At 44.4% G+C, this 255,430-nt stretch overlaps 3 protein-coding genes and 1 non-coding gene across 5 annotated transcripts; 2 read left to right on the top strand and 2 right to left on the bottom strand.

Annotated features, from left to right (window-relative positions):
- Window positions 1-1,217: 1,217 nt before the first annotated feature.
- On the bottom strand, window positions 1,218-26,141 carry LOC149306189 (E3 ubiquitin-protein ligase TRAF7). 2 transcript variants are annotated; one of them, XM_089539932.1, is made up of 21 exons: window positions 25,997-26,141; window positions 21,677-21,794; window positions 21,164-21,221; window positions 20,580-20,671; window positions 17,018-17,134; window positions 16,151-16,243; window positions 14,223-14,256; window positions 13,647-13,830; window positions 12,884-13,018; window positions 11,891-12,108; window positions 10,982-11,055; window positions 10,307-10,355; window positions 9,505-9,632; window positions 8,358-8,440; window positions 7,469-7,508; window positions 7,240-7,356; window positions 6,363-6,485; window positions 6,092-6,211; window positions 5,100-5,231; window positions 4,499-4,618; window positions 1,218-2,004 (listed from the first exon to the last, which is right to left on the bottom strand). In XM_089539932.1, exons 2-21 carry the CDS (start codon window positions 21,755-21,757, stop codon window positions 1,990-1,992), a joined length of 2,013 nt encoding a protein of 670 aa, XP_089396058.1. In that variant the 5' UTR covers window positions 21,758-21,794; window positions 25,997-26,141; the 3' UTR covers window positions 1,218-1,989. The 2 variants fall into 2 exon arrangements, with proteins under 2 accessions (XP_089396058.1, XP_089396059.1); XM_089539933.1 differs by lacking the exons at window positions 20,580-20,671; window positions 21,164-21,221; window positions 21,677-21,794; window positions 25,997-26,141 and adding an exon at window positions 18,317-18,385.
- An 848-nt stretch (window positions 26,142-26,989) lies between these two features.
- On the top strand, window positions 26,990-27,075 carry LOC149306190 (small nucleolar RNA SNORD60). Its single transcript, XR_016271739.1, has one exon. It is a non-coding gene; the product is annotated as a small nucleolar RNA SNORD60 (small nucleolar RNA).
- Window positions 27,076-29,190: 2,115 nt separating this feature from the next.
- LOC149306191 (ras-related protein Rab-26-like) lies at window positions 29,191-140,434 on the bottom strand. The gene is made up of 9 exons (XM_089539870.1): window positions 140,105-140,434; window positions 136,285-136,395; window positions 51,806-51,847; window positions 49,697-49,763; window positions 47,869-47,921; window positions 35,281-35,346; window positions 34,488-34,544; window positions 32,664-32,740; window positions 29,191-31,770 (listed from the first exon to the last, which is right to left on the bottom strand). Exons 1-9 carry the CDS (start codon window positions 140,378-140,380, stop codon window positions 31,668-31,670), a joined length of 852 nt encoding a protein of 283 aa, XP_089395996.1. The 5' UTR covers window positions 140,381-140,434; the 3' UTR covers window positions 29,191-31,667.
- A 10,648-nt stretch (window positions 140,435-151,082) lies between these two features.
- On the top strand, window positions 151,083-253,677 carry PKD1 (polycystin 1, transient receptor potential channel interacting). The gene is made up of 46 exons (XM_089540766.1): window positions 151,083-151,216; window positions 181,289-181,360; window positions 183,064-183,135; window positions 184,600-184,769; window positions 187,662-188,330; window positions 188,982-189,165; window positions 194,688-194,905; window positions 196,535-196,650; window positions 196,744-196,870; window positions 197,445-197,722; window positions 198,475-199,227; window positions 199,982-200,113; window positions 203,421-203,596; window positions 206,654-206,787; window positions 208,924-212,549; window positions 213,501-213,647; window positions 216,104-216,247; window positions 217,057-217,336; window positions 218,490-218,706; window positions 220,855-221,014; window positions 221,470-221,622; window positions 222,156-222,300; window positions 223,939-224,538; window positions 224,708-224,876; window positions 225,567-225,819; window positions 226,136-226,331; window positions 230,109-230,279; window positions 231,204-231,347; window positions 231,999-232,209; window positions 232,380-232,506; window positions 232,733-232,849; window positions 233,007-233,056; window positions 233,872-234,074; window positions 234,265-234,370; window positions 234,735-234,847; window positions 235,284-235,486; window positions 236,714-236,908; window positions 237,671-237,810; window positions 245,091-245,218; window positions 245,529-245,697; window positions 246,989-247,114; window positions 247,518-247,692; window positions 248,694-248,981; window positions 249,064-249,198; window positions 249,932-250,246; window positions 251,013-253,677. The coding sequence occupies exons 1-46, from the start codon at window positions 151,089-151,091 to the stop codon at window positions 251,607-251,609; spliced, it is 13,032 nt and encodes a 4,343-aa protein (XP_089396892.1). The 5' UTR covers window positions 151,083-151,088; the 3' UTR covers window positions 251,610-253,677.
- Window positions 253,678-255,430: the final 1,753 nt, after the last annotated feature.

Here is a 255,430-nt window from a genome sequence, read left to right on the forward strand (position 1 = left end):
ATCCTTGCTACAAGTTGCTAAAGTGGGCAAAAGGAACAGGATTGCACCTTTCCAAACAACCAAGCCTGATTTTCCTACTGTTTCTTTGCAACAACAACAACAACAAGGTATGTGTGTCCCCCCAATTCCCTTAACTACTGTGTATACTCATGTATAAGTCTAGAAATTTTAGTTAAAAAAAATGATCTCCAAAAACCTAGATTGACTGATCCAAGAGTCAATGTAAAAAAATATACTTGAAGTCTTATTAAAAAGGGAAGCATCCCCTAGCGAAAGGCAAGAGTGCCATCTGTCCTGGAAGCACCGGTCTCCCTTTACTCTCTCTTCCATCCAGCCTTTAGTGTGAGCCATAAGTTATACCTGCCGGAATTTTGTAGGGTTTTTTGCCATTATTTTCCTTTACTTCATCATTTAGATCCTTTGTTACATGTCCCTAAGTTTTACCCTCGACTTATCCAAGAGTCATATCAAAATCTTTAATTTTGCCCCCCAAACTTGCCCTCGACTTATACATGAGGTCGACTTACAGTCGAGTATATATAGTAGTCATTTAGGCAGCTTATACATAAGGTTGACCTTACAGCAGCTTGTAAAGTCCACCATGGGCAACAGTGGGCGGGCTAGAGGCCCACATTAGACTCCTCTCCTCCAGAGATCTGAGAGGGCTACACCCCACTGCCACAAAATGGTCACCAAATGTACCCCGACACCTTCTAGCAGGGGGCATTTTCACATCTTTTTAGCCCTCTTGGGTCATTTTAGGTCTAAGAAAGGCCTTTGTAAACAGGAGTTTATTTCTGGTTTATTTCCAGTTCTACAAAATGCCTCTCTGGTCCTAAAATGGCCCACCCACCCAAAGTAGGAAGAATGCCCCTCAACCCCTTAGAAAGCAAATTTTGGGCAAACTGACCCTGGAAACTGTAAGTGGGCTGTACTTTGGCCACCCATGGTCTAGTGTCGTGGTCCCCAAACTCTGCACTTTATAGGATTTTGGACTTCAGCTCTCAGAAGCCTCAGCCATGTTGGCCAATAGTCTGGGATTCTGGGAGCTGAAGTCCAAAATCCCTTAAAGTGCACAGTTTGGGGGCCGCTGGTCTAGTGTATAAGTTTAATGGGTGTCTCCACAAATTTAAGGTGGGAAGGGATGTAAGGCAGGCCAATTAATGAGGGGCATTCCTCCTTTGGTGCAACTCTGCAGGTCTATCAATAAGTCATGCTTGCCTAAAACAATGGTCCATTTTTATTGTCAAGGAAGAAATAATCCAAATCTATATCACAATCTTAAAAACAGTAGAAAATGTCAGTAAAAACACAACGGTGGGCTGTCCCTGTCTTTACCATGGAGGCTGTCATGACATGACATGATGGCTGTGTTTTGGGTGGATGGCCTTGTGGTACCTGAAGTGAAAAGGGAAAGGGCGTTCGTGACGTAAAAATCGTACCTGGTTACACGGGAAGAAAAACCATTCTTTTCTTTTTATCGTTGGTGGTGGGCACAAACAAAAAAAAGCTTAGCAGATAAATTAAACACCAGGATCAAGAATGGGTCCCCTCTGGCATACTTGGCGCTGGCATTGCTATTTCCGAGGTGCGCAGTGGGAGTGTGTGCTGACCAGCTCGGTCCCATCTTATGCCAAAGCTGCTGCCTGAGACCCATGCGCTTCATCAGCCGATGCAGAGCAAAAGCGTTCAGCGTCCTACGCTGCGGCAATGAAGGCGTCCAGACGGAACTCCCCTCACAGTGTTCTGGGAAAGAAACCACATCAATCAACTTTCTCGCCAGTCCAAACTGTCCTGCGGGGTGCGGGGTGTGCACTTGGTCTGCTGCAGGAACTGGTGGCATTGCTGAGGTATGTGGGCCGTGAAGCTCCATCTCACAGCTGGCGGGTTGTGGCAGCGCTTCGGGGAGAAGGGAAGTGGTACAAGGAGTGTGTGGCGCTGGAGTGGTATTTGGTAGTCCGGCATTCCCAGAGTGAGTGGCGGCACCCACTAACACGTCCAAACCTGCAATAGGAAGAAGAGTTGGTAGAGGCCAAAGAGAAGCATCACCTGCCACAGGCTCATGCCTCCTTCTCAGGCAGCTTTGCTTTAGTAAACAGAGAGAGCCAGAGATCGGATTACAAGGGTAAGTGGGAAGGAATATGGGCAATGCTTTGCCAACATGTCTACCAGGGCCTGTTATGGGCTCATTCCCACTGGCAGAATAATACGGGTTGCGATTCGGATCCGCTCCGTGACTGTAACTGATTTCAAAAGATCCCTCATTCTCACTAAAATAGGGGATCTCTTTTTATGCCACTTGAATTGGTTTTCTTTTTTGGTCCCCATTTGTGCTTCTTCAAGCCGGGCATGGGGGAAGCTGGCGAGAAAGCAGAAGTTGGCGCAGGGAGAGAGCCAAGGCCAGGGACAGCGATTGGGCACCGGGGAAGCCAAGTGGGGAAGGAAGACACAGAACTGTTGATGGATTGATTCGACTACACATTCTTTCAGTTCACCTGTTCTATCAACTGTATATCAATCACATATTCTATCAATCAAATATTCACATATTCTATCAACTGCGTATTCTACCAACCCCATATTCACATATTTAATCAATCACATATTCTGTCAATCACATATTCACATAATCTATCAATCACATATTCACATATACAGTGGACCGTTGTTATACGCTGGAGTTTGATTCCAAGATCCCCCTGGATAACAAAATCTATGGCTGCTCAAGTCCCATTAAATATAATGACATAGCAAAATGGTGTGCCTTATAAAAATGGAAAATCAAGCTTTGATATTTGAAATTTATACTTTTTTTGATCATTTTCAAACCGTGGATGCTTGAATCTGTATAAAAAATCCATGTATAAGAAGGGCCAACTGTACTATCAACCACATATTCACGTATTCTTTCAATTGCATATTCTATCAATTACATATTCACATATTTAATCAACCCCATATTCACATATTCCATCAATCACATATTCCATCAATTTAATAAAAAAAAACCACACAAGTACAGAGGCAGTGCTGCAAGGGGGGGAAATGACAGCTCTGTCAAAACATTGTCCCCCTGCCATTTGTCCCTCCTTGCCTTGCAAGTACAGTCAGCCCTTCTTATAAATGGATTTTTTATACACAGATTCAAGCATCCACAGTTTGAAAACGTTCAAAAAAAGTATAAATTTCAAATATCAAATGTTGATTTTCCATTTTTTGTAAGGCACACCATGTTGCTATGTCATTATATTTAATGGGACTTGAGCATCCATGGATTTTGTTATCCACGGGGGATCTTGGAACCAAAGCTCAGCATATAACAAGGGTCCACTGTAATTACAAAATCAAGCAATCACATAGTCTATCAATTTAATTTTTAAAAAAATCAGAAGTAGACAGGCAGCGTTGCAAGGGGGGAAATGGTGGATCTGTCAAAACGTCACCCCTCTGCCATTTGTCCCTCCCCTCAGAAAGAATCGATTCTGATCTGGCGTTCCCACTGTTAGGAATCGCTGATTCTTCTCAAAAGAACCTCAAAATAACTGCTACCAAAAAAACCCCAGGCTTTTTGCGTTTGCTCCGTTTTATTTCCCTTAGAAAGATCCAATGAAGATCAGAATGTATTTCCAGTGGGAATTAGGAGCATATATCCTGAATCAGGATTCGGAGCGTATCGTAGTGGGAACAACCCCTACGAAAGCCCCCTAATCAGAGCTACATTATTTGTGACCTGCTGAGCTGAGTGCAACATCCCCAACCCCACAGTGCTATTAAAATGCCCAGTCTTCAAGCACTCCACATCATTAATTCTTCCTCTCCCTGTCTGCCAAGTGACACAGCACCATTAAGCAAAACATTAACAACCTATGCAAAAAGACAGCAGAAAATAGTATTTCCTATGCTGGAAAAATCTGTACTTGGGCACTTAATGTCTGCAAAATTCTTACATGTGTATAGAAAACAGCATTTTCTGTGCATGAAGCAATTTTTTCTGCACAGAAATTAATAGGTCTGTGTAGAAATATCATTTTCTGTGCACAAAAGACTGTTTCCTCCATGGTAAATGCCATTTTCTGTGCCAAACAACTACATGAGAATTTTGCACAGAAGAAAAGCCACAAATTGCAAATAGCCTTTGTAAACTGCAGTTTTCAAAGATGTTCTCACAGCAGGAAGAAAATTGCTAAAATTGTGCATTACTTCTTTTGTGAAGGCACTTAGGCTGCATTCGCACTGCAGAGCTGGTGCAAGTTGATACCACTTTAAGTGCCGTGGCTCAATGCGATGAAATTCTGGGAACTGTAATTTTGTGAGACATTAAGCCTTCTCTATCAGAAAGTTCTGGTGCCACAACTAACTACAGCTTCCAGAATTCCATAGCACTGAGCCAAGGCAGTTAAAATGGTGTCGACCTGTATTATTTCTGCTGTGCAATGTGGCCTTAGTGAACAAGCACATCCCTCTTTCCCTTCCATGATCCAAACACCCCATGGTTTACCTTAACAGTGCTGTCGACGGCACCGGAGAACAAGCGACCTCTGGAGACGGCCAATGCAGTGACGCTGCCCTGGTGGCGCAACAGAGTCTGTGTGCAGATCATGTTATCCATGCTCCATACCTAGAGGTGGGATACAAGCCAGGATGAAAGAGGAGAGATTAGACAGGACCCAGGGCCAGTGGGAACAGACTATGCACCTCCCAGATGCCAAATTTAATAAGTTCAAGCAGTCTTGGGGAGCAAACCAATTTTTGCTCAAAGAACAAGTCCTGCTGCCATTCAAATATACTGCACACGGAGACACAGGCAGACAAGGTTGCTTGTGAAAGCATCTTTGGCTAGCTAAGGTAGGCAATTTAACAGATATCTGAGCTTAGCTGAAAGGTTAAGGGGCTCCAAACTTAGCCATACAGCTGAGGAAAAGAGCAGCTGTTCAGCCACTGAAATCTATGCTGCCCAGCTTGAGACACTGTTTTGACCCATACCAATATTACCCGATCCCAAAACAGGAATTAAAATATTCATCAAAATGCCACCTCCCTTCCTTTTCCAAGGCCACCCTTATAATAGCCAACCTAGTAGCCAGTGCCACCACGCATACCCGCAAGGACCGGTCATATGAAGCACTGAAGACTTTGGTTTGGTCAGGTGTGGAGATGACGGCCAGGGCATATACGGTGCCCACATGTCCTGTCAGTGTGCGCACCTGCTCTTTTGACTCGATGTCCCATACCTGTGGACAGAAAGATGCAAAGAGCAAGAAGGAGGAGGTAGAACTGCAAATCACTCACATTTTATGGAGCTGGCTCCTTGGCAACTTCCCTTCTATATCTTTTCAGAGCTTAACTGCAGTCTTTGTTCACCCATTCATCTCTAAACCTTTCCTCTTGTTTTTGAGGTATTACTTTAAAGTGAAAATTAAATAGTTAAGATTAGAGAGAAATATAGATTGCATCATCATCATCATCATCATCATCATCATCATCATCTCCGTTGTTGTGTCATCATCTTTATTTATATCCTGCTCTTTGGACCAACTGATGTTTTTGAACACTCTTCAAAAGCAGCCCCACACAGAGTGCTTTTGTAATCCAAACAGGATGTAACTAGGACATATATTACCATATCTTTCTTGCAGAGAAATAAAGGGAACAAAATGGAAATGCTTCTGAGTGGCAAAGCAGGATGAAACGAACTTGTGGGAGAGAGGACAAATGGAAAAGAACTTTAAAATCCTCTCAACAATGCTGACATAGAGAATAACCCACTAGCTAGTGAACAGCTGAGAATTTTCTTCCAAGCCCTCAAGAACACAGCAAGCTTACAATCATACGATCCTAGATTTGGAAGAGTCTCCAAGGACTAGTCCAACCCCATTCTGCCTTGCAGGAATACACAATGCAAGACTGCACAACAGATGGCCATCAAGCTTCTTAAAGAAAGAGACTCCATCACACTCTAAGGCAGCAGCACATTCAATTTCTTGACTTTTATCCACTGGATTGTGTTACTAACAATCGCCTCTGCCCTTCCACTGTTCTAATGGGAAAAGCAGAACCCACAGCAACCTTCACATCTGTGACCCATCCTTACGTGAATGAGATTCTCGTAGGTGCCACAGACAATGTGGTGGTTGGTGACCGCAATGGAGTAGACACTACCGCCTGACGTCTGGAGGACATGCACACACTCCAGGTTTCGGATGTCCCAGATCTAGAGGGATTTATTTTGGGGGGGAAAGGGAGGCAAGAGGAAAGATGGTCATTCCTAGACTCAAAACAAATATTCACAAGTTATTGAGTTATTCATCATCTATTGGATGCATGGCATGGAGCAGTCATTAACTGCTGGGAAGTGCACCTACCTTGATTGTTTGGTAGGAGCCGCTGTACAGGTGATTCTGGGAAGCCACAAGGGCGCGGACCCAGTGATTAAGGCCTGTCAGCTCCTTTTTCAGCTTCAACTCAGTGCTCACAATGTCCCAGACCTGAGGGCCAGAAGAATAAACATTTTAGTAAAGTTAAGTACACCACCAAGGACAATCTTCTCTTTAGAGACAAGAGCCACTCTTCTGCTTCACCATTCCTCCCCCTATCAAATGGTGGGACAGCCTCTCACAAGCACACAGGAATTGGTTCCAGTCATCTCAAGGGCGCAAGCCAAACTACACAGAAAGGAAAGCCAATCCTGCATGTTGGGCTGGGAAAGGTCAGATTGAGAGACTCACTTGGTCTGGAAACTCACTGGGTGACTCTGCGCCAGTTGTCACCACTCAGTGTAATCTACCACACAGGGTTGTGCAAGGATTAAATTAAAAGAGCCATATATTTTGCCCCAAAGGTACTGAAGAAGAAGAGCAGTAGATAAATGTAGTAAATAATAAAACGGAGAATGAGTATTAATTGCTATGAACTGGCACAAATCTCACCATGCGATTCCAATAAGAGACTCATCCACGGGTCATGGCAGAAATCCATAATTTTTGTCCCAAAACCTGCCCTCAACCTATACATGAGGATAACTTAGAATCGAGTATATACAGTAATCTATTGGCTCTTTAACGTAAACTAATGTGTGTTAGCAAGATCTTTCAAGGATTTTAATCCATGTCTTCAGATGCACAGATGGGAGTGCAGAATACAAATCATAGGTTGTCTGTATTAATTTACACAATCCCTTTAATGTTTATTATGGCAACCTCAGGGATGCAAGGGCTCAGTCCTCCCCTCCTCAACTCTTACCTTGATGGCTTTTAAGGAGCCACTGAACAGCATGTTGTGCGAGGAGACCAGCGTGCACACAGGGTTGTCGTGTGCCCGGATGGTGTTCACCTTCTGCAAGGTTTGAATATCCCAGACCTGCAAAGAGGAAATGATAAAATGTAAAGGGAGGAGAGCATGTAAAATGGTTGTTAATTGTGAGACTTTCCACAGACTCCCACTGCCCCACTCTGGACTAATGACTACTTACAATGATGGTGCAGTCAGCAGAGCCACTGTACAACTTGTTCCTGGGTAAAGAGAAAGGGAAGACGACCTTCAGTTGGGGACAGGGGTAGAGGTTTTAAGACACCAATTCAGGAAAAAGGAAGCACATGCTGGTGGTATGTAAGGGTCACCTCAAGGCAGGGAACTTTGTTGTAACTTGAAAGCCAAGTCACAGCAATGCTCTGAGATGGTGCCTGGCACAGGCATGTGTGCATAGGGTTTTGCCACAAGAAAGAAAAAAACAAAACAAAACACTGTAATATTGGGAGTAGAATTTAGCTTTTAGGGCAGCTTTCTTTTTTTAAAAAAACAATTAGCCCTCTCCCCTATTAAAAAAATATGCAAAACAAAATACAGTGGGCTCTTGGTATCCGCTGGGGTTTGGTTCCAGAACCACCACCCCTCCATGGATACCAAAATCCATGGATGCTCAAGTCCCATTAAATATAATGGCATAGTAAAATGGTGTCCCTTTCATAAAAGGGCAAAATCAAGGTTTACCTATGGGAATTCGTATATTTTTTTAAAGTATTTTCAAACCCTGGATGCTTGAATCCATGGATAAAAAAATCCATGGATAAGGAGGGCTGACTTGTATAACAGGCAAATTTGTTCTCTCTGTTTGCCACCTGTATAATCCAGGTTTTCCCAGCACATCGTTTTAGCCCCTGATTTAAAAGGATACGAATTTATTTGAAAGCGACATCATGGATGCTATCCAAAAAGGAGATTAACAACTCATGCTACGAAAAGAAGCCCCATGAAAAGCTGTGCCACTCTTTGTGAGCAGTAACTGCCTGGCCCTCTTTCAATTCTACTAAGAGGTGAAGTGGGAAATGGGGGGTGAGGGGGGACTGAATGTTCTGACTCACCCTTGGATGCAGAGGGCCAGGACAATGCCATCGTGGCCATCCAAGGTCTTTTGGCACTTGTACGTGGTGCAGGTATCCCACACCTAACAGGAAACAGAAGTGCTATGTGAGGGCCCTGAAGAGCTTCTGGGAAGCCAGGCAGGAAGTAGGGTGACAGGCCAGAGCTGGGAATGCAGGAAGCAGCTTGCCTGTCATCTGTGCACCTGCTTTCCCATCTTTCAGGCCGAGACAAACTCATCCAGGAAAGGAAATGAATGGGCAGATTTTCCCAGGCAGGAACAAAGAAATGCAACCACAGGCAGTTCTCACCAAGGCAGATGGCAGGGAACTAGCTTTCAGGGGGGAAAGCAGCACCCATTTAAGTGGCAGAGGAGACAACTACACCGCCTTTCTTATTATTGCCTTTTCCCCCAGTCTGGCACTCAAGGCAGCTGACAAGAGTTGAAAGAAACTTTGCTGGAAAATATACCAAATGCAAAGATCTAAAATATAATCAAACTATCTAGAAAATTCATACCAGCTGTTATAAACAAGTAAATAAAACCAGACAGGGCAGCACAAGTTTTGCGATGCCTAGTCCCCATAAGCAGTCAGTCTTAAAAGACCATCTTAACCTGTTTTCAGAAAGATGGCAAGGGGGATAATAGTCTAGTATCTATGAGAAGGAAGTTCCAGAGCCTGGAAAAAACCATCCAAGAGGCCTTCTTCCATGTTTCCACTAGAGGTAATTGTGGGGGTGGTGGGAGAGAAGGAAGGCTCTCAGGCTGATAAGTGAGAACTTCTTTCAGCTATCCTGGACCTGGGCTGCATAGGATCTTTAAAGGTCATAACCAGCATTTGGAATTGTGCTCAGAAATAAACCAGCAGCCAGTTGAGCTGTTGCAACAAAGGAGCTGTGCGCTCCCTGCAGCCAGCCCTGGTTAATAGGGCTCTTTGAACGAAGAATGATCCATCCTGCTCACCCACACCCAGACCCTGTCCTCAGAAAGTGTCTTCCTGCCCAACAACTTCTTTACCTTCCACTGAATCCTCCTCCCATTTGGGCCAAAGTATCCTCTGATGGCTAAAGGGGGGCACTGGGAGTCAAATGAGACTCAGTTTTAAGCTTTCAGGCTAGAGCTCAGAATGGTTCGAGGGAGGCCCTTACCTTAATAGTTTTGTCCGAAGAGCCACTGAAGAGCAAGTCCCCAATGGAGTAAACACAGAGACACCAGACTGGGCCCTGGTGCCCCACAAAGGTGCCTTTGCACTTGAAGATTTGCTGGGGATCATACGCTGCCAAGGAGAAGAAGAGAAGGTGTGCCAGTGTGAGAGCAGCACCATGCCAAGGAGCTGGGTCAGTGCTCTTCTAGGAAACAGTGAATTACAGATCCCCAAAGCAGCGTGAAGCTAGCTTCATCAATATTACTTCCTCTGAACAAACAAGATACATATCCCCTCCAAAACTGCAGATTGGTTTGAGGATGCTGTTCAGTTATTCATTAACCTGAGGATGGTATTGCTGGATTGGATCAAGGATTAATCCAGTCCACTTCCCTTTTCTGGCTGTGACTGGCTATATCTTAGTGGGAGACCTACAAGCACGGTGTGAAGGCAACCGTCCTGCCCCACTGTCTGTTCCACAGCAACATGCCGTCACTGAACAAGGACGCTCCATTTAGTGCCAGGAATTGGTCAAATTCCATACCCATCTCACTTGGGGCAATGAATTCCTCTGGGAAATGCTTATGGTTCAGCAGCAGACCTGCAAAAGGTTCCCAATTCAACCTCTGCCATCTTCAAGTAGGACCTGGAGGATCTTTCTCTGAAAGCTCAGGGAGTGGCTCTCTGTGACAGTAGACCAGAGACAGGTCCCAGCACTGTGGGACTCTAACTCTCCATTAGCCTCAACCAGCATCCTTTGATGCTCTACATTATCAATCTATAGAAAGAAACACCCGGATACTCACAGCCCAAGATCCCCATGTTAAGCCGAGCGTTGATATGGGACAACTCATCCTAAAGAGACAAATTAAAGCATGTTAGAGGCAGAGCAGCCACCTTCTTGGCTATGAGGTAGACACAATGTGGGAGGTGGGAAAGACAGCTTAATGTTGCAGATTTCCAATATTAATTCTCTAAGGCAGTGCTTAAGCTAGTTGATGTGGGGGACAAGCATTAAGTGCCCACAACATGCCAGGGACTGGTACCATATATGTACTACAAGTGTCCCTTTCTTTCTTGGAAGTTGTTCAGGGACTGGTAGAAGCTGGTCTACAGACGACAAGTTTTAGGAGCATTGCTCTCCAGTTGCTATGAGTTTTGTGCATCAAAAAGTGCTTAAATTGCCATTTTGAGTCTGCAGCCTTCTCACACTGGTTACTCTTTTCCCACTGGAGTATTAATCTCAACCCAGATTAACATCACCCCAGGCAGCAGGCAAGAGTCTCCATCACTCTATGCCAGGGGTGGGCAACTGTGGCATTTCAGTTCCTTGTGGAGTAGGCCACCCCAAGGGGCACAAGAAACTGAGCCAAGATCCTGGCATGTATGGGGCTGGGAGGAATTCCTTCCCTACTGCAACATGGGCCTACCACACAGATGGGGTTTGCGGAGGAAATGACTCCAAAAGTGGCACCACTCACGTTGAGCATGGAGGCATCTCTCCGGAACTCCATCAGGTCTTCACTCAGTTTGCTCTGGTTTTCATCCAGTACATCTGAACAGAGACAATTGGGAGAAGAGGGTTCTTAGTTTCTGAATGCAAAATTCAAGCAGGTCAAGTTCCTCCTGGTGCAAGCAACAGTCTCAACCCGTTTCAAGTCTCCAGCATCTTAAATACCATACAGAGCTGCAAGGTGGTGTAATGGTTCACTGGCTGCATCTGCACTGCAGAACTAATGCAATTTGACAGTGTTTTAACTGGCATGGCTCCATGCTACTGAATCCTGGGGTTTGTAGTTTGCTCTCTGACAGAGAAGGCTAAATTTCTCAGAAAACTACACACCGCAGAATCCCATAGTATTGGTGCCAAACTGCATTATTTCCCCAGCCCATCAGCCATTACACCACTTTGCAGCTCGGTATAGTATTTAAGATGCTGCAGACTTAAATACTCTCTTTGGCCCGTTACAGACGGGCTCTTGAGGCGCCTCCATCACGTGCTAGGGGTTGGCCTGGGACCTAAGCGTCCACACCGGCCTCACCCCTAGCACGTGACGGGGGCGTAATAATGGCGGCGCCCTATACACACAGGCACTGCCGTTATTACGTGCCGGACACATAGCGTCCGAATGTCGCATGGCGCTTATGATGTTGCGAGTGCACCACTGGCGCCTCATGGCGTCATAACCGCGCCGCGGGAAGAAGCACCATTTTGGGGCTTCTTTTTTGCTCCACACGGGAGCCGCACGGTTTGGCTGCTGCGGCTCCCTCACAGAGCAACCAGCAGCGCTGGCAGACCGCCGCTTTTAGGCGGTCTGTAACACGCCTTTCTCTCCTTCTTCCTGCTGTTACATGGAAAAGATAGCTAGCTTACTCCTCTGGAGACTCACCAAACTTCAACTCTAGATTCTTCTCCAGCTGGTCAATCTTTTCCGAAAGTTTGCCTAGCATCGACCGCAGGAAGGCAATTTCCTGGTCCTTCTGGGCCATGGCCACTTGCATCTCATGGAAGCGGTCATCTGTTTGCTGGAGGAACTCTTTGAGGCCCTCAAATTTGCACATTTCCAGGTGAGTCTCATAAGTGTCCTGGTTTCCTATGAATGTACACCTGAAGAATGGGAAAGTAGTCATCAGATGGAGGACTGCTTCAGGAATTCACATTTTGGGCTGGGCTGAGAGACAAGTGTGAAAGGAAAGCTTCAGGAATGTTTTGTTTGATGGAGTGAAAGAGGTAAAGCAATGTTTCGCCTTCTCTCTGGATTGACTTACCCTCCTCTGTCTCTCAGTAGTGGGTGCAATACATTGTGGGGGAATACACAAATGGGGCCTTCTCTTCTATTTTTGTTTTCTTTGATTGCTTTGTTACATTTTACAAAGATGAAGGAAACATGTCTCAGGATGTAAAAGAAGCATGTTTTGCCCCAAACCCTATTAACAGGCCTAAGAACATCTTTGTAGAATCTTGAGCTATGTCTCCTTTTTCCTTCAGGAATTCCACTGAATGTTTTCCAGTTTTTGCTTTCTTTGTTACGTTAGCAACTCAAAATTACAAAAGCTGTCATTTGGGGGGGACTTGGCTCCTTTAGGGGAGGGTGGAATCTGTAAACTAGATGCAAGGGGTCTGCAGCCCTCCAGATGTTGGGAAACCAACTCCTAACAGCTCAGCCACCGTGGCCAATGGTCAAGGATACTGAGAGCTGTAGTCCCAACTGGAGGTCCACAAATATCAATTTGTCTTTAAAATCAGTGGGAGGAGGAAACAGTTGGGCAGAAGCTCAGTGATATGTGATAGGGAAAGGCTGGGGAACTAATCTTCAGTGTAAGAATAGGGATGTTCTGAGTCAAGTTGCAGATTTTATCTGGAAGGGGCGGATTGTGCTCACCCGTATTTGGAATGGGGGCACTTGATGTGTTCGCACTCCTTCAAGTGGGCTTCCAGGTTCATCTTGAGAAGCGGTGGGCAGCTGGGATTGTTGGGGCAACGCACCGGCCTGTAGTCGCAGCTGCCCTCATGGTCCCTGGACAAGGAGGATGGAGAACCGTCGGAGAAGTCAAAGAAATGTCATTTCCCCCATCCCAGACTAATCTGAATTTACTGTTTATTTAATTCATAATTCAGCATTCTCTCAATATGGGATCCACAATGTAAGTCAAAAGCAAAATGCAACTATAACAAAGCATAATACACTTTTTAAAATAAAAAAGTGGTGACCCTGTAATGGGGTTTTCTTGGCCAGATTCATTCTAAGGAGATTTGTTGTGACCCTTAGGTTTTAAAAAGAAATACGTTTTTGACCACTGTGGATATGTGGCTTTTTTGTTCTGAAGTTGCAAAGAACAGTAGTAGTAGTAATTATTACTGGATCGAGGTGGCTTGCAACATTAAAACAGCATCAAAATACAAAATAATAATAATTAATATCATCAAGCTCTATAATCCAAAGACCCACCCACCCTCAAATTTAAAATGATAATTCAAGACAAATACTAATAAACAAAATCAAGCAGATGGGCAGTTGATGGAACAGTTAAGTAAGAAGCGGTTGCCTACATCCCATGGAAGGCACACACATCAGCCACAAAGATGAGGGAATAAAGAAGCAAGCACAGGCTCCTTCTCTTGGGAAAACGTTTAACCCTACTTACTTCCTGGCACTCAGTTTAATGGTGAAGGGGCACCCGTGGGGGTCCACCTCGAAGGTCGAAGGCTTGCCGCTAGCAGTGGGCCGGCAGCCGTACTTGCAGTGGATGAAGAGCTCCCCAATTTGCTCTGCCACGGCGATGTTGTTGACCACCACGGTCAGTTTGGCATTGTCCACTGGGCACTTGTCTGCAAGAAGAAACACACTGGTCTTCATCATGTTGCTTACAGCAGAAGGCAAAGCAACATAAGAGGAAATTTAAAACTATATCATGGAGCATGGGTGCATGTGACTGATGGCTGCTCATTCCGTATAGTGCAATGCTGTAATAGGGAGCTTTTGGGTCAGCAGGGGAAAACCCCTGCCCATCAACTTAACCCTGCAGGGTACCACCCACCCACCCACACACCCACCATTTAAGAAAGGGCATTTTTACCAAAACAGCAGCTGAATTAATTCTGTTTCCAAATTTTGTATTAGATTTTTTAAAAAGAAAACAGGAAAATGGCAGAAAAAAAGAAATAGCTGTACATATTAAAGCCAGATGAAAATGATACTGAAAAGGTTCTCAAGTACCTACCAGAGGTTAAGGCACATCTCCTGCAAAATGTGTGCTGTGAAGAAAACAGAGTTTTCTATTTAATTGTTTGTTAACTTCCAAAATATAGATTTTTATTGGACTATGTTTTAAATTTTTTCTAAGACAGTTTGAGTCCCTCGCTGGGAGAGAGCAGGTTATATTCTCAACCAACCAACCTCTATGTTTTCACCTTTCAAAATGAAATAGGTAACATCTTCTGAACAATATTGGCTTTTTAGGCTCATAGTGTCCTCCGTTTGGGATTTTATTTTCATCATAACAAACGGGAAGTTTGAGGCTTCCGTTAAAGCAGAAAGGAGTTGATGATTGGCCCCATGGAAAGACAACAGGAACTACACATCACAACATTGCCATGCTTGTGCAGAGTCAGGCCAGATGGCCCCCCAGACCCTTTCAGAAAGTAGTAGTTGACTTCTATTTATTTCTGTTCCAATGCTCTTAGTAGATCTGCCAGTGTGCAATTAATAATGGCACAGACTCAACATGATAAGCTCAGTCATCTCCTCTGCTTGGCACATTCACCAGTTATTTTGGCTGCTGCCTGAACTTATTATTTATTTATTTATGAATTTATTCAGAATGCATTTGAAAGTGGAGGAGGCTGGGCTGAGGCGTAACAAAATGGGCCCACATTTAAGGCACTTTTGAGCGCCTGACACCCACACCAAAGAAAACACAAGTAACAATTTCAGGATACGGCAAAACAGTGAGGTGGGAGGAGGAGGTCACCCACTGGGTTTTTAGTCAGCATTCAGTCTGTTTGCTTTGCTTTGCAAGGCATGAATGCAGGCTGAGATTATCAGCTCTCACTTCCCTTTCCTGATCTGTTCAGCTGTAAAATGCTCTCTGGAAATCCAGCCAGCCTGCTTCCTACAGCAATTCCCACTTCCCTTGCAGGATGACTAAACGGCAAGGGATGGCTGAAATAGCCCTGCCAAGACAGGGATACCGAAAGGGTCTTTTTCCCTGCTGTTGGAGAAAGGACCCACCTCCTCGTTTTCCAACAGCTCTTTGCAACGACTTATTCCTTTCTCAGGAGCCAGTGCTCTGTAGTGGCTTGAGTGTTGACCTAGTACTCTGGGAGACCAGGGTTCAAATCCCCACTTGTCCATAGAAACGCACTGGGTGACTTTGGGTAACTCACACTCCCCAACCTCCCCTGAACAAATCTTGCCAGAAAAATCCCACAACAGGGCCATCTTTGGGTTACTGTGAGTCAGAAATGATTCCAAGACACAATAACAACAACAAATCCTTCCCCACTAAACATAATGAAGTCTCCATCAGCTAAATCAGGATGATGGTTCACCTAACCCAAGACACTCTCCTGCAGCTGGCACTGGCCTTCTAGGATCTGAGGCAGAGAAAGGCCTTTTCCAGTGCTGGGACCAGAAGATCCTTCTTAAATGGAGACGGCACTTAAATTTTGCTAATGAATATCTCCTGGGCCAATGGAAGAGAGCAGGGAGGGGGCTAGGTGAGACTGTTATTAACCCCCTTGCAAAACTCCTGTGGATTCTGCACAGGACAGGCTGCTGGGGGATTTCTCACTCTTTCACAACAAAGATGTATTGTAGCTGAACTTGATCAACCCTCAGAGAAGACAATTCAACACCAGGCAGTAACTGGGCAATCTCAAAGTAAAGAGCTTCTTCTCCCTCTCCCAAGAATGGTTAAAAATTCCCCCTAAATATTAGGAGAAACTTCTGGTCTGCAAGGGCTACTCAACAATAGAACAAACTGCCTTGGTGAGTGGTAGGCTTTCCCTCTTTAGAGGTCTTGAAACAGAGGATGGATAACCATCTCTCAAGTGTGCTTTAGTTGTGTATTTCTGTATGGCAGAATGGGGGAGGAGTAGGTGACCCCTGAGGTGCCTTCCAAGTCTATGATTCTATGGCATTCCTTACCCCACAGGTTGTGATCACTGGATCTTTAAACACACTGCAACACAACTGGCAGCAGAGTTTCACCGACGTCTGCTCAGCAAACACCAACGGCTCCTGCGGATTGGGAGAGGGGAAAGTAACAAACCAGAAAGTCAAGGCAAAATAGAAATCTGAAGGATGCTCACATGTAAAATGCCACAAGGCAGATGGTGAGGTCTGGGATCACAAGAGCCAAGGCAGCAAGTAATAAGCAAAAAACAGAGTCCAACATGAGGCAAGGCTTCACAATCCATCTGCAAACAGTAGAAAGGCTTATATTTGCTGATCTAAATGAGCCTTTTGCTGCCTGCAACTGAAGCCAACAAGAGGCTGACTTCCAAGAATATGAGACAAGAGATTACAAAGGCTTGTGTACCAGTATTCTTACTAATTAGCAGTTTTACATCCCTGACTTGTTGCAAGCTATCTGTATCTCCTCAGAGAGAAGGCAGCAAACAAACATGACACAGACAAACAAGTAAATAAACAGGTAAATTCATAAACGTCATATCCTGGATTTGACTGGCATGAGCAGGCTCCCACAAAAGGATGTGCGAGGGGAAGTCATTCTGACAAGATGACTTCCTTTCTGAGCACTATACTGGCACAAACTAGATTTTGTGGGAACCCCCTCTTACAAGAAGGTGATGGCAAACAAAGTCTGTTTCATTTTTGTTGCTGGTTTGGTTAATGCCTGCAAGCTGCAGTAGTTTCTTCATGGAGGGCAGGTTGTAAAATAGTTTAAATGACAGAGTCCCCCTTTTACTTTCTGGCCATTCATAAAGACCCCGACACCTTTTTGATCTCTCTCATAGAAGATTCCCCACCCCATACCCCCCAAATACCTACTGGCTCCTCCTCTTCCTCATGGAGAGAGAAAGTTGAACGCAGGGACATATTGGACTCTGAATGCAATGAGCGGACGGAGATGGCCGAGTCGGAAAGACGTGGAGTGTTGATTGGGGGCTGCAGAGAGAAAGAGAAACGGGGGGCATTTTCATCTGTATATTGCAAAACATAATGCAGGGTTCTCCTTATATCTGTGATGTTCACCAGCTGGTCCTGGGCCCAAATCCTGCTTCTAAAATTGCATAAAAGTTCTCCCAGCTACCTAGGATGCTTCTGCTCAGTGTTAGGACTGCAGCAGGGATAAAGAGCTTTTCCCTCGCCCCAATAGTAGGCTTTCTTCACAAAACACAAGACATATGCAAGGGCTATATAACCTTGACACCAATCCCATATGAACTTGACTGTGCCAATAAAAGCTGAACATTGTAATTTGATTTAAATTATAGAAACTAGTCTAGGTGATGTTTGGCTAATTCATTCTGCAATTTTAAATACATTCTAAGAATATTTTGATTCTGTAAGTCACAGGCAAGTGAGACCCAGCACTCCCAAACACTTACTTTTCTGTATGCTGCAAATCTGTAGATCCCCCTCCCCATAACTATTTTGCATTCTAATTTTTCACCAGGAATCCCTGCACATTTTCAAGAAACAAAGAAGACCTCGCTTCCCCCCATCTCTTTCCTCCTCCCACACCAAACTGGAACCCCAAAAAGATTGAGTTCAGTAGTTTTTCTGCACTCCCACCGAATCCTGCACAGAGTTCTTATTCCTTGCACTGAACGGAAACTGAGCTCCCTCTTCAGTTGGCGGCTCTTTAATTGCGGAGGGAGAAGGCAAGTCAGCAGAACTCCACACAGTACTCCAAAAGTCTCTGCACAACAATTTTCACAGCAGCAGCTTCTTCAAAGCAAGGGAAAAAATGCAACTATGCAAAATTCAGAGACGTCTATGACCTGAGTGAATGGGGTGGGCTGAGGAAGAGACACAGCCATTGTATCTGTTCGTCAAAGTTGCTACAGCTGTTTTTAAGGGCAGTGGTGGTCCTGAAAATGCCCTCCATTTTTATTTTATGCAATTTAAGCCCTTGCACTATTCCTGCACTTTACAAGACTGTTAAAACTACAGGCTAAAGCTAGAAAAACTGAAGACCAAGTGAGACTATTGCAACACACTTCCTAACATATAATCACCTCCATTTCGACAAGCCTAACTTTTCTACATTTAAGCTCACCTTCCCAACATGGAACCTTTGGCTACTCTGTCCAGAAGTGCCACTTCCCTGCTATGATCCCTTACCGAAAGCTTAGCATGCTTCTCTCACCGACTCTACTGTTTCTGAGAGGACTTGCTGTACGGCTGCCTTCCTCGCCTCTGCCAAATCTCTTTGCGTAGATGGATGGTGACTTCCTCCTATTCAATTCACTCTCAGTTCTGCTTTGTGGCTTCCTGTTTGGGGCTGGGGGGGAGAACCAGCTGGGCCTTGTGCCCACCAATCACCACACCAGCCCAGCCGTCATGCTTTCTGAGACTGGCTGAAAAAGGGATGCTGCCCAGGGAATCACACACACACACACTCACAGCCCCCAGTGTTTAATGCAACACAACTCAAGAAACGATGGAGACAATATTTTGAGGGAAGGGTTGAGAGGATGTTGCTTTGGGGTGTAAAAATATTGCACTGTTGAGATTAATCTGGACTCTATAGAGAATAAATGGAGCAAAATAACCCTAATGAAATAGCCAAAGAGAAAAATCCTCACGAAATAAAGGATGAATAACACTTCTCTGGCCCTTTCAATAACAGAGGATCAAGCTGAGGGCCAACAGTAGCCTACTTTGAAACACTACCAAAGTTTGTTACCCTTAGCCAAGCTTCATTCCCAAGGAGGATTGCAAAAAGAATCAACTAAAACCTAACAATAAAATTTTAAACACAGAAGCATTACAGAAGAATAGTATAAAATCATTCAAAAGCATAAAAAGTTAAAATATAATATCCTCCCATAATAAGCCTCTCAGCGATTAATTATATATTAAAAGTCTGTTTGAAAAGAAAAGCCTTTGCCTGGTGGTGAAAAGAAAGCTGGGAGGAGACCAGCCTAGTCTCCTGTGGAAGGGAGTTCCATAGGTGAGAGCAGCCAGAGAAGGCTTTCTTTCATGTCCTCACCAGGACAGAGAGAAACAGAGACAGGACAGAGAGAAAGCCCTTGCCCACAGATCCTAAGACTCAAGCACTGTGCTTCCCTAACGTGGTCATCCAGGTACTTTGGACTTCCAACTCCCAGAAGCTCCAGCTAGCTTGGTCAGTCTGGAATTCTGGAAGCTGAAGACCAAAGTTTGGAAACCACTGCTCTAGCAGGTTCATACAGGGAAATAGGGTCTTTCAGATAATCTAGACCAGTGGTCTCCAAACTGTGCTCTTTTAAGGGATTCTGGACTTCAGCTCCCAGAATCCCAGGCTATTAGCCAACATGGCTGAGGTTTCTGGGAGCTGAAGTCCAAAATCTCTTAAAGGGCACAGTTTGGGGAACACTGGTCTAGACCTAAGCCATATTATTATTATTATTAACATTTATTTATATAGCACTGTAAATTTACACAGCGCTGTACATACAATCTTTTAGTTAGACGGTTCCCTGCCCTCAGGCTTACAATCTAAGAAGACACAACACAAAAGGAGAAGGGAGTGGTGGTGAGGAATGGGATCAGGTCCAGCAGTTCTTCTCCACCTCCGAGGCCTGGACCAAGGCAGATGGACTGGAGGAAGGGGTTGGCTTCTTAATGGATGCTTAAAAGGAGGCTTCCTGGGTCAGAGAGGGGCTCACCTCTGGGAATGCTTCTCTAAACAATATAGTCTTTAACCCAGTTTTGAAACTGGGTAGAGAAGTGATGAGGGGTGCATGTGGGGGAAGAAGGTTCCAGGAGTAAGGGGCAGCAAGCGAGAAGCGACGAATTCGGGAGGGGGCAGTGGTAGTCCTGCACTGTGACAGGAGACCTTGACTACCAGAGCGGAGGGTGCGAGTAGGAATGTAAGGAGAAAGAAGGTCAGATAAGTAAGGAGGGGCCAATCCATGGAGGGCTTTGAAAGTCAATAACAAAAGCTTGTACCGGATGCGGAAGGGGAGCCAATGAAGGGAGGATAAAAGAGGAGAAACATGGTCAAAGCGGCGAGCAGATGTGACAATACGGGCAGCTGAATACTGGACAGAGATTAAAGGATGGAGGTGTGAAAAAGGAAGCCCTTTCTCTTTTATATAGGGCTTTATAGGTCATGACCAGCACTTTGATTTGTGCCTAGAAACAAACCAGTACCTGCTGAAACTTTTTAAATAAGGGGTTATATGTTCCCTGTGACTGGTCCCCATCAGCATTCTGTCCACTTCATTTTAGACCTGCTGAAGTTTCCAAACAGTTTCCAAAAGCATCAGCCCCATGTAGAGTTCGCCACAGTAGTCCAAACAGGACGTACTCAAGGCATGTGTCACCACAGCCCAATCTGGCTTCTCGCAGAACTGGCACATTTTCTGCAACTGTGAGCTCCTCCCTTCAAGGCACATACCATGCTATCATCTTCATCGCGTGGGGAATAGGTGAGGGTGCTGGAGGAAGAAGGCGTCCGGCGATGCTTTTGGTACGTACTGCTCCCATCCGCTAGAATGAGGAGAAGGACAAAACCTTCAGATATTCTGCAACCAATTAGGCTCCCCTCCCTATAACCTAGAATCTTAGAAACTTCCCCTTTCCCAGTTGAGGAGCTGTGAAACACATCCAACCAGCCACAAAAAAGGCGGGGGCGGGAAATAGATACTATTTCCTAATCCCTTCCACAGCCTTTTAATTAAATAACATTTTAACTAAACAAACAAACAAAATGCCAGGGATGTTGTTATATGATCACCATTATACAAGTCTTGTTCTTTATCCCTAAACTAGTTCTCTTTGGCTGCATCTACATAGAAGCATTAATGCAGTTTCAACACTGCTTTTAACTGCCATGGCTCAATGCTATAGGATCCTGGGATTTGTAGTTTTGGGATATTTAGCCTTCTCTGTCAGAGAGCTCTGGTGCCACAGCAAAGTACAAATCCCAGGATCCCTTCCAGACTATGTGATGATAGGAGCTAGAGGTTGATCAGCACTAACCTTTGGTGATGGTGGTCACGGCAGCATAAGTTGGCCCAAAGGTTGTCTCCATTCTTGTCTGAAACAAAGAGCAAACATTACATTATACAGTGGAGCCTCAATATCCACAGGCTTGCCATCCGCTGATTTAAGCATCCGTGGATGGCAAACCCTGTTGTCCCCAATGTGAAAATCTATACAGTTCGAGACTTCTTCTGCACAAAATCTGCATGGGATTGCTTTGTGCAGAAAATAGCATATTATTTTAATAAATTTAATAAATTTATTATTATTAAATATATATTATTTCCTGTGCAGAAAATGCTGCAAGTGGGGATTTATTCTGTGCAAAATGGGGACATAGTTGGTTTGTATGGAAAACAGGGTTTTCTGTGCAGGAAACAACATTTTCTGCACAAGAAGTGCTGCACAGGACATGCATTTTCTACATATACAAAATGCTGTCCTGGGCAAAAAAATGTCCACTGCCAGTCTAAGGAGGCAAGGGCTCCCATCTCCATCCCCATCTCTTACCCCGTTATTGTTTTCTGAGGAAGGGCTGGTCGTCGTACCGCTGGGGAAACGATTGTAGCGGGTGTTCTTGTTGGCGCTCATAATCTAGTCCTGCACTTGAAGGTCACAAAAGCCACCTCTGTAACAGCCAGAAAGGTTTTTGTCACACAAAATTTATGTCCATCAAAAACAGGTCTTAACAGGGCAGGGCTGGTTTGTGTAGCTGCTCAGAGGCAGTCTATTCTGCTGTCCAACCGTTCTTACAATAAAGAAGCTCTTCCTAATGTTTATGTGGAATCTCTTTTCTTCTTGAGGACTTTCCATATCCCAGGATATAATTTAGACTAGAAACTAGAGAACAAAGGGATAAGGGCTGCTGGACTGGTCTAGCGAGAGCCCACACAGACCAACAGACTATCCTTGAGAGCGGTCAGGCAGATGAGCAAAACCTGCCTCGGTAATCCACACTTGCCAAGTGGGTGGTAGCTCATACTCCCAAGTTACTCAATGGTCAAAAAGCCTGTCCTCCATCCTAAGCACGTATAGTTGAAGATCTCCACTCTGAATTAGCAAACAGAAACAGTCAACCCCATTACTTGAAACTTCACTGACCACATGCTGCAAACTCCATCCGAAGCCACTCATCACAGAACCACAACATGTGCGATGTGGGAAGACATCATACTAAATGCTACATTTATCTGTGGCCCACAGAAATGACAACAACAAAACCATGAAAGGAATGCACCTGTCCAACAGCGAGAAGTTGTCTCAGACGTGTGCAATGATGTATGTTTTTGGCATGTGTACTCCTTCACCCCATCTGCATGAAAGGTATACCCCAAATGTGATTTAACATTGTGAAGTCAAAGGCTTTCATGGCCGGCATCCATAGTTTTTTGTAGGTTTTTTGGGCTATTTGGCCATGTTCTAGAAGAGTTTCTTCTAGAATATGGCCACATAACCCGAAAAACCCACAAACAACAACAACAACAACAATGTGATTTAACATTTCATGTCAAAAATCATCTGCATGTTCTAGTGAACAATGATTTATACTCCAGATGTACTATCTAGTCACTAGGGACAAACAAAAATGCCTCCTCATAATCATAATATTGTCACTTGCTATTTGATGTTCTTTTGTTGCCTGTTTTATTGAATCATTTCCTGTATCGCTATGTATTTTATATGTATTATCCTATTATTTCTTAGATTGTATGCCATAGGCAGGTTTATTCTTTTATATTTATTGTATATATAGCGCTATATAAATAAATAAATAAATAAATAATCATAATAATAATAATAGGAAGATTTTTTTTTTTTGTCAAATGGAACTGATTTGGGGCTTCCTTGTTTTCTGTTTGGGCCACTTGTGTCCCATGAGTGGCTATCAGAGCTACATGTGCAGATGTGAATGGAAAGAAGGTGGTGTTTTTTCCCCTGTGGATTTATAGTTGCTCAGTCCTTTCCCTCCTTTATAAAAATCTGCTCTCCCTTAAGTACATTAGTCTCCTCTCATTTCCTTTCCTGAAAGTCTGCTTACTCAGAAAAAAAAAACACAATTGCAACACTCTGACATAAAGCAGAGTAATGGGGAAAACACACACGCAAAGGTTCTCCGCTTCCTGTTGTGTGCTTAGCTAGAGCCAGGAGGCTTGGACCCTGTTATGGAAGGTAGCCTGTGAAGTCTGCATAAAGGCATGGTGCAAAAAGTGAACGGCAGCCGTGACGCACGGGGACTCACTACGTAATGGCAGAGACTAAGAGCTAATGAAGCATCACTCCTTCTTAATACTGGCTTGTAAATAGACACACACCTGGTTACCTGTTGAGCTGAGAGTCACTTCTGGATGATCTGGCAGGAAAACTTTTGACAGAAGCTACCTTTCTTTCTTTTTTAGGAGTGAAACACAGAGGAAACTCCAGTGGACGTATCCGCAAGGCTGCTCTACACTAGATTAACATCCCTTGGAGGTTAATAAGGACGTGAAAGACTTGTACAGAACTCTATAGGAAGCAACAGAAGGGATTAGGAAGGAAGGAAGGAAGGTCACTCTCCTGTGTTTATGGTGGGGTTATGCTATGCTGAGGGAAATAACAGATGGGTATGATATACAGTGAGCAGTCCTGGAAAAATCCCAATACCTAGCCAATTAGGTTTTACTTTTGAGGAAGCGCTTAGGAAGCCAACGTGGTCATAAAAATGGAAATGGATCCCCAGCATTGTGCTTTTTGACCTCTGCTTGTGGACTTTTTAGGTTCAGCCACCGTTGGAAACACGATACCAGATTACATGAGCCCTTGGCCTGATCCTGCAGGGCTTTTCTTGGGTTCTTATGGATGCAGCCACCTAAGTATCTTCTGCCCTGTGCAGCCGAAGCAGCTCCACATATCTGGCAGGAATTTAACACGTGCATTTCGTACTAACACATGGACCCTGTGAACATGCCGTGCAAGACCTCAAAGACACATACTGGGTGGCTGTGGATCTACTAGGTGCTTAAGGACATGGATCTGTTTCCCACACTTTACATGTCACAGCAGACAATCTATGAAACTGCTAAGCATGTCCACACTGGATGAACCTGGGCTGACCATCAGTTGAGCCCTGGCTGTCGCTTGGCAAATGGTGCCACACTGCACCCCATCATTAAGGGCCTGCAATCAACCCCTTTTGTCTTCTCCCAGAATCCTTACCACTCAAAGGAAGCAAAAGTAGAGGAGGAAGAGATTGCTAGGCCTTTCACAACTTTGGAGTTTATTACACGGGGGACGATTGGAAGTATAAATGGTGATTAGCCTGTGATAATCCCACAACTGCACTAATAGTTTTCACATGTGATTAAAGTGCCATTATCCCATGTATAACCAGGCAAGAAACAGCAGCAAATCACTCACGGGATTTTCCAGTGACTGAATTTTTGCTGTTTATTCCCTGGTTATTCCGGGGATAATGGCTCTTCTGTTGACCTCATTTTAATCGCATTTTAATATCAATTGTGCAATTTTCATGGATTAATCACTGTTTAAACACCACATCTCCCCCCCGTGTGATAACCCTCTATGCCTATTTGAGCTTTGTGCTTTAGCAAGATTAAGTGCAATGCAGGTTCCCTAACCTTTGTTTGCTCTAGCTGATGTGAGAATGAGGAAAAAAGTCTTGGTACTTTGGGCAGGAAGAAGTGACTGGCTTCAAAGTCCTCAGGAAGAAAAGCTCCCAGAACCTACCCAACTTTCTAGCCTCCCATATGCAACTCTGGAATAAGACATTAGCCTAGATGTCAGAAACCAGATAGCCAACATTCACCAAGCAAATCTCTTTTAACATCCACACAAAATCCACTAAGTGGGACATCAAAACACAGCAACTCTACATAATGATTCCCACCGTTTGTTACTCCTGTGTACCTTCAAGTCGACTGAGTGATGCCGGCCTTACTGGGCTAGCTTACAGTTGTAAACCGCTTAGACACTGCTTAGGCAGCATGAAGCGGTATGTAAATGAAGCTTGTTTGTTTGTTTGTTCTTAGGAGATTTCAGAGGCTGAAAGTGTGACCTGTCAGAGTCTAGGGTCCAAAACCTCTGGAACCAAGGACCCATTCCCTTGGCTTAAATCAACAGCCGACAGGTGCTTGGGCAACAACTCCCAGCAGCCCCTTCCATGGTGAGGAATTCTGGGAGCTAGAGTCCCGCAAGATCTGGAAGTGGAGCAGCCTGGCTCCAAAGTGGCATGGCCTGCAACTCCCATCCTAGCATGGCCCAACAGGGAAGGATGCTGGGAGCTGCAGTCCCACAGCTTCTCTATACAGGGAGGGTCTTGCCCACATACCCTTGGCAATGGCAGCCTACAACTCCCAGCAGCCCCTTGCCAGCATATTCAATGGCCAAGGATGCTGGGAACAGCAGTAGGGAAGCAGAAATGGCTGGGAATTGCAGTCTGCCCATCCCATCTCCCTATCTCAAAACACCGGGAGCCTACAACTCCCAGCAGCCTCTTGTCAGCATATTCAATGGCCAAGGATGCTGGGAGTTGCAGTCCAACACCATCTGGAAGCAGGGACAGCTGGGCTCACCCCCTTCTGAGTGAAATAGGAGCCTACAACTCCCATCATCCCCTTGCAAGCACGCCTAGTGGCCATGGATGCTGGGAGTTGCATTCCAACAACGTCTGCAATCAGGGGAAAAGCCACAATGGGAGCCTTGAACTCCCAGTGGCAAAGGATGCTGGGAGTTGGAGTCCAAGAGCACCCAAAAGGGCTGCTTTAAATGAGGGCGACGCCCCGCCCCTCTCCCTCTGGCCCCGCCCCTCTCCCTCTGGCCCCGCCCCTCGCTCACCTGTGTGCCGCTGAGGGGGAAACGGAGGAGCGGCGCGCCGAGGAAGAAGCGGCGGAGGCCCTGCTGGCCCGCGCGCAGCTCTCCGGCGCATGGCGGCGACTCGTCCCCGCCCGCCGCTTTCTCTGTCCGAAAAGCCCTCGACGCCGCCGCCTCCCTCAGTCCGCAGCCGCCCAGCTGCCGCAGCTGGAAGCGACTCTACGTCATTTCCCCCTCACGCTCACAAATAATTCCCTCCGCTTTGGTCGCTGGGACTCGTAGTTCTTTTCTGTTCACGGGCCAAGGTGTTGTTATGAGGCAGCCGCCACTCAAGCCTACAACTCCCATGAGGCCTCGCTCTGAGGGTGGAAGCGCATCGAGCAGGCTTCTTCACAAGGCCTCTTTTGATTGGTCGTTGCAGTCCGAAACCTTCTAGCCCCCGCCTCTCTATGATGCCCCGTTTTCTCACTCACTCCTCCCACCCCCGCCTGCTAGGAATGGCGCTGGCAGCTCAACCAATCGGAGGCGACGGAGGAGTGTGGAGCGGCAATCACGCCGCCCAATAGAAAGAGAAGCTTTCAAAGGTTCTGGGAGATCATTGGTTGAAAGTAAGAGGCGGGGCGTCGGCGGATATTGAGCGCCGTGATTGGCCACTGCGTCTGACCAATAGCAGTCAACCCGTGTTTATAAAAGAGCATGAAGAGGGCTGTTCCTTCCTTTCGTCCTCGAGGAGCCGCGGAGGTAAGAGATCTCCGGTTCTGGATAAGACCATTAGGATCGCTAATGAGGCTCCTAATTCCTGGGCCCGCTTTCTCCTCATACAAGAAGCGGTGCTCCATTCCTCTGGCTCTCTTTCGTCATCCATTGTTGCCAGAGCTGGTTTTTAAACTAAAATGAATATCGTTGTCGTGTTTCTATCGGTCGCTTTATGTATGTATTTTGGGGGGTGACCCGCCTCGATCCGACTGGGAGAGGAGGGCATATCAGTCAACTCTTTGTTGTTCACTCCTGACATCCAGCCAGTGATGAGCTCTTTAACCTTCTGACACCTCTTCTGAAAGCTGCGCTTGCGGTTAACTGAGGACTGACATGAGCTGAGGCTTCGATGCTGACCTACGGAAATATTAATTGCAATCAATCAATCAGGAGAATCACCAAACGGACTGTTACTGTTTGTGTTCGTTTCAAAACAGAAAAGGTTTAAATTGGCACAACGTTCTTCTCCCCCCCTTCCTTTCTTTCCAGGGACACAAGGGACAGGCTTCGTTGGAATCCAACCGTCTTCAAAGGCTTTAGGAAGGATGGAGTGGAACTGTTGGCCAGCTGGACCCAAAGGATGGTCAGCCATGGCTCCTTTTCATCCTGGAGAGAAGTGACCAGAGGGGTGTCCAGTGGGGCTCTGTCCTGGGCCCAGGGCTATTCAACATCTTTATCAATGACCTGGATGACAGAATTGGGGGAATACTTATCGAATTTGCAGATGACACCTAATTAGGAGGAATAGCTAATACTCCAGAGGACAGGATCAAGATTCAAAATAATAATAATAATAATAATAATGTTTATTTATATACCGCTTTTCCAAATTAGATCAAAGCGGTGTACAACAGGAAGTACAATACAAAGTCAAAATAAAACATAACAGGCCTCTCTCCCCCTCAAGATGGTGGTCGGAAGGAGGGCTTTTTCTTCATTCAGGCAGGCAGTTGGAGCTAGCCTGCCTCTCTCTCCCCAAGATGGTGGCTGAAGGGAGGGCTTTTCTTCTTACAGGCAGACAGTTGATGACCTGAATAGACTAGAAAGCTGGACCAAAGCTAACAAAATGAAATTCAACACAGAGAAATGTAAGGTACTGCACTTAGGGAGGAAAAATGAAATGCACAGATATAGGATGGGGGACACGTTGCTGAATGAAAGTACATGTGAAAGGGATCTAGGAGTCCAAGTAGACGATAAGTTGAACATGAGTCAACAGTGTGATGCGGCAGCTAAAAAGGCCAATGCAATTTTAGGCTGCATCAATAGAAGTATAGTGTCTAGATCAAGGGAAGTAATAGTGCCACTCTATTCTGCTTTGGTCAGGCCCCACCTGGAATATTGTGTCCAGTTCTGGTCAAAACAATTCAAAAAGGGATGTGGAGAAACTGGAGCCATGTGTCCAAAGGAGGGAGACTAAAATGGTGAAGGGTCTGGAAACCATGAAGGCCTATGAGGAAGGATTTAGGGAGCTGGGGATGTTTAGCCTGGAGGAGAGAAGGTTAAGATGTGATATGATAGCCCTGTTTAAATATTTGAAGGGATGTCATATTGAGGAGGGAACAAGCTTGTTTTCTGCTGCTCCAGAGACTACGATACGGAGCAATGGAAGCAAACATAGGAAAAGAGATTCCAGTTCAACATTAGGAAGAACAATCTGATGCCAAGAGATGTTTGATAGTGGAACACACTCCTTCCTCGGAGATTATGGTGGAGTCTTTTCCTTGGAGGTATTTAAACAGAGGCTGGATGGCCATCTGTCAATGGGGGTGCTTTGATTGGGATTTCCTGCATGGCAGAATGAGGTTGGACTGGATCAGGGCCCTTGTGGTCTCCTCCAGCTCTATGATTCTTTGATTCACATGAGGAAGTGCTCACTTTATGATACTTTGGTTATACAGGGATTGGCCACTGGACCCCCACTGGGCATTGTGAGCTGAGATTTAGTCTCTCGTAGTAATGGAGATAATAGTTGTAAAGTCTTCATCTGAGACTACTGTTAACCAAGAGCCAAGTCCTTTTGGGCCACGTAAAAGTCAGCTCTTGATTTGGCACTTAAAGTCTAACATGTTACAACCTTTCAGATTTCCAAGTGCAGTGTGTGGGCGCCACTTCTGAAAGAAGCACTAGTGCGCGAAAGTGCTGGATGTGTTAAGTGTTTCCCTACAAACCCCTGTGCCACTTGAAATTTTCGTGCTTTTTGGCGTGTAAGTGAATTTCTACCTCTGTCCTCCTGGCCAAAGGAATTTAACTTGCCTTCAGGTGGCAGAGAACTTGTCATTTCCAGTCATGTTGCCCCAAAAGTGGATCTCTGGCCATGAAGGGTGCAGCTCCTGGAGGTTTCAGTGGGTCTCATTTCTCATTTAGAGGGTCCTCAGCAGCTGTAAACTGCAAGCTGGATCTGACCAAGAAGCTGCATTGTGAAATAGCAGCAAATCTTGGTTTGTTTCAGAAGCAGGAAAAAATAAAGGTTAACTTGTTTCCAGTTTGCCTGCATCATTATCTCTATATGTGTTTAAAAGAAATAAGTGTAATCCCACATTAAATATGGCAATGCTAAGAGCCATGGGTTTGAATCCCAGCTCAGCCATGGAAACAAGCCATGCTCTGAGCCTCAGACGAATGGAGAAGCAAACTGCTACATGAATCAATCTTGTAGAACCGATATAGTGTAGTGGTTTGAATGCTGAATGGGAACCAGGAAGACCAGGGTTCAAGTCCTTACTCGGCTGTGGAAACGCACCGGGTGACCTAGGTCCAAAACACACCAGAAATAATCCAGTTTAACTGCCCTGGCTGAATGCTGGGGGATTCTGGGAACTGTAGTTCTGTGAGACATTTAGGCGTCTCTGTCGAAGACCTTTGGTGCTACAGTTCCCAGGATTTCTTGGCACCGAGTTAAAGCAGTCTCAAACTCTGCTTTCTAATGAATCTTAGCGCTTGAGAAATGAGAAAGCATAGTTTTTAAAAAAATCTTTTTATTAAGAGGAACCAAAAAAAGCTATAAACAGAGCCAGCAGTTTTGTAGAACATAAATTACACTGAAGGTGCTTAGGAGTTGTTTAGGCCTCTATTGCAAGGTGGCAGTAAAAGTCCAAGTAGAAAAACCAGGTTCTTCCTGGCAGAGAAAGGCTATAGACAGACAGTCCCTGCTCTCCCCATCCATGCCTTCTTACCGTAAAATTGCAGAAGCGAAGCCGGAGACGGTGGGGGTTTGGGAGCCCAGCAGACAGAGCTTGCCCCCCTGGGATACAAAACCTGACCCTCGGTTTCCCATAGGAGATGCAGCACATTAACTGGTTCCCCCCCGGCAGGTTGGGCGTCCGGGCGATTTTAAGAAAGCTATGAACACGCGACATGCAAACCTGGCTCCGAAACATGTTCTTCCTTAGAAAACAATTGAATTGTCAGGTAGCTATAAGAAAACCCAGCCTGAGGCCGCAGTGAGGAAAGGTATACCCTTTTTAAATTAAAATGTTCAGCTGTACACACACAAGAGAGGAAACCTACACATTGGGAAGGAAGCCTATCATAACTTAAGCATTTGCTGAAATATACATTGAGCACTTCTGAGTGTGCAAAGCACTTGGAATACATTCTCAGTTGCTCCTTACAACGGCGCTGTGAGGGATTCTTGTATTCTCCCCTTTGTTGGAGGGCTGGAGAGGCCAAGATAGCTTAATGCAGGTAACCATTTTAGGTTTACTCGGCAGCAATTGAACTGGAAGCCTCCAGCTACACCTTGCATTCAGTCCCCAAAAGGAATTGGTGCACAAGCCTAACAAAGTTCTGCTTTTGAGAATTCCCCTTCTTGCTTCTCTAGTCTACTCATTGCAGTCTGTACTAATGCCCACTTTGCCTTATGCTGCTTCCAGCACCATTTTCAAACATGCTACCTGGATTTCCCCCCCCATAAGACATTGAAATGTTAAAAACAGAGACGCGCTTGCTGTATCCGAGAACAACCACAGGAGATGCACCAAGAGAATGATTAGAGAACTGAGTGGTGAAAGATGTATTAACTTTAAAAATACAATTATTTCAAATATACAAATAAAAATGAGCTTTCTTTCTTTGTATTGCACATCTCTACAAAAAGAGGAGGAGGGGGCAAAGAACATACCCAAAGCGCTTGGGTTCAAGGACGAACCCTCTCAAAACTCCCACCACCCAGAAAAGCCAAGCCTTAAAATGGCTTGGGATATTTGCTTCTGTCCCAGCCAGCCAAAATGCGGCAAAAGAACCAGCGGCTTTTCCCTCTTCCTCGCCTGGATAGTGGGGAAAGCTGTTTGGCACATACACACATCACAGCGTCAAGCCCTGGCTTCTTTAAAAAGTTAAAGGGCAGCAAGTGCCGTCTTTGGGGATTTCTCATGATGGGTGACAACATGGAGTCAAATCCCAAAACGTTTGCTGGCCAATAGACCAACGCAAAAGATTACAAAAGGGACGCGGTGCCTGATCCACCAAAGAGCTGCCTGGCTTGGTTGCAGCTCAAACACATGGAAAGTGTGCCGTTGCACACTTGCTTGTGTAAAAACCCCATTTATTTTAGTACCACACACATGGGGCCTTTCGCAAATTGCCTAAGATGGTTCATACCCAGCCCTCAAGCACCAGGGTTGGCCCAATTTAATCTTATTTCATTCATTCATCTCTTTATCTCCTCCGTCCTTAAAAGATACTCATTCTTTAAAGCATCTTAGCCGATACCTGGCTGCTCAGGATGAGGTCAGCAAGCCTCTACCTGCTTCCCCACATCCCATTTTTCACCTGGACGAAACGGACAAGACACAAAGAAGAGACACGTAGTTTCCGCAGGGAAGAGGAGGAAGAGGAAGGGGAACGAGTGGCACAGACATCGACGCAGCTGGGACGCTGGTTGTGAGTCTCTGTACATGGTGCGCAGCCCAAAGAGAGGGGCAGGATCCACTTGGTTTTACCCTCGGCAGCAGCCTGTGCCTTTCACCTCCTTCTTGACATAGTCGTGGAGCTTGAAGCGGGGCTCGTGAGGCAGCTTCATGGACCTGTGCTTCAGCTCCCTGCAAATACAAGCGCAGGCTGTTCAGTCTCTTGCAAAGCCATCAATTCAAAAGCCTGGCCCTGTTCTTCTGGAAAATCAGTCCGCAAAGGAATCTTGCAGCACCTTTGAGATCAACTGAAAAGGGGAAGTCGGCAGCATGGAGCTTTCGTAGGCTAGACTCTAGGAAAGCTCATGCCACCAAACCTCTCTCTTTCAGCCTCAAAGGAGATACCTTTGCCAGGGTCTGAATCCTTATTCATCCATGGAAACTCATTGGGTCGCTTTGGGCAAGTCACACTTTCTCAGCCTCAAAGGCAAGGCGAATAAACCTCAGAGGAAATCTTGGAAAGAAAAGCCTAAATTTTAGGTGCGCCATAAGCTGGAAATGTCTTGATGGCACACAACAACAAAGACCAGTGCCGGCCCAAAATGCTAGCTAACATGGGTGGATTTTGTTAAATTTATGTCTTGATATTCTGTGCACACATAAGGATTAAAACTAGATTAAAAAAACGCATTAATAAAAGAATAATGGCCTCTAATCCATTAAGGTGAACATCCAAAATCCTCTTTGTGGGCTCTTCAGATGGGAGTCCATGTGTAGGTGATGCATTAGACCTACATGTAATACTGGGGAAAGCTGATAACCATAAAGCATATAAACAAACACATAATGGATTTTGCATCAAAATATATTCCATATTCCCATTTGCATCAAAGAGAAGAGTCCTTAAAATATATTTAAAGCTTTCATGAAAGCGATGCATGGAAACGCCAGGTTCAGTTGCAACTTAGTGCAGGAAAGAATTCAATAGCTAGGCTTACAAACCATAGGAAAAGCATGACAGTCACGTGCCTGGCTTGGAAAAACAAATGGTGGCAAACCATTTTTAAAAGAACGCAAGCTCTTACTTGGCGATGGCTGTGAAGGCTAAGTCAACATTCAAGCCGCTCTTGGCGCTGGTCTCCATGAAGGGCACTCCGTATTCCTTTAACAGACACACACAGAAAGGGTATTTAATGTCCATGGATTTCCCAACGTTGTCACTTTTCAGGGCAGGGAAGGCAAAGGGTGGCCCATTGGTAGCTTTTGGAGTCCCTCAAAACTCCCCAAACCTTAACCTTTTTTGCATAGATTTTCAGGCAAATCCTGGCTGCAGTCTATTTTTCCATCTACCCAAATCTCCTCCAAAATCCAAAAGGTCAGCTGAAATTAAGCCAGAATGGCAGCTGGGAAAGAGTCTTGAAATGCAATGGTGATGCCCCTGGGGTGGGCATGGGGAGACCACTTATTCCTATTGATTGGGCACCACCGCTTATTCCTATTGTTAGTTCCCATTGTTCCTATTGTTAGTTGCCCACCAAGGATTTAGGCCATCTAAAGGCGGGCATTAAGGCTATGAAGTGATGCTGAGAGAGCCAAATACATTCAGGAGTTCTGTATGAAAATTCTCTATGGTTGAATGCAGAATCCTCGCTGGCCATTTTTCCAATTGGAGCCACAGAATCCATGACTCAATGATAAGCCAACACTTGTGTATCTTGTATTGACTCAGTGGGTCTGACTTGGTTGGAACTAACCATAGGAATAAGTCACAGTGTTTAGAACATGGTGCTATGTGATTCCAACTCTCCAACATTTTGTACATTTTCTTTGGGAATTTTGCAACAAGGACGAGCTACATCTCCAAGATTATTCATCAGCGAGTATTACTATACGTCTTACGTCTACCAGAAGTTGCACTGTAGGACCTACAAATGCTTACAGAAGTGTTCTCTCTAGGAATTTCTTGGTCCTCCAGTGCAACTTTTGGCAGGCATTGACTACAGAGTTGTGCTGGAAGGCCTAGAGAGAACAATAATCAAATCCATGAATAATCTCAAGTCCGCAAATGTCAAAGCTGCAAACATAGAGGGCTGACTGTATTTCCTATGGCTTGCCAAGTAAAAAACCATTACAAACAGAAAGAGAGAAGCAGTGTGGTGTAGTGGTTTGAGTGTTGGACTATGACTCCTGGAGACCATGGAATCTCACTGGGTTACCTTGGACAAGTCCTATTTTCTAAGACTCAGCAGATGGCAATGAGAAACCTCTTCTGAATCAATCTTGCCAAGACAATCCCATGGATTGCCATAACTTGGACTCATCTTACACTACACATAACAACATGCAATGACAACAACCTGCAGAAATACAATACTGCAAGAAAGAAAGGAGATGAACCAATCTAGGCAGGTTTAGCCCTGTGACTTCAGCAGCAATACAATGCTCTGCAGGCATGTGTCCTGCAAATACATCAAAATGCAAAGAGGGAGAGCAAGCGAGCCGACAGAGCGATGTAGGGAACGGAGAGTAACAGATGTAGATTACGTTTTATGAAAAAGTAAATCGATTGGCCTGTATCCAGTTATGTCTTTGCGGAGGCGTGAGCAGCACATAGCCTGTGCAGCTTGCATGCATTAGTGTCCCTTGCAGCAAAATCTCCATTCACTTGCTTTTTTAAAGTCCACACAGCTGTTCCTTTTCAGAGGCAGCGCAAGGGTGAGCTACCTCATCTAACGCAACCATTTTTATTTCCACCAAGTTGGTTGTACAACTCTCCTGTACATCTGGACGTGCAACACTATATATAGCCCAATGCAATGCCACTAGTGAGCATTTGACTCTCTGAGCACTGCATTACACCACACAAACACTTTACACTTAGTGCCAGAAGAGTGCAGAAGAACGCCTACCTTGGCTAACTTCTCCCCGTCTTCCCGTTTTACCACTCGTTCCTGGGTTGAGTCCACCTAGAAGAAGGAACAAGATGGCAACCGCAGTTCAGAACCCAAAAACATTTTTGGGATTTTGTGGTTTGTTCTACTCAGTGGCATCTTCTCGGTTTTAAATGTTTTATTATTATTTTCACAATAAAATCCCAACAAATATCAGATGTACCACCATCATATTATAGCATCTCTACTATTGAGTGTAGTGCAGCTATTAATTCATCTATATTATATCTATTATAATATCTATCACACTCATTGTTGACCTTACATTCCCCTTATGTTCAATCGATTCCCGAAACTTTCCTTTACCTAACACCTTACTTCTTAATCTCTCCTTAATCCCTCCATCTCTGTCCTATCTTCCCTTATTTTCTTCTACTCCTCCTTCACTCCCTTCCTATTCCTCACTTCACTCCTCTCTTCCTTTCATTCATCCTTCTCTCCTTCCCTTTCCTTCCCATCTTCCTACGTCTTCTTCCACTTGCACTTCCCTCTTCTACATACCTTACTCTCTTCATCTTCACATCTTTCTTGGTGTCTTCCATCTCTCTATCAATTCATTCTTTCCTTTCCCATATAAAAAATTCCAATTCATACATTCAATATCTTCAAGGCAAGGCAGGCAGGACATTGAAATTAGGGAGACTCTGGACCCCTCCATTCCCTTCTATCCCTCACAAAATGGCTCCCATTTGTGCCAAGCAAAGTCCGGCAGATTCTCTCCCGCTGTCGGACCCAAAACTACCCAACTCGCCTTGTTCCCCAGCAACATAAGGACCACATCTTGCTTTGCGTATTCGTGGATCTCTGTCAGCCAAGCCTAGGAAAGAAAAGGGGAGAAGAGAAAGAATAAGTAGATGAGCAAAAAAATGACAAAGCAGGAGGAAAGCCTGTTCCAGAAGGTGCTTCAAGAGCCTTCCCAGAAATACACCAGCGGCCATGGAAGCATATGCAGGATTTTGGGAGTTGCAATTCTTTTAAAAAGGGAAATTATGTCCAGCTCTCATTCTGTAAGGATGTGTTGCAAATATATCTTTTTCTACCACAGTTCAATGAATACGCTGCACACCCAAGCAGACATACCTTCTGTTTTCTTTACCATCTTTATACAGTGTCCTTTCACCCTATTAAAATTCTCATATCACAAGTTTGAGGCACCCTCTTCCATGTGCAAAGCCTTCTGTTTTGTTGTGTATGATTAAAATACTATTTTCTAAAGATGTTTGTTTATTGCATCTCGTCCTGCCATGGGCTCCAAGGCAATGTGCAACGGATAAAAACATTGACTTCATTAAATACGTTTCTAAAAACCACCCAAAACCTGTCTTTAAAGAGTTTTAAAACTATGAATGGTACAATATTCCTCAAAGATGGCATCTATTCATCACAGAGTCATTGAACTCTCTCCTTTTTTTCTCCTTTCTTATCCCTTTCCATGCTTTTTTCTTTCTGTTGTGTTACTAGAAAGTGGCTTGCTGGTGCACCATCGTTTCCGTTGAAGGCAACATTGATTGTAAACTAGGCACAAGATGGTGCCAAAGAGACATTGCTAAGACTGGGGAAAAGGTGTCTCTGTTTGCAAAATGCCAGAAAACAGCCAGTCCTAAGTGCTGCAGTTCAGAACGACTCGACTTCAGATATCGCCATTTCCCCTTTATGTTTTCAAAAGCCTGAAAGCATCCTCCTTTGGACAGATGCAAACGCACAAAAACCTAGGAGGATAATTACTTCCGTAACCTTCAGAGGAACATAAAGTTCACTCTGCACAGCCATTTCAACTGCTTAATTCCTCTCTTTAAGATGCAAAAAGCACTCGCTGCTCTGTCTCTCACAGATTCATAAACTCAAAGGTCATCCAGTCCAGACCCCTTACAATGCCAGACCCCCACGGATGCAGCGTTTCGGACAAGTGGACCTCAAACCACCACTTAGAAAAGGCCTAAGAAGGCCACAGTTCCCAAAGTGAGGCAACGTTACTCTTAAGGTTTAGTCTAAATCCTTTTCTTGCAATTTAAGGTTCAGAAGAAAAGCTATTTGCTCCTTCTGACACACAGGTGAGCCCTTCAAATATTTGCACATAAGTGTATCACCCCTCAATCAAGTCCTTTCTTTCCTGAATATATTCCTCCATCTTTACAGTACTGAGCAGAAAACCCACAATGGGGTTGGATCCCATAGATGTCCACATGCAAGTTATGCGCTGACTGTGCCGTGTCCCCTTTCTGCTAAAAGGTAATACTGTCTGTCTGTCTGTCTCCCTATCTATCTCTCTATCTCTAACTCTCTTTCCTCTATCTATCTATCTATCTATCTATCTATCTATCTATCTATCTATCTATCTATATCTATCTCCATCTCTCTCTATCCCTGTCTCTCCTCTATGTACCTCTCTCTCCCCCTCCCTCCATCTCTTCTCTATGTACCTACATCTATCTATCTATCTATCTATCTATCTATCTATCTATCTATCTATCATCTATCTATCTCTACATCTGTATGTTATCGAGTTTGGATTTAAATAAATTTTGGGTGCCAAGCGATCAAAAATCATGACTCCTGACTGACCCCATTGCAGCCGCCATTATCCCAAAGGCGAGCTGACCAAGTAGCCAAGCAGCCTTGCTGGACCTGGTCATAGAAAAAGGTAGATTTAAACCTTAAAGAAACCAGTTCTGGGAGTTGCCCTACCAGTTTTTGCAGGCAGCCTAAAAGAATGAGGACAAAAGAAGTTTGCCTCACCTATTGATGGCATTAAGTACTCAGCCATCTAGATAGTGGTCCTCTCCCAAAGAAGTGGCAGACCCTTTTTGTGTATCTATTGTTTAGCTTTAGTCTTAGACAAAGATAAGCCATCAAGACCTTTGTTCTGCAGATAGCTACAGCCTGCAGACATGTTTCGCAGTATAAATAAGACCCAGATTCCAGCCCTTCCTTGGGCTTGTGAGCTGAAGTTCCAAACCTCCAACTCTGTTGAGCAACTGCTCCGGAGCTCTCTTGGGCACTGCGCCCTGCTGAAATCACTTGGGCAAGCCAAAGCCCGCTGTCTCTTTCGGGCCTCTTGTTAGCTTTGCCCGCTGGAAATTAGCTCCTAGCCACCACGGTCGCTGCTTGCTTTCCCTGTTCCCCACGGCCGTGTCGACCTTCCAACATCCTTCACATCCGTCGCTTGGAGAAGACTCCTAAGGTAATTATTTCAACGGTGCCTCTATCCTTTCTCCTTTACCCCCAAACTCTTCTCCTCCCTGCTTTAGCATTGAATGAGTGTGTGCGTGTGTGATCCATCTTGTTGTGTGGCTTTAATAAATGTTTATATTTTAATTGCACCTCCTTTGGCATTGGAGTCTCTGTTTCTTGGGGTTGGACTAGATGACCTCTGGTATACACATAGGGACACAATCCGCTGCATGCGTTGTTAGGACACACCTCTTGTAAATTTGAGCTAATTAAATTCATCTGATTTGATCCTTCCTAACATGTATATCTACCTCCATCTCTCTCTCTATCCCTCTCTCCTCTATGTACCTTTATCTATCTAATCTAATCTAATCTATCTATCTCTAATTACCTATCCCTCTCTCTCTACTACTACTCTCAATGTCTCTCTACCTCTGTCTCTCTTCTATTGATCTATCAATCTATCCCTCTCACCTCTGTTCTCTATCATCTATCTATCTATCTATCTATCTATCTATCTATCTATCTATCTATCTATCATCATCTATCTATCTATCTATCTATCTATCTATCTATCTATTTCTAGTTACCTACCCCCCTCTGCCTCTCTGAATGTTGCTCTATCTCTCTCTTCTATTGATCTATCAACCTATCCCTTTCCCCACTTCTCTTTCTCATCTATCTGTCTATCTCCTTATCTATCTATTATATCTAGTTACCTATCCCCCCCTTTTCTAAAGTTACATCTGGGATCCCTCAGCACTTTACAACCCATTAAGACAGAATACAGACCCTCCCCAGGAGCTGCATATGAAGCCCCCGAAAAGCACCAAGGTGCCTCTATGTACCCCATAATGGCTCTGGGTGATGACTGGTGAGATGCGGGAGACGGGGCCTTCTTAGTGGCTGCTCCCAGGCCCCCCTTTTCTCAATGTTAAGAACTCCTTAGGTGTTTTGTTTCATGGGAATGGGACAAACCAGCATTCCTGTTGAAATGCAAACCCCTCTGAAAAGGCAATGCAAAAGGAACTTTGGAAAGTATCCAGATAACATTAAATTGTCCCAGTGGCTACATGTTTAATCCACACTCATTACACTATTTTTGTAAATGTGCCCTACTTCTCACCAAAACAGATAAGGCATTATAGGTAACTGCAATATTTTGTCATGGCTTACTCCAAATTTCTGCCCAAAGCTAACCTAGGCCACCTTCTAAATTCAGTTAGAAAGCCTTGTTGATTTAACCTCTTGGATTGCTTTTTCCCTTTTTGCATGGGCATCTTTGTACATAACTGCCGCTGTTCCTCTTTGTAATTGTTTCTTAATGTGTGCTGAGGCTGTTCCTGGGTTGCGTTGTGATTTGCTGTGGTATTCTATTGTGTTGCTCTTCTGCATTCTCTTGTTTTCTTAGCTGCGATTTGTATTGTGCATGATCTGGGATGGAAATCCAAACAAGCAAATGCAAACACGTTCCCTTCCCCTTGTCAAGGAGAGACCCCCAAAGCACACCTTGCACACCCTCCATGTCGCACACACCTATGCTTTTGCCACGGATCCCATGTATGCTGAGCAAGGACCCACCCTTAGAGCCCAGCAATTAGGAACTTTATTAAATCCCATTTTCCGCCACACAAAACCAGCAGGCAAAGCAGAAGGGCTTAATAGAGCCAAGGTGGATTGACAGGCAAGGCCCTCTTCTCCTTTCCTTGGCGTGACAATGACTTTTAATGCGGGGTCCCTTCCTCACCTTTGCCATTTCATGCCTGCTTTCCTACTGCAAAAGGGTTGGGAACACTTATTGCTTCCGCAGGGTGCCTTCTAAGAGGAAAGAGAAGGAGCAAACAAGGGAGGAATGCATCTCTTGTGAAAGAAGCTGAAGTGTGCCATTGTGAGAACACTCTCAGCCCTAGAAAAAACCCTGATAAATTCACCTTTGGGTTGCCAAAAGCCAGGGATGAGTTGAAGCCACACAACAACAATCTCTGTCGTTATGCTGTGCTTTATGCAGCTTTGCAGGTTTCTGATCTTTGATGCTTCTGATTGTCTATTGTTCAGACAACCCTCTGTCTGTCTGTCTGTTTGTCTCTTTTTCTCTCTCCATGGATTCAGTCCTCTGTAGTTCTTTATACGTGGATTCAATCATCCACAGCTTGAAAATATATAAATCCTCGAATGCAAACCTTGATTTTGCCATTTTATATAAGGGACACCATTTTACTATGTTATTATATTTAATGGGACTTGAGGTTCCATGGTTTTTGGTATCCACAGGAAGTCCTGAAACCAAACCCCAGCAGATACCAAGCGCCCACTGTGATGATAATAACGATAATGATAGTACACCATTGTATATAATGGGACTTGAACATCCGTGGATTTTGGTATCCATGGAGGGGTCTGGAACCAAACTTCAGTGGATACAAGGACCCACTGTAATAGTAGTAGTAGCAATAATCATACCCCATTGTATAGAGTGGGACTTTAGCATCCATGGATTCTGAAAACCACAGAGGGTCCTGGATCCAAATTCCAGTGAATAACAAGGGTCCACTGTAATAGTAGTACGTAGTAGTAATAATAATAATAATACCTCATTGTATATAGTGGGACTCAAGCATCCATGGATTTTGATATCCACAGAAGGTCCTGGTGCCAAACCCCAGCAGATACTGAGGGCCAACTACACTGTTTTGGGTTATTTTTCAAACAAACATGGATTTTGAGTTTTGTTTTCCTTGCATGTTGTCCTCTGCCCTTCGAAGGGTGCTTAATACATTTGAGAGAGAAGTCAGATAAACAGACCAAAGCCCTTAAGCAGCGTATTTCATTTTGTCCGCCTTGGACCAAATGTTCATTACCGGCCTCTTTCCTTTGCATTCCATCCAGTTTAGCCGCTCTCCTGCCTGAGTTTTGCAAGACCTTTTTTTCCTGCCATTTCAAAGATGGGATCGATCTCTTTAGGACTCCCTGGCAATTGGACTCATTAGGCGGCTCTGCGTTCTTGGAGCCTTAATGAGAGAGAAGGAAGAAACCTTTCAAGAGGGAAAATGCTTTGAGTCTGAGCATTTCCAGCCAAAGAGAGGCAGAGAGACTGCTAGGAATTATGGAAAGAGCAAGGAGCTCCAACTTTTTTCTCCCAAAGAGATTTTCCATGGTAAGCAATGAAGGAGGGAAAAATAGCAACAAGGGGCAAGTAGGGCTCAACCTCCTGCAATGCCCCATAAAAATGGTCTGCTTTATATTCTGCCTTTCCCCCAAAATAGGACCCAGAGTGGCTTACTATACAACTTAAAGCAAAATAGTTAAAGCAATATACATCCAAGAAAAACCCATGATGGGTTCGCCTTCAAATTGCCATAAGTCGGAGACAACTTGAAGGCACACAATGACAACAACAAAGTTGGAAATGGCTTGCAGGCACACAATGACAACAACAACACCAAGCCCATTTCATCCAGTATAACCATTGAACACTGCAATCTGCAAATACTGGTGCCAAATCAAACATCTTTAAGGCTCTGTAAGATTCTTTATTTTTAAAAAATACAGTTTACCAGAATGTAATTCCACTAAATTATGCCTGCCTTTGTTTTCTCTGTTGCATTGACAATGTGTAGAAGAAGCAGCAACACAAAGTAAGCCTGGAGAACATGTTTATCAGAAATACTTTGGCAGAAAGACCCAAAGTCTCTCAACACTTGTCTTGAGCGGAATAAAAGTGTCAGAAACAGTTCCAAAGGTGCGAGATAACATGGCATCATCACGCTTCTCAAAGAGGCTAAAGGGGTTCCATTTGCTTTCAAAAAGATGCAAAGCTGTTGCGTCTGGGCATTTAGTCCTCATGATAACGGATGCATCGGAGGCTTCTGCACACCGGATTAAGAAGAGGCGGCTGATTGTGTCACATCCAAAAATCCCCCTTGGCTACTCACTGTAATGGGAAAGGTGCAGCCAAAACATAAAATACACTCATCCCTCCATATTTGTGGATTTGATTATTCATGGGTTTGATTAATATGTTCTCTCTAGGAATACCCAGGTCCTCCTCCAGTGCAACTCTATGGTCAACTTAAACTAAAAGTTGCCCTGGAGGACTTAGAGATTCCTAGAGAGAATACTCTGCTGGGCCTTTGTAGCTCCTCCAGCGCAACTCTATGGTCAGTGTCTGTCGGATGTTGATCACAGAGTTGCCCTGGAGGATGTAGAGATTCCTAGAGAGGACACTCTACTAGGCCTTTGTAGCTCCTCCAACACAGGTCTATGGCCAGTGTCTGTCGGATGTTGATCACAGAGTTGCCCTGGAGGACCTAGAGATTCCTAGAGAGGTGTCCTTTTGTTGTTTGTGGTTTTTCCATATTCACAGGGGTCTTGTGCACCTGGCCCTAGCGAATATGGAGGGACAAGTGTAATTTCAATTCTGACCATTTCAGCTCTTCCACATCCTTCTTGAATTGTGTTGCCCAGAACTGGACACGATATTCAAGGTGAGTTCAGGCCAAGGCTGAATAATGTGGAACTATTTCTTCACTCGATCTAGACACTAGACTCCTACTGATGCAGCCTAGGATCACATTGGCCTTTTTAGCTCCAGCATCGCACTATTGTTCAGCTTGTAGTTGACTCCCAGATCCCTTCTGCATGGACTGTTGGCAAGCCAGCTGTCCCCCATACTCCATCTGTGCATTTCTGTTACAGACCTGCTTGCTTAGAAAGTGACATATTCCTCTATCTTGGACCGTCACCCATTCTCGTTCCCAAAACAATTCGAAGGGCAAATTCTGCCTTGTTTACCCAAAAGCCTTGGATTGGTCATGAAATGGACGCATACTGGCATGAAATGCAACACAGACACACTCTGCTGCCAAAATGAACCAGACTTGTCTAATCCAACCTGTTGCATTTTGGCTTAAGAAACGTCTCTTATTTTTCATGCATTTAATCTCTCAAGTACCAGCTGAATCTGGCTCAAGGGGGGAAAAGAAATAAAAGGTGCCAAGGGACCTAAAAATAGTTGCAGGAGGAACATCAGAAAGGAGCAGAGCTGGTAGACTTCATTAGCATCCAAATCTGCCAGCAGCTGATCATTTCTCCCCTCTTTCCCTCCAATTTAGAGGCAGGAGAGAAATAAATTTAGAGATGGTTAAAGCGGCTTCACAAGTTCATCTTTCTCCAAGCGGTTGCACCAGTTTACCAGGTATTTATGCTTGGCAATTGCACCCAGTGCGGTTTATATTAGTTTTTTCTCCATCTTTTTTGCACAATGAAGGGCAAAGTACAGGATTCCTAGGATTGCATACTGCTCTGTTTTAAAGGATGAGCTTTTGGGGAGATGAGGATGGGAGAGAGGTCCTAATAAAGTAACTTTGGATGGAGGACACTGTATCAAAAATATTATTTGCAAGGTGCATTTTGAGGCCCAACTAGTAACAGCATTAAATGCAATTGCTCTATTCAATGTACTGGTATGTCTCAGTTAATAATATATTCTGAGACGTTCCTTCTTTAACAGAAAATTTGGCAGCACAAACTCGGAAGCAGCACGGAGAGAAGAAGGATAGGTTCCCACAAAAAAGGAACAGCAGACCGCCATGTTGCAATACGGTTTTGATCCAACACTAACAATATGCACATTTGAAATGAAACAAGGTCTTATAAGCTTTGCATAAAAGTAAAGGGAAACGTTTTGAACCTTCGATCCACTGCTCAAAGGCTTCTTCCAAAAGGCACCCAGCAAACCAGCCCAGCTCGAGGGTCCATCTACACTGTAGAAATAATGCAGTTTGAAGCCACTTTAAGTGCTGTAGTTCCATCTTATGGAACCCTGGGATTTGCAGTTTTGCAAGGTCAATTGCCTTCTCTGCCAAAGAGTTCAGGTTCCCCACAAAGCTACAAATCTGCAGGATACTGTAGGATGGATCCAGGGCAAGCAAAGTGGTGTCAAACTGCATTTTTTCTCCAGTGTGGATGCACCCTGAGTGAGTTTAGAGTAGAGTAGTCATGGGTTACAGTCCATATCCACAGACCTTTTTTATCCACAGACTCAACCATCCAAGGCTTGAAAATATTTTTAAAATATATACATTTCAAAAAGCAAACCTTGATTTTGCCATTTTATATAAGGGATGCCATTTTACTATGTCACTGGGACTTGAGCATCCATGGATTTTGGTATCTACAGGATTAATCCTGGAACCAAATTCCAGTGGATACTAAGGGCTCAGTGTAGTAATAGTAGTAGTAGTGATGATGATGATGATACCCTATTGGATATAATGGAACTTACACATGCATGGATTTTGGTATCCACAAAGGTCCTGGAGCCAAACTTCAGAGTGTACCAAACTGCAGCAGATACCAAGGACCCCTGTGTTTTCTTATCAGTTGGGCAGCGCATCTGTTCCTGGTTTTAGTCCAAACCTTAACAGAACTACCAAAAGTGTTAGACCCTTATTTCTTCCTCCAAAAACTAGGCACCATGGGCAACTCCCTTAAAGTCTGGAATAAAACCCAGAGCAGATTCCCTCGGATGGATGTTCAGAGTATGCTTCCAAATCCCAGATCCAGAGGGAGGCAAGTCGTGGGGGAAAGTTCTTGCAAACTTTCCAGATGTACTGGATTATTCTCTTTTGGAAGCAGGATCTCGGAGCACAGAAAGTCTTTGTACAAATTTTGTAAAGCAATGCTCCTTGTTGACAGGGCCCTGACAGCCACACACACGCTTCCATTATCGTTGTTGTTGTTGTTGTTGTTGTTTACTTTTGGTCGAGAAATTCTGCTCGAAGCTGATACGTGAAGCAAATTTAGACCACCACTTTATCAATCTGTCACTGCTTGCTCCAGAGAGCGCAGACAGGCCTCTCGTAAAAGTACAGTTTATTACAGATTAAGTTCTGCACATAAAACACCTCCTTGCTGGGCTTCAGAGGACTCCCTGCCTGAATGTAAAAGTGGGACTCTGGATCCTTTCCTCGCCTTTAATGCAAAATGTAAGCAGTAAAAAATGTTCAACTGCAAGAAAAAACGAACACGGGAACAGAGGTGAGTGCAAAACACGGGAAACTTAAGAAGAAACAGCTGGGTATGGCTGCTTCCATATATATCTGTCTCTGTGTGTGTGTATGGACCTGTTTTGGGTTCTAGTCAAAACTTTGCAAGAGCTTCCAAACTGCAGGACTCCATCCCCCAAAATGAGCAAAGCCCTGTTAAATGTTTGGATTAAAACCTGAAGCGGATTCACTGCCCCAGCGACATGGAAGCCGCCCCTGCCAACACTCCTGTTTTTTAAATAATCTTACTTTACTTCTTCCAAATGTGACTATTGCTCCAAAACAGCTACTGAGAACCAAATCTACTCTGTCAAACAAATGGAACCACTATAACTTGGGATGCATCTGCACTGCAGAAACGATGCAGTTTGAGACCGCTTTCTCAGCCCTGGCCCAATGGTATGGGATCCTGGGATTTGTTGTTTGTTGTGGTACCCAAGTTCTCTGACAGAGAAGGATAAATGTCTCACAAAAGTACAAATCCCATAATTAAATAGCATGGTGTCAAACTGGACTATTTCTGCAGTGCAGATGCTATCAAAGAAATATGAAAATGAGGTTAGGGAGTGATAGATGGAAAAGAGAGAAGAAGGAAGGGAGAAGAGTAAACTTAAATTCCAAAACAAGGTGAGGAGGGGGAAAACCTTCAGATGAGCATATGTCTAATTCTTTATTTGTATTTGAACAGAGAGTTAAAATCTGTAATTATTAGTCCCTCTGAAAAATACTGAACGTTATAGTAACAAACAGAGACGCATGGCGCATGGGCACTCTGCCACCACAGAAAAGGGGCAAGAATGAGGATGGTGGCAGATGGCCAAATGAGCAAGAGATTTAAGATAATACAAAGCATGATAAAAATGAAACAGGACATTAAATACATTGAGTCCTTGTTATCCACTGGAGTTTGGTTCCAGGACCCTATGGATACCAAAATCTGTGGATTCTCAAGTCCCATTATATCCAATGGGGTATCATCGTCATCATCATCATCATCGCTACTATTACTACACTGAGCTCTTGGTATCCACTGGAGTTTGGTTCCAGGACCCCTGTGGATGCTCATGTCCCATTATATCCAATGGGGTATCATCATCATCACCATTATCACTACTACTACTACTGCACTGAGTCCTTGCTATCCACTGGAGTTTGATTCCAGGACCTTATGGATACAAATAATAAATAAAATAAATTATTATTATTATTATTATTATTATTATTATTATTTTATTATTATTATGGATACAAAATCTGTGGATTCTCAAGTCCCATTGTATCCCATCATCACCATCACCATCACCATCACCACTCCAATTACACTGAGCCCTGGGTATCCACTGGAGTTTGCTTCCAGGACCCTCCATGGATACCAGAATCCATCATGGATGCTCAAGTCCCATTAAATACAATGACATAGTGAAATAGTGTCCTTTATATAAAATGGTAACATTAAGGTTTACTTTTGGGAATTTATTTATATTTTTGAATATTTTCTAGCCACAGGTGGCCGATCCTGTGGATAAAGAATCTGTGGATATGGAAGGCTGACTGTAGAGGACCGTTTAAAGCAATGCAATTTCTTCGAAGCCTGTCAAGAGCCTTCCTAAAAGTAGAAAGGATGCAGGGAGGTGAGGTCTCCAGAGAAGCTCTTCTTTTCTCAGGAAATCCTGAGCAAGTCCCAATGCTCAGAGATGCTCAAAGAAGAGACACAAGAGCCAAGACAATAATGGGAAGAACTACTGTGCAAATTTAAACTGCTCCAGCGTGCAAAGCTACCAATTACGGCTTTAGTCGAGAGTGGAAAGGGCAGGAGATTGGATTTGGAAGGGGAACCGTCGGCTCCGGAGAGAGAGCTATTCCCAAAGGGATTTCCGAAGCAGCCGCCTTTTGTCTCCTGCAGACGATCAGGGCACAGTGCAAGCTTCTGTGTGATAATAATGTCAGTTCTTTAGTCGGCGATGAAATACGTGGCTGGTGACATTTCACGCTGCCTCCTCTTTCCGGTCTGCCCTGTAATGTTTTGGAAGCTAAGCCAAGCTAGAATCAAGGGAAACAAAGCCACTGGCGTTGCAAACTGTAGCTTTGACTGATTTGCAAACGGAGATTTGGTTGCAATACAGCAGCCAAAATAAAATGCAAAGCAAGTGTCCCCACATCCCTTCAGCCGAATGGAGACACAACTTAATCCATGGTTGATCTTTAGACATAACACAGGATACTTTGTACAGGTTGAGTCTCCTTTATCTGAAAAGCTTAAGGCCAGGTGAGCTTTGGATTTTGGAATACCTCTGTTTGTGAACACATACATAATGAGACTATCTTGGAGATGGGACTCAAGTCTAAACACAAAACTCATTTATGTTTCATACACACCTGATACACATAACCTGAAGGTAATTTTACACAATGTTTGTGTGCATGCAACAAAGTTTGTCTACACCAAACCATCAGAAAACAAAGGGGTCACTTTCTTAGCCATCCATGTAGACAATTTTGGAATATTTTGGATTTTGGAATATTTGCATATTCATAATGAGATATCATTCATTTATATACACCTGATATACACATAGCCCGAAGGTAATTTTACACAACATTTTTGTGCATGCAGCCAACTTTGTGAACACTGAACCATCAGAAAGCAAAGGTGATGCTCTCTCAGCCACCTTTGAACATAAGAGTCATGTAGGCTGCTTTGGACTAAATGAGGAAAGGCAGAGTATAAACATAATTAAACCATCCTCATCATTCTCAACACCTCCAAAAGCTCAGGCCAAAGAAAGCTCCAACGCCCCAAAACTGGCTTCTATGAGCACATAGACACACAAGCTGGCTTCAGGAAATGGTAGGCAGTCATGATGGCTTGTTCCTTTCCCTTAGAAGGTTGCATTTAGCAGTGAGGACCGTGCGGCTATGGCTTGCCAAAGTGCTATCATGGGGAAAAGTGTGATAAGAAATGATGCCAAACTGCTATGCATCCAGTCTTAAACTCACACAATTGTGGCTGGACATCAGGCCGATGTGATCAAGGCCCTAATGTCAAAGTGCAATAAATCCAAAGCACTGGTTCTGCTTGCTCACACATTTCAGCCACCCAAAAGTGAGCAGACTAGACTTACCTGGATGTTGTCAAATGATGCTCTGTTTGTGACGTCGTAGAGCAAGAGCAAAGCTGGAGAGAAAGGGGTGAAGAGAAGAAGATGAATTAGTTGATGCTATAAAGCATCCACTCATGCAAGATGGCCAATTAGAGCCCAAATCCAGCTCTTAGTCACCACTGGAGTAGAGCCACTGAATCAAGGGCTTTGCTGAGGCTGTGGATACCTGTTCCCTTTTGATCCACAATCTACATACATCTCTCAGAGCGTATCCTGAAGTGCACCATTATAGCAGTTGGATGCCACTTCGCCCATCATGCCAGCGGAGGTCTGTCCCATTGAAATGTCAGTGTAGGGTACTAGAGTTTTTGGATTAGTGCTTTGCATCTTTAGTACATTTGATTATCAGTACTGACTATTCTGTAATATTCTGCATTGTGTAATATTGGAGGTGGGTTGCACTGCATTTTAGTATTTTATATTATTGGAATAGTTATAAATGTTTCACGTACATGGATGGCACTATATAAATAAATGATGATGATGATGATGATGATGATGATGATGATGATGATGATTAAAGTGTCAGACAGGCACTTGGGAGGACCAAATTCTAGTCCTGCACCGAGCCATGAAACCCACATTGAGATGAAGCCAAAATCTTGCCATACATCATAGAATTATACAATCACTGAGTTTGAAGGGACCCCCAAGGGCCATGAAGTCCAACCCTGCAATGCAGGAAGAAGCAATTAAATCACTCCTAAGAAATGGCCAACAACGATTTCTTAACAATTAAGTTCTTCCATGCTCAGGATTTAGTGCATGGCAAACAAAACAAAACCCTGACACCAGATTTTCCTCTCCATCGGAAGGAATTCTTGTAATGTGAGTCTGCTTCTTTCCATTCATATTCCTGACCCCTTGCAGCCATCCCTGAAGGAATTGGTGAACTAGGCCTGAGAAGGGCACTTACTCCTTGCAATAAGCTCAGCCTTACAAGGCGGAAGGAGCACCCAGTCGGCAAAGGTTAATTTTTATGTTGTGGGTAAATATTAGCAGGCTGAAAAAGAAGCAGTTGGGTTTGCTCTGGAGGGATAATCCCTAAGCAAACACAAAGCAAGCTGTGAAGGGCTGATTAAATGGACTCATATTTCTACAGACCTAGAGCCTTATCGCATTAAAAAATAAATCCGGTGGACAAATGGAGAGCAGCACGACTATTGTTCTGTCTTCAGATGATGAGCGAAGCGCTTTCGTCCTCTTCCAGTTGTAAAAGCATGGGAGAGAGTGGCAAAAGCATCTCTTTTGCCAAAAGGGTTTTTTTCAGTTTGGCAAAAGAGACACTTTTACAACCCCAATGGTGGAAGGTCTGGAAACCATCAAGCCCAATGAGGAGCAACTTAAGGAGTTGAGGATGTTTAGCCTGGAGAACAGAAGGTTAAGAGGTGATATGATAGCCCTGTTTAAATATTGGAAGGGATGTCATGTTGAGGCTGGAGAAAGCCAGAGAATAGGACCTGGACCAATGAGTTCAAACTACAGGAAAAGATATACTGATAGTAAGAGCTGTTCAATAGTGGAAGACACTGCATCGAAATGCATCGGAGTGTGGTGCAGTCTCCCCCTTTGGAGGTTTGTTTTGTTTTGTGTATTCCTGCATGGCAGGATGGCCATCTGAGCTTCAATGGTGCATTCCTACATGGCAGAATGGGGTTGCCCTTGTGGTCCCTTACAATGCTAGGATTCTATGATGCTATAAAAAGGGATGGAGCCCCAGATTGGAGCTGGATGCTTTCTTTCATTGTGTCCCATTCAACGTAGGAAAGAAAAGCGTGCCAGGGCTTACCGTGGGCATCCCGGTAGTAAGCGTGGGTGACACTACGAAATCTCTCCTGACCGGCAGTGTCCCAGATCTGAAAAGATCAATAAGTAGGGGAGAAAATGTATTAAAAATTATCAACAGTTCCCCATTCTCCCAGATGTTGCTGTCGTTGCTGTTGCTGGGTGCCTTGAAGTTGCTTCCAACTTATGGCAACTCTAAGGCAAAGCTATCATAGGGTTTTCTGGAAGAGATTCTAATGGTGTGCCATGCTAGTCAATATATATATATATGTTATATATGTATGTGTGTGTGTGTATACACACACACACACAAATTTCATAAATTGTTTGTCTTTTAAATAACTTTTATATAGTAGGCCCTTGGTCTCTGCTGGGGTTTGTTTCCACAAACCCATGGATACAAAAATTGTGGATGCTGCAGTTCCATTAAATACAGTGACATAATAAAATGTTGTCTCTGATATAAAACACAAAATTAAAGTTTGCTTTTTGGAATTTATAATTTTAAGTAACACCTTCAAGCCGTGAATGGTTGAATCTGTGGATAACGAATCCGTGGATACAGAGAGCCGACTGCACTTTTAGGTTTATTGATGTTTTTGTATAGTTTCTATTGCATAAAAATATTTTGCATGCAGCTTTGAATCCCACAACTGGCAGAAAGGTGGGGTATACACAACAACAACAACGACACTTAATATGCATTAGGCAGTAGATTAATTCTTCAGTGTTTTGCAGTTTAAATGGCTTTTATTGCATGCTGGTCTAAGAACCCTGGGTGCAAGGTAGCATAGAAACATTGTAATAAATAAGTCAAGTGTGATAATTTTGAGAAAGGAAGGGGAAAGCATTGTTTTTTTGTGCCCATGAATGGGAACGCCAGCCATCTCCTCCATCGTCAGTGTCCTTTGCAATGGGGAGGCAAAGGGTCGGATCAATTTGAAAGATGACTAATTCTTGCAGCCTGCCGAGGGAGGCTGATAGAGATAATAACAGAGAGAACATGGCATGACAAATGCATCTCTCAAGGCGGTCTGTGCCGTTCTTCACCCTGACAAAAACCAAAGTCGATCCCCATTTGACTTGGCAAAAGGCTGGCAGAATGCAGTCTTCACAAAAGAAAATCCATCTGACAAGTTGCAAGAGCTGCCTTATAATTAGATTTATCTGCCTTTAAATGGATAGAGACAGAGGGTGACCAGAGGTCCTTCTTTCCAAGACCTGTCCTCCTTTTCTACCTTCTGTTCAGGTGGGATTCCAGAATGTCCTCCATTTTGAGCATGGCCAAGAAGCAAGAATTTATTTTTATATGAGTGTGTTTAGCTTTTATTGTTAATGTCCTCCATCCTTCTTGGATGTTCTACATTTTGCAGTGCCTTGTCCACCTTTATGGTTATGACATCTGGTCACCTCGCACCTACCTTTCCGCACTGCAGAATTGTAGCACACTTTGGTTCCACTTTAACTGCCATTGCTCCATCCTGTGGAATCCTGGGATTTGTAGTTTGGGGAAGGGAGTTAGGACTCTCCACTAGAGAGCCCAAGGGCTATTCCCTGGAAATGCAGTTCCCAAGGTACCTTAAGAGGTGCTGGGATTTCTAAACTCAACCAAAAAGCTCTCTTGTGTCCCCAAACTACAAGTCCCAAGGTTCTGCAAAGGGGAATTAAAGTGGGATTATATCACTATAATTCTGTGGTGTGGAAGGAACTCAAGTCCCTGGTTTGGTTCCAAAAGCAGTGAGCAAAAGGCTAGGAATGCAATGTTGGCCATGTTCCACCAACGTCTGCTTGATGTACTAAAACATCACAGCTGGAATGAGGTTGTGGTTGAAGAATCTGCGAGCTCTGCATGTTGTGGAACTGAAAGTCCCATCCATTTTAAGACTGCTCAGCCAATAGTGAGGAATGCTGGGAGCTGCAGACCACCATGATTCCCAACCCCTTGCTAGGATTTCTAAACTCATCTTCAGTGATAGAGCTTTATTCTATATTTTGAAAGCCACTCTTGCAACAACTTAATAATTACTTAGCGCCAGTATGCTACTGAAAGCAACCTGCCCAAGCTGGAGTGCAACACAACAGACAAAAATCACAACAGGGTGTCTTTCCTTACCTGCAGCTTGACTTTCACACCATCCACATTCAACACTTTATTCTGGAAGAGAAAGAAAGGGAGGAGATGAATCAGGGTAGGCTCCAGAAACCATCACCAAGACACCAATGGTTTACTTGTTGTGTCAAGTAGTTTCTGACTTATGGCAACCCTATGGCAGAGCTTTCTTGCCAGGTTTCTTCAGAGGGTATTTGCCATGGCCAACCTTTGACGCTGAGAGCGTGGGATGAGTCCGACAGAGAGGGACTTCAAAGCCGCCAGTGAGTTTGGTTTGCCTTCGGGTCATCACAAGACAGAAACAACTTGGAGGCACACAACAACAACAACAACAACAACAACAGGATTTAAAGTTTATGGATTCTCTAATTCAGAGTGGAAACCTTCCAGATGGACTGCAACCCAGCAGCCCTACAGGCAGCAAGAGAAATGATGATGAGCGCTGGGAGTTGTAGTCCATGCTGGAGAGCAGCATGATTTCCACTTCAAGTGAAGAAGGATAACAACTTGCAAATGGGGAGAGTTTGGGGTGCTGTGGTCCCCCAAAGTAACTTCCCCAAATTCTGTAGGATAGAGAGCCCAGTTGGTCCCCATCCCAGCCCTTCATTGCCAGCAACTGAGCTGCAAGAGAGGCTTCATCCTACAAATGGAGAAGATGACACACATCTCTCTAAATGATCCCACTTGCTGAGAAATCCCTTTTCGGCTCTCAATCGAGAGACATCAAAGTCTCCCCTTTGGGAGGAGAGGCCAAGCCTTAGAAGTTAATTCAAAGCGGTGTCAAAAAGCTCAGGCTAATGAGGGCTGGCATTAAAGGGGGGCTTAAGTCTCAGATGGCACCCTCCGTAAACATGTGCAAAGCATGTGCAAAAGGGGGCGATGCATTCGGAGGGCGATAGGAAAGGGACCTTTTGGGGGGTGAGTGGGTTGCAAATCCCAGAATCCTGTGGGCCAGAGGCAACAGGCAAGGGGATTCTGGGACCTGGGCCTTTTCCAAGGTCTGCTCTTTATTTTAGAGAGAAAGGTAGAAGAGGAGAGGGCAAATCCAGCTCACTGACTGCAGTCCCTCTGGACCAGTGATGCCCAAACTCTGGCCCTCCAGGTGTTTTGGACTTCAGCTCCCAGCATACCAGACCATTGGCCAAAGTGGCTGAGGCTTCTGGGAGCTGAAGTCCAAAACACCTGGAGGACCATAGACTAAGGCGGCATCTGCACTGCAGAATTAATTCAGTTTGGCACCACTTTAATGGCCATGGCTAAGGAACCCTGGAATCTGTAGCTTGCTGTGGCCCCAGAGATCTCTCTGACGTTGAAAGCTAAAGATCTCACCAAACCACAGATCCCATAATTCCATACCATGGAGCCATGGTGGTTAAAGTAATGCAGTTTGACACCACTTTAACTGCTATGGCTCATTGCTAGGGAACCCTGTAGTTTGTTGTAGCCCCAGAGCTCTCCGACACGGAAAGCTAAGAATCTCACCAAAACAACAAATCCCAGAATTCCACAGCATGGAACCATGGACTGATGCAGTTTGACCCAGTTTTAAATGCCATGGTTCCATGTTATAGAATCCTGGGATTTGTAGTTTGTGGTGGAAGCACAGCTTTCTGGCAGAGAAGGCTAAATATCTCCCACGACTACAAATCCCAGAATTCCATAGCCCTGAGCCATGATAGTTAAAGCTGCGTTCATTCTGCAGTGCGGACGGACGCAGCCCATGACTGGCAAAAGAGGAAAAAAGGTCTGATTGACAGGCTTGACGAGGCGATTAATTCCGAGAAGATTCCCATTCTTGCCTCCGGCACCATCTTTCATTAAAACTTTTTTTCCAGATTTTATAGCAGCCAGACTCTACCCAAAAATAGTGCCATTCAGTGGCATTATTCAACCAAGGCGTGTGTGTGTTTGAGCACATAGCTTTTTCATATGAATGAAATGCCAATCCAACCCCAAAGCATGGACTCTGGGCACATTTCCCACCAAATGTACTTTTCCAAGCCCCCTTCCTTTCCTTTTTCCAGGGAAATGGTGCAGCCATGGAGCAATGAAGAGAATCATATTTATTTAGGAATGCAGTCTGGTTCCTTCACCCCACTAACAGTTTACATTTTGCATTACATTTATCATAGAATCATAGAATCATAAAATAACAGAGTTGGGAGAGAGCACAAGGGCCATCCAGTCCGACCCCATTCTGCCATGCAGGAACTCTCACTCAAAGCATCCCCGACAGATGGCCATCCAGCCTCTGCTTAAAGACCTCCAAGGAAGGAGACTCCACCAAAATCTCCGAGGAAGGAGTGTGTTCCACTGTCAAACAGCCCTCACTGTCAGGAAGTTCTTCCTAATGTTGAGCTGGAATCTCTTTTCCTGGAGCTTGCATCCATTGCTCCATTGGGTCCTAGTCTCTGGAGCAGCAGAAAACAAGCTTGCTCCCTCCTCAATATGACATCCCTTCAAGTATTTAAACATTTATTTTTGCAAATAAACAGCCTAACGCCACTAATAGTATGGGATCAAAAAGAGAAGCCCAAAGTAGGAAAACCTCCAGTTTACACAGGCAAATTCCAAAACTGAAAAGGCAAAGTGAGGCATATTGTAACTATAATCTCTGAAGCTGTTTCCAAAACAATCCGCCCAAACATCAATAATAAACAGGAGAAACTAAGCAGAGCAGAGACAGCGCCATATTCTTATCTTGCGTTGGGCACAGATTTGCAGAAAATGAGGCTGTACATCAGCCCTCCGTATCCACAGATTAAAGCGTCCACGAATTTAAAATATTTTAAATATATATACATTCCAAAAAAAACAAACCTTGATTTAGCCATTTTTATAAGGGACCCCATTTTACAATCCCACTGTATTTAATGGGACCCGAGAATCCATAGATTTTGGTATCCATAGGGGATCCTAGAACCAAACCCCAGCAGATACCAAGGACCCACTTTATTGGGTTTGGGGAGGTTGCTAAAATTGCCAAAGGAAAACTAGGACTACAGTTAAATATTATGAAGAGAAAAACCATGAGCACAGATAATACAGTACCTAACTTTAGCATAAGTAATAAAGACATTGGAGTATGTAAAGATATAGTCATGTAGAGTCAGTAGTCAAGAAATCAGAAGACGATAAGGATTTGGATGGATGGCCATGAAGGAACTAGATAAAATCTTCAAATCAAAGACAAATAATTCAATACCAAAGTCAGAAGCGTCATTTATCTGCTATAAATGACGCTTCTGACTTTGGTATTGAATTATTCGTCTTTGCCTTTGAAGATTTTGGAAAGGTTTTGGAAAGGTTACTTAGCAACAGCATCATTAAACTCAAAAGTCAGGATCCTCCACACTATTTCCATTTTCTATGTACGGTTGTCAAAGCTGGACAGTGAAGAAAGAGGATAGGAAGAAAACCAACTCATCTGAAATGTGCTGCTGAAGGAAAGCTCTGCAAACACCATGAACTGCCAAAAGGACAAATAAATGGGTCCAAGAGCAAGTCAAATCCAAACTCTCTCTACAAGCCATCATGATTAAACTAATCATTCGTATTATCCAAGGCTATTGTATTTTGAATCTAGTATGAGATGGCATGAAAAAGATGATAATGCTTGGTAAAGTGGGAATCAATAGTAAAAGAAGAAAGCAGAATTACAGGTGGATAGACTCAATCCAGGAAGCCACAACTTCTGCTCTGTTTTTGCAAGACCTGAGAAGGACAATAGATGACCGAGTCTCATGCAAGCCTCCCATTCATAAGTCAAAGTCAACATGACAGCAAATAACAACAACAACTAAGAATGCTGGTTTTAGACTCCCATTACTGAGTTTTGAGGTTGTTGTCAAATGTGGTATTTTTCATTGCAAAACAATGACAAAACTTTGGCACAGGTAATGCTGGGTTTTGGGGTTTACACTAGGAACCCTAAATTGAGGTATCTGTCGGTCAGTTTGCGGAGATTGCAAAATATGCATGGGGGATTTTTGTTGTAAAACTGCAAATCAACTGCAAGACTTTGGTACAGGCTTGGAGTAAATCGGGTAATGCTGGAATTTGGAGTGTCTACTAGGAACCTCAAGTTTAAGTATCCGTTGCTCAGTTGGATTGCAAAATGCGTGTGGGATTGTTACAAAATGCTGCAAAACAATGGCAAAACTGTGGCACAAGTTTGGAGGGGATTCCAAATTTCAGGGTTTGTAGTTAAGCAGAAGGTCTTTAGGTCTGGCTAGTTGCAGCATGTGGCAATGGAAGAGCCACGGTTTTGACAGTCTGGTCTATTCCTCTTTAATGCATACTGGGAAACTTGGACTGCACCAGTATGTAGAGTGATCATATAGCCCCTTTGAGACTAAGTGAAGGAAAGAAGTTGGCAGCATGAGCTTTCATAGGCTTCACTCTACTTCCTCGGATGCTTTCTTGGACTGCACCAGTTTGGGGAGACTTGCTTCAAGCCTTGTGGCTTTCCATGGACCAGCTGCAAAATCCATCCTTTGCCATTCATGCAAACCCAGGCATGAGATTCTGGATCTGTGGGCCTCCGGCAAGGAATTAATGAGCCCTAGTTGCCAATGGATGCAGCAGAAGGACTGGGGATGGGATCTGGCTCAAGCCAGCCCTAAATTGCAGAGTCCAAGTAGAGCTGGGTTTGGGGGGGAACAATGGCACATTTTTATCAGGCATTAAGGCAAATCCAACTGCTGATCCTCAGACGGCATAATCCCAAACTCCCTCTGGATCACCATTTGCTACTCAAAATATTCAAAGGGAAGAAGGATTAGAAACCCAGAACAACAGGCATTATCCGTCCTGAGAGGTTGCTCTTATCCTTTGCAGATTAACAGGCCATTATGGAAAGGCATGCGAAGCCTGGCAGGGAATCAGACCTAAGTTTGAGAAAGACTCAGGAAGATTCCTGAATGTCTGCAAAGCAGCCGAGTGGCTTTGGATGAAGGATGCTAAACTCAACTCTGACCTAAGAGCTGAGTTATACTATGGCTGCATCCACACTGGAGAAATAACCTGGTTTGGCACCGCTTTCAGTGTCTTGGCTCAAGGCTGGGAGTTGGAGTTTGTTGTGGGCCCAGAGCGGAGCAAAACTCCAGCTCCCAGAATTCCATAGCCTTGAGCCAAATAGACTTAAAAGTGGTGCCAAAGCAGGTTATTTCTGCAGTGTGGATGCACCCCTCATCTTACAATGCCAAACTAAACTCTGCTCTTAAGCCTTAGCCTTGGTGCTGAAAGGTCAGGACTTGGCAAGTTGTTTGTTGAGCGGAATTAATTCCCATGAGTCCATCACATTTCTTGGGGAAATAACCCATGTTCATACTCATGGCAAGACGGGTCACTTTGCATTACTTGTTGGGAAAAGTTAGGACTGATAAATGAGTGGCTTAAAATGTAAGAAATTCTGATGAAAATGCTTGTAAGAAATCAGGGTAGAAGTAACTTTAACTAGAGGACAGGACTCATTACACCAACGTAACTTCTTTCCCACCCATTACAGTTGGCACTCCGTATCCATGGATTCTATATATATTCAAAAAGCAAACCTTGATTTTTCCATTGAATATAAGGGACACCAGTTCAGTGTGCCATTGTGTTTAATGGGACTTGAGCATCCATAGATTTTTGTATCTGGTGTCTGTCCTGGAACCAAATCCCATCAGATACCAATGAACCACTGTATATTATTTTTGAAATGCAAAGTGATGTTGTAGCAGCTAAGTTTAGCATAAGCATTCATAGATTTGATCCACTTCTTCAGGTGCATGAACTGTTGCCCAGGAATGACTTTTATAATAAGACTGTAGGAGTAGCCATGGAAATGCAAAACTTGTGAGTATGGTTCCACTTTAACTATGGTCATTGTGGGAGAAAGGCAGAAGAAAAAATGTTTCCTAAGGCCAGGGTGGTTGGCTATATGAATGTTGGTGGAAGTTGTGGAAAGGGGTGTGTGCAGGCTGGGAACCAGAAAGGAGATGTCATAAATTCACAAAGAGCATCTTCATGAGGGTGGGGTGTAGCCGGTGTTATAATTTCCTTTCCTCCACCATTCGTATGGTCACCCATCCACCCTGGCCTTAGGCAACATCTTCCCCCCTTGCCTTTGTCCCTCAATGACCATTGTTAAAACTGAATTTGTCACCTCATCTTCATACCCACAAATTTTACATTTCCATGGGTACCAGTTCACTCCATGCACCAGAGGAAGAAGACCAAGCCTACAAAAGCTCATGCTACAAGTTCTTTTGCAAAAGTCTGCAAAAGCTCATACTACAATCACCATGAACGGATTACAACAACTAGGATCAAGGCTCCCTCACTCAGTCAGTATCTTCTAATACTGTCTATTTTTGAGTCTAGCCATGGCCTGCCGATCCTTGGCTCCTGCCTCACACATGGACCATTATTTTGCAGGATGAAATCTTTCCCTCTGACGCTTTGAGGCTTTGGAAAGGAGGAGAGAGCTATTGCAAAGGAGACTACAAAGGGATCTCTTGACTCAAAGGCCATCATCAGACAGAGAGAGAGTGGGAACGCTGAACCAAGAGGCAGACAGCTTCAAAAACAACCAAGCGCCAACCTTGCAAATGAAGGAGGGAGGCAGACCGAGGAGATCAAACAGAAACAGGGAAGCAATGAAGCAAAGATGCCGTCCCTTGGTACCAAGCATGTCAAGGGCTGATGAACTGGAAAGCTGCTGTATCCAAAGCATGCGCACCACTGGGCACATACTCTCCGGAGCTCAGGAAAGCTCAGAAAAATCATAGAAGACCTCAGCATAGTATCCATAGTATGGATCCAAAATCCATAGTAGTAGTAGTGATGATGTTGACATGGATTTGTAATTGGTTGACTGGCCAAACCCAAAGAGTGCTCAACAATGGCTCCTTTTCATCCTGGAGAGAAGTGACCAGTGAGGCTCTGTCCTGGGCCCAGGGCTATTCAACATTGATATTCAATATCAATGACTTCGATGACAGAATTGGGGGCATACTTATCAAATTTGCAGATGACACCAAATTAGGAGGAATAGCTAATACCCCAGAGGACAGGATCAAAATTCAAAATGACCTCAATAGATTAGAAAGCTGGGCCAAAGCTAACAAAATGAACTTCAACAGGGAGAAATGTAAGGTACTGCACTTAGGGAGGAAAAAAGAAATGCACAGATATAGGATTATGGGGGACACCTGGCTGAATGAAACTACATGTGAAAGGGATCTAGGAGTCCAAGTAGACCACAAGCTGAACATGAGTCAACAGTGCGATGCGGCAGCTAACACAGCCAATGCGATTTAAGGCTGCATCAATAAAAGTAAAGTGTCTAAATCAAGGGAAGTAATAGTGCCACTCTATTCTGCTTTAGTCAGGCTCCATCTGGAATATTGTGTCCAGTTCTGGGCTCCACAATTCAAAAAGGACATTGAGAAACTGGAGCCATGTGTCCAAAGAAGGGCGACTAAAATGGTGAAGGGTCTGGAAACCATGAAGCCCTATGAGGAACGACTTAGGGAGCTGGGGGTGTTTAGCCTGGGGAAAATAAGATTAAGAGGTGATATAATAGCCCTGTTTAAATATTTGAAGGGTTGTCACACTGAGGAGGGAACGAGCTTGTTTTCTGCTGCTCCAGAGAACAGGACCAGGAACAATGGATCCAAGCTGCAGGAAAAGAGATTCCACCTCAACATTAGGAGGAACTTCCTGACAGTAAGGGCTGTTTGACAGTGGAACAAACTCCCTCGGAGTGTAGTGGAGTCTCCTTCCTTGGAGGTCTTTAAACAAAGGCTGGATGGCCATCTGTCGGGAATGCTTTGATTTGGATTTCCTGCATGGCAGAATGGGGTTGGACTGGATGGCCCTTGTGGTCTCTTTCAACTCTACGATTCTATGATTTATACAGTAGATCCTTCATATCTGCTGGGATTTGGTTTCAGGATACCAAAAGCCATGGATGCTCAAATCCCATTAAATGCAATCACAGAGTAAAATGGTCTCCCTGATATCAAAGAGCAAAATCAAGCTTTGCTTTCTGGAATTTATACATACTTTTGAATATTTTCAAGCCATGGATGGGTGAATCCGTGGATATGGAAGTTCAACTGTAATGCCCTTTCAACCAAAGGGCAGAACATCAGGCATATATGATAAAAGATCAATGATAAAACACAACACTATAAAATGTTAAAGTACTCCATCACCGTCCAAGGTATCACTTCCACTATCACACAGCTCTTACTGCCAGGAGGTTCTTCCTAATATTTAGGTGGAATCTCTTTAAGTTTGCATCCATTGTTCCAGGTCCTAGTCTCTGGAGCAGCAGAAAACAAGCTTCCTCCATCCTCAATATGACATCCCTTCAAATACTTAAACAGGGCTATCATCATATCACCTCTTAACGTTCTTTTCTCCAGGCTAAACATCCCCAGTTCCCTAAGTCTTTCCTCATAGGGCTTCATGGTTTCCAGACCCTTCACCATTTTGGTCACCCTCCTCTGGACATTGCTCCAACTTCTCAACATCCTTCTTGAATTGTTTTGCCCAGAACTGGACATAGGATTATTCCAGGTGAGGCCTGACCAGAGCAGAATAGAGAGGCACTATTACTTCCCTTGATCTAGACACTAGACTTCTATTGATGCAGCCTAGAATCTCATTGGCTTTGTTAGCTGCAGCTTCACACTGTTGGCTTGTGTTCAATTTGCTGGTACGGAATCCATGCTTGCCTTGAACAATCCTGGCATCTGCGCTAACAATGAACCAGGGGTCCTCTTCCAAAACATCCATCAATTATGGCCTGCCATCCAGGCAATGGTCCAGCTTCTCGTTCGATACGGCGAACAAATGCAATCTGCTCCAAGGAGAACAGCACGGGCTCAGATTCATTATCTGTGTCAGCGGCAAAGCGCATTTCCCCAGACACATGCGCTTTCATCGGAGATCAAATGAGATTCCCGTCCGAACAATGCCAAGACAAGGAGAAAAAGCTTTTCCTCCTGGGCTAATCCAGAGACAAACTGTGATGTGGTTAGAAACAGAAATGGTGCAAGAGATCCAGGGTGTGTCTGCACTACACACTTATATCAGTTCGATACCACTTTAGCTGCCATGGCTCCATCCTGCAAAATCTTAGGATCTGTAGTTTCTGTGGAAATCTTTGCTGAGAATCTCTTGTGCAACAATTCTCAATCTTTGGCCAATTTGAACCCTGGTCTCCAACACTCCTGGGAGAAGAATTGGAAAATAAGGAAAGAAATAAAAATTCAGAGAGGAGTAAATTGCAACCCCAAGAAACTGCTAGAAATAGACCAAAAAAGGAGCCGGTGAACACAACCTGCAAAAAGATGCAAAAAGATGGCAAAACCCTGAGTTATAACGTGAAAATTCATTCTTCCTCCAACCAATATGGGACAGAGATGATTTTTATTTAAAATCAATGCATATTAAACCTTTGAGCTGTGATTTAGCTCCCTTTTCCTGCATAGAGTCTTCTACAAAGGCCTAACTCCAAAAGGAGACGTAACTATGAATCTTCTTTTTAAAAGCCTTTTTAAGCCAACCTCTATTTAATTCAATATTTGGCCGGCAGTTCATTTGAGCAAGTCATAATCTCCCAGTCTCAAAGGAAGACAAATATTATATATCGGTATATGGTAGTATATAATGGCATACGGTGGTATATAATGATAACAATACAAATGATGTGATAAAATAATGATATAGTATAAATGAATTGGTACAAATCAACTAAAGAAAAAGTCTCACCTTGAAGATTTCTCTCATCTATTATATAGTCTCCCAGTCTCAGAGGAAGATAAACATTATATATTGGTATATAGTGGTATATGTACAATGGTAGTGGTACATAATGATAATAATACAAATGTTTTGATAAAATAATGATACAATATAAATGAATTGGTGCAAAACAACTAAAGAAAAAAATGTCTCGCCCTGCATACTTCTCTCATCTGTAGTATAGAACCCTGTTTTATAATCATTTTCTACTGAAGCCATTATTTCACCTTTATGGATGTTTGATGCAAAATAAAAATAATGGTTGGAAGGCAATGGCAAACCTCCTCGGAAAATATCTTGCCAAGAAAACCCAAGGAGAGGACTGCCATAAGTCCTTATATTGGGAGAAAGGCAAGATATAAGTAAATAAGTAAATAATAATAATAATAATAATAATAATAATAATAGATTTTTGTGGGGTTTTGGGAGAGTCCCATGTTCTAGAAGAGTTTATTCCCGACGTTTCGTCAGCATCTGTGGCTGGCTTCTTCAGAGAATAATAACCATAATAATAATAATAATAATAATAATAGTTCAATAAGAACTAGCAACCTAACCAAGATTATTCATCACTGGGTATTTATGCATGGATCAATGTTATTTGTCTTTGGGCTTGCAATTTAAAAAGCATTCCCTGCAGAAAGAAGGAAACATTATAGGTGACCCTGGGCAAGTCACACTCTCTCAGCCTCAAAGGATATCAATGCCAGACCTCCTCTGAAGGAATCTTGCCAAGAAAACCCTATAAAAGGATTGCCATAATTCAGAGTCAACATGAAAGCACATAACAACAGCAGCAGCGACAACAACTTAATCTATATGCTGGATATCCTTTCTCTCGGCCGAATGAAATCCCGAATCCAATTGTCAATGCCTTAATACCTGGGGAAATCTTGTCGCCTTCCGCACACTTCGCAACTATCTCCCTCTCTGTGGAAATAGATAGCAAAGTGCATTTTGCAAGAAAAGAAAGCACAAGATTGCTTTGCGCGGGTGTCGTGCGCATGCAGCGGGAGGGCCAGGCCGCTAATAAATTGATTTTTCGGAATTGATAGCCGTCCTTGAAATTTCGCTGCTCCTTCCCATCCAATCTAACAGGCAGCAGTTGTCTCTTCCCATCTTTTTCTTTTCTTTTTAAACAAAACAATCCTTCTCAAAAACAGGGAAGGGAAAAAAGAAAAGAGATGAGGAAGCAAGAGGCTAAATTTACACTGTCTGCCGGAGGGGGAAAACGGTGATTTGAAAGGTTTAAAAATACCTTTTAAAAACCAAGTGCTTGAAATAGGAGAATTGAATGAATCACAGTATTGGGAAATGGATTGTAAAAGATAGGAATTATTTAGGGTGTGCTTGTCCCAAGTGAGAACGAAGGAAGGAGGGAGGAATACAGTCAGCCCTTCTTATACACGGATTTTTTATACACGGATTCAAGCATACATGGTTTGAAAATGTCCCAAAAAAGTATAAATTTACCTTGATTTTTCATTTCTTATAAGGGACACCATTTTGCTATGTCATTATATTTAATGGGACTTGAGCATACACGGATTTTGTTATACACGGGGGATCTTGGAACCAAACCCCAGCGTATAACAAGGGTCCACTGTACTTTACAAAAGATCCATCCAACCATCCATCCATTGATCCCTTTATTTATAAATGCTTTCACCCACTTGAAATAAATTCCGTTTTATATTTGGAACTGTGGCTGGGAACTTCTTCTCTGAAGGACCACACGGCCGCAAAACCAAGACCTGGATTTTTAGGACTTTCTGAGGTTCTCATTAAATTCCACGTTTCTGACTTTTAGGGCAAGGAAATCCAAAGTGTTTTTGTTTTTCCCAGTCTAAAGGGAGGTTTGGAAATTCAACTAGACAGACTGGGGACCACAAAGGTTCATTTAGAGGGAAAAGCAATTGAAGGCTTTGGGCAGGTCAAATCCAAGAAGAGCAGGCAAAAAGATGGAGGATGGGACTGGTGGAGGATGGAAGATAAAATCTATGGAAGATGGAAGAAGAAACTGCTGGAAGATGGAACTGATGGAAAATGGAACGGTTGGAAGATGGAATTGATAAGGAGATATAACTGATGGACTACAAAACTGATGGAAGATGGAACTGATGGAAGGCAGAGGATGGAAGATGGAACTGACGGAAGATGGAACTGACAAAAGGTGGAACTGACGGAAGACGGAGGAAGGAAGATGGAATTGATGGAAGATGGAACTGATGGAAGGCAGAGAATGGAAGATGGAACTGAATGCAATCTGACTCCATCCTACAGAATCCAGGGATTTGTTGTTTTGTGAAGTACCAGCACTCTTTGGCAGGAAAGGTACAAGACCCCGCAAAACTACAAATCCCAGTATTGCATAGGATGGAACTACAGACCTCAGAGTGGTGTGAAACTGCATCATTCCTACAATGTAGATGCACTCTCAGATGGTGATGGACTCTCATTCACTGGAGGCTTTTCAGCAGAGAGGTTGGATGGCCACCATTCAAGGATGCATTTGCAGGGAACTGGATCCTTGAGTTGCCTCCCAACCTGATGAGTTTACCCACAAGTCTTTTAGGGGGTGAACTGACACCTTGCAAAGACAGCATCTGCTGGTACAGAAACTCAGTATCTTCTCCAGACCAAGAAAGCAACAACCCTTCCTCTCCAGTGTTCAGAGACCAATGAAACCCTTGCTTTGTTTGCCATTCACCGACTTACAACTCTCTCGCCTTCCTTCTCACATGCTGAGCAGAAAATAAGTGCTACCTTGATAAGTGAGGAAAGATGGCCAGGCTCCGCATTGCCAGCCAGAGCTGGTTATTAGCCAGCAGTTCCCTTCTGCAGAAGTTATCTTGGCTTTCTTTCCCTTTGCTTCTCTTGGGGACCCAGCCTTGCTCCTACCAACCCTTCCTCCCCTGCTATGGCATCTGCCTCCATTAAGGCCTACCTGGGCAGGTGCTCTTCAATGCTGAAAAAGCTTCTCGGATGAGCTATCCTGGGCTGAAATAGCCTGGTTTGGCACCGCTTTAACTCTATCTGGCTCAAGGCTATGGAATTCCGGGAGTTGGAGTATGTTGTGGGGTCCAGAGCAGAGCTCTGCTCCACTGTGGGCCCACAACAAACTCCAACTCCTAGAATTCCATAGCCATGAGCCAAGGCAATTAAAGAGGTTAAAATTAAAGCCATTTTCTCCAAAATGGGTTCACCTGGCAATTTCTTAATTCTGCAAAAGCCACCTTGGAGTGGAAGAAGAGGTGCATGCCTCTCTGTCCTCAGCGTGATGCCAGAATGGTTAAGGTTGGACTGAAGGCCATTACCATTAACTCCCCAGGGGGTGGGGGACCTATTAGAATGGCCTGCCCTCGAAGGTTAATGGAACCCAAAAGGTTCCAGGAAGCCCTGGAGAGTGCAATGGCTGGTAACATCGGCGACTCTGTCGAAGCTTTGGTAACCACCTGGAACAACGATCTATCGACACAATCGCTCTCAAGCATCCTTTTCAGCCCCCTCCTAATAGGAATCCATGGTATACTGAAGATCTTAGGAAAATGAAGCGGGCTATACAACGACTAGAGCGCTGCTGGCAAAAGGCTCGTCACTTATCCAACAAGACACGTCATAGGACATCTCTTAAAGCCTATCGAGTGGCAATAAATGTAGCAAAGAAATCTTACTTTTCTGCATCTATTGCGTCTGCGAAGTCTCGTCCGGCAGAACTTTTCAAGGTGGTTAAGAAGTTAACTCAGACTCCTTCCACCTTGAACCCGTTACTACAACCTATGGAGGCCTGCTGTGACACTTTCAATGACTACTTTGCAGATAAAACCTCTCGGATAAGGGCAAACTGAATTTCAGTCAGCCTTAATACGGAAATGACAAGAGAGGTATCCAGTAACTCCGCTAATGAGATTCTTTTGGATCAATTTCAGTCTCTGAGTACTGATGATGTAGACAAGCTGCTTGGAAAGGTCAAAAAGACCACTTGCCCTCTCAAACCCTGCCCTTCATGGCTAGCCATCCAGGGAGGGGAGGCTACTAGGAATCTCTTAAGATCCATAATTAATGCCTCCCTCAGAGAAGGCTGTATTCCAGCCAGTCTAAAACTGGCTGTGGTCAAACCAATTCTTAAAAAGCCTTCCCTTGACCCCCTTGAAAGATCCAATTATCGGCCAGTATAGCTTTTACCGTTTTTGGGTAAGGTGATTGAGAGGGCCTTTGCCAACCAACTCCAGGCAGTCTTGGATGACACTGATTATCTCAATCCATTTCAAACCAGTTTCAGATCAGGATACGGAGTGGAGACTGCCCTGGTCGCCTTGGTCGATGATCTCCGTCTATGCATTGACAGGGAAGTGTGGACCTCTTGGACCTCTCAGCGGCCTTCAATACCATAGACCATGGTATCCTTCTGGAACGCCTGAGGGAATTGGGAATCAGGGGCATTGCTCTGCAGTGGTTCCGGTCCTACCTCTTGGGCAGGTTCCAGATGGTGTCGCTTGGGGACAGTTGTTCGGCCAAGAGGGAGCTCACATCGGGCGTCGCTCAGGGCGCAATACTGTCACCAATGCTTTTCAACAGCTACATGAAGCCGCTGGGTGAGATCATCTGGAAGCATGGGGCGCAGTGTTATCAGTACGCTGATGACACCCAAATCTGCTTCTCTATGTCTTGGACTGCTTCAGTGACCAAGGATGGCATCTCCTCTCTGAATGACTGTCTGTGGTCGGTAATGGATTGGATGAGGGAAAATAGACTTAAATTGAATCCAAATAAAACGGAGGTACTTGCTATAGGCAATCCCAATCTGGGAATCGTGATCTGTTCTCCAGTTCTGGACGGGGTCACACTTCCCCTAAAGGACTGTGTTCGTAGCTTGGGGGTACTCCTGGATTTGTCGCTTCAGCTGTCATCTCAGGTGGATGCAACGGCCAGGAGTGCCTATTATCAGCTTTGGCTGATTCGCCAGCTGCGACCCTTCCTGGAACGGGAAAACCTAGAAACGGTTGTACACTCACTGGTAACCTCTCGTCTCAATTTCTGCAATGCGCTTTACTTGGGGCAACCCTCATGCCAGGCTCAGAAGCTGCAGTTGGAACAAAATATGGCAGCCAGACTGGTAACAGGGAGTTCAAAATTTGAATCCATTATACCTATTTGAAAATCCCTACACTGGCTCCCCATTTGCATCCAGCACAGTATAAGGTGTTGGTCATTACCTATAAAGCCCTAAATGGCTTGGGTCCAACATACCTGAGGGAACGCCTCCTCCCATACAATCCTTCCCCTTGCACTCTCAGGTCCTCTGGGAAGGCTCTCTTGCAGTCAGAGAGAACTAGACTAGTAACCACTTCCCAGAGGACATTTTCCCTTGCTGCTCCAAAAATCTGGAACGATTTACCGGACGAGATCTGCCAAATAACATCTTTAGGTGCCTTCAAGAAGGCAATAAAAACGGATCTTTTCCGGCGAGCCTTCCCAAACTGACTTCCAATTTTTCCACTTACCTAATTGTTCCCATTGGATTGAATGATCTTGATTCATTTTATTGGCCATCTGTTCGGAATTGTTTTATTGTTTTATAGGGTGGGAGGGAGTTTGGGAACTTGAAATGTAATATGTCTTTTAACTATTGTTTCCATGTTGTTGTTGTTTTGACTTGATTTTATTGTCTTTGATATCTTGTTACCCGCCTCGATCCAATACAGGGAGAGGCGGGATATAAATAAATTATTATTATTATTATTATTATTATTATCGTGAAAATGGCAGTCATCTGCCTTGTTTCCTACCTGGCTTTCTAAATATTAAAGGTACTACTGGAACAGAAGAGATATATACAGAGCAGATGACTGCCATTTTCATGCCACCTCATCACTTCTCTACCCAGTTTCAAAACTGAGTTAAAGACTATATTGTTTAGAGAAGCGTTCCCAGGGGCAAGCCCCTCTCTGACCCAGGATGCCTCCTTTTAACCATCCACTAAGAAGCCAAGCCCTCCCTCCAGTCCATCTCCCCTGATCCAGGCCTCGGAGGTAGAGAAGAACTGCTGGCCCTCATCCCCTTCCCCACCACCTTTCCCTTCTCCTTTTGTGTCGTGTCTTTTTAGATTGTAAGCCTGAGTGCAGGGAACCACCTAATTAAAAAGATTGTATGTACAGCGCTGTGTAAATTTACAGCGCTTTAGAAATAAAGGTTAATAATAATAATTATGATGATGGTGATGATGGATCCTTTCTGGAATCACAGAGTCACAGAGTTCGAAGAGACTCCCAATGGGTCATCTAGTCCAGTCCACTTCTGCCATGCAGGAATACCCCATCCAAGTCCTCCTTGTGAGAGATGGCCATCCAGCCTCTGTTTAAAAACCTCCAAGGAAGGAGACTTTACCACCCTCCGTGGCCATAAAGCGTCTTGTTTCCATGCCTTGGCCATTTTATTGCTTCTTTTTCTTTAAAAAAGAAAAACCATTGCTGGAGAATAAGCAGAAAACAGTGTTAATTAACCCACCGAAACGTCTCTCTCCATTGCCCTTTCATGTCAGTTTGTGTTCCCATAAGCGGGAAGAGGTCAGCTACTTACTAACCTTTGCCTCTCTGGCAGCATTGATTTTTCAGATGCAATGGCACTCGAAAGTGCTATTTTACAATAAAAATGTAAAGGGGGAAACCTAATGAGAGATGAGGTTTAAAAAAAAAAAAGGTGATCGAAGCACCTCTGTCTGCTCTCCAGGAAGAGAAACTCAATTTGGGACAATTCATAAACGCATTTCTCCAGCAACCCTGACGTCCATTTCCATCCAAATCCATCAGACAGTTGTAAATACTCTGACCTTACAAGGAGGAAACATCCAACTTCTAGACAGCAGAGCTTTGCAAATTCCCAAAAGGGAGGACGGGGCCAAAGTTGCATTTCATTCAAGAGCTTGGAAGGCACAAATTAGCTGGAGAAGACACAGAGATGACAAGACCCCCAAAATAATAATAGTATTGGACCAGCATTGCGTTACCGTCTGGGGACTATAACAACCAGAATCCTGCAGCTGCCAGGGAGGAATCCTAGCCACCCCAAATGAACTTGTATGCAAAGGGATCTTGTAGCACCTTTGAGACAGATCTCAGATGCATTTGGAAGTAGGCTCAAGTCTTCGAAAGCTCATGCCGCTAGCTTCTTTATTTCAGTTAGTCTCAAAGGTGCTACAAAATCCCTCTGCAGACTGATTTTCTGCAGACTGATTTTCTGACTGATTAATAAATGATTGGACTGAACTGATTTTCCAGACTAACACGGCTGTCTCTTTGGATTCTGCCATTCCTGAATGCTGTTAACCCTCTGCTGTCACAGGAGCATCAACCCAGAAAGCAGAATTTGCAAGCTGGAGACTCTGCCAAGACATCCATCTGATGGACAAGGCAAGTGGACAGATGGACACAGGAACAGAGAGAGGAAAAAGAGGTGAAAAAAGCAAGGCCAGAGTCTGTTCCCCATCTTTGCAAAGAACAAAACTTGTAAACAAGGCCAGAGAAGGTCAGAAATGACCCAGGGTCTGCGGAAAGAACATCTGGATGCGTATAGCTTAAGAACAAATGTCTCCAAGAAACAAAAATAAAAGATAAAGCATATTTGATATGTAACAAATTAGGTCAATTGTATTCCGCAAACTCAAAATATAAAAAGAAGGGTGTAGCAATATATGTAAACCCAAAATATGAGGCAAGAGAAAGAGAAAGTGACAATGAAGGGAACTATGAATTGATTGAACTAATAAATGGAAAACAAAGAATTCTAGGAGTGGGAGTATCTGGCTCCCTGGAGAAAAGACATAATATATAGGCCTGTTACAGACAGCCAAAATAAAGCTGCTTCGAGTCACAGTGGAGGTATGGTGTTTCAATGATGCATGCATCCTAAGAGTCCAGAAGCCACACCAAAGCCACGCTCCAGTCCTTAGGGCTGGAGCATGGCTTTGGTGCGACCTCTGGACTCTTAGGACGCATGCACCATTGAAACACCATACCTCCACTGTGACTCGAAGCAGCTTTATTTGGGCTGTCTGTAACAGGCCATAGAAAATTAAAATCCAAATTAACCCAAACGGTACGGAAAGTGACTCAGTAATTATGCTTAGGGACTGGAATGGGGTTATAAACCCAATATTGGATAGATTCTCTGGGGAAAAAATTCTTAAAAAACCAAGGGAAATTACCGCAACCATTTTTTGACCGATTGGATTTATTAGTAATGGGTGACACACGGAGAATGAAATACGGCTCAAGTAAGGATGATGCTTTTTTCTCAAATCCCCGCAAGACCTGGTCGAGAATGGATATGATTTTTGCTTCATTACATCTGAAACCCAATATCCATGATGTTAAAATATTGCTGAGAGTTTGGTCCGACCACAGTCCAGTCCAACTAAATTTGAAATAGGAAGGATAAAAGAATATAACTGGAAATTAAATTCAAATTTGTTAAAAGACAGAAATTTGGTCAATGAATTGAAAACATTAATAAGTAACTATTTTGAGGAAAACTTAAATAAAGAAACGTCGCCACAAATGGTTTGGGAGCCACATAAAGCAGCAGCGAGAGGATGGTTAATAAAAAAGATGGCAGAGAGAAAAAGAAGGAAAGAAGAAAAACTGCAGAAGCTGCATGAAGAATTAGAAAAGAAAGAAGGACTATTGAAAAAAGAGCCAAGAAATTCCAAGATCTTACAAGAAATAAAGTATGAACAAAAGCAGATGTCCGTAGTTTTAGTGGAGGACGTGGAGGAAAAATTAAAACTTTTGAGGCAGCGCTGTTTTGAATCAGCAAATAAAACGGGGGAGCTATTGGCCTTTCAAGTCAGAAAGGAAAAATCAAAACGAGTAATTTCAGTAATTAAGGAAGGGGAAGCAGTAATTACAAATCAAAATCAAATTAAAAAAACTGTTCTGGAATATTATAGGGACCCAAAAATCCAAAAATCCAGGGACCCAAAAATCCAAAATTCAAAAATATTGGGATTCACAAAAATTAATTAAATTTACAGATGAGCAAATTGATTGAACTAATAAATGGAAAACAAAGAATTCTAGGAGAAATCCTTAATAAACCGATCTCTCCACAAGAATTACAGGATGCGATAGAGAGAAGTAAAACTGGGAAACCCCGCAACCGGACGGTTTCCCCAATGAATATTACGAAATTGGCCAGGAAGATTTACGCATGGCTCTATTACAAATAATGAACGAAACTGGTAATGGGAAAATACCTCAGACATGGACGCAATCAGATATAACATTAATACCAAAGGAAGGGAAAGACTCAAACTTAACTAAAAATTACAGACCATTCTCTTTACTGAATACTGATTACAAATTGTTTGTATCTATATTGGCAGAAAGACTAAAAAAGATTTTATGTTTTAATTCGGATTAATTCGGACCAGAACGGCTTTCTCCCTAAAAGAATGATAAAAAATAATATTAGGACTGTAATAAATTTGATTGAAATCCATGAACGTAATTTACACAAAAAAATTGGCAATGATATTTATAAGATACAGAGAAAGCCTTTGACAACATTTATTGGCAATTCATATTTGAGGGTTTCAAAAGACTAGGAGTTGGCAATACTTTTCAAAACTGGACCGAAACAATATACAAGCGTCAATATACAAGCAGATCTGGATTAATGGGGAGAGAACAGATATCTCCCCAATCTACAAAGGGGTGAGGCAACGTTGCCCACTGGCTCCTCTATTATTGATTTTAGTAATGGAAATACTGTTAAATGATATTCGATACAATCAATCGATAGAAGGATTCAAACTGAAAAAAGAGGAGCATAAACTTAAAGCTTATGCTGATGACCTAATTTTAATAATATTGAACCCAACTGAATGTAAGGAAATTATTTTGAATGTATTACAGAAGTTTGGGAAAGTAGCCGGGTATAAAATTAACAAGGAAAAATCCATGTTCCTAACTATGAATATGTCCAAGGAATATGTTTATGTTTTTATGTTTTTTCTTTTGTATATAATATTTTAACAATAACATTTAATAATAATAATAATAATAATAATAATAATAATAATAATAGAACAAATGTGTAGGAGAAGAGACAGAGAGGCTATAAAGTTACACTTGGTACAGAGAATACAGATAGGTCAATACTTTATTCCTTTGCTTATAATTATGGTTGTGTGCCTTGAAGCTGTTTCTGACTTAGGGCAACCTGAAGGCAAACCCTATCATGGGTTTTCTTGGCCAGATTTGCTCAGAGGGGCTTTGCTTGCCTTTGCATTCCACTGAGGCTGAATACTTACTCGCCCAAGGTCTTCTTGTTGCTGTTAACTGCTTTTGCGTCAAGCCGGACCCATGGCAACCCTATGGATAAGACATCTCCAGGCCCTCCTGTCCTCTATTGCCCAGCTCCTGCAAACTCATATTCATACTCTCTTTCATAAAGTCCATCCATCTAGCATATGGCCTTCCTCTCTTTCTACTTCCCTCCACCTTTCCTAACATTATTGTCTTTTCCAGCGATTCATGCCTTCTCATGCTGTGTCTAAAGTATGACAGTCTAAGTCTTGTCATCTCGGCTTCTTGGGATATTTCTAGTTCGATCTGCTCCAGGACCCATTTGTTTGTCCTTTTGGCTGTCCATGGGATCCTCAGCACTCTTTTCCAGCAGCACCCAGTGGGTTTCCACAGCCAAGTGTGAATTTGAACACTGGTCTCCGAAAGCCATAGAATCCCAGAGCTGAAAGAGACACCAAGGGGTCATCCAGTCCAAACCTCTTCTGCCATGCAGGAACAGACCATCCAAGCTTTCCCTGTGATAGACGACTATCCAGCCTCTGTTTAAAAAGCTCCAAAGAAGAAGACTCCACTACACTCCAATGCAGCACCTTCTACTGTCCAACAGCTCTTACCATCCAAAAGCTCTTCCTAATGTTTAGGAGGAATCTCTTTTCATGTAGTTTGCATCCATTGCTCTAGGTCCTAGTGTCTGGAGCAGCAGAAAACAAGCTTGCTCCATTCCCAACATGACATCCATTCAAATATTTAAACATGGCAATCATGTTAAAGCTGCCTCTTCCCCAAGCTAAATATTTCCAGCTCCTCAGAAGGTTTTATGGTTTCCAGACCCGTCACCATTTTGGTCACCCAACTCTGGACACACTCCAGTTTCTCAATTTTAAATTGTGGTGCCCAGAACTGGACACAGGATTGCAGGCGAAGACTGACCGAAGCAGAAGAGAGTAGCACGATGACCTCCCTTGATCTAGTAGTCCAACACTCAGACCCTTCACCACATTGGCAATTTGCCTGTAATACTAGAACCCAATGGGAGAAATCACCCATTGAAGCTGAATGGGCAGACATTCAGGGCAGACCGAAGGAAAGATTTCTTCACATAGACAAGTCATGTATTTAAAGTGTGGAACTCACTGCCAAATTGGATGGTTGCAAAAAGGAGTTTAGTGAAATTAAAGATATCAGTGGCTACTAGTAAAGATGAATATATATATATATATATGGTATAATGCATCCAATACTGGAGGTATCAAATGGACTTATAGTCATCTGATACCTCCAGTATTGGATGCATTATACCTCTCATTGGCAGGGCAAGAATAATGACCGCTCAAGACTTACCTAATTTTAGAATAGATTATGAAGACACTGGCATTTTTAAAGTTCATTCCCCGGGGGCAATCCCAACAGGCTGCCATTTTGAGTACCGACAGCACGGCTGACTGTATCACATCCCCTGGGTTTTAACTGAATTACAGCTCCAGGATTTGTTCGGTAACAAGCCTTCCCTGTAAACCTCAGCACTTTCCCATTCCTTGCAAGCAAAATCTCATCTCCTTAGCCACGAAAACCAAGGACGCCGGAGCAATTAAAAAGCCTGCCAGATTGCATTTGCTCTGAAACCTCTTTAGCGAAACACAAACGCCCTTTGCATTTGGCCACCAAGGACGCACCACAACCAGACAAAGAAATGCTAATATCTGAGAAGCGGTTCGAGGAAGGATGGGTTTACTAAGGAGAGGATGCTAAGTGAGGGTCAGTTTAATACTAAGGTTAATTCCAAATGGCCAGCAGTGTGGCAACAATACCCTCTACAATGCCAGGAGCAAGAATCATATAGAATCCTATAAGAGAGTTGAAAGAGACCCCAATGGGTCCCAGTCCAACCCTTTTCTGCCATGCAGGAAGACACCATCCAAGCCTTCTCTGTGACTGATAACCCTCCAGCTTCTGCTTAAAAATCTCCAAAGAAGGAGGCTCAACCACCATCCTCCAAGGCAGTGTCTTCCCCTGTCAAACAACTCTTCCCATCAGAAAGTTCTTCCTAAGGTTTTACATGGAATCTCTTTTCCTGGAGCTTGCATCCATTCTTCTGGGTCCTATTCTCTAGAGCGGCAGAAAACAAGCTTGCTCCCTTCTCAGTATGGCATCCCTTCAGATATTTAAACAGGGCTCTCATATCACCTCTTAACCTTCTCTTCTCCAGGCTAAACATTCCTGACTCTCTCAGTCGTTCCTCATAGGGCTTCATGGTTTCCAGACCCTTCACCATTTTAGTTGCCCTCTTTTGGACACATGGCTCCAGTTTCTCAACATCCTTTTTGAATTGTGGTTTCCAGAACTGGACACAATATTCCAGGTCTCAGGGGCCTGAGTCTGACCAAAGCAGAATACTTCCCTTGATCTAGATTCTATACTTCTATTGATGCAGCCTAGAATCACATTGCCCTTTTTAGCTGCCGCATCAGAGTGCTGATGCAAAAAAGCGGTGATTGGGGAAGGAAGGATGCCAACCAGGATCCATACAGCAGTATCAAACAATTGTAGATGGGAGGTGATGAAATGCCTGGCAGGAATGTCTATTCCAAAGCTGATTGCCTATAATCATTATCATTATCATTGCTGGCCTTTTCTCTCTCTCATCTTCTTTCCCTCTCTTAAGTTCTGGCAGCTTCTGCAACAGACAGGGCTTGAAATTTGAAACTGTTTGCTTGGAGTCAAGGCTGCCTTTGCTTTAATGTAACATAACAATATATATAGGTTTATGGTCCCATAAGGCACATGTTTTCCAAGAGCATATTATGATGTCTCCTGTGGCTGAGCTGGGAATTGAACCCTGGTTTCCAGAGTCGTAGTCCTATACTCAAACCACTATGCCATGCTGGCACTACCAGCAACATTATTAATAGCATTATTAGGAATGCATTTTAACTTAGGTGGAAGGATGCTCTTTGCTATTTTGCCTCAGTCAGCTAAATATCTTGGGCTGCCCTTGGAGAGGAGAGCCAGGAGGGTGTCAGGAAGGAAGGAGCCTTGCAAGAGGTCTAACGAAAAGGCAGGGCAACCTTTGCAGAATCGGGAGGCCACCGAGCGAGAGACTCCAATGCTTTAGATTCCAGTCCTGCTCTTTCCTCGAAACGGCCTCCTGGCCTCTGCAAAATATCTGCCCACTTAATAACTGCACATGCCACAGTCCTCCGGAGAGAATGAGTGGGCACAGGCAGGGAGAACCAATTGGGCACCGCCGAGGGAAAGGACTTCCAATGCTATGAGAGAGAGAGAACTGACAAGTCGGTAGAGAGAAAGAGATAGGAGGAAAATGCTATACAAATACACATACACACACCTGCATGCTCCTTAAGTGCTCACAAAGACGCAGGCTTCATCTGGATGGCAAAAGCACCCCAAAAGCATCCATTTTGTCCTTGTCATCGTTGTGGGCCTTCGAGTCGTTTCCAACTTGTGGCGACCCTATCCTGGGGTTTTCTCGGCAAGATTTGGTCAGAGGTGGTTTGCCACCGCCTTCCCCTGAGGCTGAGAGAGTGTGACTTGCCCAAAATGATCAATACTCTTCTCCAATCAAGCAGATCTCCAAGGAGCAAACTAGTTTGCAGCAGGTGCCAAGCCAAGCTGCCTGTCGTTTCCCCAGCATTTTTCTTTTGCTTAAATTAAGGTGGTTAGAAGCCATTGTGATGCACTTTAAAAGCCATCTACTCCTTTTTCATGTTGTTGTTTTTAAAGCCAGTGTGATGTGGTGGTTTATGTGTTGGGCTAGCTGGGTTCGAATCCCTGCTCAGCCATGAAAACCCACTGGGTGACCTTAAGCAAGTCACACTCTCTCAGCCTCAGGGGAAGGCAATGGTAAACCTCCTCCGAACAAACCTTGCCAAGAAACCCCCATGATAACGTTTGCCATAGGATTGCTGTAAGTCAGAAACAACATGAAGACACACAACAACAAGGACTGTCATTTGTGTTTTTTAAGATGCTCAACTGGAGCAACTTGTGAGCTTCCATTTATTTTATTTTTTTGGTTTTGTTGCTGGTTAGATTTGCAGTTTCTCTAAATCAACTGCAGAACTGATTTTTGTCCCTGCATCCCACTGGCCTTTGAGTAACCAACACACACACACACACACACCATATATATATATATATATATATAGAGAGAGAGAGAGAGAGAGAGAGAGAGATTCAAAATCTGCCTGCATCCTTTGCTGTTTGCAAATGCAAGACACTGGGAGGAACAACAAGACTTTTTAGCGAGAATGCAGAATTTATGAAGGAGAGGCACGCTTAATACAAACTGAAGAGAAGCTAATGGTTTTGCAAAGAGGTGAAGGCAGGTTAAGAGAGAAATTGCTATGCATGGTAGATAAACATCCCAGGTCCAATTTTGCCTCTCCTAAAAAGCTCCTGCAGCCCAAACCATCACTTCTGTGTCCACCTTTTGTACAGAGATGGACATCTTTGTCCGGCCTGGAATGCGAAACAACAACAACCCAACATTGCTGGCAGGTGAGAGCGGATATCTGCCACGCTGGCAAAGGAGCAGACGAATGATGGCATTATTAAGCCATGCTTATTAAATTTCCCGGCAGAGCTGGGAAACGGTTTGTTAAAAATTCATTTGTTGCCCTACTTCGTTGCATATTTCAGCTGCAATTTAAAAATCCGTTATTTTGATCACTAAAAGGCCCCTGGGATGCAGGGACAGAAATTGGCTCCTGCGCCGTCTGCGGTTGGTTTAGAGATGCACCAAAGATCTCTGCACAAATCTTGCCAAGAAACACCAACATTAGATTTGCTTTAGAAATGACTTGAAAGTGCACAACAACAATGGCAGGGAAGATGTACCTGAAAGTCTGTGTGCTGAGCCTAGCCAAAAGTTAGAAAGCAGAACAAAATTATGTCTGCGTTGACCATGCTTTGAAGTTCCTCCTGCAGCGAAAGAATGTAAGCAATAAATACACGGAAGGAACGACGTTAATGGAGATTGCCTTAATTTGTAGAGACATATTGCAGATTCAGGCTGTTCTTGGCATCTGGTTGGGAATCCCTCCTTCCCAACTGCATGATAATGCTGCACTTAAATAATGCTTACTCCTAGTGAAGGTTGGAAAACTTTCAGCATTCTCTCTTCTCTCCTTCTTTGCTATTTAAAGTAGGGTTTTAGATAGTTTAGACCAATGTTTCTCAAACTTTGGTCCTCCAGGTGCTTTGGACTTTACCTCCCAGAAGCCCCAGCTAGCTTGGCCAATGGTCAGGAATTCTGGGAGCTGGAGTCCAAAACATCTGGAGGAGCAAAGTTTGGGAACCACTGGCCTAGATCTTCCTGCATGCCAAACCCTAAATATCTTCCCTTATTTAAAACCTCCCATTTGCTGAATACTAGTATCAAATTAGTTGCTGTGGGCCTTCAAGTTGTTTCCGACTTATTATGGCGACCCTAATAGGAACCTATCCTGGGGTTTTCTTGACCAGAGGAGATTTGTTCAGAGGAGGTTTACTATTGCCATCCTCCGAGGCTGAGAGAGTGTGCCTTGCCCAAAGTCACCCAATGGGTTTCCATGGCCAAGCCAGGAATCGAACACTCATCTCCAGAGCCACAATCCAACACTCAAACCAGTAGTCCTAACTAAAGGAGACCCATAGCATCAGTTGTATTTTCCCACCTTGGCTCTCCGCATTGAATTAAATGGCAATAAATACCTTTTGCAGCCTAGTAAACAAACCGTGATGTGATTCAGGTCGCTTCCGTTTTGGAAGTTACTTTCGCACAAAGAGATTCATCTCTCCCTATTTGAATTGCCATCTCCTTCTTCTCAGAAGGGAACGATGGCGAGACCTAAAGCTTTCTTCTTTTCCTATTAGCTAGTCAGGATGTAGGCTCCCCATGCATAGGTCGATGCAAACCATTAGAAAACATTTAACGAATTGCAAGCGACCTCTCTGTCTTGGTAGGCTGGGACACCTTTTTCCACTGCTCTCAAATTAGGGTTGCCATATGTCAGGCCCACCAAAACGGGACAAATGTAGGACAACATTTTCAAATGTAGGAGACCGAGGTGCAGCGGCGGTGGCGCTGCTGCCACCAAGGAACAGGAAGGCAGAGCCGGAGGAGGAGGTGGGTTGGTGCTGCCCACCTCTCCAGAAGAGGAGGAGGAGGTGGGTTGGCGCCGTGGCCAGCCGCATTAGCGGCAGCGGCAATGGCCGCAGGAGCGGGCCCTGAACCGGGACCAATGCATGGCTGGGGGCCAAACCGGACCGTGACAGGGAGGGGCCTCCAAAAGCGTGATTTTCCCGGCGGCCACCGGGATATGGCATCCCTATCTCAAATGGAAGCTAATCCCTAGCAAGCTTAGCTTTGATTCTTTACATATACTGTATATACTCATGTATAAGTCTAGGAAGTTAGGTTAAAAAACTGACCCAAAAACCTAAGTTGACTTATCCACAGGTCAATGTAACTACTGCATTTTAATGCACATATATATTTATATATGGTGAAAGGCAAGAGCTTAATCTGCCTTGGAAGCCCTGACCCCCTTCTACTCCCTCATCCACCCAGCCTTTAATATGAGCACAAATAGTTACGCAAAGAATTTTGTAATTCCTTTGGCATTGTTTTCCTTTACTTCGTCCCTTACATCTTCATTATATGTGCTTCAGTTTTACCCTCGACTTATCTGTGGGTCATATCAAAATCCATAATTTTGGCCCCAAAACCTGCCCTCGACTTATACACGAGGTCGACTTACAGTTGAGTATATATGGTATATGTGTCAATATTTTGTTTCTTGTGTGTTAAACAAAGGCTGAAGCCTTAGGAAACCTGAAATCACCCAACAGTAAGAGGAGAATCTCCCATTCCCATCCAGCCTTGGCAGTCTTTGCTTACTTTGCCATCTTCCATGGCAAATATGAATGAGTTCTGCAAATATTAGCAACCCAGAACATTCCCTCCTGTTCATGTCAGGGTCCAGCGGTGTTTCGCTCCCAGGTTGCTTGCTGTTCTTTGAGGTTCTAATTGGCTTTAAAGATATTTATTTTTATTTTATTTTTAGCTTTTAAAATTTATTTTGGGTTTGTTTGCTAACCAAATGTAGGGCAGCTAACATTAGGCTCAATCCCAGTGCTCCCAGATCGGCTGTTAATTGAACGCTTCTGGGCACACAGCATTATATAATCGCTTCTTTCCATAGTCCTTGTTGCTTAGGTTGCTTCTTTTCGGACTACAGATCCCTATGCTGGGTGGGGGATTCTGGGAACTGTAGTCCAAAGGCTCTGATGGAAAGATAATGACTGTTTTTATTGCTTTTTGCACAGTGTTCTGCTCAGGTTTAGATACTGATATGATGGGATAAAGGAACATAACGCAACCACCACAGGATATTAGAGCTGGAAGGGACCCCAAGGGCCATCTGGGGTACAGAAATAATGTGGTTTGACCCCACTTTAAATACTGTAGCTCCATCCTATGGAATCCTGGGATAGGCAGTTTTGCAAGGTCTTTAGAATTCTTTGCCAAAGAATGCAGGCTTCTCACTAAACTAAAAATCCCATTATTTTGATATGACCCATGGATAAGTTGAGGGTAAAATCTAAGGGCATGTAATAAAGGATCTAAAGGATGATGCAAACAAAAACAATGCCAAAGAACTTACAAAATTCTACATATACACAATACCTATATTGACCCATGGATAAGTCGACTCAGGTTTTTTGGGTTGATTTTTTGACTAAAATTTCTAGACTTATACATGAGTACATACAGTACATAAAGATAATGTAAGTAAATAAGGTAGGGCACAATTTGACAATCTTGTAAAGGGAAAACCTTTACCTTTTACCTTTAAGTAAGTCTATATTGGATGGGTGTCTGTTTTTCTCAAGGCTTTGCAGCATTTATACCAAGAGAAACCCTCTCGATGGTTTGGAGGAGATGGGAGAACTGCTTTGAGACTCTCCACTGATGGAAAACTGGATTGAAATCTCAGACCATGAAATGGCTTTTGGATGGTGTGACAAGCAAAGTTCCCAGGGAAAAAGGAGAAGAAGAAGGATGTAGAGAATGCAACAAACACAAAAGCAATGGCCAGAGGATGCGACACTGTGACGAAAGTCCTGAGCTATCACTTCTGACTTTTTAAAGAGAGAAATTGTCTGCTTGAACTCCATACTGAGAAATGTTGTACAAAGAGTTGCAGAGAAGTTCTCGGCTGGACCAAGAAAGGAATGACCTAGAGCCACGAAACTTAAATGCTGTTCCACATATTCATGCCGAAGTTCCATGCAACTGACACATCATTTCTCAAGTTTCTTTAACCTTTGCCCTCAAATGGAGATGTCTGGTTACTAAAGTACTGCTCTGTTCTTTCTATTGCCTCTGAATTGTGTAAAAATTGCCTTATTTTTAAGGTCTGGGAACACGAAATAGTCAGGCGGAGCAAGATTTGGTGAGTAGGGTGGATGGTCTATGGCTGCACTCAAACCCCAAATTCTTCCAAACACTCATCGACTCGCCAGCCCTGTGAGCAGGTGCTTTGTCCTGCAAAAAGAGATCATCTAGTTGTATATTGTAGATATTGTATACCTACAACTTCTGTCCAACCTGAGTCCTCCCCATCTCCCTCAACTGCTCACTAAAATACCTGCATTGCGGTTCAGGTAATTGCATTTATTTAAGCCTTAACAGACTGCATAAATATTTGAATGCAGACGGTCACAGAAAGAGTGACCAGCTCTGCAATCGAGCAGATGTTCGGTCAACGGAAAATGGCTTAGGAACAGGACTTTGGCTTGACCATCACACCGTGAGAGATGCCAAGGTCAAAGAAGCTCCCGCTTTTGCAAGCAAACACTGGACCGCACAAGGCTTCAGCCCTATCGTTTTGGGATAATGGGTGTTGTAGTGCAGGATCTGCAGAAGGCACTGAGTTACAGAGGGGAAGGTGGCTGTTCCCTTCCTCCTTCTGCACTATTTTGAGCCATTTCTAGCTCTGGGGCATTTTGTTCTAAGAAGGATGTTTCCGCACAGCAGCTTGGTTGCTTGACAGGTATCTCTGCAAATTCCTTTAAATTCAGATTTGTATCCTCCTTCTTTTCAAGGCTCTGGGGGGCAGGCAGCTCCCTTTGAATTATATATGGCTCCATCTCTCTTGAAGCATTCACCGGAAAAACAAACTGCAGAAACACATTCAGGACGAGGAGGAAAAGGGGAAGAGGCAAATGCAAGGTCGAAAAAAGACAGTCCTCCACAAAAGGCAGGGATGGAAATTGAGAGTGTGTCTACATCACACTCTTATTCCAGTTTGATCCTGCTTTAACCACCCATCTGGTGGAATCCTGGGATTTGTAGTTTGGAGAGGTGCTGAGAGGTCTAACAGAGAGTTCTCCTCTATTGTCCCAAACTACGGTTTCCAAAATACAGTGAGCCTTTGGTATCCATTGGGGTTTTGTTCCAGGACCCCCTCTTGATACCATAATCTCTGGATCCTCAAGCCCCATTATATGCAATGGGGTAACAAAATAGTGTCCCTTATACAAACTGGCAAAATTAAAGCTTGCTTTTGGAATTTATACATATTTGGAAGCCATGGATAGCTGAATCCATGGATATGGATGGCCAATTGTATCTTGATTTAACCCGTAGACTCACTTTTCTCAGAGTACCTTGTAAATTGTAGTTCAAAGGAATAGCATTAGACCTCTCCATCAGAGAGTTCTGAGTTCCCAAAACTACAAATCCCAGGATGCCATACAACAGAACAATAAGTCAGAGGATGCACCTACCCTGTAGAAATAATGCAAGGCTGAAATCTTGGTGTTTTCTAGTTTTGCAGTCTTTGACCTTTCTTGCCAAAATGTGCTGGTGCCTCACCAAACTACAAATCCCAGGATCCTGTAGGATGGAGCCACGACAGTTAAAGTGACATCAAAATGTGTTATTTCTCCAGTGTCAATGCACCCCTAGTCGCACATCAAAGGCGAAAAGAGGCTTTAGTTTGCCAAAATGGGACGTGTTTCAATGCCGGAGCAGAGTGTGCAAACCTACAAGAAACGACATTTCACTTTGGTTGGCTTTGCCTACTTAACTCAAGGCAAACACTTGATTTAAGCACAAAAGCACTCTCTCATTTTAGCAGCCTTTTAACTCAAGGTTTATTGAGGAGAGGGAGAGTAAAGTGGAGATTACTCCTTCCCAGCCGTACAACAAGGCGCAGTGCTGTTCATCCTCACTTCAGTTCCTTAGCAATTTCCTCCACCAAAGAGACTGCTGTGACCCACAGGCTTCTGCAGCGGAGGGATTTAATCCCCTTCTTTTTTGGAGCTGTCAGTTGATGTACAAAGTGGAGCAAACTGATGCACAAGGACTTCCGAGGGGCGATGGGGCATCCCTTTATCCCAAAACGCCTGGCAGGGGCATCACAAACATTTGCAAGAGGGAGGAATGGTAAAGTACTGCACTGGACCAAGGAAACTGCAGTAAAGGCAGTAAGGTTTGAGAAGACATTGGGATCTTAGCACTCACTTGGAGGAGGAGAATTGCTCATTTACTAAAGCTTATTTACATTCCTGCTCTGCCACCTCACCGCAGCAGAGTGGCAATGCTGGGTTTTAGCGGCAATGCTCCCAAACCTCTGGCAAATTCAACAGGAGACTCATCAGTAAGACTACCGCAATGCTTTTTTGTGGGTTTTTTCGGACTATGTGGCCACGTTCTAGCAGAGTTTATTCCTGACGTTTCGCCAGCATCAGTGGCTGAGAAAGAAGATGCCAAAGCCACAGATGCTGGCAAAACAACAGGAATAAACTCTTCTAGAACATAGCCACAAAGCCCAAAACACCCACAAAAAACTATTAATTGGGATTGTCCCTGTCGAACTTAGACAGTTGGAGGGTACTGTATTGTTTTGATATGAAGCTTCTGGACTGGTGGCCAGTGATGTTTTCTACAACTCTAGAACCTCCACAACTTTCTACAACTCCAGGATCTGGAAAGCTGGGCTGGAAAGTAAAACTTCTAGGAACTGGATTCCTCTTTGGCTGTTATTTTGGGGCCTCATTAAAAGGCAATGGGGAGAAATGCAGCAGTAATTTAAGAGGAAAAATAATAACATGCATTCTGGGTCCCAAGGAGGAAAGCTGAAGCCACCGCACAGTCAATTACTGGCAATTATTTGACTCTGACTTCCCAAAGTACTGTCAAGAGGCCAATATGTCCCCGTTATGCAAACCTCATTAGCATTACAGGATCAACAAAATTAGGCTGCAGAGGATGAAGTTTTGGGGATGTTGTTTTTCTAGAAACACACAAACAAATACAAACAAATACAGGATACCCAAAGCCAAACATATGAACGGGAAGTACAGAAGTTCCAAAGTGGAGATTATTTTTTAAACTGAGTAGAGGCTCAAAGGTTGGATATGTTATTAGGGGAAATGGTTTGCATGTGAGTATCGGTTGCCCCTTTTAACACTGTATGGAAAGAGAAACAGCTGAACCCACAAACTCCAATCAATCAACACTGGGTTCAGCAGAGGCAATGGCTTCCTGGCACATTTGTTGTTGCCGGTGTTGCGTGCCTCCAAGTCCTTTTTGACTTATGGCAACCCCAAGGAGACCATATTCCAGGGTTTTCTTGGCAAGATTTTGTTCAGGTTTGCCATGGCCTTCCCTTGAGACTGAGAGAGTGTGACTTGTCCAAATTTACCCAGTGGGTTTCATGGCCAAGCTGGGAACTGAACCCTGGTCTCTGGAGTCATAGTCCAATGCTCAAACCACTATGCCACACTTGCTATCCTGGCACAATAGACATATTATAACCCTGGTTAACACCCCCAACCTCATGAGGACACTCTTGGCCAGTCTAGGACATTTCCATTCTGGTTCCCATTCTGCACATACCACACGCCAAAGCTCCCGCAGCCATTCCTATGACATCTACCTACCCTGGCTTCAGGCAACATCTTTCCTCCGGCCTTTGTCCCTCAATGACCACAGTTAAAACTCAACTTGTCACCCCATACCCACAAGTTTTGCATTTCTATGATAAAGGTCCTGCTACAACTTCTTTTGCTTAACTCTCAACTGTTTGCTTAACAGTTAACTCTCAAAGGTGCTGCAAGATCCCTTTGCACACTACATGCTGCGTTAACGTTACTCTATTAAGAAACCTGCCCCCTCCCCTAACAAGAACAAATGCTATGTTAACACTACTCACAATTAGAGGTACGGTATTATATGTTCCTAATATGTAACACATTCCCTTCAATGTTTGGGTTACTCTTTTCTGGGCACCAGTTCATGCATCTGAAGACATAGACCAAGTCTATGATAACTGATTTCACTCAGTTAATGTCAAAGGTGCAACAAGATCCCCTTGCTATGTCAACATTAATGACAATTAGAGGTACTATGTGAACAATATGTTACTAATATCTAACACATTCCCTCCAATGTTTGGGTTACTCTTTCTTGGGCACCAGTTCACTCCATGCATCTGAAGATGTAGAGTAGACTAAGTCTATGAAAGCTTATGCCACAACATCTTTTGCAACACTGCTACAAAACCCCTTTGCACACTGATATTCCAGGCCAATATGGCCATATCTCTGAAGGTTACTAATGAAGGTTTATTAAAAAAAACCCAATTAAAATCCTTTATGAAATAAAAATGGCCAGCCTCCATGACCCTGCCATTGCATTTTTGAAATAATGAGTAAACACTGCTCATTATATGTGCAGAAAAACGCATAACACTAAACTGACTGCTGGATTGTGAAAGTTGTAGCCCAACACACTAACATCCCCAAGGGCTGCTTGCAACGCATTCCCTCCAATGTTTGGGTCCTCCAAGGAATATTGCCTGCCTTCAAAGGAGGCTGAAGAAGCTTCTTGGTTGGATGGTGTCAAACTTCATTAAAATTTGCACAGAGACAAATTGTTTCGCCTGAAATTAATTACAGCTGCCAGACGCCCATCCCTCCAAAATGGCAGCCAGGGAGCCATCATCCATCACCCCTTTTAAAAAATGAGGTTGGTGGAAGTTTTAAGTGAAAGGACGGTGTGTTGGAGGTGGGGGAGAGATATTACACCCCGGGGAAATCTATATTCTTTTTCAATTACACATGTTGTAACCCAACAACTTGTGTACGTTGTTTGAAATGTTAACACAAGATGGCTAAAGGGATGGAAAGAAATCCGAAGCAGAAAGCAAGGAGAAGGTGGAGAGAATGGAGGAGAAAGGATGTAAATGGGGGGATTGGGAAAAAACAAAGCAAAACATAATAATTTCTGCATAGGTTGGAAATCCCATCTCTTCCAAACATTGTTGGACTACAGATCCCATCATGTCTTGCTAACATAGCCAACACTGAGGAATGCTGGGACCTGTCATCCAGTAACATTTGGAGGGCTGGCTACTGTAAATTTGTTTTTGTTGTTGTGTGCCTTCAATCACATCCAACTTATGGCAACCACCATTATGATGTTATATTAAAGTACCTTTGAGTGCATTTTGATGGCGTTTGCAGTGCAGAAGATTTGGGTTTCACTGGACCAAATACAGAGTTCCTAAGGCTGGATATCGGTAATGCCACGCTTCTCAGAAGGGAAATTCAGTAGCCACTTGATAGTTTGTGGATTATAATAGAGAAGGATTATACGAACAGAGTTCAAGGGGACATTTCCACGGCTCTAGAAAGTTTGCATTGAATAATCCCAGGGCTTTGAGCAAAGTGATTAAAAAGGCAGGCTTATCTGCACCTCACCTCCATAAACCAGCTGTCTTCCCACTAATCATTCCACTTACTTACTTTTGGAAAGGTCACCTGATTAATAATTGTCTGTCCTTTGGACTGGAGCCATGCCGCGGTTTCTATCAAATGCAGCTGTTGGCTGTCTACCCAGGAATGGAAATTGAACTTTCTTGATCATCCACGGAGAAATTTATTGGGATAGCTAAGGCTGGGCAATGGGGAAAAGGGGCCTTCTGATGCTTCAATGCAAAGAAATGCTGCACAAAATTATTTTAAAAAAGTACTGTGTATCATACTGCCTTCTGACAATATGTGTAAGGTGTATACAAAACATCAGCGAATGTTGTGTTGAGACTTGGGTCCCATTGCTAAGGTATCTCATTGGGCATGTATATGCAAATACAGGTATTCCAAAATCTGTCTGTCTGTCTGACTGACTGTCTGTCTGTCTGTCTGTCTGTCTATCTCTCTCTATCTATCTATCTATCTATCAATCTATCTATCTATCTATCTATCTATCTATCTATCTATCTATAAAATTAAAAATGCTTCTGGTCTCGAGCATTTCAGATACGGGAAACTCAACTTGTAATTCATAAATCATAGAATCATAGAATAATAGAGTTGGAAGAGACCACAAGGGCCCTGATCCAGTCCAAACCCCCTCTGCCATGCAGGAACTCTCTCTCAAAGCATCCCTGACAGATGGCCATCCAGCCTCTGTTTAAAGACCTCCAAGGAAGGAGACTCCACTACACTCCAAGGAAGGAGTGTGTTCCACTGTCGAACAGCCCTTACTGTCAGGAAGTTCCTCCTAATGTTGAGCTGGAATCTCTTTTCCTGCAGCTTGCATCCATTGCTCCAGGTCCTAGTCTCTGGAGCATCAGAAAACAAGCTTGCTCTCTCCTCAACATGACATCCCTTCAAATATTTAAACAGGGCTATTATATCACCTCTTAATCTTCTCTTCTCCAGGCTAAACATCCCCAGCTCCCTAAGTCCTTCCTCATAGAGCTTCATGGTTTCCAGACCCTTCACCATTTTTGTTGCCTGCCTTTGGACACATGGCTCCAGTTTCTCAATGACCTTTTTGAATTGTGGTGCCCAGAACTGGACACAGTATTCCAGGTGGGGCCTGACCAGAGCAGAATAGTGTGTAACTAGTACTTCTCTTGATCTAGACACTTTACTTTTATTGATGCAGCCTAAAATTGCATTGGCCTTTTTAGCTGCCACATCGCACTGTTGACTCATGTTCAACTTGTGGTCTACTTGGACTCCCAGATCCCTTTCACACGTATTTTCATTCAGCCAGGTGTCCCCCATAATCCTATATCTGTGCATTTTATTTTTCCTCCCTAAGTACAGTACCTTACATTTCTCTGTGTTGAAATTCATTTTGTTAACTTTGGCCCAGCGTTCTAGTCTATTCAGGTCATTTTGAATTTTGATCCTGTCCTCAGAGATATTAGCTACTCCCCCTAATTTGGTATCATCTGCAAATTTGATAAGTATGCCCCCAATTCTGTCCTCCAAGTCATTGATAAAGATGTTGAATAGCCTGGGCCCAGGACAGAGCCCCACTGGACACCCCACTGGTCACTTCTATCCAGGATGAAAAGGAGCCATTGCTGACCATCCTTTGGGTTCAGCCGGTCAACCAATTACAAATCCATGTAACAGTTGCCTTGTCTAGTCCATATTCTACAAGCTTGTTTGCAAGAATATCATGGGGAACTTTGTCGAAATTTGGGAATCCCTGCTAGAGGTTGTTGGGCATAAAAACTCCAAAAAGACCCAGCTTCCATAGCCAAAGTTCAGCGACACTGAGAGATGAAGTCAAAAACATCAAGACGGCCAAAGCTTGAGCACCATGGTTATTTTTAAAAGCAACAGACGGACAGATGGCACATCCAAAACATGGCCCTGATCAGAAGACGTTATCCGCACCATGATAAAAACAGCACCTGATGTAGCGATGTGGATGCGATGCTGGTGTCAGTGGAGGGATTTTATTTTATTTTTTTCTTTTAGTGCTGCATTATTTATAGAGTCTGTGCAGAAACCTGGCATCTTGGCACCGCAGAGACAGTGTGACAACAGCTCCTCGCAAACATATGGTCTCCTCCGAGGGCTCTTTTTCTTCTTCTTTTTGCCTCTCTTGCCGATCAGAGCAAGGCTTCCCTGTCATAACAAGAGGCATCTGGAGGCTCCAAAGGAGAAGACGGAGCAACTTAGCCGGAGACGCATGGCAGGGGAGTCTGGAGGGTGGAAATGACAGCAAGCAGAAGGCCAGAAAAGGATTTCTGAGGGAGAAACAGAGGGAATATGAGTTGTTGCTGTTGCGCGGATGCCACTGACATCTTTCTCCTGACCAGCAAAAGGAACCAGAGAATCTGAGTGGCAGGAGGGAAATCCATCTCAACATTTATAGTTCTTGTGGTGGTGTGCCTTCAAGTCACTTCTGACTTTTGGTGACCCTAAGGCGAGCCTATCAATTTGCCATTGACTTCCCCTGAGGCTGAGAGAGTGTGACTTTTCTAAGGTCACCAAGTGGGTTTCATGGCCGAGGTTGGAATCGGCCACCTTTAAATGTTGTCAGGTGGGTGCACCAAAAGTAATAAAATTAAATACAGTGGGTCCTTGGTATCCACTGGAGTTTGGTTCTAGGACCCCCTGTGAGTACCAAAATCCATGGATGCACAAGTCCCATTTACTAAAGTGGACAGTAAAATGGTATTCCTTATTTAAAATGGCAGAATCAAGGTCTGCTTTGGGGAATTTATTTGAATATTTTCAAGTTGTGGATTCTTGAATACATGGATAAAGAATGCATGGATACAGACGGAGTGATGACTGTAGCATTAAAATCCATTGTTGTTGTTATGTAGAATCACAGAATCATAGGGCCTGAACAGACAGGCCAAAATAAAGCTGCTCGGGTCACTTTGGAGGTATGCTGTTTAAATGACACCTTCACTTTAAGAGGCCAGAAGTTGCACCAAACTGTGCTCCAGTCCTTAGTCCATCATTTAAACAGCATACCTTCAAAGTGACCTGAAGCAGCTTTATTTTGGCCTGTCTGTCCGGGCCCATAGTTGGAAAAGTCCCCAAGGGTTATCCAATGCCTTTCTGCTATACTGGAAGACACTATCCAATTCCTCCTTGTGACAGATGGCCATCCAGCTTTTGCTTAAAAATCTCCGAAGAAGGAGACTCCACCATCCTCCAAGGCAGCATCTTCCAATGTCAAAAAGCTTTTACCATCAGGAGCTTCCTCCCAATGTTTAGGTGGAATCTCTCTTCCTGCAGCTTGAACCCATTGCTCCATGTCCTACTTTCTGGCGCAGCAAAAAACAAGTTTGCTCCATCCTCAACATGACATCCCTTCTAAACAGGGCTCTCATATCACCTCTGAACCATCTCTTCTCCAGGCTAAACATCCCCAGCTTCCTATGTCTTTTCTCATAAGGCATTATGGTTTCCAGCCCCTTCTCCATTTTAGTCACCTTCCTCTGGACATGCTCCAGCTTGTCCACATCCTTTTTGAATTGTTTTGCCCAGAACTAGACACAGGATTATTATTCCAGCTGATGCCTGACCAAAGTAGAATAGAGTGGCACTGTTACTTCCCTGGATCTAGACACTATACTTCTATCGATGCAGATCACTTTGGCTTTTTTAGCTGCTGCTAAACAAAAAACCCAGAAGACTCTGACACAACTCTGCAGTTAACAGTCTAACTAGGCATCAGCCCCAGAGAAGAAAGGAACCCACTTCCACTAGCTCCTGCCTCTCCCAGAAACTCATTTGCTGCCGCAAGTGGCTCAGAAGGGGAGAAACATCTATCATCCCGCAAGTCCTGATTTATGTATTCCCCGGGCGAATTCTACATTTGCACCCAGCAGCTATAAATACATACACAGAATACTTATTACCAAAAGAAAAATGTAAGAAAACTCCTAGCTCTGTCAAGCAGTGGGTAAAAAATTGGGAAGGAAGGGGGAGCAGATCCTCTCCCTTGAGACTTTTAACTCTTTCCGGAAGGAGACAAAGAAAGTCTTCGCCATTTCCCATGTCCCAAATTGAACAGCAAAAGGACCCACAAACTATTGAAGGCACAGACACACTCACACAATGTCCAATGCAAGTTACATTTTTCAGCAAGACTTTGAGGATGAACACTGTTCTTCAAGCCACACATTAATTTTATGGATTACGCAGACATTGGTCAGCATGGCAGTTTAAAAGGGTGGTTAGACAAACTCACAGACACCACATCTATCATGACAATTAGCTAAATGAAACCCAAAGCTGTTTACCCTTGAATCGCATCTAATTTTAATTCATTGATTTATTTCATTTGCTTTTGCAAACTAAGCCAGGTCAAGCCTGACTAGACTTTGGAGGGGAGATCATTAGGGATCTCCATCCTGCGCCAGGAAAGCATCCTGCCTTGAATCCTGGAAGAGAACCAGGTCAGATAGGACAACGCTGCTCTTTCTGGATCCCAAAGAGGCAGCTTCCAAGAAGCAACCTGAACCCAGGTTTTCTACATCCAAACACAATTCCTTGCCCTCTAGGCAAGACCAAACACCCTTTGTGACAACACTGGCACAGGGGCTGCATACACATTGCAGAATTAATGCAGTTTGACACCGCTTTAAATGCCACGGCTCAATGCGATGGAATCCTGGGAATTGCAGTTTTGCAATACATTTAGCCCTCTCTGCCAGAAAGCTCCAGGACAGCAACAAACTACAAATCCCAGCATTCCATAGCATGGAGCCATGGCAGTTAAAGCAATGTTAAGCTGCAATTTTTCTGAAGTGCAGAGGTGCAGCTTGGGTTTCAATGGCTATATGTTTTTAATTGTAATCATTTTAATGCATAAACTGGCTTGAGACCCAGTCTTGGGGAAAAGGCAGAATATAAACAAAGAAGACAGGAGGAGAAGAAGGAGAAAATTGTCTACTCCTGGTCTCACTCACGAAGAAACTCTCCAAAGTGTTGAGTGATATCCCTAAATAGGTCTTAGCACCTTGGATAGCAAACCTTTAAAGCAAGGCATAGATGCACTGACCCACTGACATGGGAGACCCCAACCACCACAGAGCATGCCCTCTTGCAAGAGAGAGTAGCAACCAGCACTGGTGCTCCCCTTGCAACCCAGATCTGCGCATCGCTCACTCACCACATTTCCCAGCTTTGTAAACAGCTCATTATCAGGATGCAAATTACCTGCACATGCCACCCAGCCATCTGTGTATGCACCTGAGATTTTATTCCTTGTTTGTTCTCCCATATGAAACCCCTTCTTGTCAGGAAAAGACAACCCAAACAGCCTGTGCCCTAAATGTGGCCCCTTTGGAAACAGATTCAAGGAGGAGCAAAGAGAGAAATGCATGCGGGGAAAGTAGAGTAATCCATAATTCACAAGGCCATGTGGCTCCTTCTGGAGCAAGGCAGAGGACAAGGAAAGGCAGACTCATTTATTTCCAACTTGTTTCCCTCAAAGGGGCAAACGCAGAGTCTGACAAAGAAAAAGAGGCCAGGAGTGGATTTTCATTTTCATTTTTTTTCCTTTGCAATTTTAATCCTTAGTGCAAAACCTTCCTTGCCAGAGCAACCGGCCCAATCTTCCAACACCTTGAAAGGAACCAAATGCAAGCATGCACATAATGATAGGAACTGGGGTTTTTGACCCACTCACTCAGTGCAGAGGTAACAACAGCAAGTGACAACAATGGAGTGCCACAGGATTAAATAAAAACCCTCAACATGACTCTTCCCTTCCATTGGTGCCTCTTTCAAGTCCAGCAGCAGGAGCCAGGTTGAGAAACTCAGGCTAAATTAGTTAAAACTCAGCAAACCTTTCTTCAGTAACTAGAGATCCAATCCAGAGACATTCAGAACTAAACAGTGAGCGTTAACACTGCCCAGTTCAATTGTGCACATTATTTCTCATTTGCTACAATTAATAAACCCTTTGCTCGTCTTGTTCCCATATCACCTCTTCTTTATTGTTCCAGCCACATCCTTTTCACAGAAACAACCATGAACAGCTTTAAATCATGCCTGCCTCTCCTTCAGCATTACGCAGATGAAATCACCATGTCTCTGCAATAGCTGTTTCTACTCTATCACATAACCCTTCACATATTTTATGGTGCATTTGCAACTCCTGAGAGCTGCTAGACCTGGACTCGCCAGGGGTCAGCATCCAATCCAGCCAAGACCCAAAGTGTGCATTATGGTAAAACACGTGCCACATATTTCTGGACCCTTTATGTCTCTCCCTGGGAACAACAACAACAACAACAACAACAACTGGGGTTCAATTCCCACTGGTTGATCTTTGGCAAGTCCCACTCTCTTCGCCTCAGGGAAAGATCATGGCAAACCTCCTCTGAACAAATCTTGCCAAGAAAAGACCATGATAGGGACACCATAAGTTGGAAACAACTTGAAGGCACACAACAACAAGTAGTAGTTATTATTATTACTATTATCATCATCATCTACATCAGTCTCATGCATCCACCATGCTTTGCAAAGCAAAATGTCTCCTTTTAGATCCCCCTCCAATAAACCCAAACATCCCATTTGTGTGTTTATCTCTTAGGCATGCATGAACTGTCACAACATAAGACAGAGTTGGTTGAATCAGTCCCTCTCCAGAGGAAGACAAAATTAAGAACTTTGCATCCTCTTAATGAGGGACCAAATCCTCCGATGAGCAGGAGGCAAGCAAGCAAGCGCTCTGCGTCTCCCAAGCGGCAAGTGGGACGCCAAGAGATGGCAGCGCCAGCCTCTCCGCCTCACTCTCAATCGCAAGGAACCGGATGGCGGGCGTCTGTTCCCCACTTGCATGATTTCGCCGTGCTGCGAAGAACAGGCACCAGGAAGCACCGATCAAAACTGTTGGACTCGGATGGAACACCGCCACCCACTTCAGCGGCAGGAATCTCATTAGGAAGGCGCCTGTGCCCAATGCACCAGGCAACCAAAGCATATTTCCAAGAGAAATCTCACACGTTCCTCCCGTCGTGTTAGAGCACATTGCGTGAATCATCTACCAGAGGAACCAGGCCTGCAAACCAAAGCTAGGCAGCAGCAGCAGCAACTGGGATCTTTAGGTTAAGAGAGGGTCGGGGAAGCCGGTCCCATCCATTGGGAAGATCTCCTGCACAGCAACTCTTCTGCAAAAGCACAGTAGCAATCCCAGTTTGTTTCTATAAGACTTGTTGGGACTTGCAGAAATGGTCATCCTAATTTTTTTTTTCTCTCCACGTTTCCAGCCTTAGCAATAGCATTTACAGTTCTACACTGAAAAGATGGAAGGCTGAGTCAACCTTAGAACCCTGCCTGGGATTGAACTCACAACCTTGTGGCTGCATTGTTGGTATTTAACTACTGAGCCACCAGGGCTCCTTTGTGGGTGTTTTGTGCATATATGTGATAACAATACCACACAGAAATGTGTGAAGGAATCCATCAGTACCTTTGAGACAAAGGCTGCATCTGCACTGAAGAATTAATGCAGCTGGATGCCCCTTAAACCACCACGGCTCTGCCCTATGAAATCCTGAGATTGCTGTGGCACCAAAGCCCTCTGACAGAGAACGCTCATACTCTCCAAAAAACAAACAAACAAACAAACAAACAAACAAACAAAAAACCCAACATATCCCAGAATTCCAGAGCATTGAGCCATGGCAGTTAAAGTGGTGTCAAATAGCATTATTTCTGCAGGGTGGATGCACTTTAACTGCCGTGACTCTATCTTGCAGAAATCTAGGAGTTATCATCTGGTGAGGTATTCAACCTGGTCTTCAGAGAGAACTGGCACCTCACCAACCCAGGATTCCACAGGATGGAGCCATGACAGATAAAGCGGTGTCAGGCTGCTTTATTTCTGCAGTGGTGATGCATCCTTCCTAAGTGGCTTTATTGTAGCATGACCTTCCATGGGTCTCAAAGCAGCCCTTCCGATGCACTGATGGTAGTTGCAAATACAGATGCAAGGCAGGGTTGGGATGAAGGTGGCAAACTATCCTTCTTGGAGGCCTTTAAACAGAGGTTGGATGGCCATCTGTCACAGGGAGGGCTTGAGTGGTATCTTCTTGAATGGCAGAATGGGGTTGGAATATTCAACAGATGGTCTTTGCGGATGTCTTCCAACTCTAAAACTACTTAGAATGCACACTGCATCCACACTGCAAAATTAAAGCAGTTTGATTGGGAAAGACTTCCTGATGGTAAGAGCTGTTTGACAGTGGAAAGATGGCAGACACTCCAAGTTTGGAGGCCTTTAGACAGAGGTTGGATGGGCATCTTTCAGGAGCGCTTTAGTTGTGCGTTCCTGCGTGGTAGAAAGGAGTTGGACTACATGACCCTTGGGGTCCTTTCTAACTCTAAGACTATAGGATTCCAAGCTATAGGATCATAGATTTGTATACCTGGAAAAGATCCCAAGGGCCATCTCATCTAGCCTCCTTCTTCCATGCAGGAAGGCATAATCGAAGCCTACTGTAGCTAAATAGGCTCACAACAAAACAAAATGTCAAAAACATTGAATGCAGGGGATCCGAATGTTTCTTGCAGGAATTGGATGCAGGAGTGGTTCCAGCTGGCCTGTGCCCCATATCAGTTAGCGAGAAGAGGTGAGATCTGGGTTTCTCACCTTGGCTACCAAAAGCCCAACAACTGCCCCGCTGCAATTTAAGATCAAAAAGGGCCCTTTGCCCAGCGGCTCCATTCAGCTTTGCCAACCTGGTGCCAACCATTGCCCATAATCGCTCCGTTCCCCCGCTGCTCCCTTCCAAAACCCCTCCAGGGAAATAAAAAGAGTATCAGCCCATTGCACAGAAGATGAATAGAAAGTGGCACCTACTGCAGAGAGAGAAAGAGAGCATGCGAGCGGGAAAACAAAGAAAGCAAGGAACAGGCTGGTAATAAAAATGTTAACTGGAAGGAAACAAAAGCAGGCTCCAGCCACTGTATTCTTTCTGCCTTCACCTCTCAGTTTGCAGCTTGCAGGACTCAACCTCTATGGATTCATTACAAGAGAAAAAGAACTCTGAATTTTCATGAATGCTAATGTCTGGACCACATGCTACCAAATGTAAAGATTCGGTTTAATTAAAAGTTCCCGGCTTTGATCCTTTTTGAAGTTCCTCCATAAACAGAGCCAGGGACGCCTTTCCATAGAACGACAGGACAAGGCGGTTGTTTGCCAGCAGAGCCTTGAGACGCTTGGAGGTTTCTAAGGTTGCATCCGCACTGCAGAAATAATCCAGTTGACACCGCTTTAATGGCCATGGCTCCATGCTATGGAATCCTGGGATTTGTAGCACCCATGTGGCACGGTAGTTTAAGTGTTGGACTATGACTTTGAAGACCAGGTTCAATTCCTGGCTCAGGTATGAAATCCTGGTCAAGTCACACACTCTCAGCCTCAGGGGAATGCAATGGCAAACTTCCTCTGAACAATTCTTGCCACGAAAACTCCCGTTGTGGGAGAAAGGCAGGATATAAATCTTTGAAATAAATGAATAAAATAAATAATAATAATAATAATAATAATAATAATAATTTGTATACCGCCCTATGGGAAACCAATCCGGGCGGTTGACAACAGTAAAATATAAAATACAACAATTAAAAACACTTTATCCCTCCCCCCCTTAAGACAGTATTAAACAGAATAACATATTAAAAACACAATATCAAGCATAAAAACAACAATAAATGTGATAGGTTCACTGCCTTAGGGTCAATATAAATTGGAAACAACTGGAAGGCACACAGCAACAACAAATGGCACTAGAGCTCTCTGATGGAGGAGGCTAATTGTCTCAACAAACTACAGGTCCCAGGATTGCATAGCACTGAGCCACGGCTATTAAAATGGTGCTGGATTATTTCTGCACTGTGGGTGCAACCTAAAAGAGCCGTTCGCAGGGAAGCGTTAAAGAGGAACAAAATTCTCCTGGCATGCTGCGTCCTGCGCCGAGCGGTACGGCAAGCGACTGGAAATTGTACTCAGCGCCTTGAGATGGAAGCGTTCCACAAAATACGAGGAAAGGTCAAATTCGCACCTGTGTAAAAAGATCAGGCAGAATGCCAAGCAATTGGAATTAGTTGCCAGGCTAGTTTTCTGGCACGGAGGGAGACATCTGCTAATTCGTTATTTCCCACTAAATGATTTTATTTATTTCCCCCCTCCCAATTTAACGCGATGTGAGGTTTTAGCTTTGCATCTGCTGCCACATGGATTTTTACACACTGCTGATTTTTAATTTTTAAAAACCCGATGGAGCAGCATTGAGAAAATGGCACTGGTTCTTCTTTTCAAGAACCTTTCCCGCTCTATCTTCAATGCACACAAAATGGCTCTGTTGCTTTTATCGCTCCGTGGCCAACAAAACCGCCATCCGTTCAACAGCAAAAAGAAACACAAGGAAGAGAAATGACAACCAGGGTAGGATCACAGAGATGGAAATGACCACAAGGGCCACCTGGTCCAAGCCCGCTGCCATGCAGGAATACACAACTAAAGCACTCCTAAGGATGTTCTTGTCTTTTCCTTCCAGGATTCAAGGGAACAGAACAGGCTGCCGAGTGAACCATGGAGGAAATTTGAGATAACAGCGCAAAGAAACCTGGTGACCATCAAAGCAGACAAATTGTGCTCCAGGTAAATTGCCTCCTGTACCTAAAACATCATGTCCAAATTACAATGGGCCCTTGGTATCAGCTGGGCTTTGGTTCCAAGATATCAAAAGCCATTGGTCCCATTAAATATGATGGATTATTATTATTATTATTATTATTATTATTATTATTATTACTACTACTACTACAGTGGGCCCTTGGTATCTGCTGGGGTTTAGTTCCAGGACTTTCTGTGCACATCAAGATCCATGGATGCTCAAGGTCCTATTAAATAAAATGGGATATTATTAGAATCATAGAATCATAGAGATGGAAGAGACCACAAGGTTCATCCAGTCCAACCCCCTTTTGCCATGCAGAAACTCTCAGTCAAAGCATCCCCATTGAGAGATGGCCATCCAGCCTCTGCTTAAAGACCTCCAAGGAGGGAGACTCCACTACAATCTCCGAGGAAGGAGTGTGTGTTAGAGAAAAAGATCTTTGGGATGGTTGATGTCTCTTGTTATCGGTGGTACTGGACTGGTACCAACTGGAACAGATGCAGTCTCCTCAGCTACTCAATATCAAAGTAACTTCCACACAGATTTTCACTCAAATGAGGGTTGATTAACTTTGTTGCTATTTACACAATGCACAGCAAACTACTATACATCTATTCTCTTTCAGAGTCCATGCAAGAAGCTTGAATATAACATCAGTCTTTGTTCTCTCAAAAGATCAACCTTCCCACCAAGTGGACACACCTCTTTCCCATGAAGTCACCACACTACACAAGACCATAACAATAATACATTTTGTTTATATTATGTCTCAGGCAATGTCGTTGAAGACTTGTTCTTCCAGGCCTAGGCTTTCTGGCCTTCAACAGGAACCATTTTAAACCTTAGTTAACCATTGACACATCTGAACATTTTCAATACAAATTAGAAATATATTATAACAGTGTGTTCCACTGTCGAACAGCCCTTACTGTCAGGAAGTTCCTCCTAATGTTGAGCTGAAATCTCTTTTCCTGAAGCTTGCATCCATTGCTCCATTGGGTCCTGTTCTCTGGAGCAGCAGAAAACAAGCTTGCTCCCTCCTCAATATGACATCCATTCAAATATTTAAACAGGGCTATCATATCACCTCTTAACCTTCTCTTCTCCAGGCTAAACATCCCTAGCTCCCTAAGTCGTTCCTCATAGGCCTTCATGGTTTCCAGACCCTTCACCATTTTAGTCCCCCCTCCTTTGGACACATGGCTCCAGTTTCTCAATGTCCTTTTTGAATTGTGGTGCCCAGAAATGGACACAATATTCCAGGTGGGGCCTGACTAAAGCAGAATACAGTGGGACTATTATTTCTCTTGATCTAGACACTATACGTACTTTTATTGATGCAGCCTAAAATTGCATTGGCCTTTTTAGCTGCTGCATCGCACTGTTGACTCATGTTCAACTTGTGGTCCACTAGGACTCCTAGATCCCTTTCACACATATTACTCTTGTTCAGCCAGGTGTCCCCCATAATCCTATATCTGTGCATTTCATTTTTCCAACCTAAGTGCAGTACCTTACATTTCTCCATGTTGAAGTTCATTTTGTTAGCTTTGGCCCAGCTTTCTAGTCTATTCAGGTCATTTTGAATCTTGATCCTGTCCTCTGGAGTATTAGCTATTCCTCCTAATTTGGTGTCATCTGCAAATTTGATGAGTATGCCCCCATTTCTGTCATCCAAGTAATTGATAAAGATGTTGAATAGAAACTGGGTCAGGACAGAGCCTTGTGGGACCCCACTGGTCACTTCTCTCCAGGATGAAAAAGAGCCATTGCTGAGCATTATATGCTGCCCAATCACTGGGAATCCGGGCGGCTTACAACAGAGGGGATAATAGACGGTTCCCTGCCCTCAGGCTTACAATCTAAAAAGACACGACACAAAAGGAGAAGGGAATGGTGATGGGAAAGGGGATGTGGTCCAGCATTCTTCTCTTCCTCTGAGGCCTGGACCAAGACAGATGGACTGGAGGGGAGGGCTCTTCTTCTTCAGTTCTGCCAGTCAACCAATCACAAATCCATGTAACAGTTGCCTTGTCTAGCCCACATTTTACAAGCTTGTTTGCAAGAATGTCATGGGAAACCTTGTCAAAGGCCTTACTGAAATCAAGATCTACTATATCCACAGCATTCCCTTCATCTACCAAGCTGGTCATTTTATCAAAGAAAGAGATAAGGTTTCTCTGGCATGACTTCTTTCTCTGAAACCCGTGTTGACTTTTTATGATTATGGCATTGCTTTCTAGATCTTCACAGACTCTCTGTTTAATGATCTGCTCCAGAATCTTTCTTATTATTACTACTACTACAGTAGGCCCTTGGTATCCGCTAGAGTTTGGTTCCGGGACCTTCTGTGGATATCAAAAGCCATCGGCACTGATGGTCCCATTAAATACAATGGGATATTAACTATTACTACTACTACTACTACTATTACTACTACTACATGGAGCCCTTGGTTTGGTTCCAGGACCTTCTGTGGATATCAAAATCCATGGATACTCAAGGTCCCATTAAATACAGTGGCATAGTAAAATGGTGACCCTTATACAAAACAGCAAAATCAAAGTTTGCTTTTTGGAATTTATAAAATGTTTTTGTTCCGGTGTCTCCCCCAATGATGGCATCGCCTGGCGTAGTGTGCATCCTCGCACTCCCTTAGCGACACCATCTCCTTCGTTTTCATTCCTTTCCATCTTTGCTTATGCCCTTCTTGTCCGAAACAAAACAATCCACTTGGAATATTTCCACCCTGTCCTTTGCACAATGTATAGCCAAAGGCAGTTCATCAGCCACGAACAGCAGCACACCAGGGGCTTCGTCCTCTTCCTTCTTCTTCTTCTTAACTTTCATGTTTTTATATGGAGCCAGTGTGGTTTCAGTGCTGGAGTACAATACTGGAGACCAGGGTTTGAATCCCATGGAAACCCACTGCGCAACCTTGGGCAAGTCACACTCTCTCAGCCTCAGAGGATGGCAATGGCGAACTCTCTCTGAACAAATCTTGCCAAGAAAACCCCATGATAAGGTCGACCTTAGGGTCGTCATAAGTCAGAAATGAAGGCACACAACAGCTACAAACTGTTGAAATTTGGAGTGTGCGCTGAATTGTGAGACGCACAAAGGTCTGCTGCCAAAAGAACAGCTCCTTCCAAACTAAGGGAGGGGGGCGTTGAACAGCCAACCCTGCTATTTTCCTGCCAAAAGCATCCTTGACTTAAAGGAATGAGTGGCACACAAAAGATCACCCAGCCTCCAGAGCTGTCAGACTCTGCTTAAAACCAGCACCAATTGTGACTTTATATGAAAACATGGCATCTTTTTATAAGGATAAAAAACAAAGCGGGGGGGGGGGGTAGTACACAACTTTTATTTCCTTTTCTGCCAAGTTAGCAGAGCAGATGACAACTCCTCATCTTCCTCCTCTTCATCTCAATCAATCTGGTATCCTTTGCTTGGATCTGCAAGGATGAATTGAATAAGAGTTTCTCTCTGGCTTTATCCACACTGCAGAAGTAATGCAGTTTGACACTGTTTTAATTGCCATGGCTCAATCCTGGGATTGCTAGAGAGCTCTGATGCCACAATAAACTACAAATCCCAGAATCCCATAGCAGTTAAAGTGCTGTCAAACTGCATTCATTCTGCAGTGCTGATGCTGCCTCTGTCTCACCATCCTCATAGATATATATCTGGTGGAAACACCCCTAATCCAGACCATTTGCAACCTCCTCCAACACAGTGCCTTCCCAATTTGTGTTGAACTATGACTTGCACCATCCCCAGCCAACACGGGGGTGATGGGAGCTGTAGTCCATCCTATCTGATATGCACCCAGTTGGAGAACTTCGATCTGCACTCACCCTGGAGATGGCAACCTGCTTCTCAATGTAATGTTATTGCACAAAACAGTGCCGTGCTTTGAAAGTACAGTATAACACAAACCATTATAGGGGCTGGAATGAAAGATGGCCACTTTCCGCGTTACATCCCTCATTAATCACATTCAGGGTTTCATTTCGGAAACCCACCAGAAGCCAGAGAAGCGCAGAGAACAAAACGGCACCTTTGGAAACACAAGGAATGGAGCCAGGCCTTTTGCAAAAGGTGCTGCTGCTGCTGCGAAGTTTCTCTTGGTACACATGAGTCAATAAGGCACCGTCTAATTAAAGAATGAATCATAATTAAAAATTCACCCCTCCAAACACTCTGTGGCACCGAAGGGAAGGAGATCGCTGCAACCCAAGTCGATGAGCCAATATTGCAAAAGCAAAAAATGGGGAAAGGAGGGTCTATAAAGATCATTTGGCACGTATTACGGCTTTTGTTTCTTACTACGAATGTGTGAGTGTGCATCCTTATGTGACTTGTCGTCTTCTGGGGACCGGATGAATTTCACAGGGTTTTCTTAGTCAAGGAAGAAGGTTTGGGGTTTGGGTTCTCATGCAGAAGATAAAGCTAGTTTGCATTGTGCTGCTCCAAACACTAGAACAAGAAAAATGTGTGTGAGTGTGTACCTTCAAGTCTCCTGTTGATTTGTGACAACTTTATAAGTTTCATTGGGTTTTCGTTATTGTTGTTGTTGTATGCCTTCAAGTCATTTCTGACTTAAGGTAACCCTAAGGCAAACCCTGTGTGTTGTGTACTTTTTGCCTTCAAGTCATTTCCAACTTATGGCGATCCTATCTCAGGGTTTTCTTGGAAGGTTTGCCATTGCCATTTGAACTGAGGCTGAGAGAGTGTGATTTGCCCAAGTGGGTTTACCTGACCAAGCTGGGATTCGAACCCTGGTCTCCAGAGTCGTAGTCCAACACTCAACCTCTATGCCATGCTCATAAAACCACATTAGAAAGCATTCAGATCTTTCCTTTATTTTTCCCTTTCTAATTTTTCTTTCTTTCTCTGTTTGCTTTAAACCCGCAGCGCAAACCAAAAGCTTCGCGTGGAATAAAGCTTCGCGGCGGTTGTCCTCCCAAGTCCCCCACTTGTACCAACTCTGTGCAATGTATTTAAGTGGTTGCTATAGGGATGCCGAGGTAAGCAAAGATTAAAATGGAGAAGAAGAAAGAGAGAGAGAGAAGAGCCTCCCATCGTGCCAGCGTGGCATTTTAAGCATGGCATCAACATGGCTGGGTGCCAAGGACAGGACTGGAGAGAGAGAGAGACGTAAGGCACATGGCAATAGGAAGAAAGACATGGAAAAGGAGGTTTTGAAAGCATGGACCTGTTTTGTTAAGAACCTTAGTACAGCTTTCAGTTGACAAGAAAGACATTAAAAATAAAAGATTTTCCATGTTGTTGTTGTTCTAAGTCATTTCCAACTTATGGCAACTCTAAGGCAAACCTATCACAGGGTTTTCTTGGCAAGATTAGTTCAGAGGGGATTTGCATTTGGCATCCTCTGAGTCTGAGAGAGTATGACTTGCCTAGGTATAAACTCACTCAGTAGGTTTATATGGCTAAGCCAGGATTCAAACCCTGGTCTCCAGCATTGTAGCCTAGAGCTCAAACCACTATACCATGCATATACCTTGGCTCAATCATGAATGAGAATGGAGACTGCAGTCAAATAAAGAAGAAAAAAAGACTAGGATTTGGAAGAGCAGATAGGAAGGAACTCGGCAAGATCCTAAATTATAAATCTGCATCACTGAATACTTAGGATGGTCCATGCCATCATATTTTTTGCTTCAGTGTATGATTGTGAAAGCTGGAAATTGAAGAAAGTTGGCAAGAAAATTTGAAATGTGGTGCTAGAAGAGAGTTCTGTGGATGCCATGGACTGCCAAAAAGACAAATAAATGGGATTTAGAGCAAATTAAGCCTAAAAGCCTCCCTAGAAGAGGCTGTCGTACTTTGAACATATTATGAGAGGATGAGAATCACTAGAGAAGACAATGATGCTTGGCAAGGTTTTTGTAGTGGTTTGAGTGTTGGACTATGACTCTGGAGACCAGGGTTCAAATCTCAGCTTAGTTATGGAAACACTATTAGGGTCACCATAAGTTGGATAGGACTTGAAAGCACACAACAACAACAACAACAACAACAACAACAGGTCTATATATACTGCATTTATATTGCAGTCTTCTTCCTTCTCTACTCCTTTCCATTTTTCCAAGCATTACTGTCTTTCCCAATGATATGTACAAAAAGTACATTGATGTCTATTTAGTCATTTTGGCTTCCAGTGGGCACCAATGATGCCATCTGCGCTCGCTTTAAGCTCCCCCAAAAACCTTCTTTGCAAAACAATGAAAGGGGGAAAGCAAAACCAGAAGGTCCCTGGGTGCAGCCACAACCCAAAAATATGGGGAAGCAAGTGCCCCTGTCGCATGGGGTTTGCACTTCCAAAGTGCATGTTCAGAAGAAGAAGATGATGATCCCAGAGGGAGAGCAAAAGAAAAAGATTACAGCCTGCTGGAAGAAGTTTCAGCTCTCAGACAAATTGGCTGCTGGTTTCTTAAGAGCTCTGCCACCTTCTTCCTTCTTTTTTTCCCTTTCCCAGGCGTTAATTTGGTGCTCAGCCGAGGCTAAAAATACCCCTATTTCTCTCTTAGACAGATAAAAGGTTGGATGAATGATGCTACTCTCCTTTGGAAATGGGATTACTCAACACGGCGAGACGTGGGCAGCCAAACCACACGTGCGGCTGGAGACGCCTGGCACAGACGGACGAGGACATGCGGGCATCATTACTCTCCTCCCCAGAACTACGTCTCCCTCCTCCCTGGATGGACCTAAAAATGGGGAGAAAGAAATAACCGAAGGAGGGTTCCTTCACCCTAAAACTCCAGATCACCATCACCACTTTCAGTGATTTTACACAGGGAAGAATGGAATTGGACTGGAATACCCTTGGGGTCTCTTCCCTCCTTATTTGTAGGGTTAAGGGCACAGGACCCTGTGAATGGGGGGGAAACGCAAATAACAAAAACACTATGTTTTTACCCAAGAGAACACCTCTCTAGGAATCTCTAGGTCCTCCAGGGCAACTCTGTGGTCAACATCTGCCCATAGACATTGATCACAGAATTGCGCTGGAAGAGCTACAAATGCCTAGTGGAATGTTCTCTCTAGGAATCTCTATAGGTTTTTCAGTGCAACTCCGTGGTCAACATCTACAAGACATTGACCATAGACTTGCACCAGAGGAGCTACAAATGCCTAGTGGAGTCTTCTCTATAGGAATCACTAGGTCCTTCAGTGCAACCTTTGGTTAAAGTTGACCATAGAGTTGCGCTGGAGGACCGAGATATTCCTAGAGATAACATATTAATAAAATCCATAAATAATCAAATCCACAAAAGTCAAAGCCTCAAATGTGGAGAGACGAGTGTATATGATTCTATGGTTGCATTTCATGTTAATTTCACAGGGACATCAGTCAACCTTGGGACTCAGAGTGCCTCTCCCCACCATGACCAGCACTTACTTACTTACTTTCTCTGAACAAACATTGCCTCCCCCCCAAAACAAAACAAAACAAAACAAAAACACAAGATAGGGTTGCCTTAGGATTGCCATAAGTAATAAATAACTTGAGGGTACAGAACATACCAGCAAAACATGCAATGCAGATTGAGTCTCCCTTATCCGAAATGCTTGGGACCAGAAGTGTTTTTCTCCAATCTAGCCCTTGGGGGATTTGCAAAATCTGAAGTGTGCCTCTGGTTTTGTTTCGAAGAGCGGGTGCTATAATCCCCAGGAAACCTCATGATTTTTAGGCTGTCCTGGACTTTCCTATGTCTCCAAATTTCCAGTCTCAGAGGTCTCCAGAAGTGGAGATCCTCTTTTAAACCAAGGCACAGCCTTCTTGGGTTTCCTTTTGCCCAGAGGGTTTGCAAAATCTGAAGTGAGTCTATGGTTTTGTTTGGAGGATGGGTTGACATAGACGCCTAGAAGCCAAAAACTTCCTCACCCCTGGTTTAAAGAATAAGGGGAATGATTATAGATCATTATGGATAATTGGGGGGGGGGTATTAAAGGAAACGGGGGCAAGAATGATGGCTGGAAAGGGGATAGGCGTCCAGGCCAAAAACAAGGATCTGGTAGCACCGTGTTGAGTCAAACTCCTTGGCAAAGCTGAGATATATATATATATATTATGCATTTAGACCAAGAGCTGTCTGTTTTGCTCCGTTTCGTTTCTTTCCGATCCAACAGTCTCTAGTTATCTGTTCCTGTGACCCGCTCAGAGAACTGTGACAGGAGAAGCTATAAATAATCCATAAACTTGCATTGAATAAAAAGAGAAGTTATCTGGCGAGGGCCCAGCCCATCCGAAAAACGCCTCTACAAAGTGACCAAACCCGCCTCCGCTTCCAAGGATAATGATTATTTCCCTTGCAATCACATGCAGAGACAGGAGGGCTGCAATCAGTCTCTCACGTGCCGGCAAGAAACCTTCTCTCGCTTGATTTGGACACCCATAATTTTCATAGAAACGGTGGGTGCCAAAGCAAACCAGACAAGCCCTCAAATGGACAGGCACCTGGCATTAGTTATTGGGAGGCAGGTGAGCCAAATGTCCTGCTGACCCCTTCCCATATCAAGCTCTTATGTTTTCCAAGGGGTTCGGTTCTCTGGTCCATCTTGCAAACAAACAACCCAAATCCTTAAACCACAATTTTCATTTGGCACTGACAACAAGAGAGACACCAGTCGCACTCCAAAAAGGAGAGTATGCTATAATTGGGGCCATCTTGCCCGATGAAGAAGAAGCCCATGGAGCATTTTAGTTTACCAATAAAGGTATCACTGATGGATTTTTGTCTATAACTGGGGGGTCACTGAAGAGAAGGCCCTGCTGATGGCTTCTATAAGACTGTGAGTCAATTCTGGTTTTAGTCCAGACACTGAAGGAACTATCCAAGGAGCTGAAACATACACTCAAGATAGGCTTTGGAGCTCACTGGTTCATGTCCAAAATCCATTTCAAAATTATATTTATCATTTAAAGATATTGCTCAATACCTATGCTCTGTACCAAAAGCAAAACAAAAAAATACCTATGTTATATATACAGATTGTGCAGTAGCTTAAAAAGGCATCACAACTGATGTTTATTTTAAATAAAAATATACATATACATATATATGATAGACTTCAGCACTTTGGCTATCTCCTTTAAAGGTGAGACTAAAACCCAGATCCAATTCACTGCTCCCATGCATTGTGTAATAGTTTGAGTGTTGGGTTATGACTCTAGAGACTGGGGTTCAATTCCCAGTTCAACCATGCAAATGCACTGGGTAACTTTGGACAAGTCACACTCTCTCAGCCTCAAGGGAAGGCAATGGTAAACCTCTGAATAAATCTTGCCAAGGAAACCTCATGGAAAGCCTTAGGGTCACCATAAGTTGGGGAGGAAATGATTTGAAGGTGCAAAGCAACAACTAATATGGAAGCCACCAGCTAACATAGGGATATATATGTGTGTGTGCATGTATAGACACACAACTATCTCTCGCGCACACACTCACACTCAACCTTTTATCTGGTTTCAAAGCCAAACCCAAATTGAATAAACGGATTGATTTTAGTGGCTCTCTCCTAGGGTTTCCATTCTTTTCTCTCCAAATAAAATGGCTCTTTTTGTAATCAAACAGGAATTTTTCTTTCCCCCCTTCAGTAATTAAACACTTTAATTCCCGCTAACTGGCATGCCCATTAAAAATAAAATATAGTGCACCAGTTTCAAGTGTCACAGCAATTATCTTTACAGGGTTGAACTGAATTGTTTCGTGGCCTTGGTTAAGAGGAAGAAAAAGTGTGCTAAGTGCAGACTACACAGGATCGGGGCAGCACTCCGAAGAGTGTGCGTTCATGCGCAGATTGCCATAATATTCTCATAAATGAGGAAAAAATATTTTAACAGTTTCTTCCCTGCTATGGAAAGAAGAAACATTTTTATGGAGTTCTCATCTGGCGTTAACACATCTTGAAGTGTTTTGTCAAGGAAAAATGAGATTTTTGCATGCATTTGGTAGTTTTCTGCACACCAGTAACCTCCCACTGTTTCCAGGTAGGTGTTTATTTTGTGCCACATTGCAGGGTTTGGTTTTTTTTTTGGCAAACACACAACAAAAGAGGGGGACTGCAGTATGGCTGAATGGACTTCATCAAAGTAGCTACAGCTGACCTGCATTTGCAAGACCCGAGTTGCACTGTTAATAACTTCCATGTTAACCAGAAACCAGCAGGAAAAGAAGGAACTGCATTACAGGTGGATGGATGCCATCAAGGTAGCTGCAAGGTAGATTGCAAGATGTGAGCTGCCCTGTTAATAACATCCATGTTAAGCAGAAGGCAGAAGGAAAAGAAGAAGACTACACTAGAAGTGAATGGGATCCATCAAGGAAGCCACAACTGCTCTGCGTTTGCAAGACCTAGAATCATAGAATCATAGCGTTGGAAGAGACCACAAGGGCCATCCAGTCCAACCCCATTCTGCCATGCAGGAACTCTCAATCAAATCATCCCCGACAAATGGCCATCCAGCCTCTGCTTAATGATCTCCAAAGAAGGAGACTCCACTACACTCCGAGGGAGTTTGTTCCACTGCTGAACAGCTCTTACTGTCAGGAAGTTCCTCCTAATGTTGAGGTGGAATCTCTTTTCCTGGAGCTTGCATCCATTGCTTCGGGTCCTGTTCTCTGGAGCAGCAGAAAACAAGCTTGCTCCTTCCTCAATATGACACTCCTTCAAGTATTTAAACAGGGCTCTCATATCACCCCTTAACCTTCTCTTCTCCAGACTAAGCATCCCCAGCTCCCTAAGGCATTTGGAGCTCTTGGAGGTCTCTCATTCATGAGGTTCTCATAAGTCGAAGCTGACTTTACAAGACATAACAGCAGCCACACAGGTAGAGGAAGCTGAAGGAAAAAAAATCATCAGGAAGATGCCAACTAACATTTTGGTTTTGCCAGCGTTGCATAGTGGTTTGAGTGTTGGACTATGACTCTGGAGACCAGGGTTCAAATCCTTGCTTGGTCATGGAAAACCCACAGGGTGACCCACTTGGGCAATGCACTCTCTCCCAGCCTCAAAGGACGGCAAGAGCAAGCTCCCTCTGAAAAAGCTTGCCAGGAAAACCCCAAGCCTTAGGGTTGCCATATTGAAGACACACATGTGACCCAATATGGTGTTGTGGTTCGAGCCTTGGACTACAACTCTGGAGATCAGGGTTTGGTTCCCTGTTCAGCCATGGAAATCCACTGGGCGACCTTAGGCGAGTGACACTCTCTCAGCTCCAGAAAACCCCATGGCAGGTGGCCCCAAGTCAGAAATGACTTGAAGGCCCACAGCAAATGTGCCATGCTCCTTCCCAACCCCGTCACCCTTTTCTCTGCAAGATATACAGGGGCAAGGCGGCATTAATCCTCGGGACCCTCCTGTGCCACCCCATCACCAGAGAAAGCAGGTGCCTATCCTTTACAGATTGACATCAAGGACCGTTTCCATAGAGATGCCGATGAAAACGGAGCGTTATTACCCTAACGACAGCCGCCGGTTCGCTCCTTTCACCATTATAAAATGCTTTTAGCTGTCATCTGCACAAAGACAAAGAGAAGGAGAGAGACTCTCTTCTGAAAAGGATGCAACAGGGCTGCAAGAGGCAACTGGTTTGGAGCATTCATCCCTGACAGCCCCCCATTTTGAAGACAGCTCTTGAACGCAGATGAGGCAAAAATCAAGGGAGATGGTTCTTGCCAGCGTTATAAGCCATGAGGGCAAAGCTCAGGCAAACTCCACGTTCAGAAGGAGTTATGCCTCCGATTAGCAGGGGTCAAAGTGGGAAAGCTATCCATTTGTCTGGCTACTGATTGTTAAAAGGGGAAGAAGGGCTTGGTCTAAGGAGGCATGAGCAGAGCTGCATTGCATGGAAGTGCGCAATGTTATCTATTTGAGAAACCACTGGAAGGACTGGACACCATCAGAAGCAGAATGCTTTCCCACTTGGCAAGCAAAACAAAAATATTATAATTCTTTCATAGAATCATAGACCACCAAGGGACATCCAATCCAACCCCATTCTGCCATGCAGAGAGACACCACCCAAGTACCTCCCTGTGACAGATGGCCTCCAGCCTCTGCTTAAAAACCTCCAAAGTTGGAGACTCCATCACCCTCCAAAGAACAGCTCTTCCATCATTGAACAGCTCTTACTCTGAGGAAGTTCTTCCTAATGTTCAGGTGGAATCTCCTTTTTTGTAAGTTCATCAAATCATAGACTTGAAAGAGACCCCAAGGAGTCATCCAGACCAACCCTATTCTACCATGCAGGAAGACACCCAAAAAACCCTCCCTGGGAGAGATGGCCTTCGAGACTGTTTAAAAACAGCCTCCAAAGAAGGAGACTTTCCCACCCTCCAAGGCAGCAACGTCTTCCACCATCCAACAGCTCTTTCCCTCAAGAAGTTCTTTCTAATCTCTAGGTAGAATCTCTTTTCAGATAGATAGACAGATTTTGCCCTGGCAATGAATTTAGAGAGTCGTGCAGCTTCAGATACTGAAAGTGATAGGGGTCCAAAACACATTGCAGAAATAATCCACTTTGAGACTGCATTAACTGCCCTGGCTCAAAGCTAGGGAATTCTGTGAACTGTAGTTTCTTGTGATGCTAATGCTGTCTGATGGAGAAGGTTAAATGTCTTGCAAAACTGCAGTTCCCAGAATTCCCTAGCATTGAGCAAAGGCAGTTAAAGTGGTCTCAAACTGGATTACTTCTACAGTGTGCTTTGGACCACAGAATCACAATCCAAGCATTCCCAACTGATGGCCATCCAGCCTCTTTTTTAAAACCTCCAAAGAAGGAGACTCCACCACCCTCCAAGGCGGCCTATTCTACTCTTGGACAGCTCTTACAGTCCAAAAGGTTCTTCCTAATATTCAGGTGGAATCTCTTTTCTTGTCACTCGAATTAAATGTGATGGAATAAATGAATGCCGAGTGTTAGGCAATTACAAATTTTGCATTGTGAGGGCTGAACGCTTGAAAGAGCAACTGTCAACAATGAGGGCAACAGATTAATTTTTAACAGAGTACATCCAAACTCAGAGTCTTCCCTTCCAGGGTACGCATGCGCTTCTTTTAATGCGCTCCCTTTCCCGTTCTGTTATCATGGACGTAATGATCCAGTTAGAGCTTTTAGCAAAGAGGCCAAAAGGGGTGGCGGATGGGAAGCAATCCAACATTGCATTTAGTGATAAATACCTTCTTTTCTTTATATTGCAAAGTGCAGCTCTTGAGAAGATTGCATTATGGTATCTCACGCTACCATCATAATCACCGCCATTGATTAATGCTGGCTTTCTGTTTAGGAGCAATGGCTATTTAGGTGCATGTATGGCTGATGCTCTGATGGCCAACTAATGTGGGAAAGGTTTCCCAGAGAGCAGGGAAGGGAAAAACACACAGAGAGAACACCTTTCATCCCATCTTTTTCGAAATCAAGGGAAATGCTCCCCTGCCAGCCCCCGCCATCAAAGTTGGAGGTTACCGCTTGCTATCGAGTAACAGAAACAAACAGAAAGTTGTCCCAAGGAGCTTACAAGGACCATTGCAACTCAGCTTCCTTGACATAAAAGAGGAAAGAAGGTGCTGAACAAAACAAGGAATTATAGCTAGTTTCTACAAAGGATGCAAGCAAAAGCCCAGCGTTGATATGATTTTGCACTAGGAAATTATATGGCTCAGGGAGTTGGGTAGGTGTGGGGAAGAGAAGGCAATAAGATAGCCATGTTTAAATATTTGGAGAGATGTCACATTGAGGGTGGATTGTTTTTTGTTGCTCCTGAGACTAGGTGCAGTGATGTCCAAACTCTGATCCTCCAGATATTTTAAGACTTCAGCTTCCAGGAGCCTCAGCCATCTGGGATTCTGGGAGCCAAAGTCCAAAACATCTGGAGGACCAGAGTTTGGGAATCACTGGAGCAATGGATGCAAACTCCAGGAAAAGAGACTCCACCTCAACATTAGGAGGAACATCTTGATGTATGTTCAACCATGGAAGATGCATTGCATGGAAGTGGGCAATGCCATCTATTTCATAAACCATTGCAAGGGCTGCAGGGCGATCAGAGGCAGGATGCTTTCCTACTCGGCAAGCAAAACCAAAATATTATAGTTTCTTTCATGGAATCATAGAGTTGGAAGAGACCTCCAAGGGCCATCACTCCAGCCCCATTCTTCCATGCAATAAGATGCCATCAAAACCCTTCCTGAAACCAAGGTCCATCCATCCTCTGCTTAAAAACCTCCAAAGGAGGAGACTTTTACACCTCCGAAGCAGCAATGTCTTCCACTGTCCATCAGCTTTTACTCTCAGGAGGTTCTTCCTAATGTATAGTATAAAGTATAATCCCCCCAATCCAAATTGCATCCAAACTTAGCAATATATTCTTCTGCTATTACCAGAATCAACTAAATAAACTCACTGAGGCTGCTAGTAATACATAAAACATGAAATAAAACACAGACGGACTGCAATCCCAGCCGTAATCCAAACTGCAATTGGGAATGCAAACTCTGGAATATATTCTGCGTTTGGATATATACCATGACTGCAAATTATTACTGGCAATGGCCATTTTTAAAGAGAATTCTCTGCAAAGAAAAGACCAGTTCTGTGAAGTTGGGAGGCTCCGGCAGGAAGCGTCCAGAAATTCCTTCAGCCTTGTAGAAAAACAAGCCAGCATTGTTCAGTAAGTAGTATAAAAACGTACTTGCTAAAAAGGGAAGGAAGTCCATTTATTTGATTGTAATTCTGCCACATGGGAAGCCTGCAAGGAAGAGGGCCATGCCTGTCACAACACAATTGCAAAGCCCTTGAAGCTAAATCATGGAAGAACCTGGGTACCAAAAGTTGCCTAATACAAAACCATCACCAAAAGTTGGAAGGCAGTTCTGATCTGCAAAATCAAAACTCAAGGGAAACTTGGGCAATGCAATTGCTTGACGTCCCTTAAACCCCAAACCCCAAAGGGTTTCAGTCTGGATTAGATGACCCCTAAGGCACCCTCAGATAGTATAAGTTACTCCAATATGGGCAAAGGAGATCGGAGTGGCTCAACCGAGAAAGTGCCTCCACCTTTGGGGTTAATTTCCAGCAGACTTTAAAAAGATTTCTGCAAAGTGCCTTTGCAAGAATTGCCATGCCCTAAGCCTCCTTAAGCAAAGACTTACAGCTGCCAACTGATGCAAAACCCAGCGGGAATTTATCTTCCAACCTCTCCCTCCCTGAAGGCACCTCTTTCTAAAAAATACATAAAGATTTCCTAAGGGTCTTGGTATTAAAAAATGCAAGATTTTTTAACTTGGCAAATGGAAACGGGGAAGGGATCATTAACCTACATTTTTGGTTGCTCCCTTTTTCCCCTGCCAGCCATTATTTTCTATCATGTCCTGAAAAAGTATGAATACCATCACATCTGTCCACAAAAGATTGGTTCCTTCCTTACATAGAGGTGATCCTTGCTTACAATGGGCAACCAAGCAAATGGCAGATGTTATAATATATACTGAAACAGGAGGCTTACCATCCTACAAGTATATTATATTATATTATATAATAGCCCTCCTTATCCACAGTTTTCTTATCCACGAATTCAAGCATCCACAGCTTGAAAACATTTTTTTAAAAAGTATAAATTCCAAATAACAAACCTTGATTTTGCCATTTTATATAAAGGACACCATTTTGCTATGCCATTGTGTTTAATAGGACTTGAGCATCCATGGATTTTATTCATGGATCCCTGGTGGCGCAGTGGTTAAATGCCTGTACTGCAGCCATTCACTCAAAACCACAAGGTTGCGAGTTCAAGACCAGCAAAAGGGCCCAAGCTCGACTCAGGCTTGCATCCTTCCGAGGTCGCTAAAATGAGTACCCAGACTGTTGGGGGCAAATTAGTTTACTTGCTAATTAGCTTACTTGCTGTTCACCGCTATGATCTTTGGAATAGCGGTATATAAATAAAACAAATTAATTATAGGGGATCCTGGACCCAAACCCCAGCAGATAACAAAGGCCCACTGTATATTATATATACATTTGTAGGATTGTAAGCCTCCTGTTTCAGTATATATTATATCTGCCATCTGCTTGGTAGCTCATTTTATACACACACACACACACACACACATATATGGTCATTTCCCCATTGCTGAGCCAGAAGGCCATAGGAGCCAAGTTTCCATACATGAGATGCATTGCACAATTTTTTCTTTCAAAGCACCTTGTGCAGGCATTAGACTTTCAAATGAAGCTTCGTTTACCTTCCAGGCAGGAATAAACTGACATGAAAATCTCTTTCTCTTCCCCCCGACCTCCCATAACTTCATTGCCTCCCTGTTTCTCTTTGCCCCATTTGACATTTCTGACACAACAGTGAGTCACCTCCGAAAGAGTTACTGAACACACAACAAGTGCCTAATTTCTCTCTGGAGGAGGAGGAAAGAGGTCTGGAAACCTTTCCATTCCATAAAGACAAGGTCAACAAAGAGCTGCCTGCCGGAGGTTTGATACCTAGATTGGCAGGTTAAACAAAAATGATATGCAGAAGGAGAATAAGCCACCTTGCTGTACAAAAGCTCTTGCATCTATAACCCACTATTTCCGTCAATTTCGGCCTGTTATACTGGCACTACCAGTATTGAGCGACATACGGGTTTCCCTTGCGACTCCATGGCCATGCAGAAAGCCTTACCAGCTGTAGGTCTGTCTTGTTGAGAATCTACTTGCATTGGAGGTTTTGAAAAATGACAAGATTAGAAAGGTGGGCCAAAACTAACAAAATGAATTTCAACAGGGAGAAATATAAGGTACTATACTTAGGCGGAAAAAATGAAATGCATAAGTATAAGAGGATATCAGCCTTAACAACAGTCCATGAAAAGGGGATCTAGGAGTCCTAATAGACCATAAGTTTAACATGAGTCAATAGTGTGATTCTAGGCTGCATCAATAGAAGTCTAGATCAAGGGAAGTAATTGTGTAACTCTATTCTGCTTTGGTCAGACTGACCTGGAAGAAGATTGTGTCCAGTTCTGGTCACTGCAATTCAAAAAGGATGTTGGGAAGCTGGAGCATGTCCAGAGGAAGGTGACCAAAATGGTGGAAGGTCTTGAAACAATAAAGCTCTATGAGGAAAGGCTCAGGGAGCTGGGGATGTTTAGCTTGGAGAAGAGATGGTTAAGAGTTGCGTAGTGAAATGTGGGCTAGACAAGGTAACTGTTACATGGATTTGTAAGTGGTTTACTGGCCGAAGCCAAAAGATGGTCAGCCATGGCTCCTTTTCATCCTGGAGAGAAGTGACCAGAGGGGTGTCCAGTGGGGCACTGTCCTGGGCCCAGTTTGCTATTCAACATCTTTATCAATGACTGGGAGGACAGAATTGGGAGCATACTTATCAAATTTGCAGATGACACCAAATTAGGAGGACTAGCTAATACTCCAGAGGACAGGATCAAGATTCAAAATGACCTGAATAGACTAGAAAGCTGGGCCAAAGCTAACAAAATGAAATTCAACACAGAGAAATGTAAGGTACTGCACTTAGGTTGGAAAAATAAAATGCACAGATATAGGATTATGGGGGACACCTGTCTTAAGGAAACTACATGTGAAAGGGATCTAGGAGTCCAAATAGACCACAAGTTGAACATGAGTCAACAGTATGATGCAGCAGCTAAAAAGACCAATGCGATTTTAGGCTGCATCAATAGAAGACTGCATCAAGGAAAGTCACAGTGCCACTATATTCTGCTTTGGTCAGGCTGCACCTGGAATATTGTGTCCAGTTCTGGGCACCACTGTTCAAAAAGGACATTGAGAAACTGGAGCGTGTCCAAAGGAGGACTACTAAAATGGTGAAGGGTATGGAAATCATGAAAGCCTATGAGGAATGCCTTAGAGAGCTGGGGATGTTTAGCCTGGAGAAAAGAAGGTTAAGAGGTGATATGATAGCCCTGTTTAAATACTTGAAGGGATGTCATATTGAGGAGGGAGCAAGCTTGTTTTCTGCTGCTCCAGAGAACAGGACCCAATGGAGCAATGGATGCAAGCTCCAGGAAAAGAGATTCCAGCTCAACATTAGGAGGAACTTCCTGAGAGTAAGGGCTGTTCGACAGTAGAACAAACTCCCTCGGAGTGTAGTGGAGTCTCCTTCCTTGGAGGTTTTTAAACAGAGGCTGGATGGCCATCTATCGGGGATGCTTTGATTTGGATTTCCTGCATGGCTGAATGGGGCTGGACTGGATCAGGGCCCTTGCAGTCTCTTCCAACTCTATGATTCTATGATTCTAAGAGGTGATATGATAGCCCTGTTTAAATACCTGAAGGGATGTCATATTAAGGATGGAACAAGCTTGTTTTCTGCTGCTCCAAAGAATAAGACCCAGAGCAATGGACGCAAGCTCCAGGAAAAGAGATTCCAGCTCAACACTGATGGTAAGAGATGTTCAACAATGGAAGATGCTGCCTTGGAGAATGAAGGAGTCTCCTTTGGAGGTTTTTAAACAGAGGCTGGATGGCCATCTGTTAGGAGTGCTTTGATGGTGTCTTCCTGCCTGGAAAAATGGGCTTAGGCTGGATGGTCCTTGAGGTCTCTTCCATCTCTGTGTTATTATTATCATTATTATTAACCTTTATTTATAAAGCGCTGTAAATTTACACAGCGCTGTACATACAATCTTTTAATTAGGTGGTTCCCTGCCCTCAGGCTTACAATCTAAAAAGACATGACACAAAAGGAAAAGGGAGTGGTGGAGGGGAAGGGGATGAGGGCCAGCAGTTCTTCTCTACTTCCGAGGCCTGGACCAAAGCAGATGGAATGGAGGAAGGGCTTGGCTTCTTAATGGATGGGTAAACTTCTTCCAGGGTGGCCTGTTGGAGTTAGCCTGCCTCTTTAGTAGGATAATACATATAAAATACATAGCACTACACGAAATGATTCAATAAAACAGGCAACAAAAGAACATCAAATAGCAAGTGACAGTTATGCAATGCCTGGGAACGCTTCTCTGAACAGGATGGTCTGCAACTCCCTTTTGAAGCTGGTTAAAGAGGAGAAAGAAGGTCTGCTAAGTAAGGAGGGGCCAGCCCATGGAGGGCTTTAAACACTGACAGCAGGAGCTTATACTGAATGCGGAAAGGGAGGGGGAGCCAGTGAAGGGATGCCAACACAGGAGAGATGTGGTCAGAGCTGTGGGCAGATGTAATAATGCGTGCAGCTGAATGCTGAACAGAGATTAAAGGACGGAGGTGAGAAAGAGGAAGCCCAGCCAGGAGGATGTTACAGTAATCAAGTTGTGAGACCACTAGGGCATGGACCAGGACCTTGGCAGTAGAGGCGGAGAGATATGGTCAGATTTTGGCAATATTGTATAAAAAGAATCTACAAGCCTTGGCTGTGGTCTGGATCTGAGGGATACACGACAGAGAAGAATCAAAGATAAAACCAAGACTACGGGCTTGCTGACCTGGTTGAATAGAAATGTTGTCCACAGAGACAGAAAAGGAGTGTTGAAGGTTGGGCTTAGGAAGAAAGACAAGAAGCTCCGTCTTGGACATGTTGAGCTTCAAACGGCAATGGCGCATCCACTGCAAGACAGCTGTGAGACATGACGAAACTTGCTGTTCAAGCCTTGGAGAAAGGTCGGGGGTGGAAAGATACAACTGGGTGTCATCGGCATACAGATGGTAGGAAAAGCCAAGAGAGCTAATGAGTTTACCTAAGGACAGTGTGTAGAGAGAAAACAGAAGGGGACCCAGAACAGAGCCCTGGGGAACTCCAACATATAAGGGAACAGGAGATGAAGTCTGACCACCTGCAACCACTGCAAAAGATCTGCCAGACAAATAAGATTGAAACCAGTCAAGAACAGAGTCTGAGAACCCAAGGTCAGAAAGTGTATCAACTAGAAGACAGTGATCAATGGTGTCAAAGGCTGCAGACAGATCAAGAAGGATGAGAACAGAGTAAAGGCCATTAGCCTTGGCCCGTAAAAGGTCATTTGAGATCTTAGTGAGAGCTGTTTCTGTAGAATGCCTTGGGCGGAAGCCAGACTGAAAGGGATCGAGAATGGAGTTGGCTTCAAGAAACTCAAGACAGCGAGAATAAACAACCCGTTCCAAAACCTTAGAAAGGAAGGGAAGAAGAGAAATCGGACGATAGCCAGACAAAGAGGAGGGGTCAAGAGAAGGTTTTTTCAGAATAGGGGAAATGAGAGCATGTTTAAAGTCCGAAGGGAAGGAGCCTGGAGAGAGAGAGAGAGAGAGAGAGAAGATATGGAGAAGAGAGGGCAGAAGTGAAGGAGCTATAGAAATTAGAAGACGAGTGGGAATTGGATCAAGAGGACAGGTTGCAGGTTTGGAAGAGTTCAGAAGTGTAGAGAGTTCATCCAAAGAAGCAGGAGGAAACACAGAAAATTTTTTAGGCGAGGGCAATAGAAGATTATGAACAGAAGAAGAATCGGGGGGGGGGACTATCTCAGAGCGAATAGTGGTGATTTTTGAGATGAAATAATTAGCGAAGTCGTTAGGAGAGAATGATGAAGATACAGGAGGCGAGGGAGGTTTAAGCAAAGTGTTGAAGGTGGAGAACAAATGCTGCGGGCGCCTCTCATTGGTGGAGATCAATGATTTGTAATAATTCTGTTTTGCCATAGAGAGGGCGCGTGAGAAGGACGAAAGAACAAATTTGTAATGAGTAAAATCAGCCCACTGTTTGGACTTTCTCCAAAGACGTTCAGCCGCTCTAGAGCAGGACCGGAGAAACTTAACGATGGGGGTAAGCCAGGGCTGAGGCCTAGTCTTAGAGGAAGAAGTGCGTACAGAGACAGGGGCAAAGCGGTCAAGAGTCGAGGAGAGAGTGGAGTTAAATAAAAACATTGCTGAGTCAGCAGAATCCCCAAGATTTAGGGAAGAGAGAGATGAATCCAGGGTCTGACCAAGACGGTTAGAGTTAACAGACCGAAGATCACGAAAATAGCGTTGAACAGTGTGATGAGGAGGTGGAGTATAAGTGAGAGCAAAGGAGATTAAGTGATGATCAGATAGTGGAAAGTCAAGTGCCAGGTAGTCAGAAATGGCGCAGTTTGCAGCAAGAACTAGGTCAAGACAGTGACCAAGAGAATGCATTGAAGAGTTGGAGTGTGGCTGGAGGCCAAAAGAAGCCAGGAGAGCGTTAAAGTGAGATGTTGTCAGGTTATTGGAATCATCAAAGTGGATATTGAAGTCACCTAGGATCAAAGTGGGGACTGAATCTGAAAGAAAGAATGTCAGCCAGGAACTGGGTAGCAGAACCAGGAGGGTGATAGATAACTGTAACCCGGAGCTGTAAAGGAGAAAAGAGTCTAATAGGATGAAACTCAAAGGAAGAGAAATGATAGCTGGGGAGAAATGATAGAACTTGAAACTGGCAGGAGTTAGATAGCAAGATACCAACCCCTCCTCCTCGACCCTCAGGGCGGCTTGTGTTGGTGTAGGAGAGATTGCCAAAAGAAAGGGCAGCGGGGGTTGCAGTATCATGGGCTGGGAGCCAGGTTTCTGTGAGAGCAAGGAGATTAAAGGATTTGGAGAGAAAAAAGTCATGGATTGCTGCTGCTTTAGGGGCAGCAGAGCAACAGTTCCAGAGTGAACAGAGAAATGGAAGCAGGGAGACAGGAAGAGGCTGAATGGGGATCAGGTTAGGAGAAATGTGTGGAGCCATGGGAAGGATAGGATTCACTGCCCAGTGATCAACAGGAGAAGGTGAGACAATGGCAGAGACGGGAAAGAAAAAGAAAGAGGTGTAGCTGGCTCTCTGAGGTGTTAAAGCAGTTTGAGGCTATTGCCGGCTCAGGCCTTCTGAGGCAGAGTCCAATGCAAGTAGGAGGTGGGTCTGAGGGAGCAGAAAGTCTTACTTGCTCTTACTTCCTGTGGAAAAGTCCAATGGAAGCAGGGAAGGTCTGGAGAGCACAAGGTCTTTGTTTTGATGAACCAGCAAGTTTCTAGACCTCATGTCTCTGAGGATATGTTTATGTATGTGCAAGAGGAATGCCCGATTAAACTTCCAAAATTAACATGGCAGAATAAGACCTCAAGGATGTTTTCCCCCCTCAACAATGTTCTGCAAACTAATGATGCAAAATAAAGAGAGCATTCTGCACAATACATTAACTGGGCAGACAGCATGCAAAAGGAGAGTTTCTTGAAAGGCCCTGTAGCACCAGAATGCAGCTAAAAGGTTGAAGGAACCTGGCAAGGAGTTGAAATAAATGCCTTTGGAGTTCCATTCCCATTCTATAGTTTGTGGATGAGGACGGAGCAGGTGATGGAGGAGAATCGCATTACCATGAAGAGACAGGCCTCCCCTGAGGAACCTTGGAAAGGAAGGCTGCTGCAACAACCCAAAGGAACCGAAGTCACTGGCTGTAATTAAAGGAGCTAATTAGCATCGGAAGCTACAAATGAGGCTGCTGTTATTCTTGGCGGAGGGAGACCTAGTCTTCTGTGCTTACTTCCCATTCTCAGGAGAGGGTCTGTTATTGCAATTACATTTCAACCTTTCTCTAACGGATACAAAGCAAAGAGTTGCCTCTGCAATAAAGGCAATTGCAAGGAGCAGGCAAGAAAACGACAGGGACATGAATGCTCTTGTAATTCTGGCCTGAAGTACTGATAGAGGCCTCCAAGGACTAGCGAGCCCAAAACATCAAAACAAAATGGCCATAGATAAAATCAAAAGAGTGCACAGCTTGGAATGTGCCATGTTATCCAAAAATCCCTCATGGACGTCTGGCTTCCAGGAGAGAATCTGAATCGCTGATGGTCCAAAGCTACAGTCAGTAACGTCTGGTAGACTGAAAGCAACAACACCTGGAGAAGCTCATGCTACAACTTCTTTTGTACAGTTAGTCTTAAGCTTTCAGTGTATGCCGTCTGCCTACTTGAAGGGAAGATATAATAATATTCCTGTGCACCAAAGACTTTGCATTTGTGAGTCAGGGGAAGTAGAGGACATCCGCCGCTCTTTTGCAATGCTCTCTCTGTATGGCCTCTAGACAAAGGTTTCTTAATCATATGCTCCACTCTCTTTCCAATCGACCTCCCCTTGAGCAGATTTGATTCTTATTGGTGGGTAACAATACGTATTACTTATATTGCCACTATGGTTACAAAATGTGCCATGGCCACAAGTAAGTTAAAGACCTAGGCGTCCAAATCATTTATAAGAATTACATGGAGGTGACAAAGATACATGGTACCCGATCCAAAGGGCTTTTAATTTAATATGTATTAATGATGATTTTATATTTTTGCATTTGTATATATATATATATATGTATCACTTGCTTTTTACCTGTATTGTATTTTAAATTTATTATTACTGTCATTGTAGTTTGTTTGTTTGTATTTCAACCTGAATTATATTGAATTGTGATGGCTAATAGCTTTTAGACTCGGAAATCTTGCACAGTTAGTCTCAAAGGTGCTGCAAGATCTCTTGTAGCCATGTTAGCTAGGCAAACATGGCTGGCTCTTTGAATTACAACAACAACAACAACAGGCAGGCAAGGCTGAAGCCCTAGAAAAACCAAACCCTGGCTCATATGGAGATCTTCTGTGCATCCCCACTTTTTCAAAGCAACAGAGGATGATGAAGAAACCTCCCTCCTTCTCTTGCATATTGATTTAACACACACACACAGCTTTCACATCTGTATAGCGCTAAGAGTGCCTTCAGTTTTAATCTGTATTGGGTTACAGTACATTCTTCTCACACAGTTTGTATCAAGAATAGAAATCACACACCAGGGATCAAGCCAAAAATCAGTACCAGGGAGAGCACCATCTACAACGAATGCATGAGAAAGGAATAGCATATGCTCAGAAACCAGGAGAAGGTGAACTGCATGTGTGTACAAATGTATGCCCTCTCCAAAGTCCAAATTTCACACCTGGCAGAGCTCGCAAATACTGCTTTTTTGTGTCTTGCAATTCCCAAAATTCAGCAGGCTTTGGACACTGTAGTCCAGACAAGTAGCTTTTCCAAACCCTGCTCCCAGGTGCATACACGGCTAGGCATATGCAAGCAAAAGCAACCCGCCAAAGATTCCAAAATACAGTTTTTAAAACACATGGACATGCCTATAGTGATAACCACTGGGCTCAGTAGAAAATAAACATGCAAAGTGCAAGCAAGGAGCATCTTTCCACTGGGAAGGCGTTGGGTATCGAAGAGTCTTGAGAGTCCCATGGCTTTCCCATGGCTAGTCCCACCAGGAACAATTTCAGACTTTCTCCTCATCTCCAAAAACATGCCTTTGCAGTCCTGAAGGCTAGGGACATGTTTGGGATTCAGAAAAGAAGCCAAAGCTGAAAATAATCTGATTTCGGACTCAGTTTGCTAGGCAGGCTGATTTAACACAGATTCAAAACCTTGCAAATTATTTAACAAAAGCCCTGTGCAGAATAAGGTGGAGAGGATCTTTCTGCCAAGTGATGGATAGCCTCATCTTTATTCTAAGACTGTTTCTTAGTTATCCAGACACTTGTCGGTGTCTTTGCAAATTAGTTATTCTGAGAGTGCATTTGGTGCCTCAACGTCTATCCTATTAAATCAGGCAGGAACGCAATTTGGTTCCTCTCCTGCACTCTCTGCACTGAATAATTCAGCTTTGTAGGGGCAGAAAGGCATGCAATGCCCGGATAGCAATTCAAAGGTGGTGGCCTCCGACTTATGGAGGCCCTAAGGCCACCCTATCATGGGGTTTTCTTGGCAAGGTTTGTTCAGAGGAGGTTTGCCATGGCCTTCCTCTGAGGCTGAGAAAGTGTGACTTGCCCAAAGACACTCAGTAGGTTTCCATGGCTCAGCAGGATTCGAACTCTAGACTCCAGAGTCCTAATCCAATGCTCAAACCAATACAACATGTTGGCTCTCAACTACCTAGAAAGACAATGGCTACTATATCTGTCCTGTGTCATGGACTATTTATTTCTCCAGTCCCTCATGGATGAGAGACATTTTACCATTTTGGGAGAAAAGTGGAACATAAATGCAATAAATAAATAGCCCAATAGTGGGTTTCCATGGCCAAGCGGAGGATTTGAACCCTGGTCTCCAGAGTCGTAGTAATTCAAACCACTCCATCACACTGTCTCTCTCAAAGCTGCAATGTACTTACTGCTGTCATCTTTCTCATCTTTCTTCACCGCTTTTATTTAAATGCTAAGTATTCTATGTATAATTTGAGAAAATCCAAACCCCAGAAAGGGGTCCTAATGTTGTGACTCCTGACAAACCAAAGCAGACCTGGGACCCTTTCATATGGCACAGTTATAGTGCTATGATGCCACTTTGGCTGCCATAGCCACATCCCATGGAATCCTGGGATTTATAGACTGCATCCACACTGGAGAAATAATCCAATTTGGCCCCGCTTTAATTCTTTTCTGGCTCACGGCTATGGGATTCTGGGAGTTGGAGTTTGTTGTGGGGTCCAGAGCGGAGCTTTTCTGGCTCAAGGTTATGGGATTCTGGGAGTTGGAGTTTGTTGTGGGATCCAGAGCGGAGCTTTTCTGGCTCAAGGTTATGGGATTCTGGGAGTTGGAGTTTGTTGTGGGGTCCAGAACGGAGCTTTTCTGGCTCAAGGCTATGGAATTCTGGGAGTTGGAGTTTGTTGTGGGGTCCAGAGCGGAGCTCTGCTCCGCTCTGGGCCCACAACAAACTCTGACTCCCAGAATTCCATAGCCTTGAGCCAGGGCAGCTAAAGCGGGGCCAAACCAGGTTATATCTCCAGTGTGGGTGCAGCCATAGATTTATAGGATTTATAGGACTATAGGTGAATGCTGAACCGCACAAAGGGCAACACAGAACAAAATTGAAACAAATATTCTATATACATAGGCAGAAGTGTGTGTAGAAGCCAAATGGATGCATTTGGTTTGGGGTTTTTTAACCAATGTTTGAATCCTTTGATGCAAGAGCTGCGGAGTCTGGCTTAAAATAAAAATAAAAATGTAAGCATGTACACTTAACAAGAGGGATGCGCCGCAGCCACCGTTCCGCTCTGTCGGAAGAGAGACGGAGCAAGACGTTTGATATGAGGTTGGCATTCTCCTGGGAAATCCTCCTTGGCATTATTTTTCTACTTTTTAACAACCGGATGCATGGAAATGTGATGACTATGCTGGAAGGTCCCCATTATAACCTTCAAAGATATTCCTTTTTTGCTGGGTGGATAATATTCTGCACAAGCCACTGTCTTGCTATTGGAATCAGCAATGCATTTGTTTAAATAGTCAGGGAGCAAGTAGATATCTTGGGAAATTATTATCCTTTTGGACTATAGCACCCAGAATCCCCTACTTAGTGGCTATGACTGTTGGAGTGATGGGGGAGAGAGTAGGACAATGGGTTCCCTTCTTGATCTGTTTCCATTATTTTCTTTGGAAACTTTCCTATTGCAGTTTATCGATTGATGTTTGTAGATGTTTGATCAGTTGATCGTAGTGTGTGTGTGTGTGTGTGTGCGCGCTTTCCTATTGCACCAAGCTTTTATGTATTTAACTTTTAATAGTGCGATGCTTGTTTGGCTTTAATATTCCGTTTTTCAGAGCATTTTTAAATGTTTTGAGTTCTATAAATTGCTTAGTTGCATTTTAAAACAACATACTTTTCGGGTGTTTTGAGTTTGCATTCAATGGTTTGGTAAGCATCCTTGAATCCTAGTATGGAGAAAAAGCCGGCATATATATGGAAAAAAGAAATAACATTTGTCCTCCTTTCTCTTGCTGCCTCACCTCATTTATTCATGTATGTCCCAACTCTGGGATTCAAGATAGTTTGGAAAAGCTAAAGAAGTTGAGTCTCCTTTATTCCGAAATCCAAAAATACTCCAGAAACCAAAACATTGTTCTTGGGTGGCTGAGAGACTGAATCATTTGCTTTCGGATGGTTCAGCGTAGACAAAGTTTGTTCCATGCACACAGTTATTTAAAAAATATTGTGTATTAAGTTACCTTCAGGCTATGTAAATAAAGTGTATATGAAACATCAATGAATTTTGTGCTTAGGGTCCCACCTCCAAGATATCTCATGTGCAAATAAAGGTATTCCAAAACCCAAAATAACCCAAAATCCAAAATACTTCTGGTCCTGAGCATTTCAGATAAGGGAGACTCAACTTGTATCGATAAAAACTCACTTCACTTTTTAACAAAAGCCGTAACGGTTAAAATACAATTAAACTATCAATTGGCATCAAAACAGTTTCAAAACCTAGCCATTCAATTTTATAAATCTCAAACCGCTTGACCTTTCTTTTTGCAATAACCCCCCTTGCTTTTTTCGGCAGTGTTTCCAGCTTTGAAAATATATCTTCCTTTTTAAAAAGGGGGTGACCAGAACTGTCCTTGGTCTTGCTTCTGCGCTGCAGGCCTTCTTTCCAAAATGGATAAAAGATGAATCTCTCTGAACTCCTTTGCAGCCAGATCTGTGCGATCAGAGACCAGCAGCAAGGGGAAAAGGAGCCGCGGCGTCTTTGGCTGGAGAAAGTTTAATCGCTGATACCGAGAGTCCTCTGGAGATAAAGCTATTCTACATGTTTAATTTTATTTTTTCCCCATTGGCCTTGGACTTCAAAATCTGTTTATTCTTCTGACCTGTAGCTTTGAGGGCTCTTTCTGGGGTCGGTTCTCTTCCACTCAGTCCTAGAAATAAGCTCTGCAAGTAATTTCCACAACAGTATCAGTAATCCTGGGAATTGCTGTCATCATGGGTCCACACTGCAAAATAATCCAGTTTAAGTGTTTTGAAAGGGACTGCAGATAGGGTTGCCATAAGTCAGGACCTCCAAACCGGGATAAATGTAGGACACATTTTTTAAAATGGAGGACACACAAAAAATTTGATGATTTTTTTTAAAAAATGTTAATATAAATGCATGTTTCTTAGACATGACCAAAATGGAGGACATTTTGGCATTATTCCTAGACAGATGGCAGAAATGTACTTCCCTTTCTGGCCAAACACCCCCCCTCCATTCCTTCATCATCACTATCAATTTTAAAAGAAGGCAGACCTGTTAGCATTAAAAGCACCAAAAATACACAGAAAAGGCACTTTGGGGGGGAAAAAAACTTTGGAAAGGGGCACCCACCTCCTCCTCCTCCTCTTCCCCCTCCTCTTCCTCATCCTCCTCTTCTTTTACTTCTTCCCCCTCCTCCTCTTCTTCCTCTTACTTCTTCCCCCTCTCCTTCTTCATCCTCCTCCTCTGTCTCTTCTTCCTCCTCCCTTGATGCCATGCGCCAAGAAAGGGCGCTTTTCCTTCCCCCTGGCTGCCAGCCCAGCGACTCACTCCTCCTCCTCCTCCAAGGCTCCACCTCCCTCTTGAGGCTGGCCAATGGAGAGCTGGGGCTGAAAACAGCCTCGCCCCCACTCTTCTGCCATTGGCCAGCGAGCCTCAAGGGGATGAGCACTCGCTATTTTGGCCTTGTGCGCGCGCGCGCGCGTGAGAGCGGGGCAAGCGTGCGCTGGTGCCGGCTGCAGCCCAGGGAAGTGCTGCAAGCAGCGCGGCCGTGCAGACGAGGAGGAGGAGGAGGAGGAGGTAGGTGGGTTGAGCGCCGTGCGCACACAGAGCAAAAAGGGGAGGAGGAAGAGGGTGGGCTGCGCGGCCGTGCAATAAACAGGAAGGTGGGGGAGGAGGAGGTGGGTGGCCGCTGCGGGAGCGCACGGAGGAAGAGGAGGCGCGCTGCCTGGTCCGCAGCGGCCAAATCCAGGCCCCAACCCCTGAATTGGCGGAACCGGACCGGGTCTGGGCCGGTTCTGCCAAAACCGGGACAGTCCCGCCTGCAGCTGGGTTATGGCAACCCTAACAGCAGAGGAAAATACTGTAGAAGTGTCTGGAGATGGTTTTGGGATGCCCACAAGGGTTGACTGTAGGCATTTCTGTGCATTTTTCTGGATCAAGAGGAGCTTGAATGGACTGGGGCAAACATTGCCCAAAATTTATGCCAATTGTTTAAAAATTGGGAAACTAGGAGACTGGCGAGGGTTTCGAGTGGAAAGCAGGGGGCCACATGCAACCCATGGGCCAATGTTTCCTCCCTTCAGGGACAAGACCTTGGTGATCCAGTTTGCAGAAATTGTTTCCAGACATCTTCCCAGGTTTGCTCACCTGGCGGTAATTCTCCCTCGTGACAGGTAAGGCGTTACAAAGCCAAATAATGGAAGCATTTCTCCCCCCCCCCCTCCAAAATCAAAGAGCTGCGCTTTATGTCTGCAGCTCAGGTTTCTGCCATTTGTTCAGGGAGTTGAAGAGGGGAAGGGAAAGATGCTAATTTCTTTCACTTTTCATTATGCGTGGAATCAAACACAGTTTAAACCATGTCAGCTTATTGATGCTTTAATTAAGGCCCAGGCACAGCCATATAAGCTTGATTTTCCCCCGACAGAAAGGGGGGGGGGGGAAGCAACAGCAAACGTGTCCCAAAGAAGGTGACAGTTTTGTTAAAGGAAGAAAACAAATTAAACCTGCGATGCTCAGGCAGATGAAAACCTCTCCTGCTAAATCCCAGGGAAAGATCCATCTGTTCCATCTGAAAACTCCTGTAGCAAAGGACGGGTAATTACGGCGGTGCCATCAATAAGAAAACCTCTCAGGGGCCCAGAAACCGTTCCAAATCCCAAGAAAAAGCTTCAAGGTGCCATTGCGGCTGACGTTAAGACAAGACCAAACACGGGAAGAGGACAAATTTAAGAGCGGTCACACTTGGGACGGTGCTTGGCCACCTTCTCCAAATCCGTAAAGATTAATGGAAAGGGGGCCAATGAAAAATATCCGGCATCAGAAACTCCTTCTCTGCAGGGAGAAGCCATTGCAAAGCCATCCACGCAGGAATGGATAGATGCAAGGCTTTAAACTGTTTCCAGACATATTAAATTGTTTAATGTGCTTTTGCCCGATCCAATGTTTCTATCGTTTCCAAGCTTTAAATTCATTGTAAATGGTTTTTGCTTGTATGCCATTGTTATCCAAGTCCCAAACATCTGGAGGACCAAAGGTTGAGAACCACACCATCATTATCAATTCTGTATCTAAAGTAAAAAAACTTTGCACAAGACTCCAACATTTTTGCATGGAAAACAAGGTGCTGTTCTCAAAATACCTGCATTTCTAAGGGCTTCCTGCAAAGTGACTGTTTTGCGGTTGCAATTGTGGGTTTTCAGTTGTACAGCAGAGTGAACAGAGGCCTCTTTAGCAATCTCTTCCTCTTGCAAAGACTAGACAAGAAGCAGAAACTGACCAATTAAAATCAATTACGTTACGGATTAAGTTGGGAATTTTCCAACTAAAAAGGGCCAATTAATTGAACCCCTTTCCTAATGAAAGCGGATCAACTTAAACGGGAATGTCAGGATTCCTTTCTCTCTAGTATCAAGCTATTAATTAAACCAGCCACAGAGTTAAATAAAATTATTATGTTGGCTAATTGGTTTGATACCCAAAAGAAAAGGCTGTCTGTCTCGGATTTTGCCCAACGTAAATGCAGTCTAATTTGGTTTTTTGAAAAACTTTATTAATGATGACTTTAATCCATTAACCCACCTCTGGGAATGGAATGCAAGCAGGAAATTCATGAATCATCATCATCATCATCATCATCATCATCATCATCATCATCATCATCATCTCATTTCATTTCATTTCTTAATAGAAAGATGAGACTGTAATCCTTTCATGGTACATACTTATAGCACTACAATTCCACTTTAATAACCAGGTCTGCATCCTCTGTAAATCCTGGGATTTATAGGTTGGTGAGGCACTCCAGCTTTCTGGCTGCAAATTCGAAGTATCCCTGGATTCCAGAGGATCTTGCCAGGGCAGTTAAAATGGGATCATAGTGCTATAATAATTGTGTAGCGTAAAAGGATCTTTAGTTGCACATCAGATCATTCATTCATTTAATTTGTCACCACCAGAGATATAGTTTTCAAAGGAGGTGAGATTGTTGGGGAGAGAGACATTGTGTATGACTAACAAGTGCTCTATAGAGACACAACACAACACAACAGCAATAGCAAGTATATTCCTATACAACTTATCAGTGAACTAGCACTCCCTAAGCGGTTTACAATTCGGAAGCCAGTTGCCCCCAACAAGCTTGATATACTCGTTCCTCCATATCTGCGGCTTTGATTATTCATGGATTTTATTAATATGTTCTCTCTAGGAGTATGTAGGTCCTCCAGCACCACTCTATGGTCAACTTTAACCAAAGGTTGCAATGAAGGACCTAGAGAGGACAATACTCTAGGCATTTGTAGCTCCTCCAGTGCAATTCTATGGTCAATCTCCGGTAGATGTTGACCACAGAGTTGCAATGGAGGACCTAGAGATTCCTAGAGAGAACACTCCACTAGGCACTTGTAGCTCCTCCACTGCAACTCTATGGTCAATGTCTGGCAGATGTTGACCATGGAGTTGCACTGGAGGTCAGGTATTGTAATGCTCTGATACTGTACATAATCTTACATTCTTCTTCTTCTTGGCTTTACTTCACGAGCGAAGATTCAGGAAGGACTCATCCGTGCTTTCTACAAGTGCGCTGATTACGTTGGACGTATCCTTGGAGCTTGTGCAATGGGTTTTTCTGGTGGAGCGCAGCGTGCACAGAACTGGCCTCACCCTTTAAACCAGAGGTTCGTCTGCTGAGGCCTTGACAAGCATGGACAGTGGCAGCGAGGTCCTCGGGTCGTAGGTTTGGTTAGAGTTTCCTTCTCTTAGATGGTTGACCTTACAGGGTTAGACGAGCACCATCTGCCTGGGTTTGGGATTAGAGTTTTCCTTCTCCTAGGATGGTTGCCATAAGGCTAGAGAGCCCATCTTGCCCTTTGGCGCTCGTGGTCAGACCCTTTGGTTGTGACCTGTCTGGCATGGGAGGCCCTACCAGTGGCTATTATACCACCGCCAGCATGGCTCACGACTTCATTAGGGTACGCAAGCCTCTCCCCCACACAGTCAGAGCATAGCTGGAGGGGAATAGGAGGCCGGAAGATGACAGTTAAGAAGGGAGGAGCCTCTTTCTTCAGGCTAGCCCTGGTGGAGCTGGGCCTGCCTGATCACTCCCTCTCAGGCCGAAAGAGGACAGTTAAGGAGGGAGGAGCCTCTTTCTTCAGGCAAGCCCTGATAGAGCTGGGCCTGCCTGATCATTCCCTCTCAGGCTGAAAGAGGACAGTTAAGGAGGGAGGAGCCTCTTTCTTCAGGCAAGCCCTGATAGAGCTGGGCCTGCCTGATCACTCCCTCTCAGGCCGAAAGATGACAGTTAAGGAGGGAGGAGCCTCTTTCTTCAGGCTATCCCTGGTGGAGCTGGGCCTGCCTGATCACTCCCTCTCAGGCCGGAAGATGACAGTTAAGGAGGGAGGAACCTCTTTCTTCAGGCTAGCCCTGATAGAGCTGGGCCTGCCTGATCACTCCCTCTCAGGCTGGAAGATGACAGTTAAGGAGGGAGGAGCCTCTTTCTTCAGGCTAGCTCTGATGGAGCTGGGTTTGCCTGATCACTCCCTCTCAGGCCGGAAGATGACAGTTAAGGAGGGAGGAGCCTCTTTCTTCAGGCTATCCCTGGTGGAGCTGGGTCTGCCTGATCACTCCCTCTCAGGCCGGAAGATGACAGTTAAGGAGGGAGGAGCCTCTTTCTTCAGGCTATCCCTGGTGGAGCTGGGCCTGCCTGATCACTCCCTCTCAGGCCGGAAGATGACAGTTAAGGAGGGAGGAACCTCTTTCTTCAGGCTAGCCCTGATAGAGCTGGGCCTGCCTGATCACTCCCTCTCAGGCTGGAAGATGACAGTTAAGGAGGGAGGAGCCTCTTTCTTCAGGCTAGCTCTGATGGAGCTGGGTTTGCCTGATCACTCCCTCTCAGGCCGGAAGATGACAGTTAAGGAGGGAGGAGCCTCTTTCTTCAGGCTATCCCTGGTGGAGCTGGGTCTGCCTGATCACTCCCTCTCAGGCCGGAAGATGACAGTTAAGGAGGGAGGAGCCTCTTTCTTCAGGCTATCCCTGGTGGAGCTGGGCCTGCCTGATCACTCCCTCTCAGGCCGGAAGATGACAGTTAAGGAGGGAGGAACCTCTTTCTTCAGGCTAGCCCTGATAGAGCTGGGCCTGCCTGATCACTCCCTCTCAGGCTGGAAGATGACAGTTAAGGAGGGAGGAGCCTCTTTCTTCAGGCTAGCTCTGATGGAGCTGGGTTTGCCTGATCACTCCCTCTCAGGCCGGAAGATGACAGTTAAGGAGGGAGGAGCCTCTTTCTTCAGGCTATCCCTGGTGGAGCTGGGTCTGCCTGATCACTCCCTCTCAGGCCGGAAGAGGATAGTTAATCTTACATACATCTTACATAAAAAAAATTGTTTTTACAAAGGATTTTGGGGCAGTCAATATGGGAACATGTTGTCTTTCACATTTTATTCATTATTCAAAAGAAAAATCCCCCCCACACACACTATTTCCATACGAAAAAAAGGGAAAATTAGTTTTTTCCCTTATCCCTCCCCAGTATTTTTTGTTCACATTTTCCTAAGGCTGCAAACAGATGCGTCAGTCTCCATCTGCCAGCTTCAAACAATACGGAGAGCGATGCGAAAAGAATGAACAACTATTTGTTTGCCTGTTTCTATAAGGACTAAGTGATCAGACATCGCCTGATCAATAATTTATATGAGATTAAGATAGATTTCCTTTTTTCATTCGGCTGGAGTTGTTCCAAAAACGCTAGATCTGCCGCAGAGGATTATTTACTGCTCCACGCTTGTGGTTGCCCTTAAAAAGAGAGTTCGAAACAAAACTCCTGCAGAGCTAAGTATATGAAAGAATTTTGTATTTTATTTTGTCTTTAAAAAAGGGTAGACAGAACCAAGGAGAACTGGCAAAGTAAACTGCTAGATTAGGACTCCAGGAGGCCTGGGTTCAAATCCCTATTCATCTGTTGAAACCAACTGGGTGAACTTGGGCAAGTCATACTTAAGGTATTTAGAAACATTGTAGAAATAATGCAGTTTGACACCACTTTAACTTCCATGGCTCCATCCTACATAGTCCTGGGATTGGTATTTTGGGACCCTCTGGGAGAAAAGGCTAAAAGACCTTGTATTATTATTATTATTATTATTATTATGCTTTATTTATATAGCACTGTAAAACTACAAATACTTGTAAAACTACAGCACTTAAAGTGGTGTCAAACTGCATTATTTCTACTATGTAGATGCATCCTCTGAGAGAAGGAAACAAGGAGTAATTGTAGCCATTTTTCTTCCTGCTAAGAAAAAGTCATCCAAAACCATTTGCAGCTGTTGAACCCTATCCACAATTCGGAACTTGTTCTACACAAAATCCACACAAAAATGACTTGCATGGGTTTTTCTGTAGCAGGGAGCAGCAGTCTTTGCACAGAAATATTTACTGCTTTCTGTGCACAAAATCCTTTTAGCTTAAGCAGGAAATGCAGTTTTCTTTGGCCTGTTACAGACTGCCAAAATAAAGCTGCTTCGGGTCTCTTTGGAGGAATGCTGTTTAAATGATGCGTGCATCCTAAGAATCCGGAAGCTGCACCAAAGCTGCACTCCAGTGCTTAGGAATGGAGTGTGGCTTTGGCGCGACCTCCGGACTCTTAGGACCCATGCATCATTTAAATAGTATACCTCCAAAGAGACCCCTAAGCAGCTTTATTTTGGCAGTCTGTAACAGGCCATAGTCACATGAGAATTTTGCACAGATTAAGTGCAAATTGCAGCACTTTCTATATTGAAAGTAGAATTGCTGTATATAAATATTATATTATGTGCAGGAGATGTTGTTCCCTGTATTGGAAATGCTGTGTTCTATTTAAAACAACTGAATGCACTTTTGGGCAGATGAAATGCTGATTTTCAGGCTAAACATCCCCAGCTCCCTAAGTCTCTTCTCATAGAGATTCATGGTTTCCAGACCCTTCACCATTTTGGTCTCCCTCCTTTGGACACATGGCTCCAGTTTCTCAACATCCTTTTTGAATTTTGGTGCCCAGAACTGGACTCAGGATTATTCCAGGTGAGGCCTGACCAAAGCAGAACAGAGTGGCACTATTACTTCCCTTCATCTCAGAGGGCATATATATATGAACCATGCCACATTCTGCCACAGAATAGGCTACTAAAACTGTCCCATCAATGACACTTATCCAGAGCATGTATTCCCCCCCCCCTTTGCACACCTTTCAAGATCCAGCTACTGTTTTGCCGCAAAGAGAAAACCAGACGGAGCAATCCTGACCAAGGAAAACACCAGCAATGCAACCAGGATGCCCAAAAGACATTTCAAAACCTGCCTCATGCTGACCATCAAACTTCTTTGAAAGGGACTCTAATCTCACCGAAAGGAAAAATAAAATCCTCCAAGAGAAATGAAGCCTTTGGAGAGCCACTGAGAAGGAAAACAAAAAGACATCTCATTTTCTTTTTTGGAAAGAAAAAAAAAAACCACCACCAGAAGCTGTTAAGAAAAGGAAATGTCATGTTCTTTAGCTCAGTGGCTCCAAGAACACTCTGCACCGACTCACCTAGAAATGACGAGGAAATGACAAGGTCGTGCCGTTCACTGTGGGTGGCATCAGGGACTCGGCGTGTTCCCGGGACTTGTTTTATTTATAAGAATTTATGGCTTTATTCAGACCATGCTCAGTTTGAATGCACAAAAGGCAGAAGAACGGTTCAGGGTTTGGGGGTTGTAAAAGCAAGGAGGGAAATACTTAAAAGGACAACTGGAATCCAAACCACAGATGTACAGAAGGATTCTAATGCATCCAAGGAAGTAGACTAAAGTCTATGAAAACTCATGCTGCCAACTTCTTTCTTTCAAGTCTCAAAGGTGCTACAAGATCTCTCTATGTACTGATTTAACAGGGCTATATCTTTGAATTCTATCTCTTTATCACTGTAATCCATAGAATTGGAAATGCACCCAGAAGGGCCACCTGGTCCAACCCACAAGGAGGCATTCCCAGGTTATGTAAAGTCAATGGCAAATCTTCTCTGAATAAATCTTGCCAAGAAAGCCCATGGACGAGAGTTTTCAAGAAGCAGTCTTTGCAGAATAAAGAGGAGGAAGGGAAGAGGAGAAAAAAAGAAAGAAAGAAATGTGGCAGCACCTTTAAAACTAACTGTTTTTTATTTTTGCATGAGCTTTTGTGAATATAAACCTACTTCTTTGAAGCCTTGCAGGGTGATAATAAATGCTCAGGTGTAAAGCGTTGTTGTGGCATGGGAATGCAACGGGATTCAGAAGGATGCAAATCATGGCCATTGCCCTAATTTTTCAAAGGGCTGCATATGAAGATTCAGGCTCAGTCTGCACTGCAGAAATAAAGCGGTTTGACATGCTTTAACTGCCATGGCTCCATCCTATGGGATTTGTAGTTTGTTGTGGCACCATAGCTCTCTGAGAAAGAAAGCTAAATAGCTTACAAATCCCAGAACTCCATAGCATTGAGCCACCATGGCAGTTAAAGCAGTGTCAAACTGCATTATTTTTGCAGTGTGGATGCAACCTCAGACTTTCATGTCTTTACATTGGCCAGTTAAGTGTTGATTTTTGAGAGCAACAAATCCATTTACTAGGCTGGGAAAATCATCATCTGCCACGCAGACTACAGAAACCCAAGGAAATGTTGCAAGAGGCAGCTTCACCAGCCTGTTGCAGTACTTCCCCCTCTTTCTCACAGACACACATGATTTATAACAACACACACACACACACACACAGAGAGAGAGAGAGAGAGAGAGAGAGAGAGAGAGATATGCTTTTATAATAACCACAACCGCACATTGCCACTTTTCAAAAAATAGGCAGATTTGTCCTTTGAAATCGCTCACAGGATTTGACTTTTCAGCGCAACGCTGCACCATTTTCGTTCAACCCTCTCATCACAAAAAATGGCAAATGCAATCCAAAGTCCAGAAAGGAAGCTTTCAAAAATGCATTTCTCGCATGTAAGTCTTCCCCCATCTCTCACTCCAAGCGTCCACAACAGCGTTAATGTATTCATTTAGACAATAACCAAGAAAAATAAACCATCCAAGTGGAACACAGCTAACAAGAAACAGCAGCCATTTACAAGGGCCACTGATGTGTCACAAAGGAGAACACATTGCAGCCCTTCCGTGCTCTTAATAAATGATATTGCCTGTCTCTGTTGTTGTTTTTTCTGTCCACTCAGATGGTTCTTCTACTGCCCTTCACTGAGCAAAACACAAAGGCCAGTTAAAAGAAAACGCCCCCAAACACAAACAGACACTGTCTGAAATGAATTGAATGCACAGGTGTCGATAAGAGGGTGCAAAGAGAGGGAACCACATTGGATGACATCCCAAGGGACTGGCACAGCTACTGGGTGAGTGAGAAAGGGCATTGCCTCCCACTGGTGACCCAGCAGCATTGCCAGACGCAGAATGGTCTCTCCAGAAGCCGTAGTGCCACGTAGTGGTCACTCATTCCATTCTGAGCCTGGCATGACTCTTGGGCAAGTGGCCAAACCAGACTCCAAACAGGCTCTCCAGAGGCCATAGCTCTGTGTCCCTCAGTAGCAGCCACTACTGGGGGCATGCCTTCCAATCAAGTCTGGTGCGACCACTGGGTGAGAAGGCACACCAGACACCGAATGGGCCTCTGGATGCCAGAGAGAAGCCCCATTAGCAGCAGCCACTGCTGGGCTGGGCAGTGCCTTCTGTTCACTCTGTTGTGGCCGCTGGGCGAGTGGCCAAAGCATGCCCCGAATGGGCCCTCCAAAGGCCACAGTGCCACCCCTCTTGCAGTGGATACAGAAGGTGGGCAGTGTCCTCCATTCTGCTGAGTCTGGTGCAACTCCTGGGTGAGAGGCCACATCAGACCCCAAATGGGCCCCTCTTAGTAGCAGTGCTACTGGTGTGAGCAGTGCCTTCTGTTTGGAGTCTGTTATGGCTGCTGGGCAAGCGGTCAAGCCAGACCCTGAACAGGCCCTCTGGAGGGCACAGTGCCAACCTTTCAGTAGTGGTCATGCCTCCCGTTCAGAGTGTGGCATGGCTGCTGGGCAAGAGGCCACACCAGACCCCAAATGGGCCCTCCAGAGGCCATAGTGCTTCCTCCTTCACCAGCAGCAATGCTGTTGGGGTGGGCAGTGCCTTCTGTTTGGAGTCTGGCATGGCTGCTGGGCAAGTGGTCAAGACAGACCCTGAACAGGCCCTCTGGAGGGCACAGTGCCAACCCCCCAGTGGCAGCCACTGATGGGAAGACCATGCCTTCTGTTCGAGTCTGATGCAACTGCTGGACAAGGAGCCACACCAGACCTCACATGGGTCCTCCAGAGGCCGCAGGGGTCTGGCCAAACAGTGGTGGTCAGCCAGCCAAGAGGGAGAGAGAGGTAGTCCACTTCCACCACCTCCAGTCCTTTTTCGCACAGCTGTCACCAACCTCAGTAATGCCACTGAGTCAATGCCTTCCCATCCCTCCCATGTCCCCAGCTTTATTTACCAAAAAGCCGGTGCCAAGGACAAACAATGCCATGGGACAGAGAAAAGGGCCAATGCTAGCCTGCGTAAAAACAAACCAAAGCTGCTCAAGAGGTCAACTGTTCGTTTCAGCAGGACTTCTTGCAAAAATACTGCAAAAAGAAACTTTGAGGGAGGAAAACACAGCGCCAGGTGACACTCATCTTTAAAACATCAAGAGCTGGAGAGAACAGGAATAAAGAATGGCTCTTCTCCGGTCGTCCACCCAAACTGCCTAGTTGGAGAAAAAAGGTGTGTTTTGATTGAAGTCCCTCATCTTTGAATACATAAAAACAAAGATTTTTGTTTGTTTGTTCCTTCCATGACCATATGCCAACAACTCCATTATGAGATTTGCAAAACAGAAGGCACACCAGCAACTGTTTCTTTCTTGGAAAAAATAAGCTTAACGGAAATGTCCTTCTAAGCAGAAAGTGCAGGAAATCTCCACAAAAGAACAGGAGATTCATGTGCTCTTATCTTATCTATAATCAACCCCAAGGCATTTTTGAAGACATGGTGACTGAGTCCCCTTCTCCGGCCCAAAAGGCTCATGAATAGATGCTTCTCCTGTACATATAATCCTGGCTTTCAGACGCTGTTGAAAGTGATTTTTTTAAATAAAAAACTGAACCGAGGAAGCCAGCAGAGAGCTGCAAACACATTTACTCACATCAGTATCCTAGCAATTTTTATTATCCTGCCCACCAACAGAAAATTACCTGAATTAAATAGCAGACAAATCCCTAAAACTCTTATCAAAGCTTAAGAAAAAATGACTGAAAGACACAGTCAATCTGGGACTGCAGACGACATAGATTTGGGGATTTATTTTTATTTCTGGTTTGCAATAACCTGAAGGATGCGTCAGAACAGCAGAGGAAATCAAGTGATTCAATGGTTTGTGTCTCTTTGGATGCATCCACACTGGAGAAACACACAGGGAAGGAGAGCAAGTGGGAACCATGGCATCCTTTGTAAAGTAAGAGTACCAAATCCTGGCAGCAGCCACCAACAAGGCCCCACCATTCCCACCAAACATGCCTGGGAAGGAGAGAAAGACCTCTCCGGAAAATCTTAGAGGTAGAACAGACCGCATATAGTGGTTCAAACAGACTGGACCCAAGTAATACAGGGATTTATAGAAGGCCATAAATTTAAATTGTGCCCAGAAATGGACTGGCAACCAACGAAGCTCTTGCAATAACCCAATGCACAAGAACATTGCAATGATTGTTTCAATAAGACTAGGCAGAAGAATATGTGGATGTTCCCCTCTCAACCAGGAATAAAGCTCGCTTTGCTACAACCGAAACCAAAGAATTAATCCCGTCACCGCTCCTTACCCGAAAATCGATCCCCACCGTCGAGATGAAGCTCCCGGCTAGGAAAGCGCCATCCTTAAACCGCACCAGGAGGCAGGTTTTGCCGACTCCAGAGTCACCAACCAGCATCACCTACGGAGAAAGGGAAACTGGTTACCAGTGGCAAACATGTCTGTTCCCATTTGCACCTGTTTCAAGTGGGCATTTGGCCTGAGAAATGGGGTTGGGCAGCAGGAAAGGAAGGGAAACGGATCTCCATTTTGTTGTGCAAAATGTTGTGCTAAACAACACAGCTGTCCCAACTGGCATAGATTCCACAGGGTCAAGTTAAGGAAAACACAGTTCTACCCAGCTATAAAATAATTAAGCTGAGATCCAGCATATGTCTGGCACATAACTGCACCTCCATAGTTACGTTTCCTGCAATAAAAGCCCACAGCTTTTAAGTGTGACAGCCTCTTCAACGGTGAAATTTCCATGTTGCTGGAGAGCAAGAGGATCAGAGGAGAGGTCCTCAGCTCTTTCCCGGTTGCTGGGTGACTTGCAAAAGGGGACAAATGCAATCCAGGGTCCCTTTCATCTGCCCTGGTTTTTTATGTTGCTCCCAAATAGCGCTGCAGAAGAACAGCACAGGAAGATCCATGGAAACTATTGACCTCCATGTCAGTGAGGCAGTGGATCTGTGTCAGGTTTTGTCTGGCTTTAAAAGCACTGTCAACGTGGCCTTAAAACCTGGGAGCCACTATCTCACTGGCATGGAAGGTGTATCTCACCACAGAGCAAAAGACTAAGGGGCTAAAAATGTTCTTTGGAGTTCAAAATTGCCCTTTATTACCCAAAATTACCCAAATCCAATATGAAAGACTCCCACAACCCATTTCCAGCCATGACTGGAATGACTTCTCTCTGTGTCATAAGCCTATATTGGGAGAAGCTGGATCGATTTATGTTCCCTGACATCGGGCAACTTTTAAAGCAACATAAGAGTCCAGCATCCTGTCCACAAGATGCAACTTTAATCCTATCATCCCCAAAGCCTATTCCTCATCCTGGATATGCACACCAGGAAACAAGCAGGTTTAAAAAGCAAGAGTCATTTGGAGAAGGCAGAAATCCTAGCCGACTCCACCTTCTGCAGGCTTGCAACTGGGTTTCAAAAAGTGTGGGATCCGAGCCCCTTGTACACAAACTGGGCAAATGCGACAAAATAAATGTGTTTCTTGAAAGCAGAATTCATTGTTTTGCTAGATTCAGAGGCAATAAACTGCACAGAGCAGATGCTGTCTTGGATAACAGATGCTAATTGTGCATTAGCTGCCTTATTTGTTGTCATTTGTCAGGATGATCTGCGTTGTTTATGGCCACTGTTAAATATACAACTGCCATCTTCTGCATCCAAGTTCCTCCCAATCCCAGCTGCCCCACACAAACCACAGGCGCTGGGCATGGATACCACAAGTTGGACTTCTTGCACCAGGAAAGTGGATTGTCATCCACGGCTGCATCCACACTGCAGAAATAATCCAGTTTGACACTGCTTTAACTGCCACCAACCAATATATATGCAATTGTGGGATCTGCAGTTTTGTGAGATATTTAGCTTTCATTGTCAGAGCACTCTGGGACCACAACAAGCTACAAATCCCAGAACCCAAGGCAGTTAAAGTGGTATCAAACCAGTTATTTCTGCAGTGCGGATGCAGCCCACAAAGCCACATATAAATCTATTAGCCTTAAAAGGTGACTGATAAGCATGTGTTCCAACAAAAGCAAAATAGGAGACGAGTACCATGTGCTGATAGATGGTTGCGTCTTTATTTATTTGTATTTTATAGCATAGCTTCCAAAGGAGGACAATATTGAAACAAGGTTTGTGTACACCGAACCAACAGAAAGCAAAAGCGTCACTCTGTCAGCCACTGAAGGAGATGATTTTGGATTTTGGACTAGTCTCAGCGGAGAATTCAGAGATACAATTTAGGCATCCAAAGAAATGAGACGGGAGAAGCAATTCCGAGGAACGCAAAGGCAGCACTATCAGAAAAGAGTTCCAGGTGGCAATGGTTTGCAATGGCATATTATTATTATTATTATTATTATTATTATTAATTTATCTATCTCTCCCCAGGGTTCAAGGAGGGCTAGAACACAGATTAAAACACCTAAAAACATTTAAACACTGTTAAAATGCTGGCTCACTTTCTGCAATGCTAGAAATTTGGGGACTGGTGCAATGGTTTGAGTGTTGGACTATGGAGTCCAGGAGCCAAGAAAACCCTATCAGCTTTTTAAGATCACGGTAAGTCAGAACCATAAGTCAGAACTGACTTGAAGGCACACAACAACAACAACAACAACACAGGAGAGTGAGAGAATGCCCTTGTTTTGCTCCTGGTGACACTCTCTCAGCCTCAGAGGATGGCAAAAGCTAACTCTCTCTGAACACATCTTGCCAAGAAAGCCCTGTAACAGGTTTGCCTTTGGGTCGCCATAAGTCAGAAGCGACTTGGGGGCACACAGCAACGGCAACAACAACACCACCTATCCCATGATCCCCAGAGAGGCAGAAGTGGACTGCTCAAACTCCTCTGGGGCTGAACCCTTTCAAGGAGGACCCATCCCAGGTTTAGCCTGGCATCAGTCTATGGCTTTCACAGTTCTCAAGATGCTTCCAGCATCAATTAGGAAGAAGAAGCAGAAGAAGACTGTTGCTTCCATGCACTATCTTTTGCAATTCTTTTGCAATGCCATCCCTGCAAAGCAGGCCAAAGCCCGTCCTAATGGTAACACAATGCCTCTATTCAAAGCCAAGGCTGAGTCCTTTAAAAAAACAGAAATGGGTTCCTTGCTTAAAGAATCACAGAGTTGGAAGAGACCACCAGAGCCATGCAGTCCAACCCCATTCTGCCATGCAGGAACTCTCAAACAAAGCATGGCTTCTTGGCAACCAGGATGGATGGATTTGGGGAGGGGGAGAAATAGAGGTCACAACCCCCCCCCAAAAGTCTCACAGGGCTGTTCTCTCTCCCTCCAATTCTGGGGGGGTGGGGGGGGGCTCTGCATGCGTATCTGACCCCAAGGGCTGATGTGGGAAGAAGCCCCCTGAGCTCTGGGCCTCTCCCCAAAGGAAGAGAGGTGAAGAAAAGGGGGGTCATACTCAGCCCCCCAATAAATCTAGTGCGCTTATTCTCTCTCCCTCCAACTCTGGGGGGCTGGGCATACCTCAAGGGCTAAGGTGGGGAGGCCCTTTCTGTACCCTGGTGAACTTCCCCAGCTCTTGGGCACCCCCAAAAGTAGGGGAGAAAAATAAGAGGGTCACGATCTCCCCCCAAATAACTCTCGCAGGGCTGTTCTCTCTCCCCCCATTTCTGGGGGGGAGGGGGGAGGGATGCCTGTCTATCCCGGGGGCTGATGTGGGAAAGACCCCCCCCCCACAGCTCTTGGGCTGCCTCCCAAAGTAGGGGGCAATAAGGGGGGATCACCCTCTTGTCACCTGTAAGCCTCTCAGGGCTGTTCCCTCTCCCTCCAGTTCTCTGCGTCTCTCTTTGTGAGGGGGGTGGCCCCTCCAAGCCCTAGGGAAACTTGCCCCCAATCCTTGGTCTGCCTCCAAATGCAGAAGGGGGAGAGAAGGGGGTCGCAACCCCACCCCACCCCATCAGTCTAGCAAGCAGTTCTGGGGGGCAGGGGTTCCCCATGACTGTCTGGCCCCAGGGGCTGATGTGGAAAAGAACCCCCTCCCAAGGCAGTGGAAATACAAGGGGGTCCCCCTGCCCCCCTCAACTTGGCCCTAAGTCTCTTCTTCCCTGTGCCTGGGGGGCTGGTGTGGGGCTGGGGCTCTCACCTTGAAGGCCACGTCGTAGAACTCGCTGCTGGCGCTGAGGGAGGGTCTTCCCAGGGGAAGGGGCCCGGGAGGAGCCCCATTAGCCCCATCCTTGGAGGCAGCGGCGGAGGCAGGGGGCGCCCCCTTGCTGCTCCTGCCCCCTCCTCCTGCTCCGCTGCCGCTGCTGCTGCTGCTGCTGCTGCTGGGGGTCCGCGGGGGCAGAGACGAAGAGGGACCCCCGGCAGAGCCCCCAGAGCCCCCCGAGCCCTTGCCTTTGGGGCTCTTCTTGCGGGACATGGCCCCTCGCGCGCAGACAGGGCTTCAGCACCAGCGGCACCAAGCAGCAGCAGCAGCAGCAGCAGCAGCGGGGCTCCGCTCCCAGACGGGGCTCCCCCTCCAAAGGCGCCCCCAAAGCATCCCTCCAAAGGCGCCCAGCCCAGACCCAAGCGCTCCGGCTCCGGCTCCACCCGAGGCTGCTCTTCCCAGCGCCGCCACGTGGGGCGCCAGAGAGAAGGCACGCCTCTTCGCCACTAGAGAGAGACCCCCGCCAGACCCCCGGAGCAGCAGCAGCAGCAGCAGCAGCCTCCCTCCCTCTCTCTCTCTCTCCCTTTCCTTCCTTCACACTGCCTTCCTACTGAACATCAAGGCAGCCAGCATCATGCCCCTGGAGGGTCTGCATAAACCCAAGGAGGAGGCAACGCACATCTCAAGAGTAGTAGCCCCCCTACTGTCCCTTGGACCAAGGCCTGGCCTTTGGAGGGAGATTGCAGCCCAGGAAGCAGAAGGAAGGGAGCCCCAGGAGCTGCTGAATAGCAAAGTGAGGCTCATCCCAGCCATTCCCCATCGCTAAAGACTGCAGCTCTCTGGGAAGATGGGGGCCAGGGGTTCCTCATTGTGGGCCACAGACACTGCCAGCATCCTCTGGGCTTTCTTCTTTCGACTTGCTCTCTTTAAACCAGACTTGGACCAGACACAACTCTTCCATATTCCAAAAAAGAGGAATGCTCCACTCCGGCATCCCTTCCAAAAGAGTACAGACCCCACAAAAGAGGGCTTGTGACCACTCTTCAAAGAATATGGGGAGGCAATGTGGCCTTCCCTTCACACTGGTCCTCGGCATCCCCTTCTCAGAGGCACACTGCCCCTGGAAGTGGAAGTTCTATGCATGCCGGACATTTTAACAGTTCCCTATAGAGGACTGTGATACATGGGCACCCTAAAGTTGAAGGACTGAGCTCTCATCATGTCCCAAAGAGAGGCACTGTGGTCTAGTGGCTTGAGCACTGGACTATGACCCTGGAGATCAGGGTTCGAACCCCCACACGAGCGTAAGAAATCAACTGAGTGGCTTTAGCCAAGTCACACTCTCTCAGCCACAGAACATGGCAATGGCAAACCACTGAAGAAATTGCCCACAAAAACCTTGTCATAGGTTTGCCTTAAGGTCACCATAAGTCAGAAATGACTTGAAGGCACACAACAACAACAACAACAACAACAGTGCCCCTGGTTCATGGTTTGTTGTTGTGTGAATGCACAAACCAGCTGTAAATCTACAGCACTAAATAATGATGATGATGATGATGATGTGTGTGTTGTGGCCAGCATGCATTTTCAAAATGTGCCACTAGGGGGCAGTCTGACACCTCTTCTTGGAGGGTCAAAGGCTGGCCCTCTTCTGAATAGCCCAAGACTGGAAAATCATATATATATATATATGTATGTATATGTGTGTGTGTGTGTGTGGTACACACACATATATATATATATTTCAGATAGTTACCTAGGAGTAACTTCTTTGGAATGCAGCAGGAGTTACTTCAGCATAGTAGGCCCTGAGCAGCACAGTGCAATTCCCTAGGTGTCTATTTTTAATATTGTAATCGTTTGATTCCATTTTAATAAGTTTTTAATTGCCCTGGGCTTTCAGACTGTGAGCTGTTTTGAGTCCCAATTTTGGGGGGGAATTGGGGTACAAATAAATATAATAATAATAATAATAATAATAATGGGTTTGCCTCGAGGTCCTCTTAAGTCTGAAATGACCTGAAGTCACAATCTATATATTTAATGGGCCCCTTAAGTATATATTGTTGTTTTGAGAGAGAAGAACATGCTAATTATACATACATACATATATATGTAAGTTTTTAAAATGTAAAGCACATAAAATTCGGCATGCGTTTCCTCACTCTGCCTGATCAAAAATTAATGCTTCATTACCTATTACAAAATTTGTTGAAGTTCCTCCCACTCGCTATTAAAAAAATGAAGTCTTGCCACTCAGGCTTGATTTATTATTAATACATTTCTTTGCATAAACATGAACCTTAAACATCCTGACGTTTACTTCCATGAATAGGATATTGAACCCAAGGATATTAATATGATATTGAGTAATATATGATCCTGAGCCCAATGGAGCTTTATTCGCTGTGCTATCCGCTGCAATCCTAACTATCCCTTCGACTCCATTTCTTTCCTCATTGCATTTAGTGGCCTCCTGCTCAATTGAAGCAGCACACCAAGATGCCAACTGTTATTAAAAATGAAATGTTTGGGGAGGACAAGGGACCCTAAAAGGAAGGGTTGGGAGGATGCATGAGGTCCGTGGGTCAGTCTGTTTTGCAAAATTCATGACATCCAGGAACAAGAACCAAGAAGCAGTTGTGATCATGTTCTACTTGCTGTTCACCGCTATGATCTTTGGAATAGCGGTATATAAATAAAACAAATTATTATTAATTATTAATTATTACTTAAATACCAGGTGAAAGTATTAATTTCGGTTCACTTAGCCATGCATTTCTCTGCAAAAAGAACAGAGTGTCCACATTCATAAGTCATAGGATGCACACAATTCTGTCTTTACAATTAAAAATACAACATGAGTGTGTCTATACTGGCAAATATTCAGTTTATATAAAAGGGCAAATCTATACTCAAATATTCAGTCTATATAAAAAGGCAAGCTCTTCAGCCCACAAATAAAGGAGGCCCTCCTTATTATAAACTTTTACTATTAAAAGGCTTATATATAATAAGGAGCGCCTGACAACCCTATGCAAGGATGATGATGGTTTACTCTTATCTATTTTATTGTTTGTATGTACAGCGCTGTGCAAATCTACAGCGCTATATAAATAAAGCATAATAATAATAATAATAATAATAATGCAGGATTTGGGTTGTTATTCCGACACCAATGGAAACCGAATTCCCATTAAAACATTTATAAGTCCAATTACAAGCTCAGAGGTGATGAGTCTGATGTGACATAGTTGTCTGTCACTTGCAACGTTTGGGAAATGACTGACAGCAACAATGTTCCGTTTCAAAAGCAACTTCAAAAGCAGCAGCAATGCTATTTTGCCAATGCAACACTAACAGTTTCCAGTCATTTTCAATAGCTTTTTTAAGGGCCATTCCTAAAATGGTCTTTTGATAAGTATCTTATTGCAGCAACAATAGCTTAAACTTAATCCAGACCTCAGATTTGGCCACCGCCTTCAAAGCGTGTTTGGAAACTTCAGTTGGCCCCAAAAGTTGCATCCTCTACTGCAACTCCCAGCATCCTTTACCGCTGGCTACAGTCTAGGGATGATGGGAGGTGCAGTCCAACGTCGTCGGGAGGATCGTGCTATTCCCAACCCAGGTTAGCATAACCCTTGGTCACGCTGTCTTGAATGCAGATTCTTGACCTAGATAGCAGAAGGTTGCATGGGTTTTAGCGGCCAAAACTTGCAGGAATTCTTGCATGAAATTTATTTCTGCCCCTTTTAATCTTCAATCCCATGGGTTCTCTTTGCTGACAAAGATGGGATTGCTTTCGGTCCCTTAAGAAAAACAGATCCCATGTGCCGCACCTAACACAATTTTCCAAGGATGAAAGTGTGTGTGTTTATGTTGGGTTTATGTGAGTCCTTTTTGCAGGTTAAATGCCTTGTCGTCTGCAGGGAACCCGTCATTTTGAAGCCAAGCGCACGCATCCCCTTTCCTCCTTCACATCTTAAATAGTTTAATTTCTTTTCAGCCTGTTTAAATTATTTAGCATTTTCCATTTTCAATTATTTAAACTGATTTTACTTGAACGCTGCCTTGCGATCCCAAGATATGGGGCAGGCTATAAATATTTTAATCAATCCATTGATTCTTCTGCAAAGACCCCAGAAAAAACCAGAGGAAAGGAACAGTTTCTGGTCCATGGGGTCCAATGGAATAAAACACAGTCACTTCTTCCTAAGAGAGAAATGGAAATTGCCAAAGAAAGAATCAGTATTTGGAGCAAAGATTTCATTGGAGATTATCAGACAAGGGAAATTGGAAGTATAATCCAATGGCAATCCAAACGCAATCATGCTGTTTAATGTTATTGCATGATAACCCACTACACGCATATTCAGGCAATGGGAAGTCAGTCCGAACGCAATCATGGGGTTTCACGTTATTGCGTGATAGACTACCACACGCAATTTCAGGCAATGGCAAGCTATTTTTGGGCAATGGGAAGTCAGTTTGAATGCAATTCAAATTCACGTAAATTCACTGAACTAGCGAATTCATGTGAATGCATTCTAGCCCCACTTTCCTTTCATTCAAATTTAAGAGAAATTCCTCCCGTGTGATAAACTCCCCGGAGAAGTGACCAGAGGGGTGTCCAGTGGGGCTCTGTCCTGGGCCCAGGGCTATTCAACATCTTTATCAATGACTTGGATGTCAGAATTGGGGACATACTTATCAAATTTGCAGATGTCACCAAATTAGGAGGAATAGCTAATACTCCAGAGGACAGGATCAAGATTCAAAATGACCTGAATAGACTAGAAAGCTGGGCCAAAGCTAACAAAATGAAATTCAACACGGAGAAATGTAAGGTACTGCACTTAGGTTGGAAAAATGAAATGCACAGATATAGGATTATGGGGGACACCTGGCTGAACGAGAGTAATATGTGTGAAAGGGATCTAGGAGTCCAAGTGGACCACAAGTTGAACATGAGTCAACAGTGCGATGCGGCAGCTAAAAAGACAAATGCAATTTTAGGCTGCATCAATAAAAGTATAGTGTCTAGATCAAGGGAGGTAATAGTGCCACTGTATTCTGCTCTGGTCAGGCCCCACCTGGAATACTGTGTCCAGTTCTGGGCACCACAATTCAAAAAGGACATTGAGAAACTGGTGCCAAAGGAGGGGGACTAAAATGGTGAAAGGTCTGGAAACCATGAATTCCTATGAGGAGAGACTTAGGGATCTGAGGATGTTTAGCCTGGAGAAGAGAAGGTTAAGAGGTGATATGAGAGCCCTGTTTAAATATTTGAAGGGATGTCATATTGAGGAAGGAGCAAGCTTGTTTTCTGCTGCTCTGGAGAATAGGACCCAATGGAGCAATGGATGCAAACTGCAGGAAAAGAGATTCCAGCTCAACATTAGGAGGAACTTCCTGACAGTAAGGGCTGTCCGACAGTGGAAGACACTGCATCCTTGGAGATTATAGTGGAGTCTCCTTCCTTGGAGGTCTTTAAGCAGAGGCTGGATGGCCATCTGTCAGGGATGCTTTGACTGAGAATTCCTGCATGGCAGAATGGGGTTGGACTGGATGGCCCTTGCGCTCTCTTCCAACTCTATGATTCTATGATTTAAGACTGATCTGGAAGAGGAAAAGGAGGAAGAGCCTAGACTTTGCTGCAAGGAAAAATCCAAATTTTGGAAAATCCTAAAATCATGTAATTGTTGTCTTGAAAGGTCAGCAACCATGCAAGTCTAGGGAACCAAATCCTTTCTGACTTATGGCAACCCCAAAGTGAACCTAATATGGGATGTTATTGGGAAGGTTTGTTCAGAGGAGGTTTGCCATTGCCTTCCCTTAAGGCTGAGAGAGTGTGACTTGCCCAAAGTCACTGAATGGCTTTCATGGCTGAGCCGGGATTCGAACTCTAGCCTCCAGATTCATAATCCAACTCTCAGACCACTATGTCAGGCTGCATTGGTCCTAATATTTAGTTGGAATCCCTTCTGTAGTAATTTGAATCCATCAGTTCCTGACCTAATCTCTGCAGCAGCAGAAAACAAGCTCGCTCCTTCTGTGATCTTAACAAATCCTAAATCAACCGATTCTACATAAAATAAAGGATTATTACACTCCATCTTCATATTACATTCCATATTATGTTTTGCAATTCATAATCCTTATATGGTTTCTACTTAAATTACTTCCTATAGTCATCCCAATAATTTGATCCTATAAATTTACAATTACTTGTCTTGTTTTCCATCCGACTAAAAAAGAGTCTATATCCTATGCAAATAATGCATTCTGCCATTTCTCAGGTCAGCAACATCTTCCATAATAGTCCCAGCTATTAAAATGATTTTCTCATCTCTGTTTCCTAACACTTATTTCCACTCCAAAGTACAAAAAAGTTGAAGGGATGGGGATCTCCCTTCAACTATTTGAAAAGGGCTCTTGTACCACTTCTACTGTTCTCCAAGGATGCGTCTACACTGTAGAAACAATGCGGCTTGACACCACTTTGAGTGCTCCAGCCTATGGAATCCTGGGATTTGTAGTTTTGCAAGGTCTTTAACCAAAGAAAGCAGGTGCCTCGCCAAATTACAAATCCTAGGATCCGGTAAAATGGCGCCATGGCAGTTAAAGTGCAGTAAAACTGCATTATTCCTGCAGTGTAGATGCACATGAAAGAAAAGATCCCCAGCACCTTCATTTGTTCCTTTGTTTTCTAAACCCTTATTTTATCCTGTTTTACCACCTTGTTCTGCCCAACAAGTCTTTGGTAGCTTTTAAACAACAACCATTACCAGGTTTAAAATAAAGGAAGGAAAAGAAAATGCAAGAAATCAACAGCAGCCAAACATAAAAACCAAGTTGGATTTTCTGGATATGGCGACAGACGCATCTCTTCCTATGTATTTCCTGTGTATCTGTCCCATGGGACTAATAAAATGCCACCTTGCTATCCAAGTTGCAAGGCATAAAATGAACCATGTGCCGATTTGGCATGCGCTGGGCCCAACATCTTGAAATAACCCCTTTTCAGACCAACTTTCCTCAGCCTAAAAACTCCCTCTAACGGTACTATAAAGAAAAATATAAGTGCTTTTACAAACTCTTTATGTTTTGTTATTCAACTCAGACCCTTCTTCCCAGGAGCACTTTGTTCTGGAGCCTGTTTTTATATCTTTGGCTGTAAATATTTTATCGCCTACCTTGCTTTATCCCTCTTTCATCTTATGTTTGCTCTTAGGCTTCATAGCATCTTTCTAAACTGGATGCTGAGCCTGCCTTGGCCATCTAGCAAAGTACGATGACATCCCGAATGCACAAAAAGGGATACCTTTATGGGGATGACCAAAATGCACCAAATAGACGTTGCAAGCTTTCGAAGCTCAACTGGCTTCTTCACCATTATATAGGAGAAAATGAAATGATGATGTTACTCACAGGCCTGCATTTTGTCACGATGTTGTAGTTGTTGTTCTGAGTTAAGATGGTATGGAGAGATATCTATTCATTCAGGACCCTTCTCCTTCTGGTATTGGGAGACAAAGCATTTTAATGTCCAAGAAATAACATTTAAAGTCCATTGGCGACACAAAATGAGATGTAGGGTGTCTCCATCCTTTGCAAGGCTACAAGCTCCTTGGTTAGGCAGAGAACACTGCATTTCTCATGAAGCCTCCATGCTTTTACATTAGGAAAACTTTTAGGGGCTGTTTATGCAAAACATGCCAAATGCAGTCCCAATGGTTTTTTAAAAACTTTACCTTTCTTGGAATTAGAAATAGTCTATTGGCTCTCTCTTTGGGATTCCCCTGCGGCAACTGAAATGCCATATCTTACATTCAGAAAATGTAAGATGCTGGCCATATAGCAGTGGTTCCCAACCTTCCTACTGCCGCGACCCTTTAATACAGTTCCCCATGTTGTGGTGACCCAAACCCATGAAATTATTTTCATTGCTACTTCATAACTGTAATTAAATAGGTGTTTTCCAATGGTCTTAGGCGACCCCCATGAAAGGGTCATTCGACCCCCAAAGGGGTCCCGACCCACAGGTTGGGAACCACTGCCATATAGCAAAGTACAATAACGCCCCAAATCCAAGTGACTTCTGGGAATGATACTTGTAAGGGGAATACCCTATTTTAATAAAGAGGGTGGCAGTGAGGAAAAAGACATTTGCATTCCACCAACAACTGGCACCGAATTAGTCCTCTGCCGTCTACTTTCAAAATGTCTCGGTTCCTCTCTCCTCCTGTCCTCATCCGACTTCCATGGCTGCAAACTGAGTTCAAAGTGAGAAAGTGATTTGCACACCATCAATTCATCAGCAAGGAAAGGAAAGGAGAGGGACTGAACCTTGCCCTTTCCAAAAAGCAAAAGCAAACTGCTGCAGCTTCTCTTGAACTTTGATGTTCTTAGAATCATAGATTCGTAGAGTTGGAAGAGATCGCAAGGGCCATCCAGTCCAACCCCATTCTGCCATGCAGGAAATCACAATCAAAGCATCCCCGACAGATGGCCATCCAGCCTCTGTTTGAAGACCTCTAAGGAAGGAGACTCCACTACACTCTGGGGGAGTTTGTTCCACCGTCGAAAAGCCCTTACTGTCAGGAAGTTCAATGTTGAGGTGGAATCTCTTTTCCTGCAGCTTGCATCCATTGCTCCATTGGGTCCTATTCTCTGGAGCAGCAGAAAATAAGCTTGCTTCCTCCTCAATATGACATCCCTTCAAATATTTAAATAGCGCTATCATATCACCTCTTAACCTTCTCTTCTCCAGGCTAAACATACCCAGCTCCCTGAGTCGTTCCTCATAGGGCATGGTTTCCAGACCCTTCACCATTTTAGTCGCCCACCTTTGGACACATGGCTCCAGTTTCTCAATGTCCTTTTTAAATTGTGGTGCCCAGAACTGGAGACAATATTCCAGGTGGGGCCTGACCAGAGCAGAATAGAGTGGCACTCATTCTTCCTCATTCATAACCTTTGCCGCCTTGACCACCCTCCACTGTGGCTTGGCCACCCGTTTCCCTGTTTCCAATGCTTGCCAGGGGTTGCATGTGCTGTGCATAGAACAGGATATGTTTTTTTGCAGAGCCAGTCTCTGTCTTGCATTATTTAACCGCGCTGCTGTTGTTCTCCAGTGAACCACTGGCCTGGATGTTCATGTGATTTAAAGTGATGTTTGGCAATTTCATAGTATAACGCGAACATGGCATGCATCGTGTTTGATCTGCGTTGTCTACGGGTATCTTTTGTTTTATATATATATCTATATTTGTTGTTTGATTCTGCCGGGTCTTTAGCATCCTCTCGGTGGAACAGTTTGTTCTAAGTGAGACAGATCTACTTCGGAGTGCGATTTCTACACTGCCTTTTGAGAGGAGGCTTGATGCTTTTAACAACCTAGATGTGCACTATTTACTGTTCTTCTGGGTCTCTTTCATACCACAGAGTCATAGCACTTGGAGACTGCTGTGTCTGCATTCTGCAGGATGGTGGGATTTGTAGTTCTGTAAGGCCAGTGTGTAGTAGCGGTTTGAGCATTGGACTATGATGCTGTGGACCAGGGTTCGAATCCCTGCCCAGCCATGTATTTAATGTTTAATATTAATGTCTGTCATGGGTCTTGAGCATTACTGGTTTTGGGACCTAGATTGGTTTCTGGAAGCAAGGCCCTGCCAAGGAGACCAAGGGCCCCGCTGCATCCATCCTTGTCTGCAAGGCTGAATTAATGGATTGCCTTTCTGCAGAAGAGCGGGATAGAAATACAAGTTTTATTTCATTACTATTTAGGGCTGACCTCCCTAAAGTTTCCAGTCATGCCCCGTTCAAGGCGTCCATTTTACAGGGCGGTTAATGCCGATGGGAGCGCTGGCTTCATCAGCCCTTTGCCCTTGCATTAAATGTCCCTGAAATGAGGCCCGAGGCTGGTTTTCATCATCTTGGGGGAGACTGTGCCAAGATGCCGCACAATGCCAACTGACCTTCTCCTTGGCTGGGGTTTGGTCCTCAGAGACTAAATGGACCCGAAAGCATCCAGAGGGATGGCTCTGACCCGGAAGAAGTCATCCAGGTGGAAACTGAGCCTAAGAGGCCGAAGGTGGACCCCTGAGTCCCCAAGGCCCCAGAAAGAGGGCCCTGAGCCCCTAAGGGCCAAGGTGCAAGGAGGGCAAGGGGAGCTCTGGGACCTGCCAGGGGTGCAGAGGGTGCCTGTCCTGGGGGCCAGGGATGCTGGTATCAGGGGGCTGGGAACACCCAATGGAAGCCAGGAGGTTGGCCCAGGGGCCTGTCCTGGGGGCCCAGGGGGCCACTTCCCCTGGCTCTGGCTGGCAGGGGGGCCTAGGCCCAGGGGCTCTATGGCTCCCGGAGGTGCATGATCTCCCAAGGGCTGCCTGGGGCGCTTGTGCCCAGGGGCATGGTAGCCCCCTTTGCCTGGGGGCTGGTTGGTGCCCAGGGTTCCCGGGGGAAGCCTCCTGGCTGGCCCCTTCCTGGCCGGCTTCCCGCCCTCCGTCCGTCCTCCTGCCTGCCTGCCTCCTTGGCTGGTGGGCTCTGCCGCCTCCGCCTGGAAGGAATGGGGCTGGCGCTTCCTGGCTCTGGCCTCCCTTCCTCCTCCTCCTCCTCCTCCTCCTCCGCAGAGCTGCTGCTGCTGTGCTTTCGGGGAGGAAGAAGCGGCCCAGGGCTCCGAGGCCGAGGAGGCGGAGGGCCATGCGCGGCCATGGCGGCGCCGGGGGCCCAGCGGCGGAGGCGGCGGCGGCGGCGGAGGGGCCCATCGGGGACCGGTCGGGGGGTCCTGGTCCTCGGCGGAGGCGGCGGCGGCGGGGGCTGCTGCTGCTGCTGCGCCTGGTGCCTGGTCTGGTGCCTGCTGGGCGGCGGCATGGCCCTGGCCAGGACTCCCCCGGCAGAGGCGGCGGCGGCGCCCCCCGGCTCCTGCCAGCCCTGCCCGCCCCAGTGCAGCTGCAGCCCCGGCCCCCGGGGGACCCCCATGCCCGCCAGGCCCAGCGAGCCCAGCAGCAGCGGAGCCAGGCAGCAGCGGGGATGCCGAGTGGACTGCGCCGGGAAGGGGGCGCCGCGACTCCCGGGAAGCCCCTTCCCCTCCGACACCCGACTCCTGTGAGTGGAAGGGAAGGGAAGGGAAGGGGCCACACTGGGGGCCCTCCAAGGAAGGCCCCGGAGGAGGAGGAGGAGGAGAAGGGAGGGAAGGAAGGGGCCACACTGCGACACCCCCGAAGGAGAGAGGGGAGACTGGAGCTCCCTCCAAGGAAGGCAGAGGGCCCCTGAGAAAAGAGGGAGGGGAACCAAGAAGAGAAGGCCGAGGCCCCGGAGGAGGAGGAGGAGGAGGGAGGGAGGGAAGGAAGGGGCCACACTGAGACACCCCCGAAGAAGGGGAGGGAAGGGGACCCCCGAGGAGGGAGGGAGGGAGGGATGGGGCACACTGGGATCCCCCCAAAGAAGGGAAGGGAATGGGGCAGAGCTGGGCTCCCCCTCCCCCAAAGGAAGGAGCCCCTTCCTTCCTTCTTTCCTTCCTTCCTTCCTTCCTTCCTTCTTTCCTTCCTTCTTTCCTTCTTTCCTTCTTTCCTTCCTTCTTTCCTTCCTTCCTTCCTTCCTTCCTTCTTTCCTTCTTTCCTTCCTTCTTTCCTTCTTTCCTTCCTTCCTTCCTTCTTTCCTTCCTTCCTTCCTTCCTTCTTTCCTTCCTTCCTTCTTTCCTTCTTTCCTTCCTTCCTTCCTTCCTTCCTTCCTTCCTTCTTTCCTTCCTTCTTTCCTTCCTTCCTTCCTTCCTTCTTTCCTTCCTTCCTTCCTTCTTTCCTTCCTTCCTTCCTTCCTTCCTTCCTTCCTTCCTTCTTTCCTTCCTTCCTTCTTTCCTTCTTTCCTTCCTTCCTTCCTTCCTTCCTTCCTTCTTTCCTTCTTTCCTTCCTTCTTTCCTTCCTTCCTTCTTTCCTTCTTTCCTTCCTTCCTTCCTTCTTTCCTTCCTTCCTTCCTTCCTTCCTTCCTTCCTTCTTTCCTTCCTTCTTTCCTTCTTTCCTTCTTTCCTTCCTTCTTTCCTTCCTTCCTTCCTTCCTTCCTTCCTTCTTTCCTTCCTTCTTTCCTTCTTTCCTTCCTTCTTTCCTTCCTTCCTTCCTTCCTTCCTTCCTTCCTTCTTTCCTTCCTTCTTTCCTTCTTTCCTTCTTTCCTTCCTTCTTTCCTTCCTTCCTTCCTTCCTTCCTTCCTTCTTTCCTTCTTTCCTTCCTTCTTTCCTTCTTTCCTTCCTTCCTTCCTTCTTTCCTTCCTTCCTTCCTTCCTTCTTTCCTTCCTTCCTTCTTTCCTTCTTTCCTTCCTTCCTTCCTTCCTTCCTTCCTTCCTTCCTTCTTTCCTTCCTTCCTTCCTTCCTTCTTTCCTTCCTTCCTTCCTTCCTTCTTTCCTTCCTTCCTTCCTTCCTTCCTTCTTTCCTTCCTTCCTTCTTTCCTTCTTTCCTTCCTTCCTTCCTTCCTTCTTTCCTTCTTTCCTTCCTTCTTTCCTTCCTTCCTTCTTTCCTTCTTTCCTTCCTTCCTTCCTTCTTTCCTTCCTTCCTTCCTTCCTTCCTTCCTTCCTCTTCACTGCCCAAGCCCAGGCCCCCCGGAGGGAGACCCCCCGCCCTCCTCCGCCCCAGACAGAGCCTCCCGGGATGGGACTCGCCCAAGGGCCCCAAAGGCACACACACACACACACACACACACACACACACATCTCTATCATACATAGATTCATATCTAGATACATATGCAGCAATGCCTTTTCCTGGCCCAACTGAGAGAACGCTTCAAAGGCGTGATACAAGCTTGCAGAGCCTGGCTGGCTTCTTCCTTGGGAGCCAAAGGGAGGAGGGCATTGGGGGCTCCTTGGGTTGGCCTTCAAGAAAGGCTGCCAGGCCTCCCTCCTCCTCCTCCTCCTCCTGGCCCCCGGACATTGGGGACCTTGGCCTTGGCTTTCGTGCGGAGGATGGGATTCCGAAACACAAAGCCCCCGCTGTCTCTGTCTTCACACGCTTTTCCATGCAGAACTTGGACTAGTGTTGCGCAGGAAACACAAAGCATCCGCCACCCACAAAAGCCGGCAACCTGGGTGTTGTTGTTTGAACACAAAGCTCTTGGGGACCTTGTCTAGAAGGGAGGAACTGTTTTGTTACTGTTGCTATTATTGTTATGATGATGATGATGATGATGATTATTATTTCCATATCGCCATAGAGCTTAACATAGCACTTCGCAAAGGAGAGAGACAGCAATCCGAAAGGGAAACAAAAGCCTTCCTTGGGCACACAATCTAACAAGAGTACGCAATTAACACAAGATCACTGTAGCAAAAGTTAAAACGATACCATGAAAGTGTAAAGTAACACACTTTGTATATGTGAAAATGTGCAGAAGAGTGTTATTGTGGATCCTGCGGGAAAGCAGGGATAAACATTAAAATGGAGGAGGAGGAGGATGAAGAAGATGATGATGATGATGATGATGATGATGATGATGATGATGATGATGATGGAAATGTTCAGGTTTCCCCTCGCAGGGGATTCAGGCTCCCCCAAAAGGGATGGATAGGAGATTTTTAGAGTACCATAGATACTCATCTATAAGTCGACCTCATATATAAGTCGAGGGCAATTTTTGGGGCCAGGATTATGGATTGTGATATGAGCCACAGATGAGTCGAGGCACATGGCATGGAGGATGCAAAGGAGGAAGAAAGGAAAGCAATGCCAAAGAACATGCAAAATCCCAGCAGACGTAACTGTTTGTATACATACAAAAGGCTGGATGGCTCAGAGAGTACATTAAACTTTTGCCTTTCACCATATATATATATATATATATATATGCATGCATGCATGCATGCACATTAAAATACAGTACTTACATTGACCCATGGATAAGTCGACCCAGGTTTTTGGGGTCCATCTTTTAAGCTAAGTTTCTAGACTTATCCATGAGTATACACAGTACTTGCAAAAGACAAGGCTCTCTCTTTGTGTGTATATCTACACACAGTAATAAGTATTTGCATACAGAGTTCATTTTGATTATCTTTCCAATCGGTGGAAGTTATAATATCCGTGTTCGAGGGGGATTTTAATGCCCCACAGACGCAGCAGAAAGTTCACAGCTGGAAAATGCAAGAATGCTTACCGTGCGCGCATGGGACGGGAGCATCCTTTTGCAAAATGGCATGCACTTTGCACGTTGTTGCGTTTGTGTGCGTAGAAGAGAAAGAGAGGCGTTATTTGCAAAATAACAGTGTCTAGCTAGGCAATGGACACCTTTCGCAATATAAACATGTGGCTGTTTCTTGATGGTTCCTATCTTTGCTATGGCTCGACACATGCGAAATAATTTGACAACGTTGTGTTACAAGCTGCAAATTATGTAATCGCAAAACACTGGGAAAGAGGCCATTTGTGTTGCTCAAACTGGACGGGGGATAGCAAGGAAAGGAAGGAGAAACGCACCAGATGCGGTTTTAAATTCAGCCGTGAAATAAAGAGGTTGCTTGGGATAAATAAACTGCCTATGGATGGGTTCCTTTTGCTGGCTCTTGGAAGAAGAAGGACTGGGATGATATTTCTCTTGGTTTGGTCATGGACTGAGGTTTGTCTGTGTTCCTCCACAGAATTGGCTCTTTAATTTTTTTTCTCCATTTCTAATACTATTTTATTTTCTGTTTTGAAATATGTATATAATTTTGATTTTTAAAAAATCATTGCCAACATATTATTAAAGCACAGATATAGGATTATGGGGGACACCTGGCTGAATGAAACTACGTGTGAAAGGGATCTAGGAGTCCAAGTAGACCACGAGTTGAACATGAGTCAACAGTGTGATGCGGCAGCTAACAAGGCCAATGCGATTTTAGGCTGCATCAATAGAAGTATAGTGTCTAGATCCAGGGAAGTAATAGTGCCACTCTATTCTGCTTTGGTCAGGCCCCACCTTGAATACTGTGTCCAGTTCTGGGCACCACAATTCAAAAAGGACATTGAGAAACTGGAGCCATGTGTCCAAAGGAGGGAGACTAAAATGGTGAAAGGTCTGGAAACCTTGCCCTATGAGGAGGGACCCAGGGAGCTGGGGATGTTTAGCCTGGAGAAGAGAAGTTTAAGAGGTGATATGATAGCCCTGTTTAAGTATTTGAAAGGATGTCATATTGAGGAGGGAGCAAGCTTGTTTTCTGCTGCTCCAGAGACTAGGACCCCATGGAGCAATGGATGCAAGCTCCAGGAAAAGAGATTCCAGCTCAACATTAGGAGGAACTTCCTGGCAGTGAAGGCTGTTTGACAGTGGAACAAACTCCCTCGGAGTGTAGTGGAGTCTCCTTCCTTGGAGGTCTTCAAACGGAGGCTGGATGGCCATCTGTCGGGGATGCTTTGATTGTGATTTCCTGCATGGCAGAATGGGGTTGGACTGGATGGCCCTTGAGGTATCTTCCAACTCTACGATTCTATGATTCTATATGTTATTATTATATTTTATTTCTCTAGCGCTGTACATACAGATAATCAATCAATAAAAATATAAAACCTGCCAATGGCATACAATCTACAAAATACATATAAACAGTAGGTAGTAATATAAAATAAAAGGAGTTAAAAAGCAGGCAACAATTAAAACATCCACATCCCTCTCTAATCAAATGTCAGATCAATCTCAGATAGATAAATATGCGCCTTTGATGCAAAGGGCCCACTTTCCCAGAGCCTTCCATGCGGACAATTTGGGATTTTGGAGCATTTCAGAATTCCAGAAAGGGGACACTCAACCTGTATAGGATGTGCAACCGCAATGCGCAACTGCAACACACAGTACACAAAATGCACAATTGCAAAGGCACAAAGGGACATGCTCTTGGTGCAACTCCGCTTCTGGTGGTACTGTATGAGGAAAATACGTTTGTTGCACAATGACTTTATGTCCCTGTGTGCGCAGTGTGTGACATACAATGAGTTTAGTATGTCCCTAACCAGAGGTTAGTCAATTTATGTTAATGAAAAAAAAACACACCTTTGTATTTAGTTAATAAAGTAAACATTCCAGCCCTATAATAAAATACTGTTGAAAGAAGAACAGTGTTTAAATTTGTCTACTTGGTCGCCTGGAGGCTACTTTCGGTCTCCAAAGGCGATTGAATCAACAACTTTGTTGTTTTTATTGTTGTTGTTGTGTGCCTTCCAGTCATTTCTGAGTTATGACAACTCTAAGGTGAACCTATGATAGGTTTTTCTTGGCAATCTTCTTCAGAAGGGGTTTGCCATTGTGTTCCTCTGAGGCTGAGAGAGTGTGACTTGCCAATATGCCAGTGCGCCACATGCCTCAGTCATTGATGTGCCAAAGCAAAATTCAGATCTATGATCCTCAAAGTGGGTTAAGGAGCTTTTGATGAAGTGCCAGCATTGTTTCTCCTTTCCTTTAGAACCTGATCCAGGAAAGCATCTCTGTATTTATTTCTTCCTTACGAGAGATTTGGGTAAAATCTCAATGATGCCTCTTTAAGCCCTTAGCCTTTGAGATGGTTTATCGGTTTAAATTCCATCCCTGTTTTTCTTTCTTTCTTTCTTTCGTTCTTCCTCTTCCCAATGGTAACAGACTTTTCAAGTACCAAAAATAACGTCTGAGGGAAATATAGTCCCAGTTGTTGTTTGCAAAAGGATAATCCCATCCAAAAGCAGGGTCTAATGGGGGTCTCTCTGTCTTGTGAAACAATCCCATTCGGCAGGAATGTGATGGGAATCCTTACTTTTTGCATCCTAAGCTGCATCTGCACTGGAGAAATGGTGCAGTTTGGTACCTCTTTATCTGCTGTAGCTCAGTGCTATGAGATTCTGGGATTTGTAGTTTCATGAGCCTCCAAGGAAGGCAAAGGCAAACCCTCCTCTGGGACTGTAGCCGTTGTGAACGCATGAATCTTTCCAAGAAAAACCCATGATTGGTTCTCTTTAGGGTCACCAGAAGTCAGAAATGGCTTGAAGGCAAACAACAATAACGGGAATCTCATGGGGAACGGAAGGCACGCAACAACAAGAGAGATCATCTGTTATATTTCACACATTTGAATGAGTTGTGTGCTCCCCTGAGGCCTTCTGATAAAGGGCAAAATGTGGATGTGTATTTCTTAACTAGATAACTAAATACAGTACAGTATCATCCAAAATCCAAATAGCAGTGATACCTTTATTGGCTCAACCAAAATGCACATTATACACGTTGTAAGCTTTCAAAGTTGCTACCCTGAGTTTGCAAGACCTGAGCGGTCTTCTGGATGACCAGAACGACTCTTGAGGTCTCACATTGTTGTTGTTGTTGTTATGGTTATTGTTATGGTTGTTGTTAACTGCTTTTGAGTCTGCTCCAACTCTTGGCGACCCTGTGGATGGAACATGTCCAAGCGCCCCTATCCACTGCACTGCTTAATTCTTGTAGATTCATTCCCATGAATCTACAATTCCCATGAATCAATAGAGTCGCCATAAGCTGAAGTTGGCTTGATGGCAAATAACCACAACACCAAAGTTAAGAAATACAGAGGTCCCTTGGTATCAGCTGGGATTTGGTTCCAGGATCCCCTATAGATACCAAAATCAATAGATGCTGAAGTCCCATTATATGCAATGGGTTATTATCATTGTTATTACTACTGCTGCTACAGTGCCCTTGGTATCTGATGCGGTTTGGTTCCAGGGCTTTCTCTGGATAATCAATACATGCTAAGTTCCATTATATGCAATGGGGTATTACTACTATTACTACTACTACTACAGTAGGCCCTTAGTATCCTCTGGGGTTTGATTCCAGAACACCTCCCCCCCCCAATGGATACCAAAATCCACTGATATTCAAGTCTCATTGGGGTATAATAATAATAATAATAATAATCATCATCATCATCATCATCATTGTTATTACAGTGGGCCTTCGGTATCCTCTGGGGTTTGGTTCCAAGACCCCCCCAAAATCCATGGATGCTCAAGTCATATTATATACCACGGCTTAATAAGATGGTATCTCTTACATACAATGGCAAAATCAAGGTGTGCTTTTGGCAATTTATATATTTTAAAAATATTTCCAAGCTGTGGATGCTTGAATCTGTGGATAAAAAAATCCTTGGATATGGAGGGCTGACTGTGTTTGGGGAAATAAATAGCATATCCCATGCATTTTACTATTAACACGCTTTCTGCTGCTGATGCACAGGGCAGGGTTGGACTCTCTGTGGTTCTTGGGGATTATTTTCCCCGGCTTCATTTGGACCGGAGCAATGCTGGGATTTGTAGTTGGGCCAGACTGCTCCCTTCTGGGCCAGAGTTGGGCCACCTCTTGACAAGTAGACAGGTGACGCCCTGTTCTTTGCTTTTTGTGGCTGTTTTCCCCTGCAAAAACAACCTCTGGCGTAGGCCCTCCGGAGAAGGAGCGCTCACGGGTTCTGCCTCATGCGCCGCTTCTGTGCAAAGGCCTAATAGCTTTCATATGGCAAAGTTTCTTTCTTCTTTCCCAGGAGAGGAAACCGTTGGAGCCAAGAGCTCTTACCAATGTTGGGTGGGTCTGTGGCAGGCTAGGAAGGGTAATAATAATAATAATAATAATAATAATAATAATAATAATAATAATAATAATAGAGTCAACTTGGGCTCATTGTTCTCTTAGGAGTGCATGAAGGCTTCCATAGGATGGAGCAGTGGCAGTTAAAATGATATCAAACCACATTGTTTCTCCAGTGTAGACGCATCCCAAGAAACCCCTGTGAAATTCATAAATTGTCAGGCAACCTGAAGGCCCAGGTTGTTTTTCTTTTCCATTGGGCATGCCTTTAATTGCTTTTAATCCTGTTGATTTTTAAACATTTATATTTATATAAATTTATATATGCCGGGTCGTTCTGGCTGCATCTTTTGCAAGCCGCCTGGCATCCCAAGGCTGGGCATAAAGGCAGGAGATAAAAATATTTCTTTCAAAACCAGACTAGAGAAGGCTTGAACTCTTTGCGAAAAATAAAAAAATGGAAATTGATTAATTTTGTTCAAAGAAGCAATAGGTATTCAGCCAGCAAGTACCCAGTGTTCCAGCTTGAATGCTGACAGGGGTGGAAATGCTGCCCAAAAAGTAATGCAAAAAGCTGTTCTCTGGGAAATTTGGTTTCTGTTTGGAATGGTCTGGGAGCTTTTCCAATTCCTCTGTTAAAAGTTGCCTGAGAAAACAGCTCATGGCTACTGCATCTGTGTGTGTTTGAATGTTTAAAGCAGTTTGGTTCAGGATTTATATTTTTCTTAAGAATTCTCATTGAGTGGTGAAATGAACTCAAAAGGCCACTTTGAAACTGTATAGAAAGTCATTTTAAAATCTTAATTTCTAACAAACCTAGCAAAAATGAATTTCAACAGGGAGAAATATAAAGTACTAGACTTAGGGAGAAAAAATGAAATGCATAGATATAGGATGGAGGACACCTGGCTTAAGGAGACTGATACATGAGAAAGGGATCCAGGAGTCCCAGTAGACCACAAGATGAACATGAGTCAAGAGTGCGATGCGGCAGCTAAAAAGGCCAATGTGATTCTAGGCTGCGTCAATAGAAGTATAGTGTCCAGATCAAGAAGAGTAATAGTCCCACTCTATTCTGCTCTGGTCAGGCCTCACCTGGAATATTGTGTCCATCACAATTCAAAATTGATGTTGACAAGCTACAGCTGACCCAGAGAAAGGCAACCAAAATTGTGAAGGGTCTGGAAACCATGTCCTATGAGGAACAACTTAGGGAGCTGGGGATGTTTAGCCTGGAGAAGAGAAGGTTAAGGGGTGACATGATGGCCATGTTTAAACATTTGGAGAGATGTCACATTGAGGATGGAGCAAGCTTCTTTTCTGTTGCTCCAGAGAATAGGACCCGGAGCAATGGATGCAAGCTGCAGGAAAAGAGATTCCAAATAAACATTAGGAAGGACATCTTGATGGTAAGAGATGTTTGACAGATGATTTCTTGGAGTGTTGGATGTCTCCTTTTTTGGAGGTTTTTAAACAGAGGCTGGATGGCCATCTGTCAAAGGTAAGGCTTTGAATGGGAGCTCCTGCATGGCAGAATTAAGTTGGCCTCTTCATAGGAGTCTATCATTGGGCCACAGGTGTCTTCTGGACTAAATATCTATTGTTCAGAAGCAGAAGTGGACAGCTGACAACTTGCAGATTTTTTGCTGTGTGCATTTGTGGTATTTTTGTCAAGGCTTAGGATGAAAAATGCCCACCCAGACCTCTGAATTTGCCCACCCCAGCAGAGCAGAAGAGGCCATGCTTTCAAGTTTCGTGTTGCAAAAAAGTCCCTGTCCGAGAGACTCGGAAAGCCACAGGCCTGTGATTTGCAGGTTAATGTTTAGCCCTGGTGCGGCTGTCAAGCTGGGAATGCATTGCAGGTTGCCCTGGTTGTGCCCAGCCTTCCAGCAACGGAGAAGTGATATCAGATTTTGGCACGGTGCCGCTCTTTCTAGATAACTTGCAGTGTGTATTGGCAAGAGGGAGTGAAGAGCAATGGTTAATGCGTAAAGGAGCATTCGGTCACTCGTGAAGCTCCATGGCTACGGAAGCAAAACACGCACCCTCTGTGTGTGTATGTGTGCGCTTGTGCAAATATGGGTCGCCAAACGTTTCCATGCCAATCCGCCTCCCCCCAAAATTACTTCTTTCAAACTATGTATCACATGCCATGTTTGAAGCATCTGGGCTGGTGCTTACTCTGTAATTTGCTCATTTTTCTTTGCAGTTCCCCTGATGGCCCTTTCACTGCTTAATAATTTAATGTTTTACTACTGAAATTGGATTTAACAAAAAATAGTTTGGGTTGATACTTTAATGATGGTTGGCAAAAATGGCAACCCTTTTTTCGCATAGTCCTGATAGCATTTGCCAGTTGGGTGATACTTGCATTTAGTAAAGGAATGAATAAAGAACTGCAGAAGAGCCAATGCATTGCCATTGGCTGACCAGAAGTCCTCCTCTCCCAGGACATGTCCTCCATTTCAGCCTTCGGTCCAGGAGGAGCACCAAAATGTCCTCCATTTGGAGCCTGACAAAGAGGTGTGAATTTATATTTATATGAGTGTTTTGATTTTTTTTCTTTGATACGTTCCTCCGCTTTTCTTGAATGTCTTATATTTTGTGGTGCCTTGTCCTCTGTTGTGGCTGTGATATCTGGTCACCCTGACATTGTCATGATGAGAAAGTCTCTTTAGGCAAAAACATGCTTTTAATAAGGTTTGGAGCTGCATTTGGCACAAGGGTTTTTTCCCCTCCCTCCTTTAAGAAACCGGAAGTGAGCTACAACAAAGTTTACTGCTGCCCTGAAATAAACTAAACATTTATTTAATAGTAAAACAACCCCTCTTTTTTTTTTCCTTAATAAAACAGAGTTGTATAATGAGACATTCCTCATTCTCCGCAGTTCCTTTCTTAGGTCTGCCCCTCAATTTGTGCAACATTGGCTTTGCAAACGGGAGGAACAGTCACAAATGTTTACTTGCAAAATTGTGCATGCTGGAGCTGTGAATCATCCCCAGAATGCACAAGATCAGCCTTTGCATTACTTTTTACTTATTACTTTTTATGGAACAAAGACAGCCTTGGTCGCCTTGGTGGATGACCTACGCAGGGAACTGGACAGAGGGAGTGTGTCCCTGTTGGGTCTCCTGGACCTCTCAGCGGCTTTCGATACCATCGATCATGGCATCCTTCTGGACTGCCTCTCTGGGATGGAGCTTGGAGGTACTGTTCTACAGTGGCTCCGTTCCTTCCTGGAGGGGCGAACCCAGAAGGTGGTGCTGGGGGACTCCTGTTCAACTCCCTGGACATTGACCTGTGGGGTCCCTCAGGGGTCTGTGTTGTCCCCTATGCTGTTTAGCATATACATGAAACCACTGGGAGAGGTGGTCCGGAGTTTTGGGGTGCGGTGTCATCAATATGCAGATGACACTCAACTCTCCTCCTCCTTCCCACCTCAATCCAAGGAGGCTGTCCTGGTCCTAAACTGGTGTCTGTCTTCAGTAATGGACTGGATGAGGGCAAACAAGTTGAAACTTAATCCAGACAAGATAGAGGTGCTCCTGGTCAGTCAGGAGGCAGATCAGGGAATAGGGATCCAGCCTGTGTTCGATGGGGTCATTCTCCCCCTGAAGACACAGGTTTGCAGTTTGGGGGTACTCTTGGACTCAGCTTTGAACCTGGAGGCCCAGGTCTCTGCTGTGACCAGCAGTGCTTTCGCACATTTAAAACTTGTGCGCCAGCTGCACCCGTTCCTTGAGAAGCCAGATCTGGCCACGGTGGTACATGCCTTGGTTACATCCCGTTTGCACTACTGTAATGGGGTCCACATGGGGCTGCCTTTGAAAAGTGTTTGGAAAATTCATCTGGTTCAAAGAGCCACTGGCAGGCTGTTAACAGGGGCAGATTATAGAGACCATACAACGCCCCTGTTGAAACAGTTTGTTTCCGGGCACAATTCAAGGTGCTGGTTATTACTTACAAAGCCCTACATGGCTCAGGTCCACACTATTTGGCAAACCGTTTCTCCTGGTATGAACCGGCACAGACTCTGAGATCCTCTGGAGAAGCCCTTCTCTCCATCCCAACACCTTCACAAACACGGTTGGTGGGGACACGAGAGAGAGCCTTCTCGGTGGCTGCCCCTAGACTCTGGAACTCCCTGCCCAGGGAGATAAGAACGGCTCCCTCCTTTGATGGCTTTCCACCGGCAGGTGAAGACCTACCTGTTCAAACAGGTGTTTAAGGAATTGCTATAAGGACAGGCTGGGATGTTGGACCAGTTTAAACATTCTTTTTAATGTACGTCTTTTTTAAAAATGTTTTTAATTGTACTGTTTTTTTTTAATGCTGTGAAACCGCATTTTCCCCAGTCCTGGGAAAAGAGCAGGATATTAAATAAATAAATAAATAAATAAATAAATAAATAAATAAATACTTTTTAAAATGTCCCCCTGCAAAGTTTTACCTGTCTTAGCCTTTTCTGCTCAGATGAACTGAAGTCTACTTTTGTGGCTGGATGTGTCGTTATGTTGCTCCTGGACATGTTTTTGCCCATATTTTTGGAGGGGCGTGGAGATCTTTCTTGGAGAGCCGGTCTAGTGCTGATAAACTTTGGGGGTGTAGGATGTGTTCCACTGGTAATGTTTCGGTCTGGTTTTGCAAACCTCTGTCCTTTCGGGCACAATGATTCCTTCTTCCTTTCTGGATTTCTGGAGAAAGGCAAATTGCAATGAGGACATCTCTCTTGGCAGTCCATCTTTAGGTTCCAGGAACCTTCTGGTACAGGAATCACGGCAGCAAATGAGTTGACTATTTAGCATAACAATGACACAGCACTCTCTCTCTCTCTCTTTTTGGAATCCAAACAAACCTTGGATGGTTGACATTTTTGCAAGAGTGTGTAATCATTAGCTTTGGGCCAGTGGCATCATTCAAGAGGGATGCAATGCTTTTTAAGGTGAAGGGATAGCTGTTTTCATATCTTAGGTTGGTGGAGGAATGGGTGCATTGCATTGGCCACATGGAAAGCAAGGCAGGGCTCTTGTACATTGAATGCTTTAATAAAATAAATGTTGTATATGTCCTCTTCCTCCACAAAGTACTGAAGGCGAATTCTCTCCTCGTTTTCAAGAAATGTTATTATCTTTTAAAAATCCATGGAGGGATGAGTGCTGGCTGTGAATTCCCTTTCTGTCTTTGAATCCCCCGCCTTTGCAAAAGGTTATCCCATCTTTGCATTGACACTGTCTGGCCACCCCATTTGCAGATAACAGGGCCACCCTCTTGAGCATGGCTGGCTACCTTTGGAGGGATATGGGCCATCTTTCAGCCTGGAAGGCTTTTAAGAAAAGGGATGTTGGAGCTATGGGGAGGACATGGGGCCAGTCCTGGGCTTTACCCGTCTTCCTCTCCCCGCCTACGGCCAGCTTCCTCCATCCGAATGAATGCACAATAGAGCTTCATTCATCCTGGATGGAAGGGAATGTCTTGGAAGCAAAAATCCTAAGAAATGTCCTGATCATACTTATCCAAACCACCCTCCCCACAAATTTGTCAAGAGAATGCTCTCTACTGGTTAATATAAATATATATATTTCCCTCATTTCAGTATCATTGCTCTCAAATGGGGAGGAGAATTTAGGAGTGAATTTCACACAGTCCTCTAGATCGCCCCCAAAAAATCTTGGTTCAGGATCTAACCCAGAGTGAATGAAGTGCAGGACACCCAGGAGTGGTTCTGCAACCTACCTTTCCCTCCTTTTAATGCTTAAAAAGTCCAATACAACTATCTGTTATATTCCACCCTGAGCTTGCCTTCATGGAATTACACTAAAAAGTTGGGCATCCCTTATCTGGAAATCCGAAATCCTCCAAAATCACTCACATGGGTGGCTGACAGAGGACCTTATCACACTGAGGTTATTGGAGCTAAGATCAGGGGTGAGTGCGAATTGAGTGATCCGAATTGACATTATAACGTGGCTGTTTTATCACACCTGGTTGCTGTTCCGTTGCCCTTCTGAACTGAGGGAGAATCGAATCCAAGGAAGTCATGTGATGTGGATTCAGGCAAAGCGGAGTGAGTGCAAATTGTATTTCCACACCTTTGCATACCACGGGGATTCAACGATTCGAATTGGGACCCTTGCACATGCTCAGTGGGGCTCTGGACGCATCCTGAACCTTTGCACTTCCGGGGTGAAGAAGGGAGCCTGGCTCCACTTTCACGGGAATGACAGCTATTTGCCCTCCACTTTCACGGGAATGACAGCTTCCCTTTTCTTCCTTCCTTCTATTTTCCCATCCCTGGCAGCCAAATTCAAAGGGTCCTCCATGTCAGAACCCCTTCCATTTCATCCACATCTATATCTATCCTCTTGTCATTCCCCTCATCTATTTCAGAAACATATATCTATATCTATCCTCTTGTCACATCATCCCCTGCATCCTCCTATACCCCGATCTGCTCCCTTCCTTCACCCTAACACCTGACCCTTCATCCCCTGACTGCTCCTGCATCCCCATCTTGCCCCCTTTGCCACCTAACCCATCATCCCCTGGCCCCAGCGACCTATCCCATCACCCCCGACTGTCTCTGCCTCCCGATCCTGGCCCCAGTGACCTATCCCATCATCCCCTGACTACCCCTGCCTCCCGATCCTGGCCCCAGCGACCTATTCCATCATCCCCTGACTGCCTCTGCCTCCCAATCCGGGCCCATCGACCTATCCCATCATCCCCTGACTGCCTCTGCCTCCCGATCCTGGCCCCAGAGACCTATCCCATCATCCCCTGACTGCTCCTGCCTCCCGATCCTGGCCCCAGCGATCTATCCCATCACTCCCTGACTGATGTGTATGTATATATGTGAGTGTGTGTGTCTGTGTATATATATGAAATAGATGAGGAGAATGACAAGAGGATAGATGTAGATATATATAGCTGAAATGTGTGTGTGTGTGTGTGTGTGAGAGAGAGAGAGAGAGAGAGAGAGAGAGGCAGGGAGGGAGGGAGGGAGGGAGGGAGGGAGCACTGGCTGGCCAGGCCCCTCTGGAGAAGTTGCAGTGGGGACAGAGAGGGAAGCAGAGAGAGAGCTCCAATGGAGTGATGATCGCTCCCAGCCCCAGTTGCCCTGAAGGCGGAAAGGGCCACCAGAAGCAAATGGGGCAAATTGCAGCAGGGCATCATTGGAGATTTGCAACCCGGGGGTCTTGCGATGGTGTTCAGGAGCACAAGCAGATTGGAATTCCACACCAGATTAATCTGCAGTGAGTTCGAACTGACCATCAATGCGAATCCCGTGAATCCACTTATTTAGCGAACTCGCCAAAATGAGGAGCCAGCTGGATTCAGTTCGGAAGCCCTGCGGAACCGCCACGGAAGGGGGCCCCATTGAAAGCAACCAGGTGTGAAAATACATGAACGTAATGAGGTGAATGCGCATCACTCAATTCAAACTCACCCTAGTTCTGAGCTCTAAAACCCCAGTGTGATAAGGTTTAGAGTGGCCTCTTTGCTTCCTGATGGTTCAGTGTGCATAAACTTTGTTTCATGCTCAAAAATATTTTAAACATACACACATTGGGTATTCATTATCTGGAAATCTGAAAGTTTCCAAAATCGCCCACATGGATGGCTGAAAGAGTGGACTCTGCTTCCTGATGGTTCAGTGTGCATGAATGATATTTCATGCACAAAATTATTTTTAAAAAATCACACATTGAGTATTCCTTATCTGAAAACCTGACATTTTCCAAAACTATCCCCATGGATGGCTCAGACAGCGACTTCTTTGCTTCCTGGTTCAGTGTGCATAAACTTTCCTTCATGCACAAAACTATTTAAAAATTATACACCTTGGGTATCCCTTATCCAGAAATCCGAAATTTCCCAAAAGCATCCTCATGGATGGCTGAGAAATGGCCTCTTTGTTTCTTGATGGTTCAGCGTGCCCAAACTTTGTTGCATGCACAAAATTATTTTTAAAATTACGTATAAAAGTATCTTCAGTCTATGTGTATAAGGTGTGTATTGTCATGTGCTTTCACGTCGTTTCAGACTTATGGGAACCCTGAGACAGACCTATCACGGGGGTTTCTTTGCAAGATTTGTTCAGGGGAAGGTTTACCATTGCCATCCTCTGATATTGAGAGATTGTGACTTGCCCAAAGTCATCCAGTGGGTTTCATGGCCGAGTGGGGATTCAAACCCTTATCTCCAATGCCCAAACTGCGACGCCACGTTGGCTCTCTGTTTGAAAACGGGTTTCTTTCCTTTGCTCCATGACAACCTGTTTTGTTTGGGAGACAGACATCGCGATCCCATCTGCCAGGATACCTTAATGAAACACATACTTAGCACGACAGTCCAAGCTTTGCTCTCTCTCCTTTTATTCAAGGAGACAGAAAAACACAATATTTCGTCTTGAAATTCCGGTAGGAGCTCAGAGGAGGAAAACTGTGGAAGGACAGCTTGCCAGGTGGCTACACTTACCCATTGCATAAGCTGTCCATGAAATCATATTTTAGCATTTAAGAGTCTTCCAAGTATGGAAAGCTTTTATATGGGGCTGTGCATTCTAGTTATGCTTTTAAAACTTCCATTTGTTTCGTGTCATTTTATACTGCTTGAGCAAGATTATTTTAATTTGTGTAAAATTTGCATCGTCAAGTTATTAAATGATTTTTATCTGTAAGTTGCCTTGAGTCTTTTTCTGGAAGAAAGGCCTCATAGAAATGAAATAACTAAATAAAATGGAAGGAAGGGTGAAATAGAAAGTAAGGCATGCAGATATTGGTTTGTTTATGCTACAAATCCCCAGATTTCACAGGATAGCATCACAGCAGTTAAAGTGGCCATCCAACCTTGGTTTGAAAGGCGAATCCAAAGGCAAGATGTAAATGCATCCTAGGTCTATGTTGTGTCTATATCCCAGGCCCTGCCTCCTTTGCTCTTCTGGAAATCTGCAGTTGCTTCTCAAGAAAGTGGCTTATTCTGCTTTTTGCGGGGTCTAGTGACTGTCATGAAACCTCCTTGCCCAGCTTCCCATCTTGGTTTGGGTCTCCATGTGCTTTTGGCCTTGCATGACAGGTCGCCTTGGAGAATGGTGGAGCATCCTTCTTTGGAGGTTTTTAAACAGATGGCTGGATGGCCATCTGTCCCAAGGAGGGCTTGGATGGTCTCTTCCTGCATGGCAGAAGGGGGTTGCACTATATGACCCCTATGGAGTCCCTTCCAACTCTAGTATTGTATGTATTCCTGCATGGCAGAAGCAGTTTGGACTGGATGACCCCTGAACGGTCCCTTCCAACTCTGGGATTGTGTGTATTCCCACACAGCAGAAGCAATTTGGATTGGATGACCCCTGGGGGTCCCTTCCAACTCTAGGATTCTCTGTATTCCTGCATGGCAGAAGTGGTTTGGACTGGATGACCCCTGGGGGTCCCTTCCAACTCTAGGATTCTCTGTATTCCTGCATGGCAGAAGTGGTTTGGACTGGATGACCCCTGGGGGTCCCTTCCAACTCTAGGATTCTCTGTATTCCTGCATGGCAGAAGTGGTTTGGACTGGATGACCCCTGGGGGTCCCTTCCAACTCTAGGATTCTCTGTATTCCTGCATGGCAGAAGTGGTTTGGACTGGATGACCCCTGGGGGTCCCTTCCAACTCTAGGATTCTCTATATTCCTGCATGGCAGAAGTGGTTTGGACTGGATGACCCCTGGGGGTCGCTTCCAGTTCTAAGATTCTCTGTATTCCTGCATGGGAGACATAGTTTGGACTGGATGACCCCTTCCAACTCTAGGATTCTCTGTATTCCTGCATGGCAGAAGCAGGAATATGACTCTTGGGGATCCCTTCCAGCTAGGATTGTATATATTCCTGCATGACAGAAGGTGGTTGGGCTGTATAGTTCCAACTCTCTGATTCTATGATTCCCTATCTCCATTTTTTGGGGGAAAAGAGAGAGTGTCTGGAACTGTTAGGGTGGGACTGAAGTAAAGTGTCGGGGCCCATTTTCTAATCCAGAGGTGGACCAATGTTACATAATGCTTTCTCCCCCCCACACACATACACATGCGCGCGCACACACACTTCCTTCCCTTCCCCTCTAAAGACACATTCTAATGATTAATTTGAGGCTCTCTGGCAGCCACCTCCCTTGGAATAATATTTTAAACATGACTTTTCCATCTCCGCCTGCCAGCGTTTTCTCCTTATGGTCTGCTGCTGCTGCTGTTGCTGCTGCGGCAATGTCGGCGGCTGTAAAATTTAACTTCAAGGATGGTTTTCGCTCCCCTTACAAAATGTGTTTGGAATGTGCAGATGTTTCCTTTGGAGACCCCAGAGCCAATCCGCGCAAACACGTCCGTCTTGCTGGGATGGAGGGCAAGATTTGGGATCAGCCCTAGTTTCAACCAAGCAAGCAAGGAGGAGCACATGGCATGGGACAAAGCCATGGGAAGGGTCTCCAAAGCCTCTCTGGATGCCCACCATCCTTGGCAGCAGGCCTCTCCTTGTTGCACATGTTTTTGGGCGTCACACTCCAAAGCCCTGGGAATCAAAAAGGCCCTTTTCACCATTTGTTCATCAGCTGTAATGCGGTTAGACTTTTATGCAGTGAGATACATAATTCTTTTATGGGAGAAGATTAAAAAGAGCAGATTAGCCTAGCTGGAAGGTGCAGAGGAACATCTGGACAAGAAAGAGAAAGGGATGGAGGCTCTGTGGGAAGAGTTGGATGAGAAAAGGAAGAGGCACCCTGACCCAGGAATGGCCACCCCACAATGAGAGCAATGTGATCCCACTTTAACTAAAAGGGAAATACAATAGACCCTCGGTATCCGCTGGGGTTTAGTTCCTGGACCCAGCATGGGTACGAAAATCCATGGATGCTCAAGTCCCATTAAACACAATGGGGTATCATCATCATCATCATCATCATCATCATCATCATCATCATCATTACAGTGAGCCATTGGTATCCCTCGGAGTTTGGTCCCAGGATCCATCACAGGCACCAAAATCCATGGAGGCTCAAGTCCCATAAAATACAATGGCCTAGTAAAATGGTATCCCTTATTTTAAAAAAATGGCAAAATCAAGCTTTGCTTTTGGGAACTGATATATTTGAAAATATATATTTTCGAGCCATGGATGCTTGAATCTGTGGACAAAGTATACATGGATATGGAGGACCAACTGTGCCTCAAAATGGGACTGCAAGTACAGTCGGCCTTAGAATCATAGAATAATAGAGTTGGAAGACACTGCATGGGCCATCCAACCCAACCCCATTCTGCCATGCAGGAAATCCAAATCCAAGCATCCCCATTGACAGATGACCATCCAGCCTCTGTTTAAAAACCTTTAAGGAAGGAGACTCTACTATAATCTCTGAGGAAGGAGTGTCTTCCACTGTCAAACAGCCCTTACTCTCAGGAAGTTCCTCCGAATGTTGAGCTGGAATCTCTTTTCCTGGAGCTTGCATCCATTGCTCCATTGGGTCCTGTTCTCTGGAACAGCAGAAAACAAGCTTGCTCCCTCCTCAATATGACCTCCCTTCAAATACTTAAACAGGGCTATCATATCACCTCTTAAACTTCTCTTCTCCAGGCTAAACATCCCCAGCTCCCTAAGTCGTTCCTCATAGGGCATGGTTTCCAGACTCTTAACCATTTTAGTTGTCCTCCTTTGGACACGCTCCAGTTTCTCAATGTCTTTTTTTAATTGTGGTGCCCAGAACTGAACACAATATTATTCCAGGTGGGGCCTGGAATATAGTAGTACTATTATTTCGCTTGATCTAGACACTATACTTTTATTGATGCAGCCTAAAATTGCATTTGTCTTTTTAGCTGCCGCATCGTCCTATTGACTCATGTTAAACTTGTGGTCTACTTGGACTCCTAGATCTCTTTCACACATATTACTCTCATTCAGCCAGGTGTCCCCCATAATCCTATATCTGTGCATTTTGGTTTTCCTCCCTAAGTGCAGTATCTTACATTTCTCCGTGTTGAATTTCATTTTGTTAGCTTTGGCCCAGCTTTCTAGTCTATTCAGGTCATTTTGAATTTTGATCCTGTCCTCTGGAGTATTAGCTGCTCCTCCTAATTTGGTGTCATCTGTACATCTGATATGTTCCCAGTTCTGTCATCCAAGTCATTGATAAAGATGTTGAATAGCACTGGGCCCAGGACAGAGCCCCACTGGACACCCCTCTGGTCACTTCTCTCCAGGATGAAAAGGAGCCATTGTTGAGCACCCTTTGGGTTCGGCCTGTCAACCAATTACAAATCCATGTAACAGTTGCCTTGTCTAGCCCACATTTTACTACCTTGTTTGCAAGAATGTCATGGGAAACCTTGTCAAAGGCCTTACGGAAATCAAGATCTACTATATCCACAGCATTCCCTTCATCTACCAAGCTGGTAATTTTATCAAAGAAAGAGATAAGGTTTGTCTGGCATGACTTCTTTCTCTGAAACCCATGTTGACTTTTTGTGATTATGGCATTGCCTTCTAGATGTTCACAGACTCTCTGTTTAATGATCTGCTCCACAATCTTTCCTGGGATTGATCTCAGACTAACTGGACGATAATTGTTGGGACCCTCTTTTTCCCCTTTTTGAAGATGGGGACAACGTTTGCCCTCCTCCAGTCAGCTGGGACTTCTCCTGTTCTCCAGGAGTTCTCAAAGACTGTTATTGTCAATGGCTCTGATATTGCATTTGCCAGCTCTTTTAATACCCTTGGACGTAGTTCATCTGGTCCTGGAGACTTAAATTCATTTAGATTAACAAGGTATTTACTATCTCTTTACTTATTCCGTGCTGAAATTCCCCTATTTTGTCTTCTTCTCCTTTATCCTCAGGTTGAGCATCCTTCTCCTTTTCTGAGAAGACTGAGGCAAAGAAGGTGTTGAGTAATTCTGCCTTTTCTCTGTCTTCTGTTAGCATTTTGCCATCTTCTCCACGCAGTGGCCCTATCGTTTCCTTCTCCTTCCTTTTGCTGAGGACGTATCCAAAAAAGCCCTTTTTGTTGTTCTTGAGTTCATTCTGCGCTTTAGCTTTTCTGACTTTACCCCTACACATGCCTGCTATGTCTTTGAATTCCTCTTTGGTGATTTCCCCCTTTTTCCATTTCTTATACATCTTCCGTTTCAAACTCAGCTCAGTTGAAAGTTCCTTAGTCATCCATCCTGGTTTCTTGAGACATCTCCCGTTTTTCTTCCTCATTGGAACTGTTTGAAATTGTGCCTTCAGTATCTCCCTTTTGAGAAACTCCCATCTGTCCTGAACTCCCTTCTCTTTTAGTATTCCTGACCATGGGATCACCCCCAGTATTTCTCTAAGTTTACTGAAATCCGCTCTCCTAAAGTCTAGAATGCATGTCTGACTATGCCTGGCTTCTCCTTTCCACTGTATTACAAACTCCAGGATAACATGGCCACTTCCACCTAAGGATCCCACCACTTGCACCCCATTAACCAAGTCATCCTTGTTGGATAGGATCAGATCTAAAATAGCTGACCCCTTTGTTGCCTCTTCCACCTTTTGGACAATGAAATTATCTTCCAGGCAAGTGAGAAATTTGCTAGACCTTGAGGATTTGGCTGAGTTTGACTTCCAACAAACATCAGGATAGTTGAAGTCACCCATCACTACTACGTTTCTCCTTTCTGAGTGTGTAGTCATCTGTTCTAAAAAGGCGTCATCCAATTCCTCCATCTGACTTGGGGGTCTGTAGTAGACTCCCACCAGAACATCCTTGTTGTTTCCCTCCCCTTTAATTTTTATCCAGACGCTCTCCACCTTGCTTCCAGGATTGATGTCCTGGATCTCTTCACTGCTGTAAATGTCCCTGACATATAAGGCTATTCCTTCTCCTTTCCTGTTTGGCCTATTTCTCTTGAAAAGGTTATACCTCAATTATGAGACTCATCCCACCAGGTTTCAGTAATGCCTATTATATCATATTTGCTTTGTTGTACTAGGAGTTCAAGTTCACCTTGCTTATTTCCCTTACTCTGTGAATCAGTGTAGATACATTTAAGACCATGTGTTCCCTTTACTTGTTGCCTGTGCAAACATTTTTTTCCTCCCACTGTGGGGTCCTTGCACTGTTTGTCTTGTTCCCTCTATGTCAGTTTGACTATTTTCGCCATCCCTTTCGCCTTCTTTAATATTGTCTCCCTCTCCCACGGAACTCAGTTTAAAGCCCTCCTGATCAAATTCTTGAGACTATTGGCAAAAACGTTTCTGCCAACTGGCGTGAGATGCAACCCATCCCTTGCCAGAAGTCCCTCCTCATGGAACCTCAGACCATGATCCAAAAATCCAAATCGTTCTTAGTGGCTCCATCTGCGGAGCCAGTTGTTCATATGCGCTATTTTCTTCTCCCATCCTGGACCATGCCCTTTGACTGGAAGAAGAAAGGAGATGACAACCTGTGCATCCATTTCTTTCAACTCCCTACCCAAAGCCTCACAATCCCTTATGATATTCTGAAGGCTGTGCCTTGCAGTATCATTGGTTCCCACATGAACCAAAAGAAAGGGATAATGGTCAGTGGGCTTGACAAGTCTTGTCAGCCTCTCTGTCACATCACGGACCTTTGCCCCAGGGAGACAGCACACCTCCCTAGACATCTTGTCAGGCTCACAAACCATTGGTTCAGTGCCTCTCAGCAAGGAGTCCCCCACGACCACCACACGCCTCCTCCGAGGCTTAGCAGCCTTCTGTATCCACAGATCTTTATCCATGGATTCAGACCTCCATGGCTTGAAAATATTCCAAAAAAATATAAATTGCAAAAGCAAACCGTGATTTTGCCATTTTATATGAGGGAGACCATTTCACTATGCCATTGTATCTAATGGGACTTCAGCATGCATGGATTTTGGTACCCATGGAGGGGTCCTGGAATCAAACTCCAGCAGATACCAAGGACTCACAGGATCAATAATGCCACTATTTATCTCATTTATACCCACTGTTTTCCTCTTAAAGAACTCAAGCAGCTCTTTAAGCCACTATTTATCTCCTTTATACCCTCTCTTTTCCTCTTGAAGAGCTCAAGGAGCCATGCGGCCTTTCCTCTTTGACAGTGACACCTTTCTTTCCTTTGCAAGGTTTCCATCTCTGGGAATCAATGGGCAAAACCTGTTGTCTTGGGTCTGGGGACTTGTGAGAAGATGCTCCTGGCTTGCTAACTGGGTGGATGAAAGCACTTCTCCTTTGGTTTCTTCTTCTCCATCCTTTTGTGTTATTCCTTGCAGCTGGATGAATGGGAGAGGTAGCCAGGAAAGGGCAGGAAAGAGCAGTGAGATCATGGCTGCAACTTCCCAGGTGGCTCATAGGCCAGAAATTCGTTGTCCCACGTCCCTCTCTTTTCACTTTTTTGCATCCAGCTGATCCGCTGTTGCATTCCTTTCCATTGAGCTGAGCCGCCACATCTCAGGCATAGAAAGAGAAGAGCCTTAACTTGCATTGTCAATTGGTCTCTGGCTTCAGAATGCTTGCAAAGACTCCGCTGTTTTGCTTCCTGAGCAACAATGTTTGAAATGCATTTTGTTTATGTAGTTTATTCATAGGCATAGTGGTTTGAGCATTGGACTACAGCATTGGAGACCAAGATTTGATTCCTAACTCCACTATGAAACCCATTGGGTGACCTTAGGCATGTCACACTTTCTCAGCCTCAGAGGAAGGCAATGGCAAACCTCTGAACAAACCTTGCCAAGAAAACCCTGTGTTAGGTTTGTCTTAAAGTTCCCATAAGTCGGAAATGACCTGAAGGCACACAGCAACCAAAAGTTACTCATATCCTGTCTTTCTTCCAAAATGGTACCCAATTTAAGATTAAAACAGAAGAAAAATATGATAATAGCAAATCAAAGTGTTTATTACAATTATCATTATGTATTATTATTCTGGTTGAGTATCCCTTATCCAGAATTCCAAAATCTGAAATATTCCAAAAATCAAACCTTTTTTTCATGGGTGGCTGAGATAGTGACACTTTTGCTTTCTGACATTTCAGTGTACACAAACTTTGTTTCATGCGCAAAATGATTGCAAATATGGTGTACAAAATTACCTTCCAGCTTTGTGTATAAGGTATATATGAAACCAATATTAATTTTGCATTTAGATGTGAGCCCCATCTCCAAGATACCGCATTATGTACATACAGTCAGCCCTCCATATCCACGAATTATTCATCCATGGATTCATCCATGCCTTGAAAATATTCTTCCCCCAAATTACAAAAAGCAAACCCTGATTTTGTCGTTTTTTATGAGGCATTTTATATAATGGGACTTGAGCATCCATGGATTTTGATATCCATGGAGAGGTCTTGGAACCAAACCTCATTGGATACCAAGGGCCCACTATATATGTAAATACAGGTATTCCAAAATTCAGAAAGATCCAAAACCAAAACACTTCTGCATTTTGTGTTAGGAAAAGCCACCAAATGAAGGGGATGAAAAAATAAGACTGTGCCCCGCGGACCTCTGCCAAGGAATGCCTATTCGGTTGGCAGAAAATAAAACAAAGCAATGCCAAGCCAATGTTTTCATGGTCTGATGCTATGGGAACCTGAAAAACTACTATGAAGACAGTTCCTGGAGTTTGCACCGCACTGTTTTCTCAGAAAACAGTTTCTCCCCACAGTAGGAGAAAAAACCCATTTTGGCTCTTCTTGGTATTTTTTTTAAGTCTTAATTTTGAATTGCATTTTCATCCTCTGCCTTTTTAACAGAAAAGCTTCAGTTCTTAAAGCAGTCCCATAAATCTCCACTTGTCTGGTCATCTGTGGCGAGCCATGATTGCTTCAAGGCAACCATACAAGTTTTAGAAAAGTCGAATTTCCCTCCTTTTTCCAACCCCTTTTACATTGCAAATGCTGATGGAGGTAGCGAGAAATGCCCAGAAAGATTAAAAATAACGTCTGCTGAGAGATGCAAAAAAAGGGAAGTTTTTGGGTGCCCTTGTTAGGATTCATGGCTAGTAGCAAGGCAGATGGTGCATCTGCACTGTAGAAATAATCCACTTTGATACCACTTATCACTCCATCCTAAGGACTCCTGGGATGGGTAGTTTTAACTTTTAAAATGGTTTAATTATTTTTGTTTAATTTTATATTTATACATTTTAACGTCGTACTGTTTTTAAATTGTATTGTTTTAAGTCTGCTTGAGTCCCTATATTGGGAGAAAGGCAGGATATAAGAAAATGATGATGATGATGATGATGATGATGATGATGATGATGATGATGATGATGATGATGATGATGATGATAAGAGGTCTTTAGCCTTCTCTGCCAAAGCTGCTGGTACCTCAAAATTACAAATCCCACGGTTTTCTAGGATGGAGCCACGACAGTTAAAGTGGTGTGAAAGTGCATTATTTCTACAATGCAGATGCATCCTAAGTGTCTTCCTTCCTTTGCTCTCTTTTGCCATCATCTTATAGATGGGCTGTCTTGAGAAGCATTTTTTCTTTCTTCTTCCCCAGTTTTATTTTATTTTAGGTTTGCTGAGCTTGGAGGGAATGTGCAATAGATTTCAAAGATGTGCTAACATTACACACCAACAACAAGTCAGACCCATCCCTCCTGGAGCTATGGGAGCCATCGCTTTTGTGTCTCCATGCCAGATCCTTGGCAAATCATACATTTGGAGAGGTTATTTTCTCCCTGAGTAATTGCTAAAATTAGAATTCCCGGCAATCGATGCTTTTTTTGGAAAGCCCTTTCCTTACGAAAACAGTTCCCTCCTCCTTTTCTCGAGACGTATGGATTTCACAGAAAGGTGGAGACTTAAGCATTTGTACTGCAGCTCCCAAAATCTTAAGCATTTGGACTACAGCTCCCAAAATCCCCCAGCCAGACCTAATGGCTGGCTGGGGGATTTTGGGAACTGTAGTCCAAAAAGCAAGTGTGAATATCTGTTTTCTTCCAAATCTCGGGCTTTCCTGCTTTGGGTATAAAAAAGCGAAACTCATCCAAAGATTTGACTTTCGTCCTTTCCTTTTTGTTTAACAAGGCGCCCCTTCCATCCCCTTTTCATATTCCTCCTTTTCGTTTTGGTGAGAATAATATATATAAGTGGCTGGTTTGCGGTTTTCTGTACCGACGTTTCGCGTGCGCTTGCCATAGCAACAGCCTAATAAACTGGGCAGTTTTGGAGTTTTCCAAAGAAATAATCTCCCCAAATGGTATAATGTTGGGCTGGTTGGATTTAAAAGGGTTGCCTTTTTAGCACAAGGATTCAAACTTCAGTGCAAAAGGAATTCCAGGTTTTCCTAAATACTGCCCAGGTGTGATGAGGCCTTAAATCAAGTTGGTTCCAACTTTGGGGAACCCTTTTCCTTTGCAATATTCTTAGGGTTTCCTTTGCAAATAGGGGTTTCTTTGCTGTTACTTTGAAAGCTGAAAGAATGTGACTTGCTCAGGGTCACTCAGTGGGATGCCATGGTTGAGCTGGGATTGGAATACAAGTCTTATTTTGTACAAGGTTTTTATTTTAACATAGCAGTGATATAGTCCCAGTTCCAGAACTGATGGAGTGAGGATGTCTGTGGTCAGTCAGGAGCTCTAGAAAGGAAGAAAGAAGGAAAAAGACAGATAGAAAGGCTGCATCTGCACTGCAAAAATAATGCAGTTTGGCACCGCTTTAACTGCCATGGCTCCATCCTGTGGAATCATGGGATTTGTAAATTGTTGTGGTACCAAAGCTCTCCGACAAAGAAGGCTAGATAGCCCACCAAACTACAAATCCCAGAATTCCATAGGATGGAGCCGTGACAGTTAAATTGGTGCCGAACTGCATTATTTCTGCAGTGCAGATGAGGTCAAAGGAAGAAAGTAAAGGTGTGCAATGTACCACAGGACTGCATCAACAATGCCACATTGACTAATGGGTTTGTTGGTAAGAAAAATGCAGACATCGTGGATTGTAGGAATGACACGCAGAGCGTTGGTGAGCTGTTAAATTTATCCAAATTGTGCAATTGCTTCACTTCCATACCATTTACTTACTTACTGACTTACCATACCACTTTAATTGTCCTAGCTCTGTGCTAAGTAATCTTGGGATTCATAGCTTGGTGAGATCCTTAGCATTTGAGAGCTCTAATGCAATAACGAAGGGAAGTGCCCAAGAGAATATTTAAGTCCTTCACCAGGCTTGATATCCCATACTTCTACAGGACACAGCTATGGCACTTAAAAGTGAGATCATAATGCAATAATTGTGCAGTGTGGATGCATCCTTTGTGTTCCTTGCCTGTAATGAAAGTCCGGAAAGTGATCCTTGAATTCACATCAGAAAAACTCCGATCTGATATTTCGGATCGAGGAGCCCCTTAACTCTTTGCAGTCTCTATATTGTTGGTGCTGTTAGTTTGGAAGAACTTTCTCCATCTTTATAAAGCTGAATGAATCTCCTCCAGCAAATTGCTGCCGGTTTCTGTCCGCTCCAATCTGTACAGACAGTTTTCCTTGTCGGTAGATGCTTTTCCCATTATGGCTTGGGCAGGGTGCCATGCGCTGAAGGGACTTGGAGAAGAGGGATCTGAAGCCAGTCCTACTTTTGTTCCCCACCCCCTCCTTTCTCTCTCTCTCCGTCTCCATCGCTCTCAATCTTTCTTTTTTCCTGGAGAAACAAAAGGCAGAACGGGGCCTACGGATGACATAATGGGAACATGACATCACTTTTGGCAAAGGAACAGTGGAAATGCAACCCGATGTGTTCTTTGGCCGAAGTGCAGGAGCATTGCCCCCCGTGTGCCATGCTTGAGGAGACGCATGCAGCATGCTTCTTGCATCAAATCTGTTATGCCTCCTTCATGCTTCATGTGGCACCTTTTGCTACTGAAGTTTATATCTGCACCAACATTGCATCCCTCCTTTCTGGTCTTTGGCATCACCCAGTGTGGCAACCCATGGTGCCACCTTCTCCATTAACCTCCTGCCATATCACACTATACAGAATCCTTAGCAATGCTTTTTCTGCTAACGTTACTCATAAATCACAGCTTCTATATGTCACTCAGTGTTATGGCAAATAGTTACTGCATAAACAAGACAAGCAACAAGCAAAATTAAACTTCCCCCTTTAAATTGCAATATCATATGCACAGCCTATATGTACTTATATGCACATAGTTACATAGCAATGGTTATGACATTAACAAGACAAGCAACTAGCAAAATTAAACATATCCCTTTAAATTACAATATCATATGCACAGTCTATATGTATTTGCATTACCATAGTTACATAGCAATGGTTATGACATTAACAAGATAAACAATTATCAATATATATATATATATATATTCCTTTGAAATAAATTGAAGAGACAGTGGATGTTCCAGAATGACGTGATGCAAAGTGAGCTTCCTCTTCCCATGCCTCGGCCGTGTCTGAAATTTTCATTGCACATCATTTCAGTATTTGGGGCGAAGGATGGAAAAGCCTTCTCAGCAATGCGCGGGACGAGATGTACGCGTCAGAGAGCCAAGGAAAATGCAGTTTGAGGTATAAAAACAACAGGCGCACGTCCCAAGTGGAAAGCGGCCAGCCAGTCCTGAGCAGAGCTGCTGCGGTATTCCTGAGCCTTCAGAGCAAATCTGGTGTTCTTGGTCGGCCGCCCTGTGAGTGGGAAGCGGCAGAAGAAAACCTCAGTGGGATTTGGGAATAGCGCCTTCTTCCCAGGGTTTAAGGTCTTTTCTTTCTCTTTGGGAGCAGTTGCTTCTACCATGTCTGCAATCAGGATAGATGCGCAATCTTTTGTAAGCATTGCAGGACAAATGCACAGTCTTTTACAAGCATCACAGAACAGATGTGCAGTCTTTTGTAAGCATCCCAGGACATATGGCCAGTCTTATGCAAGCATCGCACACAGAATAGATGTGCAGTCTTTTGCAAAGACTGCAGGATAGATGTGTAGTCTCTTACAAGTATTGCAGGATAGATGTGCCATCTTAGAAGCATCCCAGGATAAATGTGCAGTCATTTGCAAGCATCCCAGGACAGATGCACAGTGTTTTGCAAGCATCGCAGAATAGATGTGCAGTCTTTTGCAAGGACATCTACAAGCATCCCAAGACAGATGTGCAGTCTTTTGCAAAGAGCATCCACAGATTCTTTTGCACGCACCAGTTATATATTCATCGTAGTTGCTCTCTTTAGCATGCTATTAGTTGAAGGAAAGGGTTTTTGTTTTGTTTTTTTAAGAAAAGGAGGAATAAACACAGTGAAATTTCTTGGCACCCCAAATCTCTCAGATCTTCCACACCTTTCCTCACCATGCAAGCAAAAAGTTTCTTATTGATAGACCTTATTTATCTTGATGTTCACTATGGAGGAAAAGGGGAGAAATAGTTCTGTGTTTTGTTTTTTAACGTGGAAATGTACTTTCCTTTGTACAAAAGGGAAATTGCTGGGGATCATCCAGCTGCGTATTTATTCCAGAATATAACTGTTTTGTTTTAAAAAGTGCCAGTGACCTTTGTGGACTTTAAGAAGAATCCCACAACCCACATTTACACCACTTTAAATGGCGCAGTGGTTTTAGCTACTTAGTGACTCCATCAATAAAGGTCAGACGGCAACATTTCTGGAGGCAATTGGCCAAATTAAAAACGAAACAATTGTATATTTGAAACGAATGAAATCATTTAGCTAAGAGAGAATGAAATCTGACCTTGCTGGACTTTGACACGATTTTCCATTGACAGGAATCCTGAGCTAATAGCATTTTGGGTCACTGTTCCTCAGGAGTGAAAAAGCGGTTTCATGGCCAAAAGCTGGGAATCGAACCCTGGTTTCCAGAGTCATAGTCCAACATCAAAACCACTGAAGTGGTTTATATTAAAGCATATATGAAATATAAATGAATTCCATGTGTAGACATGGATCCCATCTCCAAGATATCTCATTATGTACATATATGCAAATACAGGTATTATGAAACCCAAAACAATTCTAGTCCTTTGCATTTTGGATAAAAGAGACTCAAATTGTATATCCATCCAGTCTTTAGGGTGAGCGCAAACAACTATGATTGCTGAAATTTTGCAACCCTTTAGGCATCATTTTCCATTGCTCCATCCTTTATATCCTTTGTTACATGTCCCTAAGTTTTACCCTCGACGTATCCAAATATCGTATCAAAACCCATCATTTTGGCCCCAAAACGTATGACCTTTGACTTATACATGCATTTATACAGTATATAAACCGAGACTCTTTTTGTGCAGTACATTTCTTATTTCAAACGGATACTTTGTGCTTTCCAATAAATTCATCCCACCTGAATGTATTTTACCCTTGAAAAATTTGGACCTCGCTTTTGGGGGGGGGGGGTTGTGTGCATATATGGCCTCATTTTCTCTTGACGGATAATCCAGCTTTAGGAGGACTTGAGGAGCTTATAGCTGAAAGGTGTTGACTTTGGCTGAGAAAAATCCCTCTTTTTCCTTGTGCCAAAAACCCTCTCTCTTTTGTCTGAGTCTGGGATAAAGCAGAGGCAGACAGTCCTTTTTTTAAAAGCCGTGCCGATGGAAGAAAGACAAAACAAACGTGAACGATAACAAGCGCTTATTTCTCTCTCTTTCTCTCCCCTTCTAGGAATCTTTCCAGTAACAGGATCAGCGCTTTAAACGTGGAGGCATTTGCACATCTGACTTCCCTGACAAAATTGTAAGTACTTGCTACTTCGTTTAAAAATCCTAATAGCGCTCGGATTTATTTCTCCTTCTCGGGATTTTGGCAGATCACCTGCTCTATGGATTCGCTCCCATTCTTTGGTTCAATTGCAAGAAGGAAGGAAAGAAGGAAGTTGCAAGAGCATCTAAGCAGTTGCTGATCTCAATGAGCACAATTCAAAGTGCAAGTTATTGCACTTTTATTGCACATTCATTGCACTTATATCTCACCTTCCTTCCAAATTGGGATCCAAAGTGACTTACAATACAGTCAGCCTTCCATAGACACAGATTCTGCATCCACGCATTCAACTATCCACGGCTGTTAAAATGGTGTCAAACTGCATTAATTTCGCAGTCTGGTTGCAGCCTTGGCTACAGAATTTCCTCATTGAAAGGAGCTCTCCTTTCTGGCAATGGCAGTCAATGGGGCCTCAATTTGTGCTTAAAAAGAAAACCCCTTTCACTCATATAAACATCAAAGACCGACAATCCATTCAAAAATAACACACCCCTCTTCTGCTTTTTGAGAAAAACATATCTATCTATCTATCTATCTATCTATCTATCTATCTATCTGCTCAATGAATACAAAGCAGACGATTAGGCTGGCAAAGGCCAAGGAGCTTTTGGCAAAGCCAAGAAAGAGAGGCACTCAAGTCAAAAGCTCTTTTACTTTCTCAAACCCTTTCCAATGCCCCCAAAACCCACAAATAAACCCAATAACCCCATATGGTTCATGGCCTCATATTCTACACAGGACATTTGTTAGAAGAAGCCAAGTCTAACGTTTTGCTAGCCCTCTTAGACTACCAATGCTTTCATTTTAACAGTAGGGAAAATCAGGAGCCAAACTCAAAATGGCTTCCTTACAGCTTCATAGACCACAAAATGGAAGAACCTGACATTTTTCCATGGATAGAAAATGGCAGTGAAAGGGTCACTAACGTTTTTCAGGTCTGCAAGGCCACAACCTCAAGAAAGTGTCAACTTTGCTTAAGAGGAATTGTGCAGTTATTCAACATATAAGAAAAGAATAAAGAGTTGTTGTGGCATCCTAAAAAGACAAACCGTGTTTCCTTTGGCATAATAAGCCTTAAGAAGGCTTCATTGGCTGAGTTTAGATTTGAACCTTGGTCTCCAAAGTCAAATCTAATGCTCAAACGACTTACAATAGGCACAATTCTGTGCATCTGCAATTGCTTGCAGGAAAAACAACATTAATTCTAAGTTAGCAGAGCACATTGAGTCCGAATCACTTCAATCCAACTGACCGTAATTGTTCCTTATTTTTAGATAAATTCATTTTATTTGCTGTGGAACTGTACTATTTTATCTTTTCACTGGGCAGATTTTATCTTCCTGCTATTTAAAAGCAAAACAATTACTTGTGCATACTAATCCACTTATGCATTACTATATTGCATTCTTTTTAATGTGACATTAATGTATTATTATTCATGCATTATTTTAACTGTTAGTGTATTGTTTTTAGGCTGCTCTTTGACTGTAATAAAGTACCATTCATTCATTACAATAGGCTAGTATCTCCAATTCCTAATTTGCAAGCCTCTTTTGTTTCTTGTAGCCATTTTCAGTGAAAAATGCACTCTTAACTGATCATTTAGGGTCTGGGAGGAGAAATGAGACAGATTTCTTTGTACTAATGACATTTCCCCCCTTTTTCTGTGATTACAGAGATTTAAGCAACAACAGGATTTCTACATTAGAAGATGGAATATTTGATAATTTATTTAATTTAAGCGAAATGTAAGTGAGCGCCTGGGGTTTTCATGTCCTTTTCATGAGAACGTTACTTTTAGTGCTGATTCTATGAGTATTTATGATTGCAAAGTGCTTTTTTGTTCTTGGCGTACTTAGGAATATTGTTGCACAAAACCATGTTTGGTCTCCCTTTCCCAGTCTTTGAAGGGCTGAGTTAGATGTTTCCCCGCAAGGAGGTCCAGACTAGGCAAATGTGCTAAATGCATCATTAGAGTTCATTTTAGCATTTAAAAATAATAACAACATTCCCAACCATAACCATAACGCGTAGTTTTTCCCAGACCTTGGGGCCTTTTCTGCAGTATTCAAAGCAAGGGAGAGCATTGCTTTGCAATCTGCACATGCAACAGATATATTGCTGCATGTTCTTATCCCTTGTTGCTGCAAGCTGCTTTGGAGCAATTCTTGTAGACTTCTTTGGTGTTCAAAGCAAACTTGGAAAACTTTCTTTTATTGCACTGGAGAATTCATTGGTTCTTAAAAGCATGTGGAATTGTCATCCGATGTAGGAAAGTTTCCCAACCTCTGCTGCGAACACCAAACAGTGTTCAAGAGCTTGGAAAAGGTAAGTTACTGAAATGCAGGTTAGGGGATGGAAGACCCAAATTGGGTGCAAGCATTGTGAAGACAGTCCGGATATGATTCAGGGTTTTGTCCCTGAACCATGTAAACAGGACGCAAGGGGAATTCGGACTAAATCACCCATGTAGTGATTTAGCCCTGAGATACTGAATGGATATTGCAGGCTGTTGCCAATTCTGCACATTACAGAATTTGAGAGTAACCCCATTGGGTCAGAACAGTGGCCAGTTTATCCTATGAACTATTGTCTCTGGAAGGCCCACAAGTCCACTCTGAGGCCAATAGCTACCTTCTACTCATGTTCCCAGCAACTCTTTGGAGATATTTGGAAGTGATAAACAGCCTCCCAGACTACCAGCCGTTGTCAGACACATCCTCCATGAATTTACCCAACCCTTGTTTAAAGCCACTCAAACTGGCCTTCAGAGCACTTAAAATCTCTCTCTTAATTTGACATAGTCAGACCATGGAATTCACTGCCACAAGCTCATATAATCGTAGAATTATAGATTCTATATCGATATAAGCACAAAGCAGCTTACAAAAACTTTGAAACAAAAGAGATGCAAATAAAAAGAGATACAGTATAGGTTAAAAAAGAGCAAGGAGGGTTTTTGTTTTTTGTTTTTTGCAAGTAGCACAGAGTAGAAAACCATTTGAAATATACCCATAAAAATAGCACAGCCCACTATTAGAACCTGTTTTCCATATAGTCATGGCTGCTAGGTGAAATGGCTGTTTTTGAATGCAGTTATTTAAGAAGAATGTTTCCTGCGTTCTCCCTGTATAAGGACAGTGATTATTTGTGGACTACAAAGAGACGGGCTTCTTATCTGCTGTGCTAATGCTCCAATCCCCTTTCCCCAGAAACCTAAGCTCCAACCCATTCCTTTGTGACTGCAACCTTGCCTGGCTGCCTCGCTGGGCCGAAGAAAGGAGCGTGAAGGTTGCGCACCCATCCGCGACGAAGTGCGCTCAGCCTCCGGAGGTGGCAAACCTTCCCCTTTTCAACGTCTCCTTCATCGACATCACATGTGGTAAGGCTAAGAGGCAGAGGCCTGGGGACTGAACAACAAATCCAAGGGGGACGATACCTGTTGAATTGCCCAATAACTATAATTGCGACTCACACCATGCGTTTGCATAAGCCGCGAGTAGTGTGGGGAATGTATGGGGCTGCCCTTTGATAAAAGTGCCAATGCAAAACCACAACCCTAAAAGCAACCCTTAATGACAAGACGCAGAACCGACAAGGGACTGGTGCAAATTCAACAAAGCAGAGGAAAGCTAGTGTTAAAAGCCGCACACAGTGGCTGCAGTGCAGCATAGTAGATCATAGAAGCGCCTGGCTATGTTTCTGTAGATGGACATGAAATGAAGGCATCAGCACTGGGAGCTCTGGGGGACCCCAACACCTCAGCACCGGAGTCATCATTTCACATCTGGCTTTGGGGAGACCCTCCTGCAATCCTGCCCACTCCCATAAAAGACAGAATGGGCAATGCAAGGGAACTTCAGTCGGAGCCAGGGGTGGGTGCAATGTGGGCAGGAAGGGAATATCAACCTCCATGGTGCCCCCAAAGAGGGCATAGCTACACATAAGGGATGCATATCTATGCTTGTGTGTCCCAAAAAGGATGCCAGGTAATATCTGTTGGGGTGCCTGGCACCAGAATTGGCATGAGTGTAGATCGTAATAATAATAATAAGACATTGTACTGTATTTGTAGCCCGTCTCTCTCTCTCTCTGTGGATTGAGGTGAGTTACAGCAAACAAAATATGCCCTGGGTCAGGCTCCCAAGTAAAGGTATGTCATAGGAAAGGAATCACAGCCCCAGAGGTCCTTTCCCTGCTTTGATATGGAGACTAACACTGCTTAGCTTCCAATGCCAGGCAAGGCCTTTAGCCCAGCCATTGCCCCCCGCCTAGTCCATCGTTTTCTCAGTCTCTCTCCTGGCCCCTTCCCCAAAAGGCTTTCGCCTGGAGCTCCCAGCCTCTCTGACATGATATGGACCAATGTGCATGGGACTGGTGCCATCTTTGTGCCCCTTGGTTGTACCTCTTTTCTTTATCTTCTGGAACCAACCGGCAGTCGGTGGCTTTGGGACTGGGCCTCCATTTTGCGTAGCGCTGCCTTTTAGGGCCAGACTGGGACCCGCAGTGGCTCAGCCCTGGAGCCTGAGGCTTCCCTCAGCCTTCCTCTGAGGCACCTGGGGAGAAGTGATGGAGTGGACACCACACACCTGTGCAGAACAGGTAGGGTTAGACTCAGCTAGCAACAGCCAATCAAGAGTCGGCTGGCCTCAGCCAATAGGAAGAGGAGAAGATTTTGTGAGGGACAGTTTGAAAAGGCAGAGAGGGACAAGTTGATTGTGGGTTCCAGCCCAGAAGTGAGGGACCTGAACCCAACAGAGAACTCAAAGTGAGGGAGTTGTGATAAGGAAATATCCTTTGGAATAGACTTAGCCTGAGACAGAGGCAGGCTTATCACTTCGACTTAAGGAAAGTCAGCCAGAAGAAGGGCTCTCCTTGAGAACAGTAACGCTTGTTCTCTAAAGAGAGTGGTATAAGGAAACTGCCATTAAGACAAGTTAAAACTAAGACAGCAGACTCACCAACTGAAACAAGTAACACAAGTGCATTAGACGACAATTGCCTTATTGACACATACTTATGCATCTCTTGTTTGGAGCATCTGTTTTAATAAAGTTTTGGTGTTATTTTAGTAAAAGCGAGTCTGCAGTTTGAATATACACTCATCATCCCTCCATATTGGTGGGTTTAATATTTGCCGTTTTGATTATTCATGGATTTGATTAATATGTCCCCTCTAGGAATACCCAGTGCAACTCTATGGTCAATTTTAACTAAATGTTGCACTGAAAGACCTAGCGATTCCAAGAGAGTACACTCTATTAGCCTTTGTAGCTCCTCCGGCGCAGTTCTATGGTCAGTGTCTGTCAGAGGTTGACCACAGAGTTGCCCTGGAAGACCTAGAGATTCCTAGCGAGAATACTCTACTAGGCCTTTGTAGCTCCTCCAGCGCAGTTCTGTGGCCAGTGTCTGTCAGACGTTGGTCACAGAGTTGCCGTGGAGGACCTAGAGATTCCTAGAGAGAACACTCTACTAGGCCTTTGTAGCTCCTCCAGCGCAGTTCTGTGGCCAGTGTCTGTCAGACGTTGACCACAGAGTTGCTGTGGAGGACCTAGAGATTCCTAGAGAGAACACTCTACTAGGCCTTTGTAGCTCCTCCAGCACAGTTCTATGGTCAGTGCCTGTCGGACGTTGACCACAGAGTTGCCCTGGAGGACCTAGAGATTCCTAGAGAGGACACTCTACTAGGCCTTTGTAGCTCCTCCAGTGCAGTTCTATGGTCAGTGTCTGTCGGACGTTGACCACAGAGTTGCCCTGGAGGACCTAGAGATTCCTAGAGAGGACACTCTACTAGGCCTTTGTAGCTCCTCCAGTGCAGTTCTATGGTCAGTGTCTGCTGGACGTTGACCACAGAGTTGCCCTGGAGGACCTAGAGATTCTTAGAGAGAACACTCTACTAGGCCTTTGTAGCTCCTCCAGCCAGTTCTGTGGTCAGTGTCTGTCGGACGTTGATCACGGAGTTGTGCTGGAGGACCTAGAGATTCCTAGAGAGATGTCCTCTCAGGTAAAAACATGCGGTTTTTGTTATTTGCGGTTTTTCCATATTCACAGAGGTCTTGTGCCCCTAACCCTAGTGAATGTGGAAGGACAAAGGTACATCCACGTTACCAATATAAAGCCTTTTGAAACAAAGAGTGTTAAAAAGGGTCTGTGATAATTTGGTGACAATGATGGGGTAAAAGGCCCAGGGTGCTGTCATCCGAAAAAATATAGTGGATACAAAAGATAGGCATGCGTCACAACAACCAGCATCTTTCTTTGTCCTCCTCCCCAGGAGCAGACTATATCGGGTGCCTGACCGACAACCACACAGGGCTGGTGGACGCCATTGTCCGGTTCACGGCCCAGCTCCCCCAGAACCTGACGCAAGCCACCTGCGCTGCCCATTGCTATGCTTTAGAGTTGGACTATGGGGGCTTCAATGAGGAAGCGCACTGTTTGTGCGGCGTTGCTCTCGAACCAAACTCTTCTGTGGGATGCCTTCCGTTCTGTGCAGAGCTCTCCGCCGGTCCCTTGTGTGGAGGACCATCCCTCGTGTCCAACATCTTCCCAGCGCGGCTGTCCGTTTCCTTCACAGGGCCTGCCGTCCCTGTTGCCCTGTACCAAGAGGTGGCCTTTGAACTCCATGTGCCCATTGCAGTTGGTTTGCTACAGTGGGACTTTGGGGACCGTACAGGGCACTTAAATACTACCAGGACAACCGTCCATCACACATACACATTGCCCAGGTTTTACAATGTCACGGCCACTGTCTTTGTCGGCAGCCGGTTTATTTCGGCCCAGGCTCGAGTCGAGGTGGTGTCGCCCCCCAAAGATCTGGAGCTCCTGTGCTCTCCTTTGGTGAAGACGAATGAAAGTTTGCAGCTACGGATAAGGAATCGAGGGGGGACCGGGCTCTCCGTGGTCTACAGCATCATGGCTCAGGATCAAAAATCTGGAAATGGTGAGTTAATACCCACTAACTGTGAAGAACTCTGGTTGGGACTTCATGTTAAGGAAGAAAAGGCAGTGATGTGGATAATCCTTTAAGGATGCCAAGAATGTTTTCAGATTTTCTCATCTCTGAGGAAAGAATGTCTCGACACACTGGGATGCCCCGTTATAAAAATAATTGACCTCCATAAGATGTTTTTACTGTGAGCAAAATGACCAGTGCTTTCCTTTTTTCTTTTTGGGCCACAACAATTGGAAAATACATTATTTGCAATAAATCTGTTCAAAATGTTGTGCATGAGAATATCACTCTCCCATTTACTTCTCTTGAATTTGGCCAAAGATCCTTAGTGGCTCAGGAGGTAAGAATCTGACCCTGCAAAGAGCCTAAAATGAGGATGAGGACCTCTCCTGACCCAAGGACCGAATTCAGCATCACAGAGGATCCTGGGGGGTGCATACCAGTGGTCGGCCAGGCCAAAAACAAAAAGCATAGGGCCCAAAATTATTGTTGTTGTGCTTTCAAGTCGTCTCAGACTTACAGCAACTCTAAGGCGACCCTTTCATGGGTCCTTTGGGGGAAACAAGAATTGGTACCCAAGGAGGGCTGGCTGAGATGCCCCACCCTTGGCCTGTAAATTGACATTTCTTCCTTTTGCAGTGGTTTATCCAGCATGCCCCATGGATAGCTTTGCCTTCCCCGGGAACAGCCACTGCTACTGGCTGGTGGCCGAGAAAGCCGAATGGAAGGAAGCCCAGCGGCATTGCCAAAAATACGGCAACGGAGATCTGGCCTTTGTCAGCAGTCCTGAAATCCAGAATTTCTTGGTGTCCCATGTCACTCGGTAAGTGAGGGAGAAACGTGCTCCTTTTTGCTGACCCCTGTAGTTTAAATATTTGCTGAGGCTTCCTTTGGTGATGTTAACAAATATTTCTGTTTCTAAACGCATTCTTCTGGCTGAAGTTGTCTGAGGCTGCCTCTACAATGTAGAAATAATGCAGTCGGACAATACTTTACATGCTGCAGCTTCATCCTATGGAATCCTGGGATTTGGAGTTTCACAAGGTCTTTAGCTTCTCTTCCAGACAGTGCTGGCACTTTACAGAATCCCAGGGTTGTGCAGGATGGAGCCATGGAAGTTAAAGTGGGGTCAAACTGCATTATTTCTACAGTGTAGATGCTCACCAAGTCCTTTCTCCCAAATCTGTTCTGTAGTCCTGACTCCAGGGAGTTGGACTAACACATCGTTGGGCGAGCTCTGGGGTTCAGTTTTGATTTCTACCCCCTTTCTTCACTGTCCAGCTTTCCAAACCATACATAGATATGGAAAATACAATAGTATGGCCAATCCTGGCTTTAGTATTCAGTGAACAGTACCTGGGGTATTTCCAACTCTTCCCTTTGGCTGGCTCAGTGTTAAGGAGATTAGGAGTGTAATATAGTGGGTTTACAGTCTTCTTTTCAGTCTTTCTTCCTTTCCCACAAAAATCCCCTTGCTGTCTCCAGGGTGTTAACATTTTGCTCTGGTGCTAACCCTGGTTAATTCAAAACAGCATCCCTTCTTGCCTTCTCGCCACCAGCCCTAGCAGTTGGACACTACGTGCTGTAAACGTACATTTGCTTTGCATCCTGGTTTGAAAAACAGGTAACAAGAGCAGCCTTCTCTTAGCACAAAATCACGGCTTACGAGCCAATGTGGATTTAAAGAACAGCGTACCAAAGTGAGATCTTACCATGTTGGGAGGAGAGCAAAGGGAAGGTGGACACCAACCCAGGACAGAAGATCCCCATTTGGGGATCAGAAAGGTTAATAACATTCTGCACCAGGTCTGCACGTCTTAGGATTTTAGCACCCTCCAAGCCTCTTTCTCTCTCTGCAAAGACTGTGCTGCAATTCCATACCTCTCTAGAAAAACTGTGATTTTCTTTGGCTCCAATTGACCAGCTTTGTTCATTTGGCAACTCCCTTCCTCCCTCCACCTCAATGTGGGTGGAATTGGCTGCTCCTGCTGAGCTTTTGGAGATGTTGCCAATACAGTCGGACCTCCAGATCCACAAATTCTTTATCCACAGATTCAACCATCCATGGCTTGAAAATATTCCAAAAAGATATAAATTCCAAAAAGCAAACCTTAATTTGGCAATTTTTTGGATGGGACACCATTTCACTATACCATTGTATTTAATGGGACTTGAGCATCCACAGATTTTGGAACGATGTCCCAGCAGATACTGAGGGCCCGCTGTATATGGGTATTTGGATATTTTATAGGAGGGACACCATTTCACTATACCATTGTATTTAATGGGACTTGAGCATCCACAGATTTTGGAACGACATCCCAGCAGATACTGAGAGCCCGCTGTATATGGGTATTTGGATATTTTATAGGAGGGATACCATTTCTGAGACGATCCTTGGCTTGGAGTGCTCCCTCCCTTTCTCCTCTTTATTAGCTGATTGCTCTCTTGGCCTGGGCTTCATTCAGTGTTTCAGGCAGGGTTGGGTGGGTTTCTTTCTCCTTGTTTTCGTACTCAGTAATGCAAATGGAGCAGAGAAATCTTTCAAGGGACGGGTTACAGGGAGGAGCTGTTTCCCAGCCTCCCTCTCCTCCTTCCTCTGTATTGCTTTATTTATTGGGTTCATCCTATTAGATAAACAGGGCAGATGCTTCCAGGCTGCAGTCCTCTCTCCCGTCCCGCCCTGCTTCCCCTTCCAGTTTGGTGATAGAAGATGAATGGTGGAGGCGTGGAGAGGGTTTTCTTGGAAGGCCCCACACTTCCATGGTTTCTTGTGGGAAAGGGAGTGTGGAGGAAATGTGTTTCCCATTAGCTCATATGGCATCAGCCAGAACGCTGCTGCATTATTCCTCTTATTTTTCTTCTGCTGGCACTTGGAAGCGTAGGATCTTAGAATTGGAGGAGACCCTCAGGGGGCATCCAATGCAACCTGTTTCTGCCTTGCAAAAAGAAGACATAATCCAAACACTCTTGACAGATGGCCATCAAGCCCCTGTTTAAAAACCTCCAAAGTTGGAGACTCCACCACACTCCAAGGCAGTATGTTCCACTGTCAAACAGTTCCTTGATGACTCCATCGTCCTTCTTCTACATCCCTCTTTCCTGGGACAACCAAAGATCGGATAAGGAAAGTAGGCAATCGCACATCCGACAAGGACTTACGTCATCTTCTCTTTCTCCTCCCATTGCCTCAGTTTTTATTCTTTTCAGGCTTGGTGGTCAGGAGATGGGTTGGAGGGAGGGAGGTGGACAAACAATACAGAGGTCCAGTCTCTGTAGGCTTATATTGTTGTTGTTGTGTGCCTTCATGTCGTTTCCAAGTTATGGCGACACTAAAGAGAACCTTTCCTGGGGTTTTCTTGACAAGATTTCTTCAGAGGTTTGCCATTGCTTTCCCCTGAGACTGAGAGAGTGTGACTTGTCCAAAGTCACCCAGTGGGTTTGCGTGATCGAGGGAGGATTCGAACTCTGGTCTCCCAGAGTCATAGTCCAAGACTATGTCCAAGTCTCCCAGAGTCATAGTCCAAGACCCTTACACCACACTGGCTCTAGGCTTGTGTGTGTGTGCGCGCGTGCGCATATATATATATATATATATATATATATATATATATATGACTCTCAGGGTGAGATCATTGCTGGATTTAACACAGGAAAATCTCTATGGGCTTTTGGAGATGGCAGTGAGCGCTTTGGCTGAGCTCAGTCTCCGTTAAGCCCTTGCCAATAGCTCAGGAGGAAAACACAGTGGTTACTTGTTCTTGAGACAAAATTCTGTAGCTCTTCAAAAGCAACACACTTACACACACACACACACACACACACACACACACACTTCTCCTGGCCTGCCAGATGGAGTTATTTTTGCCATCGTTTTTCCTGCTGCTAAAGCTCTTTTCGAGATGACCTCACTTATTGCTGCGACCGGCAAAGCATTTCCATGGCAGAGAACCTCCTTATTATTATCTCCTTTGCAGGCCCTCCACACCGTCCGGTCTCAGGGTCTGGAGATGGGATGCCTTGGGAGGCGGCTGGACACTTGCAAGAGTGGTGGCTGGGTGGATGAGGGGTTAGAGAGTGGATGTGGAGCAGTGTTTTTCAAAGAACAGTAAAGAAATGAAGAATCTTGGGCAATTTTACCCAAATCAACCGTATCCTGGGGGAGAAATTAAATTAAAATCTACATACTGCATTCATTGGAAGATCAATTCTGCAGTCTCAAAACTGTGTCCTTCAAGTGTGTGTTTATGTTGTTATGTCTCTCATACTGTCTATATACTTGATGGTATTACTGAAAAGGGCTCTGAAGCGCCTGCTGTCTCCCTCCAGACACTGGGACTTCCATGGAGTTCTTGCTTCGACTTGGAGATTTTTTCTGAAAGCTTCCTACAAATTTTCAAGCCTAGCTCTGGAGCAAGGGTGGGAATGTGCCAACCAACTATGGCAATTGACAGTCCATTTTCAGGTGCCTTGAGATGACCTCTGAAGCTTGAAGAAAGCCAAAAGACCACCTGCTCTGTCACAAAAGCATGGCGGTTCAGGTCCCCTTGTCTTGCACAATCCCTTTCCACATTCAGCCACATTTCAGCAGAATCCTGGAGTAGGACATAATGTGACATACTTGGCCCCATTCCCTTTGCACTTACCCAACCCCATTCTGGACCCATCAGGCCAAAGTCCTCACCTACACCCCACAGATCCCTGCAAAGGAGGGCAGCCTTGCCTTCCTTTTCTATGGAGGATTTGCAAACCGGTGGGGCAAGGGGGCAGACAACCTGCTAGAGGAAAGGGTAGGCTAGGGTGGCATTTCTGCCCTTCAGCCAGCCATCTTTCCTTTCCTGTTGGCCACAGGAAGATGACTCCTGACTCCACACTTTTTAGGATAGTTGAGTAGCTTTAGTGCAGGATTTTTGCATTATCTCCTCACTTGGTTGTCAGGAGCTTGCAAAAGCGGATGTCCCAGCCTGGCTCTGGGATCAGCGAGAGGTCAGGTTTCCACCCTCGAAGGAGGCTGATGGATGGTCCTACACTGCCATCCTTGGCGGAGCCCCCAGATTTGATTCTGGAAAGAATCTATTATAAAGGGATTGCAGCAGGGGATAAATGTCCCAGATGTCTCCAGAAGAGAAGGAGCTTATGCCAAGCAGATGTCTCTTGGGCACTTATGAAATCTCAGGCTTTGAAGCGTGGCTGTCCTCTCATTATGTCGCCTTCCTGCAGTCGCTGCCTTTTGCTGTGTGGCAAGCGCACTTGCGCAGAGGCCTGCATGTCCCTTCCCTCTGTGCCTAGAGTGTCCCGTTTTTTTGGAACTGATTGTCCTTTGTAATGCCTGTTGGTTGGAAGAGGGCCTGCTGCTGTAGGAATACAGGGAAAGCAATGAGGAAGTCATACAGATGGAGTCCTGGGGTTTTCAATGTGTTGAAGTGACATATTTCATGTATTCAGGGCATGGCTTGCTACTTCACTATGCAGTCTGATTTCCACATCTGCATTGGATATGTGCCCAGACTTACTATGGATAGCAAGAACTGCGGATAATGTCAAACACTGTATTTCTGCTGGATGTTGACCACAGAATCGCACTGGTGTCCAGCAGAAATAGTGTTCGCCATTATCTGCAGTTCATAAAATCACACTGGAGGACCTCCAGATGCCTAAACAGGTGATCCTCTAAGCATTTGGAAGTCCTCCAACATGAATCTATGATCAATTTCCAACAGACATGGACCATAGAATCATGCTAGAGGACTTCCAAATGCCTAGAGAGACCTTTTCCCCCAGACACATGTAAATTAATCCACAGTTTCCAAGCATATCAGACTGCAAGCCAACCCAAAATTCAGTTTACATCCTTTCTTCTTTACTTTAAAAAAAAAAGAGCAGGGAGAAAGTAGCCTCTGGCTCCCCTTTTGTGGCTTAACTGGGTTGACACTGCATTTCAAACGCAGACATTTGGCTGAAGTTGTTTATTGCAACATTTCTGGCGACTGCTGTCTGGGGCATTCTGGGAGTTGTAGTCCAAAAAAAGGCACACTTCTCAACCATCTCTGAAAGGCATATAATTTGATGCCAAATGGGCTTGCATGGGATAGGCATTCCAAGTCAGAGGTGCCACAACTGAGAAGGTTCTCCCTCTGGTCCTTAGCTTCCTAACTTGTGAGGCTGGAGATGGGAAGATCTGGAATAGAAGACCTTTGGTGGTAATTGTAATGGTCCAGGGATGCTCATGAGGGACGGACGGGATCCTTTAGGGAAAAAGCTTTGATGTCCATTCTCTTGGATGGTGGTGTGGCTAACACTGTGCGCTTCCCAGATAATACCATCTGGACTTTCTCTCCCCGAAAGGAGCTTGGACGTCTGGATCGGCTTCAACGATGTCGTAAGCCCCAGCAGCCCTTCGGAGAGAGAAGAAGGGTTTAATCTGCAGAGCTGTCAGAACTGGCTTCCCGGAGAGCCCCACCCGTCCAACGCTGACCACTGCGTCCGCATGGGCCCCGCTGGACAGTGCAACACTGACCTGTGCACAGCCAAGCACAGCTATGTCTGTGAGCACAAGCCACAAGGTGGGCCATTGTTGAGGGTTCCTTGCCAAGGCAATTTAGGGCAAGCCCTGGGTCTTCTTTAGCCTGCGGGGTACTATGCTTGTGCAAGTATCATTACTCAAAGGTTGCATCAGTAGGTTCCTTCAGGAGGTCAGCTGTTCCACAAACACAAAGATGCATAACACAGCCCTTTCTCACTCTTGACTTGAACTGACTGACCTTGTGCAAGCTTAGAGATGTAACATTTCTGTAGGAGGGAACACACACACACACACACACACAATTTTTTCCTATATTTATTTTTTTTCACATCCTCCCAATAGCAATGCAGCTAAAAAGCTTATAGTTAAACAGAAAATTAATAGGAAAATGGGGCTGGGCAGATCCTATGCAAAAATTCTTTGTCGGAGGCTTTATGCTTGGCCTTTGCATTTTAATTCTGTTACAAAAATCTCACAATGTGAACAAAATTGAAAAATTTTTCAGTCCTTTTAAAAAAAATTACATTACTGTTTGGTGCAGTTTATCCTGATTTTCTTTGTCGGGAGGAAGGAGAAGTCACTCTGCAGGGAACAGAAGTAGCCTTCGGAAAATATATGTGGCCCACCACTCTGTTGGGGATCCTTTTTATTTCGGCTGGTTTTCCACATCAAGAAGGATGTGGCCACCATTCACCCTTCACACACACACATACACACACCAAAACCCAACATTTATTAAAATCCAGCTGTTGAATATCTGCTGATGCTGAAAATAATCCTGCACAGCCCTTGTCTCCCGTAGTATTTGATTTATTTTCCACCCGGGGGAAAAAAGTATTGACAGTTGCATGTACAACTTGGTGAGGAAAAGAAAGAGTAGCTGAATGCAGAAATTGTTGCGCAAGGAATTGGTGTTGACAATAACACATCCAAATGCCCCTCTAAATATCTATCTCATGCAAAGCAATGGAGTCATTAGATTGCATCCAAAACTATAATGTGCAACTTGGGGTGTGTTTCCTTCTCCAGTCATGCTCTCATTTCCTCAAAGTTAGAGAGCATTTGTTTTGGAGCATGAGGCAGAAAGCCTGGTGGAAGCATGGCGTATTTTATAATTAAAACACAGCAATGAGATAATTATCAAAAAAATCTGGAAGATCATGGTGATATAGAGAAAAATGCTAACAAGGCTAGATAGGAAGTTTATGCAGACAGTTTTCAACAGATATTTTATATGAAGTAATGTGGTGAAAAAACAAACATTTTCATTTTGAATGTTAACATCTTTTTTTTAATTTGTATTTTGCTGTATATGTAATTGTTTGTGTTAATAAGAAATAATGATTTAAATATAACAACAAGAAATCTGTGATACAAAACATGATAAAATGCTAAGCGGTATAAAACAGATAGGAGTTATTATTATTATTATTATACTTTATTTATATAGTGCTGTAGATTTACAGAGTTGTTTAAAAGTGTTTTTTAAAAAAGATTTAAACAAAAACCAAAACATTTAGTACATTTGGTATTATTTAGTACAAATAAAAGGAAGCAAACCACAAGTATTACGTATGCGCTTGGGATTATGTGTCCCCAATTTGAATTTATATCTGTTTAAACTCGGGGATTAAGACTAACTTTTATCCTTTCCCTCAACCCAAAACAGAGATTCTTTTAAACGCTGAGCATTTCTACTTGGGTGCCCCTGTGTTCGAAACATACGCACCGATGGGAAATGTTACCGAAAGAGAAGAACTCTCTGCTCCATTGGGAATGGTGGAGGTGAGGCATGCAATTAGCCGTCTTTCGGCAGACACCTTCCAAAAAAAAGGACCTAGAGGGGTTCTCTGAAACCTTTGGGACTTTCTTTTCTAGAGCATGGTGTTCCCTGGCTTGGCGTTCCCACAAGAGGGCTTTCTAGCAGCCTTGGAGTTTGTGACTCAGGAGTTTCAGCACAGTGTCCAAGTCCGCTTCCAAGTGCACCGTCTGGCACATGAAGAAGGTGAGAGACCATGATGCTACTGGCCAAAACATCTTGTAGTTATCACTGTTGGAGGTCTTCTGGTTTCTTTACCAAGCTATGTAATCACCAAGAGGAGGGATTCGAATCCTGGACTCCTGGAGTCCTTGTCCAACACTGAACCAACTATACCATTCTCAGTTGCCTCTGCTTCAGTTGTCTCTGCCTTATAGCAACCCTATCATAAGACAAGAAATGTGCCATTGCCTTCCTTTTAGACCAAGAAGGTGCCACTTGTCCAAAATCACACAAAACTCAAACCATTACAACGAACTGGTTCTCAAGAAAGATTTATTCCAATGAGGTTTGCCATTGCCTTCCTGTAAGACTGAGAGTGAATGGCTTGTACCGGTCATCCCACTAGATTTCCATGGCTGAGCAGAGATTCGAACCCTGGTCTCCAGGAGTCCTAGTCCAACATGCAAACCATTACACCCATAAATAATCCCTCTGACAAAACCAGGGGTGATGCATGCCTCTAGAAAGTGCTCAGACAAGGTGGGAATTTTGTTAGGATTATTCGGTTGTGATGGTGTGTTTTCTTCTCTATCCTTAGGTTGCAAAGAAGTTGGCAATGGCACATCTCCATTACTGGCTTCTCAAGAAAATGGGATGTGGCCACAAATAGACTGTCCAGTTGGGTTCCATTGGTGTCCTCTGACCAACACATGTCTGACCATTGGAGGATGCTGTGATGACTCCGGGGCATGCGCCAACAACTCGGTTGCTGGCACTCCACCACCCATCCCTCACCTCTGCCCAAATGCATTCCCAAATATTGAGCTCAAAGAGTCACTTTTCACTTTACCTCCTGGACCCTCGATGCTGTATCTTGTAAGTGCTGAGCATCTGGCAGAACCAAAGCGCTGCTGGGTTGATTTATCCTACCGTAATGCAAAATGTTTGCTTCTTCCTCCACAAAGTTGATCTGGGAATGAAGTACAGAATAGTTAGAGCTAAAGGAAGGGGGTCCTTGTTGTGTCAAACTAGATGATGCGTTGAGCATGGACTGTTCTTTGCTTTTAGTGCTTTTCTAAATGACGACAGATAACTGCCATTGCACATGATTTTCCATATCTTGCATTTATGTGTGTTGTGTGCCTTCAAGTCATTTCTGATTTATGATGACTATTATGGGGGTTTTCTTGGCAAGATTTGTTCAGATGTTTACCATTGCCTTTCCCTGAGGCTAAGACCATGTGTCTTGCCCAAGGTTACCCAATGGGTTTCTTGGCCGAACTAGGAATCGAACTCTGATCTGCAGGGTCTTAGTCCAACATTCAAACCACGATGCCAGACTGGCTCTTTATTGTTTATATATTGCTATGTAATGGGTGAATTTGATTGTTGAAGCATTATAATAATTCTTAAAGCATAGATGATAGTGATGATTATGTTGCTAGAAACCCCCAGAAGACATGCAGAGATTCTGAGAATGGCAGTCCTAAAAGGAACTTTTCCAAACTCAGAAACTGGCCTCTACCCCTCCCTTCTGCATTTATACAGAATAATGTTATGGGATGAAAAGGGGGACCTCTGGATTGGGGCTGAGATCTTAAATCTGTGGCCTCTTTTTTTTTTTTCAGATGCTCTTCAAAAGCAAGGACATCTCCATTGGGCCCAATGATACCGTGAGCATCCAGCATGACGCAGGACCCAGCGCTTTCCTCCTTTGCCACCTGAACCAGACACCTTCTTCCCAGATGAACTACTATACCTGGAATTCTTCAAGCTGGGAGTCGGACTTCCCACCAACCCACCACACCGGCGGCAGTTGGCACAACAGCTCCACATGCGAATTCAGGCTGCTCTCTGTCACGGAGGAGACGGTGCCCATCATTAGGGAGGAAAACTCTGGGGTGGCATCTCCTGGCTTTTACGCCGTGAAGGCCACTGTGGACAACGGCGTCTTCAAGACCAATCTATCCTGCGACTTCTGGGTCGCTTCTCCCGTTTCCGGCCTCCAAGTCATTTACCCTCCTGAACAAGGAGGCAAAATCTACGTGGAAGTCAGCCACACGTGGCTGGTGTTGAAAATCTTTTCCGGAATGAACGGCAGCTCTGGCTGGCAAGGTGGGAACCAGAGCTTCCCCTTTGAGAGGAACTGTCCGCTCTCGGTTGCCACAATGGTGGCTGAGTGTGCCCAGGAGAGCAACGACACGTGGTTCTCGGTCGTCAAACTGGAGGGCATTGGGGAGAATGTGAGCACCGTCGTCTTGTGGGCAGAGAATGCCATCAGCTCCCAAAACATCACCGTCTTGGTGAAGGCAGAGGAAGCCATTCGGGGGCTCCGTGCGACGCCAGACCCAGAGTCCAGGATCTTGCTCAATAACCGCGTGGTGAGTCATTAAATGTCAAAATGCAACACGGAGTATTTTAGTGTGTGTGTTTGTGTGTGTGTGTATGCTTTTGTCCCATTTGGTGTTGTTATGTGCTTTGACTTTGATTGCCTATGACTTTGTTATCAACAGCCTTGCAAACTCAGGACAGAAACTCTGGCTTCCTTGCCAAAGTCTATCCATCTGTACTACAATATTCCTCTTTTCCAACTGCCTTCAAGTTTTCCCATTACAAGTTGAGTCTCCCTTATTTGAAATACTTGGGACCAGATGTGTTTTTGGATTTTGAATTTTTAAAAATTTTGGAATATTTGCCTGTACACTGGACTCTTGGTATCTGCTGGGGTTTGGCTCCAGTACCCACCATGGATACCAAAATCCATGGATGCTCAAGTCCCATTAAATACAATGGTATCCCTCATATAAAATGTCACAATCAAGCATTGCTTTTTGGAATTTATATTTTTGAGGATTTTCAAACCTTGTTTGCTTGAATCAGTGGATAAAGAATGTGTGGATACAGAGGGCTGACTGTACATAACGAAGTATCTTGGCAATGAGACCCAAGTCCAAAGCACACAGACATTTTCAAAAAGAATCAGCATGATTTGGGGTAATTTCTGCCTCAAAACTATGCAGAAGGGCCCCCCAAATGCATGGGAAAATGCAATACTATCTTTGGGGAGAAAAGAACAACAATGAGCACATGGGTCCCCTTCTGAAATCATTGCCTGTTGTCTCTGTTCCTTTGCAGACGTACATCCCCATGATGGATGCTGGATCAGATGTGACCTTCAGGTGGACGGTGGATGATAAGCCTTCCTTTACTTTCTACAATGAGTTCTTCCACGTTATCTACCAGACGCCGGCTGTGTACAAACTCTCAGTGAGTCAAGTTTAGCCCTCTCTGTGGTGATCTCCATGCAAAAGCAGAAATTGTTGCCAGTTCCCCATCCAGGGAGGATGAGATGTTTGCAGTTTATCTTTGGAAGCTACTCTTTTTTATTATTTTTTATTGAAGAGCTAAAAATACACATATATATTTACATTTTCACATTACAATATTGTCACATTTCTTCACTTCCACCCCCCCTTTCCCTCACATATCGTTCTTTACCATCCTTAATGTCTCTTACACACATCTTCTCATATATCTTATTCAGCTCTCTTCTTTGTTCCTCCTTCGTTATCTATTCCTTAGAACCATCTCAGTCTTTTCTATTTCTTATCATATACTGAGAAATATCTCATCTTTGAGAGTGTACATCTAAATTTTTTCCCTCCTGAACATTTCTTTCCATTTTACATTTTCCAAACGTAATAACCATACATGCATCAACCTTATATCTATAGTTTTCCCTTTATACTAGTTTCCATGTATCCCTTTCACTATCATATTTTTAATTTAATTTTTAACTGTAGTTTTGTTTATATGTATACTTTCCATCTCTTTTCACAAAATTCAATAAAGGGTTATCTTCCTCATATACTTCTTCTTTCAGCAATTTTGTCAGGTTGTCCATATCTATAACCTCGGCGGACTTTATTAACCATTCGTCTATTGTCGGAACTTCATTATCTTTCCATCTCTTTGCAATAATTATTCTCGCTGTAGAAATTAAATATTTGTTTCAGTTTCTTTCTTGCATTCACTTCCTCTACAATATTCAACAAGCACAATTCTGTCCTTAGTTCCATCTTAATTTCCAGTATATCTTGTATTATTTTGTGGACTTCTATCCAAAAAATTTTAATCCGTGGACAGGTCTACCACATATAATAATAGGATCCTATATCATCATTACGTTTCCAACATCTGTCATTTTTACCTTTACTCATTTTCGCTAATTTTTCATCTATAAAACATTGCCATCTATAAAACATTTTCACAAAATTTTCTTTGATATCTACACAAGATGTAAATTTCAAATCTTTTCCCCATGCCCTTTCCCAATTTGTTAATGAAATATTTCGTGTTATGTTTGTCACCCATTGGAACATATTACAGTGGTACCTCGGGATACGAAATACCCAGGTTACGAAATTTTCGGGATACGAAAAAATCCCATTGGAAAACATTGTTCCGGGTTACGAAAGTTTTTTCGGGTTACGAAAAAACTTTTGGTGCTTTTCGGCGCGATTTCACACGGAATCGTGGCTTTTCCCCATTAGCGCCTATGGGAATTCGCCTTGCGAAAGCCTTTCGGGTTACGAAATTGACAGCGGAACGAATTAATTTCGTAACCCGAGGCACCACTGTACCTTTAATTGTCTCTGTAGCCTCTAGTTGTAACTTCAAACAAACCTTATAACATTTTGAGATTAGTCCATTTTCCCCTCTTTCCCAGAGTTTGTCCAATTCCGTTTTTATTTGTGTTATTCCCTCTTGTTTCATATCCGTCTTAAATCTACTTTTCAGTTGATGGTATGGAAACCAACTTATGTTTATTCCTTCCACCCTTAATTCCTCTGGCTTTTCATGCATATTTTTCGATTTTCCGTATAGATTATATCCTTATATTTTAACCATTTCTTTTCATAAGCTTCAGTTCTACTGGAGAAAGCTTCTTGAGGTGATACCCAATCAGGTATCTGTGTATATATTTTCTTTTTGTATAGCCTCCATACTCTCAACAGGGATCTTCTAATTATACTTTCATTGAATTGTCTGTTTTTTTCTATTTTTCCGTACCAAAGGTACCCGTGCCGCCCATAGACATTGTTGAAACCCTCCAGATCTAACAATTGTTTATTCTCTAATTGTACCCATTCTTGAATCCATTCCATACAACATGCGTCATAGTACTTTTTTAAATCCGGCATCGCTAATCCACCTCTTTCCTTACTATCAATTAAGGGATTCCATTTTATTCTCGCTTTCCTTCCTCCCCATATAAACTTGGCCAAATCTTGTCTCCATTTTACAAAGCTTGAGTCATTTAAGATTATCGGTAAATTTTGAAAAATAAAAAGGATCTTTGGTATTATATTCATCTTAATTAATGCTATCTTCCCTAGGAAGGAAAGCCTTAAATTTGCCCACTTGTTTAATTTCATTTTTATTTCTCTCCAGCTCGTTTCATAATTATTTTTGAATAAGTCAGCTGTTCTTTTTGTTAACGTTATGCCTAAATATTTAATATTTTTCTCTATTTGTATTTCTGATATTTTTTGAAGTTGTTCTTGTCTTTGCTTTGTCATATCGAACATCATGAGTACAGACTTATTTTTATTAATCTCTAACCCTGCGCATGAACCATATTCGCCTATTATTTCATAAATTCTTGGTATTCCCTGTATAGGATCCTCAGTTATCAGAACCATATCATCTGCATAGGCCCGAATTTTAAATTCTTGTCCTCTTATTTTAGCCCCTTTAATTTGGCTGTTTTCTCTTATATTGTTGCATAGTATCTCGAAACACATTATAATAAAAGCAGAGATAGTGGGCAGCCCTGTCTAGTTCCTTTATTAATTTAAAAAGCTTCTGTTTTGACCCCATTTATAATTATACTTGCTGATTAGTGTATAGTTTCTCTATCCAATTTATTATATTTCCTCCTATGTCCAAATTCTTTATTAACTGTATTATAAATTGCCAATTCACCCGATCAAATGCCTTCTCGGCGTCTAAGAAAACCATTGCTGCCTCCTTCCCTGGGTTCTTGTCATAGTATTCTATTAAATTTATCACTGCTCTCATGTTTTGTTTAATATGTCTTTGTTGTAAAAATCCACTTTGGTCCTCTTAACTCCAACTTAAAGGCAACCCATAGAGTTTTCTTGACCAGATTTCTTTGGAGGAGGTTTGCCATGGCCTTTATCTGAGGCTGAGAGTATATTATTTATCCAAGGGCATCCAGTGGGTTTCCAGGACTGAGTGTAGATTTGAACCAAAGGCTGCATCCTCATTGCAGAAATAATCCAGATCAACACCTCTTCAACTGCCATGGCTTAATCCTGCGAATTATAGTTTGCCACTATTTCAGCCACCCATGTGAACAATTTTGGGTTTTGCCATATTTCGGATTTTGGAATTCTGGATAAGGCAGACTAAGTCTGCATCTCCTTTTTTGCTGCAACAGTCTTAATATGGCTATCTCTTGAAATAATGTCAAGGTGCTTGCCGCCAACTCTTTCTTGTCGTTTTGGTTCAGCAATGTGTCAGATGTGTTTTTTGGTGTCCTGTGCAGCTCACCGCCTCCAACCATGTCAGCAATGTTACGGTGGACTACAACATCACCGTGGAGAAGATGAACAGGATGAAGGACCTCTTGGTCTCTGAGATCCCTCCGCGTGTCCCACAGAACAGCACCGTGGAACTGGCGGCGACCGTTTTGGTGGATTCGGCAGTGGAGGCCACGTTCATGTGAGTCCTCCCTTGGTCTGGACTTTAGGCACAGTTAAACATAAGGGAACCTTGCCCCCATCCCACATCCAATGCAATCAACCATCTTAGAAGAGGTCACTATAAAATGGTCATTGTGCAACTGGAATTATAAAATAATAATAATAATAATAATAATAATGTGAGATTTGGGATTTTCTTTTAAAGAATTGTGTGATTCGCATTTAAAATTTAAAAACATTTTTAGTTGCAGATATCAAAGCAATTGCACATACCAGCTGCAACTATGGTCATCCTTCTGCATTTGAGCTCTTTTGAGCTCAATATTTGCAGATGACTGTATTTGCTGCTTCCTCAACTCCTGTCTTAAGTGTGATCCAAAAAATGTTATCTCTAGCATTGGAAGGTCCTCCAACCTCTGCTGGACATTGACCATAGACTTGAGCTGGAGGACCTAGAAATGCCTAGAGAAAGCACTTCTCTAGGCATTTGTAGGCCTTCCAGTACATTCTATGGTCAATGTCTGGTGGAAGTTGACTATAGACTTGTGCTAGAGGACCTAGAAATGCCTAGAAAGAATACTTCTCTAGGCATTTGTAGGTCCCCTAATGTATTCTATGGTCAATGTATAGTGGAAAGTGACCATAGAGTCATGCTGGAGGACCTAGATATGCCTAGAGAAGTGTTCATTCAGATAAAATAAAATAGTGGGCTTATATTTGTGTTTTTTACACTTTCGCGGAGATCCTATGCCCCTAACCCCTGCAAAAATTCAGGGTCGATTGTATTTCAGTAGAATAATCCAAAGACATACAGATTCGCAGTCTAAGCATTAATTCTTTCTGATATTCCTTGTAACGTACAAATTACAAATCGCTTACGAAGTTTGTAGTTACTTGATTTGGAATATGAACTTGCCCAGATCAGGATGCTTGGATATATTACAAACCAAATGCAATTTCTCTGATTTTTCTACTGCTTGTAATGAAAATAAGATTCTGCACATCCCGCTGCGCCTTAAGCTTGAGTCTATTTTTAGCTCGCTAAACCAAGCTCAGAATCAGAATTCACCAAGAGGTGGTTTTTAAGGCTCCAGGGGACTTTGAGGAAGCTCAGCGGGAATAATTCCACACCTTGAGAAACAGAGCTGCAAAAAACGTGTTTTTATCTGGCCAGACAGTGGGAAACTCCCTAATCCAAATGAATTTCAATTTAAGCTGTCTCGATAAGTCATCCCTCCAGGGAAGCTTCCCTTTCCCCTTGACTTTTCAAACTTAAGGTGATAACAAGAAACCGTCTTAAAGCCTCTATGTGAAATGCAAAGTAGATGATGATTACAATATTTAAGCTATACGTTTGGGAGGAAATATCAAAGGAGGAGGAAGAAAACACCAAGAGTTGCATGCAAAAAATTATCTTTCATTATTGCTGCTGTAATAGGGAAAGGGTCTCGATTTGATAGCTTTGATAAATTAAATCGATTAAACAAAAAGTAACCATGCAGTCCAGGAACGGAAATAAAATTCAGGGTTGAGTAGTTGTGGCATTAGATCAACCAAATGTCACAAATGCATCCAGCTTTCATTAGATGGTTCAAAATTTGGCCGGAATGGAGGAGTATCCATTTTGCAAGACAGTCTTCCTAGAGTTATTGTTCAAAGATATAGCCATGTTAGTCTTAAAGTCAGTAGCACTTTTGAGACTAACTGAAAGAATGAAGTTGGCAGCATGAGCTTTTGTAGACTTAAATCTGCTTCCCAAATGCATCTTGAAGAAGTAGACTGAAGTCTACAAAAGCTCACTTCTTTCTTTAGTTAGTCTCAAAGGTGGCTCAGGATATCTCTACACACTAGAGTTATTGTTATTGTGTGCCTTCATTACATTTCTCACTTATGGTAACACTAAGGGGTTTTCTTGGCAGAATTTGTTGAGAGCGGGTTTGCCTTTTGCTTTCCTTTGAGGCTGAGAGTGTGCAACTTGCCCAAAGTCACCCAGTAGGTTTCCATGATGAATGGGGATTTGAACACTGGTCTCCCAGTGTCTTAGTCCAACACATTGGCCTTCACCTGTCTAGAGAGAGAATGGGTAATATATCTGGCTAGTTTTGTGAACTATTTACTTCTCCGTTCTCCCAAATTTTGGGATTTTGAGCCCAAAGAGGTAGTCTGGGGAACTCAACAGCTTTTGTGACATTTTGGCCCGTTACAAACGGGCATAAAGTACAGACTGGGTCCGTATTAGGATTGGAAAGGGGCGTCACTTCCGGACGCCCCTAACCCTAATACGGGCCAAGTCCATGCAAAATGGTGGCGCCTGTTCCACGCGGGGGCTGCCATGTTTACATAGCGGATGCACTATGTCCGCACGTCACGCAGAACATATGATGCTGTGAGTGCGCCATTGGCGCCTCGCAGTGTCATATCCACACAGCAAAGAGAAGCGCCATTTTGGCGCTTCTTATTTGCAGCGCGGAGGAGCCTTGCGGTTTGGATGCTGGGGCTCCTCCATGCTGCAAATGAAGGCGGCGGCAGACCACCCCTTCTGGGCGGTCTGTAATACACCATGGTTGATCAAGGTGTTCCTCAACTCTGGGCTTTAATAAATATGCTTAACATCCCCTTTGTGTGGTGGGTCCATTCCATCTCCCAACTACAGCTTCTCTACCAGTCACATGTAATAATAATAATAATAATAATAATAATAATAATAATAATAATAAATTTTATTTGTATTTCCCGCCTCTCCCTGCGGATCGAGGTAGGATTACAGCAAAGAATAAAAACCACAATACAATACAAAATACAGTATTATGTAAACATACAGTCAGTAAAACAACAGCAATATCACCAGTGAAGAACACTGGTGCGTTAAAGGGGCAAACCCCAATCTATATAACTGGTTGCCGACCCCAAGTTTGGAAAACTCAGCAAGATGCTTGCTTCTGTATCGCGACAGATCTACAGAGCAAATACTGTAGATTAAATTGGGAAATTTGCAGGATAAGATAGTAGACATATGATGTTTCTTGTCATCTGGATGACAACTGACCCATGTATCTCATTGCTCTCTGCTCTCCAGGTGGGACTTTGGGGATGGCGACCATATTTTTTCCCAGTTTAAACCTCCCTATAACGACTCTTTCCTTGTGCCTGATCCCACCGTCCACCAGGTTGTCCTTGGACATAATGTGTCACATACCTACAAAGAACCAGGTAAGGAAATATTTCAGTGTTTGGGACCATGTTGTACACAAAGGTGGGATACAGACCGCCCGTTTGAGGCAGCCTGCATCCGCCCCTTTCCCCGATGGATTGGGGCCTGAGCGGCCACAATGGCACCCCCAGAGGCCCCGATCCTCTGCTTCTCCAGGCCTTGGGGAAGCGGCAAAACGCCGCTTCCCTGTGGCCAGGAAAGGGGTGTCCTTGGGGCTTCATGCCCCAAGGACACCCTGACAGCGGCAGGGAAAGAGAGAAAGGAGCCACTCGGCCCCTTTCTCTTCCGTATCGCTGACGCAGCCATTTAAAGGCTGCACCAGCGATATGCGCGCAAAAGGAGCTCCATTTGGGAACTCCTTCCAGTGCCACTGAAAGGGCACCACAAGCGTCCTGTGGCAGCGCCAGGACATCATGCCCGCGCCATGCCATTTAGACGTGGTATGTCTGTCACGTCAAAATGGTGGCGCCCATGTAGACAGGGTGCCGCCATTTTGACATATGGAGTACATCCTAGGTTTAGGGAGCGTGTGAATGGTGCGTGCTCCCTAACCCTAGAATCACTGACACCATACTACATTTTGACGGTCTGTTTCCCGCCAAAGATAACCTCCACCTCTTCCATCCATTAAATAGGTATAGTACCTCTCTGGAGGTATTTCCACACAGGTGGACTCAACAAAGAAGAACTATAGTTGCCATCGCTTTGTCATTTCCCTCCCCTTACTCTATTTTTACTTGTGATCCCCTGTGCCAGCATACGATGGGTTCCATGCACTGTAGTCTATAAAACCCTAAATATATTGGCAAATATGGAAATTTTGGATATACCTGTTTCCTCACCTACACATTTTACCCCAAAGCGTTTTTCTCCAGGGGGAGAAAAATTGGGGAGGAAACATGTTACAGAATATTTTGTTATACAGCTTGAGTCTCCCTTATCCGGAATTCCAAAATGCAAAATATCCAAAATTGGATGGCTGAGATAGAAAACACTTTTGTTTCATGCACAGAATTATTAAAAACATTGGCCTGTTCCAGACTGCCAAAATAAAGCTGCTTCGGGTCTCTTTGGAGATATGCTGTTTAAATGATGCATGCGTCCTAAGAGTCCGGAAGTCGCGCCAAAGCCACACTCCATTCCTAAGCACTGGAGTGCAGCTTCTGGATTCTTAGGATGCATGCATCATTTAAACAGCATATCTCCAAAGAGACCCGAAGCAGCTTTATTTTGGCAGTCTGTAACAGGCCTAAGTGTATAAAATTTCCTTCAGGTTATGTGTATAAGGCATGTATGAAAAATAAATGAATGCCATGTTTAGACATGGCTCCCGTATCTCATTGTGTACATGCAAATATTCCAAAATCTGGAAGAAAAATCTGATTTCCAAAACATTTGCAGTCCCAAGCCTTTTGGATAAGGGAGACTCAACCTTGTAGAATGAATAAACTAAGACAACTAAAGACAAGCTATTCACTTATTTACTGCTCCCAGCGTGATTTATTTATCTATTTATTTATTGAATTTATACCCCACCTTTTTCTCAGGATGGGAGAACTCATTTTTAAAAGCTATCTAAGGGGAAGATTTTTCTGTAAGACTGTGTGTAGCATAGGCTCATTACAATTCTTGATCTTGATTTTCTTTTTTCAGTTCTTTTAAAAGAGATTAATTCATGTGTTGTGTCTGCTTGACGCTATGGCGAACGAGTGGAGACAAAATAATTTTCTCTGTTTTACTAATGTTGATGATATATTCTGTTTTTATTGTTGTTGTTTAGCCTACTCTTCAAACTGGTGAAACCAAAAAGGTTCCTCATAGTTCAGGACCTTGTAGCTCAATTTGTACCCAATGCGCAGACAAAACATGTCTTGCACTTGTCATGTATTTTTATTTATTTATTTATTTATGTAGTTGTTTAATTTCTATTCTCCCAGCATTGGACCCAAGTGGTAACATGTAAATGGATATACAGTACTGGTTAGTTATTACAATGAGGAAGTCTTCTAGTGAGTTTAGGATCTGGCATTATATATATTAATGGGGGTAAACATGAACGATCTAGAACATTTAGGATGTGTATACTTCATGAATGGCCATTTCTTTTCTCTTCCCCATCATCATTTTCCATGCAGGTGAATATATCCTGACAATTGTAGTCTCCAATGAATTTGAGAACCTGACCTATTCGGTCCCTGTCCACATCTACACATACCTGATGAATCTGACTATGGAAACAGATACAGATGTTTTGGTTGTGGGCTGTCCTGTCACTTTTGAAGCTCAGCCTCTGCCATCTAACTATGGAGTCTCCTACCTCTGGGATTTTGGGGATGACTCTGTGGTATATGTGCAAAGCCAGTCAACAGTAGTTCATACTTACAACACCAAAGGGATATACAATGTTAGTCTCAGAGCCAACAACACCATTAGCACCATAGAGACATCCCAGTGCTACCGTGTTTTTGAAGAGATTACAGGGTTGCAGGTGACTGTGGATGAGGCGATAGAGGTGCGCATGCCGGTAGAGATCAGTGCATCTGTGGAAACGGGGGATAACATCACCTGGATATTCGACATGGGCGATGGAACTGTTGTGCAGACCTCGGAGGCGTCCGTGAATCACAGTTATTTGAAAGAGATGAACGGCACAGTAAACGTAACGGCAATAAATCCGGTAAACTTGGTTTCCCGAGCCGTGCCTGTTCAGGTGTTTTTGCTGATGGTCCTCAAGATCGAACCTTCTGCTTGTATCCGAGAACACCCCAATGTACAACTCACTGCCTTTGTCTCTGGCAACCCCGATGACTACTTTTTTGACTGGACGTTTGGGGACGGTTCATCCAATGTCACTATGTACGGGGATCCGACAGTGATGCACAACTTCACCCGCAGCGGCATCTTCTCCCTCTCGCTGGTCCTCTCAAGCAAGGTCAACAAAGCACAGTATTACACAGAGGTTTGTGTGGAGCCAGAGATCACCAACGTCACACTGTTTGCCAAGCCTCATTTTGTGAGGCTAGGCAACGAGAGCAAGTTCCAAGTCACAGCCTTGCCGCCGTACCCCTACCGTTATCATTGGGACTTTGGGGCAAATGACTCTGCTAGGTTCGGTGGGACAGAAGTTAGCTATACTTACAAAACACCAGGTGTCTACTTAGTAGTAGTGACTGTCTGCAATAACGTCTCTTTCAACAATGACTCGGCATTAGTGGAAGTCCAAGAACCGGTCGGAGTAGCCAAGATTGAGTCCAATGCCTCAAAGGTTTTAGAGGTGAACCAAGTCTATCTGTTCTCTGCCAATGTTAGCGGGAACAAAGTTAGTTATCTGTGGGACTTTGGAGACGGCATGACCCAGCTGGGAAAGTTCATCACCCACTCCTACAATAAGAGTGGCACCTATGCCATCAGCTTGACGGGTTGGAACGAGGTGAGTTTCCGCGAAGCGAGGCTCAATGTCACAGTCAAGCAGCGCCTCCAGGGCTTGAGTATCAATGCCAGCCGAACAGTGGTGCCTCTGAATGGTTCTGTGAGCTTCACGGCTACCCTCCTGGCTGGCACTGCCATCCGGTACTCATGGATCTTGTGTGACCGGTGCACTCCCATCCCAGGCTTCTCCACCATCTCATACACTTTCCGTTCCATTGGGACGTTCAATGTCATCGTGACTGCCGAGAACGAAATTGGCTGTTTGCAAGACAGCATCTTCATCTACGTCTTGCAGCAGATCGAAGGGCTGCAGATAGTTGGCAGTGACCTCCTTGACGACACTTACTTCCCCACTAACAAGACACTGCAGCTCCAAGCAGCGGTGAGAGATGGGACGAACATCTCTTACAGTTGGGTGGTCCTGAAAGAGAACCACTCTGTGCAAACATTTACTGGGAAGACTTTCTCCTTGGTCATTCTGGAAGCAGGTGTCTATGTTATCCAACTGAAAGCAACAAACATGCTGGGAAGCTTAGCTGTTAACAAGACAGTGGAGTTCATTGAGCAAGTGGGTGTCTTAAAGCTGGCGGCTTCTCCCAACCCAGCTGCTGTCAATGCTTCTGTCAACATAAGCACCACCATCACCACTGGGACAGGACTGGAATACATGTGGTACCTAGAAGATAGAGTCCCCCTCATCACGGCCTCCCCCATGATCATGTACTGTTTCCAAAGACCTGGTGCCAAAGTGGTCACTGTTGAAGCAGAAAACAAGTTGGGCTCTACCAATGCGACGCTCGTGGTCTATGTACAGGTGCCAGTCATGGGCCTGCAGATCAAGACCATAAGACCAAACTGTACTTACATTGAGTCAGGCTCGGTCGTGAATTTCTCTGGAGAGCTTGAAAGTGGTTCTGATGTGGCTTGGGTGTGGAAGATGCCAAACGGAACCATAACCGGACAGAGAGTAGCCCTGACGTTCCCTACTCCTGGATTCTTCTCTATCTGTCTCAATGCTTCCAATGATATCAGTTGGGAAGGGGCTTGCCACAACCTGACAGTGCAAGATCCAGTTCGGGACCTGAGACTTCGGGTGAGCAAGGAGGTGCTGGAGCCTGGCGAAGAGGCCTCCTTCGTTATCGAAATGTCTTCGGGTTCCTCTGTGAGTTACCAGGTGAGCGTTGGAGGAAACCGCTCAGTAGCCCTCAATGCCTCGAGGTTCACCCACACATTCGCCCAAGTGGGAGATTACGTCGTCCAGGTGACAGCAGAGAACCACGTCAGCATGGTCCATGCAGAGGTCCTCATTGTGGTGCTGGAGGCCATCCGTGGCTTGCGGGTTGTAGACTGCTGTGAGCGAGGCACTCCCACTGGGGTGGAAAGGCATTTCACAGCTGAAATTGAGACTGGCTCACGGGTGTCTTATTTGTGGCAACTTACCTTGGAGGAAGATGGGGGGCATTCCCAGGTGGCTGTCTTAGAAGGACCAAGCATCTCTTACACACCAGAGGTTGCAGGACAGCTAGACGTCCATCTCCATGCTTCCAACCTCTTGAGCAGCCTGAATCTAACCATCGTGATTCAAGTCCAAGACCTCATCACACAGCTCTCTCTCCTGCCAGTCAAACCCTTTGCCAACCGAACAACTTTGTTCGAAGCATCTGTGCAGCCCAGCGCTCGGCAGGTTGTCTTCTGGTGGCACTTTGGGGATGGTTCCCCAGTTCAGAGGACTGATGTGGCCTCTGCCAGCCACACCTACCAGAAGCCTGGGGATTATATGGTGCAGGTGAATGCCACCAACCTCATCAGCTTCTCCTTCATCCACATGACGGTCACGGTCCAAGTGCTGGAATGCGAGGAGCCAGAGGCTGAGCTCGCCTTACCTGCGCAGGTGGTCATGAAGCGGTCGCAGAAGAACTACCTAGAAGCACAGATCGACTTGCGGGGCTGTGTCAGGTATAAAACGGCGTACCAGTGGGAGATCTACAGAGCTCCAAGTTGTCTGCAGCTGGGTGGCTCTCACAAAGTCCAGCTTCAAAATGTAGATGTCAACCGGCCTCAGTTGGTCATCCCCAAACTTGCCCTGGACCTCGGCAACTACTGCTTCAAATTCCTGGTCTCTTTTGGAGACACTCCACTGGCCAAGAGTACTTTCGCCAATGTGACTATCCTGCCCAACAAATTGGTGCCTATCATTGACGGGGGATCCTACCGTGTGTGGTCCAACACCCGAGATTTGGCCTTGGATGGGGAGAAGTCCTACGACCCTAACTTGGAAGACTGGGAACAGACGCCATTGCACTACAACTGGTCGTGCGTGTCCTCCTCCAAAGTAAGTGAACCTGGGTGTTCCTCGGGGGACAGAAAGCAGGGCCCAGACTTTCACTTTGGCATCTGATCTCAGAAGAGGAAGTCACTGTCATAATAAAAAACAGAAGTCTGTGGGTCCAAATATAGTGCCAGTCCATGGAACACTGGAATTAATTAATTTCTGAGAGGCAATGGTGGCATCCCCATGGTCTCTTGCTCTCAAGGTGTTCTCCTCTTCTGGGAAGCAAAGCAATGTGTGCCCAACTAGCTGTCCTCATCTCCTAAATTAAATTGTCATGACACGTATGGAGAAGGGGGCATCCCATCAGCCCAATCAGTTTCTGCACATGGAATTTGGTGTGTGTGTGGGGGGGGGCACCATTTTGTCCTTTGGCTCAGGTGGCAAAATATCTTGGAATGGTCCTGGCCATCAACAAGTGACAGCCCACCTCTCTAGGTCAAGGTACATAAATTGTGGCCCACAGGCTCATCCGGACAATAATTCCCAAGGTAGCCTCATTTAATGTCACAGTCCTCTTTGTTGGGGTACCTTGGGAGATCTAGTTTAGGTGAGGGGATTAGACCTCTCTATCCAAGAATGCCAAGTCCCTCCCAAAACTGTCCATCTCAGGATTCCATATCATGGAGCCATGGCAGTTGAAGTGGTACTAAATGGCTATAACTGCATAGCATGTATAGACTTTGTGGTTCTATCAATGCAGCCTCACATATTACATTAGCCTATATCATGTGAGCTTGTGATGCACAACGATCCTGAAATGCTTTTCCAAAACTACAAGGTGAGAGGAGGCGACTGAATTCAGACACCTTGACACACTCCAACTCAAAATGGGGGCTTTGGTCTTGCAGGGCAGGAGGGTCTTGCTTCCTCTAAAGGCCAGTGTTGAATGTTGTCTCTGTCTTTCCTTCACTCCCCCTTTTTCCTCCTCTTCTTCCTCCGCCTTTGTTGCAGAGCTCCTCGTCCAAGTGCGCTCTGAACTTCAGTGCCATGGGAGGAGTAGTGACCGTCTCCAGAGCCATATTGGAAGCAGATGTGGAGTATACGTTCGCCCTCTCCGTCTGGAAGGCAGGGATGAGCCCCGAGTCTACAAATCAAACGGTTGGCATCTTGAAGAGTCCTTCCCACCCCACCTTTTCTGCCAAACAATCCCTTGTGGATGATGGCATCTCATGTCCCTGTGGTTTCTGACTTATGGCAACCCTATCACAAGTTTTTGGGAGGCTGCGAGTGTATGGCTAACCACAAAGTCACCCAGTAGGTTTCCAAGGCTAAGCAGGGAATTGAACCCTGGTCTCCAGAGTCTGTTTAAATTATAAAAAACCATTCTAATTTTCCATCTGTGCCTATAAGTCAGCTCATGCTATTTTATACAAATAAATTCCTCCTTTTTTTGGAGAAGTCTTTGCCATAAGCTGCTTCTTCCTTTTCCTTTCCTTCATTGCTCGGAGAGCTTTTTTCCTCCTCGTGAAAATGCCTTTTGATGAGCCTAAAAAACAAAGTGAGCCCTTTGCATGCCAAGAAACCTTATGGTTTCTATCACCGGTCTGCTTCAGGAGACACTTGGCAGCAAGTAAAGAGATGTAGTTCGTCTGCAGAGTGGAAACTATGACCGCCTTGATCTCTCTCTTTCCCTTTCCCTCCCCCTCCTTCCCTCCTTCTTCTTCTTTTTCTTTTTGGAAACAGGAGGCTGGAAGGAAAGGGTGGGGAAAAAAGGAACCCAAGTCAAATTGATAGTCTTTCAAGGACATTCCGTACTATCTCGCTTGCAGACATGAATGCAAAACAATGATTTTACTGTCCCCGGGAATTTGCAAAAGGCTGGAGGAACAGACTGAGATTTCAGCCTGAGCTGCAAATAACTTTTTTGTTTGGTCTCTTTTAAAAGTCTGCCACGTTATACAGCACCTTGTGTGTCTGTGTGTGTGCCTCCAAGTCGCCTGTCGATTTATAGGGACCCCATGAATTTCATAGGATTTTCTTAGCCAAGGGAGAATCCTCAGAGGTGCTATTACCAGTTCATACTCCTGTGAAAAATAGCTATTAAGGCCAAGGAAGATCTAGATGGCTGGGAATTCATCCTGAAGATAATTTTACCACAGTATCCAGAAAGAAATTTGGGGTGGTTAGCGTTTAACAGTCTGGTTATCTGGAACCAGAGTATTAACCAGGCTTGATCCTGCTTAGTTTCTAAGATCCCTCAGGATCTGGTGCCTGCAGGGCGCTTAGGAACTGTCCATAAGCCTCAGGATTTTGCAGGAATTATACTTGTAATTGGTGTACCTAATGTTTTGGGATCCACTCACACTACATTAATTGTTGAATTCTGGGTGAGGCACTAGACCTCTCTAATTCTAAATGCCTCTCTCAAAGCTGGAATTCCCAGGAGACTACAGGATGTTTCCAAGGCAGTTAAAATGCAATCATATCACAATCATTGCCGATGTGAAAAGGCCCCTGGTTTATTTCTTGTGAATTTCCAGGACTAGCCACAACATTTTAAACCCAGAGCAACACAACATTTTAAACCCAGGGGTGGGACTTTTCCCTGGCCCAGGAATTTCTGATACAAGCGGCGATAACTTTGCACATCTGTATCCATTCCCTTGGTTCCTTCTGTACTTCTAGGTGGTCCTTTAAAAGAAGAAGATTTTATTGAAATATAATCAAGAAACAATGCATCTCTGTTCCGGTACAATGAGGCATATTGAGCGGATGTTTCCTCTCTAGCCAAATGAGAAATCTCCAGTTGAGATGACAGAGTGTAGTATTCTAACAGAGTATCTTTCTAATAATAGTGTGCAAATTATTATTGTTGTTGTGTGCCTTCAAGTCATTTCTGACTCATGGTGACTCAAAGGTGAAGCTATCATGGGTTTTTCTTGGAAAGATTTCTTTGGAGGGGGTTTGCCATTGCCATCCTCTAAGGCTGAGAGAGCGTGACTTTGTCCAAGGTTATCCAATGGGTTTCCATGGCTGCGTCAGGATTCGAACCCTAGTCTCCCAGTGTCCTAGTCCAGTGCTCAAAATGCTGCACCTTGGTCATTCTTTGGTCTGGTTTAAATATAGTATCCACAAAGGATATGTTCCCAGACTTAGCAAAAAATCACAGATAATAGTGAACCCTATATTTCTGGTGGATGCTGACCATAGAGTTGCATTCCAGATATCTAAAGAGGTGGTCTCTCTAGACACCTGGAGGTCCTCCATCCTGACTCTATGGTCACCTAAGTTGATCACAGAATCGCATTGGAGAACTTCCAGATGCCTAGAGAGACATTCTCTCTCAGATATGAGTACGTAAAACTGGTTCCCGGACCCATGGACACTGGGGTCATACTGTATATTGAGCTGAGCTGGGAATTGAACCCTGGTCTCTAGTCATAGTCCAGTGGTGAAGCCCTACACAAAGCCAATACTGTGCAGAAACACTCATTTTCTCCCACAGTCAGGAGGACACACAGAAATTAATTGTCTTTGTACATTCGGGCGAAATGATGGAACATGTACATCCCTGTTTCTGAATGTTTACTTCCGTCTCCTTCTCCTTGGTCCAGGTTTTGCTGAAGAAAGGAACCGTCCCCATTGTATCCTTGGAGTGCATCTCCTGCAAAGCTCAGTCCGTCTATGCAGTCAGCCGGAGCTCCTATGTTTATCTGGAGGGAACCTGCCTGAATTGCCAGAATAACTCCAAACTGGGGGTAAGATGGCTCTTGATAGATGATGGTTCTGGATGACAACAGAGAGGAGGAATCTAGAATCTTTTCTTTTGTTTTGGTTGCTTTTGTGAGCAGAAGTCAGATCAGATGCCACCACAAAGATGCTCCTTGCCTTATCAATTGCATTGACTTATCCATGGCTGATAAGACTGCATCAACTTATCCATGGGTTATATCAAAATCCATAATTTGTGACTATTGGTTACATATTTGGGGGGGGGGGAGTGAAACATGAAGAGTTGACAGAAATTAGATGCAATAAATTTAAATTAATAAATTATTAAAGATATTAACAACAAGAAAAAGAAAACAGGGAGATAAAAAAGGAGATGAAAAATGCTAAGAATAAAATTAAGGAGATGAATTGGATTGATATTAAAAAAGGACAATATGGTCAATGTGAAATTAAGTTTCATAAAGAAGAAGAGGGGAAGTCAAGGAAGTATCATGCTAATACAAGAATTGAACTTAGATGTTTTCTTTTTTTATTTTTCATTAGTAATAATATCACTAATTATAAGTTCAGACATTGAGTGTATGTATATATGTATATAAAAATAACTGGCATTATGAATAGATACTGGAATATTAAGTTATAAAAAGAAAGTATTCCTCTGAAGCCAACCGGCTAATCAACCTTGCTGAACGTTCTGGCACTTTCTTGGGTCTCCCTGGATTCTGTCCTGAAATACCTGCCATATTTCATTCTTGAGTTCGACGAGGAAGGCCAGCTGTCCAGTGTGTCCGGCTACGACTTCTAAATTGCATATTTCCTCTTGCTCTCAATGCAGAGGTGGGCAGCACACAGCTTCAAGAACAAGACCCTGGTTTTGGACAGAAGCACCACCTCGACGGGCAACATGGGCATGAACCTGGTCTTGAGACCATGGGCACTGAAGGACGGCGAGGGCTACACCTTCACGCTCCACATCACCGATCTGACCACAGGAGAGGAAGGATATGCTTCCATGGACCTCTTTCCAAACCAACCTCCCTTTGGGGGATCCTGCTGGTTGTCCCCAATGGGTCCGGTACAAGCTTTGACCACAAAGATCCATTTTGAATGCACAGGTGAGGACGACTTACATGGGGATACCCAACATTGGTCTTGGGAACAGATTTTGTCTGGTTTGACAGGTTCCTAAAGAAAAGGCAGCTGACAATTTCTCTCTTCAGGGCTTTTCTGAAAATGAAGTTTTTCCTTTTGGGGGGGTGTGTGCATTCCTGTGGTGTTTTAAGTGGTGTTTCTGGGAAAGACTAGGCTCTCCCTTGACTTTGCTTAGTTCAGAGCAAAGTTGGGTTAGGGGCCAAAAACTGTGGCATCTCCCTAGAAATAGCTGTACATTGCGAGCATCGATTTTGGGGTGAGTTCTGCATTTTCCCCCAGTGTAGACAAACCCTGGGTTTCTACATCTCTGATGCAGCATGATAAGAGAGGCTGCATTTGGGATTGGATAGATGCTTGGACTGGGGAGACCTGTGAATAGTCTGCAAACCCAGCCAAAATGTCTGCAAACAAGGCTGCCATAAGACAAGCATCTTTGTTTTGGTCTGTTTGGGAGAAAAAAAAATCTCAACACAACAACAGGAATGTCTTGCATGTTCTTTTTTTTCTCCTAAAGCATTTGGTTTTCTCTGCTCTTGAAGAAAGGGTGTTGTATTCCATGTTAAGTGTTTGTATACAACCATCAAATATTATTGTGATTCAGTAGCAAACACACTGTTATGCCTCTTCTAGAAGATCCACCCAGACAGGTGTGCAGATATGAGAGGGAGGCAAAAGGATGAAATTTTTATCTGTCCCCAAATTTCCAGCAATATAGCGACTTAAAACTTCAGTTGAGCATTTAGAAATTGAGGCTAGGCATCCAAATAAAAATGGGAAAGCCAAGGGAATGTGAAATACAAGAAGAATTCTAGCTGTGAATGATTTTAATTGTCTCACTCTCTGCGATGCTAGAAATTTGGAACTGAAGGAAACTATTTTTCAGGGTGGGAGGATTCTTATTTGGAAAGCAATGTCCTCATTCTCTTCTGCAACACAACAACCTCCAGACTTGGGTGCAACTCCATCCATTACTTTCAGATTTCATACCTGAGCAATGTGTTTCTGGAAAGGAGGAGTAGAATTGTGCAGTGGGTGGGTGGATTTGTCTTTTCTCTCCAGTGATTCCGTCAAAATGCAGGTGTCCTAACGGACTGTGTGTTTTTGTTTGTCGGAAAGGCTGGCGGGATACAGAGAACGAAGGCACCCCCTTGGTGTACATCCTCCTGTCCACTCGCTGCCGGATCGGCCATTGTGAAGAGTTCTGGGTGTACAAAGGCAGCCACTCGGAGCACGCAGCCTTCCTGCCACCCGGCTTCCAGGAGAGCGGATCCCTGGTGTCGGTCTCGGTCCTGGTGCAGGACCAGCTGGGAGCCACCGTTGTGGCCTTCAACAGGTAAAGGGCTTTCCTTCTCCAGGGGAAGGAAGGAACCGGGATGGCCACCTGAGTTTTGCAAGCTTTCCATGCAAATATTTGCAAGAACCTGGGGAGTTCTGCAAATTCCACCTCGAGCTTTCCATTCAAATATTTGCAAAACTTGTCCAATTCCTTTCCGGATGCTCAGAGGGATTGCAGTTAGCCCTGCTCCCTGCTCAGCCATGCAAACCCACTGAGGAACCTTGGGCAACTCACACTCTCTCAGCCTCAGAGGAAGGCAATAGCAAATTACCTCTGAAGAAATCAAGCCAAGAAAACCTTTTATTTATTTATTTTGGAGCTAAGCTGGTGTATTTTTCTGAGTGATGGACTAGGACTCTGAGTGACCAAGATCTGAATCCCTATTCAGCCATTCAAACCCACAGGGGACCCTTGGACAAGCCACACACTCTTAGCCTCAGAGGAAGGAAAGGGAAAACCTCTTCAGAATAAAACCTAGGAGACAGTTTTCATAAACTGCAATTGTCTTGAAGGCATATAACTACCAGAATCAAGGTTCTGAACCCTGACCCCCAACAATAGGTTCATTTCCTTGGATAACACCTTTAAAAGTCAGATTAAAGTCCAGTGTGGACTCACTGCCTTTCCTTGCCAACAAGGGAGCCACTGGCCACCAGCGGTTGCTCCATCCAGTGACCAGAAGCCGTTTCTCTTCCCCATCTGCCGAGAAAACGGTTGACTTGTTTCTGACGATTTACAACTCCTTTGAGAGAGTGCGTCATTTTGGGTGACAGGTAGAAGATCGATACTCTCAGCAAGCTGTTCTTGGGTTGTAAATCAGGGAGGAGGCCTTGGGCCCAGCCTGTTCCGGCTCAAGAAAGAAAATAATTTGGTGTCCTGTTCTCATTGGTAACAAACAGCTGCCGGGTGATGAATGGATGGCATTTGGCGACAAATGGAAAATGCAGGGATGGGCCATTTATTTTGCATTTGCTCTTCTTCCCTGAGAGTGATTTCATTCTAGGAGGATGTTAGGGAACTGATTAAAATCAAGGAGCTGTGTTGATCGGTAGCCACAAGGCTTTGGCACAAAGCAGGAGGTGTGAATGGCGAAGGGTGTCAGATCAGAACAACTCAGAAAATAGCAAGCTACAGAGCAAAAGGTGCCGAACATTGTGCAGAAAGTGGACCCTATTGGGACTTTTTAGATCCAGCTTCCATAGAGTCCCACCACTGACATTGCAGCAAGGTGCCCAGACATGTAATCCTTTTCCAGGACCAATCCTACATTCCAACCTTCTGTCCAGGAGGAATTCCAAAATGTCCTCCATTTTGAGCCTAAGAAGCATACATTTTTTTATTTCTATGCATGTTTTTGGTTTTTAGTTGGTCACGTCCAACATTTTTCATGCATGACCTACATTTTGCGGTACCTTATCTTCCTCTGCAGTTAGGACATCTGGTCACCCTGCCTTATAGACAAATGAAATGCATGCTCAGCCATCTTGATTTCCTGGGATTTATTTTCAGGTTTTGGTCCTTGAAGGCTGCATCCTCATACTGAGGTGTTTGACAGCAGCAGCAGCAAATCTGATTAACTTTTCTGGAGAGAGTGTTTGTGAGATGGAATGACTTTATCAATGGCAGATCTTTGAAGATATTTCCTGGAGAACCAGAGAGCAGAGTGCTGTCTGAAGTTTCAGGCAAATTTATTTCCAGAAAGAATCGACCATTTCTGGCCTTCCAGATTTAATGTTGGATTGCATCTGCTGTTAGCTCCTCACCATCAGTTCTTCTGGTTAGAGCAGATAGGAGTTGCAGTCCAACAACATCTGGGTTGCCTAGGTCTGTTTTAGGGCTTTAAAAGCCAACTTGAACAGCACTTTAAACTGAGCCTGAAAACATGTTGGTAGCCAAGAGGGATGCCAGGTCAGTCTGCTGATGGTCTTTGCTCTTCTATCCATCTGTTGCCAGATCCATCTGTTACTGGATTGTACTGAGGGGGATGAAATGAACTTAGTGCTGCCCCATATTTGCACAGATAATAACCTTGCATGTTGAAGGCTAACCTATCGGGGTGGAGGGCTGTCATGGGGCTGTTTTTCTACCTGCAGGGAGTTTGCCTTTTTGCAAAACAGAGCCCTGATAAGTTGCTGTCCTTTCCAGCTCCATGGCCATCACCCTGCCCAGCGTCCCCGAGGGATTCAGCAGCCTCCCACAGTGGCTTTACAACCAGACGGAGGTGGTCTTGCAGGGCCTGGTGAAGCAAGGAGACCCCCAGCAGGTCATTGAGTACACTTTGGCTCTCATCACCATCTTAAATGAGGTACGAAGAAGCAACCCAACCTGGAGTGGCAATGCTGACAGCGGAGAGGCTGAGGGTGGAAGTCACAGATGGCGTTTCTAAATTCCTTTTTTAAAAAGCACAATAACCTTCTAATGCTATGATTAATTTAATTACATTTTAGCATGATAAAGTTTTTTGTGTTTGTTTGTTTTTGCTTTTATCTGTTCTTGGCTTTTAAATCTTGTTGCAAGCTGCCTGGAGTCCCAGTTCCAGGAGGAAAGCTAGAATCAAAGTCTTTGGATAAATAAAGAAGGTGGAATTGAGAACTGCATAGAAGCTGGCTAAACCTTTTGCCTTGTTATGGTACTTGTTCTTTGTTCTTTGCAACAGCTAGTTTTTCCAGTCTTATTTCTACTTTGCCCAGGATTGCATTTTGCTTCTCAAGAACCCTAATTAATACAAGCATTTGAATATCTACCTTTTCACTCCCAAAGTACGAGTGTTCCATACATTCGAAACCGGAAGCCGAGAGAGAAGACCGACTCAGGGCCTGGATGCGGAGGAACATCACAGAAACGCTGGTTTCCTTGAATGTGAACACGGTGGATGACATCCAGCAGATTGCAGCGGTGTTGGCCCAATGCACGGTATGCGCCTTCACGGTCTTTGATATTTGGAGTGCAGCCTTGGATCTTGGTTCCTGGTGGCTTAAACCCAAACCCTTTTTGTGGTTCTTCAGCCCTCAGGTTTGCACCTCCTTCTTGTACCTTAGCAGCCTGTTTCGGTTACAGTTCCACAAACTCATCACTCGAGTTTGCTACCTATTTATTTGAAAGTTTAATCCAGACAAGACAGAGTTATTCTTCGTCAGCCAAAAGTTGTCTGGTTTTTGTTTTTTTAAATAGTTTATGGCTAGAATTTAATAGTTAGCTCTCCATATCCACTGTTTTTTTTATCCACAGATTCAAGCATCCACAGTTGGAAAATATTATGTACTGTATTTATACCCCTTCTTCAGCCACAAAGGCTCTCAGAGCGGCTAACGTAAATATTCTGAAAAAGATATAAATTCCAAAAAGCAAACCTTGAGTTTAACAATAATGTAGTTCAATGAGCCTGGGAATGTAGATGCTGTCCTCTCTGTCCTTGGTTTTTATTTCTTTGGTTGTCCAATCCCCAGGTGGCCAACAAGGAGTTTGTGTGCCGCGATTGCCTGATGAAGACCTTGGAGAAGCTGGAGAGCATGATGGCCATTCTCCAAGGGGAGACCACGCAGGGGACCATGACTCCCACCACCATTGCTGACAACATCCTCAACATCATGGGTAAGTGCATGGGAAGCAGTGCTTCCAAAGGAGAAACCCCTTGTTTCTCCAAAAGGGCTGAAATTTCTGAGCGTCCCAGGTAGAAAGGTCCTGTCTCCATCGTTTCTAAGAACGGAGGAAGAGGAGAAATGCTGCTGGACCAAACGGAGGTCCTCCATTGTCCCCATGGACAGACATTTTCCCATAGAAAATGCATAAGCAGAAACACTATCAGAGGGCAGCAGTTGTATAAACCACTGCAGGAACATATTGCATAAAGCACAGAAGTGCAGATTACTTAACAAAATGAGGATGTAAAATTTAAGACTAGGAGGAGGAAGAAATATAATGCAGTTTTGGTTAGCATATCGGTAAAAGAAATCATTAATAGGTAGGAAAAGAGGAAGACCACATTGCAAGTGGATAGAAGTGACCAAATAAGCCACAGTCCCTGAGTTTGCAAGACAGAGTGACTTGGAGGTTTCTTATTCCTAGGGTTTGTGTAAGTCGAAGTTGATTCGATGGCAGTTAGCAAGAACAGCAAAAAAAAAAAAGTTAATTATTAGGACAGAGTTGCACAAATCAATCCACAATGGATTGTTTGCAGAGACGGTGGGTAAATATATAGCTAGACAGAAGAACTTGCAACGAACATGATAGCATTGTATTGGAAACCTCCTTCAGAGGTAGCCCAGCTTCTTAATGGAACCCTCCAGGCAGCATCGATAATGTGTAAGCTAACACCTGCCAATATAATCTAATTTCTCCGGAGCACAGTTTGGTGTCAGGTAGTTAATTTAGAGAAACATAACAGTGCATTCCAGGAATGTCCTTAGCTCACAATTATCACATCTGGGGCTTGCAAATGTTCCATCACCTTTAATTTTGTGCACATACTCTAATTAACATTTAGCATATTGCTCTTTAGCTATCCAGAACTACATCATATTTATTTCCCCTTACGTTCATGTGTTTTATATGCCCGTTTAGATTTATATATTTGCAGCTATGTGCTGTGGTGTGTGGATGTGGAGCTCACAACTGCAACTGCATCCTAAAGCTCACGTGTTCCAGAAATTGTTACACAGAGGCAACAGTACCTTGGTACCAGAGATGATGTATAGCCATCATGACCACTAGCCAGTGTTGTTAGTCCCATTATTTAACAGGGCAGAAGAGGAAGGTTTAACCTTTAATATTGCATTAAGTGTGGTGTAGTGGTTTGAATGTTGACTATGATTCTGGAGACCAGAGTTCGAATTCCTACTCAGCCAAGGAAACCCCTGGGTGACTTGGGGAAGTCACACTCTCTTAGCCTCAGAAGAAAGCAAAAGGAAACCTCCTCTGAGTAAATCTTGTTAGGAAAATCCTAGGAGAGATTAGCCTTAGGGTCGCACCATAAACTGGAAACGACTTGAAGGTGCACAACTAAGTGGATGCATTGGTGTGGTGTAGTCTCCTTCTTTGGAGGTTTTTAAGCAGAAGTTGGGTGGCCATCTGTCAAAGGGAAGGCTTGGATTGTGTCTTCCTGCATGGCAGAAGAGAATTATATTGAATGTCCCCTTGGGGTCTCTTCCAACCATATGATTCTGCGATTGCACCCTATAATTTTTGCTGCAGCATTAGCAATGACCTGAATTTTTCCTGCTGCCTTTTCAGGGGACTTGATTCACCTTGTCAACACTGTTCCTCGGGAGTCAGAGCCGCAAGAGCTTTGCAGCGGCCAACGTCCCATGGAAGTGGCTTCCAAAGCTTATGCCCTCTCCACTGACCTGATGCGCATCCTGATGAAATCCCGGGTGCTCAACGAAGAGCCCTTGGAGTTGGCCGGCACCAACATCACGGCCATAGGCAAACGGGCCGACCCTTTCGAACTGCTTTGCTACGAGGACAACCCCGAGTGCCAGTTCTCCATTCCCCCATCTTTCAACACCACCTTCTCCAACATGACAGATGTCGTCCAGGTCATGATCCGCGTGGACTACAACCCCTTTCCTTTTGGCTACATTGCCAACTACAGCGTCTCCTCGGAGGTGGCTTCCATGGAGTTTCAAAACAACAACGGGACGGAAATACCGGTGGGGAGCCTGGATCCGGAGAAGGCCATCACCGTCATGGTGGTGGACCCCCAAGAGAAGAACATTACTGTGGGGAGCATTGAGGTTGAGGAAGGGGGTTCAGTCAACGTGGCGCTTAGACTAGAGAGCGGCAACCCTGAAGCCGGGCTGTATTTCCAAGTCACCTTCAGCGTCCTCAACGGTAGGTAAATGACTAAGCCCCTTGGTCACATTTATCACAGATCCTTTTAACTGAGCCCAGGTGTTGGGCTGCATCTGAACTGCAGACATTATGCAGTTTGATACTGCTTTTCTCCCAGAATGGCTTCTCACTCCGGTTATCTCTCATTTCTCTTTTTCCCAATGGCCAGACCGCTACGTGTCCAGCGAAAAGGAGCCGTTCATCGCCGTCTGTTTCTTTCACTCGCCTGAGCCCAACGTTGAGCAGAATTGCACAGCCTCCAAGGAGATCCACCTGGAGGATATGAACAGGAGACCCCAAGGGGACCACCGACAATACACCTTCTTTGTCTCCCCAATGTAAGTGGAAAATCATATGCGAGTAATTGGGTTTGTGGGTGCATTCAAGTTGTTTCCCACTTATGGCGATCGTAAAGCAGACCTATTGTGGGGTTTTCTTGGTAGAATTTGTTCAGAGAAGGTTTACCTTTCCTCTGAGGCAGAGAGTGTGTGACTTGCCTAAGGGTTACCTAGTGAGTTTCCATGGCCGAGCTGGAATTTGAACCCTTGTCTCCAATCCCTGCTCATTCTTGCAAACCCACAGAGGCAAGTCACACTCTCTCAGCCTCAGAGGAAGGCAAAAGCAAACCTCCTCTGAACAAACCTAGCCAAGAAAACCCTGTGATGGGTTCGCTTTAAGGTCACCATAAGCTGGAATCAACTTGAAAGCAAAGGACAATGACAAAATATTCTGTAAGCTGCTTGGAGTCCTTGAGACATGATAGAAATGATGGTGAAGATGGTGATGATGATGATGATGATGATGATGATGATGGGGATGATGAGGGTGATGATGATGATGTTGAGGATAAGGAGGATAATGATGAGGATGAGGACCATAGCAGCAGCTGTTTATGTGATTCATTGGCTGTTTATGTGATTCACTGGCTCTTTAGCTCCTGCCCCACAGCACTTGGTCAAGGGCCACCACTTCCCTTTCCATCCTGCCCCATTTTCTGACAACTCGATTGGTTCCCTTTCTCCTTTTAGTACCGATGACGCCGAAATGGATTATTACTTCAACATCACCAACCACTTCCTCTGGTCTCCCGTGGAAGTGACTCTGGGTCTGTATGGATCCTTGTGCCAATATTTCAGCGCCGAAGAGGTCCGCTGGAAGACGGAGGGCCTGGTGCCCTTGGAGGGGACCACTCCTGAGAAGGCTGTCTGCTTGACCCAACATCTGACCGCCTTCGGAGCAAGCCTTTTTGTGCCCCCGCACTCGGTCCAGTTCATGCGGCCTGTGAGTCCAGTCAGAGATATTACCGTTCTGATTTTCCCTGTCATGTGATAGTGGTTGTATTTCATGCCCTTTCTTTGAATCAAAAGCCTGTAAGACTTTTAGACTATAAATTTAATTCTGTTTTAATATTCACTTTTGTATGTTTTTAATTGTATATTTTTTAAAAAATTATAAGCTGGAACCTCCTCATGCCCCAGGTCCCAGCAGGTCCACTGCTTCTGTCTGTGAGTCAAGTCCATGTCCACTTTCTGGAAGGAGGACATGACAGTGCAAAGGTACAGCCATCTTCAACACATCCGTGTTTCCTTTTGCTCAGCCTCCAGGGCCGGGGATGAACTACATTGTCCTGCTGACGTGTGCCCTCTGTTTTGTGACCTACTCCGTGGCTGCCGTGATCGTGCACAAGCTGGACCTGATCGACATTAACCGCGTCGGGGTGATCCCTTTCTGTGGCAAGAACGGGCTCTACAAGTACGAGATCCTGGTGAAAACAGGCTGGGGCAAGGGGTCAGGTTAGTAGCTGCGGTATAAATGTAAATTCATGCTTCTTAGTCATGGTCAAAATGGAGGACATCTTTGAAATTCCTCCTGGACAGAAGGTTGAAATGGAGGAAATGTCTTGGAAATTGAACCTTGAAATGTCTTGTAAAAGGAGGAGGATGCCTGGCCACCTTGCAAGGGATGGACCCCAAGGCTTGTTTCCACAACCTGCAGCCCATTCTTCCAGATCGCCATTTTTCTGGTGAAAAGAAAATGGATTGCCTGTCATCCCAGGGAGAATGTGACACCTTTTAAATACCATATATATTTGACTATAAGTTGACTTCACGTATAAATCGAGAGCAGGTTTTGAGGCCAAAATTATGGTTTTTTGTATGACCCATGCACAAGTAGAGGGTAAAACTTGGGGACATGTAACAAAGGATCTAAAGGATGAGGCAAAGGAAAACAGTGCCAAAGGACTTGGAATATTCCAGCAAGTTTGTGCTCACCTTAAAGGCTGGATGGAAGACAGAATAGAAGGCATCAGTATTTTCAGGAAAGATTACACTCTTCCCTTTCACCAGAGGATGGTTCCTTTTTTAATAACAGTTAAAGTACAGCAGATATACTGGCCCATGGAGAAGTCGACTCAGTTTTTTTGGGTCAATATTCTGACTAAAATTTCTAGATGTATATATGAGTTTATACAGTAGATCTTGGGAGACCCCTGCACCGTTAACGTTTTAAAAACGAATACCAGGTTTCAAAAAACAGAAATAGGCTTTTTTGTTTTTCTGTTGGTATTTGGGTGGTTCTGGGAACAAAGAAGTTCAACTCCAGACTTGCCAGAGTTGCACGCCCCTTCCGTAAAGGAAGAATAGCAGCCACCCTGCTTTTCTTAGGTGTGTAATTTCCTTTGCTCCTCATGGCCAGAGCAAGACGCTTTTAAAAGGATATGGGTGGGACGGCTCTTGGATATGGGTGTTGGCCACCCTCGGCTTGGGCAGAGGTTCTGTGCAAAAGCACACGCTGGTGAGCAAGTGAGCTGCTTCAAATGGGCCAAGGTGGAACCAAGGAACATCTGGCAGCTCTTAGCAGAACGCAAAGGAAACATACTGTGAAGGTTTTCAGCCGCTCAGTGGAGAGAACATCCAGGAGAAACATCTCCTCCCACCAGAATATTGGCCTAGTTTGGAACCACTCCTGTTGGGAAAGTAAGCGAACCCGGCTTGGCCCATCTGCCGTTCCTCCCAAGGTGAAAGGAACATGATCAATGGGTGGGCAACAGCTGCAAAGGAGCAAGTTGATCCATTTTCCGCCATGCAAAAAAACCCACCCTGGAGAGCGATGATGGAGGAGGAAGAAAAGGAGCAAGGAGTGTTCCCATTCGTCTATAAAGCGGATCATGATGCGAATATAGGGGGTATCGTTTCCACTCAAGCCTGAATTAGATCTGCACTGCCCCGGAATCATTCCCATAGAGATTCGAGTCTAAATCGGATTATCTCAAATAATTCGAATTATATGCCTATAAACCGGTTTAAAAAACAGTAGTAATGCGGATTATTTTTGATCCCGGGGTCCGATTCGCTGTATCCGAATGGGAACGACAAGGGTGTCTGATTTGGGAACCTGGAGATGGGAGGAGCAGCGCTCAAGGGGCTGGCCTGGGGGTGTCACCCTCTTTGTTCTCTTCCTGCATCGCCAGCACCATTTTCTTCCATTCGCATAGCCTTTACCCCGGTGGATTGCAACCTCCCCTCTGCTCCACATTCATAGACCGATGTGTGAAGAGAGCCACTGAACACCATTTTTAACTATTCTTTTTTCTTTTTTCGCCTCTGCCTGAGCGCCTGAGCAGCAGATGGGCTTTGCAGTACATGCCTGCTTAATCGCCCCCCAGACAGCCCAGGGAGCAATGGGGGAGGCAAAGGGATTTGGGGGAATGGAGGCTCCTTCCAGAGGAACTATGGGAAGACACAGGAGAGCCTTGATGTCCAGGGATCTGAGGGGGGGATCAAGCTTTCTCTTTTCTCTTCCCCAAAGAGTCTCTCTCCACTGAACCCCACTGCCTTCTCCTCCTTGATCCGATTTGCCAAACCTGCGCTTTGGATGCATAGTCTCTACCTACTGAACCCCACTGCCTTCTCCTCCTTGATCTGATTTGGCAAACACACACGCACACACACTAGATAGATAGATAGATAGATAGACAGACAGACAGATAGATGTTTATACACACATATGTTTATATTTGAATACTCACACACACACATGCATATATATATATATATATAAACACACACAAACATATAGGTATATACACACATACATATTTGTGTGTGTGTGTGAATGCACATATATATACACATATGAATGTATATTTGTGTGTGTGTGTGTATCTAAAGTAAACTATAAAGTAACAACTTTTTTAATTTACGGGGAAAAACTCATCTGTTGTTCCAAACCCACTGTAGAAATAATACAGTTTGAGACCCCTTAACCTTCCCTGGCTCAGTACTAAGGAATTATGGGAACTGTTGTGTTTGTGAGACATTTATCCTCCTCTGCCAGAGAGTGCTGGTGCCATAGTAAACTACCATTCCCAGGATTCCCTAGCACTGAGTTATGGCAGTTAATATGGGGAGACACAGAAGAGCAAGGGGTTTAGGACAAATAGAGGCTCCTTCTAGTCTGGGGAGACACAACAGAAGAGCCTCGGATGCAGCCGATTTCCATTGGCTGCCCCAAACCTCCCCCCCAATATTTGTGACGTCTGAAGCCTAGGCGCTTGATTGACAGCTTGCGGACACAAATGGGAATGGGGAGCAAATTAATCTGCTTTAAAATAAAGCGATTTAAAATAAATGAGAATGAAAACAGGGTCTAAATTTTGAATCGGGATAATTTGCCCCTTTTCGTAATGGAAACTATGGAAAAAAATCGAATTATTCCCGGAACATAATCTGAATCAGAATCGCGCCAATATAATCCGTTTTATCTGCCAAGTGGGAACACCCCCCAAGAGGGTGTTTAAACTCACCTGGCTTATTCTTCTTTCACCGCAGAGAGATTTGGAAAGGTGGAAAGGCTGATCCTGACACTTCCAATCTGTGGCATGACTTGCAAGTGGATTGTTATAGTTAAACAATCCACCTTTAGGTCATTCCAGGATCAACCCAGTCTGTATGAGCAGCCAAAGTGCTTCAGTTCCCTACCTTGTTGATGTGGTTGTGCCTTCAAGTCATTTCTGACTTATGGCAACCCTAACGTGAACCTATCAAGGGTTTTCTTGGCAAGATTTGTCCAGAAGAGGGTTAGTGTGATGTAGTGGTTTGAGTGTTGGACTATGACTCTGGAGACTAGGGTTTGAATTCTGGCTTGGCCATGGAAACCCATTGGGTGACCTTGGGCATGCCCCACTCTCGGCCTCATAGGATAGCAATGGCAAACGCCCTTTGAAGAAACTTGCCAAGAAAACCCCAAGATAGGTTCGACATTGGGTAGCAATAAGTGAAAAACAACTTGAAGGCACACTACAACATCAACAAGGATTGCCTTTGCTTCCTCTGAGGCTTCCATTGCCAAATGGGGATTTAAACCCTGGTCTCCAGAGTCATAGTCCAACACTCAGACCACTACACCACACTGCATTTTGGGGCTACTTACAGAGTGAGAAATTGAGGACGGACTTGAACATAGGTTTTCAACAGGGCCACCTTTGAGTCACTTTTCTCTGTGCCACATGGGGCAAAGCTGACTCATGTCTCCCCATGAATTGTCATGGCCTCCTTGCTTTCTTCCAGGTACGACGGCCCATGTGGGGATCACTCTGTATGGGATGGAAAGCAAATCTGGCCATCGGCACCTGGACGGAGAGAATGCCTTCCGCCGCAACAGCCTTGACATCTTCCAGATCGCCACGGAACGGAGCCTGGGCAGCGTGTGGAAAATCCGCATCTGGCACGACAACAAAGGTGCGTTACGAGGCAGGACAGCTAAGGTTGGCTGGACTGTGGTACCCACAGTTTGTATGGGTAGAAGAAATGCTTCAGCCTCCTTCTTTGGAGGTGCTTGCAAAGATTGTGCATAGAAAGAAAAGCAGAAAGCGGGGCTCAAGATATACTATTGTTGTTTTGTAAAAAAAAATATCTTGATATGGCAACATCTGCCTCTCACATGTGGCATTCAAGACACTCCCTAGCTTGTTATCCTGATGATATTTATCCCACAATATTCCATTCCTTGACCAGAGCACTCTCTCAATCTTCAATGGCTGTGGTTTCCCCAAGTGATTGCAGTTGTCTGTGTTCCATTCCAATGGTATTAGAACTACAATGGCCAACTGGAGTAAAATATAATCTCCCACCTTGATATTGGTGCAGTTAGAGGTAGAAATTTGCAAGCAGGGCATCTGAGATCATATTCCATTTCTTCTCTTGCAATGATTCCATAATTCTGATCCACTACATTCCCAGGACAATTAAGGGTGCATCTACACTGCAGAAATAATCCAGTTTGACATCACTTTTAAGTGCTGAAGCTCTATCCTGTGGAATCCTAGAATTTGTAGTTTCACAGGTTTTAGCCTTCTCTGCTAGGGAATGCTAGTACATCAACAAACTACGAATCTCAAATTCTGTAGGATAGAGCCATGCCAGTCACATAGTGAAGTCAAACCGCATTATTTCTATAGTATAGATGCACTCTGAGTTTGAAGGGTGAGTAGTTGAATGAGACACAGAGTGGACCCAAAGCAATTGTTTCAAACAGTGGCACCACAGTTTTGAGAGTCCTCCAATTTTATTCCCAGGGCTGCAGAGGTTTTGAGATTGTGGCTGTGTGATGGAGCCAGAATTGACCTAAAAGCCTTGCTCCTGTATCTTGTTTCGTTCTTCCAGGGCTCAGTCCATCATGGTACTTGCAACACGTCATTGTCAGGGACTTGCAGACTTGTAAGTCCTACCACTTCTTGGTGAACGACTGGCTGTCTGTGGAGAGCGAGGAGAACGACGGCTTGGTGGAGAAGGAGGTCTTTGCGGCTGGTGAGCTGGAGGCTGGGACTTTTGAGTTTGGGTCTGCAAGGGCCTTTAAGGAAGGAGGGATGGCACACAGGGTGGTAGGGCTACTGAATTCCCATGTTGAGCAGAAATGGCCACCACAAAATTTGTAAATCTGAGCTCTGCTTCTGAGAAGAGGAGGTCTGAAGTAGGAAGGAGCTGTTTTCATTGGTGGTACCAGTGAACCGGGTGGAAGTCTTTCCTTTCCAAAGGACACATAGCATCCCTTCAGTCTGCAGATTGTTGCTTACAGGTGGCCCTCCATATCCATTGTTTCTTTATCCATGTATTCAGGCATCCACAGCTTGAAAATATTAATACACACACACACATGCACACACATACATATAAATTCTAAAAAGCAAACCTTGATTTTGCCATTTTATATAAGAGACACCATTTTACTACACCATTGTATTTAATGGTACTTGAACATCCATGTATTTTGATATCCATGGGGTATGGGGGGTGTCCTGGAACCAAATCTCAGCAGATACCAAGGACCTACTGTATTGTTTAAAACCTGATGCCCACCCTGGGGAAGGTCTCCTTGGCATCCCTTCCCTCTGCAGGGGCTCAAATGCTCCCACCAGCCCTTGGACTGACACCTTCCCATCCTCTGCTTTTCCTCCCCAGGTGAGACGGAGCTGCAGAGTTCCCTGCGGATCTTTGTGGGCGAGTTGCAGCGGGGTTTCTTCGAGAAGCATGTCTGGTTGTCCTTGTGGGACCGACCTCCTCGCAGCCGCTTCACCCGGGTCCAGCGAGCCTCTTGCTGCTGCCTCCTCGTCTTCCTCTTCCTCTGCGCCAATGCGGTTTGGTACGGCGTCGTGGGAGACGTCAACTTCAGGTGGGCTCCTCTCTCAAAGGCTGCATTGGCACTGCAGGATTAGTGTGCCTCTTGTGAACCAAAGATCGGAGATTAGCCATCAAGTCTAGTGGAAGAATCTTAGGAATTCCCTGACAATGGGAATTGCATTGGAGGATTACCTTACTCACCCCCTCCTATCTCTATTCCAGCCACGTGCCCATTTCCACCTTGATTCCCATCAGCGGCGAGACGGCCATGGTTGGCTTGGTGTCCAGTTTGGTTGTCTATCCTCTGTACCTGGCACTTCTCTTTCTCTTCCGAATGGCACGCAGCAAGGTAAGGATGCAAGAAAACTGTCAATGGGACATCCAAAGTTCTTCCTAAAGCTTCGGTGGAATCTCTTTTCCTGTGGGTTGAACCCATTGCTCCGTGTCCCAGTCTCTGGAGCAACTGGAAAGGGAAAGGTCCAAAGTCTTTGTTCCTCCCTTCCATCATGGCTGCCGTGGTCCTTCTGACCTTGGGAGGAAGACTTTGGCCCATCCTGTGTCCCTCTCTCTTGCAGGTCTCCATCAGCCAGTCTCTGGCCCAGTCTGACCAGCAGTCCTTGGAGATCGACAACTACCTAGATACCTCAATTCTCGAAAGTTCATTCCTCAACTTTCCTGGCCTTCGAACAGAAGTGAGAGACAGGGAGGGTGTCACAGTGGAATCCTTGATGGTTGCCATGTTCCCAGAGAAAGATGAAGGGGGCTTATACTAAGATCCAGAGGGCAGACCCTAATGGTACTCTTTCTAGCATTCTTTCTTGCTTTCTCACTCTCTCTCTCCTTCTACAGGCCTTTTCAGAGCAAACAAAAACCGATCTGTTCCTGGATGATTCAAAAAGGTAAGTAGGGATGTCATTCGCTTGAACAATTCTGCATACTTGTGGGGTTAAGGAAAGACACTCTCTGCATGAGGCCAATGCAAGGAGCCATTTTGATATTTCTTGAAAAACATGGGGAGGGGTGCATCTATTGAGATTGTATTCAAGTATTTTTTTCAGTACAAATAATACTTGAAGCTTTTCTACAGTGGACCTTTGGGCTTTGGTTCTAGGACCCCCAATGGGTACCAAAATCTGTACACGCTCAGGTCCCATTACATACAGTGGGATATCAAAATGGTGCCCCTTATATAAAATGGCTAAATCAAGGTTTACTTTTGGAATGTATATATTTTCAAGCTGTGGATGCTTGAATCCATGGATAAAGAATCCATGGATACAGAGGGCTGACAGTATTTCCTAGGAGACAGGTTGTATTTCTTGAAAGGCTCTGGCTTGCTGGGTTGTACTATTGTTACTATTATTTCTCAAATACAAGAAGCTTTTCTATTTCTTCTGTATTTCTTACATACATCCTGAAAAACTTGTGAGTTTTTGTTGTAATTTCTCAAGAAGAATTTTGTATTTCTTGAAAAGCTCAGCTGGTGTGTTTTTTTCTTTCTGGTTCATGAGTACAAGAAATACTTTTGAGTTTCTTTGTTTCTTAGGATTTATATTGTGTTCTGTACTGCTGCATCTGCACTGCAAAAATACTCCAGTTTGACACCACTTTAACTGCCATGCTATGGAATTCTGGAATCTGTAGCTTTGTCAGACATTTCTGGGAAAGCTCTATTGAATGGTGGGCTCTTTTTTGTCTGTCTTTCTGGGCTCAGCTTGATCCGGTGGCCATCCAACGAGGCCCTTCTCCACTGGCCGGATCTGCTGAGTGACCCGTCCATCATGGGCAACACCATCCAGAAGCTGAAGAGAGGGAGGACCAGCCGCCACCTTGGCCTCGAGGCTCCTTTGGCTGCTGAAGACGACAGTTTATCCCTTGGATATCCCCAGGCACAGGCCAGATACTTCTCAGCTTCAGGTGAGGAGAAAAGCAAAAAACCTCGTATCTGAATTTGCCTGGCATCGACGTTTGCCTCTGTTTTGTGGATGGGAAGCTGCCCTTGTGCCCAGGTTCTAATTCAGCTCAAGGGAAGCCTCCCATTTTCCCAGCAATGGATGCAGCTGATGTTGCTGAATGCCACCTTGCGCATGCTTTCTTCCTCTTGCAGATGAAGACCTGATACGGCAAATTCTTGCAGATGGAGCTGGCAGCCTCCCTCACACGCAAGATGTGGGGCAGCACCGCAGGGTCGAAACAGATCTCATCTCAGGGCTGTAAGTCTATCCAGGGATGGAGGGGCAAGAAGGCATCCTTGGGTGGGGGCAAGTATCTTCTCCCAGTTCCTCCATGGCGGATGTAGGGGTATGAAGGAGTCCCTGGGTTATGGAGTGTTGCACACCTTTCCCATGTGGCTGAGATGCACCACATATGTGCCTGTATCCTGCAACCTTCCCAGTTGGCTCGGTAGGTGAGCACAGAACAGGGCAGGAAGCTCCAACTCTGAGATACGATACCTTGAAGGCCCTGGATGCAGATGTGTTGTGATTGTTGCTGCCAGCTTGTGTGCGACTCCTTCCCCTGACAAATTCCATGAGCAGCAACGAAATATTTCATGCATGATCTTGTTTGCCCTGGTAGATCCAACATGCTCGGGGAGAAGACGGAGACGATCATGTTGCAGAGGCTGAATGACAAAGGGATAGCCATCCCTGGCAGGGAACTCAACCGCTCAGCCAAATCGACGCGGACAGGTAGCTTGGCGGCTGTGGTTTCTTGGGCAGCCTAGTTCAGTGGGTCTCAACCTTTCATACTGCAAGGGGATCTTGGGGGCTTTGGTACTCAGACGCTGCTGGGCCAATGTTAGAGGTTATAGGTCAGAGCACCACCAACAGCAGAGATTCTAGGTCAGTGCATGACTGATGTCGGAAGTTTTAGGTCAGAGCATGGCTGATGTTGGAGATTTGTTAGAGCATGACTGATGCAAGGGATTCTAGGTCCAAGCATAAGTAATGTTGGAGGTTCTAGGTCAGCGCATGACTGATGCCAGAGTTTCCATGTCAGCACAGCCAATGTTGCGGTTCTAGGTCAGAGCACAGCCAACAGAGGTTCAATGTCAGAAGTTCAATGTCACTAGCATCTCTCCACCAATTCTTCCACCCATCTTCACATGCCTTTTGTCTCTGGCAGTTGTGGACCATGCTCTCCGGAAGCGCCTCCTGCCCTTCTGGTGCTCTTACCTGGCACATGCCGTCAGCTTTGCCATCCTCCTCATCTGCTTCGGGGTCTCTGTGTGGATCGGTGTGGGTTTCACCTCCAGCGTGGCCCTCATGTGGCTCATCTCAGGGATTTTTAGCTTCCTCTGCTCATTTGTCCTCTGGGAACCCCTCAAGGTAGGCCATGAGAAGAGCTGTAGGTTTCTCTGATAGGACTTTTCCACTTTTGATAGGACTTTTTACTTGCCACCTTGTGCCCTCTTTGAGTCAGCACCCATATCTGGCCATGTGCTTATTGAAATTACCTGAGGAGGCCATGCTCCAACTTATCTATTCCTTGAATTTCAGATTTTTATAGATCACATAATATGTTTCTGGGATTTATTTTTCAGGACCTCATACTGTTTCAATGGCAGAAGATGCAATTGTTTTTGGAACTGGTCTGGTGCCCCCCCCCCTCTTTTTCTCTGCAGATGTCCCCAATTCTTTTGTTCTTTGTGTGGGGAAAAGAGGTAGCAATGCGGAAAATTAAAACAGACCACTAATGCAACTTATTAAGTGATCCAGATGTTTGGAAGAGCTGTTGAGAGTCACTTCCAGTGAGTCTTTGCTTACCACTAAGACACATCTTTGGAAAACAGAGGGAAAGGAAGTTAGAAGATTTGCTGCTGTTGTGTAACATTGCTTGGAGGCATCTTGGAAAATTCTGGTCCTGGGAAAGCAAGGGCAGGAGATATGGCTGCCAGCAGCAGGGGCCTCTTTTAATTCAAAGACCACAAAATTAGGACTGGCAGCCAGAAGTCCCAAGAGTTTAAAATATGAGGTTACTCTGGAGCAACTGGAGGACACACATTGCCATTCCAAAAGCCTTTCTTCATTTGCTCTACATTTGTTTATAAAGTTCTGGTACATATACAGCTTAAATCTCCCTTATCCATAACTCCAAAATCTGAAATACTCAAAAAACCAAAACTTTTTTTCACAGGTGGCTGAGAGTTGCAGCACCTTTGCTTTCTGATAGTTCAACATTCACAACCTTTGTTTGACACACAAAATTATTTTTTAAATGCCGTATAAAATTGCCTTCAGGCTATGTGTAAAAGGCGTATATGAAACGTCAGGGAATTTTGTGTTGAGACTTGGGTCCCATCTCTGCGATAATTCGTTATGTGTATACTTGCAAACACAAGTATTCCAAAATCCTCCAAAATCCAAAACAGTCCCAGTCACAAGCATTTTGGATAAAGACGACTCAACCCCATACATGAATTGCATATACCCTTATGTCTTTTTCTTAAGACAGGGATGGCAAGGAGCTCTTGTCTCACTAAATCTGAACCCCCCTTGTTGCTGTCGGTAAACATGCTAGCTGATTTTTTGAAATGGATTCTCTGCTCCTCACAGGTTCTGGTGGAGGCTTTGTATTTCTCACTGGTGGCCAAGCGTCTGCACCCCGAGGAGGATGACACATTGGTGGAGTATCCCTTTGTTGAGCATGTTTCGGAGAAGATCGGCAAGGTCCGGCCACCTCAAGGGTTTGCATTGTTCCAGGCCAAGGAGGAAGCCAGGAAAGTGAAACTTCTGCACAACCTGCTCAAAGTGAGTAGTAAAGAGAAGGTTAAGCCATGGAGTTGGGGTGACTTTTAGCTCTGGTCTTGCAATAGGAAGAGTTCATAAGTCAAGGCTGGCAGTAACACGGACATTGCAATTACCAAACACTGTTCTTTTTGCACCAGGCATAACAGGGGGTCAGGGATGTTCCATGTTCCCCCACAGCAAGAAGACATATTGCACCCATGATTTATTAGGTGGCATGACTTGTAGTTGCCAATTCTGCTAGGCTCTTTATTTTTTTTTCTTTGTATAAAAATTTCAAAGTGTTTGGGAGGCACAGGGGCAGCAGCGTTCCAGGAAGCGTCCCCAAAGTGCTAACTTGCGTAATTTACGTAAATGAGCAGAAGTTCCCAAGCTTTAGTCCTCCATTTGTTTTGGGCTTCAGTTCATAATCCCCAGCCAACATGGCCAAGAGTCCAGAATTATGGGAGCTGCAGTCAAAATCATCTGAAAAAACCAAAGGTTGGGAACCACAGCAGAGCCATTGCTAGAAGTGTTCTAGCACTTCACAATAAGAGCTTTCCAAAGCCACAGCAATGAGGGCTCTACTTTTTGGAATTCATGTATATACTTAATATTTTCAAGCTGTGGATGGTTGAATCCATGGATAAATAATCCAAGGATTTGGGGGGCTGATTGCATATATATATTTAAAATGTGCCATTATCCACGGGTAGTTTTTCTGCTGCAAGCTCCCGAAGCTGTTACCCACAGAATAATGGCTCCTGTTCTTTTTGCTTTTGCTAGAATTTTCTCGTCTACATGCTTTTCCTGCTGGCAATCCTTCTCACCAACTACGGCGATGCTTCGCAGCACAGCCAGGCTTTCCTTCTGCAAAAGTCCATCAAGCAGCAGCTGGGTGCCGAGCGGTTCCTGAGCATTAAGAGGTATTTTTCTAGGCAAATGATGCATTTAATGTACTTCCATTTACTGTTCTGCTCAGCCTCCCTTATCAATCCAGAGGAGCTGATGGCTCATACACACAAAAACGGAGCCAAGGCAAAAATTAAAGAGTTTGAGGCATGCCTTTTATTAGCATCCCTAAAATGCCACGTGTTACAAGTCTTCAGAGTTTATGGACTATCTTAATTTAATGCTCAAGGAACATAAATTTCCGTCCAAGTATTTACCTGGCAATCCAGGAAAGCAGCATCTGCCAATCAAGGGAGGGATGTGAAGGAGTTTTCCCAGCAAAGCCCTGCAGCCGTTCAGTGGCTATTGGGATTGGAAGGGCACAGCTGCAACCCATTACACAGTTGCTCAAGGAGGTCCTGTCTTTTGTGGGTTTTATGGTCAAAGGATATGCTAAACTATCAGTGGTTCCTAAACATTGGTCTTTCAGATGTGTTTGACTCCAGATGCCAGAATCCCCTGGCTCAGTTGTTCCCAACCTGTGGGTCGGGACCCTTTTGGGGGTCACAAGACCCTTTCACAGGGGTCGCCTAGGACCAGCAGTGAGGCAGTGTGTTGGGGGGGGGGGGAGCCTAGAGCTGTCTCTCCAGAAGCCTCTCAGGGCTGTGAGGGAGGCAGAAGGGGCTCTTTGGGGCCATGAGATGAGGAGCATGAGGAGGAGGTGTTGCCTGGGAGCAGAGCCTCTTGCCGGCCATTTGGCCCTTTGGGGCATGCGGTGGAAGGGAGGAGGCTGCGATGATGAGGAAAAGCAGGGGCTCGTCCGGATGGTCCTGGCCACTTCCCTTGGCTCCCTCCCTCCTCCTCCTCCTCCTCCTCCTCCTCCTCTTTTTCTACTTCCAGAGCAGCATCAGCCCAGGTGAGCTACTCATTCACACTCCCTTGCTTTTCTCTCTCCCTCCCTCCCTCCCTCCCTCCCTCCCTCTCTCACACACACACATTGCACTTTGAAACCCCTCTAACTGCCCCGGCTCAATGCTCTGGTGTCTGTGAGGCATTTAGCCTTCTCTGTCAGAGAGCTCTTGTGCCACAATAAACTACAATGCCCAGGATTCCATAGCACTGAGCCCTGGCAGTCAAAGCAGTGTGTTTTGGACACAGATATCCTCCTTTTGTGAGTTAATGAGTGAATCCAGTCTCTAGCCTTTATATCTCTCTCACACACTGCAGGGATAACAACCCACTTTGAGACTGCTTTAACTCAATGCTAGGGAATCCTGGGAATGCTAGTGTTTGGGAGACGTTGAGACTACTCTGTCAGAGATGGCTCTGAGACCACAATAGACTACAATTCCCAGGATTCCCCAGCACTGAGCAGTCTCAAACTGGACCATTTCCTCAGTATGGATGCACCTGGGGAGGAATTCTGGGCACTGCAGTTCAACTACGTTTGGAGGGTTATGGGACTCCCTGTCAGAGATAGCTCTGGGGCCACAGTGTACTACAATTCCCAGCATTCCCCAGCACTAACCCAGGACAGTTAAGTCACTCTCGAAGTGGATTATTTCCTCAGTGTGGATGCAGCTTTGGTGAGGAACTCTGGGCATTTCAGTCCAGCATTGTTTTATTTCTGCGGTGTGTTTTGGACCAGAGACAAGGTGACCAGGCATCCTCCTCCTTTTCCAGGACATGTCCTCTTCTGTCACATTTCAAAATGTCCTCCATTTGGATCATGGCTAAGAAGCATGAATTTATAATTACATGGGTGTTTTTAGCTTTTATTTTTGGTCATGTCCTACACTTTTTGCTTGAGTGCCCTACATTTTGGGGTGAGGGCATTGGTCACCTTGGTCAGAGAGTTTTACAGGGGTTTAACTGCCATTCTGCCGTGGTGCTGGAACAAACCACCATTCCCAGAATTCCATAGCATTCAGCCAAGGCAGTTAAAGTGGTCTCAAAACAGATTATTTCTCCAGTGTAAATGCAGCCCAAGCCTTTTGCCTCTCTTATGCCTGAGATTTCAAAGTCCAGCCCTGGCACCACAACAGACTACAAATCCCAGGATTCCATAGGATGGAGTGATGAGAGTGAAAGCAGTGTCAAACTGCTTTAATTCTGCAGTGTGGCAGCAGCCTAAGTGTGTCTAATGTAGTTCTTAACATGGTGCACCTCTTGCATACCGAGTCTCGCAAGACTTTTTTGTTTAACAACTTTTACCCACTAACTCCATTTCATGTCTCCTTTATTTAGTGGGGTGGAATACAGACAAAACAAAGCAAAATTTAATTAATTGATTGATTGATATCCCATCTTTCTCCCAGTACAGAAACCAAGGCAACATACAACTTCAAAAACACGATACAATTCTTAAAAATGCCGTTAATACAAAAGTTAAAAAACAACTAAACCAACATTAATTTAAAAGAGGTCTGTCATATATTGTAGTGTAGTGGTTTGAGTGTTGGACTAGGACTCTGGGAGACCAGAGTTGGAATCCCCACTCAACCATGGAAACCCACTTGGTGAACTTGGGCAAATCACACTCTCTCAGCCTCGGAAGAGGATAATGCCAAACCCCCTCTGAGCAAATCATGGCAAGAAAATCCTATGATACGTCACACTTAGGGATATCAGAAATGACCTGAAGGCACAGAACCACAAAGTGGAACAGGACTGGATCCAGAAGGTTTTGGAATGCTGTGGGAAGACTAAGACCATCAGAAATATGTGTTTTCCGATGGTTTTAGGAACCAAGACACCACTCCAATATGGTTGGGGGTCACCGCAACATGAGGAACTGTATTAAAGGGTCACAGCATTAGGAAGGTTGGGAACCCTAAAAGAAGAAACTAAAGCTTTATTAAATAATCCAATCACGAAATCAGAGATAAGGGAAGCAATAAACAAAGGGGAAAATGGGAAAGCTCCAGGTTCGGATGGATACACAATGATGTATTATAAACTGTTTCAGGATGAATTGGTTAGCCCTCTCCGAAAAGTATTTAATGAAATAATCAAAGACGGTATTCCTAATACCTGGAAAGAAGCAAATATAATCCTGATTCCTAAAGAAGGTAAAGATCCCAGCCTCCCCCAAAATTATAGGCCCATTTCATTGCTGAATACGGATTATAAAATATTCGCAAGCATATTGGCAGAAAGACTCAAAAATTTATTGCAAAATTGGATAAAAGAGGACCGGAATGGTTTTTTACCAAAGAGGCATGCTAAACATAATATAAGGACAATCATAAATATAATTGAGTATTATGAAAAAAAAACCCAGGTAAAGAATTGGCATTAATATTTCTTGACGCAGAGAAAGCATTTGATAATTTGAATTGGCAATATATGTTAAAATTACTACAAAAAATAGGTCTGGGAGATAATATGGTAAATTAGATAAAACAATTATATTCGGAACAAACAGCAAGTATTATTGTGACTGGATCTAAAACAGAGGAATTCAAGATTGAGAAAGGTACCAGACAGGGATGCCCCCTTTCCCCTCTACTATTTATAATGTGTATAGAGTTATTATGTAATGAGATAAGAGACAATAAAGAAATTAAAGGTACCAGAATAAAAGGTCATTAATACAGAATTAAGGCATACCTGGACGACTTGGTCATAATAGTTGAAAACCCTTTGGTAAACACCGAAAAAGTTTTACAATTAGTCAATGATTTTGGGGAATGCGTGGGATTTAAAATTAATAAATCTAAATCAGCATTGATTACATGTAATTTGGAAAAAAGGAAACAAGAATGTTTACAATAAAAACTGGAATCCAGGTACAGAAAAAAGTTAAATATCTAGGGATATATATAAAACAAACAAAAATAGTTATTTATTTGATAACAATTATAGGATAATTTGGCAAGAAATAAAGAAAAATTTGGAAATTTGGTCAAAATTGCAAATACAGTGGTACCCCGGGATACGAATTCACCGCGTTACGAAATTTTCGGGGTACGAAAAAGTTAGATTTAAAAAAACTGTTCCGGGTTACGAAGATTTTTTCGGGTTACGAAAAAATTTTCGGCGCGAAATTTAAAAGTGAAGCGCGGCTAGCGGCTTTCCAGCGGCTTTCCAGCGGCTTTTCGGGTTGCGAAATTTATCGGGTTACGAACGGCGCCGCGGAACGAATTAATTTCGTAACCCGAGGTAGCACTGTACCGGTATCTTCGATGGGCAGAATTGCCATACTTAAAATGTGTGTGCTTCCCAAAATAATCTTTCTACTCCAGAACTTACCAGTAATAAAAAACGACATAATGTTCGGACAATGGAAAAAAGATATACTTAAATTCATTTGGGTAAATAAGAAATCAAGAATAAAGTGGTCATCATTAACAGACAGTAAAGAAAAAGTGGGATTAGCCCTACTAGATTTCAAGCTATATTACCACGCATGCTGTTTAGATTGGATCTGGGAGTGGATATAGTTGGAAAACCACAATTTACTAAATTTAGAAGGATTTAACTTAGTTTATGGGTGGCACACATACTTATGGTATGGGAAGATGTCTCAGAACAAAATCTTTAATGATCATATAATCAGAAAATCACTATTGAGAGTTTGGAATATCTATAAAGGAAAATTATCCAGAACCATCCCAGATTGGGTTTCCCCACATGAAGCACTGTTAAAAAGAATCTGTATAGAGGGTAGAGTTTGGTTGAGATATAAAGAAATCTTAAAAATAGAAAAAGGGAAAAAATAATGAAATCAAAGGAAGAATTAGAAGAGAAAGGAATCAAATTACAATAGTTTTCCTATTTTCAATTGGTCAAACGTTATAGGACAGATAATAAACAAACAGGATTCAGTATAGAAGAAACAGAATTGGATGAGATTATTAGTAGGGGGGAAAGGAAATGGTTGATTTCGAAATTATATAAACTCTGTCTTAAATTAGAATTGGAAAAGGAAAGAATTAAACCCTGTATGATTAGCTGGGCAAAAAACATAGGACACATAATAAATTTGCAAAAATGGGAAAGAGCTTGGGGGAAGGACCTAAAATTTTCATTATGTATGGATATAAAAGAAAACCTAATAAAATGTTTCACAGATGGTATTTGACCCCTTCCAGATTAAGTAAAGTTTATAAAAATAGTACAGGCCTATGTTGGAGGTATAACGGGAATGTTGGATCTTTTTACCACGTGTGGTGGACATGCCCTAAGGTGCAAACCTTTTGGAGTGGGATTCAGGAGACTATACAAAAGATATATCAAATTGAATTGAAGCTGGACCCTGAGTTGTTTTTGTTGAATATGGTAGATAGTAAGGAAATAAGACAGAAATTAAAACCGATATTGTACTTAATAACAACCGCAAGGATGTCTCTAGCTAAAGTTTGGAGAAATTCAGAAGTCCTCACAATGGATACATGGCTTTATAAATCTTTGGAAATAGTGGAAATGGACAAAACTACAATGGCACTAAGAGATAAAGCTGAAGAGTCAAAAGAAATCTGGGACCCATTGGTGAAATATTGTAAAGACAGATGGACAACATAATATAACATTTTCAGTAATCTTTATTTCCTCTTATTATTTCTTTCTGAATTAAACAAACTTTATAGTGTATATATCAGTTGGGGTGAAGAATTAAGGAAAAAGCTTAGTTTAAAATGTAATCTTTGGGGTTATTAAAGCTTAGAAACATATATATATTCATATATATATATGGATTCCCAGTGATTGGGCGGTATATAAATAAAACCTATTATTATTATTATTATTATTATTATTATTATTATTATTTACACACAGAAAGTGTGTTATGAAGGATCGTAGTTACATAAAGATTATGCCTAAATAGAGAAATATATTTGAACAGCTGTTAAGAAAGTATTTACTATAATCAATCATGGGGGGTGGGGGTAATTACAAGAACTTATGTAAAAGAATGATGGAAAGCAACTGTTTTGTTGGTGTATATATTGTAAACTTTAATAAAGACTATTTAAAAAGAAAAAAGAAAGAAAGAAAGGTTGGGAACCACTGTTGGCCAGGCTGGCTGGGACTTCTGGGAGCTGAAAATCAAAATACCTGGAGGACCAAAGTTTGGGAATCGCTGTGCTAGGGTAAGCCCAAAGAGATAGGCAGTCTCTTTTGCTCGGGTGTGTGTTAAAAAATGATCCACACCAGGTGTCAAATATGCTGAAATTGGAGGACATTTGGGGATTCCTCCTGGACAGAAGGTTGCAAAAGTGGACAGAAGTCTTGGAAGAAGAGGGCATTGATCACCTTACATAAGTGGGAGATGAGAGGATGGAAAGAGCGTCCAAGTCCATCTCGGCCTCAGAGGGAGCCATCAGGCAGACCCAGCAACATCAGGGACCGCCTGAAGGAAGTGGCCCCTCCCTCCCCAACTGTCATCTCGGCCTCAGAGGGTCATCAGGCAGACCCAGCAACATCAGGGACTGCCTGAAGGAAGAGGCCCCTCCCTCCCCAACTGTCATCTCGGCCTCAGAGGGAGTCATCAGGCAGACCCAGCAACATCAGGGACTGCCTGAAGGAAGAGGCCCCTCCCTCCTCAACTGTCATCTCGGCCTCAGAGGGAGTCATCAGGCAGACCCAGCAACATCAGGGACTGCCTGAAGGAAGAGGCCCCTCCCTCCTCAACTGTCATCTCGGCCTCAGAGGGAGTCATCAGGCAGACCCAGCAACATCAGGGACTGCCTGAAGGAAGTGGCCCCTCCCTCCCCAACTGTCATCTTGGCCTCAGAGGGAGTCATCAGGCAGACCCAGCAACATCAGGGACTGCCTGAAGGAAGTGGCCCCGACCTCCCCAACTGTCATCTCGGCCTCAGAGGGAGTCATCAGGCAGACCCAGCAACATCAGGGACTGCCTGAAGGAAGTGGCCCCTCCCTCCCCAACTGTCATCTCGGCCTCAGAGGGAGTCATCAGGCAGACCCAGCAACATCAGGGACTGCCTGAAGGACGAGACTTCTCCCTCCTTAACCTGTCATCTTGGCCTCAGAGGGAGTGATCAGGCAGACCCAGCAACATCAGGGACTGCCTGAAGGAAGTGGCCCCTCCCTCCTCAACTGTCATCTCGGCCTCAGAGGGAGCCATCAGGCAGACCCAGCAACATCAGGGACTGCCTGAAGGAAGAGACTTCTCCCTCCTTTGTCACCTTGTATTTTGTATCGCATTACGATTTTTACTGTACACCGCTATGATCATTGCGGAATAGCGGTCTATAAATAAAACTTATTATTATTATTATTAAGTGGGAAAGTCCTGTTCTGTACTCAGTGTTATCCCTTTCGTCTTCTCTCCCCGATCCCATCCGCATAGATCTGATGAGTTTTGGGTGTGGATGTCGCAGGAGCTGTTGCCCTACCTTTACAACAACCAGTCCGGGCAGGGAGGCTTCAGCAACACCCTTGGAGTCGCACGGCTACGGCAAATTCGTTTGCAAGAAGGTACGTGGCAATTAATAGATGTTGGGATTTGCGGTATGCTGGGCTGGGAAAAGGCAGGTGATGATAGGTATGTAGATAGATAAATATTAAAAGGAAGTGGGAGATGGGTATGAGTGGCCCAATGGATCTCCACTTTCCCTGATGCTCAGCTTTGCAAATCCTAAGATAGAAACTTGGGCAGAAATGCTAATGTTGGAAGGCATCATTGAGAGTCATGGGAATGTTGGGAAGAAAGAGAAGGGAATAGTGATGTGACATGAGCTGGGACATCCAGAGAACCCCATGGTCCTTCTTTCTCCCCCCTTTTTAGTGGAGTGTCCAGATTCTGTTCACCGTGTCCTTGGTGGGACTTCTGCCCCTGAAGAGAAATGCCTTACTGGCTCTGGTAGCTTTGACACCGCCAGTTATACCGTTGGCTGGAAGAACAACTTTGGCAACCACACAGAAAAGTGGACATATTCGCCACCAGATCTTGCTGGGTAAGCAGTGCCAATGCCCTCCTCCAAACCCACCATCATCCTAGCCAGAAGAAGTGCTTTCCGTGACAGTGTGACCCACTGCCTGCAGGTCTCCCTTTGTCATTTGCATTCATCTCCGCATTGCCAACTGCCAAGGCAGATGCAGACCTGGCTGTGGGTTCAAAGAGAGAGTCTTCCCCATTTCTCTCCATCCAAGTGATGCCCTGGTGACTTCCTGGGGGATCCCATTCTTTCTTTTAAAAAAATGCAAACTGTATAGGAGCGATCCACAAGAATTGCAGTGCTCAGAATAAAGCATTTTTCTCCATAACTCTGCCTTGAGCAGTTTGGTAGCAGTTAAATAAAAGAATACAATCTCTTGAGAAATGCTGACAGTAAAGCCCTTGAGTTTTTAATTTATTTTTCTCTTCTGCACCTTACGGAGTGAGCTTTCAGAGACAAGTCAACAATGATTAGAAATGTTAGGAAGTTATATTTTTTAAAAATAGATTTTTCAAAAGATTGAGACAAGATGGGAAACCTAAGGGAGAAAGCTTGACATCTCAAAAGTTGATGGAAAAAGAAGTGAAGTTTATGCAGTAGAAAGAGGGAGTTCCAGAATGCAGCTAGCTGTGGACAATACAAAGGCAAGACAGGAAAAACTGGCAGAAGGAGGAGTGCTTAGTCACAGGATCCTAGATTCAGAAGGGGTCACAAGGGCCATCTAATCTAACCCCATTTTGCAACGCAACTGAAGCACTCCTGAAAGTTGCCTGCCTAACTTCTGTTTAAAGACCTCCAAAGAAGAAGAGTCCACAAGCAGCATATTCTATTCTGAAAACTTCTCACAGTCAAGAGGTTCTTATGGTGCACCTACACTGCAGAAACAATGGAGTTTAGCACTGCTTTATTAAGTGCTGTAGTTCCATCCTGTGGTTTTACAAGGTCTTGGGCCTTCCTGCTAAAGAGTGATGGTGCCTCAAGAAACTACATATCCCCAGATTCTGTAAGATGGCACCATGGCAGTTAAAGTGGTGCCAAACTGCATCATTCATATAAAATGTAGTTGCACCCCTGGTGTTTAAGTGGAATCCCTTTTCTTGCCATTTGAATCCATTGGCCTCTAGAAAACAAGCTTGCTCCATCTTCTGCCTCTGAGATGCCTTCAGCTGAGATGCCTTCAGCTATCTCCATATTCAGTTGCTGAGAATATTTGGATGGAGCCAAACTTCAGCAGAAACTGATCCACTGAAGATGGGCAAGGAGGACTCTCCATACCTAGGCTTAACCTTCCTCCCTTCTTCTCTTTCAGGGGCTTGTATTGGGGGTACCTCTCCTTCTATGACAGTGGGGGCTATGTCCAGGAGCTGGGAACCACATTGGAGGAAAGCCGGGTCCGCTTGGAGCTCCTCCAGCAGAACAACTGGATCAACAATGTGTAAGGATTCAGATGTTGTTGGAGGGAATGTGTCCTTCTTTTGCCAGGCTGATCCATCTTGGATTGAGACAAGACTTGTTCACCCAAACTTGTTCACCCATCCCTCTTTAAGGGGTTTTGCACTTCACCTCCCAGAATCCCAGACTAATTGGCCATCATGGCTGAGGCTTCTGAGAGATGAAGTCCAAAATCTCTTAAAGGGCACAGTTTGGGGACCACTGCTATAGACTTACACGGCTGTATCTTTGAATTCCACCACAATGGACATTTGTGTTCAGGGCCACAAAACTCCTGTCCCTGCCTTAGACTCTCCCATCTGCTCTTTTCCAAACCAACTGTCTCACCCAAACTCAGTCTTCCCCCCAAACTGCCTGCCTGATTCATCCATCTTCCTCCCCTGCAGGAGCCAAGCGATCTTTATGGAACTGACCCAGTACAACCCTGGCCTGGGTTTGCACGCCGTGGTCACCCTCCGACTGGAGTTTCCCATAGCCGGACATGCATTGCCAGCGCTGGCCGTCACCTCTCTGCCACTCCTTCCGCTCAGCAAGGGAGTCACCCTCCAGCTCCTCATGATGGTCAGTCCCAAGGATTGCGCTCACTGGGGAAACCCTGTAGACACCGCTGCTGGGGCTGCTCTGGCTTATGGGGTTTATTTACTTTTGGTGTGTGAAATGGGGCAGCTGGATTAGTCCATTGCAGGCTTCAGAAGTTTTATTTGGCACTGTGAAGTTGAAGGCTTTCATGGCCGGCATCCATAGTTTTTTGTGGGGTTTTTGGGCAATGTGGCCATGTTCTAGCAGAGTTTTTTCCTGACGTTTTGCCAGCATCTGATGCTGGTGAAACGTCAGGAAAAAACTCTGCTAGAACATGGCCACATTGCCCAAAAACCCCACAAAAAACTATTTATTTGGCACACATGTTCATACACAAATCTTTCTTTTTGTTGGATTTTATATATTTGATACTGGAGTGGACTGGAGATGTGATGCAAATCTTGGTAAATTTCATTGTCTTGGGCAAGAATTTTACGATTTCCCCCCTCCCTGTGAGGGAGTCCTTCAAACGTGGGCAGTTTTCAATAACTATTTGCAGATCAGGACTTCCTGATCTCACACACACAGAAGGGTGGGGGGTTGTGTAGAAAACAGCATTTCTCATGCTGAAAATAATATTTTCTGTACAGAAATAACCTTGTTCTTATGGACAAGAAACTTGTTTTCTGCACACACACACACACACAAACCCAATATAGTTTTTTCATGATGCCAAAGTCATGATAAGTGAATTTTCTCATTTTGCCAGACTTCTCCTCATCACAGTTTTCTGACTTTTCTGTCTCTCATTTCAACATTTTTTAATATTCTTTCCATCCTTCAGATGGACGTCTTCTCAAGTCCTGCAAGTGTCTTTGTACAGTTTGATGCTAGCCATTGATCCTCCATAAGGAAAGGATGCTTAACTGCAATTCTTTCTGGGGTGCACCATTAAGTCCTTCTCCCTACAACGCAGCCCCACTTTGATGTGTCTGGGGTTCAATCTTGCCCTCCTTTTTCTCCAACTTCCTCCATGGTTCCAGGTCATCCTCATGGCTGTGGTGGTCTACTTTGTGGTCTCCGAGTCCCTCTCCATCAAGAAGGAGGGCAGGGCCTATTTTGGCCTCCTCAGCAGCTATGGCCAGTGGCTTCTCATCCTGGCTACCACCTGCACTGTCATTATCCACCTGAGCCAGGCCACTCTGGCCGATCGGCAGTGGGCCAAGTACCTGCAGAACAGGGAGGGCTTCACCAGCTTCTATGAGGTGGCGTCTCTCCAGGATGTCTTCAGCTGCCTGGCTGCCTCTCTCCTCTTCTTGCTGACGGTCAAGGTAAGGATGGCCAACAGAAGTGGATGTCACATAGGCCAGATGGTTGTAACAGGCATTCATTCTTGGCTTTGTCTCCCAACAGGTTTCCCAACAGCTGCGCTTCATCCGGCAGTGGTCCATGTTTGGCAAAACTTTGCAACGATCCATGAAGGAGCTCTTTGCCACAGCGGTGGTCTTCGCAATCCTCACTGTGGCTTACGCACAGCTGGGCTACCTGGTAAATCTGGAATGACTTTTTGGGGGGACTGAGTAGCCGGAATCAAGAAGTGGCTTGAATCCTGCTGGTTCACTGCAACTACAGCAGACCTACTGACTCAATGAGATTTGGCAATGTGTTGACTTGTCATTCAAGAACTGAACCAGTAGATCTGCTGGATTCAAGCTGTTGAATGGGCCACCAAGATGTGGGTAGATCCTGTTGATTCAGTGGGTCTACTTTGAGCCAGTGTGGTATAGTAGAAGGCAGTGGTGGCAAACCTCCTTTGAACAAATCTTGCCAAGAAAATCCTTTGATAGTTTCACCTTAGGGTCGCTATAAGTTGGAAACGACTTGAAGGCACGCAATGATAACAATAACTCTGGATGGAACAAAGGGTTGATGCTTCTACTCCAGTGGGGGGACCAACTCATTTTGTAAGGAGGACAAAATAGACCCCTTTGTCTCCCTGTGGCTTCTGCCTAGAAGCCCCGACCCACAGAAAAGCCATACTTCAACTTCTCACGGGTCTTTGCAGACCTGAGTGAAGGCAAGGCAGGAACACGGAGAAAGGAATTAGTGTGGATAAATATTGAAAGGTGCTTAGTGGGTGGGAAGGGGCTTGATCCTGTCAACAAATGGTGAGCAAAGGAGGTTGGCATTGAATAAATTGAGCTCAGGGGAGGTCCAGTGCACACTGGCCAGTATTGCTATTTTGAGCCCTGATGGCAACTTCTGTGTCTCCTCTGTGCAGCTCTTCTCCTCCCATTCTGAGGCCTTCTGCAGCTTCTCCAGGTCATTCCAGCTCCTTTTCACAGCCCTCCGGAGCAGTGCAAGTCTGCACCTCTTCCTCCCCGAACCCGTGGGTCTCTCCCATCTCTTTTACGCCAGCTACGTCGTCCTGGAGTTATGGGTCGTGCTGCGACTCTTTGCTGCTGTGCTCATCCATCACTACCGCGAGACCCGCTTTGAAATGTACCGGCCGGCCTTTGAATCCCAGGACTATGAAATGGTGGAGCTCTTTGTTCGGAGGCTCAAGATGTGGATGGGATTCAGCAAAGCCAAGGAAGTAAGGACACAGATCCAGGGTGCATCTCTCTCTGTGTGTGTTTGGAAATGAGATCAGACCAGAGAGACTCATTTCACTTTTCCCCATTCTGAGATCGGAAGCAGCAATGGGGAGAGGCCGAGGGAAGGAAATAATAATGATGTCCCCTCCCCACCTCAGTTATTAAACAAAATATTTCATTCTGTGCCTAGGAAGGAAAGTGATTTTTTCAATCTGTCTATAACATGCAGATTTCTTAATTGCATAACTTACTGCAGCCCTCTCTTTTGATGGTTTTGCAATGAGCCAACATTTTTTTAGTTTATAAGTACAGAACGTTTTTAAAATGCTTGGTCAATCCTTCTCTTTCTCAGTTTTTAAATATATTTTTATGCATTTTAAAAATATATCACATATATATGTATATATAGATATGAGATCTAAAAACCGCATATATTGTTACTTTTGCCACAGATATATTTGGGTGTGGAATAATGTCCTTGTGTCATTGCAGATCACTTTCAAAATATTAACTTTAAATCATCTAGATGAAAAAACATGAATTTTGGGATATTTTCTGACCCTTTGGGGAGTCCAGTATACTGAGGGTTAGCAGTAGAATTAAAAGTGGAGTGAAGCATCTGAACCCACCAAGAGTTGAGGGCCAGAATAAACCACGTCTGTGTTGTGGCTCACCAAAAATAAAAAATCTTGGTGTTCCAGTGCGCTAGATAGTTCTATAAAGCCCCAATGGCTGTCTTACCTTTTTCCTTTTCTTCTTCTGCAGTTCCGGCACAAGGTCCGCTTCGAAGGGATGGAGCCGCTGCCCTCCCGCTCGTCCAGCCAGGATTCACGCTCCTTGCAGGGCCCTACGCCCAGTGCCACCTCGGACACCTCTCGCGCCTCCACCTCCTCCAGCCAACTGGATGGGCTCAGTCTGGCGCCCAGCACTCAGGACAGCTGTGAAGTGGACGCCGAGGTCCAGCGCTTGCTCTCCCTCTTGGAAACTCTCCTCACCCGCTTTGATCGAGTGAATGAGGTGACGGAGGACGTGGGTCGCCTTGAGTGCCAGTTGGAGGGAGCACGGAACTGGCAGGCCAAAAAGAAAGGAAGGCAGAAGGCCGAGATGACAGCAAACAGCCATCCTCACCCACCCCAAGGAAGTCCGAGGCCCCTTTCCTCCAACGCAGCCTCCAACGGCAGCCATCTCCTGCCCACCTGCCACCCAGGTGGCTCTGTGCCCATCAGGATAGTCCGAGCCAGCCAGGGCATGAACCAGGGTGCATTGCTCACACCACCTAAGACGCAGACCTTGCTTGTGCCGGCAGTCAAGAGAAAGAAACCGTTAGGTGCCAAAAACCGGGTGCACCCCAGTGGCCAATAACAGCAACGTTCCCTAATTGGGAAGACCAGAAAGGTGTTGTGAAACGGAAGCGGGTGAGGCTTTTCTTTTCGCATCCTCAAACTCCGAGGCCAGAAACTTTGCCTCTCCTTCTGTTTGTAGGGTGAAAGCTACAGTATGTTCAGCGTGGAACAAGGAGATCTGGAAAGACGGCAGCTATTTCCACAAAGCCTGTAGTGCCTTGAAGATCACCCGCCTGATAGCAGGAGCAGTGTTACTACAGTTACCTTGAAGAACAGGGAAGCCCAAGGAAGTAAGAAGAACCAAAAAGCTTTTGCGATGGCATCCTTGTAGCAAGAGGAAATGGTCTTTTTGTCTGGGCAGCAGCAGAAAGTGGAACGCCCAATCCCTAGGAGAGAAAGCTCATGAGGAAATGAAAGAGTTTCTTTCAAAGAAAAGAAAATTGCAACCTGTTGACTTTCTTGAAAACTGCTGAAGGAAGAAGCAAAACAACCTGGGCAAACCACTGGCCCAAGATGGCCAAGATGAGTCCCAGATGGCTTGCACTGGGGCCAGATTCATCTCATGTTTGATGAAGACTTCTCAAAGAAGCTGCCCTTTGGAGGGAAGAATTTTTGTCAGGCTGATTTAGCAGATTCTCCTTGGATGGAGGAGGGTTTCCCAAGACAATCTCCTCTGTCCATTTTACTTCTGGCTCCAGAATTTTAATGGTAGGTCTATTTAAAAATACTGTCAGCTCAAGGGAAAAAAAAAGGAAAGGGGCCTTATCCTTTGGCTAAAAGGTTAAAAATCTACCTGTCTGGAAAATGGTAGGCTATAGGGCGACACCAAAACATGTTTGACAAGGTTCCAGCATTTCTTATTTTGGAAAGGGTTAGTCGGAGGGTCGAAGCTTGGAATAGGATCCCATGAGCCGGTTTCGATGGGTTGTTATTCCAGCGCATCAACTCCCTCTGCTGAAAACCATTTGAGTGGGTTTGTGTGTGTTGCATTGGCTGTGTTGTTTAAGAGTTGGAGGAGTACCATTTGAGTATGTTTTATTTTATAATGTGCATGTGTGTGCATGCGCACACACACATATGTATTTCATATATATATATTTGGTTTACGGTTTTTGTATTTACTGCCCAGCACTTTAATCATTGCTTGCCTTAGCTAACAGTGACACATGCGACTTTTAAAATAAGAGCAGGATAATAATATATCATGGTAGCAGTATTTTTTGTTTTGTTTTGTTGTAAATCATAATGTGAAACAGGCCACTGGAATATGACCACAGATGTGCCCACTTCTTGGTAGTTACCCTCCAAAGTGCTAACACATTTGCAAAAGGTGCCTGGCAGTCACTTTGTAGGAAAAGAGCAGATAAGAGACTAGGAAATGCAATGTTCATAAAGGCCAAGATCTTTAAAGTTTAGACAAGAAGGCAACCTAGTAGCTCATTTGGGTGTTAGAGCCTGATGGATCACATGCCAAGCCGCATTTACTTGGTTAGTTTTCCATCTCCAAGGTATTTCATTATGTATATGCAAATATTCCAAAATCTGAAACACTTCTGTTCCCAAACATTTCAAATAAGAGAAGCTCAACCTGTATTCCGCTTTGGAATGGGTTGCAGGGCACACTGTCACTTTTTGACATTAAAAAACTACCAGTTTTTATAAACCTGATTTTTTGGGGAGAGGGTATTTCCCAACCTGTGGCCCCTGGAGGGTCTCATCCCCAAAGTAGCCCACATTGACCTCTAGTTTGAAATAAACCACTCCTTCCACTGAAACCGACTGCTGGACGGTGGTTTCTCTGGCCCTTTGACTGTCCTTGGTGGCCTCTGGAAGGCGGCCGTTCCTTGCGTCTTTTCCCCAGGACACCTTCCATGTTTCCCTTCTCCCTCCATTGTGGCACTCCATCTGCCCTCATATTTCCTGGGGCCGGTTTCACATTATTGCAAGTAATTTATATGGGAATTTTTACAAGAAGAAGAGGAAGAAGAAAAATTGTATATTTTTGTATGTTTGCTATATTTTTATAGCATCGGTACTGTGCTTAAACATGTATAGATAACGAGTTATTTAAAAACGGTACGTTACAAGGCCTACTTTTGCTGAAATGGCTGGGGAAGGTGTGGGCAGTCTGTCTTTTTGGGGTTTCCGCCAAAGGGAGATACTATTTCTATGTGTGCCTCACTTCCTGGGCAAGGAGCTGGAACTCCCTGCCAACGCACAACGGCGCCAAGAAGTTGCCAAGTCTGAAAGGAAGAAGGGGGTATCAAAGCCCTGTTTCTGACCAGGCCTTACCCAAGCGACCTTTTCAGAACCCGACTCCATCATCACTGCTGGGAGTGGCAAAAGCAAGATTGTGTTTTCCTGGAACAATTTGTTTCCTAATCACACTTTTTCCCCTTCAGATGTAACCAACAGGGTTACATTCCCCTTTTTTATAAGACTTCGTTATTTATAAGGGTGCTATTTTTGAACAAAAACTCATTTTTATATATAAACTATTCCAAGCTGCTTTATCATCAGGTACAAAATAAAGACAATAATGCACTTGCTTCCTTCTTTTGAGAGAAACAGGAAAGATTGCTAAGAGGTAGGGAGAGAGTTACGGAGAAAAATAGGATGTTTGAGGGCATTTGCCAGGAGAGGAGGAATACTTTGCAACCATCCAAAGGAAAATTGCAGACGTTTATTATCCTAAATGTTTGTGCTTCCTTTCCCCCTTCTTTTCTTGGTCTTTTGGGGTTGTTTTTTTTTGCTGGTTCAACACACAGAGGAAACAAAAAAAAGTGTTGATAAGACAAAGAAAACAGGTTCCAATGTGTGCAAGGCAAGTCACTAAAGGTGGTGATGATGGGGAGAAACATAAACCAGAGAGGAGCACAGAATGGGAAGGGACCTGAAGTTCAACCCCATTAGTGTAGGAATACACGATGCAAAGAAGAAAGACTTTTGCACTTGTTAGCTCAATTAAAAGTTCTCATAGTTTGTTATGTGGGTATTTACAAGGGATAAATCAAGCACCAGGCCAGAGAAGTGGGTGCTTTAGCAAAACCAGCTGTGCTTGGTGCGCTAAGGAGGGCCTGTGTTTCTAGAATGACAGAGTGGTGTGGAAGGAGTTGGTTTGGATGAACTTAGTAGGATTTCTGGAATAGAACTGGCCTGTTACTCCGGTGTGGATCGTGTGCCACCGCATCCCTTTCTCCCTGTCAGCAGTGAATCCATGTTCTGTCCTACCTGCCAGATCAAACTCTTGAATGTATATGTTGGCCTTCACGCTCACAAGCCGGGTGGCTTCTTATTTATTTTAACGCCCGAATCCCACCGAACGCAGCCACTCGCTTCTCGGAACAGAACTTGTCAACTGAAACAAAGGGGAAACAGCAACCCAGATTTTCTGGCTTGATGAAAGGCTTCCGGTAGCACAAGAAGCGACATGCTTAATAATGTTAAACCCTGCGCAAAACAATAATTTTTTTTGTTCTTTTGTAACGTGGGGGGGAACCAAACGAAAACAAATGTGACAAAGTCGAATTAAAAGAAATAATGGACGGCTCAATAAAGAGTTGTGTGTTTTGTTGTAACAAAGATGGGAAATGTCTCGCTTAATGAAAAGAAAAAAATGTTTTTATTTGGTTTATTTTTGGTTGGATAAAGTGCTCGGATATATACCACTGACGCTCACTAAACATCCTGACAGCCTAATGACAACAACCAGGGATGTATCTATGGCAAAATGAGGGCATGGCCCTTCTAAATGAGAACTCTGGCCCCCAACTTTGCAATATCCCCATAGTCCTCAAATTTCTAGCACTGCAGAGAAGGAGACACTGAACATCATTCAGG

This window comes from Sceloporus occidentalis, unplaced genomic scaffold, assembly GCF_023333645.1.
Source record: "Sceloporus occidentalis isolate IW3139 unplaced genomic scaffold, rSceOcc1.0.p SCAF_10, whole genome shotgun sequence".
NCBI classification, from domain to species: domain Eukaryota; kingdom Metazoa; phylum Chordata; class Lepidosauria; order Squamata; family Phrynosomatidae; genus Sceloporus; species Sceloporus occidentalis.

Coding starts and splice junctions, on each gene's coding strand:
- LOC149306189 (XM_089539932.1), bottom strand. CDS start 21,757: ATGAGCGCCAACAAGAACACCCGCTACAATCGTTTCCCCAGCGGTACG. Junction 8,441..9,504: donor CTTCGGACAAAACTATTAAG/GTAAGGGCCTCC, acceptor GTTTCCTGTTAG/GTGTGGGATACCTGCACCAC. Junction 6,212..6,362: donor GCTCCTACCAAACAATCAAG/GTAGGTGCACTT, acceptor AAATCCCTCTAG/ATCTGGGACATCCGAAACCT.
- PKD1 (XM_089540766.1), top strand. CDS start 151,089: ATGCCCGCCAGGCCCAGCGAGCCCAGCAGCAGCGGAGCCAGGCAGCAG. Junction 189,166..194,687: donor TTGGTGTCCCATGTCACTCG/GTAAGTGAGGGA, acceptor TCTCCCCGAAAG/GAGCTTGGACGTCTGGATCG. Junction 194,906..196,534: donor CTGTGAGCACAAGCCACAAG/GTGGGCCATTGT, acceptor AACCCAAAACAG/AGATTCTTTTAAACGCTGAG.
- LOC149306191 (XM_089539870.1), bottom strand. CDS start 140,380: ATGTCCCGCAAGAAGAGCCCCAAAGGCAAGGGCTCGGGGGGCTCTGGG. Junction 49,764..51,805: donor GTGTGAAAGTCAAGCTGCAG/GTAAGGAAAGAC, acceptor TGATCTTTTCAG/ATCTGGGACACTGCCGGTCA. Junction 31,771..32,663: donor GCCTTCACAGCCATCGCCAA/GTAAGAGCTTGC, acceptor TTGTATTTGCAG/GGAGCTGAAGCACAGGTCCA.